We start from the raw sequence: 249689 nt of genomic DNA, 5'->3' as shown, positions 1-249689 counted from the left end.
AGGGGCCGGGGCTGGACTCGGAGGAGGAGCCGGGGGCGGGGCTGGACTCGGAGGGGGGGCCAGGGCGGGGCCGGGTTCGGAGGAAGGGCCGGGGCGGGGCCGGACTCGGAGGAGGGGCCGGGGGCGGGGCCGGACTCGGAGGAGGGGCCGGGGGCGGGGCCGGACTCGGAGGGGGGGCCAGGGCGGGGCCGGACTCGCAGGGGGGGCCGGGGCGGGGCCGGACTCCGGAGGAGGGGCCGGGGGCGGGGCCGGACTCGGAGGAGGGGCCGGGGCGGGATCCCTGAGGTCGGAAGAGGCCCCGCAGAGGAAAAGGCCGAGAGGGACAGGGCAGCGGCCTGCGGGCTGGACCCAGACCGCCAGACGCAGACCTCCGTGCGCTACGGCCGGGACCCAGCTGGGAGTCCCGCAGGCGAAGGTGCTATCCCTCGGCCCTGTCAGTTTCTGCAGTTGCAAAAATGAGATAACAATCTCGTAGTGCGGCGAGATGGTTACATTTGGTCATGCACATTTGCACCTTGCCTGGCGCGTAACAAGTACCCGTGAATGTTAGCGTCCGCTGCCATTAGTACTAATTATATGATAACAATCCGTGAAAGTCCCTAAATCCCGCCTACTCCTAACTTTTGCTTTTCAGCTTCTACTGACTTTAAATCTACCCGACGATAGCTGACGCGCTCCCGATTCCAGGTTTCCATTGGTGGAGGACTCAGGGCTCCCTGGGAGTTAAAGGCTCATTGGCTCCTGGGCAGCCAGCGGGCTCAGCCTGCCCGCGGACTTCCCTGTGACTGCCCGCACCTGTGGAGCTGGGGGCTCGCTCTGCTCAGGAGACCCCGGAGAGACCACCAGGATGGGGCAGAATCGGGGCTTCCTTCTGTTGAGGAGCCCTGACCTGGGGTAGCCATTCTCAAGTGCAAGGATCCTTCGTGGGAGTAGATAAATCCATCCACACTGCAAACATCCGTTAAGCACCTGCGTGGTAGCTCTGTGCAGGGGGCTGGGAATACTACCGTGTTTCCCCGAAAATAAGACAGGGTCTTATATTTATTTTCCCGGGGATGTGTTATTTTTTTTAAGTGTGGTACAACAATCTACATTTATTCAAATATAGTTAAGTCGTCTTCCTCTGGAACATCATCATAACTCTCCAAACCCCGAATTCCATCCTGAATTTCTTGAGACTCTATTTCCTTTAGAAGCATTGGCCCCAATCTCTCATGTCCAGAGTAACAGAGCTCTCTTGGGGCAGATGAGAAGGGCTGCTCATCTTCTTTACCGTTCTAATACAAAATGCATGGGTTGTGCAGATGCGCTGTGTAGCCCCGCCCATCTCTCGGTCTTATTTTCAGGGTAGGGCTTATATTACGCAAATGCTTAGAAATCCTGCTAGGGCTTATTTCATGGGTAGGTCTTATTTTCAGGGAAACATGGTAGTATGTACTACTGTGTTTAATAAATAAATATGTGCAGCTCAGTCTCTCTAATCCTCATAACAACCCATGATGTAAATCCTATAGCTACGCCAATTTTACAAAGGGAAAGGGAGACATGGTAAAGCAAAAAAGCCTATCCAAAGAAAGATACACAACTAGGAAATGGTGGAGTTTAGCTGAAAGACAGGAAAGTAAATGAGGTGAAATGGACAAAATCTCCGCGATTTGGGTTTAATGCAAAAGATAGGAACATGTATTAAGCAAGGTACAGGTTATTGAAAGAGGACACTGTCCTGTGGTTATAGCTATAGAGAGGGGAAATCACAAAAATCTTCCTGGAGGAGGTGATGTTTGAGCTAGGTTTGGGAAAAGGAATGGCAGCTTACACTCTATCCACATCTTATAAGTAGATAAGAATGACAGTAAACATTTTCAAGCATTAAGAAGGACTGGAGGAAAAGTCGAATAGTGGTTGGAATGAAGCTAAAACAATAAGACAAGACTACACTCAATTGCTTTCTTCCTCTAGGCGCTAAAAAAAAGCATTAATTTGACCCTTGGTTGGTAGGAAGCCAGAAAGATAATAACCATGAAAGATCTGTCAAATGTTCTTCTAGAAAGGTTAATCTGGAAACAACATAGAAGGTCGTAGAGTCAGGAAACTAGCTTAACAAATTAATTAAATATGTCAGGGTGAGGTATTGTAGGAGACAGAATAAGCGGACTTCCTGAAAGACGTCCCCTTCTTCATCCCTGGAATCTTCACATTACATGGCAAAGGAATTTTGCAGGTGTGATTAAGGTTAATGACACTGATCTGAGGGGGATTATCTTGGATTATTTGGGTGAGCCCAATCTAATCACATGAGTCCCCTAAAGTAGAAACAGACTGGATCAGAGAGATTCAGTGTGTGAGAGGGACTCAAGCTGAGCTATAAGCTAAGGACTGTGTGTGACCTCTAGAAACAAGGAATGGACCTCAACTGACAGCCAACAAAAAACTGGGAATCACACCTACAACCACAGGAAGTATAATAAATTCTGCCAGTAACCCAAATGAGCAAGGAAATGGATCTTCCTTTAGGGCCCTCAGAAAGTAACTCAGCTCTACTGACAATTTTAATAAGGACAGTCATCTAGGTGGTTCTACAGGGTCTCTGGATTAACAGGCTCAGTCATTGGTGTCACCACTCAGTGGAGGGAGGGACAAAGGCACATACTTTCTAAATACCTCTAGAGTCTGCAGTGATGCAACTAAATGAGGATTCATCCCAACTTCCCCCAACCCCAAATAATTAGAAACTATCCCTGAATGGCCATGGGCAGTGGTATTTGTCACCACCAACTCCGAGTTCTAGTATTGGATCTGCCCTCTATAAGCTGGATGACTTTGGATGAAGCACAAACCCTTAATGAGACTTGGCTGCTTCTACTGTGTGAGATGGAAGGAAGAGCTCCATCTGCACAACCGCTGTGAGAGTTACCCAGGGTGTCATGGTGCCTGAAACCTCAACCCCAGCAACATTCCCCGTTGCTAGATTTCAGTCTCCCTTGGCCCCAGCTGTGCCCTGCAAGAGCAGCCCCACAGCCACCTGTACCTTTATCATCTGCATCTCTGACATTCCACACCCCAGCTACAAGCTCCCATCCTTGCTCCCCACACTCTTCCTTTACCTGATCTAGACTCATGTTTCTCCCATGGCTTCTTTTCCTACTCAGGCTACACCCCAAAAGCCAGCACGTCAGTCACTCCCTGGCTAGTGCTCCCTTGTGCTTTTCCTGTACCCACCCAGCAAATCTTTCTAGTCATCCACATTTTTCCTATGGGCTACTCAAGACCCAAAAAGCGTGAAACTTGGTGCCTCTACAGATTCATGACCTCTAATCTCAGCTGAGTCTTCCTGCAGCCTGGATATCCGCCTGCTTCATGGATGGGAAGGGGAAGGAGTTTAATCTTTGCCTGGCCTTCAAGATGTCTTTCCCACTGTCTCCCCTTCCTGCTCTTGATATATGACCTCACTTCCTAGTTCACAGAAAACACAAATCAACAGAGAATTTTCACTGTGTCCTGCCCCAGCCACCAAAATGCCATCTGCATTCACACTCATCTTGACTTCCTTTCCTCTTAGTGGATCAGAATAAACCCATTCACTGGTTCTCTGGGTCCTCCCTGAGCCCTCTCTTCTATCCACAGAGGCCACACTCCATTAATTATCCCTTCTCTTTTATCCTCAACCTTTCAACTTCTAGGCTTTCCCTACAAAACACAAAAATACTAAAAATCTAAAAATAATTATACAAAATTTTTAAAAAACTACTAGTCTTTTTTTAACACTGGTAAGGACATAGGGCTTTTATTTCTCCACATTATTTCATAATGTGATGATGTTTAGAAATTAACACGATAATTAACTTCGCTGTCTTCCTCCAGCTAATAGATACTTGGGTCATTTCCTTTTCTAGCCAGCTCTTACATGTTTCCAATTTAAGGCCATAAAAATGTATTAGGATCTAGGAAATACCTAATAACTAGTCCATTATTCAATGGCTAGATATATTTTAAAATAATTGTAGCTACAAGTAGATTAATGAATCCTCTCCAACCAAAAAAACCCCAAACCTCATAAATCACATGAAATAGAGATAGCTGTTACTATAGCTGCATACCAAAAATACCTCTGTACATGCCTTCTATTTTTGCTTCTGCCCAGCTGAAGGTGAAAAAACTAACTCTAGACGAAGTTGTGAAGTTTTTAAAAATCTTCTTCTTTTTTTTTTTTTTTTGAGACAAAGTCTCACTCTGTTGCCTGGGCTAGAGTGCCGTGGCATCAGCCTAGCTCACAGCAACCTCAAACTTCTGGGCTCAAACGATCCTCCTGCCTCAGCCTCCAGGGTAGCAGGGTAGCTGGGACTACAGGCATGCGCCATGGTGCCCGGCTGATTTTTTCTCTTTTTAGTTGTTTGGCTAATTTCTTTCTATTTATAGTAGAGACAGAGTCTCGCTCTTGTTCAGGCTGATAAAAATCTTCTACCCCAGTTTTCTTGTGTACTCTCTTGCTTCAAGCCTCTATTCGACTTACTCAATGCCAGCCTCTTCTTTTTGATGGTAAGGAAATAACTGCATGGCACTGTGATAGTGCAATAAAAATGTATGCACAAATACTCTGGGAGGAGAGAGGAAGTGACTCACATTCCCTGAGGGAATAGGGAAGATTTCACAAAGGAGGTTCCATCCAACTGAGTCGGAAAAGATGAACTGGAATTTGCCAGGCAGAAAAAGGATACTCCAGGCAGAGGGAAGAGAGACAAGAAAGATAGTTTAACATTTTCCAGCAAGCTGCAAAGTACTGAAACAATGATATGAAATTTAAATACAGCCCACAGAAATATTTATGTGGCCTTTGTGCTTTAATTACATCTTTGTGGGAGTATACCCATGAAAATGCCTAAGTCTAAGTATGGCTATAACTTCACCATCTTCCAAAATCATTATCTGATTATCCAATGCTTCGACTCTATCTTTCCAGTCCTATTTATTTTTTGGAGCATTATCATAACATCTAATCTTGTCCTTAAAGCAACTGTATAAGTGATAAAAGAATATAGATATTTTTTCTAGTAAAAGTCAAGGTGCTGATCAGTTAGGATAAGAGAATTATTCAATGCCATGCAAACTAGAAACCCTGGAATAAAATAAGAATCAGGGTTATTAAGATCAATGATCTTTTCCTATTTAATAGACCTCAACCCCCATTCATGGCTATTACACATTGCTAATGGCTATACCTTCATCTTAGAGTATTTTTCACTCTTTATGAAGAATTACTCACCTCCCGTAATAACATAGTCACTAAAACATGTCTTTTCCTAAGAAAGTTTGCTAGAACTATTGGCTGTATCAAAGGGGGACTTTATCCACACCTGTCCCCAGTTGGGTCAGCCACCTCCCCATGATAGCAAGTTCTCTGTGTTTCCAGATGGCCACCCCTTACGCCATTCTCCTATAGAAATTGTAGTATTGCCCCTAGCTAGAAGCCTTATTTTTCTGTGAGTTCACCAACGGATTTTCTGTCTAGGTGGGTTCTTCCATACCTGAACTATTTTCTCCATCTCAAATCTCATGGGATCCTACCCCAAATACTACAAAAACCAGTTTTGTTTTGTCTTGTCTTTGAATTCACAATTCTACTTTTTCAAATCCTTTCAAGTCTTTTTCTATAAATATGGCCAAATTCCTGGCTCTATTGATAGAGTTTGTGGGTCGGGAGGGGCACCTTTGCAGTCTTAGGCAACTTGTATCACTTCCACTCGTCCACGTTGGGAGTGCTTTACTTGGTTTTAAGCAAGAAGAGTTCCCATCTTAGTCCTGTATTGCTCCAAGCACAGGACCCTCACCTAGATTCTGACTCCTATGTTTTTCTCCTTCAACAGCCTCACTTCTTTCACTCTACTCTTCAGAATAAAGAATGTACATGCTCCTTACTTCCGTGTCTGAGTTCTCTCTCTTTTCATAGCTATGGCCTCAAGGATTTTAAAAAATGTATTCAATATTGTTATGGATTAAAAATGATCTCAGAATAAAGACATAGCCAAGATTGTGGTTGTAAGTCCCTTTGTTAAGATCTCAGAAAGATTTAAGGGTATACCATGTAGATCCTCTTTGTGAGACACCAGGATTTCGAAGAATCTTAAAGTGGTATATCAGAGCAATCTCACAGGTGGCCCAAGGTAGAGAATAGCCTGTCTCAGAAAAAAAAAAAAAAAATATATATATATATATATATATGTATATAGGTATGGCTTCTGTCTAGTAGAATAGATTATAATTTGATATATAAGAAACCCACAGTTTGGAAAGCAATTTTACTATATTGAATTTCAAAGAATAGGAACAGGCTGGGCATGGCGCTCACACCTGTAATCCCAGCACTTTGGGAGGCCAAGGTAGGAGGATTGCTTGAGGCAAAGAGTTCAAGACTAACCTGGACAACATATGGAGATCCCCATCCCTACAAAAAATTAAAAAATTAGCCAGGTGCAGTGGTTTGCTCCTATAATCCCAATTACTCAGGAGGCTGAGGTGGGAGGATCACTTGAGTCTAGAATCCAGCCTGAGTAACAGAATGAAACCGTGTATCTATTCACCACATTAACTGTCATGTGAGTTGTATTTAACTCATGCTAGTTTTGAGCCTGGAGCCTCATGAAGCATATGTAACTCACACGTCTCTTTACCTTGGGACCTGCGTGGTGCGCACGCAACTCACGCTTGCCATGCTGTAGCATATGTGTCATCTGATGGGTGGCTCCCTGGGCAAAACTCTACAGTTGGTTCATGAAAATCTTACTTGTTGATGTTCTTATTGTTACAGTTAATATCGACAATTGAATTGCATATACCTCACACACAGAAAACAATACAAAATAAAATTTTCATTAAATGAGAAAATGTTTTGCTTTGAAATTTTTATTCTATTTTCGTAATAAAACACAGGTGGCCCAATGAAAAAAAATTTTTTTTTCTAGTGTGGCAGTCAATGTGTTTTAAGAAAAAGAAATGGCCCTTTTGTACCTTTCCTTTGCCTCTCACTTTGCTGCAATAGTGGGTCTGGTTGTCCTCTGTGCGTATGTACCACGCTCTGTAAACCTGTATCTTTCTTTTGCCCTATAATCTTATCTTTCCTCAATAAACTTCATTTTCATACTTGCCTTAAAAAAAGGAATAGGAAAAGTACAAAATGTAAAGAGGCCTTTGAACTTCAAACTTCTATGGCCAGGAATCTGGCTGAGAAGATGATTCAGTTGAAAACATGAGCCATTTTTACGTAAAAGGAAGAATGACTCAGAGAGAGAAAAAAAGAAAAGGCCAGAGGGAGGAGCCAAGGGCTATGGACAATTATTTCCAGGAACAAGATTATTCAAAGAACTGGTGATAGGTGCCTAGATAAATTCAGAATCTCTGTGGATCAGGGATTGCCATGTGGCTCTTATTTTCCTACGTTTTTGAATGGGAGGTAGCTATCCTATCTGTCTCACCACCGTATGTTGTGTGTGGGAGACGCATAACTTGTCTCCTTAGTTTATAGGCCTTCAGAACGAGAGGCACAATACTTCAAAAACCTGCTTTTAAGGCTGGCCGAGGTGGCTCACACCTGTAATCCTAGCACTCTGGGAAGCCAAGGCGGAAGGATTGCTTGAGCTTGGGAGTTTGAGACCAGTCTGAGTAAGATCACCCTGTCTCTAATAAAAATAGAAACATTAGCTTGGCATGGTTATTAGCCATTCATGGTAGCTTGAGTGCCTGTAGTCCTAACTACTCAGGAGGCTGAGGATCACCTGATCCTCAAGCGATCAGGAGGATCACCTGATCCTCAAGCGATCAGGAGGATCACCTGATCCTCAAGCGATCAGGAGGATCACCTGATCCTCAAGTGATCAGGAGGATCACTTGAGCCCAGGAATTTGAGGTTTCAGTGAGCTATGATGACGCCACGGCACTCTGCCCAGGGTGACAGAGCAAGACTCTGTCTCAAAAAAAATCTACACCTGCACATGATTTAAATAAAAGGATCCTGGGGCTCAAGTCTGTCCCTGATACAGTAATAAGATGAAACTACTGGAGTTGGGGGAAGGAGCGAGTATATTTTGCATGTGAAAGGAACATAATTTATAGACAGAGGGTCCACTGTGGTAGACTTTAAATGGATACAAGTTCTTTGACACTTTTCCCCATAAGAGGTGGCATGTATGGGCCCCTTTCTCTTGAATCTGGATGGGCTCTGTGAATTTTTTCACCCATGGAATATGATGGAAATTGCACTGTGTAAGTTTCTAGGTCCAACCTTATGAGACTGGCAGCTTCAATTATCTCTCAGAACATTCATTTTCAGAGCCCTAAACCATCAAGAGAGAAAAGTCTGGACCCTGTTGGAGAGACCATGTAGAAAGGTCCTGAAACGACATGGAGAGAAAATGAGCCCCACCTGAGCCTAGACTTCTAGTCCTGCCCTTTAGGCATGCCAGTAAATCTATTGTGGCCCTCCAGACTAGCTATGTTGCCAGCTGAATATTATTCAGTGACCCCAGTGAATGCCTCAGTTCTTATGCGGACATCAGTCATATTGGATCAGGGCCCCACCCTGACGATCTCATTTAACCTTAATTACCTCTTTAAAGGTCTATCTCTAAATAGAGTCACACTGGGGGTTAGGGATAGAGCATATGAATTTTCTAGGGAACACAACTCTGTCCCTAATAGCCACTTTGGTAAAAAGTATTACAAATAATATCCTTTGTATTATAATTGTCATACCGTTTACCTCCACTTATGCATAATCCCAACAAATCAGTCATTTTTTGCTTTAAAAAATTGTCTTTTTAAGAAATTAAAACACAAAAAAATGTTTAAAAAAAATTTACTCATTTATTCAGTACATTTGGGACTCTTCATTTTCCTTCAGCCTAAAGAAATTCCTTTAGTATTTCTAAAGGGGGCATGCATAGATCTGCTGGCAATAAATTATCTCAGCTTCTTTTGTCTAAAAATGGCTTTGTTTTTCCTTTTTGAAGGATATTTTTTGTTACAAATAGATTTTTTTTGTTGAACAGGTTCTTTTTTTTTTCCCCCCAGTATTATTCCATTGTCTCCAGACTTTCATACTTTCTGAGAAAAAGTCTGGTAATCTCTTGTTTTTCTTTGTATTATGTGCCGTTTTTCTCTGGCTATACTTAGGATTTTCTTGTTTATAATTGATTTTCAGAAATTTGATTATGATGTGCCTTGGTGGTGTGTGTGTGTTAATGCTGCTATGAGTTTTTGAGCTTCTTGTATCTGTAGGTTTATAGTTTTCATCAAATTTGGAAAATTTTCAGGCTATTATACTTCGAATATTTTTTCCCCTTGCGTTTTTACTCTCCTGGGGTTCTAAGTATGCATGTTATATCACTTGATATTATAGCACCATTAACTGATCAATGTTCTTTTCTTCATTGTTGTATTTGTTTCTAGTGGTTTTTTGTTTGTTTGTTTGTTTTTTTACTGTCTTTGGTTTAGCTTGGATAGCTTTGTTCACCATGTCTTCAAAGTGTCTGATCTTTTCTTCCTAAGTTTTAATTTATTATTAAGCCCATCCAATGAATTTTTATTTCAGATATTGTATTTTTCAGCTTTGTAAGTTCAAGATACTGGGTTTTTTGTTTGTTTGTTTGTTTTTGAGACAGTTTCACTTTGTGCCCAGGCTAGAGTGAGTGCCATGGCATCAGCCTAGCTCACAGCAACCTCAAACTCCTGGGCTCAAGTGATCCCATTGCCTCAGCCTCCCGAGTAGCTGGGACTACAGGCATGCACCATCATGCCCGGCTAATTTTTTGTATGTATATTTTTAGTTGGCCAATTAATTTCTTTCTATTTTTAGTAGAGGTGGGGTCTCGTTCAGGCTGGTTTCGAACTCCTGACCTCGAGCGATCCGCCTGCCTCGGCCTCCCAGAGTGCTAGGATTACAGGCGTGAGCCACCACTCCTGGCCTCAATATACTTTTAACATCTCTTTTTAATATGTTAATGTTTTCCTTTATTTATTATGCATATTTATAATAGCATGCTTTATAGCCCTTTTTTCCTAACTCCCTCAAGTCCGTCATTTCTGGTTCTTTATTTTATTATTATTATTATTTATTTATTTATTTATTTTGAGACAGAGTCTCACTTTGTTGCCCAGGCTAGAGTGAGTGCCGTGGCGTCAGCCTGGCTCACAGCAACCTCAATCTCCTGGGCTCAGCGATCCTACTGCCTCAGCCTCCCGAGTAGCTGGGACTACAGGCATGTGCCACCATGCCCGGCTAATTTTTTGTATATATATTTTTAGTTGGTCAATTAATTTATTTCTATTTTTGGTAGAGACGGGGTCTTGCTCAGGCTGGTTTCGAACTCCTGACCTTGAGCAATCCGCCCGCCTCGGCCTCCCAAAGTGCTAGGATTACAGGCGTGAGCCACAGCGCCCGGCCAGTATTTTATTATTTTTAATTGACACATATAATTGTAAATATTTATGGGATATAATGTAATATTTTGATCCATGTATACAATGTGTAATAATCAAATCAGGATAATTAGCATATCTATTGCCTCAAACATTTATTATTTGTATTGAGAACATTCAAAATATGCTCTTCTAGCTATTTGAAATATACAATAAATAGTGGTTATACTTACCCTTTCAGTGCTATAGGACATTAGAATTTATTCTTCTAATCTTGCTGTACTTTTATCTCCATTAACAAAGCTCTGGCTATCCCTTCTCCCCCTACCTTTCCCTGACCCTATTATTCTACTCTTACCTTCTATGAGATAAACTTTTCTAGCATCCACACATAAGAAAGAACAAGTGGCATTTATTTTCTGTGCTTGGCTTATTTCACTTACCATGATTTTCTCCAAGCTAATCCATGTTGCCATGAATGACAGAATTTTTGTTTTTTTTAAAAGGAGAAATAATATTCCATTAGGTATATATACCACATTTTCTTTATCCGGTCTCTTGATAGACACTTAAGTTGGTTCTATATCTTAGCGATGTAAATAGTGCTACAATAAACATGGGGATACAGATGTCTTTGACATACTGATTTCCTTTCCCTTGGATATATACCCAGTAGTGGGATTGCCAGATCATAGGGTAGTGCTGCTTTTAATTTTTTGAGCCTCTGTAACTATTTTCCATAATGGTTATACTAATTTACATTCCCACCGACAGTGGATAAGAGTTCCATTTTTTCCACATTCAACAAGCATTTGTTATTTTTCATCTTATTGATGAACAAGCCATTAAGTTCTGGGCTTGCCTTTGATGAGAGACTTTTTATTATAGATTCAATCTCAATAACTATAATTGGTCTGTTCGGATTTCCTTTTTTTTCTTGGTTCAATTTTTGTAGGTTGCATGTGTCAAGGATTTTATCCATTTCTGCTAGGTTTTCTAATTTGTTGGCATATAGTTGTTTATAATAGTCTCTAGGGCTGACTTTAGCTCAGAGGTTCTTTCACTAGTATTTCAACAACCCCTTATAATAGTCTCTAATGATCCTTTGTATTTCTGTAGTATCAGTTGTCACGAATTCCTTTTTTGCTTCTGATTTTATTTGACTCTTTTCTTGTTCTCCCTTTTTTTTTTGTTAGTGTATCTAGTGGCTTGTCAACTTTATTTTTCTTTTCAAAAAGTAACTCTTTGTTTCACTGATATTTTGTATATTTTTTAAGCCTCAATTTTGTTGATTTCTGATCTTTATTATTTAATTCCTTCTACTATTTGGGGTTTGGTTTGTTCTTGCTTTCCTAGTTCCTTGAGACACATAATTAGGTTGTTTACTTGAAATATTTCTACTTGTTAAAAAATTTAGGTGTTGCTATAAATTTCCATTAATATTGCTTTTGTTGTGTTCCATACATTTTGATATGTTTTTCTATTTTCAGTTGTTTCAATAAATACATTTTTATTTTATTTTTTTTATTTTTTATTTTTTAAACTGAGCAATGAACTCATAAATACATTTTTAAATGTCCTTAATTTCTTCATTGATTCTTTTATGGTTTGGGAACATGTCTAATTTCCATGTATTTGTGCATTTTTGAAAGTTCATCTTGTTATTGATTTTTAGTTTTATTCCATTGTGATAAAACAATACTTGATATTATTTTATTTCTTTTAAATTTGTTGAGACTTGTTTTGTAGCCTAACAAGAAATCTAATCTGCAGAATGTTGCATGTGCTGGTGAAAAAAAGTGTATTTTTTAGCTGTTGGGTGAAATGCTCTGTAAATGTGTTAGTTCCATTTGGTCTAAAGTGTAAAGTTAAAATCCAATATTTCTTTGCTCATTTTTTGTATAAATGGTCTGTCCAAATACTGAGACTAGGCTGTTGAAGTCCCCACCTATTAATTGTATTGGAGTCTATCTCTTTTTATTTTATTATTTATTTATTACTTATTTTTCCCAGATCAAATGTGATCTATATTTACTTTTTATTTCAGCATATTATGGGGGTACAAATGTTTAGGTTACATATATTGCCTTTGCCCTACCCAAGTCAGAGCTTCAAGCATGTCCACACCCAGACAGTGCATACCGCACCCATTAGTTGTGTATATACCCATCTCCTCCTTCCCCCTCCCATCTACCCGACACCTGATGAATGTTACTACTACATGTGCATGTAAGTGTTGATCAGTTAATACCAATTTGATGGTGAGTCCATGTGGTGCTTTTTTTCCCCATTCTTGTGATACTTCACTTAGTAGAATGGGCTCCAGCTCTATCTAGGATCATACAAGAGGTGCTAGGTCATCATTAATTTTTGTGGCTGAGTAGAACTCCATGGTATACATATACCATATTTTATCAATTCACTCATGTATTGATGGGCACTTGGGTTGTTTCCACATCTTTGCAATTGTGAATTGTGCTGCTATAAACATTCTAGTGCAGACATCTTTTTACAGAATGTCTTTTGTTCCTTGGGTAGATGCTCAGTAATGGGATTTCTGGATCAAATGGTAGTTCTACTTATAGCTCTTTAAGTTATCTACATATTACTTTCCACAGACGTTATACTAGTTTGCAGTGCCACCAGCAGCGTATGAGTGTTCCTCTCTCTCTGCATCCACACCAGCGTTTATTGTTTTGGGACTTTTTTGATAAAGGTCATTCTCACTGGAGAGAAGTGATATTTCATTGTGGTTTTGATTTTCATTTCCCTGATGATTAGAGATGTTGAGCATTTTTTCATGTTTCTTGGCCATTAGTCTATCTTCTTTTGAAAAAAGTTTCTGTTCATGTCCTTTGGCCACTTTTTGATAGGGTTGTTTGATTTTTTCTTGCTGATTTTCCTGAGTCCTATATAGATTCTAGTTATCAGCCCTTTCTTGGATGTGTAGCATGCGAATATTTTCTCCCATTCTGTAGGCTGTTTGCTCTTGTGATAAGTTTCCTTTGTTGTGCACAAGTGAATATGGCTACAATTACAGAAATAATGCCAAGCATGAACAGATTCCAAGGGATTTAAAAAAAAACTTACTTAACACATGTCCAAGGCCAATACATTGTACTGGTTGAGTTCCATTACATAGCTCACATCTATACATTGAATAGACTATCAATTGCTCATGAGTAAAGTGTTTTTCCACTGTGGAGGGAAAAGTGTTGTCACACTAATTCTCTTTTTATTTTTTTCTTTTTTTGAGACAGTCTCACTCTGTTGCCTGGGCTGGAGTGCCATGGCATCAGCCTAACTCACAGTAACCTCAAACTCCTGGGCTCGAGCAATTCTTCTACCTCAGCTTCCCAAGTAGCTGAGACTACAGGCATATGCCACCATGCCTGGCTAATTTTTTCTATATATTTTTAATTATCTGGCTAATTTCTTTCTATTTTTAGTAGAGACGAGGTCTCACTCTTGCTCAAGCTGGTCTCAAACTCCTTACCTTGAACGATCCTGCTGCCTTGGCCTCCCAGAGCACATTAATTGTTTCTATCACCCATCTGTATTTGCCTTGGGAGAACTTAAAGTGTTCTTGTTCCAAGGAGTCTTGTGAAACAATGTGATGCTCTAGCATTAGCTCCCTGAATTATAGACCATATACATGTAGGAGACAACCAGTGGAAGGGAAAAGAGTCTTGATAAACTCAAAAACAGATTCAGCTTTAAGAATAACCATACTAAAATCTACAGACATTTCTAAAGTACTAACAGGCACATTTAAGTAATCTGTTCAAATTTTTCTAATTAGTCCAGAGGGCAACATTTTGGTCAGTATGGTGGCTCATGCTTGTAATCCCAGCACTTTGGGAGGCTGAGGTGGGGGGACTGCTTGAAGCCAGGAGTTCCAGAACAGCCTGTGAAACAGTGAAACCCTGCCACTAAGAAAAAAAAAAAAAAAAAAAATAGCTGGCTGTGGTGGCGCATGCCTGTAGTCCCAGTTAGTCAAGAGGCTAAGCCTGGAGGATTGCTTGAGCCCAGGAGTTCAAGGTTATAGTGAGCTATGACCATGCCACTGCAATCTAGCATGGGAGTGCCTGCCAGGGACAGTCCCCAGGGCTGATTCTCAGGTCTTGGACTTGGGCTTTTGGCTGCTTGGTAATGCTCTAGTTTGGGGGCTGTGTGATAGCTAAATGGGCAACAGAGCAAAATCCTGTCTTGAAGAAAAAAAAGTGTTCCTGACACAAGACCCTTTACTTCACAGAGCAGCTCTCAAAGTCACTGTTGTATTTGGTATAAAAATAAAGCTTTTTACACACACTGAACAAAACTATCTTTGATATTACTTTGCTGAGTCAAGTTTAAAGAAGTTTGGAAAAATGTTATCCTGTTCTTCCCTTCCCCCATTTTAAAAGTTTTATGTATTTTTCCACACATTTTGTTCATACATACATACATACAACACTAAAAATATCCCAAACAATATGGGACATTACACCTTTTACTTTGTAGTTTGTTTTTCTCATCAACTTCTTTTCATGTAAAACAGATGCAAACTTAACATTCTTTTTAGTGGTGAGAGAATATTCCATAATATGGATGTACCACAATTTATTCAAGTATTTACCTGATTAACATTTAGATTTTCAGGTTTTTGTTTTTCTTTTCTTTTCTTTTTAACTCCAGATATATCAACAAACATCTGTGCATGTACATTTTCATATTTTCCATGCATGGGTACTTTTATTTTTATAGGATAATTTCTAAAAAGGCTGTTCACTGAAAAATAAGTGTATTCAATTTTAATACACACCCAAGTAACTTTGTAGCACTGTAGTTCTGCCAGCACTGTTTGTGTGCCTATTTCCTTGCATCTTCACCAAAATAGATGTTGTCACTATTTTGACCTCAAATCAATCTAATGAAAAATGGTATTACATTGCTGCTTATAAAAAACATTCCATTAATGAAGATGAACATACTTTATGCTTGTTGACTTTTTCAATGTTCCATTCTATGAATTGCTTATTCACAGCTTGATCATTTCTCTAATAACTTAAAGTTCTCTCTATATAGGGACATTGACATGTTTTTTATCATTACACAAGTACTTCTTCTAATCCACTTGTTCTTTTAGCTTTGAATGTAGCCCCAGCTATATAAAATTTAATTTTTTTTGTTACATATGTCTGTTAAAAAGATCTTGGCCAGGCGGGCACAGTGGCTCACGCCTGTAATCCTAGCACTCTGGGAGGCCGAGGAAGGAGGATCGCTCGAGGTCAGGAGTTCAAGAACAGCTTGAGCAAGAGCAAGACCCGTCTCTACTAAAAATAGAAAGAAATTAGCCAGACAACTAAAAATATATAGAAAATATTAGCTGGGCATGGTGGCATATGCCTATAGTCTCAGCTACGTGGGAAGCTGAAGCAGAAGGACTGCTTGAGCTCAGGATATTGAGGTTGCTGTGAGCTAAGCTGATGCCATGGCACTCACTCTAGCCTGCGCAACAAGGTGAGACTCTCAAAAAAAAAAAAATCTTGTTTAAAAGATCATTTCAGGCTGGGCGCGGTGGCTCATACCTATAATCCTAGCACTCTGGGAGGCTGAGGCGGGCAGATTGCTCGAGGTCAGGAGTTTGAAACCAGACTGAGCAGAATTTAGACCCCGTCTCTACTATAAATAGAAAGAAATTAATTGGCCAACTTATATATATATATTGAAAAAATTAGCCGGGCATGGTGGCGCATGCCTGTAGTCCCAGCCACTCAGGAGGCTGAGGCAGGAGGATTGCTTGAGCCCAGGAGTGTGAGGTTGCTGTGAGCTAGGCTGACGCCATGGCACTCACTCTAGCCTGGGCAACAAAGTGAGACTCTGTCTCAAAAAAAAAAAGATCACTTCTACCCTTATATAAGGCTTTTCTTTACATATATATCTTTGTATTGTGCTGTGGTTGTTGATAGCAATGTGAGAAATTTCTGCAATTTTCTCTAAAAGAACTTTTATTTTTTTAAAGGAAAAAAAGCAGCCACTTTTTTTGCAGTCACTTGGATGGAACTGGAGGCCATTCTTCTTCTTCTTTTTTTTTTTTGAGACAGAGTCTTGCTTTGTTGTCCAGGCTAGAGTGAGTGCCGTGGCGTCAGCCTAGCTCACAGCAATCTCACATTCCTGGGCTCAAGCGATCCTCCTGCCTCAGCCCCCCGAGTATCTGGGACTACAGGCATGAGCCACCACGCCCGGCTAATTTTTTTTTCTATATATATTAGTTGGCCAATTAATTTATTTCTATTTATAGTAGAGACGGGGTGGAGGCCATTATTCTTAGTGAAATAATTCAGGAACAGAAAAATAAATGCTGCATGTTCTCACTTATAAGTGGGAGCTAAACGGTGATTATGCAAGGACATGCAGAGTGGTACAACACTGGAGACTCAAGAGAGGGGAGAGTGGGAGGGAGGGATGAAAAATTACATATGGGGTATAATGTACACTATTCAGGTGATGGGTACAAAAGCTCAGACTTCACCACTGAGCAATATATGCAAGCACTGGAACTCAACTTGTGCCTCCTAATTCTATTAAAATAAATAAAAGGAAAAAAAATGAAAAAGGCAAGGCAAGGCCAAAGAGAGAGCGAGAAAGAAAGACGGATATGACTATCCCATGGTTCTAGTGAGGAAAAATTCTACATTTCAGAAAGTGAAACTTGCTGTGTTGTGAATTTTTTTTGTGTGTGTGTTGTGAATTTTTATAACACAAAGCCACATTCTCAGAAAAAAGCACAATTTAAAAAATGTATTTTGATGTATCCACTCCCATTAATGTGGATGGAATTTTACAACATATGTACATCATTTTATACTTATGTACATATATCAACTATTTTTATTCCCATCTTTCTTAAATAATGTTTATATATTAAGTTAAAAAAAGATTAAAGAAAAGAACAAGATTTTGAAAGTTATTCAATCTTCCCTACTTTAACCAAGTACAAATACAGAAATTCTCCATTTTAAAATGTCATATATTTTAAGTCAACTAAATTGGCACAAATATTACTTAAAACAATAGCATGCCAAAAAAGGTCTCTGCATGATTGTTTATTTAAAATATTATGACTCTGGATGTAAATACATACGGGCTTACATAATTTATGGTTATCCATATAAACCCTCAATTAAAATGCTTAATTGTTCATCTGTAATGCCTTTTTTTCTAATAAGCATAATGGTAAATTTTCTATCTCATTGAAATTGTGTAAAGCTTTTTGAATCTTGATTTGTGAAGAAATTACTGAAAAATAACTTAACTACATCAAACAATATTGTTTGTGATGTTGTTGTAGATTTCTCCATGGCAAAATAGTCACATATGGTTATTGCACAATTCACAGGTACAGGTTATGTGCATATAAACTCTCTACATAATGACAGTGTTTTCACTGCAACCTGATCAACACATTTAAAATTACTGAAATACAATTTACAAAATCTTTAACAATATACTTTTACAAGTATCCTGAGGATATTACAAAATTCATTTTACCAGCCCTTCATTTCTATGCTTTGACTCATTAATTTCCAAGATAGTTGTCCATATTCTATTCCATAAAAATGCTCTTAATTTATAGTTCTTATTAAACAAAATATATTTCAGCTAAAGAGTATATAATTGTCCCATAAACACTTAGTCCCATCTGCCTGCAGTCTTACTGGTTAAAATCAAATATTTATCAAGTTTTCTATAATTATGAATCAGAAAAGTTATAGCACAAAACAGACAGAGACAGGATTTAGCACATTTAAGTTAAAAGCGTTGTGCATTCTTAATATTTTGGTCATATTTTATAATAAAATAATATATTTTGGCAAAAATAATAAAATATAAGGTTTACTTTATTTTCTATTAATGGTACTTCTGGAGGTTATTTTACATTTGTAAATACTATCTATTTAATTTGACTGTTTTCACATTTGTTTCTAAAAACACTGCTATAAGGTTTTCAGAACTTTGAGACTAAAAGCACCTAAAAATTAAGAAGATAAAATAAAATTTAAGTAAAATGTTTGATGCTCAAAAATCCTTTCATGAAGTCACACACTTTTAAGTGTCTTACATATGCCAACAGAGAATCTTTATTGCCTACTAAGACTTATTTGACTCAACATAATCTTAAAAATAATAATGTTGGAAGTCTTGAAATTTATTTGAAAATTAGGATGAGAATTCAAAAATGAAAAAAAAAAACAGTTGCAAAAAAAGTTGTTATTCTGGTGGTAGTAGTTGTTATGGCACAAAAAATTATGAAAAGACTTGTAGTTTTCACTTATACATATATAAACTAGTTCAAATAAGATGCATAAGATATGTACATATATACACACACACACACACACACACACACACACACACACACACACACTTGGGCTCCAGAGGGGAAACTGATAAAAACTACATGAGCCATTTGGCTCATTTATCACTGAAATTCCAATGACAGCTTTAATGGAGATGTTCATTATTTGTTTGATTTTTACCCAAATGTCAATCTATCATTAATTAAGAGGAGAAGAGTTTGAGAGGTATCAGTCTGATAAAGGAAATAAGAGAGAATTAAGTGATGAGTATTATGTGCAACTGCTTTACAAAAAGAGTATTTTTTACTGTAAAAGAAATTCATGCAGAGATATCTGCAGAAGAGTTTATCAACAAGAAGAAAACAAAACTCCTTTAACACTATTACATACTCAGTATAACATACTATAAATATGTACTATAACAGCACTACCTATACATTCTACTTTAGGCAATGTAATCTAATTCTGAATGACCTTGTTAATTTTTAAGGCATCAGTGCATCAAGGGTAAAGCTCCATAAAATAAATAGAAAAACAAGAAAGCATTAGCTTATTTGTGGCATAGAGGGTGATCACTATACATTATATCTGTTGGCCACTTCCATGTAGGTAATAAATTATACATCTTATATGTGAAAATGTTACAGCATAAATTTCACATCATTTTTCAACACTTCATTTAAGGGGCTAAACTGATCTGGCAGTATTCTCATTTTCATTGTTCCATCAGCTCCACAAGAGAAAATGTGATTTGCTGGCCCTGTTTCAATTTGCATCACTCCTGTTCCAATATTCCTAAAAATGGACTGACGAGCATGTTCATTGATAAAAGTGTGGAGAAGACCAAAGGTAGAGAGACTCCAAATCTGAAAGATATGAAGAACAAAATGAAAATTAGGCATGATAATTACCTTAAGAATATAAATGAAAATTTTAGGTATGCCTTCCTGTATAGATAAGGAATTTTCAAAACAAAGATGGAGAAAAATCTGTGTAGGCCTAGGATTGTTAACACCTAAATTCTGTAGAGGGCATTGCAATTTAACAATTGCTTTAATATTATTAAATACTTAAAAATCCATCCAGTAAGAGAGTAAGAGAGAAAACTTAGGTACAAGGAGGTTAAGTGTATAATGCTACAGAAACTTGTGATATCACAGGGATTACAATCAAGATTTCCTCTCTCTCAGTAGAGGTTCTGCTGTGTAGTACAGTGGGATAACCCCTTCTCTATAATACTGACTGCTCACCAGGAAAACAGAATAGCTAAAAATATACCTAGAGGCCCTCAGAGGAGGCAAAACTATGTTTTAATTATAAGACACAATTATTAAAATTTCAGGATATTTAATTTACTAAGATTTTCTATTTTCAGCCCTTATCAAAATAAATGTGTCTGCTTCTAAAGCAAATTATAAGCATCTTCACTGATGTGAAGGACTCACATGTCTTCAGGATATCCATTTTAAGTTTAGAGAAACCAATTTATTTCCTGATTTTATTCACATCACTAAAAAAAAACCCAAAAAATATATCTTTCTTTCTCTAAGAAATTCATTAGTTCATACTCCCCTGAACACAGATTTGTTAAATTATGACTTCTGAATACACTGCATATTTTCAAATCTTTTTTTACTTGATTAAACAATAAACTTCAGAGTCAGAGTACAAACTAAAGAACTCATCTAAAACTATAACTTAGGCCGGGCGCGGTAGCTCACGCCTGTAATCCTAGCACTCTGGGAGGCCGAGGCGGGCGGATTGCTCAAGGTCAGGAGTTCAAAACCAGCCTGAGCGAGACCCCGTCTCTACCATAAAAATAGAAAGAAATTAATTGGCCAACTAATATATATAATATAAAAATCAGCCGGGCATGGTGGCTCGTGCCTGTAGTCCCAGCTACTCGGGAGGCTGAGGCAGCAGGATTGCTTGAGCCCAGGAGTTTGAGGTTGCTGTGAGCTAGGCTGACGCCACGGCACTCACTCTAGCCTAGGCAAGAAAGCGAGACTCTGTCTCAAAAAAAAAAAACAAAAAAAAACAAAAAAAAAACTATAACTTATTCTAAACTGAAGGCAACCCAAATGAGAAACTAGTTTCAAACTAAAAGAAAATAATTCCTTGGTATATACATTTGATTTTAAGGAAAGCCTTTTTGAAAATCCTACAATTTTAGTGCTTTTCTTTTTTTTTTGGCTGAGAATTATGAAAACAATTTGCTGGTTCTAACAAAGTCCATCTTATTATACTAAATATGCTCACTAGTGCTTAAATTAATGAATTCTAGGAAACTAACCCCCTCAAGTATAAGGTTGCTGATCATTAAAACAATTTAGGAACTGGTCTAAATTGACTTAACCATTTCCAAATAGGGCCTAAGGACTTTCCAGCAAAATCACTACATACGTGTTGTAACAATGCAGATTCTTGAGTCTCAGATTTACTGAGTATTTCTGGCATGGGACCCAACAGTTTGAATATTTAATAAGCTATTTAATTTTTTTTTTAACAATCTGTTTATTAGCATTTTAAACAACCTCTCTAAGTTTTAAACACAAGAGAGTTTGAAAAAGATTGTTATAGGAAGGCTCATCTGGTTACATTCAGAATTCGTAAATTAAGCACTGAGTGGTTGGGTACTGATGTTATATATGAAAAAAATGGGAAATAATGTGGAATAAAAGAAAATGTCAGTACATTTCTTAGCATCTGAAAATTAAATTCGGTAAATTATATAACTTTGAACATGGAGTCAAGACTAATTCTAATGTCTGAAATGTGTTTATATCCATGGAAAATTTAGTTCTTCATGAATTAATAAGCATGTTTAAAAACAATTGAATTAAGCATGTTAAAATTTTCAAGTTAAATATTATTCCATTCATCAAAAGATTAAATAGCAATTAGCACTGTTGACTAGAAAGAAGTTAATGTTACTATTAAATTTAAATAGACTAGTGTCATTAATATTAAAGACTTAAGGTGTCTGATGATTTCTTTTCATTTTGTAGATACTGTGGCATCCACTGTGTTTACCTTTATATTGCCTTCAGCAGATCCTGTAACAAAGTACTCTTCGGTTGGATCAATAGCAATGGCTTTAACAGGAGAATCATGGCTCTGGAAGAGCTGCCTCTGTTGTCGTTGGCGAAGGTCAAATATACATGTAAAACCTTTTCTGCCACCTGATATCAGCAGCTGATGTTTTGGAGCATATGCTAAAACTGTGGCTCCACTATCATGACAGGTAAAAGCTGAAAGTTAAAAAACGAAACAATCATTTATCAGTAAAAGAAAAAGACTTGTGGGTTTTGGCCAAGTTGAAATAATAGACCAGACTTGTTCTCCTGCTTGAAACAATTAAATCGTCAAATGAAATATAAGAAAAAGGGCTGAGCTCAATGGCTCAAGCCTGTAATCCTAGGCCTCTGGGAGGCCGAGGAGGGAGGACTGATCACTTGAGCTCAGGAGTTCAAGACCAGCCTGAACAAGGGCAAGACTCCGTCTCTCCTGAAAACAGAAAATATTAGCTGGGTGTGGTGGTGTGCACCTGTAGTTCCAGCTATTCAGGAGGCTGAGGCAAAAGGATCCCTTAAGCCCAGGAGTTTGAATGAGCTATTATGAGGCCCCTACATTCTAGCTGGGGTGAGAGAGCAACACCCTGTCTCCAGAAAAAAAAAAAAAAAAGGAAGAAAGAAACAATGGCCATCAGGCAAGGAAAAAGAATAATCTCTCAGAGATGGGAAACAAACCAGGTGAGTGATAAAAGTGTCCTAGCTTACTGCCTAGAAAGAGTTTTCTGGCCATGCCACAAGAAGTGGAACCCAAGTTGACCTGGGTTCCATACCAGCCATAGTGGAAAACTTCCTAATTCACAAGGCATTGGGTAGAGGATTCAGAGGGTTTGCCTAAGCAGTGGGGCAAAATCATTCTTAGACCAAATGTTGCTTTGTCCTGTTTAACAAAGCCCCACCCGCCTTCCAACTATTTTTAAGTATAATTTAGCTTTGTTCCAGAACAAACCTCAAGAATATTTACAGAATACAAAAATAATCAGCACCTAATAAAGTAAAATTCACAATGCCCCCTCTAATAATAAATTACAAGGAATGCAAAGAAACAGGAAAATACAGCCCATAAAGAAAAGAAAAATCTATCAATTAAAACTAACCCAGAAATGATACAGATGATAGAATTAGTAGATAAGAAAATCGAGTCATTCGAATTTGAACTATACTTCATACATTCAAGAAGCTAGGTGAAAGACTGAGCAATTAAGTAGAGATATGAAAGATACAAATCAAAATTTTACGGATTAAAGATGACAATGCTCAAGATGAAAAGTAAACTGGGTGGGAGTAGCAGTAGATTAAACATTGAAAAGAAAAGATTAGTGGGCTGGGCGTGGTGGCTCATGCTTGTAATCCTAGCACTCTGGGAGGCTGAGGCGGGAGTATCGTTTGAGCACAGGAGTTCGAGACCAGCCTGAGCAAGAGTGAGACCCGGTCTCTACTAAAAATAGAAAGAAATTAGCTGGACAACTAAAAATGTATAGAAAAAATTAGCTGGCCATGATGGCACATGCCTGTAGTCCCAGCTACTTGGGAAGCTGAGGCAGGAGGATCACTCCTGAGCCCAGGAGTTTGAGGTTGCTGTGAGCTAGGCTGATGCCACCGTACTCTAGCCCTGGCAACAGGGTGAGACTCTCCAAAAAAAAAAAAAAAAAAAAAGACAAGACAAGACAGCAATGAAATATCAGTAACATAAAAATACAAAATACAATTATTATTTTTCTTTAAGAAGTCCAGCCTAACAAATTTCAGGGAAAAAAACTCTGTATACAGCTCAAAGAGTGAAGATTCTAGAATTAGACTGCCTAGGTTTAAATCTTGTCTGGGTTTAAATGTGTACCTTAGGTGAATTATCTACCTAAATTTCAGTTTCATCATTTGTAAAAGAGGAGATATTAGCACCTACCTAATAGGGTGTGTTAGGATTAAGTTAGTTACTATATGCTGGCCATGTACAGTACTTGGCAAATACTAAGTATTTAGTACTGAATACTAAATATTCAATAAAATTTATCTTCACATGAACACACGACTCTAAGTAAAACTAATTAAATTATAGAGAAGTGATTTTTTGAATTTTTCCATCACTGTGAGATGTAATTTTCTCAGAGTAAAATGCATAAATTTTTAAGTGTACATCCTGATGAACTTTGACAAATGAATACATCTGTGTAATCACCACTAAGAACAAGATATAGAATATTTTTATCATCCCAGAAGGTTCCTTCATGTCCCTTTGTAGTCAATCCTCCTCACCAACAAAGAAAATCACTATTTTGACTTCCATCCAATTAGTTTTGCCTTCTTGATCACAAATGAAATCCTACAGTATATACTCTTTTGTATCTGGCTTCTTTCCTTCAATGTGATGTTTTAGAGGTTAATCCATGTTGTCCATGTATTAGTAGGTCATGCTTTTTTATTGGTGAATAATAACCTATTACATAAATACACCGGTTTTCTGTTGGACATTTGTGTTGTTTCCAGTTTTTGGCTACTATTTAAAACATTCTTGGATATCTCATTTCTCTCATGGATCATGCTTTTGGTGCTCTATCTAAAAACTCATCACCAAACTCAAGAGACCCAGATTTTCTGTTTCTTTTGAGAAGTTTTATCATTTCACATTTTACATGTAAATTTAAGATCCATTTTGAGTTAATTTTTGTGAAAGATGAGGTCTGTATCTACGTTCATTTTCTCAAATTTTTTTTTTTTTTTGAGTCTTACTGTTGCCCTGGGTAGAATACAGTGGCATCATTGTAGCTCACTGAAACCTCAAACTCCTAGGCTCAAGTGATCCTCTTGCCTCAGCCTCTGGAGTAGCTGAGACTATGGGTGCATGCCATGACACCTGGCTCATTTTTCTATTTTTAGTAGAGATAGGTCTTGCTCTTATTCAGGCTGGTCTCTAACTCCTGAGCTCAAGCAATCTCCCTGCCTTGGCCTCCTAGAGTGCTAGAGTTACAGGTGTGAACCACCACACTCGGCCTTTCAGGTTGTTTTTTTTTTTTAGAGATGGGTTCTTGCTCCATTGTCCAGGCTGGAGTAAGGTAGCACAATCATAGCTGACTACAACGTCAAACTACTGGGCTCAAGTGATCCTCCTGAGTGGTTCAGACTATAGGTACATGCCACCACACCTGGCTAATTTTTTTATTATTTGAAGAGATGGGGTCTTGCTATGTGGCCCAGGCTGGTCTTGAAATTCTAGACTGAAAAGATCCCCCCACCTCAGCCTTCCAAAGTGCTAAGATTACATGCGTGAACCACCATGACCAGCCTCATTTTTCTTTTACATGTTGACATTCAATTGTTCTAACACTATTTGCTGAAAAGACTATCCTCTCTCCACTCTGTGCCTTTATCAAAGATCAGTCAATTATGTATGTGTGAGCTTATTACTCTCTATTTGTTCCATGATCTATGTGTCCACTCTTAAGCCATACCACAACGTCTTGAATACTGTAGCTTTATAGTAAGTCCCGAAATCAGGTAGTGTGAATCCCCCAAGTTTGTTTTTCTTCAGTATTTCGTTGAATATTTTAGGTCCTTTGTCTTTCCATATAAATTTTTTTTTTTTTTTTTTTTTTGAGACAGAGTCTCACTTTGTTACCCAGGCTAGAGTGAGTGCTGTGGCATTAGCCTAACTCACAGCAACCTCAAACTCCTGGGCTCAAGCAATCCTGCTGCCTCAGCCTCCCGAGTAGCTGACACTACAGGCATGCGCCACCATGCCCGGCTAATTTTTTCTATACATATTAGCTGGCCAATTAATTTCTTTCTATTTATAGTAGAGACAGGGTCTTGCTCTTGCTCAGGCTGGTTTTGAACTCTTGACCTACAGCAATCTGCCCTCCTCGGCCTCCCAGAGTGCTAGGATTACAGGCATGAGCCACCATACCCGGCCTCTATATAAATTTTAGATCAGTTTGCTGATATCTACAGAATAGCATGCTGGGATTTTGATTGAGATTGTACTGAATCTATAAAGTTAGAAGAAACTGACATCTTAATAACATTGAGTCTTCTAATCTTTGAATGTGGAGAATCTTTCCATTTATTTAAATATTCCTCAATTTCTTTCATCATTTTTATAATTTTCTATATAGAGACCCTATACATATTTTGTTAGATTTATGCCTCAGTATTTCATTATTTGGGGTACTATTCAAAATGGTAATTTTTAAAAAAATTTCAAATTATAATTTTTCATTGTTGGTACATCAGAAAGCAACTAAATTTAGTATATAGTTGACCCTTGAATGTCTCTGGTTTGAAATACATGGGTCCACTTTTTGTGGATTTTTTTTTTTAATAAATATGTTAGGGCTGGGCGTGGTGGCTCACGCCTGTAATCCTAGCACTCTGGGAGGCTGAGGTGGGTGGATTGCTCGAGGTCAGGAGTTCGAAACCAGCCTGAGCAAGAGCGAGACCGTGTCTCTACTATAAATAGAAAGAAATTAACTGGCCAACTAATATATATAGAAAAAATTAGCCCGGCATGGTGGCGCATGCCTGTAGTCCCAGCTACTCGGGAGGCTGAGGCAGGAGGATCGCTTAAGCCCAGGAGTTTGAGGTTGCTGTGAGCTAGGCTGACGCCACAGCACTCACTCTAGCCTGGGTAACACAGCGAGACATTGTCTCAAAAAATAAAAAAATATGTTAGAAAATTTTGGGGAGATTTGCAACAATTTGAAAAACTTGCAGGTGAAACACATAGCCTAGAAATATCAAAAAAATTTTAAAAAAGATATGTCATGAATACATAAAATATAAGTAGATATTATTTAATCATTTACTACCATAAAAGATACACAAATCTATGATAAAATAAAAAGTTAAAATTTATCAAAACCTACACACACAAATACTTACAGACTGTACATGGTGCTATTTAACGTTGAGAGAAATGTAAACAAATGTCAAGATGCAGTATGAAATCATTTTATGTAGAGTTAACTGCATAAAATTAACTGCAATACATACTGTACTACAGTAATAATTTTGTAGCCACCTCCTGTTGCTACTCAGGTGAGCTCAAGTGTTGTCAGCATGTGCTTAAAATCTTTAACACTAATCATCTCCATGTGAGCAGTTTATCTCTCCAGTAAATTGTATAACATAGTAAAAAGGGATTGTTCAAGGTTTTCTAGTACTTTTCACTGTGTTTAGTGCAATATTGTGAACCTTGAATAACATCATGAGACCCATATGAAGTACCACTAGTGATGCTCAAAGTGTTCCCAAGAAGCAAAGAAAAGTCATGACATTATACAAGAAAAAGTTGAATAGCTTGATATGTACCAGAGACTGAGGTCTGAAGCTGTGGCTGCCTGAATTTCAGATAGACAATTCATCTTGTAAACAGACAACATAAACTTAAAGCATCAATAAATACAGTACAGTACTGTAAATATACTTCCTCTTCCTTATGGTTTTCTTAGTAACATTTACTTTTCTCTAGCTTACTTTATTGTAAGAATACAATAATACAGAATATGTATTGACTGTGTATGTTATTGGTAAAAATTGTAGTCAACAGACTCTGTTTGCTCTCAGATTTGGCTAAAAAGAAAAAAAAAACAGACTGTGTAGTAGTTAAGTTTTTGGAGAATCAAAAGCTATATGTGGACTTTTGACTGCATAGAAGTTAGTGTTCCTAACTCCGGCATTGTTCAAGGATAAACTGTATATTGATCTTGTATCCTGTGATTTCGATATACGTGCACATTAATTCCGTTGATATACTTGCACATTGGATTTGCAACAATTTGAAAGAGTTTCTTTTGTGCATTCTTTGGGATATTCATCATAGACAATTATGTTATCTGTGAATAAAGACAGTTTTATTTCTTCCTTTATAATATATATACCTTTTATTCCCTTTTCTTGTGTTATTGCATTAGCTAGGATTTCCAGTACAATGCTGAATAGGAGTGGTGAGTGGTGAGTGGGGACATAATACTGAGTGTTAACTAATATTCACAATGATGACCTGTGGCTATCAGATTCAAAGTAAAGACAAAAGATTTCTATATTATCTGTCCTACTGTCCCTCATCAAGATATAGTGAAGTACTAATTATGTATATTACATCCTTTTGCCTTCAAATTCTGCCAACACGGGCAAAATGAACCTCATAGGCTAATAAATATGTGCCATTAAAAACAAACGCATTTAAAAATCATCTTCAGTTTATAAATTTCTTAACTTGCAAAATGTACAAAATGCTTTCAAAACTTACCATGGACTAAACTATTGGTGGGTGCTACAAGAGTATCCCACAAACATATGTTTCTGGAAAAAAAAAAAAAAGATTACTTCTTGAGTGACAGAAAAAAGTTAACAACAGAACAAAAAACTAAGCATGTCTCATGTAATTATATAACATTTGAATTGATCCTTGCTCTCAAAGACTTCTACATTTATAAAAGCACCAGATACAAGTGATCAACAAATTTACACATGGTAAATTTTACACAAAATTTTAAAACTACTAGCTTACAAAATGAGTAATTTCAGATAAACATGCATTTACAGATAATATTATATGAAGCCTGAACACGAAAACTAGTTTTTGTATTCACTAATTCTCTAATCTAACCACTGGACTGACATACACAGATAGCAGGAGACACTGAATTTTCTTTAGCACAAAGAAAACTCATTTCTACTATATGGTAGCACCAATATGTGTAAGAAATTTCTATAGAAGATGGGCTGAAGAATCCATACATAGTCTTACAATCCTATTTCTAGTGCAAAAGTGAGGTCTTACCAATAAATATAAAAGCTCAGCAACCTTAGTGGGACTTGACATCAGAACTCAGTTGTAAGAGAGAAGCCAAAAGAGGAGTGAGGAGATGGGGGCAGGAGGAGATACCTTCTGGCAAACTTAGCTTTTCTCTGGGAGCAAGGTAGGAGGGGACTGTCACCAACTATTGTACAACTAACAAGTCTGAGTGTCTTGTTTACTTGTTGTGAAACAGCAATAATATCTATCTAATAGGGCCACAGTGAGGATTAACTGAATTAACTAAATAACCTGGTCAATAAATAATAGGGTTTTTTTTTTTGCTTCAAGCTTTCTTAACACATAGGGAATAATATGGATAAATGTTTATTCCCCTAACAACCAAATCCTTTTCTTCTATACTGTCTTAACATCAGAATATTAAACATATAGAAGAAATGGATTTTTTTTAACGGCATGAGAACTTCCCTAGCTTCATAATTAGGATACTAAAGATGCTCTAAGTAAAAAACAAGTCTTTATAATAAAAATATTTTACCTAATGGCATAATAAAAACATTGACACAAAAATACATAAAGCAATAAAAAAAGTTCAGTTGTACACACACATATTTCAGTTTCAGCTATCATCTCTTACCTATTATCAGTTGAAAGACCAGCAGTGGCTATCAAAGAGGAGGAACTAACGAAGACAAAATCATTTGCTGTTTTGTTATGACACTGCCAAGTCTGGAATGGTTATAAATAATTAATGTTATTGCTCTAAAAATTTCATAACCAGGTAGATGTATTATTCAAAAATCATATGATTCATGGCTTTTAAAAATTTTTTGCGTCTTTTTCCTCTCTGAACTTTAGAAAAGTTGTAACAAAAGTAACACAGAGAACTTTCATATAACCTTTATCCAGATTCAGCAATTTTTAACAATTTACCACATTTTTTTTTGTTCTTTCTCCTTCTCTTTCATAGATGTACACACACACACACACATACACACACACACACTTTTCCTGAACCATTTAAGTAGGCTGCATGTGTCATGAACCTTTACAAAGCCCTTTGCTTTTGTCTAACCAAAAGTTCCATGGGAAAAATGAAAGTCGATAAACTTCAAAATTTTCCCTTAGTATATTCAGTGAAAATTTGTCTTAGGAGAAGATAGAAACCAAGATTTTAGATTATCATAGACTTAGTTATCTTTGTTAAGCAATTGGCATCATGTATTTTTAGATATATTTAAGCTTTTAAATAATTATTCAAATACATGGAAAAATTACTAATAGTCACCAAAATTAGAAAATTTACAGTATTTCTCAATATCCCATCAAATAATAAACTTAAGAAACTATGAGAGGTTTAATAAATTATAAAAGCTTCTAAGTTATACTTGTTTTGATATTTTTCTTTAAATAAAAAATGAGTGTGAGTATGCCAAGATGACCACACTGAAGATTTTTCCTTTTAGCCACCTTCCCATGCCCCTGGAACACCACTGGAGCTGGGCTGGAAGATGTGTCCTTAAAACAAACAAAATCTACATTTATCTCTAAAAACCAGTTATGTACCTTATCTCTAAAAGCAGTCCTTTACGGAACATAAACTTGCACATCTAAATCTGTTGTCTTAATGTAAATGTGACAAAAAGTTAATATTCTTTCAAGGTACCCTAAGAGAGTCTCTCATGCTTGCTTGCTTACTTTCACTTAGATAAGTACTATAGTCTAGCATTTAACCTCAGGCAAATTACCAGAATCTTAACCTATATTCTAAATTTATTCCTGATAGGTATTGCTTAGTCTTATAAAGGACTTCATGGAAGAATATATTAAATATAAATCCAGTATCTATGAAGCCATAAAAGGTTTATTAAGCCTATATAGTCCTGAATAGAGATGTGTCAATATTCTGCTAAAAAACGAGATGAATGAGAAAATAACAGTACCAACCAGCTATAGGATGTCCTTTGTACTTAGCTCGTTCATAAGTGATAACTACAGAAAAATAACAAGTGCTCTGGTCTGTTAATCATTTTAATTAGGTATAATTATAGCCTTCATAAGGAGGTTAGAAAAGGCCTCTAGTAATCTACAGGTTGTATAGGGGGTCTCTGGAGGTACCATGTTGGTTTTACACGTTAGCTTTCCAAATTATCAGACATTAATACTAAGGGATTTTTAAGCTTCGCAGTGTAATTTTCACATAATATAAGAACCAGAGCTTATAGTAAAGTGATTGAGTACACAGTACTAGATTTTATTTATTGGCTTTAATACCTCTTGCCTCAAATATACATTCTAGGCTTCTTTAAAATAAAAATTCAAATTTTATATAAAGATAGGAGTTCTTGGCTTACCAGGTATGGCTTAGGCATGCTTCCAGTAACTGGACAACATTTCCAGTTTGTTTGATACAAACTTAAATATCCATCAGCATCAGCTATTCCAAACTTAGAGAAAAAAATATTTAAAAATATTTAATATAAATGTAAAAGCACATATTTATCCTTACCCTCATGGTAACACCCATATTTTGACGCTTAAACATTTGGCCCAGCCTAGAATCTTATTCCCTGCAAAACTAAGTTTTGTATATGAAGGAGAAATCAAGACATTCTCAGATAAGCAAAGACTGAGAGAATTCACCAAGACAAGACCAGCCCTTTAAGAAGTACTCAAAACAGTGTTACTCACGGATCAGCACAGTAAACACTCACGAATTTAAATCTACTCAAAGCTAAAGATCAAAGCCCAGATACCACAATGGCTATAAAAAAAAAAAAGAAAACATTTGACTGATACACTGACTTTTTACTTCACCTATGCATGGATATAGTTCAGATAAACATTTAGGCAGTACTTAAAAAAATTCTAGGATGGACATAAAGGTAACAAATATCAGATACTCAATTTATTATACTAATCAACAGCATAGTCTCTATATTTTCTATAAATACTCCAAATATAGGATACTAGATTAACACATTAAGCTATATAACAAAGCTTTGTCATATATAAGAAAACTTTGTTCATTTTGAAAAAGACAAAAAATAAGGACTTTTAAATACAGTAAGGAAAACATACAAACAGAAGTAAAAAGCAAAATAGTAAAAGAATTCCACAGTGGGAACTCTAGGCACTTTTGACTGGGAAGACACCCTAATAGTACAATAAGGTAATAAGTGATACAGATCTTGAAGGATAGGTAAAATCACTAAATTTTTTTCTTGAGAGTCTGAAAATAATGCATGCTTATATATACAGTATACAACAAATGACTGCTTTGGACTCTTGCCTTCCCTTTGCTACAGATCTAATACCTATTAACAATTTGATGTGTTTTCTTCTCTGATTTGTATCTATAAATATTCAAACATTCACACATATAACATTTTTTTAAGAAAAGTAGGATCACAATATACTGTTCTACAATTACATTTTTTATTTATTATAACCATCTTTCCATGTCAATACATGGAAAGATGTATATATCTAGCTCATTGTTGAGCTTTGTAGTATTACACTATATAGGTGTATTATAATTTAAAACTCTCCCCCTTAGACAGTTTTCAATTTCCCTATTATAAAAAGTACTGCTTCGAGCATTCTTATACTTTTGCATAACTATGTAGGATACCTAGAAATGGGATAGCTTTGTGAAAGAGCTTCCTCTAAAATTGATAAATGACACTAAAATTAAATCCTAAGTAGCAATATGAATTTAAAACCACTTTTTTCTTACACTTTAGTCAAGACTGAATGTCATTAAAATTTTAAGTATTTGTCAGTTTCATACAGGAAAAAAAAATCCCATTTTAATTTGCATTTCTTCAATTATTAATGATGGTCCTTAACCATATATAGTTTTTTGGTAAACTGCTCAGATCTTTGCTTACTTCTCCCTTGTCTTTTAAAGAATTTAATCAATAGGGTTAATATTAGGCATATTAACCTGTTTTTATATTTTTTATAGATATTTTTCTAGAATCAATTCCTTTTTTTGGATCATCTTATATTTTCTGGAGTTGATACATGGATGTTCTTCAGAAAGGGTATACACATGGAATGTGTTAAGTCTCTGCATAACTAAAAATATGTTTATTTTGTCATCAAATTTGAATGATACTTTGGATGGAAATCGACTCAGTTCCCATTCCTTGTCCATCAGAATTTTGTGGATATTATCCTATCATCTGTTTGTAATTTTGAGAGTAGGCCAATGCCATTAATTTGGGAGGGAATGAAATTGTAAGTAACTATTTTTACCCTCACTCCTCTTCAGAAGCTTATAGGATTCTCTTTATCCTTGAATTAAGAAAATAAAAAATAAATAACCAGGATGTGTGTAGGTACATGTTTTTTGTCAACACTTATGGCTACTACTTGGGAGGCTCTTCCTCTTATAAATTTCTATTCTTTGCTTTGGGGAAATATTTACTATTTCTTTGAATATTGCTTCTCTTCTATAATTTTTTTTTCTTTTGCTGAAATATTTCCTGAGTTATTTTCATAATAGGACAATTTCATAATCTGTGCTTCCCAATCACAAACTTGATTTTCAACAATTTCCATTGTGCTATTCAGCTCTTCTAATAAGCACTTCTCCGATTCACCACAACTTTGGGGAATCATAATTTTTTTTTCTTCCTCACTCTGTTGCCCGGGCTAGAGTGCCGTGGCGTCAGCCTAGCTCACAGCAACCTCAAACTCCTGGGCTTAAGCGATCCTTCTGCCTCAGCCTCCTGAGTAGCTGGGACTACAGGCACGCGCCACCATGCCTGGCTAATTTTTTCTATTTTTGGTAGAGACCGGGTCTCGCTCTTGCTCACGCTGGTCTCAAACTCCTGAGCTCAAATGATTCACCTGCCTCGGCCTCCCAGAGTGCTAGGATCACAGGCGTGAGCCACCGCGCCCGGCCAGGAATCATGCTTTTAATTTCTGAGAACTCTTTCCTGTCCTTGTTTCATGCTAGTCTGATTTTGTTTTATAAATGTAATATATTACTGAATGTCTGAGGAATTGTTCCTCACAGATCATTTATTTGGTTTAATGCCCCTTTTCAGGCTCTTAGTTTTTCTGTAATGTTCACTGACTTTTGGCAGTCCATTGCTATTTATAATTAACAAATTCATCAGAATTATTGTAATACAGAGTGGGTCATCTTTTCCATTTACCTCAGTGGGCTTCCCTGCTAGAGGAGACAGCATGCTTAGGTATTGTGCTATTAGGTTCCATCATGGCTAAAGTGAATGAATAGTCAGTTGGCTTCCTGTCAAAGATACTAGGGCAGGCAATGAATAGTTTGCCATGCCTTAAAATAGTCTATGTGGAAGGCTGTAGAGAGTGTTAAAGCTGAAAACTAAATTGGATTGTAGAAATTCTTAAATGCCATGCTAAAAAATTTGACCTTGGGAGCCTTGAAGAATTCTTATAAAAATAATATTATGTTCTTACTCATATTGTAGTCATGTAACTATGTTGTTTGTTATATAACTTTGTTGGCAAGATACATTAGAGAGATAAGGGTTGAGTTTAGAGACTGGTTAGGAGCAATATTATATTGACAACTGAAGTGGAGAAGTATGACCACATAAAGGACGTTGATAGGGAATACAATTGAGGGTACAGTAGAATTGTAAAGGATTCAGCATCAAATCCTTTGGTTTCCCATTAAGGAGAAAAGAATGTTGCTAATTGGCATTAGGAAATAAGTTCCTAAAATTTTGCTTCATAACTACATGAAACAACATTGACTTTTGTGAAATGGAAATAGAGCCATGTAACAAATATGGTAGACAAAAAGTTGTAGCACAAAATGACACAAGTAACACGTGAGGAGAGTTGAAGGCTAGAAGGAAAGAAAAGGCAAGATGTACCATCAGCTAGGGTTTGTGGGAATAATTTTTGGTGAAGCATGCCCTGAAGACAAAGAGCAGGCTGATTTACCCTGTAATTGTTGTTTAAAGGGCCAGTAAGATATTAGGGGCAGAGAGAGGCAGTGTGAGGGACACAGGGTTGGCAAATGTTTTCTTAAATGACCATGTAATAAATATGTTTAGGTTTGCCAGCTGTAAGATCTTTGTCCTCCTGAACTCTGCTATTGTGATGGGAAATAGTCAAAGAAAAAATAATGAATGGGGTAACTGTGGTTCAATAAAAATTTGTTTACAAAACAGGTGGCTAGGCCATAGTTTGCTGATGCTTTGTTTTAGCAGTGCCTCTCAAAACTTTAATGTGTGTACAAATCACAACAGTATATGGTTAAAATGGAGATGGTAACCAAGTAGATAAGGAGAGGGGTCAATAGTATATGCACTTCTAACAAGTTCCCAGATGTTACTTGCTGCTTGGTGCTGGATCATACTTTGAATAGGTTCCAAGGTATGAAGAAAGTATAATTAAGGTTAACATATAATCATTTGGTTCATAAGAGTCATTTAAATGAATTTTATTGGACATATATATAACATACTTCCAGGAAGAACCAAATGAATTTAAGTGATTTTTGAGAGGAATTAAAAAAAATTCATAAAGATTAATACTACACTACTAGCTCACTGAGTTGTTCCTTCAGAAACCCAAACTAGTGATATTTATGAGTCTCCAACACAATCAACCCTTTTTACCATTTAAATTTTTACATACTACCTTATTTCCCTGATAGTTAAATCTCATTCTTGTAACTCTTGAATTGCCACCAGATCGAAAACAGGTTATTTGTTGAGAATGGCCCCATTCAAACATTCTGACACTTCCATCTTGAGCTCCTGTCAGATCTGCATTATAAGACAGCAAAAATTACAAATGTATTTCAAGAATCTTTGGGAAAACTCATTTCTTAATTCAATATGGAAATCTTTATGGAAGAAACACCTAAGAAATGAATCATAATCAATTTATATGAATTTAGCTCTGTATGAAATTTCATTTGAAAATCCTTTATCATAAAAACAGATAGTTATATGATGTACTTTTCATTTGACTGAACATATCCTCCAATAAAACAACAGAAACATTCAAATCATATCTTTATAAATTGTATGTCCCTTTAAAATTATCTCAAAAAAAATTTTTTTTTTTGAGACGAGGTCTTGTTCTGTTGCCTGGGCTAGAGTACAGTGGCATCATCACAGCTAATAGCATCCTCAAAGTCCTGGGCTCAAGCAGTCCTCCTGTCTTAGCCTCCTGAATAGCTGGGACTACACTATACCACCATACCTGGCTAATTTTTCTATTAATATTTTTTGTAGAGACAGGGTCTCACTCTTGCTCAGGCTGGTTTCAAACTCCTGACATCAAGCAATCCAGGTGTGAGCCACTGTGCCCAGCCTCAATGATGTTTTAATTGCCTTTAATAAATAATTTTTATGATAACTACTCACTACAACAAAGTCTTGGGATTGTTAAAGAGCCAATCCTTATCAAGTCATACTATTAATATTTATCAGCACCATGCTCTAACCAACTGATCTAACCAGCCACACTAATGTTTAAATTTATACATTTTTCTCTCAAAAAAATCAGATTATGGAAGGTTCTGAATGCCGTGCTGAAGAAACAAATAATTTCTAAAATTTAAATACATGTAATCTATTTCATTGAGGAACATGAACAAGCTAAACGATTACTAATTCTTCACTTTATCATTTACTACTTGTGTTATACTAGAAAACTTACCTAATCTCTCTGAGACTATTTCCTTTCTATAAAGGGGACTAATAACATATAAGTCACTGGACAGTTGTAAGAAGTAAATGAAATCATATATAAAGCACTCAGAAATAAACCTAATATATAACACTCAACATCTCACACATTACTAATCACATATTCATCAAGTTTCCCTCATTCCTTATGAAGTATTTAAAATAAATGAACTTCAATTGCTTTGAGATGTTTCACCATTGGATGGCGGTAAGAGGCTGAGTAGAATTTGTTGAGGCTGGGGATGTTGACTCTTCCCCTTATCCACCCCCCCAATGCACTTGCTTAGTTAGCTTAATCAGAAAAATTAATTGCAACGAGTGATATGCGCACCATCTGAGGGATGGTCATGCTGGAGACTCAGACTTGTGGGGGGAGGGGGGAGGGCATTTATTGAAACCTTAAAATCTGTACCCCCATAATATGCCAAAATAAAAAAAAAAAAAGAAAAATTAATTGGGCTAAGTGCATTTAAAAACCACTCAAATTTTTCTATTATTTATGGTGTTAAAGGTCACGTAGTGAGACCCTCGTCTCCAAAAGAAATAAAAAAAAAAAAAAGAAATAAAAAAAAAAAAGAAAAATTAATTGGGAGGCCTTTGGACTGAGATGGCTCCAGGGCCTTGTAGTTGAAACCCAACTCAATGAATATAGTAAAAGGAAACTTAAGCTTAACCAATTAAAAACCACCAACTAATTTCTAATTAGAGACTTATCAATCATAAACTGCCAACCAACCTCTAACTAAGGGTTTCCATTTTAGCCAATCAAATCTTTGTTTTGCTCCCTTAAACACCTTATGAAAGGTTTTCCCTCACCCTGGTGAAGCCCTTACTGCTTGTTGTTTGGTATTGCCTGATCCATGAATTTGAGCTGAATACTCAAATAAACTTATTAAAATTTTAGTGTCCTAGGTTTATTTCCTAATAGTTCTAGTATCAGAAGAGGGACCCAAAGAAGGCTTCCTGATCATGACACCCAGGAGCAATGAGTAACAAGGCGAGTACCCTTCGCTGAGCCCCTTGTGCTCACTGCTTCTCCCTGTGCCTTTGGAGGTCACCACCAGATCCAAGCTCTGCAGCTTTGAGTATTTTTCACCCAGACTAGGTCTGGAAGTCAGATTGGTTCCAGTATAGACAGGAAATCATGGGTTCATCTTTAATGAGTCTAGAATTCCTCCTCCATCTGGAAGGAACTCCAGCTAATTTTATGTATACACATTATGGACCTAGAACCCAAGCCTTTCTAGACAAATGGGTAAACCTTACCAAAGACAATTTAGAATTACGGTAGCCACAATGAGGACGTTTTTAACTTAGACAAAATTGCCCAACTATAGGCGTACTGGAAAGGAAGGGATGATACCTAATGCCTTAGAAATAATGGGATGGATTTTTTGACTGGTATGCAGAGGCTACTAAAAGATTAAATAAATCAGAAATTGCCTCTCTAAAGACTCCTTACGAAAAGACAAATGAAATATATATATAAATTAAGTACTCTTTAAACTTTTATAATAGAAAGATAGAAACTGACCCAAATATTTTTCAAGTTCACATGATCTGGGATAACCTTTGGTAAATAAAAGCTAATTTACATTTGTTGGTTTAACTAAAGCAGATACATCTTTAGAATTGTGAGCATTATTTATATGTGATACATATCTTTTATTTCACTTGGTTTTACTAGTCAAATAAGCTCACATTATCTCTGTTACAAAATTTGTCAGCAAAAAATAAAAAAATAAAAACTATCTTGATGATGGTTAGTCTTTTTTGGTGCTATGTCTACTTAAAAGTAATCTCCCAAATCTCTTTGGCAACCACACCCTTAAAGTTTCACTAAGTTAAACAATGCATATTCATTGAACATCTAGATCATTTCCAAATAAGGTAAAATACTGAAATATTAATTGTTAAACATAAGCTTATCTAACTTTTAGCTTCTTATGAAAAAAGATCTAAAGCTATTTGGGTCTGTTAGTAAACATGTCCTATACCACATTGAAAAACTGTACTATAAAAAAGAATATGCTTCTGTAAATTATGAAAAGGTATATTTATAGAATTGCCAGTCTATAGAATGCTGGTGTGACAATGCATAATTGCTTATTTCCTAGTTTTCACTAGAAATCAAAGTTACTAAAAGTCAGTAATTCTAATTAATATTTAAAACTACTAAAAATAATAAGAGAAACAATTCTGTATGTGAGGAAAGTAAGACATGTTTTTGGTAAGCGAAGCTATGAGGTATTAAGGATATGTTTTTTGTTATGGGAAAAAGTAATGTTTGTCCTAAAGTAGAGTTGTTTCACATTAGGAAAGAGGAAGAGTATAGGACAAAATATAAATGGATATAAGAAAGTTGTAGAAGGTTTGCGAAAAAGGAATTTAGTTAGAAAAGGAATTTGCCGTATGGTCAAGCTGGTTAATATTTGAATGGGTTGATATATGTTATTAAAAGAATGATGAGTGTTAATATCAAAAGTACATTGGTACAAAGTTTTTCCTGGAGTATTGGTTTTCTCTTAATAAGAGATTGTAAAAGGTTTTTCTTTACCTTTTAAGTAATTCCACTAGGAAACCAAGATAATAATTTCCTGTGCTTTATGTTGTTTTTAATTAGCTCTTTGAATACTTAAGAAAACTGAGTCTTCTCAATATTAAAAAAGCTAAGGTTTTCCCTACAGCAATGTAACTTTTATTTGCCTTTGAAATCATTTAATTATCACTCTGGCTAAATGAATAAGTATTGTTCCAGTGACCTGTGATCCTTATTTTAATCAAGTGTTTTAAACCATTTGATATTTTTGACAAATTTCCCAAAATCAAATTCTAAATTCTTTTTCACCTCAAATTAACTTTGGAAGTTTCCAGAGGACCATTGGAATACAGCAAAATAATTTGTTTTATCTCTTTCTCTTAAAAGAGATGTAAATTAACTAGACTTGTTTGATATGTTAAATTGCATGGGAAACACAGTCAAACAAAGGTGATGTTTAACCTTCTTAGATTATATTTGTATGGGTATATGTAATTGATATATGTATTCAAGAAATTGTATGAAATTCCTAAAAATCTGATATGTTCTCCTAGAATGTTATTAGTCATACTTTAAGTTAATTATGTTAAAATGTTCTATGCCATGGAAACAATCAAATTTCGTTGTCAACTGCATCATTAAAAGTCTAATTTAGGTCCAAAGTGTTGGCTCATACCCGTAATTCTAGAACTTTGGGAGGCCACGGTGGGAGGATTGCTTGAGCTCAGGAGTTTGAGCAGAAGCAAGACCCCATCTCTACAAAGAACAGAAAATCTACCCAGGTGTGGTGGCACATGCCTATAGTCCCAGCTACTTGGGGGGCTGAAGCAAGAGGATCATTTTAGCCCAGGAGTTTGAGGTTGCAGTGAGCTGTGACCATGCAACTACACTCTACCCCAGTTGACAAAGTGAGACCTTGTCTCAAAAAAAAAAAAAAAAAGCTCATGCTTGTAGTCCCAGCACTCTGGGAGGCTGAGGCAGGAGGCTCACTTCAGGACAGGAATGTGAGACCAGCCTGGGAAGACCCCCCCCCCCATCTCTACAAATAATAAAAAAAATAACCAAGGCATGGTAGCATGCACCTGTAGTCTCAACTTCTGTGAAGGCTGAAACAGGAGGATCACTTGAGTCCAGAAATTTGAGGTTTTAGTGACCTATGATCGTGCCACTATACTCCAGCCTGGATGAAAGAGACCCTAATTCAGGGGGGGAAAAAGCCTATATATGATCAATCACTATTCTTGTTGGACTTATGTAAATAATTACAACAAGTTTAATGACATTAGATCTACTCTGAAAATGAATTAGTCTCAGTAGAATTATCTTTGGTAGAAATGGGGGTAGCTGTAGAGTGATAAATTGTGGTCTCATCACTTTTACTCATCTAGCTTATGCAGAACCTACCATACAGTATGATTTCAACAAATATTTACTGAAAAGGGAAAAAATATATAAAAGGAAAAAGAATGACCCATTGTGGTATAAAATATATGTATTTGATCTTTGTCCCCCAATCCTGGCATAGAGGTCCTAAAATCTTTGGTATTTCTTGAGTGATAGGAATAGTTTTTGTTATTCATAAAGAACACTTAAGTTTACCCTAGTGAGGTGACTTACATGAGTCCCTTAGATAGTCTAGAGCTGAGGTCCTGCGGTCCTCATCCCCCAGCACGGCCTGCTCCACCCCACCCCACCAAACTGAAAATTGTTTTCTATGAAACTTAAGAACTGGGCCTCACTGCAGAAGGTGAACAGCAGGCAGTGAGAGAAACTTCATCTGTATTTATAGCTGACCACCACTGCTCACATCACCGCCTGAGCTCTGCCTCCTCCACCCTCACATCCACTGAAAAATTGTCAGCTGGCTGCAGTGGCTCACATCTGTAATCCTAGCACTCTGGGAGGCTGAGGTGGGAGGATCACTTGAGGTCAAGAGTTTGAGACCATCCTGAACAAGAGTGAGACCCTGTCTCTACTAAAAAATATAAAAAAAAATTAGCTGGGCAACTAAAAAGAGAAAACATTATCTGGGTGTGGTGGCACACACTTGTAGTCCCAGCTACTCAGGAGGCTGAAGCAGGAGGATTTCTTGAGCCCAGGAGCTTGAGGTTGCTGTGAGCTGCGCTGACAACACAGCACTTTAGCCCAGGCAAGAGTGAGACTGTCTCAAACAAAACAGAACAAAACAAAACAAATTATCTTCCAGGAAACCAGTCCCTGGTGTCAAAAGTGTTGGGGACCACTGGCCTAAAGGATCGGAATTTCAGCTTCAACCACCAAATTACAGAAAAGGGTGGGGGAAGAAGCCAGAGATTAAACTCTATAAAAACTCTTAAATAAGGAGATTTGATGTGAATGTATCCATGCGTGGGGAGGGTAGAACATCCCAACTCCAGTGGACAGAAGCTTGTGGGCTTAGGACCCTTCCAGATCTTACCCTGTGTACCTCTTTGTATCCTTTATAACATCCTTTATAATAAACTGGTAAATCTAAGTAAAGTATTTCTCTGAGTTCTGTGAATCACTCTAGGAAATTAAACTGGAGGAGAGTGTTGTGGAAACTCCATTTATAGCTGGTCAGAAAGTATTTGGAGAGTTGAGAATGGCATGGGGTGGAAAAAACCAACATATTTGGTATCAGAACTGTTTGTGAGATTGTAGAAAAACAGAGTGTGTTTTCCCACCCAGAAAATTATAAATGCACTAGGTTAACTTCTGAAGAGTTCTTTGGAGTATAAGTCAAAAAGTAGTGGCTTAGAATGACTAAGATTTTTTTTTTTTTTAAATTACATCCTGCACTCCTTTTTAAGACGACTAAGATTTTTTAAAAGATCTATTCCAAGGGAAGAAAACAGCTATTTTGAGGTATCTGAACTTCAGAGTAAGATTTTTTAAAAATCCTGTCTCAACATTTTCACTACATAAAAAGCACTTATTGTTGAACTAAATTACTATCTGTGGGACTTGTTCATGGCATGAAAAGATATGTCGAAAAAAATTCAGTGATTAATTTAATTCACTTTTAATTAATTGTTCAGCTCTCTTAGCTGCCAGTTATGGTAGATCTCTTAACAGAGGAAGTGTTTTTTTTTTTTCTTAAGAAGCAGTGATTTTATGTCACCTAATACCTCTGAAAAAAGGTCTCTTAATTGCCTTTGAGGCTGGGGGAGTCTCTTTATTTAAATTTATGGGCTTGAGGTAGAGGATTTCACACAAGCTAGTCACCTGTCAGGATATATGCTATGGGGCTAAGAGAAAATGAGGTTCCTTCAATATCTTAGGAAATTTCCAAACCAGACTGTATAGCAAGGATAATTTTAAGCAATACCAAATATTTCTTGCTGTGGGAATAATGTTATTTGAACTTTGCATATAAAATATATTTTCACTCCTTACTCTACAGGCTTCATGACTGTCTTTTAGTTCTCACTCACATTAAACTTGTGGATAAAAAATACATTCCTCTAGTGTTGAATAAATTCAGTGTAGTAAAAACAGACTAATCGTTGACATTGTTTTATACCTATAGTATAAGTAACAGAAGTCATTCTCTTTATTTTAAATATATGGTTCTCTTGAACCTTTTTGTGGACAAAGTATACAATTTTGATAATAGATGCTTGTAGCACTTATCATAATTAAGCAGAAAGGAACAATGGTTTTGTTAATTGTATTTTATCATAATATCTCCCATGAGAAAAGGTGGTAAATTTTTTATAGGTTATTAAATTGGGTGGACATGAATACCCTTAATTAACATGTACTATTCTTGTTACTGTGTGGTAGGACAACTTGACAAAGGGCACAACTTAAAAATCATTTTTAAAAAACCTGGAATACTCACATACCAATGAGTACTGATTCCAACCCACCAGAATCAACACCTCCAAATAAAGTCTTTTTTTTTTTTGAGACAGAGTCTTGCTTTGTTGACCAAGCTAGAGTGAGTGCCGTGGCGTCAGCCTAGCTCACAGCAACCTCAAACTCCTGGGCTCAAGCAATCCTCCTGCCTCAGCCTCCCGAGTAGCTGGGACTACAGGCATGTGCCACCATGCCCAGCTAATTTTTTCTATATATATTAATTATATATATATTAGTTATAACTATATATATTCTATATAGTTTCTCTCTATATATGTATTATATATATTTATTTATATATATAAACTAATATGTATTAGTTTATATATTATATAAATAATATATATTATATATTATTATGTATAGAATTAATTTCTTTCTATTTTTAGTAGAGACGGGGTCTCGCTCTTGCTCAAGCTGGGTTTCAACTCCTGACCTCCAGCAATCCACCCGCCACCGCCCTTGGCCATAAAGTCTTATTAATTAAGTTCTTGGATAAAAGAAGAGATCTTTGGGGATTTCTAGGAAAATTAACTGAATACAAACATATTCTGCCCTAGAATATAAAAACATACTAAGAAGTATTTCCTATGCTTACTACTAATGTATCTCAAAATAGGCAAACTGCAAAAATTTAATGAAACACAAACTGATCATGATTAGGCAGTAAATGACCAAGGTAAGGACCTGGTCTATGTAATAAAAGTTGGCAGAGATCCTATTATTAAAATAATAATTATCTACTACAATTTAGCATTGTCCAAGAAATCCAGAAGTGTTTAAAAATAAAATGTGCTGAGAAATATGTAGTCAAAAATGCCAAAAAATTTACTACATTAAGTTAGCCTTCTCTATTAATTAAGGAAAATTTTTTTCTATTTAAAACCAATTTTGAAATGAAGATTTTATTTACTAGCAAATATTCTCTATAAAAAAAGCTAAGTGCTGTTTTTCTTTTTTTTATTATAATTTTTTTCAATTTAATTTTTTAAAAATTTTTTTGTTTTTTTTTTCTCTGCTCAGTATGATTGGCAGGACTGTCTTTCAACTGAAAACGTTCCCCTAAATTTCTTATAATAAAAATTACCAAAAATAGAATATAATAAGAAAGAATAATCACTAATTATTATCAACTTACAGTAAGGAAGAGTTGGATGAGAAGTCATTCTTCGAACATTATTAATGGCTTTCTTAATCATCTGGTAAAAAAAGAAAAATTATTTATAATCACAATAAAAAGTAGGATTAAAAATATGAATTGTGACAGGAAATTCAGACATTTATTTAGTTTTATGTGATTGCATAACAGTCATTATGGGTACTAAAAATATAATATACACCACAACAGAAATTTAATAGTGCAGCTTTTATATTTAAGCGTGCATACGTTTTCTGCATTATTGACTAAGATATAAGAACAAATTCTCCTCAAGAATTTAGTCTTCCCTTTCTTGTCAATTCTTTTCTGACCCCATTAAATTTTTTTTTTTTTTTTTTGAGACAGAGTCTCACTTTGTTGCCCAGGCTAGAGTGAGTGCCGTGGCGTCAGCCTGGCTCACAGCAACCTCAATCTCCGGGGCTCAGTGATCCTACTGCCTCAGCCTCCCGAGTAGCTGGGACTATAGGCATTCGCCACCATGCCTGGCTAATTTTTTGTATATATATTTTTAGTTGGTCAATTAATTTATTTCTATTTTTGGTAGAGACGGGGTCTCGCTCAGGCTGGTTTCGAACTCCTGACCTTGAGCAATCCGCCCGCCTCGGCCTCCCAAAGTGCTAGGATTACAGGCGTGAGCCACCACGCCCGGCCCTGACCCCATTAAATTTATTGTAATAATCCTGAATAGAATAAGGTTAAAAAGACACAGCATGTGAAAATAAAGGAGAAAATAAACAAAAAATTGAATATGTTTTTAATTCATAGTTTGGAACTATTTATTTGCTCATTTTTAAGTCATACTTTGACTAATTTAACTAGCCTATCCAATAAGAGTAAAACAAATACACAAAATTAAGAGGAAAAATTTATAGAACATTTTCTATTTATACAGTACCATAATTACAGTTATATGTTACCCTAAGTTTGTATATCAGTCTGAGGTAAATTTTGTTATTCTTTTGGATTTTTAATTGTTCAGTTAGCCTAAGTTGTAGAGAAGGTGAGCAGCTGGTAGGGAGGAAAGAGACTAGGCCAGAGCACTAGTGAGGGATAGAAAACTGAAAGATACATATGGATGCGGCTTCTCCCAAATGGCAGAAGCTGGTCATAGCAAGTATTCTTTTTGTCATTAGAATTTAGCATTTGAAAAAATGATAGTATTAAAAAAATATATATAAAAACCTGCTGAATATTACTTTTATTAAACTTCGTTTAAATCCCATGTTCATCTTTTAAAAATGCCTATAGCTTCCTGTCCTTGCTTCTTTTTTTGATTAATGTATAGAAGGAGAACCATGAGGAAAAAAATACAAACATAGGTTTTAAAAAGTTTCTGAAAGTGTATGTAGAACATTACAAGACAAAGAAGTCATTAACTACTTTAGAAGATCCATATAAAAAAGAATAACCTTATTCTACTGGTTATCTTTTTCTCTGGGGTAGAGTGAGGCAATCCCAATACTTATGTTCTCAAATTACAATTACCCCAACTAAAAAACTGTCTAAGATTTGGATAGGAAGAAAATTCAGTCCTAAAATGAATGCTGAAGGTAGATTTCTATATTATAATGCTTTGGAGCATAAACAAATTTTTCTGAACACCTACATATATTCAGTATCATTCTAGTTAGGGATCATCAATCACAAGGCAGGCAGAATCCAAGCTAAGAGCTTACATTCCAGAGGGGTATAAAAAACCCAACTAAATAATGAATAGATAATTTCAATAACTGGTATGTGCTATGAAGATGATAAAATGAGGGAGGAGGAGGAAGAGAAAAAGGTGATAAAATGAGATAATAAGATATAAGGTGAATAAGGTGAAATGGGTAGGGGCAAATGCGTTCATTAGGGAAGCCAGGGAAACCCCGGGCATCTGAGTTGAGATGAGAATGGTAAAACAGAGGGAAAGAGCATTTTAAGCAGAAGGCAAGGCAAAGGCTCTCATGGTGGGTGATGAGCTTGATATGTTCGAGACACAGAAAAAGAATCAAATGAAGAATGAAGAGAGATGAGGCTCCAGAGGCAGGCAGGGGTTAAATCTTGCAAGGCCTTAGAGACCATATTAGTGATCTGTTTTCTTACAGTCATATTGGAAATCTGAAATTTTTAAGGAGGGGAATAACAATCTAAATGATGTTTTAGAAAAGTGTAACTGGCTGCTGTGTAGAAGAGAGGGAGCAAGAGATCAGCAAGAAAGCTATTACAGGAAGAATTATATTGTAGTCTTTGAACCTGGACTTTTAAAAAAGGGCCTATTATTTATACTCATATCTTTTGTATATTCTCATTAAGTTCCCTTAAATAATTACAATATCAGTAATTTTCACAAGTGAATTTTCATTTCGCTTAAATAATTCCTGGATTGCTTTTCAAATTCAATTTAATCCTTAAAATACTGTTACCTGAAATCATTAAACTAAGGGGAAAGAAGAGGCTTTAAAACAAGGTCTACCACAAATTGAACAGTGACCGGAGTTGAATGACTTGACCTTGCTAGATCTCAAGCTTCATCTGAAGAATGATTAAGTAGGAGTAAACAACAGCTATACTAGATATTTCAAAAGAATTATAAGGTTTATCACCCATAAAGCAATCGCATTAAGTAAAAAAATTATAAGGTATTATTAAAGATGATTGTGCCTTTACTTGAATAATTTCTCATACTAAATAATGAAAAATAATTTAGTTTTGGCCAAAGTTAGCACTCTACAGGACTTCTGAAATTTTTACAAACTCAACCACCTAGGAAGCCACTGAAAGAATTCATGGTGCTGGGTTTCTTTGATTCTACGTATAAATTCTGACACCATAAGTATCAAAAAAGGAAACTTTTGGAAATATAAATATGGATCACATCTTAGGGATTTAGGGTTCAAAGAGCTCCTCCATCACTACAGAAAAATTGTTTCAGTTCATCCTATATTTTACTTAATCTTTAAACAATTTACATTGTTTTTGTTAAAAAAGAGTAATATATTTGTCTTGGCATTGAAAAAAATAAAAGTCACACTTAATGTGGACACAGTTGTTAATTGATATCCAATAAAATATATTATCTAGACCAGGAGTTAGCAAATCTGCTTTTATAAATGACTGGACAGTAAGTGTCTTGGGCTTTATGGGCATATGGTGTCTGCTGCAGATTCTCAATTCTGCCACTGTAGCATGAATGCAGCCACAGAAAAAATACAAACTAATGAATATGGCTGTGTTCCTATAAAACTTTATTTTTTTTCCTCTTCTTTTTTTTAATTTCAGCATATTATGGGGGTACAAACGTTAAGGTTATGTACATTGCCCTTGCCTCCCCTCTCCACTTGAGTCAGAGCTTCAAGTGTGTGCATCCCCCAGGTGGTGTGCATCGCACTCACTATGTATGTATATATCCATTCCCTCCTCCCCCCTCCCCGACACCCAATATTTTGTTTTGTTTTTTTAAACATTTTGGTTACATCTGATATCTTTGCCTCTCCCTAGCAAGGGTTAGAGGTATGCCCTTCCCCTCCACAATGCTCACCACATCCCTCAGATGTGGGACTACCCCCCCAAACCCCTGAATCCCTGTTGAACACCACCACCCTTTGAGCATCATAGTGTTAATCAGTCAGTACCAATTTGATGGCAAGTACATGTGGAGCCCATTTTTCTGATCTTGTGTCACCTCACTTTGGATAATGGGCTTAAGATCAATATAGGATAATATAAGCATTGCTAGCTCGCTGTCGTTTCTTAGAATTGAGTAATATTCCATTGTAAACATATACCAAATTTAATAATCCACCCATGAATTGACGGACACTTGGGTCGTTTCCACATCCTTGCAATAGTGCATTGTGCTGCCATAAACATTTGGGTGCAGGTGTCTTTTTAACAGAATGTCTTATGCTCTTTTGGGTAGATTATAAAACTTTATTTATAAATAGACACTGAAATTACATTTTATATAATTTTCATGTGCCAAAAAATACTATAATTTTTTTTTTTTTTTTGGAGACAGTCTCACTCTGTTGCCCAGGCTAGAGTGCTGCGGTGTCAGCCTAGCTCACTGAGGCCTCAAACTCCTGGGCTCAAGTGGTCCTCCTGCCTCAGCCTCCTGAGTAGCTGCGACTACAGGTACAGGCCATACCTGGCTAATTATTCTATTTTTAGTAGAGATGGGGTCTTACTCTTGGTCAGGCTGGTCTCGAACTCCTGAGCTTAAGCAATCCTCCCACCTCAGCCTCCCAGAATGGTAGGATTACAGATGTGAGCCACTGCATCTGGCCTTTGTTACCTTTTCAAATGAAAACATACTATTCTTCATGATCAAAATTTACAATTTCCAGCAAGTAAGACTTACTAAAAATTTAGTAATTAAAAAAATGATGTAAATCATCCTTTATCCTTAATCTTTATACCTAGAGGGAAAAATAGAACAGTTAGACACATACTTAAATATTTTTACATACCACAGATGCTCCTCTGCCAGTCTGTGTACTACCAAGCCATGGCATGTTGATCGGAGTCCCAGGATTGCTATGCGTATATGGGGTTGTACCTTGGACAGCTGTTAAATCATCATGAGCATGTATAACCAAGAAATCTTCTGATCTACAAAGAATTCAACCAGAATGAAAACAATCTATCAGTTCCTTATTTCTTTTTACACTCGAAAGCTCTAACATTTGAATTTACATTTCCCTTTAAAATTAAATTTTTCAGCTCTTACTTCTAACTCACAATGACTTCATATTTGTACAATTTTCATTCCATTTGCTTACTCTCTGCTGACTCTCAATTCCCTTCAAAGCGCCTGCCCCCCCTTGCTTACCCTTAGCACATCAGCTTCCACTCTGCTTATAATTTAAGAGTATTCCTTTAAAAAATCTTTTGGAAGTCATAGTTTAGCAGATATAATAACCATTTGTATTGCAATGTTACTGAATAAAAACAAAGTGAAAGGGTACCCTTTGGTTTCCATTTCAATATCATCATCTACCCAAGTATAGATCTGTGTAGCAAGAATTCCAGAAACATCTAATTCTTGAACATCATGGCTGGAAGCAATTGCTATGCAGTTTCTATTTGCCTGAAAAATAAATCATACAGTAATTTTAAAATAAATAACAAAAACTGGTATATAAGCTACTTTTGAAAAGAACAATTATAAAATAACCTTTAGAAATAACTGAAGTACAGAATATATAGCATTCTTACAAACAAATACTTTAAATTAATTTTATCAATTAATTTTTTAGTGAAATAATCATAAGTTTGAGCTTGGAGATATGTTTATGTTCTAAGAAAAGTATGCCCAACAGAAAGCTAACTATAAATGGCAATACATGTACCACTCTATCTCTTCTCCCAGCACGCTCTCTCTAGTCTGCTAGAATGCTATGATCTGCCTAAGGTCTGTACAATTCAGAAGTGTAGAGGAAGATGCCAAAGAAGATAGGAGCCCTGGAAGGTAGAGAAAGGTGAGGGAGATAAAGAACTCCAAACTAATGGCAATAATTGTTAATTATTCAAATAAAATAATATCACTTTCCCCTAAAGCCTTTCAATCTTAGGCAAGAAAAATAGAAGTGGGAATGATTCATAGAGAAAAGGTGCAGGGGGCAGAAAAATAGTGCGAGAAATATGCTAGAAGAAATCACAAATGAAAAGTTGGTCAGATTAAATGACATAAATGTTTAAATGTCCATGAATTAAAAATGCACATCTCTGAAAACAGAAAACAGGAAGAAATAACAGCAAAGAAAAAATATGATTAATATTACCAGTAGGTGAAATTCTAATACAAACTAATAAGAAAAAGCTGGAACCCAAGACAAAAGGAAAAAGAACATAGACTGTTGTGACACAATTATTCATGAGTTTCTCCAATTTTGCATGTCTTGTGAGTCACTGGTTGCCCTTTGTTCTGCATAATCATTTTCAGGATGTTTGTATAACTATAGTAACTCGCTCCAGAGGAAATGGCAGGTATGCTTACTGTCCATTAGAAAAGAATTAGGGGCCGGGCGCTGTGGCTCACGCCTGTAATCCTAGCTCTTGGGAGGCCGAGGCGGGCAGATTGCTCAAGGTCAGGAGTTCAAAACCAGCCTGAGCAAGAGCGAGACCCCGTCTCTACTATAAATAGAAAGAAATTAATTGGCCAACTGATATATATATAAAAAATTAGCCGGGCATGGTGGCGCATGCCTGTAGTCCCAGCTACCCGGGAGGCTGAGGCAGAAGGATCACTCGAGCCCAGGAGTTTGAGGTTGCTGTGAGCTAGGCTGACGCCATGGCACTCACTCTAGCCTGGGCAACAAAGCGAGACTCTGTCTCAAAAAAAAAAAAAAAAAAAAAAAGAAAAGAATTAGGTTCCCTAAACTCAGTGATCCTCTCCTGTAATGTACCTACTGGGTGTTCAGGTATCATCTGGCCTTATTCCTGTCACTCTGCAGGAATTGTAGTTCAGAGAAGCAGTGTAAAATGCTGAATTTCTGGCTACTGCTCTTGCTATTAGAAATAAACTGTCCTTTGTCTCTGACCCAGGAGTCTTGTGTCTTCTCACAGCATCCATTAAACTGTGAAAGCTAACTTGTTAGATTAAATTTAAGGTAAAATTTCAGACTCTTCATAGTTCTTGACAGAGACAGTTCCCAACTAAACAAATATGAAAAAGTACAATCTCTTCTTTTTCTCTCTGTTTTTTCTTTGGAGATGGTGTCTTGTTCTGTTGCCCAGGCTAGAGTGCCGTGGTGTCAGCATAGCTCACAGCAACCTCAAACTCCTAGGTTCAAGTGATCCTTCTGCCTCAGCCTCCAGAGTAGCTGGGACTACAGACATGCACCACTATCCCCAGCTAAAAAGTACAATCTCAATCGGATTTTTTGTTGTTGTTGTTTTTTGAGACAGTGTCGCGCCCGCCTCGCCAGCAAGGAAGACGCGGCAACCGGAGTTCTTCTGACAGCGCTTTAATGGGGATTGCTTAGCTGATTACGTGCGGAAGACGCCGAGGCATTCTCGGCGGCTGCTTATAAAGGCAGTAAGTACACTGGGCATTGTCTGATTGGATAAGGCACTTGGAAGGGAGGAGACAAACTCTGCACATGCGCTGAGCACTTGTTTGTCAGACTAACAGCAGGGTTTGACCAGGAAGCGGGCGCCATCTTGGAATGGCGTTGCCACCGCGCCCCACAAGACAGAGTCTCACTCTGTTGCCCAGGCCAGAGTGCCATGGTGTCAGCCCTAGCTCATAGCAACCTCAAACTCCTGGGCTCAAGCCATCCTTCTGCCTCACCCTCCTGAGTAGTTGGGATTATAGGCATGTACCACCATGCCCGGCTAATTTTTTCTATTAATTTTTAGTTGTTCAGCTAATTTCTTTCTATTTTTAGTAGAGACAGGGTCTCACTCTTGCTCAGGCTGGTTTCAAACTCCTGACTTTGAGTGATCCGCCCACCTCAGCCTCCCAAAGTACTAGGATTACAGGTGTGAGCCACCGTGCCTGGCCTTGAATGGTATTTTTAACAAATGCAATTTACAGGCTGGCCAATAGTAAGATCTCTTTGGGGCTGCTTTTAAGTCAGCTACCAGAAAATCTTAGGCCGGTCACAGTGGCTCATGCGTATAATCCTAGCATTCTGGGAGGCTAAGATGGGAGGACCGCTTGAGCTCAGGAGTTCAAGACCAGCCTGAACAATAGCGAGACTCCATCTCTACTACAAAAGTAAAATTAGCTGGGTGTCATGGCCCATGCCTGCAGTACCAGCTACTCGGAAGGCTGAGGTAGGAGGATTGCTTGAAGGAGTTTGAGGTTGCAATGAGCTATGATTATTCCACTGTCCTTTAACCCAGGTAACAGAGTAAGACTCTATCTCAACAACAACAACAACAACAACAAAAATTAAAGAAAAAGGTATATCTCAGCTACAAATTTAGGAAGGATATAAGAAATACCAAATCTAGGGAAATAAACATTGAACAGCCATACTCAGACACAATGAACTGAAGACTTTATATATGTGGATAACTGTTTGTTACTATTTATTTATATATATCCCTTCAAAAGAAAAAAAAAACTAGTGTTTTTTGGTAGCACAGAATATTTAAAATCCTATTTTCTTTGGGGGAAGCCAGGTAATATAGGGTATAGACAACAATTTTGTAGTTGACATGTATATACCATGCTATATAGATATAACAACTGGCAGGGGGTGGGGGGGGCTGATTCCAGATTTGCCTGCCTCAAACTAAACTAGTTGTTGTTCAAGGGTGTCTATGAGGGAAATGAAATAAAGGATACAGGGTGATAAGAGAACAGAAAAAAAAAGGAACTATCTAGGAAGAATCAAAGAGAAGATAGATATAGCACAAGAAGGCAGAGAACCAACTAGTAAAACAATCACTGAAGTGGTAATTTCTTTGTATGTGACATTTCCCAGTATATCACAGAATATACATCTGAAAAACATTTTAAATTATTTTAAAATTAGGAACACATGAAAATCATATATATGTATTTCCTTTTAAGTATACTTTAGGAATACATGAAGAAAGATACATATATCCTTTAAATTAACAGAAAGAAAAGGAAACACAAGACTAACTAGAAGTCACTAGAAACTATATAGTAAGGCAACTAGGGGAGATAGTAGGGGAAAATGACTAAGACAAATTTTAACCTTGGACTACTGAATCCAAGGCCACCTCTTCTATGAGGAGCGTACAGACATCTATAAGGAGAATGTTAAGTAGAAATCAAGGAAATACAAAGAAAATACACTAGGTGGGCCACTACTGGAAGTGTAAGTCAAAAAGGGAGAATTTCCGAGCGACATATAAGCTTAAACTTTATCAAATATTAGGAATCACACTCAACATATTCATAAGGAACATAAAAACCTTTTCTGTGAGTTAATTGCTATAATATATTATATAAATTCTAAAGCTAATATTAATCCTGAATAAACTAATAAAAGATATTCTTCAACTATGATAATTAATAATCTACCAAATGGAAAATGTCTATGTACTTACTTTATTAACAGCAAAGGCAGTAATGATATCAGATTCCTTATGAATAATTCTTGCTTTACCTCCGGGATATCCCAAATCTGCTTCTATCTAAATGGAAGGACATAAAATATAAGAATATACTGATTTTAGTAATAGAACAAATAATATATACCAATCATTTAGTACTTGCATAACATATTAAGAAACTTTTTAGATATTTCAATTCCAAAGGTACTATTATCTATGCTAATTATCTCTGAAACAAAATGTATTTGACAAGAACTTAAAATTTTTTCAAACTTGCTTGTCACATATAAAAAGACACCTGATAACAATATATAATTTCATTAACTGGTTATCCTACCTAGCTAAACTGGATTAACTTTAAAGGATCAAGACATTTCTAATTATTAAAACAAGACTTATTTATCAAGTTTCTTAGCATTATAATTCTTTAATAATGTCTTAAAAATATTAAAGTCAGATGGTCAGTATTTTAGGTTTTATAGATCACAAAGGATCACCATTGCATATTCTTCCTTCTTTTTCAAACCCTTTAAAAATGTAAAGACCATTCTTAGCAGATGGCCTAAACAAAAGCAGGTGGGATTTGGCCAGCTGGCTGGAGTTTACTGAGTTCTAGTCTAAAATAATTTCCAATTTATACAAGAGAAACCTGAACTCCTAAAAGGCATAGTAACTCCCTAAAGTATGTAATCATTTTGGTACTTGAATAAATCATAATTCAATGTACTTTACATGAGACAAATATTTAACCTGCTGCTTACTCCAAAGAAGGTATATACAACATCTTTGAACTTAGAATACTATATAAAGCCAATGTTTGCTAAAATAAACAGAAGTTGAAAAGAGGAGGCAATTATTAAGAGTTGGAAATGTTACTTAATGTAGGACCTTATTTCATTTTATCTTCTCTAACCTTCAAACTTTTAAAATGAATTAGTTTTACAGCTCATTGTGAAATGTAGAAATTATTAATTTAAATTAGCATAAACTTACTTCCTACAAAATCTAGATAAAAATATAACCAATGCCTACCAACTGACCACAGAATTGACCAGAGTTAGCAGTCTTTTAAAAATGGCAACTAAGATGACTATTTAATTGCAGAGTTGAGAAACTTATAACACAACCAAAATACTCCTATGCAAACAAAATTAAAAATCATAGTCATTGGATATAAAGATGTCAAATATGTTCTGATCGAAAATGTAATTTGCTTACAAACATAAACGAACTTCAGTGTTTGCTGAACATTCTGGCTGACTTGAGGGTCAACTTGTCTTCCAAGAAGAATCTTAGCTCTGGCTACTAAAGACAATCATCAAGTAAGAATGTACAAGCCACGTTCCATAATTTTATGACAAACTTCCAACTTACCCACCAATCTGCCTGGTATCTAAATTACACTAAGCATCCATTATTAGGTTTTGAATTGGTGGAAGAGATAGATGATAGTTCCTGCTAGAGGACAGGAATATATTCCCATATTGAGGAAGATTTTTTGCACTTGATGCCTCCCATACATGTAAAGTTTGAAAAAGCTTCCCAGGAGAACTGATATGTTTCTCCTATCCAACCAGGAACCAGCCAATAGCATATTAAATGGAGAAAGTTGAAAGCATTCCCCTTAAGAACTGAAAGAAGACAAGGATGCCCACTGTCACTTCTATTCAATATAGTACTGAAAGTCCTAGCAAGGGCAATCAGGCAAGAGAAAGAAATAAAAGGCATCCATTGGGAAAGAGGAGGTCAAACTATCCCTGTCTGATGACAGTATAATCTTGTATCTCGAAAACCCTAAAGAATCCTCCAAAAGACTCCTGGAATTGATAAATAAATTCAGCAAAGTGTCAGGTTACAAAAGCAATGTACACAAATTAGTAGCATTTCTAGATACTAGTAATAGTCAACCAGAAAACCAAAGCAAGGACTTAATACCATTCACAATAGCTACGAAGAAAATAAAATACCTAGGAACATATTTAACTAGGGAGGTGAAAGATCTCTACAAGAAGAACTATAAAACACCAATGAAAGAAATTGCAAATAATACAAACAAATGGAAAAACATCCCCTGCTCAAGAATTGGTAGAATCAACATTGTTAAAATGTCCATACTGTCCAAAGTGATTTTACAGATTTAACACAATCCCCATTAAAATACCAGTATCATTTCACAGATCTAGAAAAAAATGATCCTAAGCTTCATTTGGAACCAAAAAAGAGCCCAAATAGTCAAAGCAATCTTAAGTAAAAACAAACCTGGAGGCATCACATTGCCAGACTCCAAATTATATTACAAGGCTATAATAAATCAACATGATACTGGCCTTATTCAATAACTGATGGGCACATATGGGCATAGAAACAAGTAAATATCATTGGGAAGGAAGAGGGGAAAGAAGATAAGGGTAAAAACCTACCTGACAGGTACAATGAACACTATTAACATGATGGGCACACTTATAGCCCTGACTAAAGTATCATAAAAGCTATCCACATAACAAAAACATGTGTACCCCCTTAATTAACATTTTGAAATTAAAAAAACAAACACACACAAAAAATATAGGACTGAAAGTTCTAGTCAATGTAATAGAAAAAAAAAAAGAAATCAACTTTGATAAAGAAGGATAAATTTGAAAGACTTACACTACTTGACTCCAAGATTTATTATAAATTTATAGCAATCAATACAGTGAGTTATTAGCATAAAGACGGAAGGATCTATCGACCAAAATACAGATTCCAGAAACAGACCTACACATCTGTGTCAATCGATTTTTGACAAGGGGAAAAAGGCAATTTAGTGGCCTTTTCCTTAGAAAGGATAATCTTTTCAAGAAATAGTGCTGAAACAATTGATATAAAGATGCAAAAAACCAAAAAATCCATACTTCACACCATATAAAAAAATTAACTTGAAATGGATTACAGACCTAAGTGTAACACTAAAACTATAAAGAATCTAGAATAAAACAGGAAAAAATCTTTGTGCTCTTAGGCTAGGCAAAGATTCTTAAATATAACACCAAAAAGAAAATACATTAATAGAATAAACTGATACATTAGACCTCATCAAAATTAAGAACTTTGCCCTTCAAAAGACATTGTAAAGAGAATGAAAAGACAAGCCATAGTCTAACAGAAAATATTTGGAAATAACATATCTGATAAAGGTCTTTTATCCAGAATATATAAAGAACTGTTTAAACTCAATCAAGGAAACAAGAACATAATAAAAAAATAAACACAAGATTGGAAAAGATACTTCACCCTAGAAGATATACAAATGGTAAATAAACACATGATGTGAATCAATGCAAATTAAAACCACAATGAACCACCATTACACTCCTACTAAAATGGCTAAAATGAAGAAGCTGGCTATATCAAGTGCTGGTGAGAATGTCAAGCAACTGGAATTTCATACACTGCCCACTGACAATGTATAAATGGTACCATCACCTTGGAAAATATTTGAACAGTTCTTAAAAAGTTAAATGTGCACCTACCATATGACCCAGTCTTTCCACTCCTAAGCATTTACAGAAGAGAAATGAATGTATATGTCCATATAGATTTGTATGTGAATGGTCAAAGCAGCCTTATTTGAAATAGCTCCCAAATGGAATCAGCTGAAATGTTCATCAACAGGTAAATGGGTAGACAAAGTGTGGTATAACCCATACAATGTAATAGGCATCAACGATAAAAAGGAATGAACTACTGAAACATTAATACAACATATAGTGATCTCAAAATAATTATGCTAAAGTGAAAGGACACAGGCCAAAACCAAAAATAACATATGATTCCATTTATATATAACGCCAGAAAACAGAAATTAATCTATAATGTCAGGAAACAGATAGGTGGTTGCTTAAGGAAGAAAAGGTCACAGGCAGGAGCAAGGGAGGGAGTAAATTTTGGAGGGTGATGGATACATCCATTATGATGATTGTGGAGATGGCCTCAGGAGTTTATATATATGTTAAAATTGATTAAGCTGTACAATGCAAATATATGCAGTTATTTTAGGTCAGGCATAACTAATAAAGATTTTTTTTTTTTTAGTATAGCAGAGGGCTTGGAAAATGCTAGCCAAAATTGATATGATGGCAACAACAACAACAACAACAACAAAAGATTGTATTTTAATATAGCATGGAGATGTCTATAGAAACACAGCATTATAACTGTTAACATTTTATAAACAGAATGAAAAGAAAAATCTTTGGATGAGAATTCCTTATAACGTGTAGATGGTAGTAAGTAATCATTACTCAGACAAGGAAAATTGTTAACCGATTAAAAGTTTGAATTCTATTCCCTCAAAACTCCCAAAGGGCAGTAGAAAATTTCAAAATAAGGACCATATATATTTATTTTGCCAAGATTTTAGTTATAATATACACCTGCTATCAAATCAGTCTTTATAATTTATTGCACAGAGAATTATTTCTCCTATTTTAGCAAGTGATTCCTATGGGAAAGAATAAGAGGTAGAGGCCTGGCATGGTGGCTCATGCCTGTAATCCTAGCACTCTGGGAGGCCGAGGCAGGAGGATCACTCAAGGTCAGGAGTTGGAAACCAGCCTGAACAAGAGTGAGACCCCATCTCTACTAAAAAAAAGAAAGAAATTAATTGGCCAACTAAAAATACATAGAAAAAATTAGCCAGCCATGGAGGTGCGTGCCTGTAGTCCCAGCTACTCGGGAGGCTGAGGCAGTAGGATCGCTTGAGCCCAGGAGTTTGAGGTTGCTGTGAGCTAGGTTGATGCCACGGCACTCTAGCCAGGGCAATGGATTGAGACTCACAAAAAAAAAAAAAAAAAAAAAGAAAAGAAAGAAAGAAAGAAGAAGAAGAGGTAGAAATTAGTGGCCTTAAACAAAACTGCTGAGGAATTTTTCCTCTAAAAAATTACTGCTGAAATTGTCTTAAATATACAATATGAAAAATATGAGTTAAATATCCACCTAATAAAGTCATATTTGAATGTGTGATCATGGAACATCTAGAAGTTAGTTCATGATTGTACAAATTCTCATCCTTTGTGCTTTGGTTTTTAAGTACTACGTGTAAGGCATGGTTCTATACACTATTCCTACCAGTAAAATAAATGCTATATAATAGTATTTGCTATATTTTTAGGAGTTAATATAATAGAAAAGAATTTTAATTTCAAAAGTGATACTTGCAAAAATGGATCAATACTACTATGCTTCTAAATTGCCATTGTAATTACATTTATTAAGAATTTTAGTTGTATTTACTCAGAAAAATCTGTAGCCAAAACAAGATACATTCAACTCCCTTTAAAATTGCATTCTCTTAACAAAACAGAAACCATTTTTTATAATTGCAATATTTAAGTTGTTAAAATGAGAATGATTTGAGGGAGCAATACTTTAATTCCATTGGAATCAGAGTCTGGTCCAGAAACAAATGCAAATATTTTTTATTTTCATGAAAGAATGCAATTTCTAATTTCAGTTGAATGATATTTGTACCTTATTGATGTTTGGCTCCTCCATCATAGAATTTTTGATGGTTTCATTGTTGTCCTCTAATGACTTCAAGAAAGAATAACCACATGACAAAGAATAAAGATGAGATATAACATGCAAAATACTGGGGATATATTTTAAAATTATATTTTTAACCAAATTTACTAGAGAAGAACACTGGACTGAGCTAGTATTCTTAAATTTCATATACCTTAAAAGAAGAATGTGTGAGAGAGAATGGTTAGGGAATAAGGAAAACTTAATTCTTCAGACTCATTAGTCACCACTATAAATTTTATTCTACCTCCTAAGAAATTTCTATTCATTTTGAAATGTTGACGTTAAAAGCAAGATTGAGCATGAAGTACTTTATATTAAAAAATTCAGATCTACTGGTGCCAAAGTACTATCAACTGAAAATTAAAGTAGAAATGTTCTCTTACATACAACTATGTATCATATCTCAAGACATCTGACCCTTCAGGCAAACCTCCTGATTTGAAACTTTAATTTCTACATGTCTAATCTTCTTTCTACAGACTTAGTCACACAGTCAATAAATTACTTGGATGCACACATCCTTCCTAAAAGGGAATAGTGACACTTGTTAAAGAAAGTTGTTTCAACGCCTGTACTTACTCTTAGGAGATAAAACAGAAAAAGCAATCGAGGACAAAGATGGCAGCTATCAAATCCCAATTTTTCACTGGGAATGACTTAGTCTATTTGCAATCATCTGTAACTTAATTTCCAAATAACTACAGATAGAGAAGACATTCTATTTTAAAATGAATGCACCAGTACACTACACTATATAGGAATAGAAAAGATCTGAGAATACACAAGAATGTTAGGGTCAGATAAAGAAACTGTAAAATTTCATTTTCAAACACACAGAGGAATAAAGAAACAGCAGCAATCTCAAAATACTCTCTCCATCAATCCCACGCAAAATACAGGACTTGTATATATCTATCTCCTAACTGGAAAGTCACAGTGACTTAGACTCATATTTCAGTATAATCATTTTATCAAAATAAGAGATGGAATGTAATTTTGTTAATACCCAAACAGGCTAGTCAACTGTCCACTAAAGATTAATTTTATACCAACTCTATAAATTAATATTCTATTTAAATCCATACAAATTATATTTTATTATATAAAATTTTTCTTTTCATATTCACTTTATCAAAAAGTCACATTTTTAAGAGTATCACCAGTAAGAATAAAACAAAGCAACAACAACAAATTTCTAATAACTACCATTAATTGTGCCAGGATTTAAATAAGTTGAATCTATTGATCAAACATTGCAAAGTAAGGGGTATTATAGTCATTTTGCAGGTAAAGAAACTAAAACTCAGAGAAAATATTTAGCTGATAGTTACAAAGCTGTTAGTCCAACATTTACATGGATGCTTTTGATTAAGATAATTACAATAAAAATTAAAAAATTTTCTTAAGATATCATAAAACTCCAAACAAAGCTAAGAATAAAATACAAAAATCTTAAAATGCATAGTTGTACTCATTATCTGCTATCCTTATGCACTCTGACTTAATTATACTACTTTATTTCTTTAATAATTCTATTCCTGAATGAACTGTACAAACTAATGGTTCAATAGTTTTTGTTTTGTTTTCAGAACTATTTCCTAAATACACTACATATATCAGCAGTAGAAAAATTACTTTTTACTTATAATATTAGACAAATATGGCAATGATTTTTAAAAAATAATTTTTACTTGAAATTATTCCAAATTTGCATATTCATATTAGGTACGACAAAGAAATCAAAGAATAAGCAAAGTAAAAATAAAGCAACAGTGCTTTATTTACTACATCAGAGTGCTTTAACTTGTAATAAATTATTTCAGGCAAAGACATATTTAAAATAAAATAGGCAACATTATGCTACCAGTAAACATATCCTAATCAGTCTTAGAGTCTTCCTTAATACATACATTATTAATTTTATTTATCCAAACATTTTCCTGAACTGTTTTAATGGTACTCATATACTGAATATTTAAGACATATTTTACATGAGGTTAAATAAACAAATAAAATATATTAATGTTTGCCTAGATTTCGATGTTATACCAATGTACACATGTTAAAACTCTTCTAAGTCAGCAAGAATATCATACATTCTGTTTCCTGGATTGGTCAATTCGAACATATTTACAAAATCAGGTAAATAGTAAATAATAACACATGCAGTTTCCACTTATAAATTTGCTTAATTGAGAGGCAATGAAATATTTATGTAATTTTCCTTTAAGACAGAAAGGTTAGATATCATCTTGCTTTTTGCTTACTTGTCTATTTTGGAGTCATTCTAATTTCTTTATTTCTCCAACTGAAATACTTTGTTTTTTCCTCCCATTTCAAAAACTGTAGAAAGCTTGCTTTCAGACTAGTTCAGTGCTACTCAAAATGTGGTACACAGACCAGCTGCCAGTTTTGAACTCTTTCCTCGTTACTGGTCCAAGAGAGATAAAGAATCAACTACATCACTATGTCTACAGTTTAGTTCACCTGATATTTTTTAGTAGCAAAACTTTCTCATAAAGGAAGCAAGATGTTAATTTACATTCAGATGCAAGTTTCCCGTATCATCAAACTAGTACTTTTAGCAGCAATGACAAAAAAATTATGATACTAGCAAGGTATAACCAACCAGTTCCAGTGTAATTATAAATTGAGTTTGTGAAATTTCATTTAAAAAAATATGTATTTAAAATGTTTTCAGTACATGAATCTAGTTTCAATTAGACTTCTAAGATAGATCTCTTTTAAACTATCACATGAAAATCATAAGAAATTTCTACCTTGTCTCCTAAATTGGTGATCACAACAACTCAAAACACAGGAAAGAAGATACAGACTCTTAAATAATCATCTTTTTGAGAAAAAAGTCCCAAATACATCTGAATAAATTACTCTGAATTTAAATTAAATTGATTTAGGAAAATACTACCCCTCTTCTTTTGAATCACTTTTCTAAGCATTAATTGTTTATGTTTACGATATAAAAATGTATTTTCAAAATATCTGTAAAATGTAACTTATTTTTTATGATTACATGATAACATAAAAGACTTCAATAATAAAATAATAAATAGGTTTTTACTTATACAGACCTCATTTAGACACCGTTTCTTTGTGAATATATTCCTGATAAAAGTTTCCTGAATTTCTTCCTGCTTCACCAAGTACTGCCAAAGCCTCTTCACAGACAGTGCCAGATGGTGTTTGGATCTACAGAGAGACAGTAAACTTAATTATACACGTTAGAGACTTCTTATTAACTTGATCACAATTCTTTGGTACTATATGAATATTTATTATAATAAATTAACTAGAATCAGACCATATGATCTAGGGCAAAAGTAGGCAAGCTTTTTCCTAAAGGATGAGATAGTAAAGATTTTAGGCTTTGTGGACCATATGGTCTCTGTTATGACTACTCAACTCTGCCATTGCACAGGTTATGTATCCCTCATCCAAAATGCTTGAGATCAGAAGTGTTTTGAATTTCATGTTTCTTTCAGATTTTGGAACATTTGAATATACATAATCAGATCCCTTGGGGATGGGAACCAAGTCTAAACACAAAATTAATTTATAAACATACACATAATCTAAAGGTAATCTTATAAAATACTTTTAATAATTTTGTGCATGAAACAAAGTTTGTGTTAAGTACTTATGTGTGAAATTTTCTACTTGTGGCATCATATTGGCACTCAAAAAGTTTCAAATTTTGGAGGATTTTGGATTTTGTGATTAGGGATGTTTAACCTACACTTGGAAAAGCAGGCCGAGGTAATATACAAATGACATATATCATTGTGATCCAACAAGATATTATTTACAAAAGTACAAAGTGGGCTGAATTTGGCCCAAGGGGCTGACCATAGTTTCCTAATCCCTAACTCAGGGCCATAGGATCTAACAAAAACAGGTATGCTTCCTAGAAGAGATCTAGAAGTGGAGCTACTCAAAGTATTGCCTGTGGATACATAACAGTCCACAAACTCTGTTACTGATCAGCAATGAGGTAAGAGCTTCTGAAAAAGTACACATTAAGTATAACACTAGGTAACCCATCTCTCCCTCCTCCTTGCCCACTCCCCCTTACCATCCCCCCAAAAAAACAACAAAAAAACCTTATAACACTAAGCAACTAAATACACTGTTTAGTTCAGTTAATATTTTTCATGGCAAGACTTTCTTTCTAGATGAAGCAAGCACTACATTGATTTACGTTTTGATTCAAACTTTCTTTCCCCTTGGACAGCAAAACAATTGCTAACCAGCAATTTTGAATTGCACTGCTCTAGAGCAGGCACCAATAAACTATGGCTCAAAGGCCAAATCCAGCCTACCTCCCATTTTTGAAATTATGTTTATTGGACCACAGCCATGCCTACTTGCTTACACATTGCCTATGGCTGTTTTTACTATATAATGGCAGTGTTGAGTAGTGACAAGGGCATATGGTCCGAAAATATTTACGAGCTAGACTATAGCAAGGAAAGTTTGCTAACCTCTAGACTACCATAGGCATTACACAAAGACAGATTTGAGTCTAGAACAGCAAATTAAACATAGGCCTTAAATATTTTTTCTCTGAATATTACCTGACAACATTTTGATTTATTAGAACTCCTACCTTAAAAACAGTACCCATAGGAAACCTACTTGAAAGGAGTGTTTGTAGGTTCCAGTAAAGCTTTGTGGCGGAGAATTGCCGGACCTGCAGACAAACTCTCTTCAGAGGTATGACTTGCAATGTAGTTTTGAGGTGGCCCACCAAGGATTTCAAGTCGTCGGAGAAGAACTTGTTCCCAACACTGAAGAGTTTTTAGAACCGCATGACAAAGAGGTGAACTAACTGGAAGCTCTAAAAAGGAAAAATGTAATTGACCCACATTTACCTTCTGCAGTAAATGCTATATTCAATTGTAAGAAAACACACACGTTGGCAGGCGAGATGTGGATGGAGAGGTAGGCACAGAAATCCAGTAGATTAAAAAAGATATGTCATAAATCTGTATAAGCATTTCAACATTACTGCTTTTGACTTTCATTTCACATGAAAAATGTACTAAACATCATGAAAATATGTGTGGGAGGAAAATTAATTGCTTTGAACGTTTATGTCAGCTCAATTTCCACATGGCACATAATTCTAAAATTTACTTAGAAACTAAAAATAATATACAAAGTAAAAAAAAAAAGTTAAATAATACTTGCCATGAAACCACCACTTCTAGTTCTAACCCTCCATACTCTTGAGTCCTAATTCCATTTTCAACATTTGGCTATTCCTGCTATTTATCTCCCCATTTCTAAACAACATGTTTCCATGGTGAGTTCTTGATTTTTCAGTTTTAGTAATAGTCTACTGATTTGCTACTATAGCATATGAGAATAAACTTATTTCTCCATCTTCCTAATATAGTCTCAAATTATTATTATTATTATTATTTTGAGACAGAGTCTCACTCTGTTGGCCAGGCTAGAGTGCCATGGCGTCAGCCATGCTCACAACAACCTCAAACTCCTGGGGATCAACTGATCCTTCTGCCTCAGCCTCCCGAGTAGCTAGGACTACAGGCATGGGCCACCATGCCTGGCTAATATTTTTCTATATATTTTTAGTTGGCCAATTAATTTATTTCTATTTTTAGTAGAGACAGGGTCTTACTCTTGCTCAGGCTGGTCTCGAAGTTCTGACCTTGAGTGATCCTCCCACCTCAGCCTTCCAGAGTGCTAGGATTACAGGAACAAGCCACTGTGCCTGGCCTCAAAATTTTTGATCAAATTGGTATTTTAGTGTTTTCACTGCATATATGGAAATACAATATTCATAGCTGAACCACTTGGTATACTATCATGCTCCTTTCTTTCTTGTACAAACTTTTCCTCCTTTTGGAGTTAATCGCTAGTTTTTGTATTGGCTTAGTTTTTTATATGTCTATCATTATTAAATTTCTCAACACTTGGCTAGAACTATAGAGTCTCAATGTAGGCAATCACATCAGGTTCAGTGCTCCTGAATTCTCAGATGTTGCCTTCCTGACATATTTGCAGATGATTGGTTTGGTTAAAAGAAACCTATCTTCTACAATAGAAAGTTACTAAACTTTTTTCTCCACTATTTAAACAAATACATAGTAGTAAATCAAAAGTAATGGCATCCATCAGTTCATGTTAAGATATTTATTACCTGCAAGATCATGACCTGCAAAGGGATAGAAAGTCTTCAAATTGCTGAGCACCAATTGCACCATTGCCAACCGCATCAATGACCAACTAAAAATAAAGTAACAATGGATCCATTAAAGATTTATATATGGATTTAAAAGAGTACACCACTCTTTGACCCAATAATTCCACTATTAGGAATCTACCCTGAAGATATTCCTCCACAAAAGAATATATGTACGCAGTTACTCACATCAGCATGACATAGCACAAGAATAGAAATAACCAAATTGTCTACCAGGAGATTACTGTTTGAATAACTAGTTTTGAACTATGGAATATTAGGGTAACCATAAATAAGTTCCAGTATGTTTAAATAAAAAGCAAGTTGGAGAATATTACGTATGGTATGTGACCTTCTATGTAAGAAAGGAGGGGAAATAAGATTATATATATGCATTTGCATATTTTTGCAACAGAAGGATAAATCAGAAACTAATAAAAGTGGTTATACAAAGAGGAAGTAGAGAAGGAATTGGGTGGAGGAAAAAGAAATATAAGTGAGACTTCTAATTTCACATTTTTATATAGTTTGACTTTAAACAAAGGTATTTCAGCTTCTCATTTATTTCAAGTGGAACATATTTATTTCTTAAAGTATTGGCTTTTTAGTTATTTTTTAACTGTGGTAAAATACACATAACATGAAACTTATTATATTTTAACCTTTTTTTTGAGACGGGGTCTCACTCTGTTGCAGGACTAAAGTGCAATGGCATCATCACAAATCACTGGCAACCTTACCTCCTGGGCTCAAGTGATCCTTCTGCCTCAGCCTCCTGAGTAACTGGGACTACAGGCATGCACCACCACACCCAGTTAATTTTTCTATTTTTTTTTTTGTAGAGATGAGGTCTCACTCTTGCTCAAGCTGGTCTTGAACTCCTAGGCTCAAGCAATCCTCCTGCCTCAGCCTCCTAAAGTGCTAGAATTACAGGTGTGAGCCACCACACCCGGCTTATTTTAACTATTTTTAAGCACAAAGATGAATAACATTAAATACATTCACACTGTTCAGCAACCACCACTACCATCCATCTCCAGAATGCTTTTCATCTTGCAAAACTGTATCTCTACACTTATTCAACAATAACTGCCCATTGTTCCCCTTCCCCTGCCCTTGGCAAACCACTATTCTATTTTTAGTCTCTATGGATTTGAGTATTCTAAGTATTTCATATAAGTGAAATCACATACTATTTCTCTTTTTGTGACTGACTTCACTCAGCATGTCCACAGGATTTGTTCATGTTGTAGCATATGTCAGAATTTCCTTCCTATTTAAGGCTGAATAATATTCTAATGTATATACAATAAATAGGACATTTTGTTTATTCATTCATCTGTTGACAGGCATTTGGATTGTTTTTCCCATTGGATACTGCAAATAATGCTGCTATGAACATAGGTATACAAATATCTATTCAAATCCCTGCTTTCACTTCTTTTGGGTATATACCCAGAAGTGGAATTCTGGATTATTTGGTAATTCTATTTTTTTTTTTTTTGAGACAGAGTCTCACTTTGTTGCCCAGGCTAGAGTGAGTGCCGTGGCGTCAGCCTAGCTCACAGCAACCTCAATCTCCTGGGCTCAAGCGATCCTACTGCCTCAGCCTTCCGAGTAGCTGGGACTACAGGCATGTGCTACCATGCCCGGCTAATTTTTTATATATGTATCAGTTGGCCAATTAATTTCTTTCGATTTATAGTAGAGACGGGGTCTTGCTCTTGCTCAGGCTGGTTTTGAACTCCTGACCTCGAGTAATCCGCCCCGCCTCGGCCTCCCAGAGAGCTAGGATTACAGGCGTGAGCCACCACGCCCAGCCGGTAATTCTATTTTAAATTTTTTGAGGCACTACTATATTGTTTCCCATAGTAGCTGCACTATTTTACATTCCCACCAGCAGGGCACAAAGGTTCCAATTTCTTCCCATCCTTGCCATTTCTGTTTTTTTTTTTTTTTTTTTATAGTAGCCACAGCCACCATAATGGGTATAAAAAGGTATCTCATTGTGGGCTATAATGTCTAAGTCTTTTGTTCATTTTTTCTTTTTTTTTTTTCTTTTCTTTTTTTTTTTTTTTTTTTGAGACAGAGTCTCACTTGTTGCCTAGGCTAGAGTGAGTGCCGTGGCGTCAGCCTAGCTCACAGCAACCTCAAACTCCTGGGCTCAAGCAATCCTCCTGCCTCAGCCTCCCGAGTAGCTGGGACTACAGGCATGCGCCACCATGCCCGGCTAATTTTTTCTATATATATTAGTTGGCCAATTAATTTCTTTCTATTTATAGTAGAGACGAGGTCTCGCTCTTGCTCAGGCTGATTTCGAACTCCTGACCTTGAGCAATCCGCCCGTCTCGGCCTCCCAGAGAGCTAGGATTACAGGCGTGAGCCACCATGCCCGGCCTTGTTCATTTTTTAATTAAGTTATTTTTGTTGTTGTTGAGTTATACAATTTGACTTTTGAGCCATGTGAATGTTTGTTTTATGTATTCAAAAAGTAAAATTCATTAAAAGGAGTAATACTATCTGGCGGCTTTTGGGACATAAATAACAAAAAAGAAAAAACATAAATAAAAAACAAAAAATAAATACATCTAAAGGGGTAATAAAACCAATATACCAGTGCGTAAAAATCTCATAACATTTCATAAAGAATGACTTCACTGTCCCTAGTATACTTCTTTGGGAAAATTCGTATTTTTTATACAACATGTACAATGTTTTAATAAAAATATGCGCCTTCTAGATATAAACATATCAATAGAGACAAAATAATATTCCATCACTCATGAATGGAAGAGTAATGCAGGATTGGAGCTGGAGGTGAACATTCTGAACATTTGTGATAGTACTTAGTGATAACTTATAGTACTAGTGTTCCATACTATAGATTTTCTAGGCTAAAACAGTGGAACTTGTTTATCTTAAGGTCCAAAAAGCAAGGCATAATCTGGATCAGGATTTGTGAAATATGATACAAATCATAGATGGTCTACTCATGGATAATTAAAATTAAGTTAACTGAAAAATTATTAAGAAAATAAATTTAACAATTTTAATCAAGTAATCTGAGTTATGTTAATATAATATAATTCACCAAGCTATAAATTTCACAGGTATTATTTTTAAAAATATTATTTATATAAACCATGATGATTTTTTAAAAGAAGCTTAAATCTGCAATCCTTAAGGAGAGCTAAAAAAAGCAGCAGCAGCAGCTTAAAGTGAAATATTCCATACCTATATGAATTTGAATTAGAATGTTCCTGGAGATGGAAATCTGATGCTAAAACATCATCATCATCATCATCATCATCATCACTTTCCAAACTCTCCTCTGAATCATATTCTGCTCGACTTTGGGAAGGGGGTAGAAAAGGCTAAAATAAAATAATTACGTAATTTATCATCCAAATATCTGATTTAATATACTTATATAGTCTGATAGTAACAATTCATACCACTTGCAGATACTTCTTTATAAGTAACTACTGCCATTCTGTGCCTTTGATATCACTTTACACAATTCTCTTATTTATTCATCCAGCCAACAAAAAATTTAAGTATCCACTATGTGCCAAAAAAGTATACTTGATGTAAGAATTAAGATGATACAGTTACTGTCCTTATAGAGTTTACATTTTAGCAGAAAAGACAGGGAAATAACAGAAAATTAAATGCAAATTGTATTATGTGCTATAAAGAAAAAAAGAGATGAGATAGAGAATAAGGAGAAAATTGAGATCATAGAAGGTCTCTTTGAAAAGTGGTATGTAAGTGAGACCTAAAGGACAGAAGGAAGAAGCTATATAACAAGAAGGAAGAAAAGCTTCTTAGGCAGTGGAAATAGCATGCAGAAGGGATCTCAAATGGGAAAGAGTTTGGTGTGGAAAAAAATCTGACAGAAGTCTGCAAAGCAAGAGGTTAAATGTTGAAAGGTTGAAGAGAATAGCAGATGACAGGTCAGATGGGGTCTTACAGGCTATGGTAAAGAAGTGTAATGGAATGTCACTAATAAGTTTTAGGAAGAGAACAAGTACTGAGATTTATATGATAAGAATATTGCTATGATCACTCTCTTATAAGACAAAAGTCAAATAGCAAGAGCAGAAATGGTGACATCAGTAACTAAAGCAAGAATTGGCAGTCCGGATATAGGTGTTATGTGACAAAGCTGGAGAGAAATAACAGACTCAAGATATATTTTAGAGAAAGCACTGACATTTACTAAAGATGCCATTTACTAAAATAGAAGGACTGTGGGTATAAGAGAGAAGGTGTTGGAGAAAATAAATATCAAATCCCCAAATTTTGGAGATGACCAAGATTCACAGGTCAAGTAGAAGGAGGATGAAAAAGAAGACTATGAAGGAATAAAATAGTAAGCTTAAGAAAAAAAGAAAAACTACGGCTGAGCGCAGTGGCTCATGCCTGTAATCCTAGCACTCTGGGAGGCTGAGGTGGGAGGATGGTTTGAGCTCAGGAGTTTGAGACCAGCCTGAGCAAGAGTGAGACCCAGTCTCTAATAAAAATAGAAAAATTATCACCTAGCCTCAGCATCCAAAGAAATAAAAAAATAAAGTAATTAGCCAGGTGTGGTGGCGTGTGCCTGTAGTCCCAGCTACTTGGGAGGCTGAGGCAGAGGGATTGCTTGAGCCCAGGAGTTTGAGGTTGCTGTGAGGTAGGCTGACATCACAGCACTTTAGCCCAGGCAACAGAGCAAGACTCTGTCTCAACAACAACAAAAAAGAAACTACAAGATATTGGCATCAAGAGAACAGGAGAGAAAAACATTTCAAGGAAGGAGGTGGTTAAGTATATTGAATAATGCTAAAAGGTTAGACAAGATGATAAAAAAAAGTGTGAGTTATATTTGACATGGATATTACCTGAATCTCAACAAGAGCAGTTTCAGTGGGGTAATTGGCTCAGAAGTTATACAAGTAAGTATGAAAGGGAAATAAGGTAACAGAAAGAAAATATGTACACAGTTTTGAAAAGTTGAGTGTTGGGACACATTTCTGTCCTGATGAGAAGGAGCCACTACAGAAGAAGAAAAAAATTGAAGACACTTGAGAGAGTAGAGAAGAAAAGTGAGGATAAGAGTCAGAATAGAACTGGGAGGAAATGGTCTTTGTTAGGAAGCACTCTTCCTTCATTTTATCAGGATGAAAGAATAAGATGGGAGCAAATGTAGACTGGGTTATATCTTCTGATGGGATGATGAAAGAATTTTGTCTGATTTTTCTCAGTGACTTATTAAGTGAAGTCATCAGTTAAGAGTGAGGATAAGATGGAAGACATGGGAAGTTTGAAAAAAAAGTTGTAAAATCTTGGATCTAGGGAAGTCCAATAAAAAAACATAGCAGGGAAGGTGGAACTTCTCGAACAGCTGAATAAAGAGCTTGGTAAATCCTCTCTCAAAAAAGCAACAAAACTTAGACAAGCTGTCAAAAAAACCAGTGGAAACTGATCAAATGCATATAACATGTGGAGAAGCATTTGCTTAAAAAATCTACTGAATCTCAGTAAAACAGTGAGAACTTTAGTCAGAGGCTGTTCCCTTCCCACCTCAAGCTTTGTGGTATGGAAGTTCTACAAGGGCCAGCAGGACAGACTGTAAGAACTAATAGTTCTGATATACTGCCAGAAGGGACTACATTTAAAATCCCATGCCCTTGGGTATTATAAAAAACAACAGAGATCTCATTAGCAAACAACTCAGGAAGATTAAAATCTGAACTTCCTTGAGGTTGTGATACAGATTGGGGTAGGGCAGACTCCAAGAATTTAATAAGGAAATCCAGGAACAAGAAGCTAAAGAAAGCCTTGGTGACCAACAACCCTATATGCAGCAAACAATTTTTCAAAAAATGAGGGTGAAATTAAAATATTCCCAGATAAATGAAGTGCTTAATAAGTAAGTGTTAAATGAATAAATGACTCTGCAAAAGGCAATGAGGAACGGGAGATATAAATTGCCTTCAAACTCCCTTCAGGAGGATGTAGGATATGAAAGGAGGATATGAAGGATGTAGGATATGAAAAAAATAAAGCCACAGCTTAACAAGCCTGGGAGATTGGTGTCACCAGAAAATAGCTAGATGTTAATTAATACAAGGAAGTAAAGAGAACATCCAGAAGTTGAGAATGTGAGGGATTTTGCTGATGACATGAAAAGCAGAATATACATACAGGCAGTCCTTCCTTCACACTGTAATGCATGACTGTAAAAATGAGCAAACAGAAACCATACATGCAATATTAATAATCAATGGTAAAAATTACTAATATTCTGTGACCTTTAAAAATATTTGTCAAAACACTAAAACCTCTCTTACTGTCAGCTACAATATAAATGTACGGGAAATTTTTTAAAATAGTAAAACTAATATTTCATATACTATAATTAAAATATTAGAAATATTGAGAATTAAAATGTTTTATTTCTTTGTAAAAAAAAAAGAATCAAGAGTAGTTTGAATAGTGATTGCGTTCTTCTAACTCTATAACTTAGGATATGAAGCAAGCATCCTTTCTATGCCTTAACAGATAGTCATATTTCTTTTTCATTTTGTATCAGCTTCCAGTATTTTATTCTTTGCACTTTCAATGCTATGAGTCCTTTTTAATTTTGTTGTGTTTTTTTTTTTTTGCCAAGGTCACTATCTCTGGAACATCTTCATCCTTCCTTATAACTACTTTCTTCTACATTTATGTTGATAAAATTCACCTGTACTAAATTCCTCTGGCTGCATGACTCTTTTAAATGGTAGCAGTGTTACCATTCCCACAGTTAGCTATTTTTCTATGACTCTATGTTCATTTTGAATTTCACTCTTAGTACTATCACTTTTCATTTTTTTGTTGCACTTTCATCTGAGTTGGCTAATTCCTTCTTTGGATTATCCAATTTTGTAAAGTATCATATGAGTTTATCATAGGAGTCAAGGAAGCAAAACAATTGTGTATTTTGCTGTGTGTGAATTGAATGACAGGTGCTAAATGATCAATCACTGACAAACTTTGAACTGACATGATTGGTCACTGATCCTAAGGTGTATCTTACCTACATAGTGATTTCTGGAATAAAGAACTAGCAAGAAAGTTTGTTCTTTATGCAATTACTCACATTGAATATACTATAGTAACCTAAATTTGAATCATGTTTTGGAGGGAGTATTATTTACCTAAACACTAGTACTTGGAATTCATGCATTATTAGAAAAATGAAGGACTGTCTGTAGTAAAAGAAAAGAGTGTGTATGGAGATAGATGACCAGGGGACTTTGATTCCTTAACCACTATCAAGTACATTAACATGAAGGTGTTAACCAAGTTCTCTTTTTATCTAAGAACTCTGTTTTGTTTAAAATGCAAACGCCATAATTTATCAAAAAATTGCCTTAACAGTTGAGATGAAATATGGTCAAAATATTACAGGGTATAGTTTTTTAGAATGTAGCCTGATACTAATGAAAATTTTCTAAACCAGAGTGGAAAAACATTTGGAAGTACCAATAATTATATTTATTTTAAACACCTTCATTTCCATTTGACTACGTAAATATTGATCTGAATAGCACTTTTATTACCTTGGCTATGAAATAGTCCCAGATACTGAGCTCAGGTGGAATGAACTTCTCTTTAACTGCCAGTGACTCCTGGCTTACTGATGGTGAGGAAGAGGTCAATGGAGCAGATTCTCTACAAGACATTTTTGATGGCCTGAAACGTTTGTTCTGCTTTTCTCCTTCTTCAACTAGTGAAGAAACTAACAAGAAGAAAATAAAGTATTATTAAAGTAAGTACTATTTTCATTGTATTTATTTCACCTGTCTTTATATAAGATCTAAGGTTAACTACAAGTATACACACAAAAATAAGATTATTATTAAGTATATAGCAGGCAAGAAAAGGGAAGTGAAACAAAAATCATTTTGTATAGCAACCTCTATTTTTTCCTCAACTTGTCTATCACTCTGTGAATGTTGACTTATCTACTGTACATGTAGGATAAAAGGATGTTATATCTGCCTGTAAATTGGTCTGCAGTTTGGCTAAGAACATGACAAGAAATTTCCTACATCCTTCTACTTTGTTTTTTAAAGAATATAATGGGATGCCAATGTTAATTAAAAGCAACAGCTCACTTCTGAGATCAGATCCTTCAGTAATCACTGACTTTATAATTACATATAAAACTACATTTTTCATTTCATTTTAAATTCAAGCACCATAACTACTCAAACTGTTTCAAACTTTTGGAAATGGCTCAGAGATGGAATATTGTAGTAAATGGAATGACAAAAAAGAAAAAATGGAATCATTATTATTTTACTTTCTAAACACTCTACAGTTAGTCAGTATTCTCTTAGTATTTTACCTTAGCATATTACAGACATTAGCATTAAAAAAGTTACACAAATCTTTAATCAACACTAAGTAACAAGATGTAAATCACCAGTAGAGAATCAAGGATCTTGCAGACATAGGCATAATCTAATAGGCAAACAATTCCACATTAAGATGCACCATTATTCTCCTTCAGTGGTTTCAATGAGATTTTACTTACCTTTCAAAGGAATGCAAATAGTTGTGCTGTAATACAATTTTGTTTTATTGTTTGAAGCTACTCAGCTTGCAGACACAGCATGCACATGCATTATATCAAGCTACAGCAAGCTGAGTTTAATGTAGTAATTTGGTTATTTCAGAAAAAAGGAAAGATGAATAAAATATTAGTATTCTAAGAGAGTACTAAAAAGTGGTATGATTATTCTTTCATTAAATGTGTAAATTTTTTCTTTGTTCTTATTAACATTTATAATCAAAAATCAAGCTTCCAATATATCTGTTATATACATTAACACAAATTCTAAAACTTAACAGTGGTTTTATCAACTTATCAAGTGAAAAATTGAATAAAATAGTGGTTTTTTTATCCTTTCAAAAAATTAATTCAAAGTTTTAAGATAAATTTATCATTTGACTTTAACATTACTGTTGTGTGCTTTTGTTTGTTTTTTAAAGAGGTGGGATCTCGCTATATTGCCCTGGCTGGCCTCAAATTCCTGGGCTGAAGTGATTCTCCAAGTCAGCCTCCCCAGTAGCTGGCACTATAGGCACATGCCACTGTGACTGGTTGCTTTTTTTGTTTTCATGTTATTAGAAGGCACGTAAACAAAGAAGTATAGAGAATCTCTGGAAAAATAAAACTTACAAACAATGCTTAACTAATAGATTTTGCCAAGATTGCTCTTTCATTAAAAAAAAAATGGTTTTAAAATTAAAACATAGGACTGGGAGTGGTAATCCTAGCACTTTGGGAGGTCAAGGCGGGAGGATCGCTCAAGGTCAGGAGTTCAAGACCAGCCTGAACAAGAGTGAGATCCTGTCTCTACTAAAAATGGAAACAAATTAGCTGGACAACTAAAAATATACAGAAAAAATTAGCCGGGCATGGTGGTACATGCCTGTAGTCCCAGCTACTCGGGAGGCTAAGGCAGAAGGATTGCTTGAGCCCAGGAGTTTGAGGTTGCTGTGAGGTAGGCTGATGTCACAGCGCTCTAGCCCAGGCAACAGAGCAAGACTGTCTCCAAACAAACAAACCAACCAACAAAATTAAAACATAGGCGAGTTTTTAAAGAGAAAAAAACATTTGAAAGTATAGTCTGTGAATACAGACACATGACATGAAAATAAGAAACTGACCACACTGGAAAGAAATGTTTAAAATTTAGACTCAATGCCAGGGAGTATAAAACTACTTATCAAAACACTTGATGAAGAAGGACCAAAGGAAAAGCAACTGGCAACCAGGTTTACAGTACTAAGTGGGGCATTACACTTCAGATACTATAACTAAGAGGACTTCAGCGATACCTCTCAGCAAACAAATGACCTGTGATTTGTCTATAGTTGCTGCCTTATTTTCCCCCTCCCATTGCAGGAAGACAGATTTAAGGCACTGTTATGCTTAAATCCTGTTGCGTTAGATTGGTCATGAAGCTCAGGGGCACTAAAAAGACCATATAGCTGTTGAGTTGTTTCTGAAAATGCTAATAATCAAGTATCTAGATCTTCTGCCACAACCTGGGTGAAAACAGACTCTGCTGTTCTATTATTAAGGGGAAAAACAGCTACTTTACTAGTAATAGAAGAAAACATATCAGTATTAAGGAGAAATAAAAAGGAACTTCGATGTAGAGCTTATGAATTTTAAGGGTCGTGGAGAGGCTAGAAAGTGGCTAAGGAAAAACTAAGGCATGCACAGGGGAAAAAGTCAGATAAGAATCATGTCCTGACATAAATTTTAAAAATAAGTATTTTAGTTGCTTTGATCCATAGAAAGTACTTTCTAAAAGGAGGCTTCCATGTTAAGATAGTAGACTATATAAATATACCTTTCTTCCCTTAAGAATACTTTCCTAAACCCTTTCTAAACCCTCAGCATATGCTGCACTGTGACGTTATTAGAATTGTAAAAGTAACTCCCAAAAGAATTCAAAACACAAACAGAGAAATGGTTAAAAGGCTACATCTAAAAAATGGGAATGGAAGGAGAAGAATAAGGAAGACGACGTTGCTTTTTAAAAAATTCTCCTGTACTGCTGGATTTGTTACCACACACATCCAGTGATTAAAACTAAAACATATAAAAAGGACGTCTTTAACATTTATTTTTTTCAGCTTATTTTAAATCAGACATAATCAATATTCTGAACATAGACTTAAATGTAATTTCTTTAAAAACTGAATTTAAAGTAACCAGCAGAACTATGCCATTCTCTACTTCTTAATCTAAGGCACCCTTATGCATGGGGCTACTCCTGAGTGTCGCAGAGAGTGCATGAAGCTTCAGGAGGCATGTTATCCTGGACCTTCAAATTTGCCCCAAAATTTAGGGGGAGAGGAAAAGGTAGATTATTTAACTGATGGTTTAAAACATTTTATGTTGAAAGAAATAGATGTGGAGAAGATAAAAGTGATATAAGTTTAAAATCAAAGAGATTTTAAAATCTATTTCTTGCTTTCAGCAAGCCAATTCAGTGTAAGTCCTCAGTCTCCTAAGAGCTATCTATTCACTTTCCTTTATCATCAGGAGTACTTCAGGTAAAAAGTGTGAGAAGTACAAATGAATGTGTACTCAAGTATGAAACAGATCTTCAAAACTAATTTTACAAGTAAACTTCTAAGATTCCAAAAAGGAAAAGAAGTAATTAAATGAAGGCACTTCTTAATCTTCAAAGAAGTAAGATTAATGATTAAAAAAAAAAAAAAAAAAAAAAGCCTGACAGATGATACTATCCAGATTTTAGAAAGACTGTTTGACTCTCGGGGTCTTCCTAAGATTATTTCCTTGTACCTGGCTCCACAAATATCTACAAAAAAGAATTGATAAATATCTTAATAGAAAGTGATTTGTCTCAAACTAGAGAGCAAGGCAGTCACCAAGGTAGTTGGTATGCAAAAATGATTCACTGGAATATGGAAGGAAAATACCATAAATTCTATTTAGATTTAAAAAAAAAGAGGAAGGGGGAGACGGAGAAGGGAAAAGGCAGAGAGAAAGAAGGGACAAGGGGAGAAGGGAGATAAGGGGCAAGGGGAGAGGGAGGGAGAAGGAGGGAGAGGAAAGGAGGAGGGAGAGGAAAGGAGGAGGGAGAGGAAAGAAGTAGGGAGAGGGAAGAAAGGAAAGGGAAGAAGGGGAGGGAAGGAAGTACTGTGTTTCCCTGAAAATAAGATAGGGTCTTATATTTATTTTTCTTCAAGAAGACACCCTGGGGCTTATTTTCAGAGGATGTGTTATTTTCCCCTCAAAGCCTCAACTTGTAGCACGCACAGGATGGCCGGGACCTGACAGGGGAGCCGACCTTGTTGGTGGGGCTGCCCACACCTTTCCGGTCACCTCTGGGATAGTAGCTATCATGATGGGGCAGATGAGAAGGGCTGCTTGTCTTCTTTACTACTCTGCGACGAAATGCATGGGTTGTGCAGATATGCTGTTTAGCCACGCCCATCACTAGGTCTTATTTTCGGGGTAGGGCTTATATTGTGCAAATGCTTAGAAATCCTGCTAGGGCTTATTTTATAGGTAGGTCTTATTTTCGGGGAAACACAGTAGTAAGGGGGAGAAAATAAATTTTGTCAATGTTTAATATCTAGAACAATAGTGGTATCCATAAATATGCATATATTGAGGGTTTGCTCAAGTATGTTTTGTGAATAGGGTTATGTAATCAGAAGTCTGGAGATCACCGCCCTAGAGTTTTATTTACTTTTCAGTTACCCCAGATGCCACAACATGATTCTGTCTATAAGATTTCAACTCAAACCCAACAAACTTATTGAAAATTTGAATATAGTATATGCATACAACAGAATATTATTCAGCCTTAAAAAGGAAGGAAACTCTGTCACATCCTACAACATGAATGAACCTTGAGGACATTATGCTAAGTGAAATAAGCCAGTCACAAAAAGACAAAATACTGTATAATTCCCCTTATATGACGTATATAAAATAATCAAATACCTGGAAACAGAAAATAGAATGATGATAACCAAGGGTTGTCAGGAAGGGAAAGAGGATAGTTGTTTAATGGGTATAGTTTCAGATTAATAAAAAGTTCTGGAGATCTGTTTCATAACAATGTGATATACTTAATACTACTAAACTATACATTTAAAAATGGTTAACATGATAAATTTTGTTATGTGCTTATTATAATAAAAAATTAGAATGGAGAAAATATATCCAAACCATTTTGCTGCAGGAGTCAAGACTGCCAGAAATATTAGAAAATGGAATTAGAGAAATCACAATGAGGCTTAGTAGGTATGTAGAAATATTTGAGGGAGTCTAGGGTCAAATAGATGATCTAGATGTTGCATTTCTTAAACAGTTTCTTCTTTTATCATTATGCTTTAGCAGTGACATAAAAGGATAATGATCTGTACAAATTTATACATGTGCACTTCTTGGAGGGTTTCTTTTATTTTCTATGCTTCTTCTACCCTTACTATATAACATTTTACCTTCCCTAGCCATTTATAAAGTGAATGAATAGAATGCATTTTTTAAATTTTATTTTTTACCTTTTTAAACTTCAAATAAAATTCACATTATATAGCCCTCAACAAAAAGTCTAAGATTCTAACAAAAAATATATTCCTTTCCTCAGAAAAATTATTTTGAAGTTTAGCAGCCTTTAAAAAGTTCTTTATAATAAATCATCAGTTAAAAATGTTTGGCATAGTCAATTATATTTGAAATAGCTGGTTTGTTTTGTAAACTAAAATAAAATCCTATGTGTCCCCCAACAACTGAACAGAGCCGTTCTTGGCCAAGTAGACCCCAGAAAAACCTTAAAACTGAGTTCCTGGCCATGTTAGGAAGGGAGGTTAGACACATCTTGTTATACTCCCTTCCTTTTGGAGTTTAAACATAGCAACTGACCAACATTAATGTTAAAACAGAAATCATAAAACTGACAAAACAGACTCTTTTTGGCAATAATATACCAAATTATTATTATTAATATAAACAAGACCTAAGGCCATGCAAGGCAAAGGCTAAATCATGCTTTACAATTTATAAAATCTAGTCAAACAGTTCTTTTTTTTTTTTGCTGACATGGTGTCACATGACAGATAACAAACTCTCTTGACTTAAGCATTCCTTTCTACTGGGTCTAAATTTTTGGTTGAAGCTTAATACTCTCTATCAACTACCACCTAATGAATCCTTAAACCCACCTATGACTTGTAAGACCCCACTTCAAGATGTTCCACTTTTCAGGCTAAACCAATGTATACCTTCCATGTATTGAGTAACGATTTTACCTGCAATTTCTGTTTCCCTGAAATGTACAAAACCAAAATGTAACTCAACCACCTCCGGCGCACTTTCTCAGGAACTTGAGATTATGTCTCCCTGGACTGAGGTCACTCATATTTGGTCCAGAATAAACCTCTTTAAAATATTTTTACAGAATTTTCTCCATTAACAGTTTTATATTTTAAATGCTCAAGTCTTACCTTTTCTGGTCAAAAAATGTGCTATTTTGCTAAAGGAATGACAACAATGACACGTAATAATCACCAAATACTAAGTGCAGCAGCCTCATAGAAAAAAAACACATGACATGCTTATCACAAAGAAAACATTCATTTTATATTTCATGCCTCAATTTGGAGACATAAAAAATCATTAACTGTAAATTTATTAAGATAAACACAGAAAGTTAACACTTCTTATAATTGTAAATATTATTGCTAAATACAATAAAAATTCTTAAAAGAAAAAATTTGGTTTCCTTTACAATATGCAATGAAAAGCAAAAGTATGGATTTCTAACTGTTAGCAGAAAAAGTAATTTTTTTTTTCTTTTGAGACGGAGTCTCACTCTATCGCCCGGGCTATCATGCCATGCATTAGCCTAGCTCACAGTAACCTCAAACTCCTGGGCTCCAGTGAGCCTCCTGCCTGCCTCAGCTAGGACTACAGGCATGCACCACCATGCCCAGCTAATTTTTTCTATATATTTTCAGTTGGCCAATTAATTTATTTCTACTTTTAGTAGAGATGGGGTCTTGCTCTTGCTCAGGCTGGTCTCGAACTTCTGCCCTCGAGCATTCCTCCCGCTTCAGCCTCCCAGAGTGCTAGGATTACAGGCGTGAGCCACCACGCTGGGCCAGAAAAAGTAATTTTTTGTAAATTGCTATTGCTTAGCTCCTTCTCTACTTTAAAAATTATCCATAACAAAATAATTCAGAACTCCATGAACATATACCTGCTCTACAGTTTTAGTTAATTAGAAAAATCAGATTCTTTATTAATATATGATGTGGAATTCATAAAGAAAATTAAATTTGATTAAACATTAAATTACTAATTTATGTACTTTAACATTTTTAAGAATTCTGAAATGCCAAGCTAGAGTCTAATAAAAATCATCTATCATTTTCTTAAATGACAAGCCTAAGTTATATTTAAATATTATGTCACTAAAATAATTAGTACATTAAGTATATAACAGACATGTAGAGAGAAATATAATTTATTTCATAATGGTTCATGAGACCATTATGGCAAAGAAAACTAAAATTAGAATTTATACCAGAACAAGGAAAACAAGTAACAATTTTCAAATTACTCTCAGAGTACTAAGCTTATGAAAACAGTTTTTAGAAAATAGGTGTTTAGGGGTTCTAAACATGTATTTCATCTTTAATATACAATATTTAGATATTAATTGTCAGGAAAATGAAATAGTCTAGATTTGTCAGTTTTCACTGGCCAAATTTAAAAGTTAAAAGTTTTAAAATGTGTTAATTTTGACTAATTCAGATCAACTTTTCTAAAGTACATTATTCTATTCCCTTGGTCAGCAATGTATACTGAATATTATTTAGTACAATTAGACTCTCGGGACAACACGGTTATGTTTAACAGTAATCCAAGCACACAGGGCTACTAACCTACAACCTAAAATTTATCAGGCTGCTGTGCTGCTTCAGTTGGTGTGCTTTCAGAACAACATAATAATGCCTGAGATTTAGAACTTCACTTACATTGAAAGCCACCACTGCTAATACCTTGTCTTGGCTGTTTTTCTGTTTTCAGATTTTCTCTCTCTAGTTTTCAGTGGATCCACTTCATAAGACTGCTGCTTCTAATTACTACTACTGCCTTCACTATCTACTCTCTTCACTTCTTTCCCTTTTCTCTCTCTCTTTTTCTACCTGTCCCTTTTCAAACTGGATCAGCTTTGGAACCAGCAGGGCTTTAGCTTCATTATTCAGTGAATATACTCCTTTTTTCCTGGTTAGCAAACTGACAAGTCACATCATGTTTTCTGTAAGTACTCCTTCAGTTATTTCTGTGATTGTATTAAGAACAGTTTCTCGGTTCTCAAACGCAGATAAGCACCATATAACCTGGATGTGAATACATCCAGCACTACCACTAAGTGAATAACATATTTTAAGTATTGTATACTATTTGGCTAACATGTCCCAATACAAAAGGTTAAATATACAGATGCAGATAATTTTTGGTCACTTTGTTTTTTATTTGGGATTGAATAAATGGTTGGATACAGTTTATGATGGTACTTATGATAGTACTTGAAAATACTTTATATAATGGAACTTTTGCTTACAAACAACAACTAAATCTGAGCGGTTTAACAAGGATCAGCTTGGACTTTGAGTAAGGCTCTTTTAAGTAGAAATGTTTGGAACTGAGGACTGATGGCTGGTTAATAAGAATGCATTTTTCATTTTTTTTTAAACAGACATATGGACCTTCCTTAGCAAGAATTTATCCCTTTTTAACATTTCACATTAACAAGATCAGAGTCTTACAAGATTATTTTTTTCTCAGATCATATTTTAAAAGGGCCAAAATTACTTTACCTATTTATTTAATAACTAAACTAAATCTATGAATTTTCCATTAGACTTTGAAAGTTTTTCTTTAATTGAATTCAGATATCTGAAGTATATAGTCCAAGGCAAATTTCATATGAAGTTAGCCTTTTATTTTTTTAATCTATACAAAAAAATAATAAAGCATAGGAAGTAGCTCTTTAAAAACCAGAAAAGGGGTGTTATGAAAATTATAGTATTTAATATTTTAATAAACAAAGGTAAATTTGACAAATACAATAAATTTGCATTTGAAATCTGAACTTCATAAAGGCAAAAGGTAGATGGAAATAAGTTTAATTTAAGACAAAAGGCAGGGGCCAGAAAGATAAAATAGTGATTAGTGAGCAAGGTGTGATAGGCAGATGAATACCAGGCAGGATGGTATGAAGTTTTAGAAGAATCCATGTTAGCCTTGTACATTTTCAGTAGTTTACAGCAGCCAAAAATGAATTAGGCCCTGGCCTTGTTATAGCATTTAGGGCCATGGCAAGGAAGATTATAAAATTAATCTTCTAATGCCACTTGTCCTATTTCACAGGTGCTATTTTATGGTTAAGTCCAGGTGTCCTCAAACTACGGACCGCAGGCCACATGTGGGCCACCGAGCACATTTATCCGGCCCTCCAAGTGTTTTTGCCGCCCCTGCCTATCCTGCTTAGCAGCCGACTCGTCCAGGGCCCACAGTGCGCACTCTCCAATGGTCTGGGGCACAGTGAACTGCCCCCCCCCCCCGTTTAAAAAGTTTGAGGACCCTGGTTAAGTCAAATGCTTAATAAGAGACCCAATGTGAACTCCAGGCCCCAAAACATTAATTTTATTGATAGCTGTTCTTAAAACATGAAATTCCTTTATCAGAGAAGGCAAATATTCTATTCCAAATAGATCAATGACAAATTGCTTCTACTGCTAAAGCAGGGGGTGGCAAATTATGACCTATTTTTATAAATAATGTTTTATTGGAACACAGCTGTATTCATTTGTTTAGAAATTCTTTGGCTGCTTTGGTGCTATAAGGGCAGAACTGAACAGTTGTGAGACACCAAAGGGTCTGCAAAATTTAAATTATATATTTGGCCCTTTACAGAAAAACTTGGTTGAACTTTGTTCAAAATTATAAACTGAATTTGCCTTACTATTATTAGTAAACACAAAGCATTGAACCCTCGCCTGTATCTTTTTGGTAGGCGAGGAGAAGGGACCTGGATCAGGAAGCAAGAGAGTTCTAGGCAATGTAGGAAACAATTTCAATGCAGGAGAGAAAGCAGAAGCTAGGCCATCATGATATTTTGTTGTACAATCATACAGGGCCTTAGCTTAGTGGAAACTGCTTTTGGGAAGCATAATGCATGCCAATATTGCTACTAACGATTTTAAAATAGTTTAACAATAGATAACCACTTTTCCAACTTTCTTTTAATACAGCTTCATTCAAAGAATATTCATTTATCATGGGATAGACTCTGGAAATAATTTTCTCCTAAATAATGAAGCCAAATTCAAGATTTCTTTTTTTTTTTGAGACAGAGTCTCGCCTTGTTGTCCAGGCTAGAGTGAGTGCCGTGGCGTCAGCCTAGCTCACAGCAACCTCAAACTCCTGGGCTCGAGCGATCCTTCTGCCTCAGCCTCCCAAGTAGCTGGGACTACAGGCATGCGCCACCATGCCCGGCTAATTTTTTTTTATATATATATATCAGTTGGCCAATTAATTTCTTTCTATTTATAGTAGAGACGGGGTCTCGCTCTTGCTCAGGCTGGTTTTGAACTCCTGACCTTGAGCAATCCGCCCGCCTCGGCCTCCCAAGAGCTAGGATTACAGGCGTGAGCCACCGCGCCCGGCCTACAAGATTTCTTATCCTTCCACATTTCTCACCAATTACCTGACCTCCCAACACATGTATATCCAGACCCAGATACACACATATGTACATGTATATGCTGAGTACAGAGTATAGATGGTAGGAAGGAAGAGAATTAAAATTCATAAAGAGATAATTTTGCTGGGCTTCTCTCTTAAATGTATGCATAGGGTTTGTTTTTTTAAAAAATATTTAGTCTTTTAAAATTCATTATCAGTATAGAATGAAACAAGTTTTCAGGTACTATATATTAATAATTATTTTAATTTTTTTAATTCTTTTTTTTTTTGAGACAGAGTCTTGCTCTGTCGCCTGGGCTAGAGTGCTGTGGAGTCAGCCTAGCTCATAGCAACCTCAAATTCCTGGGCTCAAGCAATCCTCCTGCCTCAGCCTCCCAAGTAGCTGGGAATACAGGTGATTGCCACCACGCCTGGCTAATTTTTTCAATTTTTAGTAGAGACAAGGTCTTGCTCAGGCTGGCCTTGAACTCCTGACCTCAGGCAATCATCCCACCCCAGCCACCCAGAGTGCTAGGATTACAGGCGTGAGCTAACACACCCAGCCTATATATTAATAATTAAATCTACATCTCATAACCTCCAAAACTAGAAAACCAATATTATCACACATGGGCTAATAAATCACAAAAACAGAAAGGGAAAAAGCATCATGAAGATTCAAGTCAAGTTTGCTTTATATAGTATACACAGTTTTAATATTAGAAAGTTTTGAAAAGAAGATATAATTGTTTAAAATATTTACTTTTTGTGGTATTATGAACACTTAGAAATCCAAAAATCCTAATGGCCAGAATCATAATATGCAAATCATAAAGCAGCCTCATTTGAAAATGTTTTTCCAGTCATTTCAAGCCATAGTTGGATTTCCTATGATTAGCACTGACAGTGTTTTATTCTTACACAATTAAAAGTGTTAAAGTCTAAGGCATTGAAAATATCAAAAACAAAGAATTTAAAAGCAGCATAAAATAGCAGAGATGGTTGTCTAAAATGCTAATCATTGTTTTTAAATCAAAAATATGGCTTGGTTAAAGGAAACTTCTCAATTTTCTATAAATCCCAAACAAAATAAAACTAGCCCACTTTCCCCCAACCCCTCCAAAACAACACAAAGCAAGCTGAATAGTAAAAGCCTATTTCTAAAACTAATATCTTGCCTGCAAGACTGGGAGGGCTATGAGAACTGAAGGCTGACAGAGCTTTGGAAAAGCCCACACATTCCATGGAGAATACCACTACCTGGTGGGGGCTAGGCATAGCAAAGTGCCTTCCTGCCAAAGAAAGAAGAAAGAATCTGTATTTGGGATAGAATAAAAACCAGTATTACAGTGTATTTCAAAACAAATGAAAATTTCAATAGCAAACAATTTAATAAAATTATATAAGATAATTCTAACCACTGGTACAGGAGCATCTTAAAGATTGAAAACAGTACCAGAAACTTTACTACTACATTTTCACCATAAAACTATTTGTTCATGCTCTTAGAAAATGGTTTGTAACAAGAACTTTCTGAAACTAGATTAAAATGTAGTATTATGTATTTGAGAAAGTTATGAGTTAAATGAATAAATAAAAGCTTCAGTCTTAAACAAATAAACATTAAAAACTTACCAGGTAAAGCTTTTGAATGTGTCTGTTCTATGCTGGGAACATGTGCACCTCCACCAAATACTGCAGACCACATTTTTTCATTTAGAGGATGGGCCACAATCCGAAATAGCTCATTACTAGAATGTGTAGCAAGACCATGGATGAAGAGACTAAGATACACTGCTGTGAGAATCTCACAGAGCAAGATTGTAAGCCCTGACTGGGCTTCCTCGCCAGAAGAATTCAAAAGTCGAATTAGATAAGTTATTCCTAGAAGAAACAACAAACTTAGCTGCCACTTAAAATAAACTTTAAAAATTAACTACTTTTTCAAATTTTTGAAATTTTTCTAATTTAAAAAAGAATGCATTGCATCAGGATTAGATGCTCTATTTTCTTCCCTCCATTCATAGACTAGTAGAGACTATTATAGTTAATGCACAAACACTGAGCAATTTGTTCAATTTAGAGAAAACACTAAAAATCTGCAATCTGACTCAAATCTCGCAGATAAAATTTTATTGGTGTAAATGTTTTTCTATTATAACAAAAGCAAAATTATTTTAAAAAATGATATTACAAAACACTTCTGTTATTTTAGTCTAATGATCAAGGAAATATTAATGTTAAGTAAGTGCATGGTTTGTAATGAGTGGTGAATATTGAATTGGTATCTACTTTAGCAATATTTAACAATGATTATCATGTGGTAAAACCAAATCAAATCTGCTTTTTACTTAAGATTTTCAATAAGGCTAAGAAAAAACTCATATATATAAATCACTTATACCTGGCCATTGAGCTGGTGATGTATTGGGAGTTATTGCTTCATCTAAGCTTCCTGCTTTCAAAGAATGTCGATGGGGAAGCAGTACTGTTTGATATACCATTCCAGTAAACTGATTTGTCTGACACGAACTAAGAGAAGAAAACAATATTTAAATCTATGATAAATTTCATATATATTTCCATGTTTTAGATTTAATTTCTAGGGTACAAATATTTATTAATTATACTGCTTTTACATCTCAGTAGTGTACTCTATTAAAACAAAGTATCCTTTAAGTGTAAATATACACATTTTCTAAGTTAATTTAGAAAATGTATTAATTTCTAAATTAATACATTTGGCAGGTATTAAGTTTATTTAGCAAAAGACATAGAGTAAGTACAAATGAGAAAACTAAGTCATTATGGACCACAGTAAAACATAGTTATCTGGCTGAAAATAAAGCCAGTTTAGGTTCACTTTTATATTTAGCGACTAACCTGCCCTACATCAGGCACTACACCAGATACTAGGCATATAATTAAAAACAACATAATTTCTCTCCCCATGAAATTTATACTTTGGTAGGAGGATAAAACACAAATAATTTTATCATATTGTTCTTAAAGATGAAACCTATTCATATGGTGCTATGAAGGCAAAAGAGAATAATATTTTACACAATTTGGGAATTCTGGATGAGCTTTCCCAAGTAAATGAAGAACTTGAAGCTAGAACTAAGTAAACAGATGAAGAAAATAACTTACAGCTTGACATAAACTATAAAATAATTCTGACAGAAAATAGTATAAAGAATTATGTTAAATCCATTAGAAATTCCTATATCATATGGTAAGTAAATGAATATAATATTTAAACATTACACATTTATTGGTTTAAATCTATCTGGGAAATTTCTCGTCATAACATTTTGATGCATTTGTAAATAGTTTTTCTTGCTTTACTTTGCAAGAGTATCTCTTTGCTTTACTTTGTTTCAAGATGGCAGAGTAACAACTACAAAAAATCTCCTGCACACTATAGTACACACCTATGGAAACGTCAAGAAAGATAAAAATACATTGATGAAAATAAAGCCACACTCAATAATCAGAAAGTGAACCCTTGGCGGATCAGGGTCAAAGAAATCAAGTTGAAGCTACCTTGGGAATATACAACCAAGGTGGTAAGTGAGGCTACTCATGGAAAATCCAAATACATAAGATCAACAATCAAAAACCAACACCAAGGGAGGCCGATATCATGTAAGAAATAACAAACTCATTAAAAGATCTTCACCTGAGGAGACTGACATATCAGAACATTACGGAAAGTACTTTATACACAAGCTTTAAAAAAAAAAAATCAAGAAATAAATGTTATCAAAATAGAAGCAACCATTACATTCAACAAGAAATCTTATTTTTAAGACATTTTTGAGAGGGAGGGGCTGAATGGGGAGAGGCCATAGGGAGAGAGGATTAATGGGTTCAACAAGAGATCTTCAAAACGAAAAACAGAATTTTCTAAATACAAACTCTGACTAAATAAAAGACAGAACATTACTGAAGAATGAATCGGTGTTTGGAAAATGAGACTAGGATTTTTCCTGAAAGGAAACAAAAAGAGATAAAGAAAAAGAACATAGGAGATCAAAGTTAAAAGAAAAATAAGATGGACCCACAAGTTCTAATATCTAATAGGAAAGAAGACAGATGTGATAATAAAGTCAGAATATTTCAAAGAACTAAAGACAGACGCAGAAAGATCCCAGAGTGTAGCAAATAATATTTTTTAAAGCCTAAATAAATTATGGTGAAACTTTAGAGCATAAAGAGAAAAATCCTATACATCAATTCTTATGTAAAATTTTTCTCAATTTCAAATCAGTTACTCCCTCCTCTGTGCTCCACCGTGCCCAGCTTTTACTTGAGATTTGTTTGCCATAGAGTCATAAGCTAAAATTTCAAAGATGAACAAAAAATCACTCAACACCTCAAGCCATGTGCTTTTTGTATCATTTAAAAGTAGACTGCTATATATATATTTCTAAAGCAATAACACAGAAAATATGAAACCTCATTGGTTACTGCACATATTCTTAAATTTCACAAAAAGATATTTACCTGTAGTTATGACTACCACAAAGGCACTGATAAATACAAGCAGAAAGTGAGGCTGCTAACGTATGCATTACATATACCTGGAAAAAAAAAACAACAAAATTACTTTAAGTATAATTTTTTTTAAAGTATAGCTTTTTTCAAAACCTAATATGATTAGAAACTATTTCCTTCTTTTTTGTATAAAACTCATTTCTACCTAGAGAAGTCTCACTACAGAAAATTTAAAGAAAAAACACTGAAGTCTTTGGCAGAAATTATAACACACATATCTGCTACCTGATTTTTTTTTAAATTCACATGGTTGTCACTGTGCATATCTCATTTCTAGAGTAAAGGGGAACAGTTGTCAACTATCTAGTAGAGCATGAACCATGTACTGAAAGCAAAGCCTACAATGCTCAACCTGCTTTTTCCTCAACCAAAACATGAAGAACAGACTGATAATTGACAGTTCACCTATGATCATCAGGTCATTGAAGAACATGCTACCACTTATTCTAGTTACCAAAGAAAACAATTCCGAGAGAGTGACACTTTAGAAAAATGAGAAAGTATAAGGTATGAGAAACTGCAACTGAAAGGCAGTAGAATCAAATACTTCTACTGAGGAAGAGAAGACTCTAAATATGGCATGGCAAGAGCTATAACAGAAGCAGAACTGAGAGGATGAAGGAGAAGCTTAAGTTAGGCAATAAAGTAGACCAGACTAGAATATTAAAAGACCAGGTTCTTGATCTGATTATGAAGTATAAAGTCTTTTATGTAGATAAAAATGGGGAGTGATAGAGCATAACTTAATTGCTAATTTCTCCTTCAATTGTCAATAAAACATATGGTATGAATTAAAATCAAAGACATTATCATATAATTGAAGATGGCAAAGGCCACGTATTGGAGACTGCAAAAATGATCGCAATATTTTGCAGGTTGTGCAATACAGAGCTGGAGTCTATTTATCCACTCACTGAATCTGAGCTGCCCTTGTAACTTGCTTTGATCAAGAGGATACAACAGAAGTGATGTGTAAGTTCTGAACCTACACCTCAAAAGACCTTGTAAATTCTATTCTTTCTGCTCTTAAACCTCTGCAAACCCCCATGTGAAAGAAAACTGTGTGACTGGCCCATGGGGGGCATAGACGTTTGGTCAAACCTTATTTTCGGTGTGTCTGTGAGGTGCTTCTAGATGAGATAACCATTTGAATCAGTAAACTAATTAAAGCAGATTGTGCTCTGTAATGTGGGTGGGCACCATCCAATCAATTGCAAGACCTGCATAGAACAAAGAAGGCGAAATAAGAGGGAACTTCTCCTGCCTAACTGAATTAAGCTAGGGCATTGGCTTGAACTGAAACATCCGCTCTTCTTGGATCTCAAGATCCTGACTTTCAGACCAGAACTTACACCTTAGGCTTTCCTGGTTTCTCAGGCCCTCAGACTCAAACTGGAACTATAACCATCAGCTCTGCTGGGTCTCCAGCTTGCCAAATGCAGATCTTGGGACTTCTCAGCCTCCACAGTCACAGGAACCAATTCCTCATAATAAATCCCTCTCTCTCCACACACACACACACATCCTATGGAGTCTGTTTCTCTGGAGAACCCACACTAATATATTAGGGTTGCTTGCTGGAGGATGAGACACATACGGCCCAGATTCTCCTGTCTGCCCTGTCAACACTTTGCCAACTACCAGAAATGTAAATGATGCCATCCGAGATCATCAAGAATTCAGTCAACCCACCAGCTGATCAAACATGACTGAGAGAGTCCAGACATCAGTCCAGCTGGCTCAAACCAGAACAACTGACAAAGCGACCCACAGAATCATGAACAAAATAAATGATGGCTTTTTTGAAGCCACTAATATTTTAGGGCAGTTCTTAAGCAGCAAAAAGCTAACTGATTCATGACAGCTATGCTACAATTAAAGTTAAATAAGGAATATAGTTTGGCTGAAATGAGCACAATCTGAAGTAAATTAAATTCCAAATTGTATAATAAGCACTATGGGCATTTATACTACAAAGCAGTACAGAAAAAGTAGTAAAATTCAATTACAAGGATTAAGGTTACCCAAGAGGGTAAAACTGTGGAAGGGGAGTCAAGCAGAAAATTAAACTAGTGTGATACCGTAACCTGTAAGGTGGGCAAAAACCAAATGACGATGAGGGAAAAACTAAGGGGATATTAAAAAATAGCCAAACTTGGTCATATTTCAAAGGATTTCAATATGTCTGGAGAGTAAAGATAAAATATGAAATGTGATATTAACAACAGATAAAGTAGAGTGATGATGCATAGGATGCTATGATTGATTAGATAATTAACTATAACAGTATGATTAGTTTAGCATTAGATAAGGTTCCATCAGTTTTTTGGCTCTATGTACTACTAATTACTCTTATTTTAATAAAGCATCTAAGACTAAATACCTAGCATTTTGATAAAAAAAAATTAAAGTATCTTACTGGGTATAAGTAACACAAGTAAGTTAGGCCTGGTTTACAACAAAAGTTGTCTTTAACTAGAATCAATATAGAATTGGCAATGCAACCCTAGCTATGTCTAGTCTGATATCTAAAATTATTTTTAAGCAAAGCCTTAATACTAAACTTGTAGGTTTATCAATGTATATAGGTAAATTACAAGCTTGAAACCAAATATACTTACTTTATTGCTTTGGATGTCAGGATGGGGTGGTGAATCTAAGTTTATGATGGCATGTAGAATATCATGTGTTAGATTACTAAGGTGTAGTAATGGGTTGGCAACTACTGTTTTGGCACTGGCTGTACAAGCGAAGAGGAGAGGCACTGAGGTTTGTTCTGACAGAGGGCTAGGAAATAGTGGTTCTGATGTTTCCTTAGAAAGAGAGGAAAAAAATTTAATGAACTATATTTATAGTCACAATCCATTACTTAAGTAATTCAGGGGGCTCCTTGAAACATTTCTGAACAATTAAAAACTGAAAGAATAGAAATTTTAAGAATTAGAAGGGATCTGAGGAAGTCAACATTCTAAAAATCATACTTAAAAATAATAGAATACCCTATTTTTTCAACCACACCTGCGTTGAAAAAAAAAAAAAAAAAAGAATACCCTATTTTAGTAAGGAGAAGCTCATTACCTCACAAAGCATTTATATAAGACTGTGGAGTATGGCCGGGCGCGGTGGCTCACGCCTGTAATCCTAGCTCTCTGGGAGGCCAAGGCGGGCGGATTGCTCGAGGTCAGGAGTTCAAAACCAGCCTGAGCAAGAGCGAGACCCCGTCTCTACTATAAATAGAAAGAAATTAATTGGCCAACTAATATATATACAAAAAATTAGCCGGGCATGGTGGCGAATGCCTGCAATCCCAGCTACTTGGGAGGCTGAGGCAGGAGGATTGCTTGAGCCAGGAGTTTGAGGTTGCTGTGAGCTAGGACGCCATGTACTCACTCTAGCCTGGGCAACAAAGCGAGACTCTGTCTCAAAAAAAAAAAAAAAAGACTGTGGAGTATGAATTAAGCAGGCCATAAGACCTGATAAGGTCTTGAAGGCAAGACAATTGCCTTCAAACTGAAATATATACTCATCTCTACAAATTTTTAATATGAAAGCCCACACAAAAGGGAACATTCCCTAAAGCCACTGTAATGAAGAAAATCAACCGTTTTAATACTCAAAACTAAAAGAAAAAACCAAAAACTGTTTCAGATATGCTATTTTTTACTATCATAAGTTACATACCTGCTGAGATTCTTGTAAAAGCAAAATCAATTCCATTCTCACAGATGCAAGACCCCCACCATGGGATCCATGAAGTATGCAGTAACTAAGAAACATCCTCAAGAGTGACTGATATTTCAAGAGCCACCGTCTTTTTTCCTGAAAATTTTCTCTCAGTTGTTTCACTTTTGTTTGGTGAAGCAAATCTTCAGCATCCTCATTTAATCCAAATCCATCTCCATTTTTGCCAACTGCAGACTGTAGTTCTTCAGCATCTGAGCAGAAGTCACAAGTCTTCTGAAGAGCTATTACCTCTTTTTCAAGCCAGTGGTATAGTTGGTAACGCAATTTTCCACCATCTATTTCATAACCAGTAGATAAAGTACGAAGTTCGACTGTGAGAATCTTTAAACAGGCTCTAAATTTTAACTGAACTGCAATTATATCTTCTGATGGATTTAAGATGTCATTTTCATCTAGTGTGCTGAAAGATTCTGTGTAATTAGAACTTATTTCCTCTAATTTTTTATCTATTTTTCTCTGTATAGGTTTCAGTTCTTTCATTGCAATAGGGAGATCCTCATTTTCCTCATCATTATCACTGTCCCATTTTAACTCTAAAGAGTCATCCTGAAATACAACACTTGGTTGGCTCCAGTCAAAAGAAAGAGTGGAGTTCGATTGCTTTTCTGAGGAACCTTCTGAAGAAGATCCAAAACCATTCAACAGTGACTGTGACCAATCAACAGCAGAAGACTTGTCTTCCCCTGTATCCAACTTTAATGGTGAAGAAGGAGAACAGTCTTTACTAGTATCCAGAAAACTAGATGCTCTACAGAAAGGTTTTGTTTTCTTGATGACTTTGGGCATCTTTGACAATACTTCCAAAGCCAACATGGGGCAACCAGCTTTTAAATGAGCACTAGCAGTAGTAAAAAATAATCTTCTTTCATTTAAATTAATTGTTCCTGCCAGTCCACTTTTTCCTGCTAGACCCACGTGTGTGGAAAACGTATCAGTTGATCCAAAATGACGTCTCAGCAAAACAGGATGTGTTCTTAGGTAATTGTAGAAATTAAAAACTGCGGGATTACAGGATGACATCACAACTTGATCTGAAAGCAAATTCATTTTATGAGTTATTTTCTCAGTTAAACTCTAAACTATATGCTAAGACCTACATTTCATTTCCACTTGCATGTAGACACTTTTGCCTCATGGTATTTTTGTTTAGTGTGCCACTGATCCAAACCACGCTTTACCCAGATATCTACTTGATTAACTCACTAATTTTCACCAGTTCTTTGGTCAAAGGTCGCCTTAGCAGAAAAAATAAGGCTTCTTGACATAAAACTATGCTTCCCCGTTTAATTTACCTATTCCTCAAGCTAAAAACCCAGGAGTTATCCATGGGTCCTGATTCCTTCATACTCCATATCCAATTCAGTCCTGTCTAGTCAACCTTAAAATCATGTCCCAAATCCAACCACTTTTCTCTGCCTCTAACTCCTATCATCCTGGTCCAAGCCACTATTACCTTTTGTAATTTTCTTCTAGAAGAATATAGGTTTAATTGGCTCTAAAAGTATATAAACATGTATTAATCCCAAATCAAAACACATTTTTTGTAAGAATATGTGTAAGTATAAGAAAGTGGCTGGAAGGGGTGTTTTGTTTTTTCCTTTATTACATAGAGGCCAGTTTGAAAATCTTTAGCTTGGATGGCTAGGAGACTCAAATGACTTACGTGGCTTTCTCATAAGTTAGAAGGTAAGGTACATGATACTTCCTGATTAAATGATGCCACACAAAAAACTATGAACTAGATACAGGGCACGGTGGCTCACGCCTGTAATCCTAGCACTCTGGGAGGCTGAGGCGGGTGGATTGCTCGAGGTCAGGAGTTTGAAACCAGCCTGAGCAAGAGTGAGAGCCCGTCTCTACTATAAATAGAAAGAAATTAATTGGCCAACTAATATATATAGAAAAAATTAGCCGGGCCTGGTGGCGCATGCCTGTAGTCCCAGCTACTCGGGAGGCTGAGGCAGGAAGATCGCTTGAGCCCAAGAGTTTGAGGTTGCTGTGAGCTAGGCTGACATCACGGCACTCACTCTAGCCTAGGCAACAAAGCGAGACTCTGTCTCAGAACAAAACAAAACAAAACAAAACAAAACTATGAACTAGAACCTTTTCCAATTAGTATTACAGATGATATGACACCCATTATGCCAGTTAACAGACACAATTCAATTGTACCTACAGAAAAATAAGTAAAAAGCAAATCTAATTACATTTATATAAATTTATATAAAGAATTCCATTTTATACTAGTCTCCAGGAAAACTTTAACACAGAGAATTTCTAAAAGGAAAGGCAGAAGTAGAGCCCAAAATAGTATGTCAAAAAATCTCTACATTACTTACCTCATGAACAAAACAGCTAAGAGTTTATTTAGCTTAAGATTTTCTATCATATCACTTAAGTCGACTTTCTTTATACTAAATACATTTTTACTAGAAGAATTATAAAGCTGATTAACATGCTATATTCAACCTAAGATAAAAAAGCTGGCTTCATATAAGTATTTCTTCAAAATGTGTATATTTAAGTATTGACAATATTTATGCTTAATAAATTTATTTCATAAAAACAGAAAGTTCAAAGTTCTTGGTTTTCAAAGGATTTATCTTTCTGAAAACAAACAAAAAACCCCAGTATATATATAACCCTGTGTCCTCAAGCAAAACCGTAAAGTCCTAAGACTATGAATTCAATTGGTCTGCATTACCCTTAACATCTAACAGAATGGTCTGAACATCCATCAAGTACCAATAACACTCTTAATCATTAACATCTGATAAATGCAGCTTACCATCATCCTCTCTAATAGGTTGCTTTATTAATGTTTCCAGAGCACCACTATAATCTTCCAAAATCCAATATGCCATACTCCGAAGAAAAGGATCATAATGTATATTTATGTTCAATGAACTAAGTTCCTTGACAGGAGAATCAATTCCCAAAACTTTTTTACGTAAAATAGATTTATATGTTGCAGATGTATCAAATTCAGACTCATAGAGTCTTGCTATTACGAGAGCCAACTGAATGTCATTCAGTTTTTCCAGACATACCTTTATAAAAAGAGAAATACTGTTTATAAATAAGAAGGGGCAGCTTTCATTTTTATATAAACTCAACTAATAACTAGAAAAAAGGCTTAATTAATATCCAAAATTAGCAAACAAGGATTAGAAAGAAAACATATACTGCTTGCTTTAGCAAATCTACATGAGAACATTTGTTAATACTTATAAATCTACCTGTTATTATTAAATACATATTTATTATTTGCAAAAAGAATTAGCCTAATAAGGAAACATTAGATAATTTTAAATAGTACCAATTTAAGCTATGTATTTTATTTCAGTCTTAAAGTTTACTGGGAAATAAACAGTTAGGAATTTTCTTTTTTTTTTTTTTTTTTTGAGATGGAGTCTAACTCCTGCTCCGGCTATAGTGAGTGTCGTGGTGTCAGCCTAGCTCACAGCAACCTCAAACTCCTGGGCTCAAGCAATCCTCCTGCCTCGGCCTCCCAAGTAGCTGGGACTACAGGCATGTGCCACCATGCCCGGCTAATTTTTTCTATATATTTTTAGTTGGTCAATTAATTTCTTTCTATCTCTAGTAGAGACGGGGTCTCGCTCTTGCTCAGGCTGGTTTTGAACTTCTGACCTTGAGTGATCCATCCGCCTCAGCCTCCCAGAGTGCTAGGATTACAGGCATGAGCCACCGTGCCAGGCCAAGAATCTTCTAAGATTCATCAAATAAGACAGCTAGATATGGGTTCAAATATGTTTCAACTGATAGGACAAACCTTTTAATTTTTTTTAACCTGTTCATGAATATCCTTAAGAGCCAGATCAATTACTCATCTGTACCAACCAACAAAATCTAGTTAATCTTAATTCTATATAAATACCATTCAAGCTAAAGGAAAAAATTTTAAAATGTCACTTAAATATTGACAGTTTACTTTAGGTATGTATTTGGCCTTGTGTTATATCCACTACAGTTGAAATTAAAAAACTAAAACTTAAGTCCTAAAGAGTTTAAAAGGATGACAATGCTATTTCTTTTTAAAGTTCCATTCATTACCTCAATTGCATCTCTGAGGCAACCAGCTAAAAGAAAAAATGCTGCAGAATGTTCAAATCTTTGTTTGCCTAGCAAAGAAAAAGCGTTCTTTAAAGCTGCTTTACGCCACCGTTCATCCTCAAAATTGTGTCCAAAAAACTGTGTCATCCTGGTGTCTTTTTGAGATCTATAAAGGAAAAAACACATACAAAAATTTTGGAATACAATTTTTCTATATCAGAATCAATCTCCTAAGGTTAGGACTTAAAAATGAAGGCTCAATAGAAATATCTGACAGTTCATAAATTACTATGTTTGCTTCTTTTCCTAGTAAAAAAAAATATTAGGTAAACATTTATTTTTTCATATAAATCTCAGAGATTATGGAAAAATTTTCTTTCAAACTTCAAAGAAAAACACATTAGTAGGTAAAAAATTACTTTTAAATCCATGAAAAATATATAACTTATATTAACTTCTGTGCTACTTCACCATTTAAAACTCATCAGTAAGTAACCTTTTCTGGCTGCCTATATGAGAATGACCTTAGTGATCAAAATCTAAAAAATTCACCCTGATTTAAAACAAGCCTAAAACATTCAGTATCTTAAAAAATTGACATGGCACTAAAATTTTGCTGTTCATGTGGATCACCTGGAACTAAACCAAAAACAAATAATGAATTATTTATAATCATCATGTTCATCAGTCTTACTGAGAAGTAAAAAAGAAATTCTAAGTGAATTCAGCTCAGGAATGAAGTCAGAGCCCACCGGAGGGAGAGAGTTTTGAGGGATAGCCTGGCCTATGTGCTTTCAATAGGACAGAGGGTAGATGCCTGTTCCAGACTCTATCAATGCATCTTATTCTCAACCCCATATGCAAGTTTCTACTTTAGTTACCTTTGTTTCACAAGAGCATCATGAGAAGTTCTTAAAATAAACAAAGAATGTGTTTCTGGACTGACAATTCTGAAAACAAACTGAAGTGACCTCATCAGGTTTCTTCCACTCCGGAAAACTGGGCTTTTCCCTATGACATCTCTCTATACATACAAAAATAACTAAGAATCTACATGAATCAACATCAACAAGAACAACAAATCGTACTTTGTACATTCACTCCTTATAAACAGGTTTTAACTTTGAAATGCAGTTTTCTTACATACCTATATAATCCCCAAATCACAGCTTTCTTTTTCATTGCAAGGTAAAAAAGGGCAGCATCTAAAGGATCATTCTTTCTATAAAAGGCTGCTTTGGCTACCTATAATTAGAAAATACTGGTCAAAATTGTACAGAAACAGCTTTTAAGTAAACAAATAATTCCCCTCATATACAAGACTAGCACAAATTATCTATTTAAAAGTTCAATAAATTTAAAAATATGTATATGAATACATGTATGCATATATAAAATAATAACACAAGTAACTTATGGGCTGGTTGCAGTGGCTCATGCCTATAAACCCAGCACTTTGGGAGGCTGAGATAGGAAGATAGCTTGAGGTCAGGAGTTTCAGGTTGCAGTAAGCTACAATTATGCCACTGCACTCTAGCCTGGGCAACAGAACAAGACCCTGTCTTTTCAAAAAAAAAAAACAAAAAACAAACAAAAAAAACAGAGAGAAAGAGAAAGTAATAGCAGAGGAGATATGGAATGCAACCTAAAAAAAAAACATCCCATGGCCAGGCACAGTGGCTCACGTCTATAATCCTAGTACTCTGGGAGGCTGAGGCAGGCGGATTGCTCAAGGTCAGGAGTTTGAGACCAGCCTGTGCAAGAGTGAGACCCCGTCTCTACTAAAAATAGAAACTAATTAATTGGCCAACTAAAAATATATAGAAAAGATTAGCCGGGCATGGTGGCACATGCCTGTAGTCCCAGCTGCTCAGGAGGCTGAGGCAGAAGGATCGCTTGAGCTTAGGAGTTTAAGGTTGCTGTGACACCATGGCACTCTAGCCCGGGCAACAGTGTGAGACTCAGTCTCAAAACAAACAAACAAACAAAAACATCCAAAAGACATTAATTTTTTTTTTTTACTCCAAAAGAAAAAACACTTACTTTTTCTATGCATTTGCGTAAGATGCGGGTATTCCGGACCCACCATCCCACACCCATAGCTCTCAGTTCAGACCAAGTGGGATCATCTTTCTGCATTGTTGGTAACATGTTCAGCAATTCTTCTTCTGCTACTGAGTGAAATGCCCAAGCAAAATGACTAGTAGACAGGCCTAATGATATGTAAAAAATAATGTTTATAAGAAATACACATATACAATGATTATCAGAAATATGTGTTCCACATTTGTAATATAAATGTATAAACTTTTAAGGGATTCACAGTTACACTTTTTTAAGATTGGTGGAAGTATGAGATATTTTCTTATTCTTACTTCTCCAAACAGCTCTATCATTCGAATGAGGATTTTATATAATTAACATTTTTTTAAAAAAAGAAATGACAAAATGCTTATGGTAAATACTGCCATGCTGAAGTATTTTTGCTCTTTAGCTACTATCCATAATCCTTTTTTAAAAAATGATAAAAATTTAAAGCATTATTCTATATTGCCATGTTTCTCTCTTCAAAGCTGTTTCTCACCATTCTTCGGTCAACGTTTTGAGGAAGTAATTCCATGAAATTAAAAAAATCAAGTAAACAAAAAAAGTTGGTGAACTAATAATAGCACTGCAAAAGACTCCATAATCAGAATGCATACATTAAATTTCAGCTCTACTAATAACTACCTAAATAACCAGGAGCAAATTCCTTAGTCTCTTAATGCCTCACTTTCTTCAAATACAAAATGTAAATAATCATGGAACTACCTTATTACACAGTTTTGAGGATTCAATGAAATAATATAGTTTATAAATTTAGAATAGAATCTGGCACATAATGATTATTTTTCATATCACCATTTTGGTGATAATAAGATATTTTTATATTTATACCACATCATTTATGTCAGCAATTCTCTCAATCTAATGGCCTGCACATGTGGTATTTATTGCTTAGCTTCTATTTTCTCTCTTCAGAATACATTTTGTTTAGCACTAATGGACGAAGTAAATAATTATTTTTTATAATTACAAGATGTGGCTTTAAGATATATGACCTCAAATTTATAAGCTATGCCAAGGAATAATATCCTATGCCAAGTAATCTGAAATGCTTGCTACACCAAAGACTTTGGAAATAGAAATTTAAAAAAAAACTATGCTATAAATGGACTATTATTCTAAATTATTTTTAGATCCCTATTATCTCTCTAGCAACTTCAATAAATTTTCATAAATAATTAAATAATTCTATTCAGACATCAGCCACAAAGGCAGAACAGGAAGTCCCAGGCTTCACTCCATGCCATGGTTTGCATATTTGTGTCCCTCCAGAATTCACATTGAAATTTAATCCCCAGTGTAATAGTATTAACAGGTGGGGCCTTAAGGAGATAATTATATCATCCCTGCATGAATGGGATTAATGCTCTCATAAAACGGCTCAAGAGAACTAGCTGGTCCTTTTTGCCCTTCCCACCATGTGAGGATGCAGCAACAGGGCACCATCTATAGTGCAGAGATCAAGCCCTTATTAAACACTAATACTGCTGGCATCTTGATCTTGGACTTCCCAGCCTCCAGAAATGTGAAAAATAAATTTTTATTATTTATAAATTACCCAGTCTAAGGTATTTTGTTATAAGCCCCAAAACACTAAGATACCTCCTCCCCACTCCCATAAGTTCAACTAGCAACTATCCACAGACAATAACACCTTTGTATAATAACCCCCAAACCTGGGAATGAGCCTGAGATACCTCCGTGGACTACAGAACCGAATAAAAACTGCATCAGAAGGGTAAAAGTAGCAGTCTCACTTTGAAAGCATCATCCCTCCTCCTCCAAGTCAGCACAGTGCAACACAGAATTGGTTTCCCCTGGATCTAGAGTTTCTACAGTGGGAAAAGAAAGCTGGGGGCAGATATCCAGCTTCTCTAACATTCTCAGATACTTCCTAGGAAGCCCATGCTGGTCTCACCTTATGAGGAACACTGGAGACAACAGCACAGCTAAACTGCTTGAGTTTGGGTAGAAACAAAGAAAGGAGGTGGAGCTCACAGCAACTAGCACACGGATCCTAGTGGTAACTCTGTGTTCCCTGCCAATGGTAGTGCCCAATTAGAGGTATCAGTCAACACCATAGCACCACAGCCCACCCTCAAAGCTGAGCTGGCTACTTTCAGAAACACGGTAGGAAGTTTAGCCTGGCTTAAATCCCTAGATGGACAGCCTTAGAGTCCATTCCAAGGCCCCACGCAGACAGGAGATGTCTACCTCTGTGCATTTCTTTCTTTTTTTTTTTTTTTTTGAGACAGAGTCTCACTGCCTTGGGGTGGTGTCTGAGTCTGCGTCAAGCTGTTGTTTGGACTTCTAGGTTGGGCAGTCCTAGCCCCTCAGCTTTTCTGAAATGCACCAAGGCCCGGGCGTGGTGGCTCACACCTGTAATCCTAGTACTCTGGGAGGCCGAGGCAGGAGGATTGCTCAAGGTCAGGAGTTTGAGACCAGCCTGAGCAAGAGCAAGAGCAAGACCCCATCTCTACTAAAAATAGAAAGAAATCAATGGTCAACTAAAAATATATAGAAAAAATTAGCCGGGCATGGTGGCGCATGCCTGTAGTCCCAGCTACTTGGGAGGCTGAGGCAGGCGGATTGTTTGAGCTCAGGAGTTTGAGGTTGCTGTGAGCTAGGCTGACACCACGGCACTCTAGCCCAGGCAAGAGTGAGGCTCTGTCTCAACAACAACAAAAAAAAAAAAAAGAAAGAAAGAAAGAAATGCACAGAGGTAGACATCTACAGAAATGTACCAAGGTAGAGCTTAGGGGTTAGACCTAAGCTGAGACTCCAAACAGTACATGACCCAGACTCAGCACACTGCAAGGCCTCCCTGAGATGCCAGCCACAGCACATGTCTGTGGAGAATAGAGGTTGAACCTGCCTGACTCAGGAGTCTAAACAGTGGGCCCAGACTCAGAGCTTACTCCAAGGCCCTGCCCAGTCAGGGAGACACTCGTTATAGTATATTTCTGCAATTCACAGGGGCTAGACTTGAGTGATCCGGGGGCCCAACAGATGCTTGGCCCAGCCCCAAAGCTCATACCAAGGCTTCACCAGGGCAGAGAGGCAAGCCTCAACTATGCATTTCTATAGAACATAGACTCAGGACCTGTCCATCCAGAGTAGCAACTCTGCCTAACCTTGGGGCCACCCTGCAGTCCTGTCTACCTTCAGAATAAAAATAGCAATATTTCTCTGGCCAGTGAACAAATCTTATGACCCAGCCAGCAATTCTGACTAATTGCATAGCCAGCTCTAACTGACTACAGAGTTCAGCCAGTGGTCTCACAGAACAGAACACAGCCAGCACTACTACCTAACCTCAAAACAAAAGCAGTGGGCTGAGCCACCTAGAGAGCCTGACAGCAAGCTCCACCTACCTGGGGTCATTTCCAGCTGACCTATACATAATCAAAGGCTAGACTAAATAGCAAAAGTCTATCCCTGCCAAGGAATACCTGTAAAGACCAGAAGAGGTGGCTGTCTCCTCAAATGTGTGGACACCAAAGCAAGGACATAAGGATTGTGAAGAATCAGGGAATCATGACACCTCCAAAAGAAACTACTAATAAATAGAGAGTTGAACCCTAAAGAGAGAGAGATCTATGAAAGGACTAACAAAGAATTCAAAATAATCCACTTAAAAAGATCAGTGAACTACACATGGATGGAAATTAAATGAACTTCAGGAAAAAACACACACACACACACACACACACAAACAAGTAGACAGAAAAATAGAAACAAAAACCAAATAGAAATCCTAGCGCTGAAGAATAACTGAAAAATTGAATAGAAAGCTTTAATAACAGGCTTGTTATCAAGGAGAAGAAAGAATCAGCAAGCTCAAAGACAGAACACTTGAAAATATCTAGTTAGAGGAACAAAAGAAAAAAGAATGGAGAAAGCCTACAGGAATTATGAAACACCATGAAGAGGCCTAATTTTCATATAATAGAAGTTTCAGAAGGAAAGGAAAGACAAAAAGGGCCAGAAACCATATTTAAAGAAATAATGGGTAAAAACTTCCCAAATCTGGGGAAAGATGCTAACATGCAGGTATAGGAAACACAAAGGTCTCCAATCAATTTCAATCCACAGAGGAGTCCACTAAGACACATAATAACCAAAGTTATCAAAAATCAAAGACAAAGAAAATATTCTGAAAGCAGCAAGAGATAAGAAGCACATCACATACAAGGGAGTCCCCATATGGCTATCAGTGGGTTTTTCAGGAGAAACCCTGAAGGCCAGCAGAATGAGATGATATATTCAATGTGCTGAAAGAAAAAAACAAACAACTACTACAAAAAACTGCCAACCAAGAATACTTAACCCTGCAAAGCTCACCTTCAGAAATGAAGGAGAAACAAAAAATTATCCAGACCAACAAAAGCTAAGAGGGTTCATTACCATTAGGCCTGCCTTATAGGAATTGCTAAAAGTAGTTCCTTAAGCTGAAATGAGAAACCACTAATTAATAACATAAAATATTCAAAAGCACAAAACTCAATCATACTCAGAATACTCTAGAACTACAATTGTGGTGTGTAAAGCAAATGTATCTCTGAGGGATATAAAACAAAATTGTTAAAAATAATTATAGCTAAAATATATGTCAAGGGATACAAATTATAAAATTATATAAATTCTGACATCAAAACATAAAATGTGGGGATGGGGGGAGTTGTTGTATGTGTCAATTATTCATAAACACATATGTACCCAATATCAGAGCACCTAAAGTTTGTAAAGGAAATATTAAAGGATCTGAAAGGAGAGAGAGATTTCAGTACAATAATAGGGGACTCCAATACCCCACTTTCAACAACAGACAGATCATACACACAGAAAATTTATAAGGTTTCTTTCAGAGTAGAGGAGGAGGAAAAATAAAATTTATAAGGAAACACTGAACCTGACCAATGTCTTGTCCTTCACACCAAATGTACCTTAAAGACATATACAGAATAGTCCATCAAACAACAACAAAATACATACTCTTCTCACACACACAAGGAACATACTTCAAGATAGATCATACGTTAGGCTACAAAACAAGTCTGAAAAAATTTAAGATTTTCTTTTACATTTGCAACCTAGCTAATTGGTGCAGCAGACATAGCTTTCAGCCTATCGCAGCTTTCAACATGCCTTCCCCACTAAACTTCTAGCTTTTGATTTAAAGTGAAAGACACTATAGGATTATTTGTTTATGTATATATGTATGTATTGGAGAAAGGGTCTTGCTTTGTTATACAGGCTGGAGTGCAGTGACATGATCATAGCTCACTGTAACCTTGAACTCCTGGGCTCAAATGATCCCCCTGCCTCAGCCCCCTGAGTAGTTAGGACTACAGGTATGCACCACCAATCCCAGTGACTTTTCTTTATTTTTCTGTAGCAACGGGGTCTTGCTATGTTGCCCATGCTGGTCTTGATCCTAGCCTCATGCAATCTTACTGCCTAAGACTCTCAAAGCATTGGGATTACAGGTGTGAGCCACCACGCCCAGCCTGTAAGGTTATTAATGGTTGTGTCTCAGTGAACAGGAAGGTATGAGGACGAGAGAAACAAGGAAATAGTCTGTACTGCAGTCAGAACACTCACATTTATTAAGTTCACTGTCTTTTTTTTTTTTTTGAAGATAGAGTCTTGCTTGTTGCCCAGGCTAGAGTGAGTGCCATGGCGTCAGCCTAGCTCACAGCAACCTCAAATTCCTGGGCTCAAGCAATCCTTCTGCCTCAGCCTCCTGAGTAGCTGGGACTACAGGCATGTGCCACCATGCCCGGCTAATTTTTTATATATATATATATTAGTTGGCCAATTAATTTCTTTCTATCTCTAGTAGAGACGGGGTCTCGCTCTTGCTCAGGCTGGTTTCGAACTCCTGACCTCGAGCAATCCGCCTGCCTCGGCCTCCTAGAGTGCTAGGATTACAGGCGTGAGCCACCCCGCGCCCGGCCAAGTTCACTGTCTTATATGGGCATAGTTTGTGGTGCTCCAAAACAATTATCATAATAACATCAAAGATGACTTATCACAGACCACCTTAACAGAAATAATAATTTAAAAGTTTGAAATATTGAGAGAATTACCAAAATGTGACATAGAGATATGAAGTAAGCACGTACTTTATGACAAATGTGCCAAAGGTGGACTTCCTCCACCTAGCATTGCCACAAACCTCCAATTTATAAAAAAATGCAATTAGCTGTGAAATGCAACAAAGCAAAACACAATAAAAGGTGTGCCTGAATATATATACTGCAGTATTAATAGTACTCAGCCTTAAAATGGAAGAAATTCCTGTCATTTGCAACAAGATGGATGAACCTGGAGGACTTATGCTAAATGAAATAAGCCAAGCACAGAAAGACAAATACTATATGATCTCACTTCTATATGGAATCTAAAACAATCAAAATCACAGAAGCAGAAAGTAGAATGGTGGTTAACAGAGGCTAGGGTATGGGAGAAGGAGGAAGATGCTGGTCAAGGGTACAAAGCTTTAGTTAGGAAAAATAAGTTTTTGAGATCTATTGCACAGCATGGTGACATTCGATAACAGTGTATTGTATATTTCCAAATTGCTAAAAGAATAAATTTCAAATGTTCCCATCACAAAAAAGGATGCATATTTTAGGTGATGAATAGGTTATTTTACTTGATTAAACCATTCTACTTTGTATACATATAACATTACTTTGTACCTCATAAATATAGAAAATTATAAGTTGTCAAATTACAATAACATTTTTTTAAAAAAGTATTTGATTTACAATTGTAAGCTTTACTTTTTCAAAGTTAAATGAAAAACGAGGAGAGAAAGAAAGCAAACAGAGAGACAAAGGGACAGAGAAGAAAAGAAAGAGCAAGAGACAGAGACCAATGAGCAGAGATTAACTTGCAGTCCCAGTAACACAGTTTAATCCTGTAGATCTAATAATGCTGGAAGCCAGCTCTATTTCTTGAACTTCCTGGGAACTGAGCCAATAAATATTCTGTTTTGTTGATGTTAATTTAAGTGAGATTGCTGTCACTTTTAACTGTGAGAGTTGTGTCTAACAGTATATAGGAATATCTGAAATACACTAATGTTTTTAAACTAGTATCTGAAATACACATTAATTTTTATCAATTCTGTAGTACTCTTTATGAAACATTTGAAATCTGAATATGCATTTATATCAAAAATGTTACTCAAATTGTGGGGGGAAAGCTGAATATAGATAAATGTTAAAAACAGAGAAAAAAAATCTAAAGAAATTAAAGAGAATGAAGCAATACTAATTTGGCTTTAATACATCATGCATTTGAAAACATAACAGAATATCCAATTACCCTATGTCCATTTCTTCATTAACTCTTTCCATCTACTGTTAAAAATTCCAACATTTTAAGCAAAGATTATTAAGATGAAATAAACATTTTAACAAATAAAGGAAACTCAGAATGTGTCAAATTTGTCATCATTATTGTATCTAGGCAAAACAAGTTTATAAGAACACAAGCCTCTCTTTTTCTATTCACCTTATTTTCCTTAATATATTACTATAAAAATCACCTTGGTGAAGAAGTTGTGCTCGATAGGCTGGAAGGGAAGTTGTAAGAAAGGTATGGAGTCGAACAGCCAAAAGAAATTTTAACCCACATTCATCAAGAGTTTCTCCACCTACAACCAGGGGGAAAAAAGTATTTACATGTTTTTATTTGTAAAAAAATCATTTTGTAAATGAAACACAAATAATAATTCTGACAATCAGCATATGTCACAGTACCAAATATAGGCACAAAATATTCTTAAACTGGGCTCAGAATTTGGTGGCATGCCCCTCTGAGCCCACCAGCAAAATAAAGGCTGATTCTCTGAAAAAAAAAAAAAAATTCTTAAATTGACAAAAGAAGTTATTAGTATAAAAATTTTCTAACATTTCTTTTTTTCTACACAATTTTACATTACAGAAAAAAGCAGTATAGTTTAATAACTGGAAAATAATAAAGAAGAGAATGAAATGACTCAGAGTCTAGGGCATTCTTTATAATCTGACCTTTTCTGATCTGAATCTTATTTAAATTAAGACAACTGAATTTTAAATAGTTTAACCTTCTCTGTGGCATAGGTTACAGTGATATTTTCCACATTGATCCAAATCATAATCTGTTCTGATAATCTGCTAACGCTGGAAGAAATAGATACATGGTGGGAGGGCCTGATTCCTACTTTGAAGTAGAAATTTTAATTTAAAACATAAAACACCTATAACATATTCACATCAAAAAATATTATCTGCTAATAATACCTCTTAAAGCAAAAGTGTCAAGATTCATAACCAACTAAATTTTCTTAAATTTAAAATTACTTTATTATTATCTTAAATTTTTCCCATATTTTCCTTTCAAGCTTAGTTCAGAGGGATACCAACCTCTATGTGGTCCACAGGGCTGAACTTATTAATTTTAGACCTTATTTGAGGTTTGATGGGAATTTGTTAAAAATTCAGGCGATTTATTTTAAAAAAATATTCTCTGGATGAGGAAAAGACCTAATTATATTGTACTTACATTAGTTATTCTAGGTAGGAATAGGCACTAATAGAACAGAAATCAACTTTCAGGTTTGGGTAACTAAAATAAGTATTTGTTTATTTTATTTATTTATTTATTTATTTTTGAGACAGAATCTCCCTCTGTGGCCTGTGCTAGAGTACAGTGGCATGATCATAGTCCACAGCAACCTCAAATTCCTGGGCTCAAGCGATCCTCCTGCCTCAGTCTCCTGAATAGCTGGGCCTACATGCGTGCAACACCACGCCGGGCTAAGTTTTCTATTTTTGTAGAGACGGGCTTCGCTCTTGCTCAGGCTGGTCTCATACTCCTGAGCTCAACTGATCCTCCTGCCTCAGACTCCCAGAGTGCTAGGATTACAGGCATGAGCGACTGCATTCAGCCTAAAATGATAGTTTTTTTTTTTTTTTTTTTTTTTTTTTTTGCGACAGAGTCTAACTCTGTTGCCTGGGCTAGAGTGCTGTGGCATCAGCCTAGCTCACAGCAACCTCAAACTCCTGGCCTCATGCAATCCTTCTGCCTCAGCCTCCCAAGAAGCTGGGACTATAGGCATGCGCCACCATGCCCAGCTAATTTTCTCTATATATTTTCAGTTGTCCAATTAATTTCTTTCCATTTTTAGTAGAGGGGTCTCGCTCTTGCTCAGGGTGGTTTAGAACTCCTGACCTTGAGCAATCCTCCCGCCTTGGCCTCCCAGAGTGCTAGGATTACAGGCATGAGCCCCCACGTTTGGCCTAAAATAATTGTTTAACTTTTGCTAAACTCAAAAAGATTCAGTTGGATCTTTTATATCATTAAGCAATTAGTAAAAATGACAGGCACAATGGTCTTTGTGAACTTCCTCATAATATTATGATTTATGGGATAAATAGCATATATTAAAATTAAAACTGTTGTGAAGGCAACAAAGATGTTTCAAAGAAAAACCTTGGCATCATTTTTATAAAAAATTATTTAACATTATTTTCTGTGAAAGTAAGTAAAAATGTTATCATGAGCACAGAATTTAGTTTACCTTGGCTTCTGTCTCTACTTTCTCCAATGTCAGTGCTTGTAGTTGCAATTGTATCTGCTAAGGCCATCAAAGACATCTGTTCCATCCGGCTGAGTCCGGGTAAACTAGAATGAAGTAAGTGGCCAGAGAGAACCTGAGCATGCTCAGGACCAAAGTAAGTTGGACTGTATTGTGAAAGGTCAATAACTCTGGGCTTTGTATTTTCTTCATCTGTCTCTAACATATGAGTATCAGTCATTAGAGCTGAGACTTGAAATAGCTCATCATAACTTTCTTTTGATAATTGATTTGAGTTATTTAAGGTACTTTCATTACTGGATTTCTCCAAAGATGAGTAATAGCTATCATCATCTGCTGCAAGTAAAGCATATAAAGGAAGTGGAGGGACAGAATCTATTTCTGTGTAATCTATATTTTCAGCCTTGTTGAATGCCTGGGGGTCTCTGGTAGTGCTTCCACTAGCACTGATGGTGAGAGACCTAAGACGGCGTTCATGATTAGATTCAGGGTCATTCAAGGCCACAACTTCTCCAGCAATGCACTTGACAAGATGTGACAAGATGGCCTTTGCTCTCCGAACTTTGCCAAGATCCATAAGTTCCAAAAGCTGCAAGGGATGGTACTGAGGTAAAGTTGGGGAAAGTACATGAGCTGCTTCAAAAAGACCTGAATCTTCCATATCCACTGAAGGATCGAATGCAGTTTTCTTTCCACAGATTTTCTGTGCAAGACTGGTCATGGACCGAGTCAGGGTTTTCTTTGGAGGAGGTAACCCAGCACTTGATGAGTTACTCTGTTTTATTAAACTTATTATGGATGGAGTGCTCCCATTGTATGAATCTGTTATAACAGGTTCTTGTTTAGTAGAAGGCTGCCACTGGGAATATACATGCATTTCACAATCCATTCCTACCACAAGGATGCCATCCCGGACCCATGATAAAGAAATAGGAAAAGGTGGGGAGCCTTCTACAGAAGATACCAAGTCCACACTTCGTAACAGTACAAATTTAGAAAGGGGCACAACTTTAGTACTCTCCCAAAGAGGAAATGCCAGGCTTTCCTTACCAGTCTGTTCTTGCACCTTGCCAGCCAGGGGTCCATACATAAAAAGCTTTGATCCAATTCCTACAGTCAGGATATGAGATCCATCTTCTCTAGACATCCAATCTAAGTGAACTAAATGCTTTGTGTTTGATGTGATACTCTCTCGACTGGACAAATACATCTCTTGTTTGTTATAGGCCACTAAATTGCTATCAATACTAATGCCAGAATCCAACACTGTGTTTAACTCATCTAAATGAATTGTCTGTTCGAGGACCCAATATGAGCCTCCTGTAGACTCACATTCAAAAATACTTACATGCATCACAAAGTCCTGAGAAGATCTACTATTAGATGCAGGTTGCTTGTAAGCTACTGCTAAACGATTTGTATGTGCACAGCTAACTTCTATAGGCCTACCAGGTACAGTTATACTACTATTGCTCTGAAGTCCATCTTCAATAAGCAGTGGCCATTCTTCCCAAATGTATGCAAGATCCATTTTTCCATTGTTTGATGTGGCAGATTCTCCATTTGTGACTCTACATCTCCAGAATCTTACTTTCTCATCTGAACATGAAGTTGCCAATAAATAAGGAGCACTGCACACAGGATATATGGAAGAAGAACTCAGATGTCCTAAAACAAAAGTAATCCATTAACAAAATGTCAAATTTGGTTAAAAACTTCTGCTTTTATGAACTAAAGGTTTTGGTCTTTTAGTATGAACTACTGTTAAGAATATGACAGTCTATATTAAAGTGTTGACAAGAATAGTAAGAGGCTTTTATTTATTTATTTATTTATTGAGACAGAGTCTAACTCTGTTGCCTGGGCTAGAGTGCCGTGGCATCAGCCTAGCTCACAGCAACCTCAAACTCATGGCCTCAAGCAATCCTTCTACCTCAGCCTCCCAAGTAGCTGGGACTACAGGCATGCACCACTATGCCTGGCTAATTTTTCTATATATTTGTAGTTGGCCAATTAATTTCTTTCTATTTATAGTAGAGACGGGGTCTCGTTCTTAGGCTGCTTTCGAACTCCTGACCTTGAGCGAACCTCCTGACCTTTAGTGAACCTCCCGCCTTGGCCTCCCAGAAAGCTAGGATTATAGGCATGAGCCACCAGGCCCGGCCACAGTAAGAGGCTTTTAATGACAACAAAAGGGTATACAAAAAGAAAATATCACCAAAACCTACAGTTGAAAGGGAACTCTGAAATAATCTATATCAATTCCTATTACTTTACAGGTAAGGTCTTTTGACCAAACACATTAAGTATCTTATGTCTAAATCAAACAACCAGACAAAGGCTAAATTTAAAAACCTAAATTCGGCGGGGCGCAGTGGCTCACTCCTGTAATCCTAGCACTCTGGGAGGCCAAGGCAAGCAGATTGCTCAAGGTCAGGAGTTCGAAAGCAGCCTGAGCAAGAGCGAAACCCCATCTCTACTAAAATACAAAGAAATTAATTGGCCAACTAATATATATAGAGAGAAAAAATTAGCTGGGCATGGTGGCACATGTCTGTAGTCCCAGCTACTTGGGAGGCTGAGGCAGGAGGATTGCTTGAAGCCAGGAGTTTGAGGTTGCTGTGAGCTAGGCTGACACCACGGCACTCACTCTAGCCTGGGGAATAAAGTGAGACTCTGTCTCAAAAATAAAAAATAAAAATCTAAATTCTAGTCCTCATTCTCAATCCAGCATTCGACTCACACCTATTCACAACTGTTCCATTCTATTTTAGAGACAGGGTCTCCCTCTGTCACCCAGGTCTCCCTCTGTCATCCAGTGCAGTAGTACAGCTCACTGCAACCTCAGACTCCTGGGCTCAAGCAATCCTACTGCCTCAGCTTTCAGAATAGCTAGGACTACAGGTATATACCACCATGCCTGGCCAATTCTTTTTCTTAAAATTTTTATAGAGAAGAGGTCTTGCCATGTTGCCCAGGCTGGCCTTGAACTCCTGGTGTCAAGCACTCCTCCCACTTCAGCCTCCCAAAGTGCTTGGATTACAGGCATGAGTCACCATGCCAGGCCTAGTTTCACAACTCTACTAGTTTTACACATTATTATAAATCTCATTTTATATATAAAATATATATATTTAAAAACATTTGTCAACTTTCACTAGCTTCTTCTTCATATTTTTCAATATAAATATGAATGGCTTTGCTTACCTACATATTACATGGTCACTTTTCAGGGCCCATCATGACTGAGGTCTATTTGACACAACTGATGCTGAGAAGATTCCTAAGTATAGCTTAATATATGCTTAGGCTTAAAGTAATCATATTAACTTCCTAAAACAGGAGTTGGCAAACTTTTTGTTAAAGAGCCACATAGTAATGGCTCTTTTAGGCTTTGCTAGCCATAGTCTCTGTTTCAACTATTCAACTCTGTCATTGCAGAGCAAAAACAGCTATACGTACCAGTAAACAAATAGGTGACCCAGAGTTTGTGGACCCACATCCTAAACTGTTAAAGTGCTAATTATAATATAGAGATGTTATATAAGACATTTATCATATTTTATCATATTTTGCTATAACTGTAGTAAGGTTTTTTAAAAATGCCTCATGAATCTAGAAATATTATAAAAGGACAGAATTAACACTAACCATCAATTTTGCTGAGTTGAACAGAGAATAAAGATCTTATTCTTTCCAATAGTATTGATAAAAAAAATTCATTAAGACTAGGAAAAGAGCTTTCACCATATGCTAACTCTTTTTCCTAAACAAAACAAATCTCTTCTTTTCCAAAGAACTTTTCTTCTATCAAATAACTTTGGCCCAAGATTAATAGGAGATTTATCTTAATAAATAGCTTCAGTTTCTCTATATTTGCCATATTATTTTATTTAGAGTTCAGTAATGAAGAGCATACAATTTCGGCTAATGATAGCAGCTCTTTAAATTCTGTCAACACAAAAGCCACGTTTCTTGAAACTTTCATTTTCCTTGCATTGATTTTTTTTTTTTTTTTTTTTTTGAGACAGAGTCTCACTTTGTTGCCCAGGCTAGAGTGAGTGCCGTGGCGTCAGCCTGGCTCACAGCAACCTCAATCTCCAGGGCTCAGCGATCCTACTGCCTCAGCCTCCCGAGTAGCTGGGACTACAGGCATGCGCCACTATGCCCGGCTAATTTTTTGTATATATATTTTTAGTTGGTCAATTAATTTATTTCTATTTTTGGTAGAGACGGGGTCTCGCTCAGGCTGGTTTCGAACTCCTGACCTTGAGCAATCCGCCCGCCTCGGCCTCCCAAAGTGCTAGGATTACAGGCCTTGCATTGATTTTTTAAAATTAAAATACCCCTCCCAAAAAAAGCAGAATGTAAAAGTTAATACCCTCAACTTCTACAAACTTCACTATTCAGAAAACACTGAGTACTTGAAAACATGATAAATTGAAAAGCATTCAAAATAATCAGTTAAAAAAAAGACAAAGAAGTAGAAAAGAGCAAAGACCCACACTTTAACTGCAAAAATGAAATAATTAGGCTGAGTGCGGTGGCTCATGCCTGTAATCCTAGCACTCTGGGAGGCCAAGGCAGGCGGATCATTTGAGCTCAGGAGTTTGAGACCAGCCTGAGCAAGAGCAAGACCCCATCTCTACCAAAAATAGAAAAAATTAGCCGGGCATGGTGGTACATGCCTGTAGTCCCAGCTACTCAGGAGGCTGAAGCAGAAGGTTCACTTGAGCCCAGGAGTTTGAGGTTGCTGTGAGCTGGGCTGACGCCATAGCACTCTAGCTGGGCAACAGAGTGAGACTCTGTCTCCAAAAAAAAAAAAAAAAAGAAAGAAAGAAAGAATTAGATGATGAAAAAGATGGATTTGTCTTGGTATTCTGGATACCTCAGAACAGTGGTTCTTGATTTTTGTGTGCATGAGAATCATCTGGAAGCCTTGTTAGGTAGGTGCTGGGCCCCATCCCAGAGTTTATGATTCAAAAACTCTGGGCAACCCAAGAATTTTCATTTCTAACAAGTCCCCAGGATTCTGATTCTGTTGGCCTGGGGACATTTTGAAAACTGTTGCTTTAAAATAAGGATGCTAAATATACAGCAGGAACTACACACTCAACAATCTTTCTTAGTGCATGACTCCAGGCAGCCACTACCAACACTATCAAAGTTTGCAAATAAGGTACAATTCAGTTACAACCTCTGCTCTAGAAACTTTCACTTTTTCTTCCTGAAAGTGCAATGAAAATTTGTTTTAGAAATCACTATTTAACACTAGAATTAGGCTGGGCATGGTGGCTCACTCCTGTAATCCTAGCATTCTGGGAGGCCAAGGCAGGCGGATCACTCAAGGAGTTGGAAACCAGCCTGAGCAAGAGCAAGACCCCGTCCCTACTAAAAGTAGAAAGAAATTAGCCAAACAACTAAAAATATATAGAAAAAATTAGCTGGGCATGGTGGTGCGTGCCTGTAGTACCAGCTACTTGGGAGGCTGAGGCAGGAGGATCACTCAAGCCCAGGAGTTTGAGGTTGCTGTGAGCCAGCTTGACGCCACAACACTCTAGCCTGGGCGAGAGTGAGACTCTGTCTCAAAAAAAAAAAAAAAAGACTGGAATTGGCTGACAAATGTCAGAGTAATCTGAGAACATAATGAGAAAATTTAAGTCTTGAATTTAGGGTACTTGAATATATTATTTCCATTTCTGGTTCTGTATGGATTTAAGAAGTAGTCACAGCACCTATTTTTAAATACCTGGTAAACACTCATGGGTTATAGAGTTAAGTCTCTTTTGATAAAATTTACGAACCTGCTGATGGCTTAATACTTATTATCTCAACTCCTTCTGGCAAATGCAACTCTTGGCTATAAACCATTTCTGAAAATAGAGTCAACTTGCTGGTACTCTGGAGATTTGCTTTGCAAGCCTGATACTTCTGTGAAAAAGGAGATAGGATCTTCTCTGGAGAAGAAGAAGAATGTTCTTCCGGCTGCCAAACTGCTTCAGATATTTTTGTATCTGCCTTTTCATCTATAAAACATAAGAACCAAAAACTGGGGTATCAATTAGAACTTTTAACACTGGAGTTGAAAATGAGAAAATCATTTTGCTTTTTTAATTAACTGAATAAACTATAATTAGCAACCCTAAATAAGAGTGGCATTAAGAAATATTATACCCTAAACTGTTTAATCATGTATACTTTGAAAAAAGACTCACCCAATGAGACAGGAATTGACTTTAAATGTAAATTCCACATGTGTAACAGCGAGCGGTTGTCTTGAGTGCACTCTATTACGATTAGATAGAACTTTTCAGAAAATCCATTAGGTGAGCTGCCTGTTGGTATTAATGATATTTTTCACTATTAACACGGAAAAATGAGACAACTTACTATAGATACCAAGTTAAAGTAACAAGATTTAAAAAAAAACTAAAAAATTTACCTAAATTTCCAAATATAAAGTGGCATTATAGAATATATTCAACTTCTTTACCACATGAATTTGTATTAACTTAAAATATTTACAATAAGAAGAATGCTGTACATAAATTTTATTTTTAAACTGATAGGCTCAAAAAGTCATATATTACACTCATCACCATCAAATTGCTCACATAGATTAGGCCATATGAAGTCAGAAATTTCTAAACAGACAAGATGTATACTTTAGGTCAACATATGATGAAAATGGTGTTACATTTTTTGAAATAAGTAAGCTCCATAATAGAATGACTACTGCATGATGTTTATATAATGACCAAAATATAAGTATCATTACATAACATATAATTCAAGAAATTTCTCTTAGTTCAAATTTCAGTTTAAACAGCATAAGTTGCTCAAAGTAAACAAATAAATGCATCTTTCTAAAATATATCATAAAATCAGTGGTCTATTATTGCCTGAAAAAACTCTTTCTTTACGATAGATTTTAATCCAAGTTTTCTTCATTTTTTTTTTAATTCAAACTCTGTAAAACAGGTTTTCTTCATTATAAGCTACTCCTCATTATGTACAAAATTATATGTCTTGGCTGGGCATGGTGGCTCATGCCTGTAATCCTAGCACTCTGGGAGGCCAAGGCAAGAGGGATTGATTGAGGTCAGGAGTTTGAGACCAGCCTGAGCAAGAGTGAGACTCCATCTCTACTAAAAATAGAAAAAATTAGCCAGTTGTGACGGTATACCCCTGTAATCCCAGCTACTCAGGAGACTGTGATGGGAGGATCACTTGAGCCCAAGAGTTCAGGGCTGCAGTAAACTATTATCATGGCACTGTGCTCCAGCCTGGGCCTTAAAAATTAGCTGAGTGTGGTGGTTCACACCTGTGGTACCAGCTACTAGGCTACTTGGGAGGCTATGATCATGCCACTGCACTTCAGCCTGGTCAACATAGCAACATGGAAAAAGGAAAGGAAAGAAAAGGAGAAAGGAGAGGAAAGGAAAAAGGAAAAGGGGGAAAGGGAGGGGAGAGGAGGGAAGGGAAGAGAGGGGAAGGGAGGGGAGGGGAGGGGAAGGGAGGAGAAGAGAGGGGAGGGGAGGGGAGGGGAGGGGAAGGAGAAGGGGAGGGGAGGGGAGGGGGATGGAAAGGGGGAAGGGGGAAAAGGGGGAAGGGGGAAGGGGAAGGGAAGGGAAAGGAAGGGGAAGGGAAGGGAAGGAAAAAATATCTGGAACAAATGGAGAATGCAGTTAATATCATTTGAGGCTTGATACCTGACTTTATGCAACAGGCATATAATGTACAGTTGCTTCACAAGATTTTGGTCTTCAGGAAAGCCATTTTTCAGTTTGGTTTGGCTTTGTAATTGAAACTGATGACTATTTTCCTCCACAGAAAGTAACAGTTAATGTTGGGTTTAATAAAAATTTTTAAACTGTTTGATTATAAAAGTATTATTTAAGAAACTTAGTCTTGGCTGGGCACGGTGGCTCACGCCTGTAATCCTAGCACTCTGGGAGGCCGAAGCAGGCAGATTGCTCGAGGTCAGGAGTTCAAAACCAGCCTGAGCAAGAGCAAGACCCCGTCTCTACTAGAAATAGAAAGAAATTAATTGGCCAACTAATATATATAGAAAAAATTAGCCGGGCATGGTGGCACATGCCTGTAGTCCCAGCTACTTGGGAGGCTGAGGCAGGAGGATGGCTTGAGCCCAGGAGTTTGAGGTTGCCGTGAGCTAGGCTGACGCCACGGCACTCACTCTAGCCTGGGGAACAAAGCGAGACTCTGTCTAAAAAACAACAACAACAACAACAAAAGAAACTTAGTTTTTAAATTATCAAGGACCTTATAACTCAAAGTTTTAAGGTACTTCTTTAAATTTTAAGTTCCTAAAAGGCCAGGAGTCCATATTATACAAATTGATAGGACCCCATCCATGAAAAGAGCGTTCACACATTAATGATAAAGCATTTCTACTATGTGGTTTATAAAACATATAATGTATAACCCCCTTTAATTTTTCATGTTTACTTCCTGGTTAAGATAAAGATACCAGTATTACTGATAAATAATATCACAAACCTACAAAAAAAATTTTCACTTCAAATAAACAATGTAAAACATTGTATCAATTCATCTTTAACTGCCTAACATATTGTACATAGTATTTCTCATTACTTAAAACATTCTTCTTTACCTGCATTAGATAAAATGCTGTCTTTTCCTATACTTTTCTTTTCAGAGTTATTCAAAATGAAGTCTTCTTGAAAAACATGAAGAAGCTGGGTTTTTCTGCCATGCTGAATATAAATAAATACAAACATAAGTTGACCCATGTGTTATTTACTAATGCTGAGTAGCCAGAAAAATAAATACATCACAATGGAATATTCAAGCAGAATAAAAAGTCAAAAGTTCAGTAGTATGTAAGTCTATGGTACCAGAATAACCAGATGAAAACAGAAAAAAAATTAGGTTAAGCTGACTTGCTTGGATGGGCACAGTGGTTCATGCCTATAATCTTAGCACCCTGGGAAGCTGAAGTGGGAGGATGGTTTGAGCTCAGGAGTTCAAGACCAGCCTGAACAAGAGCGAGACCCCAACTCTACCAAAAATAGAAAAACTTAGCCATGTGTCATGGCAAATGCGTGCAGTGCCAACTCCTTGGGAGGCTGAGGCGAGAGGATAGCTTGAGCCCTGGGGTTTGAGGTTGCAGTGAACTATAATCACACCATTGCACTCTACCTGGAGCAACAGAGTGAGACTCTGTCTGGAAAAAAAAAAAAAAAAAGATTTGCCTTCCTTACAATGAATCTTTACAATTAAAAAATAATATCCAGAGGAAATAAGTAGCAGAGGACGTAAACAGGTGAAAAACCATACCATGCTCGTGGGTCAGCAGAATCAACATTGTTAAAATGTCTATACTACCCAAAGTGATCTACAGAGTCAACGCAATCCCTGTTAAAATACCATCATCATTTTTCACAGATATAGAAAAAATAATTTTATGCTTTGTATGGAACCAGAGAAGACCCCGCATAGCAAAAGCAACCCTAGGCAATAAAAACAAAATAGGAGGTATCAATTTACCAGACTTCAAACTATACTACAAGGCTATAGTAATTAAAACAGCTTTGAACTAGCACAAGAACATGGACATTGACCCGTGGAACAGAACAGAGAACCCAGACATAAAACCATCTTCGTAAAGCCATTTAATCTTTGACAAAGCAGACAAAAACATACACTGGGGGAAAGAATCCTTATTCAATAAATGGTGCTGGGAAAACTAGATAGCCACATGTAGAAGACTGAAACAGTATCCATACCTTTCACCTCTCACAAAAATCAACTCACGCTGGGTAACAGACTTAAACCTAAGGCGTGAAACTATTAGAATTCTAGAGGAAAACGTTGGAAATACTCTTCTAGACATTGGCCTAGGCAAAGAATTTATGAAGAAGACTCCAAAGGAAATCACAACAACAACAAAAATAAAAGCTTCTGCACAGCCAAAGAAACTGTTACGAGAACAGACAACCTACAGAATGGGAGAAAATTTTCTCAAGCTACACATCTGATAAAGGGCTGATAACTAGAATATATTTAGAACTCAGGAAAATCAGCAAGAAAAAAAATCAAACAACCCTATCAAAAAGTGAGCAAAGGACATGAACAGAAACTTTTCTAAAGAAGACAGAATAATGGCCAACAAACATATGAAAAAATGCTCAACATCTCTAATCATCACGGAAATGCAAATCAAAACCACAATGAGATATCACTTATCTCCAGTGAGAATGGCCATTATCAAAAAGTCCCAAAACAATAAATGTTGGCATGGATGTGGAGAGACAGGAACACTCCTACACTGTTGGTGGAAATGCAAACTACTGCAACCTCTGTGGAAAGCAATATGGAAACAGCTTAAAGTGATACAAGTAGATCTACCATTTGACCCAGCAATCCCATTACTGGGCATCTACCCAAAAGAACAAAACACACTCCATAAAAAAGACATCTGCACTCGAAAGTTTATAGCAGCACAATTCACAATTGCAAAGATGTGTAAACAACCCAAGTGCCCATCAATACATGAGTGGATTAATAAAATGTGGTATATGTATACCATGGAGTACTATTCAGCTTTAAGAAACAATGGTGATATAGCACCTTCTGTAATTTCCTTGATAGAGCTGGAACCCATTCTACGAAGTATCCCAAGAATGGAAAAAAAAGCACCACACATACTCACCAGCAAATTGGTATTAACAGATCAACTCCTAAGTGGACATATAGGAATAACATTTATTGGTCATCGGGCAGATGGGAGGGGGTGAAGGGGATGGGATGGGTATATACGTATATAATGAGTACAGTGCGCACCATCTGGGAGATGGTCACACTTGAAGCTCTGACTCCGGGGGGGCGGAGAAAGGAGGGGAAAGGCAATATATGTAACCTAAACATTTGTACTCCATAATATGCTGAAATAAACAAACAAAACAAAACAAAGCAAATGTTCCTCTTGTCCATTAGTTCACTGGACCTGTAGCACCTGAATAAAATGAATATTTAGCTACAATTCATTTGATCGGTATATTGTAAAACTATCTTTGAAATAAATCTCTGGTTACTAAATGAAAAAAAATAATAATTATATCCACCAATGTGCTTTATATCAATGCCACAAAATAGAAACTGGTTTTCTTTTTAGTGATTTTCATAGCCATGGGGATGAAGAACCTAATAGCACTTTATTAAATCCATATGTCAAATGACACTATTAATATTCGTAATGTATTTAAGAGTTAGAGTGTGAAAATTTATTTCATTGTGAATATAGTAATTGGAACTATAATCTGATTTGTTTTCTAGTTTGAAGTATAGAAAATAAAATGTGCAATGTTTGTTATCCATAGCAAAATATCCAATTATATCAATTAAATACAGATTTTATACAAAATATTTTATAACTTTTTTTGTATACCTCCAAAAAACCAATACTTACAAGTTTGGTAATGGGATCTAATGCGATAATGCATCCTGGCCTGGCTGTCGATTGTTGACTGACGATGTTAAACACTTCACCAACATATTTCTATTTTTTAAAAAATTGATATCTCCTTTACTAAACAAATTCAAAAGTGATTAAGAACAAAGAGCATAACATTTCAGGAATAACAAATAATAATAAAGTTCAAATGGGGCTAAATATAGTCCCTTTCAACTATAAACATTCTGAGCTTTTATCTTAATAGGAATTACCATAGGAATGAATAAGAGCTACAGCTCAGTTGATACAGAGAAAAATAAAAGTAAGCCGGGCACAGTGGCTCATGCCTACAATCCTAGCACTCTGGTAGGTGAAGGTGGGAAGACTGCTTAAGGTCAGGAGTTCAAGATCAGCCTGAGCAAGAGCGAAGACTCCATCTCCAAAACAAAACAAAAAACAGAAGTAGTGCTTTTTATAATTACATTATAAAAATATTACATATTATGAAAAGGGAAGGATGGAGTTAAAGAAACAAGTTGATATACTATTTATGTATGCTGACTTTTAAGCTACTATGTCCTGACTGCTCTGTCAAGGTCACATTGCTAAATTCAGTGATCAATTCTCCATCTTTATTATACTTGCTCTATCAGTAGCATTTGATACTAGTGATCACTCCCTTCTCCTTGAAATACTTTCTTCATTTGGCTTCCATTATATACCACATTCACCATACTGATTTTTTCACCCTACTTTTAACAATGGAATGCTTCAGCATTCAATCTATCACTTTTATTTTCCAACTATACTCTCTTCCCTCAATAGTCACATCCATCTTAGCAAATTTAAATATATATGCTGACAACTATTTTGTATCTTCAGGTCAAACTTCCCTCTAAACTTCAGAGACTAGCCTACTAGGTCTCTTGGATGTCAAACAGGCATCTCAAAACAACGTGTCCAAAGCCAGGCTCTTACATCTCCCTGCCCCTCAAAATCTGTTATATCTTGGTTGGGCATAGTAGCTCATACCTATAATCTCAGAACACTGGGAGGCTCAAGTGGGAGTACTGCTTGAGGCCAGGAGTTCAAGACCAGCTTGGGTAACATAGCAAGACCCTGGCTCTACAAAAAATAAAAAAAATTTGCTCAGTGCACGCCTGTAATCCTGGCTACTCAGGAAGCTGAGGCAGAAGGCTGAGTCCAGGAGTTGGAGGCTGCAGAGAGCTATGATACCACCACTGCACTACAGTTTGGGCAGCATAGGGAGGCCCTGTCACCAAAAAAAAAAAAACCACAAAAAGAAATCCTGCTGCTTCTAGAATTTTATCTCAATGCACAGCAATTCTATTTTTCCTAATGCTTAGCCAGAAACTTTGAGAGTCATCCTCTTTTTACTCACACACATCCATAGCCAGTCCAATATGGATTAATCAGTGTCTAAAAATCATTCAGAATTTGATCACTGTTATTATTTCTATAACTACCACTTTCTATCATTCTAAGCCCTTTTGTCTCTCTTGGAATAAATACTGTGGTTGCTTCCTAAATTGGTCTCTCTGACTCCACTTCTCCTTCCCACATCTAATCTATCTACCCACCAAAGTGATCCATTTAAAACTTAAATCACATCATATGACACTACCCTTCTCTTCTATAGTTTCCATGTTATTCAGAGTAAAAGCCAAAGTTACCAAAATGGCTTATGACGCCTTGTGTGATATGGCCAGGCTAACTTTCTGACTTTATCTGTGACTACGTAGTCTCCAATTCATATATTCTGCCCCAGCTACAATAGCCTCCAGCTATTCCTTTATACACCAAACATTCTCTGGCCTAAGGGTCTTTGAACTGGCTGTCCCTCTTTCTGGATCACTATTCCTTTAAATATCTACATATCTAGCTCCTGCTTCTCCTTCAGGTCTTTGTACAAATGATATTTTTTCTGTGATGTTTTTTCCCTAACACCTTACTTGGCACTCTCTGCTTCTTTTGCAACATTGTTTCTCTCCACTGTATTAGTTAATACATTTTTACCTGCTTTCTCTCTATCTTCCTTCACTCGAATATAAATTCTATGATACGGATTTTTTGTCTGTTTTGGTCACATCTAAATTCCCAGCACTTAAAACAATGCCTGATAAATAGAAGATCCTCAATAAATATGTGTTTCTATTATAACACTACAAAGTGTTTTGAAAACCTGTGTTCTGCAAAATCATGCGTTAAAAATAACTTACAGAAAAAATGGGATTGGAACAGACCACTGACATTTATGCAACTTTATAACCAAAGCATTAACAAATACATTAAGTGGTAGCTGGGGAGATGGCTTGAATCTCCTAAACAGGAAACTCAGTACAGCTGAAGGCTGCCTCTGGGGACAATGCAGATAGGTTGCTATTAGACTGGCACAGGAAGAAGTATAGCCTGTCATAAGGCAAAAGCTTTGCAACAGTATTAAAAGGACTCCTGCCTGAATGCCTGAATTGCAACCAAGCTAAGGGCTTTTTCCTTTTATGCTTAAGATTAAAAATTCTACTCCTGTTATTCTAGCTCCCTTTGCCAGGAACAAAATTGCACATGAACTAACATGACTTCCACATTATACTGTCAGTATTGCCCATTTATCATGGGCAAAGCAGTGTTATAGAAACATATATTGTAGGAGACTAGGCTCTACTTTCTGAATGAGTGAAAGAAATGATTTCTTTTTAGAGGAGCTTAGAATCACTATAAAGGTACAAAACAAATGTGAAAAAAATAAAACAACAAAGTTACAAATGTTTATTACAAATTTATATGTCACAATTCTAGAACATGCCCAATAAGTATAAATTAAGTAACTAAAAACGTCATATTATATATTTAAACTATTTAAAAAGCCATTACTTACAGAAATTTCAGGGTTGGAAAGCTCAAATAAAAGTTTCTTGGCATCAATAACCGCTTCATATAATCTCAGATATTGTCCATCACTTGCTACAAAGCATGCACTAGGAGAGTTGCAGTAGGCACCTAGAAAGTATTTACATTTAAAATTTAACCCTTTAGTGATAATGTCAGAAAATCTAAATTACTAAAATAAAAAGCAACATGCTTACCTAAACAGTAACTGGGTATAAGAGTAGGCAGCCATGCCACATTGGAAAAGGCAGAAACATGCAGAGAATTAATCCGAGCAAGCTCAGAAACTCCTCCGGAGAAAGACAATGGCCCAACTGGATCAACCCTCCAAAGAATAAGCTCACTATAAACTGCATTGGGATCCTGAAAAGCCATATCAACGGTGCTTGTAGTTTGTTGTGTCAAAGAACATTCTTCAACATTTACCGCATCAAAAGGCTGCTTTAGGTTATCAACATCTGGTGTCCTTAATGCATTATGGTGTGACGTTGTCAGCAATAATGGTAATACTGAGTGGCAAGCTAAATCATTAAGATGAAAGCGATGACCACAGTATCTGGATTTGTGGGAAATACTGAGAACTGTAGAAAAAGCAGATTCCTCAGCAAAACTGACCAGCCACTGATTGAGAGAACCATCAGCATGCTTTGAAATCATCATAACATTAGGGGTAAAAATACTTAATTTTAAACTATTAGATGATTTATTGTGACCAGAAGAGATAAGCATTGATGTGGAACGAGTGAGGCCAGAAGGTTTCTGTTTCCCTTGCTGAATAGCCAGATCAACATTCTTGGTACAGGCATACATCACTATGCTTTTACAGAGGGAGTTCGCATCACCTGTGGGGAAAGCTACAGGAATTCTGGAAACAAAGGACACCTAGAATTAAGAGAGCAAGCATTAGAACATATGAAATTATATAAGGAGGTATTACAAAATTGTACCCACATAAACAAGAAATAGCTGTCCAGAGATCATAATAATATTACCTGTACTTGACGAAACATACCAGGCTGGTATTCATCTAGCCAATCCACATGCCAAACTAGCAAAGAACCATCCACAGGATGAATACTGAATAACATGTCTGCATTTTTGCTCCATTCAGACAGAAGTACTTCAATCTGATGATCAATGGCAGCTGATGGTAATGATGCAAAACTTGAGTTCGGTACTATTTTATCACCACCCAATTCCTTCTTTTCATGATTTATTTTCAGATCATCAATACCATCATCCATTTCTATAACCAAAAGAGTTCATGAACCAAGTAAATACAATAAGGCTATTATCATAAATTAAGAAATACCTTTATAAATGCATTCAAGATGAAAAACATAGCTCACTCTCTCCTCTCTCCCTCCTCCATCATCTCCCTCAAAAAAGAAAAAAAAGATGAAAAACATAACAGTTTTTACAATAACAAGAAATGAGTTCCTCTTTAGAAGTAACTTTGCTCCAGTAATATAATGTCACTGGAATTAACTCAGTAATCAGAACCCCTATAGGACTGAGATAATGGGTTACTGGTAAAAGAACTAATATGGAACTAGAAAATAGGTAAATTGATTCCTAAACCCAGATATCCTACAATTAACCTCTCAGCTAACCTACAGTAAGACACTACTTATGTAGACCTCAGTTTTGCTCATGATAATTGGGGCTATAATCCTGGGATTGAATTTTTAAAAAATGTTATTTGAATATAATTTTTACTTTCTTTACAATACCAGTTTTATCCAAACCTGCATATGCTATACTAGTTATCCTCTAGGTACATTCACTCATAACTGATATTATATCGTAAAAAAACATTTTAAGGGAATGCACTTATGGTGCTCAATTTCCAGGTTACACTACAACACGTTGGTAATTAAAAATACATTTGTAAACCAACTTATTAACACAAGTAAATATGTATATTCTCACATCTTTCATAAACCCCAGTCCTCACATCCTTCACCCAACTCCTGGTTAGGAATATAGAACCTTTTCTAAAAGAGATCTTAAAAAAAAAGGTTATGAGTGTTTACCAAGTTAAAAAAATAAGTCAAGACATACAAATCAAGAAGAAAACAAAAAATGCCCAGCAGGAAATTAGGCAAAGGGGATAAAAAGATAAGCCACAGAAGGGCAAAAATAGAAAAGATCATCATTCTGTTTAATTTGCATTTAAGAAAATGCAAAGTAAAACAAACATTTTCCTCTTAACTGGCAAAGAAAGTAATCTAATGAAAAGATTCAGTGTTGGCAAGGATGTAGAAAAACATTTTGGATATACTTAGAAGTATAAATTAGTAAAACATTTCTGGAGGGCAATTTGTCAGAAGTTATTGTTATTTAAATTTTATATACTCTCTGGTAATTCCACATCTAGGAATTTATGTTATAGAAAAATTCACACAAAGATGAAAAGATGTGTCATTGTACCATTATTAGCATACAGTGAAAAACAATTTAAATCAATTTAAACATCCGATAATAGAAGAACTATTAAAAGTTTTCTCTTAGACATGGACTACTCAGCAGCTATTAAAAATGAGATGAAAGACTTCCATTGCTGACTGAATTACAACAAATTGTGGAACATTATTTTTGTTTAAAAATGAACACCCATAACCCATAACACCCATAATGAACACCCACTTTTTCTTTAAAATAAAAATTGTATTTATGTTTGTATGCACATAGAAAAAAATTAATCTGGCGGGATACCCATCAAACTTAACGAAGAAACTTTATACCTGTCTGTACTGGTTTCCCTCCCCCCCCAATGATCATGTATGATCTTGTAATTAAAACGAAACTTTTTAGAAACAAACACATTTATGAACCACAGACTGTAGCAGAGATGGCTACACAGTGTCATATTTCCCAGTCCTTAGTGTATCGAGGCTATCCAGTCAGGAACACATAGGGCCCTGAGACTAGTTCTTGCCAACAGAATGAGAGTGGACGTGATAAGCATCAAGTCTGAGTTAAGGCAGTTGAGAAACATCTCCTCTCTCTCTATACCAACTGAAGGCTGAATACAGAAGAGTTTAAGGCCCTAATGCTTCTCACACTTTAATGTACAAATGACCTGGAGATTTTATTAAATGGTAGAATCTGGTTTAGTAGGTCTGTGTGGAGCCTGAGACATACATTCCTAACAAGCTTCTGGGTAATGTCGATGCTGCGAGTCTACAGGTAGTCCTTTAAGTAGCAAAGTTCTAGGGGCTGAAAAAAATCACAAGAATGAGATCCCTGAGTCTTTGAATCATGTGGAAGAAAGCCACCTGGAAGAGCAACATCTATACTGAATTATTAAATGAGCATGTCCATACATGAATTATGTCGCTGTAATTTTGGAGTTTATTTCTGACAGTAGCCAGTTTTACCCTAATATAAAAAACTCCCACTATTTTAAACAAAAATTTAAATTTTTCATTCTTCTTCAAGCTTTACCTTCATCAGATTTTACATCTGCCTGATTAGAATCTTCTACACTGGCCTCAGAAGATGGCTGTTCAAAACTTTTTCTAAGTTGCTGTAAAAAGACTTCCATGGACAAAGTAAAATGCAGCTCTTTATTGTTTAGCCAGTGTACCACAAAAGGTCCACTCTTCTCTTCATTTTCACTTAGACTCAGAGATGTAATAGATGGAAGAAGTGGAATGTCTATAAGAAAAAAAAAAATCACAAAATTAAATTTCTCCTTCACTTTTTAATTTAACTTGATTTTGAGTTTGTTTTTTTTAAGACTATTTCTTAGAGGAATTTTACGTTTACAACAAAACTACAGAGAAAGGTACATAGATAGGTATATACCCTGTCCTACACATGTATTATCAACATCTGTCAACAAAGTGGTACATTTATTGCAACTGATGAACCTTCACTGACATATCACCATCACCCAGAATCCATAGTTTGCCTTAGGGTTCATTCTTGGTGTTGTACATTCTATGGGTTTAAGCAATTTATAATGACATTGCATTAATCTTTAAACCTTGAAAACATTTTATTTAACCTATAAGATTTCTAACATAGTGTTTGCCACTATTATTATTAATGGTGCATAATTAATTTAAATGGTAAATTTAGCATACCTATTATAAAGTAGATAAAATCACATATTCTAGGTCATATAGCATAATTTATTTAACCATACATGTTTACTTTAATCCTAAAAAATATTTTCATGATGAAAAAGGTCTGTAATTTGTAGACATGTTGATAGGAATATCTTAATTTATCAAAAATTTTGTTAACAAGCAATTTTTTAAATAGTTTTTTAGAAAAAAATTTTTATGAATGGGTGAGGTTTGTGAGGAGGGGTGCTTGGTTGTTTGTTTTGTTGAGACAAGAGTCTCACTCTGCCCTGCATAGAGTTCAGTGGTGCCATTGTCATCACTGCGACCTCCAACTCCTGGGCTCTAAGCAATCCTTCTGCCTCAGCCTCCCAGGTAGCTGGGACTATAGGCACACACCTCAACGCCAGGCTGGACTTTTTTTTCTTGTCTTTTTGGTAGAGATGGGGTCTCACTCTTGCTTGAGTCTAGTCTCGAAATCCTGGGCTCAAGCAATCCTCCTGCCTCAGCCTCCAGGGTAGGTGGGACTACAGCCACATGCAACCAAACTGGGCTAATTTTTTCTATTTTTAGTAGAGACAGGGTCTCCATCTTACTCGGGCTGGTTTTGAACTCCTGAGCTCAAGCAATCCTCCTGCCTTAGCCTCCCAGAGTGCTAGGATTATAGGTGTGAGCCACTGTGCCCGGCCTAAGATTTTCTGATAGCTGATTTAAAATCAACCCCAAAGAGATCAGCAATGCCTTTAGCAGACCACAAGTCTCACTGTTAAACTACACAAGAAGGAAGGTATAATGCTGGCTATTAGCAGAAGCATTCTAACTAAAAGGAAACTCGTATCTCTTCTATATCCTTACCCCACTCAAAAAATTTGGTTAAAGGCATTGTAATGAAAAGTCTTCATAGAAAGGGTAAAAGAATTAGAACTAAAAGAATATGCTCTTATGAGCTCCCCTCCTGTGGCTCTTTCCATTGATAAGCAAATAAGTGAAGCCAATATGAGCATTGTGCTTTGAATAAGAAATACATCCAGAAAAGTCATTCCAACAGATCAAATTTAGGGAAAGGAATTCTCCATAGGGTCTAATCTAGCTGTTGATAATATTACTTTGTTTTGCTCGACATTTTTCTTAGGGACCTACCTTCTAAAGAAAGGTTTTAGCATTTTCTTTATTGGAAGGCAACCAATGAGATGCCACATTGGAACTTAGGGCTCCTTTTTCATTAATCCTTCAGCCTTTTCCAATAATGTGAAAATTCAAGCTTTCTTTATTCTAATAATATTGTCCTTTACTCAACAAAAGAACTTCAAAATTATTCCACTGACCTTAGAATTGACTCTGGGTATTATAACCACTGTCCGTATATATTTTTGATAATGGTGATGGTCTTTCCCAAGCCTACATAATTTTTTAATAAAGATTATTCAATATCCTCTCATTTACATTTTCTTTCTTTCTTTCTGAGACAGAGTCTCGCTCTCATGCCTGACTAGAGTGCCGTGGCATCAGCCTAGCTCACAGCAACCTCAAACTCCTGGGCTCAAGCAAGCCTCCTGCCTCAGCCTCCTGAGTAGCTGGGACTACAGCCACACACTACTGTGCCTGGCTAAATTTTTTTTTTCTATTTTTAGTTGTTTGGCTAGTTTCTTTCTATTTTTAGTAGAGACAGGGTCTCGCTCTTGCTCAGGCTGGTCTTGGAACTCCTGAGCTCAAGCAATCCTCCCGCCTCCACCTTCCAGAGTGCTGGGATTACAGGCATGAGCCACCATGCCGGCCCTTCCAATTTACATTTTCTTGGCTCATGAATTCTTTTAGAGCTAAGACTGTTGTCTAACAAATAAAAGCTAGAAGATCAGTTTATACTTTTCATTCTTATCATAGTATCTCTACACTTTGACTTATCAAAGTACTTCTTCCTTGGATAAATAAAATTCCATTCAAGTCACTAATGGACCATAATTTTTTCTGTTTCCTTGAAGAATACAATACTGTAAATCTAGTGTGCTACATGGAAATAGGTAGGTTATGTTGAATTAGTGCTCAAGGATATTCCACAATAAATAAAAACTCATCAATAGTGGTTATAGTATAGGGAGAGGAACTAAGGTGGGGTAGATGTACACTTTCTGTACAGATGACGTTTATCATATGCAAAAAATTGTCTTTAATTTTTTTCAAGTAATATTCCAACGTTCTATTTTGCATGCCCCAATTATGACCACCGGTTATTATACTTACAAAAATTATATACTAAAAAAATAAGCACTTAAATCTTCAAATTCACAGGTAGACCCAAGTATTCTAGCTCTTTCAGTCTAACAGGACATATTTGACTACAGATATAGGTTTCTTAATTCTTCCAGTCATAAATTTTACATATTTCTGCCTTTTTAATAAAATGGCTCCAAAGATCAAGTACCAAACACAATGAGTTTTTTTTTAGAGACAAGGTCTTGCTTTGCCACCCAGACCGGAGTGCAATGGTGCACTGGAGCTCACTGTACCCTCAAACTGCTGGGTTCAAGCAATCCTACCTCACACCTCAGCCTCCAGAGAATCTGGGAATACAGGTGTGCACCACCACGCCTCGCTAACTTGTTTTTATTTTTGTAGAGATGGGGTCTCATTATGTTACTTAGGCTGGTCATGAATTCCTGGCCTCAAGCGATCCTCCTGGCCTCCCAAAGTGCTAAAATTACAGGGATGAGCCACTATGCTGGAACCAAACACAATGGTGTGAACAACTATATAACAATTATAAAATACTACTTCTGTGGCATTAACTTTTACTAAGTAATAGTTTAAATCTCAATTTTAAATAAACTAATGATGAATCTCAATGCCTTATTAAAATCTTAAATCACAAATCAAATCATGGCCTGAACAAGCAAACAAATAAACAGAAATCAGTGAGCTGGCTACAATGAAAAGTTGGCTAAGAAAGTCACCTTCAATGTTTTACTTATTCAAAAACTAAAGTTGGTCAGGCATGGTGGCTCACTCCTGTAATCCTAGCATTCTGGGAGGCCGAGGTGGGCGGATTGCTCGAGGTCAGGAGTTCGAAACCAGCCTGAGCAAGAGCAAGACCATGTCTCTACTAAAAATAGAAAGAAATTAATTGGCCAACTAATATATATAGAAAAAATTAGCAGGGCATGGTGGCTCATGCCTGTAGTCCCCGCCACTTGGGAGGCTGAGGCAGGAGGATTGCTTGAGCCCAGGAGTTTGAGGTTGCTATGAGCTAGGCTGACACCACGGCACTCACTCTAGCCTGGGCAACAGAGTGAGACTCTGTCTCAAAAACAAAAAACAAAAAAAACTAAAGTATAACTTGTTATAAAATCAATCTATTCAATTTCAAAAACATATTTTGAAGAATGCTTTATTACCTGTGGCTGGGTTGATGCTGGCTGCAATGTGAAAGTGGCAAAGCGCATTGGCATGTAGTGGAGTGTTCCTGTGGACATGATGAGGGTTTTGCTGATGAGGCAGATATCCAGTATGTGCTACAAGTGCAAGTGATCTCCTCCGACCTCTACGAAAATGTCTCAGATTCACCTGTATGAATAAAAACAAAGTAAAACTAATACCTATATTGTTACAAGTCATATGTGTAGGTTACATAATCATTGTTAGAAATTACATATATTATATTTCAGATAATTTTATATGTAAAAATACCTTTCAATATTTTCATATAGCATATTTGAATCCTGCAGAATAACGTTAGAGCTTAAACTGCCTGGCTCTCTTAAACTTCACACAATACTTAGTAATTTTTATTTGGTTTTATTTTTTTGAAATTAATTTCCTAAACTTAAAAATTTTTTTCCCAATACTGTGTCTGTGAATAATGATGTCTCTATATAAGCTATCCTCTTTCTCCACAGCTAACTCCCTGTGACCAAAGCACTGAATAATATTATCATCATAGAGCAGGATATTTCATAATTTATAAAGCATCATCTCATTTAACCCCATAAGGCAAGCAGTGCAAATATTGTTCTTCTCATCTTTTATAAGATAAAACAGTATATATAGAACCAATGGTCACCTAAGCTGTCAAGAGGTAGAGCTAAAAGTGGAAGTCTTTAGATGCATAGTCAAGAACTTCATTTAGCTATTACTATACAAAACCATTCTATTTATTCATTATTGAATAGCTATGCAATATATATTCAATTATATTCTCAACTATTAAAATACTACCCAAATTTGAAAAATAGTTGCCCCATAATCCTACAAAAAAAATCACTTCCTATTTTCAATATTAAGAAAATAATAAGGGCTGGACATGGTAGCTCACACCTGTAATCCTAGCACTCTGGGAGGCCGAGGTGGGAGGATTGCTCAAGGTCAGGAGTTCAAAAACAGCCTGAACAAGATCGAGACCCCGTCTCTACTAAAAATGGAAAGAAATTAATTGGCCAACTAAAAACACATAGAAAAAATTAGCCGGGCATGGTGGCGCATGCCTGTAGTCACAGCTACTCGGGATGAGGCAGAAGGATTTCTTAAGCCCAGGAGTTTGAAGTTGCTGTGAGCTAGGCTGATGCTACGGCACTCTAGCCCAGGCAACAGAGTGAGACTGTCTCAGCAAAAAAAAAAAAGAAAGAAAGAAAGAAAAGAAAATAATAAGAAGAATATGTATTACTAGTCTATCTTCAAATACTCCAAACATCAAAAACTGACTGTTGGCCAGTCGTGGTGGCTCACAGCTATAATTCTAGCACTCTGGGAAGCCGAGATGGGAGGACTGCTTGAGCTCAGACGTTCAAGACCAGCCTGAGCACAAGTGAGACCCTGTCTATACTAAAAAAAATTTTTAAATTGACTTTTACTTTCAACATTAATTTGTAAAATAAAGACTCCAAGTTCTTGGCAGTTCTAAAGTTAACAAATGGTAGAAGAGAATATGATAAACTACCTAACCTTTAAGGAAAAAAAAGTTATTTTATAGTGAAATCTTTGCATTTTCAGATTTTAATTTACTTTGTTACTTCAACTAAGTCAACTGTAATCATCTTTTTGTTATTATCAGTTAACGTGAGATTAACTTTATAATTATAGGTATGTTTGTGATCTTGACAAAATCCTTAAGTATATTTTTTGAACCAAATAAAACTGAAAATTTTCTGAGAGTTGTTTTTTGAAGATATGGATTTTTCATAACATTGTATTACCCAAAAGGCAATGTACCAAAGGTTTTTAAACTTGTAGAAAATAACATCTAACAAAAACACTCACTTCTAAAGCATTTTGAACTCGTTCCTTACTGGAAGCATTTCTCTTGAAGTTATTTGTTAAATTGATTGGTTCAGTCCAGTGGTTGCAGTCACCTCCATATAGCAAACAATCATTTGGTAAAAACGTCTCTACCCAAAGACGACACACATTATCTTTGCAGCAAGTCAACAGCACATTACATACAGAAGCCCTAAGAAATAAAAATATTTTAGAGGCAAAAATACAAATGTCACACAGTATCACAGGCAATTTAAAAATGTTTCCATAATTATTTAAATGCACACAACTAAGGTACCAAAGAAGAAAATGTCAATATGTACAGATTCCATCACAGCAAATGCTTGCCAACCTACTTTGTCTCTGCTTAGAATTCAGTTCTTATTTTAATAATCTAAGATTGTTTTTATATCTAAAGAACAAAAACTAAGATCAAGCCATAATCTCTCAGCTGACAAGGAAAAAAACTACATCTTCTAATAAAATATTCTAATTTATCCAGTGGATGGTTATTCTTTTAATTATTTCATAATGCTTCATTTTTAATTTCTATAATGGCATCTATTTACTGGTCACTAAGAAACTACAGTAACTACTTAGTATACTTATTCTCTCCTTGCCTAACATATATCCAAAGCAGTAAAATGTAAGAATTGAAAATTCATGATAAAATAAGCACATTATCAACCTCCCTCGACTTTCAGTTAACTTCCTTTTTGTCACCTCCTCAAAATATAAGCAAACATTAACTACGTATATATTAATAAACCTCAAAACATCAAGAACTCAAAGACTGAAACCCTATCAACAAAGACTATCTTCTACTAGGTAACTCAACAAGTTTAGAAAAAGTCACAACATCTTACAGTAGTCACTTGTTCCAATATATCTACATAATTAAAAATGAATAATCAGCAAAAGGTTTTATGAGGTAACTCAGTGAATTACAGAAAAGAAAAAGAAATAAAAATATTCTATAGCAGTCACTCTGTTAAACATATGTACCTAACTAAAAAAGAAAGAGTAGCAGAAGAGAGAATAGCATGCTTTGGTCTTGGTTGCTCTCTCCTGTTTCCCTCCTCCATTCTCTCATCTTGCCCCCTCCAACGCCCTCTCCCGCCTTCCTCTCTTTTTCCACTCCCTCTCGGGGCTTCCCTCTATTTGCCCTCTCCCACCATTCTCTGCGCTCAGCCTCCCCACCTCTACCTCCCTACGACTCCTTTCTTTCTTTCCTTCCCAAACTGCTTGTTTCACCTCCTTCCCCCATCCTCATGCACATTTGTCTCTCTTTTTGTGTGTGTGTGTGCTCTCTTTTCTCTAACCCTCTCCTGGCCACCCCTCCCTCTCTTGGTTTCTCCCCACTATATTTACATATATAAAGACTGTGGCAATGAGATTAAAAGTGAGGTCTATGGCCATACCACCCTGAACGTACCCAATCTTGTCTGATCTCAGAAGCTAAGCAGGGTTAAGCCTGGTTAGTACTTGGATGGGAAATTAAAAGTGAGGAAAAAAGGCAGGGCACAGTGGCTCAGGCCTATAATCCCAGCATTTTGGCAGGCTGATGAGAGAGGATTGCTTGAGGCCAGAAGTTTGAGACCAGCCTGGGCAACATAGCAAGATCCCATCTCTACAAAAAGTAGAAAAAAAATTAGCAAGGTGTGGTGGCATGCACTGTACTCCTAGCTACTCAGAGGCTAAGGTATAAGGATCACTTGAGCCCAGGAGTTTGAAGCTGCAGTTAGCTATGACCATGCCACTGAACTTCAGCCTGGGTAACAGAGTAAGACCCTGTCTATAAAAAACCATAATATATTAAAAGGCAATATGGAAAGTTCAAGGCTCATAATGCCAAGGAGTAACTGGTAGGATATATAGGTTTATAAAGGATCAGCAGAAGGTAGAGACTACAGGGCTAAATAGACAACAATCAGAAAAGGCATCAGAACTTAGGCAAGAGCAACAAGGCAAGCAAGAAAAGTCACAACTCAGAAGCAAGGAGAGGGCTATGAGCCTGGAGTGTAGATAGCCCTAGGTGACTCTCCTCAGTATGACTTACAGATAGTCAATGTAAACAACTAGCAGGTAAGATAAGAACAGCATGGAGGAAGTACCCTGATCTGGCTGAGGCTTTTCTCTGCCAATACCTCCTTTCCATCACTTCTTTACCAGGGTATCTTATCTTCCCTCCAATGGCATATCATGTTAAAATACACCCACTCCCACCCATCCAAATAACAACAAAATTGAGCAGGTACAGCCTTATAGAAAGCAAATATATGATGGGTAAGTATTCTCAACACCTGTTCTATCTTTGATATTAACAACATTATAAGATGGTTTTAAAACTAGTTATCTACTACCAACTTCTGGAGATTTTTGGAGGATATCACCAAACCTCGCAATCTGTGCTACATAAATCAATTTTTAATTAGTAAAGAAGAATATGGGGGGGAGGCAGTAATGGCGGACTAACTAGAAGCAGCCTGCCAGTACGCTGGTCCCAAGGAAAGAAATGAAAGGTGCAGGCAGCTGCCTACATACAAGTTACTCTTTTCTGATGCATCATTGTAAAATCACAGAGAAGCAATGTGGGATACTCAGAGTGGGGGGAAAAAAGGTGACGGGGTAATACAGATCAGAGAATATGCAGGGAACAACAGCTGAATAGAGTGCTGGGGCTCCATACTCACCCTGCTGGCACAGTGCAAACTATACTGCAGGACGGCTCCTAGCAACCCCACAGACCTAGGCTTGGTTGGACGAGGGACCCACCTGGAGTCTGTGCATAGCCATTGCATTACACAATAGGCACAGTGGAGACAGAGCAGCAGCTAAAGCCATTCTGAGCTCTCTCGGGTGCACTGCACCAGGTCTCCACCAGGCTGGGGAGAGAGTGGACTGACTGTGGCTTCTTGAAGCCGTAACCAGTGACTTGAAGCCAAACTCTTCTTCCCTAGAGCACAAGGGGAGCTGAGCATGGGACTTCACCGGCACACAGCAGGCTCCAACCTGAGAGGGGGAGCAACTGCTTCAGTAGGTCCTGCGTGGGGAGTGGAGAACTCCACCGTTCCTGGGCCACCAGAACCAACATATGTCCATCTGACTTGGCATCAGTGGGGTCCCTGAACCTATGGAACAGCCTTCCACTTGCTCAACTCCTACTCTGCCATCCAGGCCCCAGATGTCTTCTGTCTGCTTGGCCCTAACTCCGCCCTCTAGATTGGATCAGCCCTGTCCACACTTCTGGCTCCTCAGCCTTGCTATGAAGATCTGCTTCTGGCTCCTCTCCAGTCCCAGTTCTGAGGTTCTCATGCTAGAGCCTGAAACGCTGCCTCTGTGGCTCCAGAACCCCAACCCCCACCAGGGCTGAGACACCATACCCAAGTCTCCAGTGCTGCACCTAGACCCCAGGACCCCACCCCAGTGCCTCCACCACCACAGCAGGGCTGGAAGAACAGCTCTAAAGTCCAATATCCTGCCACGGACCCCAACCCCAACCTCAAGCCACAAGTATACTGCGACCTTGTCTGAGCAAACACACACAGCCCAGGAACCCAGGACAAGCACATCCAGCTGCTGCTGTTACCTCTGTGGGGAAATTGTGGGTAGAGCAATCCCTACGACACCAGCCTCAGTGAACAGGGTCTTGCCCAGCTCCCAACTCGAACATCCTACAACTATCTGGTTAAACCTAACAGAGAACCCAAACAGGATCCAGCACAGGCTTGAGCAGAGGCAAACAGAACAAATCAGAACAGCTGCATTAAAGGCTTCTAATGTGCACAATCTTCCTCTGGCCTGTCAACGTTACAGAGTAAAGGGGGAAAAAAGAGCGCCATCTAGTGACCACCCCTTACTCTAATCAAGCAGGAGAGTTTTCCAGCAAGGAACAGGAGCTCTGCAAACCTATTAATCCTATTAGTTGAGAAAAGAGATCTCAAATAAGAAACCAGCAAAAGAACCCTGACAACATGAAAAATCAAAACAGATCAACACCCTCAAGGGATAACAATGGAGCTATAGCAGAGAACTCCAACTGCAAGGAAATTGTTGAAATGGCAGAAATTGAATTCAGAATATATATGGCAAATAAGATAAATGCCATTGAATCAGACAGTTGAAAACCAACAACAACAAAAAAAAAGGCAAAAAAAAAAAAAAAAAAAAAAAACCCACAAAAAACATTTAAGCCGGGTGTGGTGGCTCATGCCTGTAATCCTAGCACTCCGAGAGGCCAAGGCAGGTGGACTGCTCAAGGTCAGGAGTTCAAAAACAGCCTGAGCAAGGGGGAGACCCCATCTCTACTAAAAATAGAAAGAAATTAATTGGCCAACCAAAAATATATAGAAAAAATTAGCCAGGCATGGTGGCACATGCCTGTAGTCCCAGCTACTCGGGAGGCTGAGGCAGAAGGATTGCCTTAGCCCAGGAGTTTGAGGTTGCTGTGAGCTAGGCTGACGTCACAGCACTCTAGCCCGGGCAACAGAGTGAGACTCTGTCTCAAAAAAAAAAAAAAAAAAAAAAAATTTAAAGAAATTAATGAAAAAGTCACTACAGAACTAGATAAAATTAGGAAAGATATAATAGAACTTAAAAAAAAAAAAGAAAGAATCATTCAGGGATTTTCAAAACACAGCAAAAATTTTCAGCAACAGATTAAACCAAAAAGAAAGAACCTCAGAGCTTGAAGACAAGGCTCTCCAGCTAACCAAATCATTTAAACAGGCAAAGAAGAGAACAAAGGCAGAACAATCACATAGAGAGATATGGGACTATGCAAAGCATACAAACATATGAATTGTAGGTAACTCTGGGAGAGAAGAAGAAAGTGCTAAAAGCATGGAAAATCTATTTGAGGGAATTATTGAAAAGTTCCATAGTATTGCTAGAGATCCAGACATCCAGACACAAGATGGTCATCAAACTCCAGGAAGATTCATAGCAAATAGGGTATCTCCAAGACACAGAGTAATCAAGCTGACCAAAGTCAAAATGAAAGAGAAAATTCTACAAGCAGTTAGACATAAGCAACAACTGACCTGCAAGGGAAAACCTATCAGGATAACATCAGACTTCTCAGAGGAAACCTCATAAACAGAAGGGACTGGACTCCCATCTTCAATCTTCTTAAACAGAACAAATGTCAGCCTAGAATTTATTATCCTGCAAAACTAAGTTTCAGATTTGATGGTGAAATTAAATTGCTCCCAGACAAGCAAACATTGAGGAAATTTGTTGTAACTAGACCTGCCCTGCAGGAAGTACTCATATATGCACTATACATGGATCAGCATAATAGACACCCACCAATGTAAAATCACCCAAAAGCTAAAGGTCAAAGCCCAGACACCACAATGGCTCAAGAGGTAAAACAAAGCAATAAAGTTCTATGCAACAGGATGAATAGAAATCAACCCCACTTATCAATTCTTTCAGTAAGTGTCAATGGCTTTAACTTCTAACTTAAGAGACATAGGCTGGCTGAATGGATAAAAAAATACAAGGCAAAAATCTGCTGTCTCCAGGAAACACAAGTAACCCACAGGATCCATTCAGACTCAAAGTGAAGGGATAGAAAACAATATTCCATGCAAATGGAAACCAAAAGAAAGCTTGTGTAGCCATTCTCATTATCAGATAACAGACTTCAAATCAACAAATGTTATGAAAGACAAAGATGGTCATTATATAACGATAAAGGTAACAATTCAACTAGAAGACATAACAATCCTAAATATTTATGCACCTAACACAGGTGCACCCAGATTCATAAAGCAAATCCTACTTGATTTAAACAAAGTAATAAACAGCAGCATCATAGGCTGGGACTTTAACTGACCCTTCAAGCAGAAAATAAGCAAAACAATGGGCTTAAATGGAACTATAGAACAAATGGGCCTAACATACATTTACAGAACATTCTACACCCAAACTACTGAATATACATTCTTCTCATCAGCTCATGGCGCACTCTCTAAAACTGATCACATCCTAGGCCACAAAACATGCCTCAGCAAATTTAAAAAAACAGAAAATATGCCATGTATCTTCTCAAATCACAGTGGAATAAAATTAGAATCAATTCCAACAGAAACACTCAACTCTACACGAAGTCATGGGAACTAAACAACCTACTACTGAACAATTATTGGGTCAAGTGTGAAATTAATATGGAAACTAAAAGATCCTTTGAACTAAATGACAAAGGTGACAGAAGTTACCAAAGTCTATGGGATTCTGCAAAAGCAGTCCTAAGAGGAAATCTCATAGTCTTAAATACCTATATCCAAAAAACAGAAAGATCACAAATTAACAATCTAATGCATCATCTTAAGAAATCAGAAAAGGAAAAGCAAACCAATCCCAAACCCAGCAGAAGAAAAGAAATAACTAAGGTCAGAGAGAACTAAATGAAATCAATTCCAAAATAATTATACATAAGTTAAATAGAACAAAAAGTTAGGACTCTTACTAAATTAACCAGGAACAGAAAAGAAAGAACCCTAAAAAGCTCAATCAGAAATGAAAAAGAAGGATGGTGGGAGGATGGAGAAGGAAAAAAAGAAAGAAATGAAACAGGAGCTATCACAATTGATACCACAGAAATACAAAATATCATCTCTGAATACTATAAAAATCTCCATGCACATAAACTTGAAAACATTGAGGAAATGGAAAAATTCTTGGAAACACACAACCTCCCTAGGCTCAATCAGGAAGAAATAGAACTCCTGAACAGACCAATAACAAGTACCAAAACTGAAGCAGCAGTAAAAAAATCTTCCAACAAAAAACCTCTTGGACCAGATGGTTTCACAGCCTGATTCTACCAGACCTACAAAGAAGAACTGGTATTTATACTTCAAAAATTATTTTATAAAATTGAGAAGTAGGAATCCTTCCCAACTTGTTCTATGGAGCCAACATCACCTTTATACCAAAGCCAGGAAAGGACATAAAAAAAGAAAACTATAGACCAATATCCCTCATGAATATAGATGCAAAAATTCTCACTAAAATTCTAATAAACTGAATTCAGCTGCTTATCGAAAAAATTATCCATGACCATATGGGCATCATCCCAGAGATGCAAAGATGGTTCAACATAGGCAAATTTATAAATGTAATTTACCACATAATTAGAAATAAAAACAAAGACCATAAGATCCTCTCAATAGATGCAAAAATAGCATCTAATAAAATTCATACCCCTTTTATGATAAGAACTCTTAACAAAACAGGAATAGATGGAACATACCTCAATATTATAAAAGCCATTTACTACAAACCCATAGCCAACATCACACTGAAAGGGGAAAACTGAGAGCATTTCCACTTAGAACTGGAACCAGACAATGTTGCCCACTGTCACCACTTCTATTCAACAAAGTGCTGCAAGTCCTAGCCAGAGTAATCAGGCAAGAGAAGGAAATCAAGGGTATCCAAATGGGGAAAGAAGAAATAAAACTATTGCTCTTTGCTTATAATATGATCTTATATCTAGAAACCCCATAGATTCTGCCAAAAGACTTCTAGAACTGATAAATTCAGCAGAGTTTCAAGTTACAAAATCAATGTACACATATTAGTAGCTTTCCTATATGCCAACAACAGTCAAGCTGAGAATCAAATTAAAGACTCAATACCCTTCACAACAGCAACAAAGAATATAAAATACCTAGGAATATATTTAACCAAGGAGGCAAAAGACCTCTACTGAAATAACTACAAAACACTTAGGAAGGAAATAACAAATGGAAAAACATGCCATGCTCATGGATCATCAGAATCAACATTGTTAAAATGTCTATAGTACCCAAAGTGATTTACAGAATCAATACAATCCCCATTAAAATACCAATGTCATTTTTCACAGACCTAGAAAAAAATCATTCTACACTTCATATAGAACCGGAAAAGACCCCATATAGCCAAAGCAACCTTAAACACAAAGAACAAATTGGGAAGCATCAATTTACCAGACTTTAGATATACCACAAGGCTATAGTAACCAAAATAGCATGGCACTGGCACAAGAACAGAGACATAGACCAATAGATCAGAATTTGAGAACCCAAATATAAAACAATATTGCCATGTGATCTTTGACAAAGCAGACAAAAACATATACTGGGGAAAAGAATTCCTATTCAATACATGGTGCTGGGAAAATTGGATAGCCACATGTAGAAGACTGAAACAGGATCTACACCTCTCACCACTCACAAAAATTAATTCACGAAGTTTAACAGACTTAAACCTATGGCATGAAACTTTAAGAATTCTAGAAGAAAATGTTGGGAAAACTCTTATAGATAATGGCATAAGCAAATAATTTATGAAAAAGACCCCAAAAGAAATCACAGTAACAACAAAAATAAATGGGACCTGATCAAATTACAAAGCTTCTGTACAGTTAAGGAAACAATCAATAGAGCAAATAGACAACCTACAGAATGAGAGAAAATATTTGCATGCTCTACATCTGATAAAGGCCTGATAACCATAATCTACAAAGAACTCAAGCAATCAGCAAGAAAACATCCAACAATCGCATTAAAAAATGGGCAAAAGACATGAACAGAAACTTTTCAAAAGAAGATAGACTAATGGCCAGTAAACATATGAAAAAATGCTCAATGTCTCTAATGATCAGGGAAATGCAAATCAAAACCCAAATGAGGTATCACCTAACTCCAATAAGAATGGCTTTTATCAAAAAGTCCCAAAACAACAGATGCTGGTGTGGAGAGAAAGGAACACTTATACACTGTCTGTGGGTCTGCAAACTAGTACAACCTCTATGGAAACTAATATGGAGATAACCTCAAAAAACTAAAAGTAGATCCACCATTTGATCCAGCAATCCCACTACTGGGTATTTACCCAAAAGAAGAAAAGATATTTTATAAAAAAAGACACTTGCATTCGAATGTTTATAGCAGCAAATTCACAATCGCAAAGATGTGGAAACAACCCAGGTGCCCAACAATACATGAGTGAATTAATAAAATGTGGCGTATATACACCATGAAGTAATACTAAGCCATAAAAAAAATGGTGAACTAATAACTTTAGTAACAACCTAGATGGAACTTGAGACTATCCTCTTAAGTGAAGTATCACAAGAATGGAAAAACAAATACCACATGTACTCACTATTAAATTAGAACTAAATGATCAACACTCATGTGTACATACGGTAATAAAATTCAACAGAAATCAAGCAAGTGGGGGAAAGGGGATGGGCAAATTCACACCTAATGGGAGAAATGCACACTATCTGGGTGATGGATATACTTTTAGCTTTGGCTCAAACTGTACAAAAGTAATGCATGTAACCAAAACGTTTGTACTCAGAAATTTAAAAAAAAGAATAATACGATCATTACAAAATCTCCATTCCATGCCTGGCATGGTGGCTCGTACCTGTAATCCTAGCACTCTGGGAGGCCAAGGCGGGCGGATCTCAAGGTCAGGAGTTTGAAACCAGCCTGAACAAGAGTGAGACCCCGCCTCTACTTAAAAAGATAGAAAGAAATTAATTGGCCAACTAAAAAACAACAACAACAAAACCCAAAGTCTTCATTCTTCTGTCTCAATCTAACAGTCCCTTTGCATACAGTATTAGCCATTGGATAGAGTATCTTAACTTTATGTGGAAAACCAAAAAGCACTGATATTACCCAGTCAAAATAACGTATCAGAAAGAGCAATGGTCTTTGAGGAGATCTCTCTCATTCTCATGAGCAAAGGTATTTCCACTACATACTGACAGGCAGCTGGTGAAACAGAATGAAAACTAAAAGAGCTCAGAAAGACTAGCTGGTTCTTAAATGACATGAATCCAAAACACAATTTTAGAGACCTCTAAACAGATGCCGTAACAGAAAATTCTAGTTCTCTACAGGACAGTTCCCTATGCTACAGAATTTAGTGAACAGACATAAAATGAAAATAGGCAGGAAAAGAAATCAATCAATATGTCTTATTGCTATTATCAGACTCTTGTAATGGCCCAGTTTAAGGCATCTGCCTCTGCATCTAACATTATCAGTTCTGCTGACGTTGAGTGAACTAGATCAGGAGCAGATGTGACTATTCTCTCAAAATATGCAATACTTCATAAGGCTCCTTTTTAGTATTTTTGTGGCAGCAGCATCTATAACTGAAAACACTTGGGGGTATCAGAAGAAATCAGCCTCTGAAATTACATAATCCTCAGGTGGGCTTAAAAGGCTCATAGTTTGTGATGAGAGTTGGGGTCATTCACAACTTTTAGAATGAGAGTTAATATATACCACAAGCTCATTCTATTCTTTTTTTTTTTTTTTCATTATATTCAAGCATAAAGTTTATGGTTTATTTTTTGCTTATTTTAAAAATAGAATGTCATTTTAAAAAACTTTTCATGGACCATAGCTATCCCTCATGGGCATCTGCACCTAAAGTTTGATATCCTGCGTATGCTCTCAATTATTTCATTGTGAGGTGAAAAGAAATTCAGAATCTCCGCCTTTATTTTGGAAGGTAAAAAATATGACAGACTTGTGTGTGTGTGTGTGTGTGTGTGTGTGTGTGTGTGTGTGATGTGTTTGTCTACTCTTCAAAGTTAGAAATGTACTTTTCCTAGCTAAATTATGCGAGTCACATAAAATGGATACCGTGCTTATTTGATCTTAGCTGATTGCAGCTTTATTATCTATCAGAAATAAGAGATCTACTAGGGCCTTTCCTTAGGAGCCCAAAATTAGTTTGTTTCCTCTTGGTAAAGAACTGGTTCAGCACTGTGATTAAGGAATAAATGCAAATTTGGCTTGAATGAAACTAGCATACCAAGATGGGTCCTAGATATGCTTAGATTAGAGACCCTTTTTATATATGTAGGCAATGGTCTCAGAGGTACTAAAATTACAGTTATCAAAGTGAAGCTAGGCTGGGCGAGGTGGCTCACGCCTGTAATCCTAGCACTTTGGGAGGACGAGGTGGGCGGACTGTTCGAGGTCAGGAGTTGGAAACCAGCCTGAGCAAGAGGGAGACCCCATCTCTACTATAAATAGAAAGAAATTAATTGGCCAACTAATATATATAGAAAAAATTAGCCAGGCATGGTGGCGCATGCCTGTAGTCTCAGCTACTCGGGAGGCTGAGGCAGGAGGATTGCTTGAGCCCAGGAGTTTGAGGTTGCTGTGAGCTAGGCTGACGCCACTGCACTCACTCTAGCCTGGGCAATAGAGCGAGACTCTGTCTCAAAAAATAAAAAAATAAAGTGAAGCTAATGTGAGGGTGATTTTGTTAACTACAGCTTTTCCAGACTATTCTCCTTTAGCCCAAAGACTCTGACACAACTTTCTACAGAACCATTACTTTTCCCAGAGCATCCCTCCTAGACCTATTACACTTTGTAAGACTTTAGGGTTGGGGTAGGAAGAATAGCAACTACTGCACTATAGCTCAAAAAGTCTACGTATACTCTGCTGGCACAGAATAGCAAGAATAAAGTCAACAAATGATTCAGGTACACTACCATAGAGCAGCTTTGGACATCTCCAGTGGCAAAATGCTTAAAACAGTGAAAGAGTAAGGGAAAATAGCATTGCATACATGGTAGGGCCAAATTGAAAATGGCCGTGTGTGTGGTGCCAAAAAAAAAAAAGAAAAGAAAATGGCCACGTGGTACAAAAAGAGTTTCTACCTATGTTTAAGTAATAGGTCTCTGTAACTTACATAAATATCGGCGGAAATTCAATATGATATGAAATCTGTCCAGGACTATAGGAAAAAAGTACTAATGGGAATGTACATGTGTGTGCTTGTATGAGTTAAACTACTACTTATTTAAGGGCAGGATAATGTAGGGTACTAACCCTCTCTCTTCCTTAGAGATGTTGAGTACAGTAAAATAAATATTTGAGAATTCATGGTATAGCCCCTCAATAAAGCTTTTTTTTTCTTTCCCTTAATGAGAAGAGGTCTTGCTATGTTGCGCATGCTGGAGTGCAGTGGCTATTCACAGGCACAATCACAGCACATCACAGAATTCCTGGCCTCAAGTGATCCTTTCACCTCAGCCTCTAGAATAGCTGGGAGTATAGGCACATGCCAGTGCACCAAGGTTCAATAAAACACTTAAAAAAAAAAAAAGAAAAGAAAGAAGAGAAAACCAGAGGAGACATACTAGAAGGTACAAAGTGAGGGAATGAAATGTAAAAACACACATGGCAAACAGAAATCTAGAGAATAAGAGAAGAACTGGACACAAAACATAGAGAAGAAAAAGAAAATATGCACAACTCTGTGACTTAAAGACATCTTATATGTTGGTAAATTATCTCAGCTTCAACTCCTTTAAAATGGCTCTTATACTAAATGTCAATCATAGTTGACCCATAGCCAGAGGTATGCAGGCCAGGGACTATCTAATATTACTCTAATCTTCATAAGCTCTGAAGTCCTAGAGCTACAAACTCTCAAAGTGAGAAAAGCAATCAAAGTCACAAAGACAATGTTCCCTTAACACACGGGGGGAAAAATGACCAATCCACTGACCTAGGCATATATTTGCTCGTTTTACGCCAGGAAAATCCATTTACAGCTCGAGGATGGGCCAGATAAACAAAAGAAAAGTCAATTTCTCCTTGGGATTGTTTTTCTGAACTTCTATCTGGAGAGGTAACAGCTGTCCGCCAGTTTTCTACATTATACCATACCTTTAAAAGACAGTCATCCTAAAGCAAAAACAGAAAAACATGCAGATCAGAACTAAAGGTTAATCAAATAGCAAAAGTAAGATTTTTTCCCCTCCCCAATGGCAGGAATTTAGGGATAAGAGGAACGATTGGGCACAGAGAAATTGAATAGAAAATTCTTATTCTGATACTTTTCTATTAGCATTACTTAACTGTGCTTTGAAAACTGAAGTGTGTGAATGTGTATATTCCATGTTCAATGAAAATGATTGCTAATTACCATATACTATGGGAAATGGAGTCATTTAGGAAAGACTGAAAGATGAAATTAAGGGTTTCTTTTCCCTTAAGCCAAGTATCAAATAAGAAACCACCACCAGCAGTCTAACAAAGACTGATAATTACTGGGAAAAAAAGGGAATACTTTTCATCTATTATCATATGACTTTTCAAACAAAACAGATGATAATAACTAGTTAATAACTAATACTATAAAATATTCTATGCACATTAAATTTATACCTCCTAATTTGGGAAATAGGGAAGAGCAAGTGAGACCAGAACGCACCAGGTGCTGCTTTTATGCTACAACTGAGTTCCCACCTGTAAAGTCAATCAGAATAAACAGCTCTACTTCTTTCGTAAAAAAAAAAAAAAAAAAAACTCACTGTGGTTTTAGAGTATCTCATACTCTTAGTTTGCAGAAGGCTTTGAGTCAATAATTTCAGATTATTAGTGGTTCATGAAGTGCTCTATGAACCAATGATTAAAAATACTATCAAAGAAATAAATGTTCAGAAATAAACAGCTAATAACAAAGTATGCACACTAAAGAAATAATTATAAATGTCCTATAGAAACCCTATAAAATCTTTTATTTTAGATATAGCCTAATATATATCAGCTAAAAGATGATATAAATATAAGTTATATAGTTTATTGATTGCACTGCACTTAAGGTACTGTGCCAGTCACTTTATACTGTATATACTGTCTAAATTAATTCCATGATTGATGACCTATGACATAGATGTTGTCATCCTCACATTATACACGAGAAAAGAAAGACTCAAGGAGATTAACGAACTTGCCCAATATGATAAGGCTGGTAAATGGCAGATTTATACCCAGATCTGTCTCTGTGTTATTTCGATTATATCACACTGCCTTTTAACGCCACAATGATCAATTTTTGCTATTTAATATTTTTATTTATTTATTTATTTTGCTATTTAATATTTTAATAGAAAATAATATTTCTAAAGTAAATAAATAAAAGAATGAAGCCAGTTAATGTTTTTAAAGTTTCAAAGTAAACTATAAACATACAATTTGGCAATAGCATTTTCACTATTTACCTTCCCAGCCGTGGCAAAAAATTCTCCATCTGGTGAAAATTTCATTAAATGAACTTGGGAAGCGGTTCTGTAAATTAAACAGGCAAGGAAATAATTGCAAGAAGAATTAAACAGGGAAAAATGCAACATTCTCAAAATTATACTTCAGCCGTTGCTTCAAACAGAAAATTCTGTGATAACAGTTTCACATTTACCTTTAAGTGCACCTCAAAGATGAACAAATTGTTAGGTAGATAGCAAGGGACCTAGGCTATCCAAAGGACAAAGGTGGGCAACCTGAGCTTGGTATCTCACCTTGGTGCTGCCTGAGCAATTGCCCACCTGGGGAAGGAGGCCTAGGGCAGCCACCTCTCTTGGCGCTGCCCCACCTTAATCTTGCCCCATGCAAATGCCACACCTGGGGAAAGGAGGATTTTGTCCTTCTAATCTGCAAAAGAATTCAGGGAATCCCCCAACTGATGGCCAGGGGCCAGGCAGCCCAGGCATAATAGAATCTGGAAAGTGACCTAGAGTAACTGAAGGCTACTTATCATTCCATTACTGTCCATCAGAGTGGTTCCATGGTGACCTCTGAACCACCAGGAGGGCCCAATCCAGACAGTATAAAACAGGACCCCAGACCATAAGCAGAGCCTCTTGTTACCACAGAGGGCCCATTGTCATTTGTATCTTGCTCTCCCTCAAACCTTGTTTGCATGCTTATCTTGCTTTTGGTGTGTCTGGTCATTCTTCCTCCAAGAGAACACCAAAAACCAAGAACTAAATTGTCAACCCAACAAAGTTAGTAAGATAAACTTAAATATAAAAATATCCACACATGAGAATCATGCAATGAATAACTTGTCAAAACCTTTAAAGTCTAAAATAAAGAAGTCATAGCTCTCATTCCCTTACAATGAAAGGGAATGGTTTCATTTTCTAATCTGGAAATATAATTTCCAGAACCATGGATTCCTATACTCCAACATACATTTTCATGGACAATAAACCAATATTTTATAATAAATTTTGCCTTAGGGGGTAGCATTTACTTAATTAAAGGTTATGTGTGGGCTAATAGAGGACCTGAAGCAATCATGGATTCAGACTTCTAGCTTCACCTATATACTTGGTATTAATATATTACTTGCCTTTCCTTCTCAAAGGAACTTTGTCTCATTTCCTTCCATTGTCTTTTCTTCTGGCTACCCATATACACTGATCAAGACACCCACCATTATCATTACCTTCCTTTTCTTTGCTCAAATTTATGTTTAGAGATCAACACTAATCTTATTTGCAAAGCAGGCCAGAGGAATTATGTCATATTTCATTTCAAATACAAATAAATTTTCTTTCTGATTTTAAGTGTAACAAATACATAATGGAAAAAATTGATACAGATAGATGAAAAGAAGAAAAGGAAATAATCTATAGTTTCGCCAATACCACAGCATTCTTTAACAAGCAAAGCCACTGTTAACATTTTAATACAGAGACTTCCAGACCCTTCTCTCTGCTTTCCTCTACTTTCTGCAGGAGAGTATGAAGGAGGAAGGGTTAGAAACTCACGTCATATTTACAGTTTGCTTTGTAATCTCATTTAAAAATATGTAATGTTAAAAATATGTCATGAACATCTTTGCATTTATAGATGCAAAAGATGTGTATATATGTATAGGTATATAAATCTATATCATTATTTTATTGGCCTATGGTCTTCCATTGCGTATATATATGCACAATGATTTCAAATTATATGATTATTCACTGCTGTTTTCTAATTTTTGCTGTGCCAAAAAAAATGTTCAATGAACATTCCATTCATATTTTTGTACCCTCTGGTTAATCTTAAGAATATCCTTAAAACAAATTATTAAAAATGCCTGGTCTCTGTGCTCACTTCAGCAGAACATGCAATGAAAATGCCAGATATCCATGATTGTCATCTTATTTCCGTCTATAACCTTTCCTAAAAACAGCAGCTACAGCAGTCCTTCTAAAAGGAAGTGATCACACCTGTAATCCTAGCACTCTGGGAAGCCGAAGCGGGCAGATCATTTGAGGTCAGGAATTCGAAACCAGCCTGAGGAAGAGCGAGACCCCATCTCTACTAAAAATAGAAAGAAATTAATTGGCCAACTAAAAATGTACAGAAAAAATTAGCCAGGCATGGTGGCGCATGCCTGTAGACCCAGCCACTCGGAAGGCTGAGGCAGAAGGATTGCCTTAGCCCAGGAGTTTGAGGTTGCTGTGAGCTAGGCTGATGCCATGGCACTCTAGCCTGGGCAACAGAGTGAGATTCTGTCTCAAAAAAATAAATAAAATAAAATAAAAAATAAAAGGAAGTGAGATCTCAGTACTCCCTCTGCTTAAAACCCCTGTGAGCTTCCCAAGTCATTCACAGTAAAAGGCAAAAGCCTCACACAATGACCTATAAACTCATCCCTGATTCTGATCATACCTCCTATCCACCTCACCTTGTTCACTTCACTCTAGTCACAAGTTAAGCAGACTCTATTCTTAAAAGTCTCTGTATTAAAATGTTAACAGTGGTTTTGTTTGTTTTGTAGAGAAAGGCCTTAAGTGATCCTCCCATCCCAGCTCTCAAAGTGCTAGGACTATAAGCATGAGCCACCATGCCTGGCCTAGAGCACACTCTTACCTCCGAGTCTTTGCACATGATATTCCCTGTCTATAACATTTTCTCTCAGAGACAAGAACTCATGGCCTAATCCTTCATTTCTTTCAGGTCAATGCTCAAATGTCACTTCTACTTTTCTTTCCTTTACCCTACTTACTTTTCTTCTATAGTTCTTATCTTCATCTAACATGCGTAACCAGTGTCTTAAATTCACCACAAATGGAATGTGATCAAAACTCAACTTTTAAATGGATATCAGTGAGTGTAATCTTTAGCTGATCCTGAATCAAAACTTGCATAGTTTCTAATCTCATGGCTTTTTTGCTTAAGTAACAAACCACTTCAAATAAATAATTAGTATGTTAATTCCAAGTTACTACCGCTTACTCTGAACTTTTTTTTCGAGAGTTTCCCTGTGTTGCCCAGGTTAGAGTGCTAGGCGTCAGCCTGGCTCACAGCAACCTCAAATTCCTGGGCTCAAGTGATCCTCCCACCTTGGCCTCCCAGAGTGCTAGGATTACAGGCGTGAGCCACAGCAACCAGCCTGTATACTCTGAACTTAATTTAACTTTCTTTTCTCCTCTCTAACAACTGCATTTCAAGAGCTCAATTCATCCAAGGAAAGTCTCTTAATAGAACTGTGATAAAGGGAATGTAACACTTTGCTGTTCCTCCCTTCTAGCCCTTATATGAAAGATTTGAAAGCAAAGTTTCAACTCTTTAAAGAAATTATTTATGCAAAATCTTATTCCTTTTCTACATGTTAACCCTTTTTTATATCTATGACCTAGCTGAGAATGGAAAATACATGGAATCAGCTCCTTTGAAGTCTCCTTTACAAATTCTCTATATAGGTCTTCCTTACTCTCACTTTGGTATCTGATATCTATGCTACTACTACTTCATGTTAAGACTTAGTTAGGAAGGATTTCACTTAACAATGTGTTATGCTAGTTTACTGGTTTATTTTCTATCTCTCCCTATCTGTTCACTGTAATATTCCAAGCATTTTTACAGCTGCCTGGAATACGATCAACACTCCACAAATATTTGTTGAATAAATGGATGAAACCTGGAATCGCTATGTAAAAGGATATGAAAAAAATTAAGCCTGTTGATTCATACTTCCAAAATGTTCTATATTAAGCTATCAATTGCACTCCCTTATTTACAGTTTATAAGAGTACCTGTTTCTCTAATTATTAATAGATATCACTCATCCTCTTCTTTCTGAAGATTTCACATTTCTTGATTTCAAAAGGTCAATCACCTTTTGAATATGCTTATTATTCATATGTTCTAGATCTTTTTAGAATTTTGTCTCCATTGCTGACTGCTGTTTACCATGGTTGTACCTGTTTTTTCTATTTTTAAGATCGCCTTTTAAAAAGGCATTAACTCAAATGGCACATATTTCTCCTCGTGTTTTTGTTTCTTTCCTTGTGGTCTTTTTGCTTAATAGAAATGTTTTATTGATATAGTCAAAACTACCAATTTTTCCTTTCCTTTCAGTTTCTAGTTTTGGTGCCATTCTTAGAAACTCTTTCCCTAAGTCTAAGGCAGCACTTCTCATCCAATAGCAATATAACAAAAATGACAAATGTTAACTAAATATGTAATTTTAAATTTCCTATCAGTTAAAATCCCATTAGAATTTCTACCTTTGACCATAGTTCTAAACTTTACTTGAAAGGACAAATATGGGAAAATCAGGGAAACTCTAAAAGACAAGAGGAATAAAGATATATAGTATAGTAAAATGAATTCTAAAGCTATCGTTGATAAAGCATTCATTTGTTTGTTTGTCTTTTGAAACAGAGTTTTACTCTGTTGCTTGGGCTAGAGTGCCATGGTGGTGGTGTCAGCCTAGCTCACAGGAACCTCAAACTCCTGGGCTTAAGCAATCCTTCTACCTTAGCCTCCCAAGTAGCTGGGACTACAGGCATGCGCCACCATACCCGGCTAATTTTTTCTATATATTTTTAGTTGTCCAAATAATTTCTTTCTATTTTTTTTAGTAGAGACAGGGTCTTGCTCTTGTTCAGGCTGGTCTCGAACTCCTGACCTCAAGCAATCCTTCCGAAGTCTCAGCTTCCCAGAGTGCTAAGATTACAGGCTTGAAAGCTACCATGCCTGGCCACATTTTGTTATTCATGTAGAAGCAGACAGATTAGGGTCCAGGATTAGACTCAGTTATGCATGCAGATTCAGTATATAACATTTTACAGTGGGGCAAACTAGCTAGCTCTGTGGAGGGAAAATGAAGTTATAGTCTGTTTTATAATTCATACCAAAACAAATGTCAGATGGAAGAAAAAACTGAATTTCTATATAATAAAACAAAAATATTAGAAGAAAATATAGGTGAAGTTTTATATTTTAGAGGTACACTGTCCAGTATGATACCCACTAACCACATGTCACTAATGAACTTGAAATGTAGCTTGTCCAAATTGAGATGTACAGTAAAATATACACTGGATTTTTAAAACTTGGCATGAAAAAAAGAATATAAACTGTCTGTAACAGTGAAAAAACTGATATGTTGAAATGATATATTCTATATATTAGGTTAAATAATATAATTTTACATGTCTATTTTTCTTTTCTTTTTTTTTTTTTTGAGACAGAGTCTGACTTTGTTGCCCTGGCTAGAGTGCCATGGCATCAGCCTAGCTCACAGCAACCTCAAACTCCTGGGCTCAATCAATCCTCTGCCTCAGCCTCCCGAGTAGCTGGGACTACAGGCGTGCACCACCATGCCCAGCTAATATTTTTATTAGCCCAGCTTTATATTTTTAGTTGTCCAGCTAATTTCTTTCTATTTTTTTTTAGTAGAGACAGGGGGTCTCACTCTTGCTCAGGCTGGTCTTGAACTCCTGACCTCAAATGATCCGCCTGCCTCAGCCTCCTAGAGTGCTAGGATTACAGGCGTGAGCCACCATGGCCGGGCTATTTTTACTTTCTTAAATGTGACTAGTGGCCAGGAGCAGTGGCTCATGCCTGTATTCCTAGCACTCTAGGAGGGAGGTCGAGGTGGGAGGAAGGAGTTCAAGACCAGTCTAAGCAAAAGCGAGACCCTGTCGATACTATAGAAAAAATTAGCCGGGCATTGTGGCACGCACCTGTAGTTCCAGCCACTCAGGAGGCTGAGGCAGGAGAACTGCTTAAGCCCAGGAATTTGAGGTTGCTGTGAACTAGGCTGATGCCACAGCACCCTAGCCTGGGCAACAGAACGACAAACTATCTCAAAAAAAAAAAAAAAACAAACAAAGAAAGAAAAGAATTATGTTCAATATATAGATAAATGTGGGAAAAATACATGTCTTCACAATAGGAAGCTTTCCATTCAAAAGGATGAAAGGTGTCTCTTTATCCTTTCGTTTAATTTAGCAAGTTTGTTATTTAATGATTTCCATATAAGCCTTACATTTTCTTATGCTTCCTCCTATTTTATTTGACTTCTTAAAAAATGGTTCTGTAGAACAAGGGAAGTAGTGAATTCTACTTTCTTGTGAAAAGGCACATCACAGCCTAAAAATCAATACTTTTTATGTTACTATGGTTTTACACAACCTGAAATACATTTATAATATAATGAAACCATGTAGAACAGGTTTATCAGTTTAATCCCCTAACTAATTGCTTACTTGCAATGCCAAATGCATCTCCATTCCCCAAAGTTAAGATCTGTTTTATCTGGATTTTCATCTTCAGTTGGCTTCTCCAAGTTAGTATTGGACCAAAGTTGCAAATAGTTGGAACCAGTTAAAAGACGACTGCCTAAAAAAATATCGTTCAACATTTATTATTTAGGTATTTAATAGTCAGTTCAGTTACACACTCAAGAGCTTCATATAATACTATAAAGATAATATAACATCTTTAAAAAGTCTAATAACAAAAAGATACTTGGAAAAGGCGGATAAGGCTGTTTTTTAATTTTGTTGAAATAGCTTAGGAAAGAAGTGAACAGATCTTATAACCTCTCATTAAACAAACATTTAATGAGTATCTTCTTTGTGCCATGCCCTGTGCCAGGCACTGGTGATACAATGGCAAATAAAGCACTGTCTTTCTTCACGATGAGTTCACATTTCAGGAGAGAGAGAAAAATATTATGACACTGACAATGTAAAAGTATCATACATGATAAAAATGTGTGCAAAGTTGTAAGGAAGCCCACAAAAAGGAGAAATTAATGTGTAGCTGTAGCAAAAGTGTCAGGGTAAGTGATGAAATGCCACATGACCCTTAGTGGATGAACAAGCAGTAAAAGAGGCAGGTATTTCAGGAAGGAGACCATTAATGAACAAAGACAGGAAGGTATATGAGTTCACATATTTTCCTAAGAATGCCTCATGACCTGGTATGATTAAGTAATAAAGTACACAGTAAGGCTGGAAAAAGAAATAAGAAAAAAATACCAGGGTGAGATTGTGAAGCATTTCTCAAATTCATAAGGTATTGGGACTTCACTATACATAGTTGAGAGTACAAAAATTTTGGCTGGGCACGGTGGCTCACGCCTGTAATCCTAGCACTCTGGGAGGCCGAGGCGGGCGGATTGCTCTGCTCGAGGTCAGGAGTTCGAAACCAGCCTGAGCTAGAGCGAGACCCCGTCTCTACTATAAATAGAAAGAAATTAATTGGCCAACTAATACATATAGAAAAAATTAGCCGGGCATGGTGGCACATGCCTGTAGTCCCAGCTACCTGGGAGGCTGAGGCAGCAGGATCGCTTGAGCCCAGGAGTTTGAGGTTGCTGTGAGCTAGGCTGACACCATGGCACTCACTCTAGCCTGGGCAACAAAGCACTCTGTCTCAAAAAAAAAAAAATTTTAAGTGGGGAGGGGGCTACCTAATTGAATTTGTATCTTACAACAAGGGGTCTTAACTGGGGTGGGGGGAGGGAGGCAGAAAACAGATGGACTTGAAAAGGCCTGTGAACCTCCTCCTGTGAATTATAAAAGGCCTGTGAATCCCCTAACTAATTGCTTACTTGCAATGCCAAATGCATCTCCATTCCCCAAAGTTAAGATCTGTTTTATCTGGATTTTCATCTTCAGTTGGCTTCTCTGAGATTATAAAAGTTGTATATAAGATGGGTATTTTTCTATAGATAATCCATGCTTTCATCATACTTTCAGAGACTCTAATACACACAGGTTATAAGTCCTTTTTAGAAAATAACTCAAAAGACACAAGATTAGGAAAACATAAGAACCAGGGAAACCTGGTTAATTAACTATAATAATTTAGATGGCAAATAAATCATGAGGCGCTCAATGAAATACTAAAGCGAAGATTTTTACGCCATGTCAAAAAGCAGAATTGTCCTGACTTGACACCAACTAAAAACAGGGAAAAAATAAGAAGTTTCAAAAACAGATTCCAACTTCAGGACTTGAGAATTGTACTCTTATCCATACCAAAAAGACAAAGGAGGACAGGCAATTTTGGCAAAAAAGCTGAAAATAAATACATTTATTTTACTTTGGCAATTAAGGACTATGGATTTGTGTCCTTCTGGAATGATCACTTTCTTATATCACAAGGCAAGTAGGTCTGTGGCAAAAGAAACCCCTGTGTCTAAATCCCAAGTAAACACTTAATTAGCCATGTGAATTTGATCTAGTTGGATACCTCTAAGCCTCAATTTTCTGATCTATAAAATTTGAGGTATGGAGGGGGAGGAAGGAGGGAGTGGGGAAAAAAACCAAAAATTAAAAAATAATAAACATTTGTTTATTTGAGGTTGTATACAGTAGTTGTAAGGATTAGTTATCATATGTACAGATTCTCTAGCACAGGTCAGGCAGTTATCAGAAGTTCAATAAATAGTAGAGCAACAGGTAGAAAGTTACACAGAAATATAAATAAAAGCACAAAAAGTACAAACATGTTCCATTTAAATATGCTTATTATTCCACTTTTGAATTTACCAACAAGCACAAGTTTTCTTTTGTTGAACATAAACTGAAGATAAAATTAAAGTATCCCACAAAGGATTAAGACTAATATACAATACAAAATAATTAATCCCAGGTATGGTATGGAACAAATGTACGTAAGGCATGGTATGTATACTAATTTAAAACACAAAGGACAGAGGCATGAATATTAAAGTAGGAGAAAAAGCATAAGAAGTCGAAAACAGAACATCTCATGATGTAGGCAACATACAATAGTGAATGTGGACACAACATAAAAGCACTACGGTTTACTAACACCATCTAAAAATTCTTCTAATATCATAATACCTGGCATATTACAGTAAGTAAATATTAAGCAAAATCAAAATACTAATATTTCACTTAAATATTTAAATCTGTTTACAAATATTAATAATTACAAAGTTTACTTGTAAAAGTAATAATATACTCATAGTTCCCAAATATTTATTATAGTAAATAGTATATTTCTCATAAACCACTAAATAGAAAAATAATATAAATAATTGTGAATTTTAAGCCAATCAAGATGAAAAAGATAATCAATAACCATAAGCTGTTGTCAAGCCACTACTAGATATGCTAAGAAAATAGGCCGGGCACAGTGGCTCACGCCTGTAATCCTAGCACTCTGGGAGGCCAAGGCGGGAGGATCGTTTGAACTCAGGAGTTCAAAACCAGCCTGATCAAGAGTGAGACCCCCATCTTGACTAAAAATAGAAAGAAATTAATTGGCCAACTAAAAATATATAGAAAAAATTAGCCAGGCATGGTAGCACATGCCTATAGTCCCAGGTACTTGGAAGGCTGAGGCAGGAGGATCGCTTGAGCCCAGGAGTTTGAGGTTGCTGTGAGCTAGGCTGACACCACAGCACTCTACCCGGGAAACAAGGTGAGACTCTGTCTCAAAAAAGAAAAATAATAAATAATAAAGAAAATAAGTAATTATTTTGTAATGCAACTCTGTAAAGATAATTTTAGAGAAATTTAATATTAATACTAGCCTCTGAAACAACAGTACTGACACACCACACATACAAAAATTACAAGCTTGAAGAAATTTCTCTTTTTGTTGGTCATAGTTAAAAATAACAATAATATTAGGAGACAAGAAGAAAGGGGTGGTACAAAATAAAATAAAATAAAATAAATTAAAATAATAACAATAATAATAGTAAAATAGGCTGAGCATGGTAGCTCATGCTTGTAATCCCAGCATTTTGGGAGGCCAGGGAAGGAGGATCACTTGATGCCAGGAGTTCGAGACCAGCCTGGGCAACACAGCAAGACTTTATCTACCAAAAACTCAAAAATTAACCAAGTATGATGATGCATGCCTGCAGTCCTAGCTAGTCAGGAAACTGAGGCAGGAGGATTGCTTGAGCCCAGGAATTCAAGGTTACAATGAGCTGTGATCACACTACTGCACTCCAGCCTGGGTGACAGAGCAAGATCCTGCCTCTTAAAGTAAATAAACAAAATAAAATCAGAAATATCACCGAACTCAAATCTTAAATGTTTTCACTGAAGTTATTAATATAATACTTAGTAGATAGCCAGTTGCTCATTAACAATATTTTTATAGGACTCTATCATTTAACAAGTACTTTCATAAATACTGCCATTTCTGAGCATTAAAAAACAATCTTGCGAAATAGATAACAATCTTAATTTACAATCAGTTGACCATTCTTGATCTGTTAAGTAACCTGGTTCATTATCACAGAATTAGTAGTCAAATAATGTGAATATTTATTAACAGCATAAATATTTGCTGGGAACCTAAAGATAAATAAAATAGAATCTCTGCCCATGTCTAAAAAATCAAATAGCATGTAAACAAATAAATACAACAGATTATAGTGCTATAATAGAGTAATCATAAAATTTATCATTCAAGCTAGGCTCAGTGGCTTATATCTCTAATTCTGGTACTTTGGGAGGATTCCTTGAGGCCAGGAGTTTGAGGCCAGCCTGAGCAACATGGTGAGACCCTGTCTCTAAAAAAACAATAGAAAAGGACAGGCACTGTGGCTTGCCTGTAATCTCAGCACTTTGGAAGGCTGAGGTGGGAGGATAGTTTGAGGCCAGGAGTTTGAAACCAGCCTAGAAAACTTGGCAAGACTCTGTCTCTAAAACAAACAAACAAACAAACAAAGGAAAAATTACGTGGGCATGGTTACATGGGCGTGTAGTCCTAGCTACTCAGGGGGCTGAGCTAGGAGGATCACTTGAGCCCAGGAGTTTGGGGTTGCAGCAAGATATGATGACACCATTACACTCTCAACTGGGCAACAGAGTGAGACCCTGTTTCAAAAAAAAAAAAAATCATTCAAATAGGGAACACTTGTGAGAGTAAAAGGTTACACTATTAATAATTTCATGAGGACAATAGGCATAAACTAGGATATAAGTCACTCTACCTATAGTACAGTTATGAACAAAGTGCTATATACTAAATGCCAAATTTGAACCCTGGTCTGACTTTTCACTGTATGCATACAAGATATAGTTAGGTTACCAGCTAGTAAGCATCAATCTTACAATCTCATGAGAAGAAACATTTTAAAACACTGTATGATCAAAAAAATTCTACAAGTATACTTGTGTATTTTATCTTCTAAGACAATTTCCAAAGGTTCTAAATTTTATGTCCTAAATCAATACTTTCCTCAGCCATTTCATCTACTATATTATGGAAAGTAAATCTGCCCTTATCTAAACTGATGATTTTGCCTGGGCATCGTGGCATACACCTGTAATCCTAGCACTCTGTAAGGCCGAGGCACGAGGATCGTTTGAATTCAGGAGTTTGATGCGAGAGTGAGACCCTCTCTCTACTAAAAATAGAAAAATTAGCCGGGCGTCATGGCTCGCACCTGTAGTCCCAGCTACTCAGGAGGCTGAGGCAGGAAGATTGCTTGAGCCCAGAAGTTTGAGGTTGCTGTGAGCTAGGCTGACGCCATAGCACTCTACTCAGGGCAACAGAGTGAGACTCTGTCTCAAAACAAAAAAACTGATGATTGGTGAAATCATATGTTCTAAATACAAATTTCTATCTATTGCTTGATGATATGCAAGCTTCTCAAATTCTACATGTCCAAACAATATATGTTCTAACTCATACATTCATACATGTCACTCTTCTTGTGATCATAGATTTTCTCAAAGTAATTTCAATTCCAGTAGTTTAAGCAATGTCAATTCTATTGCCTAAATACATTTCATATCATGTACTTCTTCCATTATTAATTCATTTAATATTAATTGAATACCTACTTTGGAAAAGGAACTGAAACAAGTTCTTATTTCTTGACTATTGTCAATGTATTTTCCCCAAAGGTGACTCTGCCTCCTGTTCCTCCTGCCACTGACCCTTCTAACTCACTGCTAGCAGACAAATCCTGCAAAACCATAAATCTTAGCACCTCACTAGCCTCATTCAAAACCCTATAATATTCTCACTAACGTTGATTCAAAAAAAAAACAAACAAAACCCTATAATAATTTTTGTACAATTAAAAATAATTCCAATTTCTCAGCATGACTTTAAAAGCCTTCCATAATATACTGTAGTCTTATCTTCTTACCACCATTTACTGGGACTCACTCTAGACCCAATGAAGAAATAATCTTTTTCTTTTTTTTTATTATTTTATATTAAAAAAAATTATTTTTTCGGGGGGAGGGGGGCGGGTATATACATACATAATGAGTGAGATGTGCACCATCTGGGGGATGGTCATGATGGAGACTCAGACTTGTGGGGGGAGGGGGGAAATGGGCATTTATTGAAACCTTAAAATCTGTACCCCCATAATATGCCGAAATAAAAAAAAATTATTTTTTCTTTATAATTTGATTTCAATTCTTTTTATTTTTTAAACCTTAACCAAAGCTTATAAAAGAAATAATCTTTATTAAGAATATATCTTGTGCTTTCTTTCTCTGTGCTTTTGCTCACTGTGGTAGGACGGTAAAAATGACTCCCAAGAAATCATGTCTCCCTGTGTCACTGCTCCTCTGCAATATGAATTTGTCATATCTTTCATCAAGAGGTAGAGTCTAATGCTCCCATCCTTGAATATGAGCCGGACTTGTGACTTGCTTTGACCATATAATGTGGCAGGAATAACATTCTGGAAGATCCAAGTCCAGGCTTTTTTTTTTTTTTTTTTTTTTTGAGACAGAGTCTCACTCTGTTGCTCAGGCTAGAGTGCTATGGCCTCAGCCTCGCTCACGGCAACCTCCAACCCCTGGGCTCAAGAGATCCTCCCGTCTCAGCCTCCTGAGTAGCTGAGACTACAGGCATGCGCCACCATGCCCGGCTATTTTTTTCTATACGTATTTTTCGTTGGCCAATTAATTTCTATTTTTAGTAGAGACGGGTCTCGTTCTTGCTCAGGCTGGTCTCGAACTCCTGACCTTGAGCAATCCTCTGCCTCAGCCTCCCAGAGTACTAGGATTACAGGCATGAGCCACTGCGCCCGCCCCAAGTCCAGGTTTTAAAAAGTCCTTGCAGCTTCTACTTTTATTCTCAAAATCCAGCCACCATGTAAAATCCAGGATACTTTGCTAGAGAGTCCACACACAAAAAAAGGTTATGTGGAGGAGAACAAAGGCAGTCCAGCAGATAGAAAGCACCAAGGCCCAGATACGTGAACAAAGCCTTGCTTGGACTCTTGCTTGGATCATCTAACTGCAGACAAGTTGCTTTAGCCAACACCACATGGAATAACAGGTGAGCCATTCCTACAAGGCCCTGTAATATATATATATATATATATATATATATATATATATATATATATATATATATATATATATATATATTTTTTTTTTAAGACAGAGTGTTGCTCTGCTGCCCAAGCTAGAGTGCTATGGCCTCTGCCTAGCTCACAGCAACCTCAAATGCCTGGGCTCAAGCAATCCTCCTCTCTCAGCCTCCAAAGGAGCTGGGATTACAGGCACATGCCACCATGCAGGGCTAATTTCCTTCTATTTTTAGTAGAGACTGGGTCTCGCTCTTGCTCAGGCTGGTCTTGAATTCCTGAGCTCAAGTAATCCTCCTGGCTCGGCCTTCTAGAGTGTCAGGATTACAGGCGTGAGCCATCACGCCCAGCCCTGTAATAATTCTTGACCCATGGAATAAAAAGCAATAAAATGACTGGTGTCTTCAGCCACTACGTTTTGGGATGGTTTGTTTTTTCCTTTTTTTTTTTTTTTTTTTTTTTGAGACAGAGTTTCACTTTGTTGCCCAAGCTAGAGTGAGTGCTGTGGCATCAGCCTAACTCACAGCAACCTCAATCTCCTGGGCTCAAACAATCAGCCTCAGCCTCCTGAGTAGTTGGGACTTATGGGCATGTGCCACCATGCCCAGCTAATTTTTTTTTTCTATAAATATTAGTTGGCCAATTAGTTTCTTCCTATTTATAAAAGAGACGAGGTCTCACTCTTGCTCAGGCTGGTTTCAAACTCCTGACCTGAGCAATCCACCCGCCTTGGCCTCCCAGAGTGCTAGGATTATAGGCATTGAGCCACTGCGCCCGGCCTGTTTTTTCTCTTTTTAGTATTACATTTGTGCCACCAAAATGAGCACATGGGATGGTTTATTTATTTTTTTAATGCAGAAATAAGTAACTGATTAATAATCTCTTCTTATAATTCACTTTTTTCCTCCATCAACCCCACCTTCATTTTTAAAAACTATCTACTCTCAAGTCAAAATAATCCTCTTCAATGAAACCTTGATTCTCCAGAGAGAATTAATGTCTCTTTCCAAAAACAATTTATATATTTTAAAATTTTACATTATGGCATTTAGCACATTTTATCATCTATTACAGTGTATATTTGTTTTCATTTCAGTATAAACTCTAAAAGGGCATAATCTGTGCTACTTACTTTTATATTCTCCATAACCTCACAAGGAACAGAACTGAAATACATGAGAATAATAAAAGCAATAGCCTAGGCAATTGTTATTTCATTTCAGTTAATACTGCTTTTATTTTCTTACCTGTGGGATCCCAAGTTATATTGTGTGCTATTGATTCCAGAAAAAACTGACCACTTTTCTGCCACTGATTATACAATTCCTAAAATCAAAAAAGAAGTCATTTAGCCAATTATGATTGACATCTTTTCTTTGTCAAATGTATATGTTCATGTTTATTATTCTTATAATAATACATGCAGTCTTTTTTAAGGAAAACAAAATGTTCAATTCAGTCAAGAAAAATAAGGGAGATGGAGCATATTAGTGAAAGAGTCCATTACTGGAGGTTCAAAAGTCTATCTTTATTATAAATAACTATATGCCATCATGGATAACAGTCTTTTAAACTCTGATTTATTACTTGATTACAATTACAGTGAAAAGTTTAATTTATTTATTTTTTGAGACAGAGTCTCACTTTGTTGCCCAGGCTAGAGTGAGTGCCGTGGTGTCAGCCTAGCTCACAGCAACCTCAAACTCCTGGGCTCAAGCAATCCTGCTGCCTCAGCCTCCCGAGTAGCTGGGACTACAGGCATGCACCACCATGCCTGGCTAATTTTTTCTATATATATATTAGTTAGCCAATTAATTTCTTTCTATTTATAGCAGAGACAGGGTCTCGCTCTTGTGCAGGCTGGTTTTGAACTCCTGACCTCGAGCAATCCGCCCGCCTTGGCCTCCCAGAATGTTAGGATTACAGGCGTGAGCCACTGCGCCCAGCCGAAAAGTTTAAAATTAACCTTGCTCAGGCTGGTCTCGAACACAGCTCAAACGATCCTACTGCCTTGGCCTCCCAGAGTGCTAGGATAAGAGGCGTGAGCCACCGCACCCGGCCAGCTTTCCATTTCTTAAAGCAGTATATGTCAAATGTTTTGGTCTGCAAATCATTAGGAAATGCATGTTGCATGTGACCCAGAACACACATACATATATAATAAATGCAAGATTTATCAGATTTACCCAGATTTACCTTTATTACATGTGATATACTCTGACATTTTTTATTCTATTTCATTTTCAGGTTTTGACCTACTAAGTTGATTTCACTGCCAACTAACAGACTGAGATTCATAAACATTCTGTTATTTTTTTTTCAAGACCAAAATTGAAGACATTATATAAACACTCTCTTAATGCAGTGGTTCTCAAACTTAAGTATGACAAAGAATAGCCTGAGATGTTTATTAAAAATTCAAATTTACAAGACTCATTCTCAAAACTTCCAGGATGAGGCACCGGAACCTGTACTTTAAACCAACATTTCAGGTAATTTTGATATAAGTGGCCTGCAGAATATGCTTTATGAGACACTGTCTTGCAGGAATGGCTCTCAATAACAGTGCACATCAGAACCCTTTCTAGAACAAGACATAGAAGTGCATAGGCACAATCTCATACCTACAGATTTAGAAATTCCAAAGGTAGGTTCTGACACATGTATGTACCAACAGTTCTCAAGTATACATCTCATGAAGAACCACAATCTTAAAAGAATATCCATGAATGTACAGAGAAAAGGGAATAATATCTTTTTTATGAGGATTCTTTGAGACTATATTCCAGAATTACACATTTTGTACATCTTCAAAGTCTATGATTTCTACATTTGATCCACTCTTCAAGTTTTTTTTAATCCTCTCAGTAAAGTCAGTACTGCCTACCAATAAACCAGCCTCCTATTGTTGAGTTTTTTACACTACTATATTCATCAATTATAATCAGTAAAAGAGTAAATTAGCAAAAACTGACATTCTTTATTGTACTCTTACTAATACAGGTATTTTAACATAACATACTGATTTTTTAAGTCACTTATTTCATTCAACAAATACTTATTGAGTACTGAAATATACTGCTCTGGGTGAGAGGGCCATCTTTAAAATTTACTTTAGGACTGCCAATTACTCATTCATAAGGCTTTAAAAGCCTCTAATATTGCATTCATGAGGTAATCTATAAGCACAAATAGAAATTGGAGAATTGTGGACACTCCTTTCATGAAATTTAAAAATGGATATCAATTAACAATGAGAAAATATTTTTCATTAACGCAAAGTAGGGAAAAAGTGCTCACACCTAGGAATCAACACACCTAGTTTTACTCTTAGTTCTGTGGCTTAATGGCTGTTTTATCGGTCAAGTCACTTATTTTCTTTGAGCCTAGTCTACTGTTTCATTTGTACAAAAAAAGAAATAACAGCTGCCCAAACTAGGTCAGAAGTAATCTATAAGATGAAAACTATCAAAAGATATATAAAGGTATATCTACTATTAAACACTGTCTAATTCTTTATAATTAATACATTTCTACACAGTCTTTTATTCATGTCATCCTTATAATATACCCAAATCAAGAATGAATAGATATGAGCCTGGGCATGCTGGCTCAGGCCTGTAATCCCAGCATTATGGGAGGCCAAGGCAGGAGGATCACTTGAAGCCAGGAATTGAGGTTTCAGTGAGCTATATGGGTGTGCCACTGCACTCCAGTCAGATCAAGAGAGTGAGAGCTTATCTTAAAAAAAAGTATGAATAGTTATTGATCAGTATCAGAATCAAGCAAAGAACCTCACAAGGCTGACTTACTTAGGATCAAATAGCAGAAGGCAGCAGAAATAGAAATAAGGCCTATGAACCCCCAATACATTGCTCTTTCAACTATATTATGCCAATCTTTTTTCATATGGTTTTAATCACTAGTTTAGTCTTCAGCAGAAATGGGGACAATGTGATCCATTTGTTATATTTAAAGCACCTATGAAATCTACCACATAGTCCCAATACTTATGATCTATTAGTTAACTAGCTTTCAGAACTATTTCTGAATATAGCTTCCTTATAAAGAAAAACATTCGTTAACCTATTAATAGTTATATTACATGATCTAATAAATGCAAGAAAGGAAGTCCTGAAAGTATGTTAACATTCTGCAAGTAAAATCTGTATTAAATAACTTTAAGAACAATATACATATGAAAAGAAAAGGCAGAAAAACTATAAGTAGGCAGACTGTAAGAACAAATAATAAAGTGTCACATATGGCTGGACAATGGTGTTTGATACTAGCAATAAAGTAACTGCCAAACTTTAGGTTATTGACTGTTGAAATATTTACTATTATGTTTCAGAAGAAAAAAAGTAAAGCACTGAGGCAATTCATAGGCACAATTTAGTTCAATTCAATTCCAATGAAAGATTTAAATATGTTTTTAATATGGAAGTGAGATTTAATATGCATCTTCGATTATAATATGTCATTTATACTGATTTATTTGATGATCACTCTAATTTTATACTCTTTTAATACTTAAGATGTCTCAATTCCTAAAAGAAAAATGATAAATTACTAACCAAATTTTTCTTTTGTTTCGGTAGGTTAACTGGTTCAAAAACAGAGATAACATTTCCATAGGATGCTGCAATCTTTTAAAAAGAAAAAAGAAAGAAAATTTATTATGGATATGTTAACTTACTTATGGATCAAAAATGCAAGACATGAACAGTATAACTTTAAATATGCCCACACATACAATTTCATATTTTGATCTTTGAGAATGCCAATTTTGAAGACCATAATATCTGGGTTAGAATCCTAGCACTGGAACTTACCATGTAACTAGCAACTTAATCTCTCTAAACCTAGGTTCTCTGTATGTGTTTACAATATGTATAATACCATCTTTCTAACAGAATTATATTGAACATTGAAATAACATTTGAAAAACACCTAACATATAATAAATGATATACAACATGAATAGTAAATGTTAATTCTTATACATCCTCAAAACTCACAATTATGTCAGGGTACATTTAACTTTTTAGAAATAAAACTTAGGTCTACTGTGTTGTAAACTGCCTGAGTACATTTTTTAGAATATCTATTGTGTTTATCTTTTAAAAATCAATAGAACAGGCTGGGTGCAGTGGCTCACGCCTGTAATCCTCGCACTCTGGGAGGCTGAGGCAGGTGGATTGCTCAAGGTCAGAAGTTCAAAACCAGCCTGAGCAAGAGCGAGACCTGTCTCTACTAAAAATTATAAATAAATTAATTGGCCGACTAAAAACATACAGAAAAAAAATTAGCCAGGCATGGTGGTGCATGCCTGTAGTCCCAGCTACTTGGGAGGCTGAGGCAGAAGGATTGCTTGAGCCCAGGAGTTTGAGGTTGCTGTGAGCTAAGCTGACACCACAGCACTCTAGCCAGGGCAACAGAGTGAGACTCTGTCTCAAAAAAAAAACACAAACAAAAAAAAAAAAACCAACAATAACAAAAATCAATAGAACATAATCTTTCCTGGCTGTTTTATAAGGTACCTACTACTATATCTTTAGTGAGTCCCATATAAAGAACATCAAAATTATTAGAAATCAAACAGATAAATAGATAAGATTAAATGAATCAACTGAGGATAGAAAAGAAGAACATATGATTTAGAGGAAGAGAGTAAGAAATGAGGACCTAAAAATACATAAGGAAAAAAATAACTTTGAATGGAAATTTTAAGTGTTCTGAGTTCTTAGGATATAGAAATCACCTGTGTACTAAGTTGATATGGTAGAGAATATTTCCTCTTGGCCTTTAAGTATGGGTGGGATTTCAAAGGGCAGTGAGTGTTCAATTACACAAACAGGGCACAGTATGAAGACAGGTATAAAGATTTAAATAGGCAATGTATGTTTAGAGGTGAATGACCACCAGCTCAGCTACAATAGAGTGTTCTTTATGACAGAATAATGGACATTAAACTAAAAAGACAGGGGTGAGCCAGGTTGTATAAGGCCACATGCCATGGTGAGCAATTTCAACTTTTCCAGGGTAATGAGAAGCTAAGCATGTTTTGAAGCTGATGAATAACAAGATGGCTGGGCACAGTAATTCAGATCTATAATCTCTCTAATCCCAGCACTTTTGGAGGCCCAGGTGGGAGGATCACTTGAGGCCAGGAGTTCAAGACCAGCCTGGGCAACACAGTGAGACTCTGTCCCTACCTTAAAAAAAATTTAAAAAGCCTGGGAACAGGCCGGGTGCAGTGGCTCACTCCTGTAATCCTAGCACTCTGGGAGGCCGAGGCGGGCAGATTTTTCTAGGTCAGAAGTTCAAAACCAGCCGGAGCAAGAGTGAGACCCATCTCTACTATAAATAGAAAGAAATTAATTGGCCAACTAATATATATAGAAAAAATTAGCCGGGCCTGGTGGCGCATGCCTGTAGTCCCAGCTACTCGGGAGGCTGAGGCAGGAGGATCGCTTGAGCCCAGGAGTTTGAGGTTGCTGTGAGCTAGGCTGACGCCATGGCACTCACTCTAGCCTGGGCAACAAAGCGAGACTCTGTCTCAAAAAAAAAAAAAGAAAAGAAAAAAGAAATTAATTGGCCAACTAATATATATATATGTACAAAAAATTAGCCGGGCATGGTGGTGCATGCCTGTAGTCCCAGCTACTTGGGAGGCTGAGGCAGAAGGATTGCTTGAGCCCAGGAGTTTGAAGTTGCTGTGAGCTAGGCTGACACCACGGCACTCACTCTAGCCTGGGCAACAAAGTGAGACTCCGTCTCAAATAAATAAATAAATAACCTGGAAACAGTGGCCCACACCTGTAATTTTAGCACTTTGGGAGGTCCAAATGGGAGGATTGCTTGAGGCCAGGAGTTTGAGATAGCCTGAGCAAGAGTGAGACCCTGTCTCTATAAAAAACAGAAAAATTATCCAGGCAGTATGTGCCTGTAGTCCCAGAGTTGCAGCTACTCAGAAGGGTGGGGCAGAATGATGACTTAAGCCTAGGAGTTTGATGATGCCATTGCACTAAGCAACAGAGCAAGAAACTTTCTCTGGAAAATTAATTAGTGATAAGTATGAAGAAAAAAATGGTAATGATAAAATACTGGTGCCTATGGTGTCAAGTAGCCTTTCCTTCTTAAAGGCAGTGAGAATTACCCAGGTACTGGACCTATAAAGTTTCTTTCTGATACTTTAAGGAACACTTTGATAACACTGGTATTTGTAAACAAAGAAAATTTGCCTTTTATAGAACGATTAGAGAATCAAATAACTTCTTAACTGCAACCTGGACAGTCATATAGTCTAGTCTATCACAAAAAAAATATCTCTCATTGAAAATCATGAAATTACATTTCCAACTTAACAAGCTCTGTGTGAATCTAGATGGTATAAGCAAGTTTTTACACAATAAAGATTATAGGGCTGGGTGCGGTGGCTCACGATTGTAATCCTAGCTCTCTGGGAGGCTGAGGCAGGTGGATCACTCAAGGTCAGGAGTTCGAAACCAGCCTGAGCAAGAGCGAGACCCCATCTCTACTAAAAAGTAGGAAGAAATTAATTGACCAACTAAAAATATATAGAAAAAAAAAATTCGCTGGGGATGGTGGTGCATGCCTGTAGTCCCAGCTACTTGGGAGGCTGAGGCAGAAGGATTGCTTAAGCCCAGGAGTTTGAGGTTCCTGTGAGTGAGGCTGATGCCATGGCACACTAGCCTGGGCAACAGAGTGAGACTCTGTCTCAAAAAAAAAAAAAAAAATAGATTATAGAACTACAGGATAGGAGAGCAAACAAACATGAAGAGAGTGAGGAAAAAAATCCAGTCTTGATTTTTAGCATTACATAATAAAGATCATTTTTATAGTATACTGAAAAGTAATAAAAGGCCTAAACAAGAGAGAAAGAGAAAAGAGAGAAACACTTGTAACTATAATATATTAAAGGGAAGGGACTTGGGTAATAAAAAGAACCGTAGTCCAACAAATAGGTAGAGATTAAAACAACAGAAAGTCCTTTTACAAGGAGTAACTTTAAACTAGGTCCCAAGCAGTAACTTTTCATGCTGGCAGGTTTATCAAAAACAAGGATTAGATTTAAAAAAAAAATTAGTCCATGGACTCTCATGACCATTTTTTCCTCATATAAAATGTTTTAGTGGAATTATATAGTCAAATATATTTAAACACCTAAAAAAAAGAGTAAATTTTCATAGTTCAGCCCAGTCTAGCTACAATTATATACAGGCCTGATCATCTAAGCCTATATGGAGCGATTTCAAGCTATATATTATGCTTTCTATTAATACTAGTATGACTCCCATTCTAGTACTACATAGTACTGTATTTAACCCGATCTAGAAGAATTGCATGCCTTGTTTCTGGTTTTTGTTGTTGCTATTGTACTTTCAAGGTTACCTTTTCACCTTTCATTTGCAAATAGGAGTCTAGATAAAGTTTTCATTTTTCTTATAGACTTGGAAGAAATTAATAAAATATTACAGACTTCAAAAGAGTTTATCTTCATTTCAGTTACAAGTTTATCCAGAAGCTACAAGGAGATAACTACCTGTTTACAGACAAGGAATGATTCTACCAAATGATTTTCTTCAGAAGTTTATTTATGAAAAGACTGAAGATTTATTGGCATTCCTTTCCCTCAATCCAATCACCTTTCAAATAAGTGTTTAAATAAGTAGGCTCTAGACTCCTTCTACAGGCAGTATCACATTTCTTTCTCAACCCATAGAGAAGATTATGCTATAATTATGAGAACAGAATTCCTGACACTTTCCAAAATGTATCTTAGAGCCCCCCCAAAATTATAACTACATTGTCCTTGAAACAAAGCAAGTCTCTATTTCAAAAGGAAATAATACTTCAGAAATTATCTTGACAAAAACCATATTTAAAACAAATTCACACATTACCACAAGATTACAAACCTTGCCTTGTTGCATTGAACAGTCTACACATCCCACTTGAATATTTCCATGTTTAGCTCCTGGGATTATCTGTAATCTTTCAAAATCACTTCCAAGTATTACAATGTCACATCCAGATGCATAAGCCTAAATACAATAAAAATGATAAAAGTGTCAATAAAGCATTTATCATGTTGAATGCTAGCATTAAATGTTTTGAATAGACCAGTTTTAAATGTTCTTTTCTTTAAACAAATATAAATTTGGAACTATTTCTCTTACCTCTCATAGTTCTCTTACCTCAGCAAATTGTCAGTCCTATCTGCAGAATATATATCAACTCTGTCCACTTCTTTCATCTCCACTGAATGCTACTACCCTTGTCTATGTCACCATCATCTCTCCCCTGCACTACTGTTAATAGTTTGCTTCCATTCTTGCCTCCAAGTCATTTCCACAGACAAAAGTGACCTTCTTTTAAAAATGTTTATTGCACCAAGTATTTTTCCCTGCTTAAATCTCTTCAATGGCTTCCAACTGCACTTGGGATAAAATCTCAACTCCTTACCACAGTCAATAACCTAAATGATTGTCCTTTTACAAATGTATCTCAGACTACTCTTTCCTTCACTCATTTGGCTCCTGGCCCTACACCGCTCTTTATTCTGTTCCCTTTTCCATACCAAGGTGTTTTATCTGCCTTTTCTTTGCTTGGTCTTTGTCTAGCTAGCTTCTTTTCAACATTCAAGTGTCACTTCCTAACCATTTTCTCTCCCATTACTTTCCATCACATTGCTGTTTATTCTCCTCATAGCATATCATAATTTGTAAATGTTTTATTTATTGTCCATTTCTATTACTGTAAGTTAAATCCCAAGAAAGTAGGGTTCAAGTTTATCTTGTTCTCTACTCTAGTCCTCAATTCCAACAGAAGGGCCTAGAACACAGCTAGTAATTTATAAATACCTATAGAATAAATGAAGTATTTAATGTCACAAAAACAGCCACCAACCAAACAAATATAAGAGTACATGGTCCAAAGCTTGTTGGCAAGCATTTTATACCTCTTTTTGAAGAATTTCAACTAGAATTCTCTTTTTGTGTCATTTTCCCTACTCCTTTCTTCATTTGATCACATAGGTCGCTTCCATTACAGAGTACACAGCTGGCCTCCTAAGTAAGATTCACATATTATAGGCCAGCACACAGTATAACATGTTAACAATAAACCATCCACCACAAATTGTTTTCCATCACAGGTTCAAAATGTTTTAGTAATTCTTTCTCATCACTTTTGCACATGTGCGTATATACATTTTAAAAATTATACTTCATATACTTTATTACCTTATTTCCTACCAAAGCCAAATGGTTATCAAAAATATTAGAGAAGACTGCTGGCCATGGTGGTGTGTGCATGTAATCTAATCTACTCCAGAGACTGAGGGGAGTATTGCTTGAGCAATATAATGAAACCCCACCTCAAAAAAAAAAAAAAAAATTCATAGTGGGTTTCAAAACCCTGGTCTCTTGATTCTTCTAGTGCTATTTCCCTGGCATCACAAAGGCCTTCCCTAATTAAACATGCTTGCCTGGAATTATTCCTAAAAGAAATTAGGAATAGGCCAAGCACAGTGGCTCACACCTGTAATCCTAGCACTCTGGGAGGTGAGGCTGGCAGATCGGTTGAGCTCAGGAGTTTGAGACCAGCCTGAGCAAGAGTGAGATTCCCGTCTCTAATAAAAAAAAAAAAAAATAGAAAGAAATTAGCTGAACAATTTAAAATATATAGAAAAAATTAGCCGGGCATGGTGGCACATGCCTGTAGTCCCAGCTACTTGGGAGGCTGAGGCAGGAGGATCATCTGAGCCCAGGAGTTTGAGGTTGCTGTGAGCTAGGCTGATGCCATGGCACTCTAGCCCAGGCAACAGAGTGAGACTCTGTCTCAAAAAAAAAACCACAAAAAACAGGCCAGGCAGGGTGGCTCACACCCCTAATCCTAGCACCAGGGAGGCCAAGGTGGGAGAATCGCTCAAGGTCAGGAGTTCCAAACCAGCCTGAGCAAGAGCGAGACCCTGTCTCTACTAAAAATAGAAAGAAATTAATTAGACAAATAAAAATATATAGAAAAAATTAGCTGGGCATGGTGGTGCATGCCTGTAGTCCCAGCTACTTAGGAGGCTGAGGCAGAGGATTGCGTGAGCCCAGGAGTTTGAGGTTGCTGTGAGCTAAGCTGATGCCACAGCACTCTAGCCCAGGCAACACAGTGGGACTCTGTCTCAAAAATAAATAATAAATTAGAAAAAAAAAAGAAATTAGGAGTCATCAAGTATGGTTCCAGTAGTATCACATAGTGGAAAAAATTGACTCAAACAAAAAAATTGCATGATGGTCTGCTCTCCTATATAAATAGACATGATGGGATCATAAGGCTTGTCACAAGTCTATTAGCAAGAATAAATTCCAAAGACAAATTTAAGAGAAGTTTTCTTTCATAATATGCAAATATATTACAAACTGATTTTTCTTGATATAATTTTTGATAAAATACTGTCACTGTTTCCCAAAATATGACGTTAAATTTCACGTTTCTTTACAATTTAGATAAACTCCCTTTTAAACAAAATTTCCAGTTTCCATTAACTGGAATAAAAAACTCATGTCTTCACAGCTTCACCTTTCATTATACCTGAAATTATTTACCTAATTTCAGATATTTTGTTGCAAATATTTTTCTCAAACACGACTCTAAATTTTCCCACATCAAGTCTTTATTAATCCTGAAGTACTTCACAAATTATTGTTCAATACAAGAATTACATTTTGCAGAGTTGAGAAATACGAAGGTATCCCAGAATTGAACACTCAGTACCAGAGAAAAAGGTAATAATACATAACACAGGCCAGGTGCCATGGCTCACCTCTGTAATCCTAGCACTCTGAGGGGAAGAAGCAAGGAGATCACCTGAGCTCAAGAGTTCAAGACCAACCTGAGTAAGAGTGAGACCTCTGTCTCTACTAAAAAGTAGAAAAAATTAGCTATGCGTGGTGGTGTGCGCCTGTAGTAGTCCCAGCTTCTCGGGGAGGCTGAGGCAGGAGGATCACTTGAGCCCCAGCAGTTTGAGGTTGCAGTGAGCTATGATCAAGCCACTGCCTCACATCAACAAAGTGAGATTTTGTCTCATAAAACTTGTAACACAATTAACACTTCATCATTCAAATACTTATCCAATTCGGAATTACCCTTATTCTTTTTCCTGTTGGCATCATACTACTGTAATTTGACTTTTTCTCAGTAACAATACTAGAAGTTGCAAAGCTGTCTCTCTAGTTTTGGAAAATTTTAAATCAAATCAAATTACTAACCTTCGTGTGGAATATAAAAAACTGAGGATGAATATATATTTTTCTATTATTTCTTTCTCTCTTTTTTTTTGAGACAGAGTCTCGCTTTGTTGCCCAGGCTAGAGTGAGTGCAGTGTTGTCAGCCTAGCTCAAAGCAACCTCAAACTCCTGGACTCAAGTGATTCTCCTGCCTCAGCCTCCCAGAGTGCTAGGATTACAGGCGTGAGTGATAATTTCTTAAGATAACAGTGAAGTTTCTTACATCGATGGACTCTTCCTCTCATGAAAGATTTCTCTGCAGCATCATTTTACCTATAGTAGAAATTCTTCCAAAATTTAAATCAGTCTTCGCAAATCCTACCACTGCTTTATCAAGTATAAGGAATATTCTAAATCGTTAGTCATTTCAACAATGCTCTACTCGGGCACAACAATCACTTTAGCCTAGGAGTTTGAGGTTGCAGTGAGCTATGACGATGACCCTGTACTCTAGCCTAGGTGATAGAGCGAGACCCTTTCTCCAAAATAAATAAAAAAATAAATAAAATGCTCACAACATCTTCACCAGGAGTAAATTCCATCTCAAGAAATCACTTTCTTTGCTCATCCAATTTTTGTCATGAGATTGAAGCAAGTCAGTTCCATCTTCAGGCACCACTTCTAATTCTACTTCTCTTGTTATTTCTACCACATATTTAGTTACTTCCTCCACTGAAGTCTTGAACCCTTCCCTCAAAGTCACCATGAGAGCTGGAATCAACTTCTTCCAAACTCTTGCTAATGTTGATATTTTGACCTCTTCCCCATGAATCACAGATGCTCTTAATGGCATCTAGAATGGTGAATCCTTTCCAAAAAGTTTTCATTGACTTTGCCTAGATCCATCAGCAGAATCACTACTGATGGCAGCTAAATCCTTACACAATGTATTTCTTAAATAATAAGGGTTGAAAGTCAAAATTATCCCTTGATTCATGGGCTGGCAGAATGGATGTTGTGTTTGCAGGCATATAAACAACATTAATTTCTTTGTACATCTCCATCAGAGTTCTTGGGTAGCTAAGTGTTTAAATTGGAGATAAGCATAATTAAATATAGAGACACAGATTAAAGAGCTATTTCAACAGGGTAACCGCAGTAGAGATAAAGACAAGTGAAAATAATCTGAAAATTATTTTTCTTCTTTTTTTAATTTTATAAAATTTTTAAGATACATTTTTCTTCAGTTATTCCCTCAAATATCTAAAAATTATTTAGGAGGTAGAAGCCACAGGGATGACTGATTATACAAAAGTAATCAGGGAGGAAGAGGAGTTAAGGTACCTCCAAACCTCTGGCTTACAAAAATAGCTGGATGATGGATCACTCACAGAGACAATGCATACAGGAGAACAAACAAAACAAACTGGATGGGGGTTGGAGGCTACACCAAGGTAGGGGAACTGACTGAGTAGAACACGTTAAATTTGAGTATTTGTGGCACCTTCAAGTAGAACAATCCAAGAGATATTTAAATGTATCAGATTGAAGCTCAAAACAGGGACAATATACCCAGAAAGTACATGTAGAATGAAACAAGAAGAGGACCAAGGCCTGATAGACCTGACTGTTGCCAACATTTAAGTGATAGACATGAAAGATATCTTTCAAAGAACATTGGGAATGAGTAATGGGGGGGAGGGTGTCAACCTACTGATTCAAGTCAACATCAATGTGGTTGTTTGGTAACTAAGGTGACAAAAGCAGTCAAAGTATAGTGAGTCAAGAAATGAGCAGAGGCTAGGCATGGTGGCTCACGCCTGTAATCCTAGCACTCTGGGAGGCTGAGGCGGGCGGATCGCTCAAGGTCAGGAGTTCGAAACCAGCCGGAGCAAGAGCGAGACCCCGTCTCTACTATAAATAGAAAGAAATTAATTGGCCAACTTATATATATATACAAAAAATTAGCCGGGCATGGTGGCGCATGCCTGTAGTCCCAGCTACTCAGGAGGCTGAGACAGGAGGATTGCTTGAGCCCAGGAATTTGAGGTTGCTGTGAGCTAGGCTGACACTATGGCACTCACTCTAGCCTGGGCAACAAAGCGAGACTCTTGTCTCAAAAAAAAAATTTAAAAAAAGAAATGAGCAGAACATAAAAGTACCAACAAATACAGGCAACTCAAGGACTATAGCTGTGAAGTATGAGATAAAGAGGGATGCTGTGTCAAAGAAGGGTTTTCTGGTAGGTTAAGATCAGAGTTTTAAGCACGTCTTAGAACTTCTGGGGGGAAAAAAGTGAAAATAACTGAAGGGCTGAGGTTCCCGAGACGGCCTGAAGAGATAAGATCCAGAGTAAAGAAAGAAGGATTAATCCTGTAGAAATAGGGGGACACCTACTTTTATTGTACCAGGATGAGAGAAGGAGAAAATGGATGCAGATATAAGTGGATTTTTCAGCTTGTAGTTGAAAATCAGGGAGTTATCATCTGATGGATTCCAGGTGGCAAGTTTATGAGTTGGAGAATTTTGAGGTGGGAGGTTTCAGAAGATGAAAGAAAGGAATAATGAGCAGATGGGTGGAAGGATTCCTGGGGAGCTTTGAGATCTGATCTGAAGTTGGCAAATGTGACTTTATTTTCCACATGATTTTACTTATAATACATTGTCTAGTAGTGATCAAGAATCAGTAATGCAAGAACAAAAAAGAACACAGAACTGACCAAGTGTGTGGGATTTGGTCAGACTAGTGTAAAGACAAAGGGTCAAGAGAGTTAAAGAATATTGGCAACAAAGTATTACTAAATGAACTGATGTCAAATTATCTACATTATAAAATTAAAATGTCTAATAAACTACACTAAATAATTGCTAATGAGGTCAAGATGCAAGGCCTAATTTCTATATAGCTATCTTCAATCTGCAACACAGACATGATATGAACTCCTAGATACAAATATCTCACACAAATTTATGCTAAGAAGAACAGAGGAGTCAACTGCTGGAAAAGTAATTCAAATTCTAGGTCCACAATAAGTGGTATCTTTCTTTTAAAAAAAGGCATATTACTAGCACTCTGGGAGGCCCAGGAGGGAGGATTGCTCAAGGTCAGAAGATCGAAAACAGCATGAGCAGGAGCAAGATGCCGTTCTCTACTAAAAATAGGAAGAAATTAATTGGCCAACTAAAAATATATAGAAAAAATTAGCTGGGCATGGTGGCACATGCCTGTAATCCCAGCTACTCAGGAGGCTGAGGCAGAATGATCACTTGAGCCCAGGAGTTTCAGGTTGCTGTGAGCTAGGCTAATGCCACAGCACTCTAGCCGGGGCAAGAGAGTGAGACTCTGTCTCAAAAAAAAAAAAAAAAAAGACATATTAAATCTCCAACTTCCATGTTTTCCTTAATTCTATAAAATTTGTGAAAATAAAACTGAAAATAGTATCATGTTTTTCTTTGTTTTTTCTTTTCTTTTTGTATTTTGGAGTCTATAAATTTATATTAGGTCTTTTCTAATAAAGGGATAGATGTATATGGTTAATACTAACTGGGTATCATCTAAAAGTCACTTGACCCCTTATAGATATTTCTAATAGATTATTAAAATTAATTCAACCTCTAGAGCAGGGGTCTTCAAACTTTTTAAACAGGGGGCCAGTTCACTGTGCCTCAGATTGTTGGAGGGCTGGACTATAGTTTTAAAAAAAATATGAACAAATTCCTATGCACACTGCACATATCTTATTTTGAAGTAAAAAAACAAATGGGCAAAAACACGTGACCATTGGGCCGTAGTTTGAGGACGCCTCCTCTAGAGTTTATACCACCCGATAGGGTGATAAGCATAGAAGTACACCAATAAAACAGGGAAAACAGCCTTTAACTTAAAATAGGCTGTGTAGTTAGGCATGATGGTGCATGACTGTAATCTCAGCTACTAAGGAGAGTGCGGCAGGAGGATTGCTTGAACTCTTGAGTTTGAAGCCAGCCTGGGTAACACAGCAAAACTTTGTCTTTAAAAAAAAACTCTCAATAAATAAAATGAAATAAAGTGGGCTGTGGATAATTTTGAAATAATCTATCTAATACTAAATTCCTAAATAAAAATAATCCATCTATATATTTTAAATAAAAACCTAAGATGTAGGCTGGTGAGGTGGCTCTCGCCTATAATCCTAGCACCCTATGAGCCCGAGGCAGCAAGAGTGCTCGAGGTCAGGAGTTTGAGACCAGCCTGAGGAAGAGGGAGACCCTGTCTCTACTAAAAAAAGAAAGAAATTAGTTTGCCAACTAAAAATATATATAGAAAAATTTAGCCGGGCATGGTGGTGCATGCCTATAGTCCCAGCTACTTGTGAGGCTGAAGCAGAAGGATTGCTTGAGCCCAGGAGTTTAAGGTTGCTGTGAGCTAGGCTGATGCCATGGCACTCTAGCCCGAGAAACAGAGTGAGACTCTGTCTCAAAAAATAAAAAAATAAAATAAATACAAATAAAAATTAAAAACACCTAAGATGTAATATAATACATAATACTACTAAGTCAAAATCTAAAACTAATTTTACATATTTTTCTAAAATAAATTACTCACAAAATTTATCTCAAAGTGCCCTTGATTGGCCAGGCACAGTAGCTCACACCTGTAATCCCAGAACTTTTGGGAGGCCCAGGCAGAGGGATCACTTGAGGCCAGGAGTTCAAGATCAGTCTAGGCAACAGAGCAAGACCCCATCTCTACAAAAAAATTTTTTTAAAAATTAGCCTGGTGTAGTGGGGCACATATGTAATCCCAGCTACTTGAGAGGCTGAAGCAAGAGGATTTCTTGAACCTAGGAGTTCGAGGCTGCGGTGAGCTCTGATCATACACACTGCACTCCAGCCTGCATGACAGAGTCAGAACATGTCTCCAAAAAAAAAAAAAAATTCTGATTATAAAGTAGGTTATCAAAATACGAACAGCACTGGCTTATCAAATAAACTGTCAAGTGATGCACACATAATACAATTGGTACACCAGCTGTTTCTGTCAAAAGATCTGTAATCAGAACAATCTACTACTAATTGATGAAAATTAAACTGAAAGATGAAAAACTTTCTATTAGGCACACACCTGCAATGTTAAGTAACTTTGAGACTACACAGGATGCACAGGAAGAATGGAGACACAGGTGTGTTACAAAGCATATAAACAAAACATGATTTTTTTTTTTTTTTTTTTGAGACAGAGTCTCGCTTTGTTGCCCAGGCTAGAGTGAGTGCCGTGGCGTCAGCCTAGCTCACAGCAACCTCAATCTCCTGGGCTCAAGCGATCCTCCTGCCTCAGCCTCCCGAGTAGCTGGGACTACAGGCATGCGCCACCATGCCCGGCTAATTTTTTTTGTATATATAAATTAGTTGGCCAATTAATTTCTTTCTATTTTTATAGTAGAGACGGGGTCTCGCTCAGGCTGGTTTTGAACTCCTGACCTTGAGCAATCCGCCCGCCTCAGCCTCCCAGAGTGCTAGCAAAACATGATTTTTAACTTTAAATTTTGTCAGAGTTTCTTTTCAAATATTCTAAGGTTCAAAAAATATCCAAGGCTGTAGCAGTTGATATTCAAATTTAAAAACCCTGTGATCTGTGATTTCTTTCTTTTCCTTTTTTTGGGGAAATGATCAAAGATGTCTTTATAAAGTTTTTTCATGACTTCCTTCTAAATACACAGAATAAAAAATGATGTCCACCCATTTGTGATACCAACTAGATTTTCCTTATACTATCTCAAAATTTAAAGATCAGTTTCCCCAGAGAGTAGGCAATGCATCATAAAATGGTCTTTTTTAAGGTTAGGAGAGGAAGGGTTGGGTAGGATAGCAAATTAAATTGTACCATGATAGACATGCAAGACTGTTAGGCAATCTAGATAATTTATATACATTTTGATGACTTAGAAAAACAAAGCAATCATTCGTGACATGCCTAAGAAGACTGACATATTTAACATATTTAGGAACTTTTTGTGTGTGGTAGGAATTCTCTAATTTTACCATGTGGGCCTTTTGAGAAGTAACAAATAAAAGGCCAGATTCAGCCAGGCTTGGTGGCTCACGCCTGTAATCCTAGCACTCTGGAGGCTGAGGCGGGTGGATGGCTCAAGGTCAGGAGTTCGAAACCAGCCTGAGCAAGAATGAGACCCTGTCTCTACTATAAAAACACAAAGAAATTAATTTTTCAACTAAAAATATATAGAAAAAATTAACTGGGCATGGTGGCGCATGCCTGTAGTCCCAGCTACTCAGGAGACTGAGGCAGGAGGATTGCTTGAGTCCAGGAGTTTGAGGTTGCTGTGAGCTAGGCTGACACTATGGCACTCTAGCTGGAGCAACAGAGTGAGACTCAGTCTCAAAAAAAAAAAAAAAAAAAAAGGCCAGTTTCTGTTACGTTTGCTGCTGAACATGACATTCTACCCTAATAAAATACAACGGGCATTCAATTGACAGTGAATACCTTACCGTATCACACAAATTATGTCAGTGCAAAATATGGACTAAACTGCTTTCCAGAAAAAGGTTTTTAAAATGGATACAGGTTGGGCTGGGTGTGGTGGCTCAAGTCTGTAATCCTAGCACTCTAGGAGGCCGAAAAGGGAGGATCGCTCAAGGTCAGGTGTTCGAAACCAGCCTGAGCAAGAGCAAGACCCCCGTCACTACTAAAAATAGAAAGAAATTAATTGGCCAACTAAAAATATATATAGAAAAAAATTAGCCAGGCATGGTGGTGCGTGCCTGTAGTCCTAGCTACTCGGGAGGCTGAGGCAGGAGGATTGCTTGAACCCAGGAGTTTGAGGTTGCTGTGAGCTAGGCTGATGCCATAGCACTCCAGCCCAGGAAAAAGAGTGAGACTCTGTCTCAAAAAAAAAAAAATTGGTACAGATTGGAAAAGAGAATTTTCCTGGTTTGGAGTCATCCTAACCTAAGGCAGAACCCATCCATTCTAATTTCTGTAGTTAAAAACTTTCTCTTGGCAGGTGCAGTGGCTCACACCTATAATCCTAGCACTCTGGGAGGCCAAGGTGAGAGGACTGCTTGAGCAATCAAGTTCGACACCAGCCTGAGCAAGAGTGAGACTCCCAGTCGCTATTAAAATAGAAAAAATTAGCCAGACGTGGTGGCACTCGCCTGTAATCCCAGCTACTCGGGAGATTTAGTCAGAAGGACCGCTTGAATCCAGGAATTTGAGGTTACAGTTAGCTAGGCTGATGCCACGGCACTCTAGCCTGCGTGACAGAGCAAGACTCTATCTCAAAACAAAACAAAACAAAACAAAAACCTCTCTGCATATTCAGTTTTCTCCTCTGAGTTCAACTGCTGCTGGATTCCTTTGGCATAACTTTGTGCCATGGAGTTAATGATAGACAGGATGAAGTAACACACCATCACAACGACCAACCTGTCAAACATCCAGGACAACCAGTTTTTTCTCTGGGGTGTGCCCATTTCGCCTTTTTTTTTTTTTTTTTTTTTTTATTTGAGACAATATGGCTTTGTTGCCCAGGCTAGAGTGAGTGCTGTGGCGTCAGCCTAGCTCACAAGCAACCTCAAACTCCTGGGCTCAAGCAATCCGGCTGCCTCAGCCCCAAAAGTAGCTGGGACTACAGGCATGCACCATCATGCCCAGCTAATTTTTTCTATATATATTAGTTGGCCAATTAATTTCTTTCTATTTATAGTAGAGATGGGATCTTGCTCTTGCTCAGGCTGGTTTTGAACTCCTGACCTCGAGCAATATGCCTGCCTCGGCCTCCCAGAATGCTAGGATTATAGGTGTGAGCCACCGCGTCCAGCCCCCATTTCACTTTTGTGGTGAAGCTTTTGCCACTGAGCCTCCAGGTATTCCTGGAATGGCTTCTGCAGAGATGGACTTATGCTGGGGATAGCACCAACAAAAGCTACCATCTGCTCCATTATGTGCTTGCTGAAGGTTACTATAACAAAAATTTTCTGGATATGCATTTTAATTATTCCTTTTCCAATCAGGGTGACACCAAAGAAGGTCCAAAAAGGTCCCAGAAAGTGTCCACGTGTTATTCCAGCCAGATCAAATAGAGGATTTGGAATTTGTGCAGTCTCTGCATGTTCCAGCATCTCTTCAAATTCCTGAAACTCTTCATCATCTGGTTGAGCACTAGAGAGGTGAGCAGCTCTGGCCATAAAATATGGTGGCAGCTCTCTGATTGCTGTCCCAATACCCCATATGCAGGCTTCAATCCTAACTTTTGAGATGATACTCCACAAACAAATGGCTCCTTCAATGCCCTCTTCATCTGGACAAATAATCTTATCAGGATAGGGTGGTTTGGGGAAACTTACTGAACTGTATTTATAAGCAGCTAGTGTAACTGAGCTTATAGGTAGACCCATTCACACCAAGAAAAGCCATGCCTTAGTAGAACTCAACCCTGTGATTTCTGTAAGACAATTAGATTTCTAGGCCAGCCATGGTGGCTCACTCTTGTAATCCTAGCACTTTGGGAGGCTAAGGTGAGAGGATCACATGAGACCAGCACGAGCAACATAGAGAGTCTCTGTCTCCACAAAAAATAAAATTAGCAGGGCATGGTGGCATACACCTATGGTACCAGCTACTTGGGAGGCTGAGGTAGGGACATCACTTGAGCCCAGGAGTTTAGGTTGCAGTGAGCTATGATAATGCCACTGTACTCTAGCCCAGGCAACAGAGCCTCAAAAAAAAAAAAAAAAAAAAAAAAAAGACATTTAGATTTTCTTTCACTGACTTTCTTGTTTTTAACCAACCATACCAGGTAAATAACCCAAATATTTTTTTGGTATATGTCCTAGTTAAATGACTTAGGTTTGGTATGTTGTAAATAATGCTTATTCTCTTTTATAAAAACATAATATAGGCCAGGCGAGGTGCCTCACACCTATAATCCTAGCACTCTGGGAGGCCGAGGCGGGAGGATTGCTCAAAGTCAGGAGTTTGAGACCAGCCTAAGCAAGAACGAGACCCTACGAGACCCTATCTCTACTAAAAATAGAAAGAAATTAATTGGCAAATATATATATATATATATAGAAAAAATTAGCCGGGCATGGTGGTGCATGCCTGTAGTCCCAGCTACTCGGGAGGCTGAGGCAGCCGAATTGCTTGAGCCCAGGAGTTTGAGATCGCTGTGAGCTACGCTGATGCCACGGCACTCTAGCCTGAGTAACACAGTGAGATTCTGTCTCAAAAAAAAAAAAAAAGAGAACTAGTATTACTTCAATGATCTTAACGGTACTTAAATATTACAAAACATTGTATTTTAAAACAAGTTAATATTTTTTAAAAGAAGTCCAATTTAATACTTGTAATAGCATTATAAGCACCACAAACATCTTTCTCTTTCTCCAGATGTGAATAGTAGCCAACTTCCTCTTCTGTACTCTCTGTACCCACAAAGACTCACATGATCCCTTTCAAAAAAAAAAAAATTTCTTCCCATCCTCCCGATATAGCAATCAATCACACACTGTCACCAATAAAAGTATCCTTGGCTGAGGGGGCAAGCTCACATCTATAATCCTAGCACTTTGGGAGGCTGACACAGTAGGTTCACTTGAGGTCAGGAGTTCAAGACCAACCTGGGCAACACAGTGAAACCTTGTCTCTACAAAAAAGAATAAAAATTAGCCAGGTATGGTGGCATGCGCCTATAGTCCCAGCTACTTGGAAGGCTGAGGCAGGAGGATTGATTCAGCCCAGGAGTTCAAGGCTACAGTGAACTACAATCACACTCTTGCACTCCAGTCTGGGCAACACAATGAGCGCCTGTTTCTTCAAAAAACAAAACAACAACAACAACAACAAGGTATTCTTAAAGTGAACAAAAACAGAGCTGAACTAAATGATGCATAGTATCACAGGCAGTTGAGGAAGAAGAATGCTCATGCTGCCTGATTTTCTACCAACATCCACATAGCTGCAGTCTTTTGATTTCTAATTTGGGTCTCCTTACCTGGAAACAATGAACTGCTTAATGGTAAAGGGAGCCTAGAACTATAACATATTTGCTTTTTTTCCCATAGCTAAGGCGTTTAAACTCCAAATCAGAGACAGGAAGCCCTAAATATTAGCACAATCTTACTATCTCTTGGAAATTATCTCCCTTTCCATTTCATTCAAAACTGTTTCCTGCATGTACTACTAGTCCTCTAGAAATAAGTATGTTTAAAGTAAAGCAACTTAAAACTCTACACAGGGCTTGTTTTCCAAAGAAGTATTGTTTAGAGGAGCAAAATTATAAGCCCTACCCACATATGTTGTAAAACCGTTCTGAAAAGTGAGGCTTGTGAATAGAAATGTAGTGCCCGAGTCACAATCCACTTCAAACTTGTAACAAATACAGATAAGTTAAAAAGTTGAAAAAAAAAAAAAAAAAAACAGTTTCAACACAAAGTAGGAATAAATCACAAAATGAAAAGGAAAAAAAAACACCTATCATACAGTATGTCGTTAGTATGCACACAGACACTAGAAATCTAGATTTTAATTTTTTCTTTTTTTGAGACAGGGTCTCACTCTGTTGCCAGGGCTAGAGTGCCTTTGCGATAGCATAGCTCACAGCAACCTCAAACTCCTGGGCTCAAATGATACTTCTGCCTCAGCCTCCCAAGTACCTGGGACTACAGGCATGTGCCACCATGCCTGGCTAATTTTTTTCTATATATTTTTAATTGGCCAATTAATTTTTTCTATTTTTAGAAGAGATAGGGTCTGGCTCTTGCACAGGCTGGTTTCAAACTCCTTACCTTGAGCAATCCTCCCACCTAGGCCTTCCAGAGTGCTAGGATTACAGGCGTGAGACACTGCACCCGACCTCTAAATTCTAATTAACGGTGCCTCTTTTTAACTTATTTGTCTTTTACAAACATAATATTTTTTATTCTAAAAGCAAAAGTTGTCAACAGATTAAGACCAGATCTCTCACAAACTTTAACTAACTTTAAAATCAGTAGGAAATTAACAAGGAATAAAGGAGAAACATTCTAGTAAATAAGGAAAAAATAAAGAATTTTTGGTAATACCTGAAGTTTCACTTGTTCACTTTATGTTATGATAAAATGCATAACAACTGATTTTGAAAAAGAAACTTTAATAGAAGTATTTTCTTTGAATGCAAATCTAAATTTTTAAAGTTACTTTAAAACACAGCTATTATATATTATATTATATAATATATATTATTAATTATATTATAATAAAGCTTCTTTATCCATTATTCATCAATTTAACCAGTATTTATCAAGCACTTTCTAGTGCCAGGCATTAGTATGAATATAACCTTAATTTTATAATAGTGGACATTTTTATTTTTACCTGTACTAAGTCATGAACTTAGAGCTTAGCACTTTTTCTTTTAACAACCCTATGAGTAGATACTATTTTAGTCTCATTTTACGGATGAGAAAAAAAGAAGTTAAGAGTATAAAAGAAATTGCCCATGGATAAATAACTGTAACAGACCATGCTGGAAATCCAATCCAGGTCATGATCATACTATTAGATGTCACCATTCTCTCAATCACTGTTCTGCATGCTCACAATGAAGCTGTGGAAGACATATATACAAGGCAGAACTGGTTAATGATAAAACTAAAATGCAAATAAAGTGCATTTGAGTATGGGACACATGGCTGCTACCTACTAAAAGCTTTCTTACTAAGAACAAAGTCAAAATAGTTTGATGCCAGTTTAAGTAGTAAAAAAGTATCTAACACATAGATATATTAATCTGTATTAGTAATTGCGTATTTTACAATTTAGAAAACATGAGAACTGGCATTTAATTTCAGTTCAATTTAAAACCTGTCAGACCTTACTCAGAAAACAGGATCTCCTATCTTATAATCTTTCAAAGCAAGAACAAGTAAGTTATCTGCAAACATGCAAAGGGAGGAATTATAAACACAGGACTGTCCTAAGAGAAGGCATAAAGTACCAGAAAGGATAAAAGAATTTATCAAGGGGGACTGGGAGAGGAAGTTCTCACGTCCCTATCTCAAGAAAAACAAATTAGAGAGGGACTTTTTAGTCCTTACATACCATCTACCATTAATCTTTAGTATCTTCCTACCAAAGAAAAGTCAAAATCAAAATAGGTTAAAAAAAAAAACAAAAACCCCAAGAAGTAAACAATAGATTCTTCTTTTTAACAGAGAAGAAAAAAAGGCAATTTTTTTTTTTTTAAGATAGAGTCTCACTCTCTTGCCCAGGCTAGAGTGCTGTAGCTTAGCCTAGCTCACAGCAACCTCAAACTCCTGGGCTCAAGCAAGCCTCCTGCCTCAGCCTCACAGGTAGTTCAACAGAACCTGAGAACAGGCTACACGATGGTGTAGGATGACCATATAATCCGTGGCACATTAACTGACCTCTCCTTAAAAGTTAACATGGAAGAATATGTCAAGGTTTCATAGAGGCATCCAGGTGTATAAATAGACCATCATATTGTACATGATTTGAAGTTCATACCACTGCTTACATAGTTTCTGAATACTTCCTAGAAAAAAATCTTAGAATTAAAATTGGAGAAGGCACGCATATAAGTTTAGGAGATGGCAGAGAATGCAACTTCACTGTTCTGTAATCTCCCACTAGGAAAACCTAAGGCCGCTGCTTATTTCCCTCATTTACTATAGCTGCTCACTGAGATCCTCAGAGATCACTCTTCTCCTCAATATTCAGGTTCGCCAAACATGTAGAATTTAAAGAAGTACTAGTGTCAAGTGCAAACTAAGGTGTACACTGAGTCACTCTACAGGGGAGGTACAGCCTCTATTTGAAAGCAAAGTGCTTACTGGCACAACTCTAAAAGTATTGTTCAGGCATTAAATGTCTACACCATGTTAACTGTTGAGTATTATTTATTGACTGACAAAGGCTACAAAAAAGTTAAAAGCACAGAATAAAATTAGAAATTTAAGACTCCTAAACCTGAGGCATCTGTTAAGCTGTTCGTTTCACATACAAAGTTAAGTTTTACTGTTAATCACAACTAAAGAGATATCTACATAAGTTGTGGTAAAAATTATCAGCATTACAAATGTGTTCAGAAAAAGGATATCATGTGCAATACTGACTTACAGTTTGAAATTATTATAGAAACTATAGCTACGGCAGAAAACGCTGCTATACTGGTAAGTAGCCAGAAGTTTGAGGCCCTTTTCCTTCCAATACCAGGGGAAGACCAATGAAAATAAAGTCACTTTCAATAAACCTTAACCTGGAATTACAAGGTTACTGAAAAATACTCAATAAATATTTTTTAATGAAAACAATTTTCTTTCCAAAGTTATACCTCAAAGAATTCGGAAAAAAAATAAATAAAAAGCACTGTTTTCATTATATCTGTACTCAGTTTTAGTTGAGAGCAAACAATTAGTAACTATTTTAAGAACCCACTCTTTTTAAGTACGTAGAGATACTTGACCTTAACTTAGAAAAAGTGAAACCAATCCCAACTATTTCTAAATTTGACAATTCGGACCTATGGAGAGGAAATAAAAAGCCCCTAACTCGTTACTCAACAAAGATTATTAGAGAAACAACTTTGGCAAACCAACCGAGCCCAAGGAAATCACACTAAAAACTTTAAAAATCCCACAAAACATTCTAACTTCTAAGTCCAGGCTCTATACAGTACCTCAACGACCGAAATGTCTCTGCCCCCTTCGTTCTCCAAGGCCGGGCTGTCGGCCCTGAGCGGCGGGGACTCCCGCGGGGGCGCCGAGGCGCTCCCGGCCTCAGCCCGTCACTCTGGGCCGAGCCTCGCCGGCTCCGGGGCGCGGACGGGCCACGGGCGACGCGGGAGCCTCCCCCACTCACCGTGAAGCGCTGGTCGCCGATGCTGCCCACGGAGAAGCAGTGGTCGCCAGGGTTCACAGCCCCAGTCAGCACCTGGTGCAGGTTCATGTCGGCTCCTTAATCCTGCAACGGACACCGCGTCCAGCTCATGCCTAGGGTCGGCGGCCGCTTCCCTCCCTCCTGCCCTTAGGGGCGGCGGCCGCTCCTCGGCGGCGGAGACAGGCGCCAGGAGCCGGAGCCGCTCAGCTGGGGCCCACGCCTCATCCAGAGCCCGGCGGGCCAGGCCTGGAGGGGGCGGGCCGGCGAGCGGGCGGAGCGCGGCGCGGCGCTCCTCCGCGCACCTGTCACTGCCCGCGCCGGCCCAGGTGAAGCTCGGGGTCCACTCACCGGCCGCGACCCGGGGCCGACTCACCGGCTAGCAGGGCCGCGCCCTCCACACACTTCCCCTAGGCCTCGGGAAGCCGGCCCTGTCTGAGCCCAAGTGGCGCAGGCAGCACGCGCTCTCCCCGCTGCCGCCTGACCTGTCCCTTCCCGGCTCCGGTGCCCGCCACCCTCGCTGTCCTCCGCCACTCTCTACGCGTCTTTGGGTCCCTTCGGCCGAAATACCGCGAGACTTCCCTCGGCGAAGGGGCGTACCGTGGTAAAGGACTCACTTTTTTACCACAGTGTACATATCCGCAAGTGGATACAAAAACGCCTGCTCGCGTCAAACACTAGCCAATCCCAACCTCCGGACCTAGGGCTCCGCCCTCTAACGAGGACAGACTGGTATCTTTGAGGCTTGTGAAGGAAAACGCTGTCCGTTTGAGTGTTGCGCACCATGGGCCTAGTAGAAGCATAATGAACCCAGAATGAGGTGCGATTTATGAAGTTATACTTCAGGCTGGGGCTTAATCTAAGTGTTGGGCCAGGACGTTTAGAGGGGAGAAGTGCATTCTAGATGGCATCGCAGGTCCCTCGGTGCTGGTAGGACTACAAGTCCCAGGGTGCACCGCTTCTCTAGGCGGCCCCAGAGTATCGCTAAGTTAAAGTAACCCTTGAAACGCCTGTGCTGGCAGGATATTGGTTTCCCGGGGTCACGCGCGTTTCCGACGGGAGGAACCAATGTGTAGGATAATTTTGGAACGGCTTAAACATTTGACAAGTACTAAAGTGGTGTGTCTTAAAACTAAATGTAACTCAAAGCAAAGATCTTGCCTTAGTTAAAGAAATAAAATTAAATAATAAAATTAATTTTATCAATTTTAAAAATTAAAAGGAAAAAAATAAAAAATAAATGTATCTTTCTTTTTTGAAACAGAGTCTCACTGTGTTGCCCGGGCTAGAGTTCACTGGCATCAGCCTAGCTCACAGCAACCTCAATCTCCTGGGCTCAAGTGATCCTCCTGCCTCAGCCTCCCGAGTAGCTGGAACTACAGGCTTGTGCCACCATGCCCGGCTAATTTTTTCTATATATTTTTAGTTGGCCAATTTCTTTCTGTTTTTAGTAGAGGCGGGATCTCGCTCTTGCTCAGGCTGGTTTTGAACTGCTGACCTTTACCGATCCTCCCGCCTCGGCCTCCCAGAGTGCTAGGATTACAGGCGTGAGCCACCGCACCTGGCCCAACTAAATTTATCTTTTTATTTTATTTTTAAAAATTTTTAAATTTTTAAAGATTTTTAAATATTTTAAGTTTTAATTTTTTATTTTTTATAGCATTGTGAAGCAGAAAGAACTAAATTTATCTTAACATATGTTTTGAAATAGTACTACTAACACTGCACCAACCCTACCTTGAGCATTTGTTTTGACAAAAAAAACCCTAAGAATTCCAGAATGATCAGTGTCACAGCTATCAACTATGAGATTCAGCTCTCATTGTATTTTGACACAAGTTTTGTATTATAATTGACAAACATCTGTTTATATGTCTCCCTCTAATACACTGTAAGCTTCTGAGGGACAGACTGTGTCCTCTGCCCAGTTGTTGGTTTTGAAGGGCATTTCATGTAGCAGAATAAAAGAAACTAAGAAATCTAGTAGTTCAGAAATCTGAGATCTATTCCTGATTGTCGAATTAACTAGCTGTGTATGACCTTGAAAAAGTCTGTTAACTTTTAAGACTCATTTTCCTCATCTTTAAAATTAGGAAGGTTAACTTGAACCTTCCTAGGAAGGTTCTTGAACTTGTCAAGAACGTTTTGTTTGGCATTGTCATTTCTACAACTCTGTGCGTCTGTTAATTTTTATTTAAATTCCTTCAACCTATAAGTATGAGCTCTTGAGATAGACTGCCTGAGTTTGAATCCTGGCCTAACCACTCACTTCAGCAGGTTACTTAATTTCTTTGTGTTTTACTTTCCTTCTCTATAAAGCGGGGATAATAGAAGACTTTCCTCATATGGTTATGAGAATTAAATGAGAACAATATTTGCCACATAATAAGCATTCAATAAATGTTAGCTGTTACTATTATTATTCTTAAATAAACCTACCTTTGACATAGCCTTTCTAAGGTTTTCCAAATAGTGTCAAACCTCAGTCCAAATCAAACTTCTCAGCAATGTTTGAGACTGCCACAAACGTTCAGAGGCTACCCCAGTCTGGATCCAAAACTATAGACCTAGAATAGGTAATAAAAAGCAAGGACGTTCTTATGCTTCTTTTTCATCAGAGATACTTATCCTACATTATTAAACTGCTCATTAAAAGACTTATCTTTGGCCAGGCGCGGTGGCTCATGCCTGTAATCCTAGCACTCTGGGAGGCCGAGGCGGGCGGGTTGCTCGAGGTCAGGAGTTCGAAACCAGCCTGAGCAAGAACGAGACCCCCCCATCTCTACTATAAATAGAAACAAATTAATTGGCCAACTAATATATATAGAAAAAAATTAGCCAGGAATGGTGGCGCATGCCTGTAGTCCCAGCTGCTCGGGAGGCTGAGGCAGAAGGATTGCTTGAGCCTAGGAGTTTGAGGTTGCTGTGAGCTAGGCTGACGCCATGGCACTCACTCTAGCCTGGGTAACAAAATGAGACTCTGTGTCAAAAAAAAAAAAAAAAAAAAAGACTTATCTTTGATCTGCAGCAGATGAACTATTTCAGTGAAATAGCTAAATGCTTGTAATTTAGCAGGAATGAAAAATCCTCCAACTATGACCTCTCAAGTCTTTTGCAAAAAGATGCAAACAAAAAATTTTGATATGTTAACAGCAAACAATGAAGACTGGTCTTATATTATCAACATGATACAGTGTTCTAAGGAAACTACACAGTAAAATCCTAAACTGAGAGACAATATAGTAAAGTGGAAGGAGCAATAGTTGAGGAGTCAGGACAATTCAAATGCTAATTCTGTCACTGCCACTAACTGGAAGTGACCTTGGAAATGACATTTTAACTCTTTAGGCACTCAGTTTTCCCATCTTTATAGAGAGGAGTTTGACCAATAGCAAGGGTTGACAAATTGTGGCCCAGTGGGCCAAATTTGGCCTGCTGTCTAGTTTTATGTAGCTCTTGAGCTAAGAATTTTTTTTTTTTTTTTTTGAGACAGAGTCTCACTTGTTGCCCAGGTTATAGTGAGTGCCGTGGCGTCAGCCTAGCTCACAGCAACCTCAAACTCCTGGGCTCAAGTAATCCTGCTGCCTCAGCCTCCCGAGTAGCTGGGACTACAGGCATGCGCCACCATGCCCGGCTAATTTATATATATATATATATATATATATATATATATATTAGTTGGCCAATTAATTTCTTTCTATTTATAGTAGAGACAGGGTCTCGCTCTTGCTCAGGCTGGTTTTGAACTCCTGACCTCGAGCAATCCACCCGCCTCAGCCTCCCAGAGTGCTAGGATTACAGGCGTGAGCCACCGCGCCTGGCTAAGAATTTTTTTTATTATTATTATTTTTAGTGACAGGTGTCATTATGTTTCTAACTTCTGGGCTCGAGCAATCCTCCTGCATCAGCCTCCTGAGTAGCTGGAATTATAGTCATATGCCACTGCACCTGACTAAGAATGGTTTTTATGTTTTCAAATAGTTGAAAAAGATTGGCCAGGTGCAGTGGCTCACACCTGTAATCCTAGCACTCTGGGAGACCAAGGCAGGAGGATCCCTTGAGCTCAGGATTTTGAGACCAGCCTCAGCAAGAGTGAGACCCTGTCTCTACTAAGAATAGAAAAAATTAGCCCAGGCAACAGAGTGAGACTCTGTCTCAATAAAATAAAATAAATAAAATAAAATAAAATAAAATATTAAAAGAAGAAGAATAATTTCATGGCACATGAAAATTTGTGAAATGCACATGTTCACAAATAAAATTTTATTGGAACACAGCCATGTATGGTTGTTTGCTTATTGTCTATGGCTGCTTTCACACTACAGCTGCAGAATTAGGTATTAATAGTTTTGACAGAGACTATATGGCCTGCAAAGCCAAAAATATTTACTATCTGGGCCATTAGCGAAAAGGTTTGCTGACCCTTGACCTATAGGAAGGATCTTCTACTACTTTATGATCTATGAAATAGTTTTTGTCATGTGGAAGTATTATTGTACTATATAACAACTCAGCTTAATGAGCAAAGCATTTAATGTTAATGATTACGTGAGCATCTTTGAGTACATCTGTTTTATCCTTGATTCCCCAGCATTTATTATGGCAGGGTAGATACTCACTAATAGTTGAATGCAAGGATGGATATTGATAGGACCTTACCTTCATACATATAAAAGTTTCCCTGAAAGAACTGTCTCAGGGAGATGGCCAAAAAAATCCCTTTGCATCCAAGCTGCTGTTCCTCATAGATGATCTCCTAATGTTACACAGCTCCTCTTAATAAGATTCTATCTGGGCCAGGCGCTGTGGCTCACGCCTGTAATCCTAGCTCTCTGGGAGGCCGAGGCGGGTGGATTGCTCAAAGTCAGGAGTTCAAAACCAGCCTGAGCAAGAGCGAGACCCCCGTCTCTACTATAAATAGAAAGAAATTAATTGGCCAACTAATATATACAGAAAAAATTAGCCGGGCATGGTGGCGCATGCCTGTAGTCCCAGCTACTTGGGAGGCTGAGGCAGGAGGATCGCTTGAGCCCAGGAGTTTGAGGTTGCTGTGAGCTCGGTTGACCCCACAGTACTCACTCTAGCCTGGGCAACAAAGTGAGACTCTGTCTCAAAAATAAATAAATAATATTCTATCTGATCTTAAATCCATTTCTGACTTCTTATACAACCTTAGCATAACTCTGACCTCATCAGAGATGAGGAAAATGAGAAAGATAAGAAGATGGAGGAGGTGAAGGTAAATTGAACATGTTTTCTCTTCATCTTCCCCTTCCCTGTCCTCTTCTTGCAGGTCGAGAAGGCAGTGCTGCCTGCTTCTATCCCACTTCTTCACAGTCTTTATCTCCCTTCTGCCCAAAGCTTACAAATCCATCTGCTAATACAAGAAGTCCAGAAGAATTGTTTTTGTTTGTTTTTGAGGCTTCTTTTTTTGTTTTTATTATGTGTGTGAGTGTTGTTTGGTTTTGGGGGTTTTTTGAGACAGAGTCTCATTCTGCCTCCCCAGCTCGAGTACAATGACATCATCATAGCTCACAGCAACCTCAAACCCCTGGGCTCAAGCGATCCTCCTGCCTCAGCCTCCCAAGTAGCTGGGACTACAGGCACATGCCACCACACCTGGTTAATTTTTCAATTTTTAGTAGAGATGTAGTCTTGCTTTTGCTTGGGCTGGTCTGGGACTCCTGGCCTCAAGTAGTCCTCCCGTCTCAGCCTCAGAAAGTGCAAGGATTACTGCCCGGCCAGAATTGTTGAATCTAATTATTCCCTCAACTGTAATTGAATTATATCATTCTGTCCTTTGAAAGCTAACTGGCTAAGTGTTTTTGTGATTTTTTTTCCTTTAGTTTGTAAGAAATAAAAGAGAAAGCATGGCTCTAAAAAAAGAAGTCTTTTTTTAAAAAAATACAATTCTGTATATTTTGCATAACTACTGGCAGCAAGATCTCATCAAAGTGCTAAGTGATTTCTGCAACTGGCAGGCCAAAGATAAATTATACTGTCTATAATACTAGTCTTCAAGAAGAGGGGGACTTTTATAGAAGTCAACTGGTGGCGACAGTACAAAGAAAAGCAAATAGGCCAAACTGAAATCCTTGAAAAGGAAAAGGAAGCTAGCTCAGATTGAGAAGTAATCACATCTCTTCCTCACTCTCTGATTTCCTGGAATCCTTGTCATTATCCTCCTCCCCCACCACAGAGTTACCAGCCTCTAAGTCCCTATCCTCCCAGGGTCTCTGCCACAGGAGTTACCAATAGGGGCTTCAGTCCCCACTGCCAACACTCAGCAGTTCAGGGAAGTTAAAGAGTACAGGAAGTTCTTAATCACATGACCAAGGCTGAATCAAGGTGAGTGTTTTGCTGGAATTTCACACAATCATTTTGAATTCATTATCTCATAAAAATAACATGAGGGTCTCTGTGCAACTAAAGCATTCCCAAAACCTGCCTTTACTGTCAAATAGCAACCTTGCCCATAACAAAATTCATCAGGAATAGTATAGATTAAATAGATATGTGAGCAATTAATAGGAACTGTAGCCATCATTTATATAATAATATTGTTGCTATAGAGAGATTAATTCCAACACTTCTAAAATTTGGAGATTACCACTAAATGCATGTGGCTTACATGCATATGCTCAGTTGGAGGGTTCTTCATCCATAAGCATTTATAGGACAATTATTTATAAAAGATACTGTTTATTAAATACTCATTGTACACTGTAACAGGTATTTTGTTTATCTGATTTAAGCCTCAGCAATCCTATAAGGGTAATATTTTAGTTTTACAAATTAAGAAACCTAAACTCAAAAAGATTGAATAACTTACCCAAGGTCATATTAGATCTGGGTCATATTACCACCTAAGGATTTGAACTCAGATCTCGTAGACTGCAATGGCCTATTAAGCGTTCTTCAAAGACCCCACAATCCTAAGGAAATATCATACAATCAGAGCTTACTACTCCTCCCACCACCTGCCATGAATTAAGTTGGCTACTCTGATTCGGGTCTTCAGTAATTCTCTGATAGGAAAAAAAACACCTTCTCAAAGCAGTTTTCTCCTTCCCTTCTTTCAGATGGAAGGAAAACTCACCTTTCCTTGCCCCACCCTAACTATAATATTATTAATATATGCATTCCTTCTTTCATCAGAAACTCAAAAAAAATTATTAATATAAAAGCCAGCTTTTGTTGAAAAGTGAACTACCCAAGTACTTACATAGCCTCTTTTCAGAGAGAGGGAGATAAGGAATATAAGTAATTCTATTGAGAAGCAATAAATGATTACTAGGGAGAATGAATGGATTGGGGAACAGAGATTAATTTGTAAATGGTTTTTTTTTTTTGGAAACTGAATGAGCCTGAGAGACAGACATTATCTTGTAATGGTTATATTGCTTCAGTCTTTTTTTCTGCAAAAGATAGTAAAAAAACAGTTGTTCTCTGTGGAGGGTCTGTGTGGTCTTTATGTAGAGAGGGGAAAAATCTCTTCCAGCATCTGTTGATCTTTAAGGGCCTTTAATTCAAAATACTAAACTACAGAGCCATATTTTGGGGTGAAATATTTTGGCTTCCTTCACTACCCAGTCTCTTAGGAATAGCTATCTCTTTGTGTCTGGCCTCTCAGTCTTGAGGCCTCCCTTCCCCCCCCCCATATCTTTTTTTTTTTTTTTTTTTTTTTTTGCCTCCTCAATATCTCTAAGGATATTGCAAGTACCAATTAGATTGTAAGGTTTTTTGAGAGTAAATAGTGCTGGTTATTTCATTGTTCCTAGCACAGTCTTTACCTAAAAGAGTTTTTACCCCAAGAAGAAGCTTAGAAGTACCATTGTCTTTGTTCATGGAAAGCAGAACTATTTCAGTGTGGTCATGTAGATTTAGATTATTTGGGGGGCCTAAATATATGTAGTAGTACTTCCCAGCCAAAGGAAAAAAAATATTTCCCTTCTCTTCCTGAGGCATTCAGGCTGTCTCAGTTTTCTTATCTGGAAAATTGTTGGATTATCTTGAAAGTTCTCTCCATCTGTGAAATCTCCTGAATGTCTAGTGTTCTATTTTGGTTTTTGACAAAGACGTAGAGTTCTCAGCAGGTAGTTAGATTGCAGACAGGAGGGAATGCCTTTGTATCTTATGTACAGAATTAATTCATTGAGCTGAACTCTAAGGTGGGCATTTCATGCAGGCAGAGTTTTTGTTTGCCCTGTATTCCAGCACAGAGCAAGACACAGAGAGACATCTGTCCTGCGTTTGTTTTCCATTACTTGCTACTAATAATGACTGTCATTAGAAAGTACAGAGTTGCCAGGGACCCTTCAGATGTTTTGTTTAATGAGCCTACTCTTGTGGAGTGGCTCTGCTGGCTTCAGTGGAAACAGAAAATGTGGGAAGAAGTCGCAAGTAGAAGGCCTCAGTAGCAGAAAGGAAGGTTGGAGACCAAAGATGTGATGAGTAAGTTGGAGGGAAGCCCATTGCTGCAGAAAGAGGCTGACTTGATGTTAAAGGAAAAATAAAGTAAAAATCCAGTATATTGGACTAAAAATAAAAAGAAAAGTGAAATAAGTATCTCCAAAAAACTCCCTGATACTCAGCCAATTAGGTAGATATTCACTTATTAAAAGCAAATACTGTTCTTCTAGGAAAGTTTTGGAATTACCAGTAAGGTACATACATCAGACATTACTTTAATCAGATTGTGGTTCTTATACCCAATGGAGTTTTCATGAGGGGGAATCGGAAGTCATCAGCTGTACTTTTGAAAGGGAAAGGAGGAGCTGTGGAGAGGAAAGCAACAGAGAGTTTTGTTCAGCTAGGAGTAATTTGAGGGCAACAGACAGGAATGTAGAACATGAAGTATGATTCGGGAAATCATCAGAGACTACCACTTTCCTCTACCTAAAAAGGTGAGAAGAGATAGAGGATGTAAGTTAATGAACAGAAACTTAAGGGATGTTTTTCAAGCATGGGAAGGAATAACTACAAAAGGCTAATATACTGTGACAGTAAAGAAAGCAGAAGATGTATGCAGGGAAAAATAATTTTATAACCAATTAGATTACACAGAAAGCTTATCAGAAACTATGGCTGTACTCACTCATATATGTATTATGGAGTGCCTGATGAAGCAGAACATAAAACTTTACAGCAAAAGAAACCCAGAAAATGTCAGCCTCTTCTCTGTGTAGGACAAGACAATATTGCAAGTGCCCCTAAGGCAATCTATGTATAAGTAAGAGTCAGTTGAATGACTACTTTACTTATGCAAATATAAACTCAGGCTGCTTATGTGTAAAGATGGAAGAGTAGCTAGGTATGGTAGCTCATGCCTATGATCCCAGCACTTTTGGAGCCCAGTTTGGGAGGCCAAGGTGGGAGGATTGCTTGAGGCCAGGAGTTTGAGATGAGCCTGAGCAACACAGCAAGACCCTATCTCTACAATCACATTTTTTAAAAATATGCTATTAAAATCCAATGTGAGGCCGGGCATGGTGACAGACACCTGTAATCCTAGCACTTTGGCAGGCTGAGGCTGGAGGATTGCTTGAGGTTCAGGAGTTTGAGAATAGCCTAAAGAAGAGTGAGACTTACCTCTACCAAAAATATAAAAAATTAGCCAGATGTGGTGTTGTTGTCTTGCACCCCCAGATCCTTGGGAGGCTGAGACAGGAGGATTGCTTGAGCCCAGGAGTTTGAGGTTGCAGTGAGCTATGAAGATGCCACTGCACTCTAGCCAGGGCAACAGCACATGACTCTGTCTTAAAATCCAATGCGGCTTAATATTTGGAAAAAGAAATAGGTGAGATTTATGGAATTTATTTTGCTTACCAGGGATTCTTCTGTGAATTTTTTTTTTTTAAACAGAGGCTCACTCTGTTGCCCAGGCTAGAGTGCCATGGCATCAGCCTAGTTCACAGCAACCTCAAACTCCTGGGCTCAAGCAATCCTTCTGCCTTAGCCTCCCGAGTAGCTGGGACTACAGGCATGTGCCACCATGCCCGGCTAATTTTTTCTATATATTTTTAGTTGGCCAATTCATTTCTTTCTAATTTTGGTAGAGACGGGGTCTCACTCTTGCTCAGGCTGCTGACCTTGAGCGATCCTCCTGCCTCAGCCTCCCAGAGTGCTAGGATTACAGGCGTGAGCCACCACGCCCAGCCTGTTTCTGTCACTTTGGATCACAATATTATAGCATGGTAACTTAAACCAACAAGAGAGTTTCAATTTTCCTGCATCTTTATAAAATATTAGCATGTGAATTAGCAGAGAGAAGAGCATTAAAGATTGGAGAAAAAGCAAGAATACCATTCCTGAAAAGTGCCTCATACATAATTTGACCTAAGTAAATTTAATTGCTGGGAGAAAAATAAAAGCATAGACACAAGGGAAAAATTAATGCTATAGAAAAACATCTAACAATGCTTGAACAAATAGAAGAAAGCAGAGTTGGGGAATGCATAAAATGCTTAATCTTTCAACCTGCTGTGTTTCCATTCTGTGTATAGCAAAGCAAAGAAAAAGAGACACTTTTTAAGAAGGAAATTCAGCAAACAGCTTTCTAAAAAACGGTATTTCTGTAGCTGAAATTGCTAGAAATTCAAATGGCCACAATACTTTCCCCTGTGTTCTAGAAGAACATTGCCATATTCTCAGTGCAGAGGCTTTTGATTATAGTTCCTGAATCAAAAGCATCCATAGAGAGAGAGCTCCCCGTTACACATACTGCTTTAATTAAAGCACATCTGAAACAAAAATGGATTTTCAGTAAGTAGCCCCTTTTCTTTCTAAATCTTAAAAACTAGAGGTAGATAAAAAGAAATACCATTTTGCTATAAATGAAAAAGTCGTTTTTGCCATTGGAAAAAAAATCTAATCCTTGAGTTTGCATTTTTCATATATGAATTTTTTTTAAAACTAGAAGATGGTAATTTTACATGTTTCTATTCTTCTGTTATAGATAATGCAGTCTGGTATCTGATATGGTACATTTGTTTAATATTTTTCCAAGGAAAGTTTTTATCTTGGAAAAGAAGAGGGAGAAGATTTTGGATGTTTCACTTAGAAGCGTTGGAATAGAAACAAGTCACTGATTAGCAGGGTTGGATGACTAAGGAAATGGTGTTTTACTAATGCAGTAAAAATAGAAAGTAGCAAGATTAGTCATTTGGGGTAGGTAAGGCTAAGACTAATTTTAATGTTAAGTAATCATAGGACATCTCTTGTAGAAGATAGTTGGACAGATGGGATTGGAGCTCTGGAATGCTATCAGAGCTGATAATGCAAAACTGAGAGATATCTATTAACTGTCAAGAGTTTAACCTCAGGAAGGGAGGTCATTTCCGAGGTATAGGGTGAAGAAAGCTCAAAGTAGAGAACCAAGAACTAAAGCTTAGTGACTACCCAATAGTAGTCAGGGGGATGGGAGGAGCATCGAGGAACCATTGGAGGGTTTTTTTGCTTTGTTTTGTTTTTTTTGAGACAGAGTCTCACTCTGTTGCCTGGGCTAGAGTGCCGTGGCGTCAGCCTAGCTCACAGCAACCTCAAACTCCTGGGCTCAAGCAATCCTGCCTCAGCCTCCCGAGCAGTTGGGACTACAGGCATGCGCCACCATGCCTGGCTAATTTTTTCTATATATTTTTAGTAGAGACAGGATCTGGCTCTTGCTCAGGCTGATTTCAAACTCCTGACCCTGAGCGATCCAGCCACCTCAACCTCTCAGAGTGCTAGGATTACAAGCATGAGACACTACGCCCGGCCATTGGAGGAGTTTTAAGAAATATGTGGCTTGGTTGCTTGGGCAAAGAAAAAGGATTCTGCTCTAAAAGAGTAAAATGAATTAAAGTCCAAGAAGAGAGCACTGGATTTAGGATTTTAGGAAGTCATTAGGGACCTTCAGAAATGCCCTTTTGGTGAAGTAGGAGGGTATCGATATTAGATTAGATGATGAAGATGTAAGGAGACAGTGGTTGTCAGCAATAACTATAAATTGTGTTTGTCCTTGTACTTACTTTTATTGTCCTGTCCTGAAAGAGGAAAATGATGAAGAAAATTACAAGGCTTTGAAGAATTAGCCCACAATGAGGGACTCAGTCCTTCAACCAAGCCTTGAATCTGACCTGGACACCTAGAATTGTTTGTTTGTTTTTTTGAGATAGTCTCACTCTGTCACCCAAGCTAAAGTGCAGTGGTGTTATCATAGCTCACTGCAACCTTGAACTCTTGGGCTCAAGTGATCCTCCTGCCTCAGCCTCCTGAGTAGCTGGGACTACAGGCTTGGATACATGAAAACAATATCTTTCTTTTTCTTTCTTTACATCCTTCTGTCTTTCTTTTTAAAATCTTTTTGCTTGGTTGGTTTGTTTTTATGGATTAAGAAGTTTTTTAATTGCCCCAATATCTAGGAGACTCTGACTGGGAGAGGTGCTGACTGGAGAATACCTAGAGTACAATAGATAAAAAAGCAATAGTTTCCCAGGCTTCCATCAGAAAACAAGTCCTTTCTAGCAGTGGCTCTGGACCACTGTTTTTTTGTTTGTTTGTTTTTGTTTTTTATTTCGGCATATTATGGGGGTACAAATTTTAAGGTTTCAATAAATGCCCTTTTCCCCCCTCCTCCCACAAGTCTGAGTTTCCAGCATGACCATCCCCCAGATGGTGCACACCTCACTGGACCACTGTTTTAAAGAGTCTAATTAGTTTGGTTCGCTGACCTTGATTGCTACCTTTAAAGGAGGCTTGAAAGCCTGCTGGGTCTCCTCAATTTGCCAAGCCCTGCTACGTGGATCTAGTCAGCAATCTTGTTGTCTGACCACACTGCTTAGCTAACCCCATTTATGTCACACCCTACTGCCTGTGTCTTCTTTTGAAAGGCTAGTCTAAGAACTAGCTGCTCACACAAGTGGGAAGACATTAAGGATTCTTGGTGGAATAAACACTCAGGAGATAAAGAATGGGATGGTGGGGTGAATTTGGAAATGGCAAATGTAGAGATACAGAATTTTGGCTAGAGAGAGTGGAGGTAGAATAAGAAAGGTTAAACTTGATATTCTTCATTCTTTCTACAAAGTAGGATACAAATCCTTTTCAAAGAGGGAATGTGAATTGTACAGTATGTGAATTATGTCTCAACCAAGCTGTTTTTAAAAAGCAGTGAATATAATAGATGCAATAGAATTAGAAAAGTATTGAGTTTAAAAGCCACATTCTTATTAGCATGGCAGTTCCTATTTATGGATCTCTTTAATGATGTTTCTATAGGAGTGATCACATTAGTCTGTATGTTCCTCTCTTCCTTCTCATTGAAATATTAGATTGTTCTAAAGATTGCCACAGAACCTGTTCAACTTTCTAGCAGTCATTCCAGGGAAGAAAGAAATGGAGCATAACCATGTTTACTATTCAACAACTGCAAACATGATAAAATACTAAATACTGTAGTGTACAAATAATATTTATATAGTATATGTTGGGCTGTACATAACAGACTAAGCAACCGATATGAAATAGTAAAGACATCCTTCCAGGTGCAATGATTTGGGCCTATAATACCAGTTAGGCAGGGCTGAGGTGGGAGGATTGAGCCCAGGACAGGAGTTTGAGGCCAGCCTGGGAAACATAGTGAGACCCATATGATTATTTCCAGAATAGTTGGCTGGCACAGTGTAGCTTTCCCCTGATGGGCACATATTGGCTATGGAGGCACCAAATGTTTTGTCCTCACCAGATCGCATGCAGGAAAACAGGAAGGGTGGGTAATAAAAAAGACATTCTCTTCACTTTCTACCTTTCTTTTATCAGGGAGGAAAATCTTTCTAGGAATCTACCAAGCAAACTTCCTATTATATCCCAGCAGCCAGAAGTGAGCCACATTGCAAGCCCCTAGTTTCAAGGGAGGCTGGAGAAATGAATAACTGGCTTGTTTAGCTTTTGAAAAAGAAATGCACGAAAGGAGGGATTGGAAATGGCTACCAAACTGTCTGCTACATTCTTTACTGGGAAAAAGGATAATAAAACAAATATTTGCTTGAGGAACCTCAGATAGGAACAGATATAATTTACATTCAGGTGAAGCTTAAAAACTGAGGACTAAGATTTGAGATGTGAATATCACACCTGAATAGCAAACAAAACTTCAAAAGCCAAAACATGAGCATAGGTTATGAAAATAAGTCTGATTAAGATAGCTTTGGGTTTTGGATTCCACTGAGTTTGGGAGGACTGCAGATTTCTTGTAGCAGTGGCTAACTCTTTTGGAATTCTCCCAGATGCCTGCGGGGCCAAGAGCCAGGGTATTTGCATCTCAAACAAGTCAGCTGGTGTTTCTAACAGCCACTCCTAATAATGATATTTATGTTTCTTTTCATCTTACTTTTGGATTGGGTTAAATATAGCATCTCTAAACTTCTCAAAGAGATTTTAAGTCAAGCCCTTCATATTATACGTTATGATATTAGAGGATAAATCCAGGTACTAACTAACATTGGAAGAGTATAATCTTCCAATCTCACACCTTAGATCCTTGCAAAAGTCAAAAAACTCAGGAAAACAAATAACTGTTTTTCATTCAGACTGTGGTCAAATCATATGTTGTGAAGGCGTATTCCTGATTAGTAATTTGAAAACTCAAAGAACATTTTCTTTTTTTTTTTTTTCTTTTAGGCATCCCTGAGGGCAAAGAAAAGAACATTTTCTGTACATATTTTATTATTCAAAATGAGAAAAGAAACTACAATGGTTTTTTGTTGTTGTTGTTTTTTGGTTTTTTTGAGACAGAGTTTCACTTTGTTGCCCAGGCTAGAATGAGTGCTGTGGCATCAGCTTAGCTCTCAGCAACCTCAAACTCCTGGGCCCAAGCGATCCTTCTGCCTCAGCCTCCCAAGTGGCTTGGGAGTACAGGCATGCGCCACCATGTCCGGCTAATTTTTTCTATATATTTTTAGTAGGCCAATTCATTTGTTTCTATTATTTAGTAGAGACAAGGTCTCACTCTTGCTCAGGCTGGTTTCAAACTCCTGACCTTGAGCGATCCTCCTGCCTCTGCCTCCCAGAGTGCTAGGATTACAGGTGTGAGCCACCGCACCCAGCCCCACAATGGTTTGTTTTTCAACTTTACTAATAAATGGAGATATCAATCACATATTCTGACTTTTTAACAACTTTCACTTCAATGACTGTTTAATTTTTTCCCCCTTTTTTTAAGCAATAGGGTTTCACTCTGTCACCCAGGCTGGAGTCCAGTGTCATGATCATAGCTCACTGCAGCCTTGAACTCATGGGCTCAAGTGATCCTCCTGCCTCAGCCTCCTGAGTAGGTGGGACTACAGGCACGTGCCACCATGCCCTGCTAATTTAATTTTTTTGTAGATAGGAGGTCTTGCTATGTTGCCCATGCTGTTCTTCAACTCCTGGGCTCAAGGGATCTTCCCACCTCAGCCTCCCAAAATGCTAGTGTGATCCACTGTACCCAGCTAGAAACAAAAAATTAGCCAGGCATTACGGATTTTTATTTTTAAAAAAGGAAATATAGAACTGATTTAAAAGAGCACCATATTCACTATTATGAGGTTCTGCAGTATAAAAAAATGAGTTAATAGGCACATTCAAATTTTAGGCTCCAATTTCTGTGTTCTTTCTACTTTATCATGGCTGACTCCCCCAAAAGATAAATAGGAAAAATTATTGCCAAATTCTGCTTATATTAAGAATATTCTTGGCTGGGCACAGTGGCTCACGCCTATAATCCTAGCACTCTGGGAGGCCGAGGCGGGAGGATTGTTTGAGGTCAGGAGTTTGAGACCAGTCTGAGCGAGAGTGAGACCCTGTCTCTACTAAAAAAAAAAAAAAAATAGAAAAAATTATCTGGGCAACTGAAAATAGAAACAAAAAATTAGCCAGGCATTATGGTGAGCGCCCTTAGTCCCAGCTGTTTGGGGGACTGAGGCAGAGAATCGCTTGAGCCCAATAGTCTGAGGTTGTTGATCTAGGCTGACACCATGGGCACTGTGACTGACAGAGACTCTGTCTCAGATAAAAAAGAATACTCTTTGTGAGATGCAATGGGCTCATGGCTGTAATTGCAGCACTTTAGGAGGCTGAGGCAGAAAGGTTGCTTGAGGCCAGGAGTTTGAGGCTACAGTGAGCTATGATCACGCCTCTGTACTCCAGCCTGGGTGACAGAGCAAGACCCTGTCTTGGGGGCAAGGGGATGAGAATCTTTCCAAATGTTGTACACAAAATACATTAAATCAGAAAGCAGGTTCACAATTAAGAGTTTGTGGGAGACCCACTCAGAATACCAGAGCTGGTATGAAGATTATTTTAAGGTGAAGACATTTGTGATTCAACAGATGCAGAAAGAAACCTTGAAGCTTCCTTTACTGAAAGCAGGAACTTTTGGGGAAGGCGGCTGTCGTAAATTCCCTCTTAGCAGCGGCTTTTACTCCCAAGGAGGAGGCCAAGAGTAAACCTACCATAAATTCCGTCTCTGGGGAGTTTTATGGCCTAAGGGCCACCTCAGCCTCCCAAAATGCTAGTGTGATCCACTATATTTCTAAAAGGAAATATAGAACTGATTTAAAAGAGCACCATTTTATAGATCAGTTTTAGGTATACTGCAGAATTGAGAGGAAAGTACAGAGATTTCCCATATATCTCCTTTTTCATGGGCATAGCCTCTACCATTAGCAATGCCCAACCAGTGTGGTACATTTGTTACAACTGTTGCACATAATTTGATACATCATCATCACCCAAAGATCATAGTTTACATTAGGGTTCACTGTTAGTGTTATATATTCCATGGACTTGGAAAAATACACAATGATATGTATCTTCTACTATAGTATCATACAGAGTAGTTTCACTGCCCTAAAAATCCTCTTTGTTCCAGCTTCCTATATTTTTATAGGCTAAATCTGGCAACTGTAACCCAAAGCCTTCCTACCAGCCCTCAGGAGAACTTCCTCTCAGAAAGGTCTTGCCAACTTGCTGAACGTTCTAGAGTTCAAAATATGGCAATCATTCATTTGTTTGGCAAATATTGATTTGCAACGTTGTATTTTTAAAATTTTTTATTTATTATTTTTATTTTTTTAGAGACAGGTCTACTCTGTCATCCTGGCTAGAATGCAATGGCATGATCATAGCTTACTGCAGCCTCAAATTCCTGGGCTCAAGGGATCCTCCTGCCTCAGCCTCCCAGTTAGCTAGGACTACAGACTCACACCACCATGCCTGGCTAATGGTTGCCCAGGCAAGGATTTGCAACATTTTAAAGTGTTTTGTAGGTATCTTATGCTTTACTTGATGTTATAAAACACAAAAATAAATAAGACAATCCCTGATCTCCAGGGACTGTAAAATGCTGGCTCCCCCAAATCACCTAAACAGCCTGTTGGTAAGACAAAGCTGTTTATTATATACTGCAATAGGAACACTACCTCAGTAGTCTTAATAGTGTCTAAGAGAGGGAAGGTCAAAGTTGGGATATTTATTGAGTTTTTTGTTTTTATGGCAGCAAAGACACCAGTGTTTACTGAGACTTTTTTTTTTATTAAAAATTTATTTAATAATTTTGATAAAACTTCTTGTCTTTGCATGCTTATTTATTTATTTTTTTAGGTTCATAGGTGATAGAGATTTTAGGGTTTTATTTAGGACAGATCTTTTCCAGTGTGGGGAGTGTAGATTAGGGTTGGTTATATATCCTTAGATATCCTTCTTGTCTCTTGTGACCATAAGAGACAAGAATGTCAAGCAGATGATGGCAGAGAAGAAAGATGCATTTGAACTCCTGAATTACCATCCCTGGACCACCCTATCTCCAGTCATCTTGTTTAATCTCCACTTCTGTCCCATGTGGCTAAGAACATCCTAACTAATTAAAAATAAATTATTAAATACTGGTACAACACTCTTAAAGAAAAGTTTAATTGAAGACAAAGTAAAGAGATTCTCTAAAACCAATTTCATGTTAAATATGGAAAATCAGTGAATACTAATAAATAAAATGCAGGCCAAAAAAAAAAAAAAAAAGGTAAGCCAGGCATGGGGACATGTGCCTGTAGTCCCAGCTTGAGCCTAGGAGTTCAAGACTAGCCTGAGTAACATAGTGAGTGAGACCCCTTCTCTAGAAAAACAAAAACAGCCCAGGCAAGGTGGCTAATGCCTGTAATCCTAGACTCTGGAAGCTGAGGTGGGAGGATCACTTGAGCTCAGGAGTTTGAGTCCAGCTTGAACAACAGTGAGACCCCCATCTCTACTAAAAAAAAAAAAAAAAAAAAATTAGCTGGATGTGAGCACCTGTAGCCCCAGCTGCCCAGAAGTTTGAGGTTGCAGTGAGCTACAATGATGCCGCTGCATTCTACCCAGGACAACAGAGTGAGACTCTGTCTACAAAACAAAAACAAAACCCAAAATGGAGGTGACCTTTTGTTGTCTTCTAATGATGAGGTAAATCTTAAAAGTAATTTCAACTCTCTACTTACTGTTTTAGATCAGAAAGGTCATACTGTTTCCAAAGCTAAGTTATAATTTGATCAAAGTTCATTAGATAGACATGATTTATCCTGCCTTAACAAAATATCATAGTTTGGTTGCTATAACAAAATATCATAAAGTAGATAGCTAATATACAACAAAAATTTACTTCTCATAGTTCTGGAGGCTGGAAGGTCTAGGATTAAGGCAGATTTGGTGTCTGGTGAGGGCCCTCATTTTGATTCATAAACGATGCCTTCTCAATGTGTCCTTACATGGTGGAAGGGGCAAGGGGTCTCTCTTGAGTCTCTTTGATAAAGGCACGAATCCCATTCATGAGGGCTCAGTCCTCATCACCTAATTACCTCAAAGGCTCCACTCTCTAACACCATCACCTTGTGGCTTCAGACTTCAACATATGAATTGTTTGCGGGGACACAAACACTCAGACTATAGTGTATCCCAAGGAGATATTATAAATCCTTCTGACAGTCTATTTAGGCTGTCCAAAACTTTGCTAAGCCAGTTACTGAGACACAGTTAAGAGTACTGCTTGGTGGCACTAGCTTTTTCAGGCAATGGGTTCTGAAATAATGTGTTTGAGTAATGTGTAGGAACCAAGGGAAAGTTTCCCATCTGACCTCAAAGTGTTCACTGAAAATAAACTTAAAATAAGCAGATTAATAGCACAGTCATAGCATTGTTAAAAAAAAATAAGCAGATTAATAGGAGAAACAGGCATATAAAATTTATTAATATGCATATGGACATGGGAGTATATATGAAAGTATGAGACTAAAAGAGGGGCCAGATGGTTGAGGCTTATATAATACTCTTTTCATGGGGAAGAAGATGGGCCGGACGTGGTGACTCGCGCCTGTAATCCTAACACTCTGGGAGGCTGAGGCGGGAGGATCGCTCAAGGTCAGGAGTTTGAAACCAGCCTGAGTAAGATCCCGTCTCTACTAAAAATAGAAAGAAATTAATTGGCCAACTAAAAATATATAGAAAAAATTAGCTGGGCATGGTGGCGCATGCCTGTAGTCCCAGCTACTCGGGAGGCTGAGGCAGGAGGATTGCTTGAGCCCAGGAGTTTGAGGTTGCTGTGAGCTAGGCTGAGGCCATGGCACTCTAGCCTGGGCAAGAGACTCTGTCTAAAAAAAAAAAAAAAAGAAAGAAAGAAATTCCTGAGGGAGTGGGGTCTTATGACAACAGCATTTCTTTTGGAAAGTGCTTCTCTCAGTCAGATAAGAAGATTCCAGAGGAGAGGCTTTCTTGGAGCATTGGGAGAAAAGATCAGAGAGACAGGGAGGTGGGGGAAGGTCAAAAAGAGATCTTGAGGCTGCTTTTTTAGGTTAGCATGTGAAAGCCCCATATTTTGAACTCCAATAAGTGTCTTCTCAAAGCAGCTGTATGACTTAACTAAGATTGTGGTAACAAACCTCTTCTTTGGGAACCGAAACATGGATAGACCTTCATGAGTTAAAAATGAGTCCTTCAGCAGTTCCTGCTCTGGTTTGTCTAACAATAATGGTCATAGCAGCTAAACAAGTAGGGACCTCAGCAACTTATTTCAGGGGTCTCCTTTAAATTTGATGGTCCTTCATGCTGGACAATCTTTGGTTCTCACTGAATATATACCACATTTCTTAGTAAGTAAGCTTACCTCTTATGAAATCCTATTGTCTTCTCTGTTACATATTTCTAATCATTGCTATAGTACTTTAAATCCTACTACTTTCCTTCCATTACCTGAAGAGGAAACTCATGACTATCTAAGGTATATGTCTATGAAATACCTTCGCTCCAGATAGATTTATTAGAAATCCTTTTAGCAAATCCAGACTTAACCTTTTTTGTTGATAGGTCAAATGTTAAAACTAAAACAGAAAAATATCAGGTAGAATACACTGTTAAAAAAAAAAAAAACATGAAAAACAAAAAAAAAACGCTAGTCACTTCACTCTTAGAATATAACCCTTTGCCAGAGGAAAAATTTGCCCAAATGGCAGACCTCACTGTTTTCACTAGAGCTAGATTAGAGTTAGCTAGATTAGAGTGTTAACATTTACAGAAAAAGTAGATATGTTTTTGGGGTAGTTTGTGAAGTTAAAGTGCCTCTGGAGACAAAGAAGATTCTTGACCTTAGATGGAGCCCAATTAAGGATTGTCAGGTTTTTTTTGTTTGTTTGTTTTGTTTTAAAAGGTACTCAAATGTCAATTTTATTGCTTAGGCACACATTTATTTGCTACTAGGAAGTAAAAATACAGCACATCAAAATTTCCTTTCATTACAGTTTTTGAAAACCAGAAAATCTAATCAATTAATCTCTAGCCCAAACTACCCAATGTTTCCTTCAGATTCTTCTCCCACAAGTCACCGCTGCAAATTCTTGATGTTGAGTTTTATCGCAGTGACTTTAGGTTACACTAAAACACATGGGAATACTTCAGACCTATTGGGGATTTTTTGGGTAAAATCAAAAAGTAAAGCTAAAGTATACTGAAGTTATTCAAATACATTCAAACTACACACATCCCTTATAAATTACTAGTATCAAGTTAATAGGGAAAAGATACAAGAAACAGATATCAGAAATCATAGATTATTAATAGATTATATAATTCAAGATTATTGCTACAATCTATCCTAACAAAGCTTTCAACTTGCTTCATAAAATTACCAGCAAAAAAAAAGAAAAGCATAAGAATAAGGTTCATGGTAAAATGGGCAGGATGCCATCATCACATCCCTATTTTAGCATTTTCTGAAGGATCCCATTTGTAAAGCACGCAGAAATTACACCTGCATCTGAATGGTTTACTTCTTGATTTACCCTGAGTTTCCTCAAATCCAGTGTTGCTGTTGTCGTCGTCGTCGTCTTCTTCTTCCTCTCTTTCACGCTGAAGTTTCTTGATTATAATATATCGCAGTCTTGCCAGCCTGTTTTTCTGCTCAGATAATAGAGTCCTCACTCCTCCTCTCCTGTAAGGCATAAAAACGCCACCTTTCATAGCCTGGGTGACTGTTTCTTCTCTAGCCGGCGGTTGGGGTTGGGGTAAATCCTCTGGTGGAAGGGAACACAGAGTGGTGCCAGCGCTGATAGACAATTTACTAAGGTTCCTTGTTAAAGTTTCAGAGAAGTTAAAAGACTCTGAATTGTCTCGAGAATTTTCTTCAGTGAGCATGTAAGACTCTGGGGTCAGGTCTGAGTCGGGCATTTCTGAGAAGTCCATGGCAGTCTTGTCACAGCGGTAAGCTTCTCCTGGATCTTTGGGTCTCAGCAGAACGACAGGAAACCTGGAGGGGACCCTGTCGCTCAGAAAGAGCCCGAGAGGCCGAGCTCCAGTAGACGGTGCGGGGAAGAACTGAACTGACCAGGATTGTCAGTTTTTAAAGAATTTTGAGTATTCTAGTATTTTCTAAGGAGGTAGCCATTATAAAAGTAGGAGTGCATACACAAATGCTCTGGCACTCAACTAAGATCCTAGCCCTCATGATACCTCAAAAAACTACATATTTGAAGAGGTTCAAAGAGCCTATAGAATGCCAGCATTCAACAGAGGTCATGTAGGGGCCAAGGGAAAACTTCCCTTTCGCTCTCTGAAGGTTCACTGAAAAACCAACTCACAAAAGGCATTTTAATTGGAGAAAAGGCATACAAAATTTATTAACATGTACACTGGGAGACCCACGGAGTGATTACCGACCCCCAATAGAGTTCAGAAGCTTAAATACCATCTTGAAGTTACAGATAGAATGGGGGCTTGTATCCTGGCAAAACAGGTTATGGTGGCAAAACAGGTTAGGGCAGGGGGAGGAAGAGGAATTCTGTTGAGGGACAGTAAAGGATTACTAGAAAGAATGAATGGATCTGGGAACAGAGATTAAATAGGTCTCTTTGGAATTTGAATAAGACAGATGTTATTTTGTGAAAAGGTCTGTTCAGACTTGGTTATATTCTTGGACTTCTTTTCTGAACAGAGAAGGAGAAGAAAAAACAATTGTTCTCCTTGGTGGATCTGGATCTCAGGTAGATAAAGGAACTTCAAGTTCATCCTGTGCTTTGCAGGTGGGAGGTGTCAGAAAGCCCCTGAGTCTTCCAGAGTCCAGCATGTCAAAGCATCATATTTTGGGGGTATCAGTTTCTGAGCTCCAACATTCACAATCCAGCTAAGTAGGAGAAGCATGTAAGCAAGTAAATACAGTAAGAGATAAGTACTCTTACAGATGTAACCTATAGGGCAAATGGGACACACTGTATGGAGGAAATGGTCAGTTCTTAAGAAGGGAAAGGGAGTAGTAATGAATCTGGAAGTTTTTTCTGGAAAGGGAGGACTTTCCACGCCAAGCCGTCAGCATAAGCAGCTCAAGCAAAGGCTATGAAGCAGCTTGGTCAGTCCAGGGACCTGCAAATATTTTGTGTGGCTGAAGCAGTTGGGTGACAAATAAAAGATAAAACATTTATTTTAGAACCTTCATACCTGCCTCAAATAAAGAAATTTGAAGGAAAGGAAAGAATTTGGCAAAAGCATAATTCTTTATTAGTACATAGAATGTTTTACCTGAAAAGCTTTTGATTTTACTATTAATATTATAACCTGATCCTGATAGTCTTATCTCTTAACTGTCCTAAAATTTAGCTTTAAAAAAAGGATTATGCCAAATATATCAATTCTATTTATACACTTCCTCCCACCATTATCTAGTTGCTGCAAATTTTTAAACTCTCATTCTGGATAAGCATAAATTCATGCAAACATGTTTACTTTTAACTGGCATTCAATTAGAAAGTAGTCATGTTCTGATATTCAGAATATTTACAGACATGACCTGTCTGTAACCTGTCCTTATACCTGACTAACAAATATGCATTTGTATGTGTCTGTGTATGTGTGTACATCTTAGATGTGTACACACATATATCATTTCTATTTTTGTATCATTTTATGATCTAAAACCAACATTCCATGCTATCATCTGATGGTTTTCTAATTATTGTTATGTAGCATTGTTGTTAGTAAACACTGTACATGGAGAGAAGTATTTCAATAAACCAGTTGAACCACTATTCAATGCTCTTACTCAGTATTTTTACTGAGTAATTATTATGTTAATATAAATACATATTAATATACTAGTATAGATATATTATTTTCAAAACATAAGCAATGAAAAACCTAAGGACAGAAACAAAGACATCCTTGTTTTCTCTTATTTTTGGACCTCAGATTTACAGGGTTAAGCTAATAGCCATACTTGTTGGTCATGGCACATAGCCATTATTTGTTTTGTGTTTTAGGTAAGAGAAGTATTTTACATGTGTACACCCATGCATTTCCAGTTAGATGGAAATGAAACCCTAGTAATGCTTTGAAGTCAGAGAGACCAGGGTTTGGATTCTGATTCTGTGCCACTTAGTAAACATATGATCTTGGGCAAATGATTTAACCTCTCTGAGAGTCCATTTTCTCCTGTGTGAAATGGCATTGATAACTACTTCATAGGGTTCTCGTGAGAACTGCAGCATGCACGTAGGTGATTAGCACAGTGTCTGGCACATGGTAAGCGCTCAGAACACTCTTGCTAATGTTAGTAGCTTGTCAAATGGTATCAGAACTTTGAGTTTGGACAAAGAGCAGTCCAGGGTTGGAATCCCTACTACTATTATGCTATGTAACTTTAAGCAATCACTTTGCCAAACCATGACTCGGTTTCTGCAGCTGAAGAACGAAAATGACATTGCAATTGTTTGCAAATAAGATTGTGAAAACTTAAAGCACTAAATCAATGTTAATTTTTGTCACCTCGTTAAAATCTCTAGTTTATGCTCCTGAAGATAAGTATAATTAATATTTTGTACTTACAGTGTTCCTTCCACTCAGGCATTAATAAGACATTCCAAAGGTGAACAAACGTAAAGCATTGACTCTGCCCAGGGTTATGGAATCAGTAAGACAGTGACAGGAGGAGCAAGTATTCTGTCCATCAGTTGATGGACAATTAGAGAAGAAATTCATCTTCTGTGAAGACTTTCATGTTTATACCTGTGAACTAAAATAAAATTTTAAGGCTCAACCCTACCAGTTGACTAAATGGACCCCCTCGTGGCCAAAGGAATATCCTAAAACTAAATTGTCTGCCCAAAGGAGGGAGGTCAGATATGCCTCATCATGCCCCCCTCCCTTCTTGGAGACAACCTTTATAACCTATTAACAGGCCTAAGGGTATGCAAGACAAACATGAAGGTCCTCATTTGACACAACAAATCTATGTCCGGGTGGCTTATCTCTGATACCATCTCCTTATGTTAAAACCTTCCAAGCCTTTAGACAAAGCTTCATGTCTTTAACCAATTACAAGCCAAAGAATCTTTAAACCCACCTATAACCTGTAAGCCCTCCCACTTGGAGATGTCCCCACCTTTTTGGGCCAAGCCAATGTATGCCTCCCACGTGTTGATTTATGACTTTACCTGTAACCCCTATCTCCCTGAAATGTATAAAACTAAACTGTGACCCAGGCACAGCAAGTCCACCTGCTCAAGGTTTCTTGGGAGTGGCTCTGGGTCATGGTCCTTAAATTTGGCTCAGAATAAACTTCTTTCAAATATTTCAGAGTTTGGATTTTTCCGTCCACATACCTGAGTAGTAAATAATAGCAAGTCCTCAGTGAACTTTACCACCTGCTCCATTAGGAAGTGAGTGGCACTAATGACCCGATCTTCAGTGTGAGTTGATATTGCAGGTCTCTAAGTTACTTGAATAACTATGGCCATTCCTTTTCCTTTCAGTGCCTAATACTGCCATAAAATTTAGCTCCCCCACAGGGTTAGCAGCAAAGGAAGAAAGGTTATTTTGTAAAAGTGATGGAACTCCTGACTCTTCTTAGGCACTTTGCTTTGACTCTTTCTTCTTCTCCTCCTCCTCCTCCTCCTCCTCCTCCTCCTTCTTCTCCTTCTTCTTCTCCTCCTCCTCCTCCCCCTCCCCCTCTTCCTCCTTCTCTTTTCTTCTTCTTCTCCTTTCTTCTTCTTCTTCTTCTCTCTTTTTTAAGACTAGTCAAGTGCAGTAGTGAGACAGGGGTAAAGAGTAGAATAAGGAGTTCAATCTGTAACTCACTGAATAATTAAGTGAGATAACTCACTACCTTTGGACCAGCCAACTCACTTCTTAAGGCACTACTTGTGTTTGAATCTTGGCTCTGTAACTTTAACCCATCAGGGCTTTAGTATAGTTAACAAAAATAACACCTACCTCATGAATTAGACCAGCATCTGCACTATACAAAAGGATCAATAATATTAGCTATTAGATTTTTTTTGAAGTTTTTTTTTTAAATTTTTTATATACAGAGTTAGCATGGTTTCTTTCAGTGAGTGGGCCACCTTGGATAATCCATTCAAAGAAGACCACTTAGTCCAACTTAATGAAACTGATGTCCTTTGTGATATTTCTGGATCAGACCGTGCTTGTTTGAGCAGATTCGACAAGAGCGAAAAGCCTGGCGGAATTTTCACTGGTGGCTCCAGTAGAGTTGCTGATGACCTGTCTTGCTTTCAGGAGTGGAATGAGGCAAAAGGCTAATATTAGCTATGAGTTCTACAGCCAAAACTGTATAACTAACTGGAATGTGGTTCACCTGAAAGGTAGAAATTGGCGATAAAGTTGGCTTAAATTAAAATAATTTATGAAGAGTTACCATTAAGGTATCAACAAATATCACTTCATAGTCACATAATAACACCAATTATTTCCTCCTCAACACTAAAATTCAAAAGTTTTTATAGCACTGACAAGCACATGGGCTTTTAAGTCAGCCATGACATTTACCATGTGTCTTTGCCTTGCTTCCTTCATCTGTAAAATAGTTAAAAAGAGTACTTTCTTCATGGAATTGCTTAGATGACAGAGATTTAAATAAGATAATGCAAGTAAAGTGATTGGCTGTTTCTGATAAACAGTAAATACTTACTTAATATTATGTTAATAATTAATGTTAATGGTTGTCACTTATTTTAAATAAAATAACAAGGCATATAAGTTGCTTCTGAGATTCCTAGTTTTAACTGTCATTATCACAAATTTAAATGTGGTCAGAATTAGGGCTTCTCATTGTAGGTTTAGACATAAATAAACAATCATAGAACAATCCTATGCCTGGTCTATAGTAAATACTCATCTAAATATTGTTAAATGAATGGCTCTGTGAGTATACTGAATGTTTAACTTTCCTCTGTGAACCTCACAGCTGAATATCGAAGATTTTTTGTTTGTTTTATCTTATGGTTTCAGGTCAGTTTAGCTGAAGGAGGTTGTTTATGCCAGCACTAAGTCCTGCTCTATCTAATCTAGTCTTGATCTAAATCTGTTAAAAGCAGCTAAAAGAAGCCATAGCCAGTTGGCCTCAGAGTGGACATTGAGAAAGTATGCTCACGCCTATAATCCTAGCACTCTGGGAGGCCGAGGCGGGCGGATTGCTCGAGGTCAGGAGTTGGAAACCAGCCTGAGCAAGAGCGAGACCCTGTCTCTACTATAAATAAAAAGAAATTAATTGTCCAACTAATATATATAGGAAAAAAAAATTAGCCAGGCATGGTGGCGCATGCCTGTAGTCCCAGCTACTTGGGAGGCTGAGGCAGCAGGATTGCTTGAGCCTAGGAGTTTGAGGTTGCTGTGAGCTAGGCTGACGCCATGGCACTCACTCTAGCCTGGGCAACAAAGCGAGACTCTGTCTCAAAAAAACAAAACAAAACAACAACAACAACAACAACAACAAAAATAAAGTATGGAAAGTTTGAGAAACCATTTTTATTAGAGTAATAGGAAAAGAATAGGCTATTATTTTCTTAACTTTAAATGTCTTGTATATATGGTGGAATTTGAATTACCTTCTCTATGGGCTAACTCTGGTGAAATTATAGTTAGCATTTTCCCTCACCCAATTTACTCTGCTTAAACCTCATTATTGTCTTAATAGATTTAAATTAATTTTAATATTAACTCAAGCAAAATGTAATAAGGAAGGTAAACCTTTATCTCTACTCTTCCTCAAATGCATTCCAAAGCAAAACAGAAGTTTTACATTATGCACTGTTCTCAAATATTCAAAGCACTGCCATTCATCATCTAAAGAGAAAAACACTTTTTAAAATGGTAATAATAAATTAACAAAAGATTTTAGCAAAAAAAAAAAAATTGCCATTAATTTCCAAGGGGAAGCAGAGTTGTGTTTATCTATTCAAAAATGATACTTACAATGGGTTGTTTATTAAATTTGCTTTCCTCAATCATAGCCCTTAATCTGAACTTTGTCTTCATTTGCAGTGAATCGAGGATGTTGCTGTGGCAACACTGGGACTCATGGCACTAGAAAGTGACCAGGTGAAAATATAACCATCTACAGCTCTCTGTGTGTGTCCATCGCTCTTTGTTTATGGCATTTATCATTTATTAACTGTGTGCTATTTGTTTGGTTATTTGTGTACCAGTCCAAAAGATAGCTCCTAGAACTCTTGCTGCCTGGGATGAAGTATAGGAAGGAAAGGAGGGAGGGAGAAAGGAAAGGAGGAAAGATGTATTAGTACGGAGCTAGAGTTAGTGTCAGAGAAGTGGGCCTAGAGAAACATTATTGCCGTTATATTCTCCCACCTCTTACATGTCCACACTTGCCTGCAGTTTTGTGTCTCTATCTAATTTCTTGATGATACTAGCCTTAAAGAGAATTCGAAGACTTTTTTTGTCATAGTGAATTTAGTTATTTTAATCCCCATTAGTAGTAACAATACAGTCAGCTGGAAATATTTTTTAATGCAGCATTTAAATAGACTACACCAGATAATTCATAGGTCTATTGTATGTGGTCTTGTCCATCTTCCTTTTACGAAGTTTGATTTTTGTGTCTCTCTCAGCCTTGGGATTAATAAAAGCTTCTGAGACTTAAGAAAAAGAAACTTAACATTATTTTCCCTCTATATGTTAACTTATCCCTTTTCCATAGGAGCTAAAAGTTTTAATTTTGGAACTACAGCTGGTTTTTCCCCCCCCCCCTAAGGAGTATATTAAATAATGTATGATGACACACAATGAAAAACAATTGTTATATGGCTTTTTGCAGTACTATTCTTTGAGTCCAAAAGACACCTGCTTGAGTGTATTATTTCTGATTACAAGATAGTACAGTTCATTAACCTGAGGGGCAGGATGGCATTTGCTAGGTATTTTAATCTTATAAGAATAGGGTTTTTCCAATAGATTACGTTGTTGTTGCTCTTCGTAACACCCCACTGATGGCACAAGACAGATCCTCCAAACAGAAAATTAATAAATAAATAATGGACTTAAACAAAACTCTAGAACAATTGGGTCTGACTGACATTTACAGGACATTCTACCCAAAATCCACTGAATATACGTTCTTCTCATCAGCTCATGGGACATTCTCTAAGATTGACCATATCCTAGGACACAAAGTAAATCTCAAGAAATTTAAAAAAATAGAAATCATACCATGTACCTTCTCCGATCACAGTGGAATAAAAGGAGAAATCAACCCTAAGAGAAACTCACATTTCTACACAAAAACGTGGAAATTAAACAACCTCCTACTAAATGATTACTTCATAAATGAAGAAATCAAGATGGAAATTAAAAAATTCTATGAAGAAAACAACAATGGAGAGACAAGTTATCAAATCCTCCGGGACACAGCTAAAGCATTTCTGAGAGGAAAGTTTATCTCCATAAATGCCTATAACCAAAAGACAAAAAGATCACAAATAGACAATCTAACAAAACGACTCAAAGAGCTGGAAAAAGAAGAACAGACCAACCCCAAACCCAGCAGAAGAAGTGAAATCAACAAGATCAAATCAGAACTAAACGAAATTGAAAACAGGGAAGCTATTCAGGAGATTAATAAAACAAAGAGTTGGTTCTTTGAAAAAATAAGCAAAATTGACACACCAATGGCTAAGCTAACGAAAAGCAGAAAAGAGAAATCTCTAATAAGCTCCATCAGGAACAAAAAAGGAGATATCACAACTGAACCCAAAGAGATACAAGATATAATTTATGAATACTACAAAAATCTTTATGCACACAAACTGGAAAATGTGGAGGAAATGGACAAATTTCTAGAAACACACAGCCTCCCTAGGCTCAACCAGGAAGAAATAGATTCCCTGAACAGACCAATCTCAACAGCTGAAATAGAAACAGCAATTAAAAATCTCCCTAAAAAGAAAAGTCCCGGTCCAGATGGTTTCACACCTGAATTTTACCACATTTACAAAGAAGAACTAGTACCTATCTTGCAGAAACTATTCCACAACATCGAGAAGAACGGAAACCTCCCCGACACCTTTTATGAAGCGAATATTACTCTGATACCAAAACCAGGAAAGGATGCAACAAAAAAGGAAAACTACAGACCAATATTCCTAATGAATATAGATGCAAAAATTTTCAACAAAATCTTAGCTAACCGAATCCAGACGCTTATCAAAAAAATAATCCACCACGACCAAGTGGGCTTCATCCCAGGGATGCAGGGATGGTTCAACATACGTAAATCTATAAATGCAATTCACCACACAAACAGAAGCAAAAACAAAGACAACATGATTCTCTCAATAGATGCAGAAAAAGCTTTTGACAAAATTCAACACCCTTTCATGATATGAACACTTAAGAAAATAGGCATATAGCAAGACTTTTTGACTCAAAGAAAAAAAAAAAAAAAAAAAAAAAAAAAAAAAAAAAAAGAAAATAGGCATAGAAGGGACATACCTAAAAATGATACAAGCCATATATGACAGACCCATAGCCAACATCATACTGAATGGGGAAAAATTGAAATCATTCCCCCTTAGAACTGGAACCAGACAAGGGTGTCCACTATCTCCACTTCTGTTCAACATAGTGCTGGAAGTCTTGGCTACAGCAATCAGACAGGAAAATGGAATTAAAGGTATCCAAATAGGGGCAGAAGAGATCAAACTCTCACTGTTTGCTGATGATATGATATTATATCTAGAAAACCCCAAAGATTCAACCAAGAAACTCCTGGAACTGATCAATGAATTTAGTAAAGTCTCAGGATACAAAATCAATACACAGAAATCAGAAGCATTCATATATGCCAACAACAATCTAATTGAGAACCAAATCAAAGACTCAATTCCCTTCACAATAGCAACAAAGAAATTAAAGTACCTAGGAATATACTTAACCAAGGAGGTTAAAGACCTCTACAGGGAGAACTATGAAACACTGAGGAAGGAAATAGCAGAGGATGTAAACAGATGGAAATGCATACCATGCTCGTGGATCAGCAGTCTCAACATCATCAAAATGTCTATACTACCCAAACTGATCTACAGAGTCAATGCAATACCTATTAAAATCCCATCGGCATTCTTCACAGATATAGAAAAAATAATTTTACGCTTCGTATGGAACCAAAGAAGACCCTGAATATCAAAAGCAATTCTAGGCAACAAAAACAAAATGGGAGGTATTAATATGCCAGATATCAAACTATACTACAAAGCTGTAGTAATTAAACCAATATGGTTGGCACAAAAATAGGAATACTGACCAGTGGAACAGATGTGAGAATCCTGATATAAAACCATCCTCATATAGTCATCTAATCTTTGACAAAGCAGACAAAAAATATACGCTGGGGAAAAGAATCCCTTTTCAATAAATGGTGCTGGGAAAACTGGATAGCCACCTGTAGAAGGCTAAAACAGGACCCACATCTTTCACCTCTCACAAAAATCAACTCACGCTGGATAACAGACTTAAACCTAAGGTATGAAACTATTAGAATTCTAGAGGAAAAAGTTGGAAACACTCTCCTAGACATCGGCCTAGGCAAAGAGTTTATGAAGAAGTCCCCAAAGGCAATCACAGCAGCAACAAAAATAAATAAATGGGACATGATCAAACTACAAAGCTTCTGCACAGCCAAAGAAATAGTCATGAAAGTAAACAGACAACCTACAGAATGGGAGAAAATTTTTGCATCCTATGCATCCGATAAGGGACTGATAACTAGAATATACTTAGAACTCACGAAAATCAGGAAGAAAAAAATCAAATAACCCTATTAAAAAGTGGGCAAAGGACTTGAACAGAAACTTTTCTAAAGAATACAGAAGAATGGCCAACAAACATATGAAAAAATGCTCATCATCTCTAATCATCAGGGAAATGCAAATCAAAACCACAATGAGATATCACTTAACTCCAGTGAGAATGGCCTTTATCAAAAAGTTTCCAAACAATAAATGCTGGCGTGGATGCGGAGAGATAGGAACACTCCTACACTGCTGGTGGGACTGCAAACTAGTTCAACCTCTGTGGAAAGCAATATGGAGATACCTTAAAGCAATACAAGTGAATCTACCATTTGATCCAGCAATCCCATTGCTGGGCATCTACCCAAAAGATCCAATGACACTCTACAAAAAAGACACCTGCACTCGAATGTTTATAGCAGCACAATTCGTAATTGCAAGGCTGTGGAAACAGCCCAAGTGCCCATCAATCCAAGAATGGATTAATAAAATGTGGTATATGTATACCATGGAGTATTATTCAGCTCTAAGAAACAATGGTGATATAGCACATCTTATATTTTCCTGGTTAGAGCTGGAACCCATACTATTAAGTGAAGTTTCCCAAGAATGGAAAAACAAGCACCACATATATTCACCAGCAAATTGGTATTAACTGAACAGCACCTAAGTGGTCACATAGGTACTACAGTAATAGGGTATTGGGCAGGTGGGAAGGGGGAGGGGGGCGGGTATATACATATATAATGAGTGAGATGTGCACCATCTGGGGGATGGTCATGCTGGAGACTCAGACTTGTGGGGGGAGGGGGGGATATGGGCATTTATTGAAACCTTAAAATCTGTACCCCCATAATATGCTGAAATAAAAATAAAATAAAATAAAATAAAAATAAAAAAATAAAGCAAATATCTCTTTTTTGGCTTTGTCAGTATAAAGGATGACTTATATTCAGGAATTAGTTGGCTTTTGCGGGGGGGGGATTATTCCTTGTTCTTGTTTTAATTTTGTCATGTGGGACAAGATTCATTTCAAATTAGGCTTCAAATTCAACTGCACAGTACACTTACTTTTATCTCTACATCGTCCTGCACTTTTTTAGAAATAAACTTTTCCTTCGCCTAGTTCCTCTATCCTACCAACATTTGAGTTTTACATTTTTTTAGAGTTGTGCAGTGGGTCTATCCATGTTTGCCTCACTTCTCTGTTCTTCTCTTTCTTCAGCCCATCAAGGTCCTAGCATGTATACACAGTTACAGCATAAATAATTAATTCTAGAATAGTCATGTTGGATATACTAGTGTTTGGGAACAAAACTTGGATATAGTGCTTTTCATTCAGTACAATTTATTGAACTCGATCGCCTGCCTTACTATTGTTAAGTTTAGCCTAAAGCTGCCTCCTTACATATTTTAAGTTCGGCCTAAAGGTTTCTCTGCATATAGTGAACTATAACCTAACTGGATGTGTAAACAGACTATAAACTATTCTTGGGCCAATGACCGAGTTTTGGCCAATCCCAGATGGGGTTGAAACGGTGTTCAAATAAGGCAAATGAGGCTGGATGTGGTGGCTTACACCTGTAATCCTAGCACTCTGGGAGGCCTAGGCAGGAGGATTGCTTGAGCTCAGCGTTCAAGACCAGACTCAGCAAGAGTGAGACCTTGTTTCTACTAAAAATAGGAAGAAATTACTCAGACGACTAAAAATAGAAAAAATTAGCTGGGCATGGTAGAGCATGCCTGTAGTCACAGCTATTTGAGAGGCTGAGGCAGGAGGATTGATTGACCCCACTGAGCCCAGGAGTTTGAGGTTGCTGTGAGCTAGGGTGACGCCATGGCACTCTAGCCTGGCCAACATAGCAAGACTCTGTTATAAAAAACAAAAAAAACCCAAATAAGGTAAATGTTGAGCTGTAACCAATTTAGTCTTTCCTGTACATCACTTTCATTTTCTGTATGTCGCTTTCCTTTTTCTGTCCATAATCCTCTTCAGTTACACAGCAGTGCTGGAATCTCTCTGAACCTATGCTAGTTTGGGTGTCTGCCTGATTTGCAAATTGTTCTTTGCTCAAACTCTGCTAAATTTAACTTGTCTAAGGTTTCTCTGTTAACACTATTAATAGGTCATTTGTTTGAATGTGGAAATTGGTTCATTAAATAGAAAATTAAGAGACATTTAGTGAAATTGGACTTTCCTTGATGATGCAGGTCTGTCGTTGACTTCAAGAAACTATTTATGAGGTAATCATGAAGGAATGTACATGGTCTCCCCCTAATGAGTTCCCTCCTGGTCTACTGGGGCCCTGTGAAGGGTGCTATACTGAAGCTATTAGTAAGGTATTCTCCTCAGGGTACCTACTATGTGTCTGCAATAAGACGCCTTTCTCTTTTTTTTTCCCCCCTTGTCTACTCTGAAGGAACACAATAAGACACCTTTCTAATGAGGGCTTTTGTGTATTTCTTAGTGTTAATTCTACTTTGCTGGATTCAACAGGTCTTACCTGATGCTAAACTATGTACACTCTTGGGGCAAGGTCCCAGGGTTTTATTAGTTCTGTCACTATAAATTTATGCAAACAGAGTATACACTAATAAAAACAGTGTTTTCATTTTTCATTAACAAGTACTGTAACCAGGCAACCAGAACTTTGATAGAATCTGCTGTTTGCTTGACACACTATTTGTATTGCTCTCAAGGCCTCCACCAAACAAGTTAGAGATTCCTGTGACAATGTCATACATTTCGAGAATTATTGGATAGCATGTATTAATGATTTTTTCCACCAGTGTGCTTTAGATGAAGTATTTTTCTACTTATTACTCATTTTTAAAAATCACAGTGCTTTAAATGAGTTGCCTAAAATAGCCTCTTACTAGCACTATCTTGTATTTTGTAAGTTGAAAACAAGGTTATCTGGGCCCAACCTATTTTTGAATATACATGAGGATTTTTATAAAACTTTAGAATTGTATTCAAAATATTGATGCTTTATTTTTGGTATGCGTTCTCATAAGAAACTACTAAAGGAAAGAGCAGCAAAAATTCTTTGGTCAGGTGTTCTTGGTTTATGACATTTAATAATTTCATAATTAGGTTTACTGCCACAATGTTATTAATATGTGTTTGCCTATAAGGTTATTATCTCATAAGCAAGAATAGCAAAAAGTAAAGACAGAATTCATAGAAAACTGTCTAATATACTTCCCATATAGGCACAAAAACAGAAAGAAAGGATCTTGGTATAGGACTTAAGCTTTAAGCGGCTTATTTATCTCTAAGGTTATCATAAATGCAACAGACATCAGTGTATTTTTTAAAGGTAAGAACTATATTTTTTCATTGGATTTTACCAGTGTCTTTTGGTATTTGAAGCCCTCCAAATTTGGTCTCGAACAACCTGCTATTGAAAATTAATAGGAAAATGGCTATTTGTAAAAATTTTCTTTCTATAATTTCAGAAGTTTAAGTTTAAATAATTTTCCTGACAATTGCTTTAGGACTGATGGGTAATGACTCAATGGAACAGTTGTACCTCTGACTCATGAAGTATCTGGTATAAGTCATTTGACTCATTTGCTTCTCCCATTTAGGAAGTGTCACTATAAATGTACCATAAGGTGCTTGTGACATGCTTGAATGCACAGATAAAAGGTGCTAGAAGATTACAAGCTTACAGAGTCTATTTTAACATATAGTTTTATAAAACTTCAAAAGATGTTTTAATTTTATTGTAGATCAATTCTGGAATAACCTTTTTATGTGGGGAATGAAAACTCTACCTCCCTTTCATGTGAAATGTCTCATTGAAAAGTTTTACAGCTTCTGTATGCCTCAGGTTATTAGGTCAAATAAATTGAAAGAAACATTCAGTATTGTATTTAATTTTAAATTTTTTCCTAATTAAATTAAAAAATCCACACACTATTCAGAGCCTACATAAATTAAATTAATTAAATCAGTTCCTTATTCTACTTTGGTTAAGTAGAATTAAACCTATCTGCCGCATAAGTTTTTTAAGATTAACAAATGTTAGCATCCTAAAACTATTTCAACTAAACAAAAAGTAGAATTCAATGTGTAAATGATATGCTTTTATTATAACTGAAAAAAATTTAAAAACAATAGATTTTTTTAAGAACAGTTTTAGATTTACAGAAAAATTGATAAGATAGTACATAGTTCCCATATACCCCATACCCAGTTTCTTCTATTATTGACTTCTTACATTAACATGGTACATTTGTTAAATTAATGAACCAATAACAATATATTACTATTTACTAAAGTCCCTGGTTTATCCTTATTTCTTATGTTTTTTAGTTTTTCTCAGTCCTTCTTATGTCCCAGGATTTCATTAAACATATCACATTACCTTCAATTATTATGTGTCTTTAGGTTTCTCTTTCCAGAACACTTTCCCAGATATTTCCTTGTTTTTGATGACTTTGGCAGTTTTGAGGAGTCCTGGTCAAGTATAATAGTTTGTAGCATATCCCTCTGTTGGGATTTGTCTGATTTTTTTTCCTGATGATTGTACTGAAGCTATAGGATTTTGGAAGCAGACCACAGAGGTAAAGTGCCATATTCTTCATACCATATTCAGGCCACATTTATCAACTGATTTATCACTGGTCCTGATTTATCACTGGTCCTGTTGATTTTTTTTTTTGAGACAGAGTCTTGCTTTGTTGCCCAGGCTAGAGTGAGTGCCATAGCATCAGCCTAGCTCACAGCAACCTCAAACTCCTGGGCTCAAGCAATCCTTCTGCCTCAGCCTCCTGAGTAGCTGGGACTACAGGCATGAGCCACCATGCCCGGCTAAGTTTTTCTATATATATTAGTTGGCCAATTCATTTCTTTCTATTTATAGTAGAGACAGGGTCTCGTTCTTGCTCAGGCTGGTTTCGAACTCCTGACCTCGAGCAATCCGCCCGCCTCAGCCTCCCAGAGTGCTAGGATTACAGGGGTGAGCCACCGCGCCCGGCCAGTCATGTTGATCTTGCTTATCTGGCTGACACACTCTTTGTGAGGTTTCTTCCCTGAAAAATTATTCTTTTTCCCTCCTTCTTATTCCACACTCTTTGGAAAGAAGTCACTATGCACAGATCACACTTACAAAGTTGGAAGTTAAGTTCCCCCTCCTTGTAGGTGGAGTATCTACATAAGTTATTTGAAATTCAAATAATTGGAATTTCACTGGAGAAAGGTGAATAATTTTATTTATAAGAATGTGAATAGGCTGGGTGCGGTGTGGGAGGCCGAGGCGGGCGGATTGCTCGAGGTCAGGAGTTCGAAACCATCCTGAGCAAGAGCGAGACCCCGTCTCTACTATAAATAGAAAGAAATTAATTGGCCAACTAATATATATAGAAAAAATTAGCCTGACATGGTGGCGCATGCCTGTAGTCCCAGCTACTCAGGAGGCTGAGGCAGGAGGATCACTTGAGCCCAGGAGTTTGAGGTTGCTGTGAGCTAGGCTGATACCATGGCACTCACTCTAGCCTGAGCAATAAAGTGAGACTCTGTCTCAAAAGAAAAAAAAAAAAAGAATGCGAATAAATCTCAAAGTTTCTTAGAGTATAAGGCACAATCATAACTTAGAACCAGATCACATTAGGGTTCTCACATATAGCAAGAATGATATTAAATGTATCAATATAAGCAAAAGTATGTAGCGTAGTACCTGACACATTTGTTTGAACCATGGCCACACATTTGTTTGAACCAGGGAAGGGAAGGGCAGGAATGGGCAGGGCAGGACAGGGAAGGGCGGGGCATGGTAGGGCAGGGCTGAGGAGGGAATGGGAGGGGAGGGGAGGGAAGGGGAGGGAAGGGGAGGGAATAGCCAGGTATGGTGGTACATGCCTGTAGTCTCCAGCTACTCAGGAGTTTGAGGCAGGAGGATCCCTTGAGCCCAGGAGTTTGATGTTACAGTGAGCTATGATTGTACACTGTAGCCTGGGCAATAGAGCGAGAACCTATCTCTAAAAAAATGAAAAAGGAAAAAGAGTATAAAGCATATACTATATTTTTTACTCAGAATTTTCTGTCTATTGGCACTTAACTTCTATACTCACCTGCAATGCCTGGTTTTTCATATTCTTTTATGTTTTCCTATAAGTCATGATTTATCACTTTCAATGGCTAAGAAGAGAAAAATAAAAGTTGCTTCATCTCTTTTTCTTTCTTTCTTTTAGTGCCACAGCTGTAACTGGTCGGCTGAGTTGCTGAGACCTCTACTCTACTCTTTGTTTTTGTTTTTTTTTACAAATTTTATTTATCTTCTCTTTTAATTTTATTCTTTTGTTTCTTTCCTTTGTTTTGCCTCTAAGGGGAGTTAATACAGTTGTGTCCTACTCTACTCTTAGTCAGCCAATACAATCAATAACATTCCTGAACGCATGGGTAGATCAAGGTTTTATAGGGTATAAAGATCATACAGTTTTGGAGGCCCTCTTAAAAATAATGGACAAAGTTAGGTTCATTTCTTAGAAGGCACTCAAGCAAAGGAGAAGCACTGAAGCTTAAGGTTTGTTATCTTCATAGTTAAGTCTGTCACTGCTAAGGAAATTTATATATGTAAAATAATTTATATATATATATAAACAAAAAATACAGTATCTGTGTGTGGGGTGTGTGTGTGTGTGTGTGTGTATGTGTATGTGTGGTCTCATATATATGAGACCAAAATTAGCACAGGCCAGGTGCAGCGGCTCACGCCTGTAATCCTAGCACTCTGGGAGGCCAAGGTGGGCGGATTGCTGGAGGTCAGAAGTTCAAAACCAGCCAGAGCAAAAGTGAGACCCCATCTCTACTAAAAATGGAAAGAAATTAATTGGCTAACTAACATATATAGAAAAAATTAGCCGGGCATGGTGGCTCATGCCTGTAGTCCCAGCTACTTGGGAGGCTGAGGCAGGAGGATCACTTGAGCCCAGGAGTTTGAGGTTGCTGTGAGCTAGGCTGACGCCAGGACACTCACTCTAGCCTGGGCAACAGAGTAGAGACTCTGTCTCAAAAGAAAAAAAAAAGGGAAATGGGGGCTGCCTTCTTCATCTCTAGGCTATAAAGTTAGTCCCTCCACCCAATGACACCTTCTGAAAATTTAGGAAACTACTGATATCTATTTACTAAAGTTTTTGAATTATTTGCTGTAATTGATCAAGATGTTCAATTCATCTGCTGTTTTTGTAGCATTGATTTCAAAAAACAAAAACTCACCCTAAAAGAAAGGGGATAAAGAAACTTAAGGACTTAGAACTGGAACTACAGGTCCTGTATCTTTCTAATCGGCCCTGGTTTCTACTTCCCACTGTGTTTCTGTTCATTATTTGCTGGTAGCTAACTTCCGCTTACAGTTTCTGCTCCCTTTTAACTGCTGCTTGCACATGACTTGGATTTGTTGCAGTGCTCTGGTAGGTTCTGGAAACATAGCTGTGAGTAAGAGAGCCCTGACTCCTCATTCCCTTGTGGGACTCACAGTCTGGCAAGGAATAAACAAGTACACACACACACACACACACACACACACACACACGGAGTCATGGTATGCTATGAAACAAATGTATAAGATACAATGAAAGCTTACATTAAGGCAGTAATTTTTTTTTTTTTTTGAGACGGAGTCTCACTCTGTTGGAGTGCAGTAGTGTCATCATAGCTCACTGCAACCTCAAACTCCTGGGCTCAAGTGATCTTCCCACCTCGGCATTCCAAGTATATCAGTAGATGAGACTGCAGGTATGTACCACTATGCCTGGCTAATTTTTCTATTTTTAGTAGAGACTTTGTTTCCCTTTTGCTCAGGTTGCTTTCGAACTCTTGGCCTCAAATAGTCCTCCTGTCTCGACCTCCCAGAGTGCTAGGATTACAAGCAAGAGCTACCGCACCCAGCCAAGGCAGTGTAATTTAAACTGTGGATCATGATCCATAAGTGGGTCATGAAATCAATCAGTATTTTTGACAAAAGAAATAATAGAAAATATTAAAGCAAGTCACACTAAGGGTAAGTATTCTTTTGTGAAACTTTTTTTCAGTTTATATTATCAGTGAATAAACATAAAAATCCAGGTCTTTAAGGAGTATGTTTCCTAGAGGAAAGACAGATAAGAGACATGATAAATTAGTAACATACAGAGTATATTAGGTGACAACAAACTGAAAAACAAAAGGTAAGGAGGAGGAGTATATAAAATGTCAGGGTTAGGGGTTAATATTTTACAAAGGGTAGCCAGGGAAGACCTCGGTGGGAAGGTGCCGTTTGGTTAAATACCCCAAAGAAGTGAGAGAATGAGACATTTGGATATTTGGAGGAGGAACATTCCAGGCAGAAGCAATAGCCATTGCAAAGGCCCTGAGTGTACCTGGCCTGTTTGAAGAAAAACAAGGCCAATGTGACCAAATGGAAGTGAAGGGCAGGAATACCAGGTGATGAGGCAAGAGCCAGTTGCGGGGCCAGATCACCTAAGGACTGTTTATTTGTAAGGGATATTTGTTTGTCCCTAAACATAGGGGTAGTTATTTGTTCAAGAATGCATATTTGCATGTATGTGTATCAGATCATGATACGGATATATTTCTTACTGTGGGTCAAGGTCAAAAGGATTGAAAATCCCTATCTTAAAACTGACCTAGTCTTGGACTCAAGAAAGGGTTTCTCTGGGCTTGACATTTAGGCTGAAATCTGAAGAACACATAGGAGGACATGGGGGAGGCAGACTAAAGACTTTTCAGAAGATGTAAATTTGGGAATCATCAGCACATGCTCAGTATTTGAAGCTCTCAGTATTTGCAGGTGTTTTTGTCTGTGGGAAGTAAGGGGCAAAATTAAAGCCATTGCTAACCATTCCTGCTTTCTGTTTCTTATTTTGTATACACATTTCCTGTAACATTCATCCTATTGAAAAATAGCATAAAAAAAAGAAAACTAGCATATAGTAGTCATTTATTTTTTATAAAAGTTAAATCTTTAAGGAAGCTTCCTGTTTCACATACCATAATAATAGCAAGTCAGTTAATTAAAAATTCATATTGAGTCTCTTTTATTTAAATGAATAAGAAATTCATAAATACCTTAAAGGATTTTCCACATTTTCTGAGGCTATATCTTTTTCTGTTTGAGTCCATGATTCAGTTTTTTTTTTTTTTTGAGACAGAGTCTTGCCGTGTTGCTCAGGCTAGAGTGCCATGGCATCAGCCTAGTTCACAGCAACCTCAACCTCCTGGACTCAAGTGATTCTTCTGCCTCAGCCTCCCGAGTAGCTGGGACTACAGGCATGCACCACCATGTCCAGCTAACTTTTTCTATATATTTTTAGTTGGCCAATTAATTTCTTTCTATTTTTAGTAGAGACAGAGGTCTCCCTCTTGCTCAGGCTGGTTTCAAACTCCTGACCTTGAGCAATCCTCCTGCCTTGGCCTCCCAGAGTGCTAGGCTTATAGGCTTGAGCCACCACACCCGGCTGAAGCATGTATTTAAAATAATATACTAATTTAAGCTAAAATAGAACCAATTTTATTAGTTTTCACATATAGCATTGAATTAGAATCTAATTTTAACTTTTCTAATTAAAAATGTGTAATGATTGATTTTTGAAGAAAAGCAAACTGGAAAATATATATATATTTTTGAGACAGAGTCTCACTCTGTTGCCTGGACTAGAGTGCCATGCATCAGCCTAGCTCACAGCAACCTCAAACTCCTGGGCTCAAGTGATCCTCCTGCCTCAGCCTCCTGAGTAGCTAGGAGTACAGGCATGCGCCACCATGCCCGGTTAATTTTTTCTATTTTTAGTTGTTTGACTAATTTCTTTCTATTTATAGTAGAGACGGGGTCTTGCTCTTGCTCAGGCTGGTCTTGAACTCCTGAGCTCAAGCAATCTTCCCGCCTCGGCCTCCCAAAGTGCTAGGATTACAGGCATGAGCCACCACGCCTGCCCAAAATGGAAAATATTTAATCTGTTTTAAAGAACTTTAACCATTGTTTCAAATAGCTTTTTTTATTATTATAAAGTTAAAACATTGCTATTGTAGAAAATATAGAAAATACATAAATGTATAAGGAATAAAATAAAAATCACCTATAGTCATATAACTCAGATATAATATCACTATTTATTTATTTTTTAATTTTCTGTTTTCCTCTGCATTTATAGACAGTGGGATAATATCACTATTTATGTTTTACAATATTTCCTTCCAGTTTCTTTTTTTTTTTTTTTTTTGAGACAGAGTCTCACTTTGTTGCCCAGGCTAGAGTGAGTGCCGTGGCGTTAGCCTAGCTCACAGCAACCTCAATCTCCTGGGCTTGAGTGATCCTTCTGCCTCAGCCTCCCGAGTAGCTGGGACTACAGGCATGCGCCACCATGCCCGGCTAATTTTTTTATATATATATCAGTTGGCCAATTAATTTCTTTCTATTTATAGTAGAGACGGGGTCTCGCTCTTGCTCAGGCTGGTTTTGAACTCCTGACCTTGAGCAATCCGCCCGTCTCGGCCTCCCAAGAGCTAGGATTACAGGCGTGAGCCACAGCGCCCGGCCATCCTTCCAGTTTCTATGCATATATTTGGTGTCTATTTTAATTTTGTTAGTATACTATAACATACTAATAATGGGTAGCATTTGTTGATCACATATTATGAGCTGGCACCAGGCCAACTACTTGTCATACATCACCTCATTTAATCATCATCAGTACCCTATGAAAGTAAGTACTATTATTATCTTTATTTTATAGATAAGGAAACTGAGGTTCACAAAGATATAGATGAAGTTCAGGCTCAAAATATCAGCTTAATGACTAGTTGGAGAGAGGAAAAGGAACTTCATCTAAGATAAATGACATAAAAGATGGAATAAAGACAGAAATGAAAAAATGGTCCTGGGTGACTAATAATATTTTTCAACTGAAAACAAAAAGAAAAAATGGTATGTTTATGGGAAAATGAAGAAAGAATCCTGCTCAACAGGAACAGATAGGGCATATTGGAGGGGCTGGTTTTCATTAGGCTGTTTGAGTTGTGAAGAACAGAAACTCATTCAGGCCATCTCTATTAAGAAGGAAATTATCAGTAAGGAAAAGGATGATACTGTAGGAATCCAAGTCTAGGCTCCCTGTTAATACGCCTCTACTACTTTTTGAAAGTCTATTTTAGAGTGTCTATTTGCTTTCCCTCCAATTACCAATTGGCTCCCATATTCTTTATTCTTTTATGTCCCTGTCAACTAAGGAAAAAAATCAGGCTTTTAAAGAATTAAAGTTAGTTTTATTCAGGAATCTTATCAGCCGGGCAAGGTGGCTCACGCTTGTAATCCTAGCACTCTTGGAGGCCGAGGCAGGCGGATCGCTCAGGGTCAGGAGTTCGAAACCAACCTGAGCAAGAGCAGGACCCCATCTCTACTAAAAGTACAAAGAAATTAATTGGCCAACTAAAAATATATAGAAAAAAATTAGCCGGACATGGTGGCACATGCCTGTAGTCCCAGCAACCCCGGGAGGCTGAGGCAGGAAGATTGCTTGAGCCCAGGAGTTTGAGGTTGCTGTGAGCTAGGCATGACGCCATGGCACTCTAGCCAGGGCAACAGAGTGAGACCGTGTTTCAAAAAAAAAGGAAAAAAGGAGTCTTATTGAGGATTGTAACCCAGGAGTCATTTAGAGAGTTTTTGTTAGACTGCTCCAAAGTAGTGTTTTAGCCACGGTTTAAATACAGGTAGTAGCGGTTCTGTACCTGCTCAGAAGTTACATTAGAGTAAAATCTCATCAAAGTTTTTGCATGAGGGTACATCTTGTCATAGACCGCAGAGGTATAATCACTACTCCTGTCAGACGTTATGTACAGGAAAAGGCAAGGGCTAGAATGAGTGAACTTACCTTTTCTAATTGTTATGATTCAGGCAGAAGACGTGGGAACCTGCATTCTATCCTGTTAATCGTCTTCAGGGCATTGTTCTGGAGGGCTGCACTCAGTCAGGGGCTTTGTGAAATTCTGCTGGCAAAGGATTTTGTGAGATTCTAATGGGAAGCAGAATGAGCAGACATGGCTTCTTATGTTGGCTACTTTGCCTCACACCTCTGTATTTTTACTCCAAGGATTAAGTCAACATTTCAGCTTGTTCATAGCTTATTATTGTCCACCTGTTCTCTTTCTACCTTATGATCATTCCAGTTTTGCTTCCAGAGCTAAATTGCCTAATGTAGGCTTGAAAGGCCCAAATATTAACATAACCAGGATAATGGTTCTGGAAATAATGTTGGAAGGAGAGGGCAGGTGTGAGTAGTGACATTAGCTCTTCACTCCAGCCACAATAGGTGATGTATGATTCCCTGTCCCTTTGAACATGCTGTTTCCTCTGTTTCAAATGTACAGGTTTGTTTGTTTGTTTATTTGTTTTTGCATATTAGGTGGCTTATTTTATTGGGTATCATTGCCAGTATTACAGAACACATTCTTACATTAAGGAAACTTCCCTGAGACACATGCCTAGAAGGCCTGCCAGGGACAGAACTGTACCCTCAAATATACACTTTTAAAAAGTTACTCTTGGCCGGGCCTGGTAGCTCATGCCTGTAATCCTAGCCCCTTCAGAGGCCGAGGTGGGAGGATTGCCGCTTGAGTTTAGGAGTTCCAGATCAGCCTGAGTAAGAACGAAACCTCATCTCTGCTAAAAGTAGAAAAATTAGCTGGCATGGTGGGGCATGCCTGTTGTCCCAGCTACTTGGGAGGCTGAGGCAGGAGGATCGCTTGAGCCCAGGAGTTTGAGGTTGCAGGGAGCTGTGATGATGCCACTGCACTCAGAGAGCCAGGGCAACAGAGTGAGACTCTTGTCTTAAAAAAAAACCAAACCAGGCAAGGTGCGGTGGCTCATGCCTATAATCCTAGCACTCTGGGAGGCCGAGGCAGGTGGATCTCTCAAGGTCAGGAATTTGAAAACAGCCTGAGCAAGAGGGAGACCTCTGTCTCTACTAAAAATACAAAGAAATTAATTGGCCAACTAAAAATATATAGAAAAAACTAGCCGGGCATAGTGGCACATGCCTGTAGTCCCAGCTACTTGGGAGGCTGAAGCAGAAGGATTGCTTGAGCCCAGGAGTTTGAGGTTGCTGTGAGCTAGGCTGATGCCATGGCACTCTAGCCCAGGCAACAGAGTGAGACTCTGTCTCAAAAAGAAAATAAATAAATAAAATAAGAAGTCATTGTTCTGTTTTCCCATAGCACCCTGGGTATGTCTCTAGTATAACATCCATAATTCCTTATTATAGTTATTGATCTCCTTTGTCATGATTGTATAATAAGCTTTTCATAGGCAAGAAGAATGAATTAATGAATATGTTAGTCAAAATTTATTTAAATTTATGTTATATAGCATCAGTTTATTCATTCATATGATACTTTAGTGAGTATCCAGTATATTCCAACTTACAAAGGAGGCACAACCTAAGTAGATTTTAAGAATCAACAGATCCTTCTACTTTACCTATGGGTAGATCCCAAACCATTGCAGCTGGGACAAAAACTCTCACAAACAAGGTCCTAATTAATATATAGGCAAAAGAACCCTTAAAGCCTCCAAGGGAAGGGGAAAATAATATGAGGTATTCATAAAAGCAAAAATAATACTACCAGAAGTGCTAAACAATTACCCTATACCTAAAATGCATAAAGCAGGTTGGCTACCAAGCTTGATGTGGTGGTGCCACATAGGTACACCTGAAGGGAAGATTCAGAGACATGATGAACATTTTTGCCACCTGTGGGACATACCTCTTTAAGAGAAAAGAATGGTAAGAATGGTCTTTCAGTGTTATGCAAGACTGGCATAACAGCAAACACCTGGCATTTTATCTCATTCCTTCATGCGTTTCCCATAGTGAAGCAGTCAGCCCTAACATTTTTTTTTTAAAGAGTTGAATAGTCTTGAGATAGGACTATTTCCTAAATAACTATACAGGGCAAAAACAAAGAAAAGTACACAGGGTTCTCTAAATCATTTTGCGACCTGCTTAACTTTGATTTTATTTTTCAAACGTTTTTCACCTGTTAGAAAGATGGCATGTAAAGTGTTACATGACATTCAACGCCTTACGTGGAGTATAGGAGATCAAAACAGACAAAGATACCAACTGTGTGACTCAGGCTGTACCTTCTAGGAATGTACAATGTATTCATTTCGATGATATCATTAAGGGCTCAGGCTTTCTCTATTTTTCAGTCTGTCATTTCCAGCATGTTGGTTCTTGCTCTGAGGCTTGTTCCCTTATGACTGCAAGATGATATAAGATGGTGTGTCATCAAATTGAAGAAGTCTTTTTTTTCTGTGGATCTATTTTTATCTGTTAGGAGAAACTTCTGCTGGATGCCCTGAGCAGACCTCTATGTCATAACTCATTGGTCAGAATTGCTTCACATGCTCATGCCTAAACCAATTATTGGCAAAGGGAATGGAGTGACTATAATTTGCACCAGTCAAGATTGCTGGTCCGGGAGAGGTGCAGCCTCCCTTGTATCACAAGGCTGCCGGAGACTCGAGCAAACAGGGGTTCTCTCAGCAAGCAACAAAGTTGGTGGATGGGCTGTAGGGAAGAATGGCTGTTGGCTAGGCAACCAATAATGTCTGCCACACAAGTCTACAGTGGAGCACTACCAGACACACACACTCAAAAAGCACAGTGGCCTGGGCCATTTAATATAGGGGCACATACTCCCACATTTGTTAGAGATTTATTATGTGGTTACCTGGTGTAGCAAATAAGACATGGGCTTTGGAATCAGACAGTCCTGTTCACTTAGCAGTGACTTAATCTTAGAGAAATTAGCTTCTCTGCAATTCAAGTTCCTCCTTTATAAAATGGGAATAACAGGCTGGGTGCGGTGGCTCACGCCTGTAATCCTAGCACTCTGGGAAGCCGAGGTGGGAGGATCAGGAGCCAAGGTCAGGAGTTCGAAACCAGCCTGAGCAAGAGCTTTACTAAAAATAAAACTAAATTAATTGGCCAACTAAAAATATATAGACAAAATTAGCTGGGCATGGTGGCACATGCCTTTAGTCCTAGCTACTTGGGAGGCTGAGGCAGAAGGATTGCTTGAGCCCAGGAGTTTGAGGTTGCTGTAAGCTAGGCTGGGCAAGAGAGTGAGACTCTGTCTTAAAAAAAGAAAATAAATAAATAAAAGGGAATAACAGTGCCTACCTCTAAGAGCTACTATGAGGCTTGAATCCTGTGATGGATATAAATTGCCTAGAATACTGTGTATGCATTTAATGAGTGTATGTTTCTTTTCCCCTTTATTGAAGTTACAATAATTCATAATGATAATTCTGAGTCATCAATAAAATGTTAAATGTTACTCCCTATTTTCTGTTTGGAAGCAGTTATTTAATATATATCAGAAATATTTTTGTCAAGTCTGATTAAAATAAGAGATTCATAAAAATCACAAAAATTCATAAAAATAAGATGTTCATAAAAATGTAAAAATTCAGTTATGCCCAGAGCCCAGAATGGCTCACTAATAATAATAATAACTGCCAATATTTGATAACTTATTAATTCTATGTACATTATATACATTTTCTCATTTGACTTTTTTTTTGAACTGGAGGTGGGAGTTTGGGCTAGTGCTATCAGTGGATAAGGTGAGGGATGCTGCTGAACATCCGACAATGCACAGGAGAGCTCCACACAACAAATCATCTCATTCACATTTTACAGGAATGCTGTAGGTTGCACATTACTACTTTTATTTTGTAAATGAAAAAGCTGACTTTCAGAGAGGTTGAAAAGCCCAAGATTACATAGCTAGTAAGTAGACTCCCTGGGTTTATCTTTATCTAACTTTAAAGATCATGCTCTTTCACCTATAATGCATTGCCTGAATAAAGTGAGAGAATGTTAGTAAAAGTATTATTAAAGATTTAAAAGATCCATTTACAATATCAACAAAAGATATAAGGTACCTGGGAATAAGTTGTTAGGAACTGTTGTGTAAATTATTTAAGGAGACAAAAACTGTTGAAAGATATTAAAAGAGATTTTAATAAAATAAATGAAGAAATATACAGTGTTCCTAATAGTGTAATGTGCATATTTTGTATTGTTTGAGAATATTCAACTCTGCTATAAAAGAAAGGAAAACAAATGGATTAGCCAGATGTGGTGCTGTGTGCCTGTAGTCTCAGCTCTTCAGGAGGTTGAGGTGGGAGATTGCTTGAGCTCAGAATTTTGAGGCCAGCTTGGGCCTACAAAGCACAACCCGTCTCAAAAAAATGAGATTGTTGAAACTCTTTTTAGATGTGCTAAATATATATAAGTAGTTAAAATGTAGTATGTGTGTGTTAAACAAATAGAAAGGGTTGGAAGAACCAAGAGATACATAATATTCATGAAGCACTAAAAAACTTAAATAGTCATGATACGCTAAATATACAAGAGGCTCTTGATATTCAAGATGCACTAAGTAACTTAGTATGTGAAAGTACTCAATATTCATGAGATCTTATTCAGCTATCCATTGGTGACACTCATTCTGGTCCCATGTGTCCTCTACCAATAAGCCACAAATAAAACTCGAGATGTGATGCACACCGTCTGGTGGATGGACACATTTGAAGCTCTGCCTCAAGGGGGGAGGGGAGACAAGAGCAATGTATGTAACCTTAACGGTTGTACCCCCATAATATTCTGAAATTTAAAAAAAAAAATCAAGATGATCAATAGGGTAATTGAAAAGCTACAGCTGTGGCCAGGTAGATTTGCCACTGAGTCTCTCCAGTAGATCAAGTATGTATCACTGGTTCAGGGCATCTCCTGCCTGTGGACTTCCATACTGTAAGCTTGGCTTTGTTCCTTGTAACCACCCTAGTAGTGGGGGCTGTGGTTGGAATGTTCCTTCCAAAACTCATGTTGCAATTTAAGTACCACTGTGATGGTATTAAGAGGTAGGACAGTTTAGGGGTGATTAGCTCATGAGGGCTTAGCCCATATCTGGCTTATTTCCCTCAGCATAATGTCCTCCATGTTGCTGCAAATGGTAGGATCTTCTTGTGTTATAAGCCTGAATAATGTTATGTTTTATATATATATAAAATATATATATACACACACACATATATACACACACATCATAATTTCTTTACATACAATTGATATTGCTCATTAAATCAGATAAGAGGAGAAAGGAGAATAAATATAATATTATAATTATTATTATAATTATACTGTCTTTTATAATTACATAATTCCATTTACCCATGCTTTTTTGTTTGTTTGTTTTTGGTGTGGATTTGACTTAGTATCTAGGGCAGGCATCCTCAAACTACGGCCTGCGGGCCACATGCAGGTGTTTTTGCCTGTTTGTTTTTTTACTTCTAAATAAGATATGTGCAGTATGCATAGGAATTTGTCCATAGTTTTTGTTAAACTATCATCCAGCCCTCCAACGGTCTGAGGGACAGTGAACTGGCCCCCTGTTTAAAAAGTTTGAGGACCCCTAGGGTCACTTGTTTTTCAGCCTGAAGAGCTTCCATTAGTATTTTTTGTAAGTTGGATCTGCTAGAAAAAGTTCTCTCAATTTTGAAAGATATATTGGCTGGATATAGGGTTCTTCTTTTTTTTTTTTTTTTAGCTTTACGGTAATATAATTGATAAAAATTACATATATTCAATGTGTACAGTGTGATGATTTGATATATACACACATATGAAATGACTACCATATCAAATTAATCAACACATTTATCAACACACGTAGATACCCTTGTGTGTGTGTACGTGTGTGGTGAGGACACTTGAGATCTACTCTCTTAGCAAATTTCAAGTAAGAAATGCAATATTGGCGCAGTGGCTCATGCCTGTAATCCTAGCACTCTGAGAGGCTGAGGTGGGAGGATCGCTCAAGGTCAGAAGTTCAAGACCAGCCTGAGCAAGAGCGAGACCCTGTCTCTACTAAAAATAGAAAGAAATTAGCTGGACAACTAAACATATATACAAAAAACTAGCCGGGCATGGTGGCACATGCCTATAGTCCCAGCTACTGGGGAGGCTGAGGCAGGAGGATCCCTTGAACCCAGGAGTTGGAGGTTGCTGTGAGCTAGGCTGATGCCATGACACTCTAGCCTGGGCAACAGAAGTGAGACTCTGTCTCAAAAAAAAAAAAAAAAAGAAATACAATACTATTAACTGGAATCACCACTGTGTTCATTAGATCCTCAGAACTTATTTATTTTAAAACTGAAACTTTGTATTCTTTGACCTGTACCCATTAACCCATCAATATAGAATTCGTGTTTAACAGTATTTTTCTTTGAGCGCTTTTTGTTATCCCACTGCTTTATAAACCTCCATTAGAAGTTAGCTGTTAATCTTATAAGTGGGGCTTTCTTGAGAGTGGTAAGTTATTTCTCTTGCTTTTTTCAAGATTTTCTCCTTGTCTTTAGCTCACAGTAATTTTACTATTTGTGGATCCAAATCTTTGGATTTATCTTTGTGTTTATCCCAGTTGGAGTTAATTGACTTTCCTGAATGTGTTAATACTTTTCAATAAATTTGGAAAGTTTTCATTCTTTGAATATTTTTCCTTTAATCTCCTCTCCTCTAGTATTCACATTATGCATATTGGTGTGCCTAATGGTGACCTCGTTTCTTTGAGACTCTTGTTATTTTTCTTCATTCTTTTTTTCTCACTAGTCTTTGGTTTGAATTATCTCTATCTACTGATCTTCAAGTTTGTTAACTCTTCTGCCAGTTGAAATCTATTATTGAGCCTCCCCCCCCAGTGATTTTTTTTCAGTTATTGTACTTTTTCACTCCAGAATTTCCATTTGGTTCTTTTTTATACTTCCTATTTCTTTACTGATATTCTCTGATGTGACATTGTCATTATACATCCCTTTGCTGCTTTAAACATGGCTTCTATTGTTCTTTGATTATATTTATTTATTTATTTTGTAATTAAAATATAATTTATTATTTATAAACACATACATATATATAATTATACAAATTTTGCTTAGAAACAGATGAAATTCATGATAAAGATTATCTTTGGTGAAGGAAGGAGGAAAACATTTAACAACTTGTTTTATTTACTTTAAAATGTCTATAAGCAACTATGATGCAATTTTCATTTTGTGCCAGGTATATATATATTTTTAAATATAATATGATCCCACAATAGAAGAGCTAAATGTTTAATCATTAAAACAACTTTACTTCATTTATATATTTTCATCAACAATAAAATTTACTGATATATTCTTCTTGCATTCGCCCTCAGTCCAATGACAGCTTTAAAAAATACCAAACTATTATAAACCTCGAAAATTTTATTAGTAGGTATATTAAATATTATTAGTATTTCTAAGTATCTCCATATTGCTTTCCACAGAGGTTGTACTAGTTTGCAGTTCTACCAGCAGTGTATGAGTGTTCCTATCACTTTTGGGGACTTTTTGATAAAGGTCATTCTCACTGGAGATAAGTGATATCTCACTGTGGTTTTGATTTGCATTTCCCTGATGATTAGGGATGTTAAGCATTTTTCCATATGTTTGTTAGCCATTAGTCTATTTTCTTTTGAAAAGTTTCTGTTCATGTCCTTTGCCCACTTTTTGATAGGGTTGTTTGATTTTTTCTTGTTGATTTTCCTGAGTTCTATATAGATTCTAGTTATCAGCCCTTTATCGGATATGTAACATGCAAATATTTTCTCCCATTCTGTAGGTTGTCTGTTTGCTCTACTGATAGTTTCCTTGGCTGTGCAGAAGCTTTTTAATTTGACCAGGTCCCATTTATTTATTTTTGTTGTTGCTGTGATTGCCTTTGAGGGGATGGACACACTTGAAGCTCTCACTCAGGTGGGACAAGGGCACTATACCTAACCTAAACATTTGTATCCCCATAATATGCTGAAGTATAAAAGAAAAAAAATACTTCTAAGTATAAAGGGGAAAAGGGGAAGTATAAGGGGAAAAGACACAGTTAACTTGAATACCAATTGATGGTAGTATGTGTAGATAAACAGCAGGCCAATTTTCACTGAAAATGAAACCTTTACAATAATGTTAATTTCTCATGTTCAAACCATTTTTGCATATCTAACAGTTTGTGAAATGCATATCCATTCATTTATTTATTTCCCTTTTTTTGTGTGTAAATTTCCTTTAGGGCTACAGGTTCTTGGTCCTGCTTTAACTCAGCAGAGGGCCACGCTCAATCATGAAGTCTATGTCTGCTTGAATCTTTGCATTCGCTTCTTCTAACTGTGTCTTTTCTTCCTCAAAATGTTTTAGTTGATTAACTTTATCTTCAAGATGCCATCGTAATTCTATAAAATCTCTTAAATCAGCCTCGTGTTCTTTCTGCACAGGTAATGGGAGTTCTTCAAGTTTCCAGATTGACCAAGAGTCGATTTTTGTGTTAAGCAGTGTCTTTCTTGATCTTTGTTTCTTTAAAGCTTCTTCAGTTTCTGCCTGGTCAGTTTCTAGACTTTTAATGAGATGGATGGCATCTGATAGTAATGTTTCCATTTCCTGCTTTAATTCTGGACACATTTCATCTCTCCCTTCTTCTGGTTTGACCTCTTCCACTGGTGTATTAGTACCCCTATCTTCTTTCAGATCTTTCGTGGAAGAAGTTCTGCTCCATTCTTCAAAAGAAGTTTCAAACCTTTTTAAGTGCTCCTGTATTTTGGACTCCACATCTTGGATGTGTGAAATCATTTTGTTGACACATGGTGCTGGGATGTTTACTATAGCACAGCTGCGACATCAACATGGGTAGCCAAAGTAAATACCTTTATTCACCCCTTCAGTATTTGTCATTTCACTTTCATGAAAAATTTCAACGGCTTCCTTAGGGGCACCAAATAGAACCAACCCTTGTGATGTGGCATGGTCTATCTTGCTTTGATCATCTCCAGCAGGAGAAGGAGAAATTTTCTTGTTTTCAGGCATAGTGATTAACAGTATTTTGAAACCTTGAAAGAATTTTCTTGAAAGACCTTTGGAGGGGACGAAAACGATGTAAGTCCCTTTGATTATATTTATAATGACTACTCTGAAGTCTTCATTAAATGTGATATTTAGTTGCTCTCACAGTTTTTATTGCCTGTAATTTCCCGCAGTTTATATCATAATTCCCTTTTTATTTGCATGTCTCCTATCCTTTTTTGGATTGGAACCTGGACATTGTAGATAATATATTGTAGTAATTTTTGTTATGAGTGTTCTCCCCTAATTCTATCCCCTTGGGCTTGTTTATAGTTATTTGCTTGTTTAGTTCTCGGATATCACTCTTAGGGGTACAGCTTTGGGTTTACCCACAGTCACCTAATGATTGTACAGGTTTTGGCAGGGCTCTCTGTTTTGTTCCCTCACCACTTCAGCTGTTGAACTCTACTAACTGCCAGTTAATAGCTCTATTTCTCTAACAATGCCTTGGGAGCATAAATTGCTCCACAAACTATTTTAATCAAATTTAATGCTCTGTTGAAAGTATAGTGTCTGATACCAGTATTTAAGGTTTTTTATGATCCCACAAAGACTCTTTCAAGCTACCTCTTTCTCCAGTTCTCTCTGGCAAATTTGCCAGCCTGCAGTTTACCTTATATCTTCAATGAATCTATCAATCTACTTTTAGTCTAATTCTGGTTCACATATTAACCTGCAGTACAGACCTTCAAGTTTATCAAACCCCCTTCTTTCTGCCACTTTGGCCTTTACCTTTTGAATACTTAGCACTGCAGAGTTATCAAAACGGATGTCCAGACTCTCACCTACCTCTTCAGGAACTGATAAACATAACTGGAGCAGGAGTGGTTCCAAATTTCAGAATCATTTTCTACAGTCCCACTTTAGCATGCATCTTCACGACTACTTCTTCATTCACTTGTTAGCTCGTTGATGCTCATAATCAGTTTTTTTTTAATTAATAGAGACAGGGTTTTTCTCTGTTGCTTCGGCTTGAGTACAGTGACATGATCAATCTTAGCTCACTGCAGCCTCAAACTCCTGGGCTCAAGCAGCCTCAGCCTCAGCCTCCTGCCTCAGCCTCCCAAGTAGCTAGGACTACAAGTAGCTAGGTGCATGCCACCACATCTGGCTAATTTTTAAATTTTTTGTACAGACAGGGTCTTACTATGTTGCCCAGGCTGGTATCGAACTCCTGGCCTCCAGTGATGCTCCCATCTCAGCTTCCCAAAACACTGGGATTTCAGGCATGAGCCACTGTACCTAGCCAGAATCACATGTTTCATATTTCTTGGAGAGTTGTAGTTGCCCTCAGTGAGAAATTCATGCAAATTACCTTGTGTCTTAGTCTGTTTGTCCTGCTACAATAGAATACCTGATACTGGGTAATTTACAAAGAACAGAAATATATTGGCTCACAGTTCTGTAGGTTGGAAAGTCCAAGAGCATAGCATTGGCATTTGGTGAGAGCCTTCTTATTGTGTCACCCTTGATGGAATGCAGAAAGGAAAGAGAGGTTGAGAGAGAAAGCAAGAGAGATTGAACTTGTAACCTCAAACCCTTTTATAATTGGCATTAATCAATTCATGAGGGGGGAGCCCTTGTGAAAGTTGCAGATACCAGGATGAAATCACTTTTGTCAGACTCAAAGTAAGGCTCACACTTACTTGTCTGAAATAAGAACTTTCTCCAAGGACTTTCTAAAAACCCTTTCATATGCTTTACACATCTCCTGTTTTGATAAAGTTTATCACTAGACATTCTTTAGTACTACCGTAATTCAGGTAAGATGTTCTTGAAAGAACATTTGCCCAGTAATAGCATCTCCACCAGAGAACTGACAACTTTGGCTTTGAACCTCTGGAATCAATGAACTACATTTCTAAGCAACTTATGTAAATCTCTCTCTCTCTTTTTTTTTTTTTTTTTTATTAATAAAAGCTCCCCATACCCTTCCTTCACCAAAAACACTGGTGGTTTGCTATTTATTACATATTATAATCCTTATTTCTATTTCTGAGTAAACCCAACTCTAGTGTCTTTTTTTTAGGTTGACACCTCATGACCTAAATACTTCTCTTTAGGCCTCACCTCCCAACACTGTTGCATTGGGAATTAAGTTTCCAACACATGAACTCTGAGGCACATTCAAACTATTGCACCTTGTCTGCCACTATTAGAATCAGATATCTTCACTCTGTTTTTTAAACTAAGGATAAAATCTCTTACATAATGCTACACCTTCTCCTACAACCCTCTCTTTTATCAAATATGCGTGCAAACATGCAGAGTTATTCTCTTATGTTTATTATATAAAGGTGAAGAAAAGCTTATTTTATGGCAAATGTTATTCTGCTATTTTGAAATGATTAAGAAAAAAGTGATTTCTCAGGGGACCTCTTGTTAAATTCAAATCCACAATATTTCCAGTTTACTGTAGAGAAGAGCTCTAGAAGGATATTGTCCAAAAAGGAAAAGAAAACCTTTTACTTCTAGGTTTCTCCTTTGGGGATTTCTCACATAGCTACAGGCTACTACCGCCTATCTCAGCTCCTTCAGAGATAGCTCCTTCATTTAAAAATTTACACCTAAATGTAGGAAAAAACAAACCCTCAATCTCCTGTAAGATATGCTTATTGGTATGTGCGTATGTGTGTGCATATAAGTACACACACACACACACACACACACTTAAAAATGTTTGAGCTCACACAAGTACCAATAATTGCAACCAGATGCCAAAGGGTCTTTATTGTCCTCCCTCATTCCATATTTGTATTTCTCTTCAGGGTGAGCCTTGCCTCTCAGTGGGATTACTTAACTATAAATTTTACCTATCTGCTAGAGTTATTTAGCAGGATTGAGCCTCAGTTGCCCATAGCTATTACCTGCTTGATAACAGTAACTTCATTGGTTTTCTTTTTTCCATTCCCTATATTACTTCTCCACCTCTCTACTGGTGCTTCTGGAACTCACTTCCCAAGTAAACTTCCTGTACTCAAATCCTTATCTCAGGATATGCTTCTGAGGAAACTTAGTGTAAGTCACACTCCCACTCACCTACCACTGATCCCACGAATCAAGAAATGGTTTTATAAAAACTACCAATATACAGGTTTAAGGCATACTATTACAATAATAATATAGTAAACTATATGTATATACCATATGTACTTTCTATTTGTAGAAAATTAAATATAGTACAAATTCAGTAAGAAAAATTTTACTTTCTCATACTTACATTTTAACACTCCATTCTTTTTTTTTTTTTTTTTTTTTTGAGACAGAGTCTCGCTTTGATGCCCAGGCTAGAGTGAGTGCCGTGGCATCAGCCTAGCTCACAGCAACCTCAAACTCCTGGGCTCAAGCAATCCTGCTGCCTCAGCCTCCCAAGTAGCTGGGACTACAGGCATGCACCACCATGCCCTGCTAACTTTTTCTATATATATTAGTTGGCCAATTAATTTATTTCTATTTATAGTAGAGACAGGGTCTCGCTCTTGCTCAGGCTGGTTTCGAACTCCTGACCTCAAGCAATCCGCCTGCCTCGGCCTCCCAGAGTGCTAGGATTACAGGCGTGAGCCACCGCACCCAGCCTTCAATTCTTTTATTTTTAACATAAAATAGAACTTTACTATTAATAATAGTTTTATTTAAATTTGTGACTTATTTATGTTTTTTTGAGACAGAGTCTCGCTTTGTTGCCCAGGCTAGAGTGAGTACCATGGCATCAGCCTAGCTCACAGCAACCTCAAACTCCTGGGCTCAAGCAATCCTCCTGCCTCAGCCTCCTGAGTAGCTGGGACTACAGGCATGCGCCACCATGCCCGGCTAATTTTTTATATATATATTAGTTGGCCAATTAATTTCTTTCTATTTATAGTAGAGACGGGGTCTCGCTTTTGCTCAGGCTGGTCTCGAAGTCCTGACCTTGAGCAATCCTCCCGCCTTGGCCTCCCAGAGTGCTAGGATTACAGGCATGAGCCATCACGTCTGGCCAATATTTATGACTTAAATTATAGGGTATACAGCTAAAGGAAGAAAGTAAAAAGGGAAGAAATCGAGGAAGGAAGAGGGAAGGAAATAGACAGGAAGAGAGAAAAAATCTATCTATAGGGTGAATGTTCTATCTTTAAATGGCCTTTCTGAATCACAAACATTAGCGTTGTGTCATGTGGTCCACAGATTCATGTCTCTAAGGATCAAATGTAGGAATAAATGAACACTGAAGCTCTGATTTTGATCTCAGCCAAAAAGGAGGTACTATGACTTCATCAAATGAGCTATTTGTGAAAAAAATTTGATTTAAAAAAAACTTCTTATTTTTTGCCTGTCATCTTTTGTTCAATTTGAGGATAGAAAGAAATAAAAGCAGTATTCTCTGTTGAGTACCAGTTTAACAAGAACAGTTCTTCACATAATAAAACAAAACATCTCAACCTTTTAAAGAATAAAGAAAAATGGAAGTCTTCTCTTGAAATATACTGCTGAGATGAAATGCAAGTGTAATAGTGAAATCCGTAAACCTAGTATACAAAATATGTATTTAAAAATCAATTAGGGTTTAAAAATTAATTGGAAAATTAAAAAAAATTGGGGGGCAGGTATTCACAATAGGACTCCTTAGTCAACTTCATTTTACAAACAAAAATGACATCGTAAATTATTGAGAGAGAGCCAAGCCTCTTAGAGTAGTAATGCTCTTTGATCTCTTATATTTGTTTATACAGAAATTTTCTTCATAAAAAGCCATTTTGGAGAAGAACTGTGAGCACAGTTATTTATGAAGTTGTCCTTTAATTCAAACAATGAAGTTTTTTAAAAAAAATTCTTCTAAAGTTGCTTTTGCTATGTGATCAGACGATGAGTTTAATTGAAAAGGTTGAAAATTGAGTGATTCCTTTTTTTGTCTCTGACGTACTTTCCTTCCCACTTAGAGACATCTTCCTCCTCAAGTCCCTAGTTGTGTCTGGGTTGTTATGAATGGATCCTTCACCTGGAATCATTTATCCATTTGACTATCAGCTGCCATTTGAACTGAACTCCCAAATACGTGATGTGAAACAACCCTAAATTTGCTGTAGCTCCAACTCCTACCTGGGTTCTGAGATAAAGAGACTTGGATTCAAGTCTTGGTTCTGTCACTGTTTTTGGTGAATGATTAAAGACCAGATGGATTATCCAATAAATGACCCTAGAAGTTCTCTCTAGGTTGTCTGGATGAACTAGCTGGGGCTGGGAACTCCACTCCCCTTGCCAGTGAAAGGGGCTCTGTCTGAAACAGCTTCTCATGGAAACAGCCGTCCCCTTTCTCCTCAGTGGAAAGACCTGTGCCCAAAACCAATTTCCCACAAGAGCTAACAAGCAGTGTTGCCAGATAACTGCCACCTAAACTCAGACCATTTAGTGCCCCAGACCAAACTTTATGTATCTTGTTTATAAGTCCTTTCTCACCTCGCCCTATAAAGGACAGAGGGACAAGGGTGGATCCCTCTCTTGAAACACAGCCCTATTACGCATGCAGTGGCACTCTGGCCTTACCTAGCTCACCTCTTTGCAAGATGCCCAGAGAATGGGGAAGCCTTCTGCTGTGACATACACAAAGTGATACTGCGGATGTTGGCAAGAGCCATTGGCTTGCGGTATGATATTTCAATTTTTTGATCCTTAGTTTCTGCATCTGTGAAAAAGGAAAACACAATACAGTTATCCCTCATATGGGGGAAGAATGGGTTCCAGAGCTCCTATGGATACCAAAATCCATGGACATTCAAGTCCCTCATATAAAATGGAGTAGTATTTGCATGTATTCTAGGTACAGTCTCATGTATACCTTAAATCATCTCTAGATTACTTATAATACCTAATATAATGTTAATGCTACCCAAATAGTTGTTATTCTGTATTTTTTAAACATTTGCATTATTTTTTTATTGGGTTTGTTCCTAAATATTTTTGATCATGGTTGGTTGAATCTGCCGATGTGGAACCCACGAATAAGGAGGGCCAAGTATACTTACTTACCTCACAGGACAGGTTTTTTTTTTTTTTTTGTATTTTTTTAAATTTATTTTTTCAGCATATTATGGGTGTACAAATGTTAAGGTTACGTATATTGCCCTTGCTCCACCCCCTTTTTTTTTTTTGAGACAGAGTCTCACTCTGTTGCCCAGGCTAGAGTGCCATGGCATCAGCCTAGCTCACAGCAACCTCAAACTCCTGGGCTCCAGTGATCCTTCTGCCTCAGCCTCCCAAGCAGCTGGGACTACAGGCATGTGGCACCATGCCCGGCTAATTTTTTCTCTATATATTTTTAGTTGGCCAATTAATTTTTTTTTTTTACTTTTTTATTTTATTTTAGCATATTATAGGGGTACAAGTGTTAAGGTTACTTATATTGCCCATGCCCCCCTCCCGCCTCGAGTAAGAGCTTCAAGCATGTCCATCCCCCAAACGTTGCACTTCTTACTTGTTGTGGTTGTATATACCCGTCCCTTCCTCCCCCCTCCCACCCTCCTGACACCTGATAAATGTTATTCCTATATGTCCACTTAGGTGTTGATCTGTTAATACCAGTTTGCTGGGGAGTACATGTGGTGCTGGTTTTTCCATTCTTGAGATACTTCACTTAATAAAATGAGTTCCAGCCAATTAATTTCTTTTATAGTAGAGACGGGGTCTCGCTCTTGCTCAGGCTGGTTTTGAACTCCTGACCTTGAGTGATCCACCCGCCTCAGCCTCCTAGAATGCTTGGATTACAGGTGTTGAGCGACTGCGCCCAGCCCACAGGATGGTTTTGAAAGTTAAATTTATCCATTCATTCCACTCATGTGTGAAGCACTATTAAGTTAGCTCTTATGTAAACGTCTGCTGCACAGATTAAAATAAAATGCCTTTGAGAGAGTTGTGGTATCATGAAAAGGGTATGGATGTTTGGATCACAGATTTGACTTTACATTCCAACTTTGTTGTTTTGAGCACCTGGGACCTTTAGTAAGATGTGAGTATTAAATGAGATGATGTCTATAAAAGGATTGGGTACATACTTGTACATGCTCAATAAATCGTTAATGTGCCTTCCTGCTCCCCTGTCTCCCCTATTCCTTTCTTCCTTCCACCTTCCTTCCACTCATGCTTGCTTGCTTGTTTCTCATCCCATTCTGACTTCTCTTTCCATGTTCCATCTATCTGGACTCTTTTCCCCTCCAAATCTTCCCCAAACTAATATGACATGCTTTTCCGGTTTTTTTCAAACTCCACAAATTCCAATAAGCAGCAGGGAATAAAGGATTGAATTCTCAGTGGTTGTGGGCATGGGGCGAGGTGCACTTTCTGGAGGTCCTTTGACCTACTGTATGTGGAGAGGTTGGGCAGCGAACATCCATCCTTGTGATAGTTGTTCCAAGCTCGTCAAAAAGTGCCGTTAATGCTCACAGAAGTGGCCATTAGAGTTGTATCTTTTTTTTTCTTTTTTTTTTTGAGACAGAGTCTCACTCTGTTGCCCTGAATAGACCTGAGTAGAGTGCCATGGCATCAGCCTAGCTCACACCAACCTCAAACTCCTGGGCTTAAGTGATCCTTCTGCCTCAGCCTCCTGAGTAACTGGGACTACAGGCATGCGCCACCATGCCCGGCTAATTTTTTTCTATATATTTTTAGTTGGCCAATTAATTTGTTTCTGTTTATAGTAGAGACAGGGTCTTGCTCTTGCTCAGGCTGGTTTTGAACTCCTGACCTTGAGCAATCCACCCACCTGGGCCTCCAGAGTTGTATCTTCATGTAAATCTGGGCTGTTCTTTGCTTCACTCTTCTGGTGAGTTTCTTCTTTTTAGATTTCTTGAGGGAGCAGCTGTAATTGGGAGGGATATAGTAAATAAATCAGTAATTCCAGAGTAGCACCCAAATATCTACCCTCCTCCCCAAATCTCTTTCTTAGCATATGAGATGGTGTTGCCATTTCACACAATGGACTTGCTGCCATCAATGGAGCCAGAATGACTAGGTGAAATTGAGACTCAGAATTAGACATTCTGCTGAGGTACTAGGTAAGTAGAACCCAGCTGAGGTGATCAGCTCTGTTGGGATAGTGAAGGAGCTCTCTTTCTAAGGGTCTAACTCAAATGAGTTCAAGTTCCAGGTAGATAAGCACATTTTTTTTTTCTTTTTTCGTTTCATAGATAAGCAAATTAATAAATAGGCAGATATGATATGGTAGGGAGTGCTAGAGATCCTGGCAAACTGGGAAACATATGTCTGGCCTAAAGATAATTCAAATTTATATATTCTCAAACATTGAGAATGTCAAACTAAATATGTTAGCAGCTAAATTTGCCCTATAGGCCATCAGTGTTTTAACTTTCCAGAGACAGAATTTGGTCTCTAGGGAATAATACAACAACAGGTAATAGTGGTAAGCCAGAAAAGTGGTCAGTATCAGGAAGGTTCAGCCAGGCGTAGCAGGAGGACCTGGGAGTGGATGTTGTTACGGCATGCAGTATATGAAGCAAGCAAACTAGCAGTTAACAGGGTCCCAGTTTCATGGATGAGAGTAGCAGGGGGCAGGGCTCAGTGAAGGGCTCCAAGTCCTCTGTGGTAGCTGAGGGAACAAGACAGAATTTTCAACCAGGAAGGCCTAGGTTATGAGTCTGGTAATCATCATGGGAAATCATAACAAGGATGCAACAAATGACAAGACTAGATATCACTTTTTACTGCGTCACTTGCATGTTGAACTAGTGATCCTCAAATCCCTTAAAGATATTTTTTATTACTTCTTAAAAACTGATTTTTTAGTTGCTTATTATAGGAAATATGGAAAATGCAGAAAAGCATAATAAAAAAGAAACTTTTGGACTGTCCTACCTGAGGGAAGGCAAGACTGTTTGCAAAGCTTGGGGCCAAGTAGGGAATCAAGAGCTTCTATCGAGGGAAGAGGACTCTGGGGTCTGGGGGCAGGACACTGGGATAGGAGCTAGAAATGGGCTGGGCAGGCTATATGAATAATCTACAGCAGAACAGATTTCAGACTATTTCAGATTTTTTATTACTATCATGATTTTTGGTTTGAAAATACTATAGTTAGGAAGCAGAATATAAAACCTAACTCCTAGTTATATCTTCAGTATTCATAATATAGCTTAGTTTTTTTAGGAGTTATAAAACTATCCGGATGTCAAATATTCATATCTTACTATATTGCATGTCCTGAATTCCTCTTTGGGGGGTTATAAACTATTTTGGATTATGTATACTATTGATCTTCTACATCATGGATTATATTGTCTTAGAGTAATTCCTATTTGGTTGCATTTATGTGTAGAAGAATACGAATCTTTTCAATTTTCAACTATAGGCCTGTTTTATGTTACAGTTGCAGTCTACCTTATATGTTTTTAGTATAGGAGTGACTTTCTAGGAGCAAGTAATAAGTCAATTGAGACTATGACTATGTGCCTTGGGCAAAAACTAATTGCTGTCAGCTGATATGTTACCATATTGAATTCTAATTCTGAAGCTTGCCTTCAAAAATTATTTGAATGCAAGAATGAACAATTATTTATTTACTTATTATGTTTTTCTTCCCCACCCCCTGAACAATTTTTTTTTTTTTTTAACAAAGAGAAGATTTTAGAAGAGAAACATGACACTAGAGAAGAAACATTTCAACTTGCTATTCTCTGGGCTATTCTTAAGTTGCATTCATACCTCTTGTAAAAGAAATAAAACAAATAATCCATCATATGCTCATAGAGTAGCATTTTCAATGAATAGGGGCTTTGTGTATAGCATGTCTCCAAAATGCAACATCTAAGATTTCCCATGTGTGACTGCCACAGTAAGTCTACTCATACGTTCCAACATCTGATATTCTAACATTATTTGTATATTTAGTTTATCTTTAAACTTCCTCTTTTTTTTTTTTTTTTGGTAATTGCCACATCTGCTTCAGCAATTTTGTGATTTTTTTTTAAAAAAAACTTCCTTCTGCAAAAGGCTTTAAAAACATGTATGCTGCTTATATAATATAACCATTATCTCTTTGGAAACTTGAAAAAAAGATCATAATAAGTAGTGAGAAATTGAATTATTATAAGCATTCTTAAGAGAATGTATGCCAGGCATATTTCCCCCATAGGTTTTAGCTTGGTATTTATATAGTTACTGCTAGAAGAAACAATGGTAAATATCTCCAGCTGAATCATCAGTGAACGTTTAATGGATTTGTTAAGAAACAGCGACTCAGGAAATTTCTAATCTTAGCTCTTTCTGATGTAATTTCCTGATGTCAAGCTACTCTGCTACCTTGATTTTATACTTTATAAAATTGGGGAAACTTTTAATAAATAACCACTTAGTGTGGGAAGAAAGAGTCTTTAAGGCAGGCATCCTCAAACTACGGCCCGTGGGCCACATGCGGGTATTTTTGCCCGTTTGTTTTTTCACTTCAAAATAAGATATGTGCAGTGTGCATAGGAATTTGCTCATAGTTTTTTTTAAACTATAGTCCGGCCCTCCAACAGTCTGAGGGACAGTGAACTGGCCCCCTGTTTAAAAAGTTTGAGAACCCTTGCTTTAAGGTATCACAGAAAGAAAAACAGGTCAGGAGTCAGAAGATCTAGCTTCTAAGCATAGCCTTTTTTTTTTTTTTTTTTTTTTTAGACAGAGTCTCACTCTGTTGCCCCAGATTGAGTGCAGTGACACCATCACAGCTCACAGCAACCTCAAACTCCTGGGCTCAAGTGATCCTCCTGCCTCAGCCTCCTGAGTAGCTGGGACTTCAGGCACGCATCACCAAGCCCGGCTAATTTTTTCTATTTTTGGTAGACACAAGGTCTTGCTCTTGCTCAGACTGGTCTCAAACTCCTGACCTCAAGTGATCCTCGCACCTCGGCCTCTCAGACTAAGCATAGGCTTATGACTTAAAATAGCCAAGTTAATTTACACAAGCCACTTCATTTTTCAGAGGCTGTCACTTATCCTCATCTGTCAAATGCAAATGATAATATATACCTTATTTACCTTGTAAGGCTGTAGAGAAGAAAAAAATTAAATATGGTTATTAAAAGGACTTTATAAATTGCAAAGTGCTATATAAATGTAAGTTATAATTTCAGCAATAACATTAGGACTTTGCTATGGTACCATCTGCTATAGCATGGAATTCAATATAATGCTGCTCTATTTCAGACTGTTCAAAGATATGTCAGTGGCAAGGCTATATCATGTTCATCTTTGCAGGAATTTCTAGGTTGGTATTATGATGAAATTCAAAGGATGTTTATTTTAGAATTCTGATTCTATTTCTATTACATCATAAATATGCTATTTCAATGATTTAAGTTTATTTTGAGAATTATCAGATTTTTTCTTATCCTTTATTCTTTTCACCACCAATTCCCACCTCCAGAAACAGTGAACTAAAAACAGATGTTTATAGAAGAACCAGTTACAGATCTCTTAGAAGTCTACAATACAATCAGAGGGATTTTAAAAGGTCTCATGGAGCTATTCTAGCTATAGCTATTCTAGCTATAGTAAAAGCTATGTATAGAACAGTGATGGCTCATTTTATTTGCTGCCTCTTCTGAAATCAGGCAAACACCAAGTATTTCTAGGGTATAGTTGAATTCCTATTTATTTTTAAATCAAAAGCATGTTTAATAATATCAAGCATTGATTTAACGTCTTTTTTTTCTTTTTCTTTTGCAAGGCAAACCTGAAACAAAGTTTATTGAGGAAAGACAAGATAGGTTCACAGAGCAAAAGGAAAATATAGGTTTATAGAGCACGGGCAAGATATGTTCTCCACAGATGACGGACGGACCTGGACCCCCTGTTATAACAAGAGGGCCTAAAATATGTTTTTTTATCCTTTACCTTTTCCTAATATTCCAGACTCTTATATCAACTGCACACTTGATATTTTCACTTAATTTCAACATTTGTACTTCAAATATGGCATGGACAAACAGAAATCTTGGTCATTTATTTTGCCACCTCTCTCCCCAATTTTGACTACCCCAGTATTCTCTTTCTCATTTGTTGATACAATTATCACTTGGGTACCCTACCAAAAATCTGTGAGTTTCCCATGATTCTTTTTTTCATTTAGCCTACATATTTAAACCACCAGCCAATCTTTTGATTTTATTCCTAAAACATATATTTAATCTGTGCATTTCTTCCTATCTCATTGTTATCACCTTAGTACAGGCAATATCTGTCTTATTCTCTCTCTTCATACACACACCACACACACACACACACACACACACACACACACACACACACTTTTTATACTCACCACTATACTAATGAGGACATACACTTTTTAATTGCCATTTAAGTTACAGACACAATATTCCATTGTCCCCAAACACTTCATTGTTTAATTCCCAAATACAAGGACATTCTTTTATACAGCCATAGTTTTTAAAATAAGGAAATTAATATTGATATAATACCAATATTTAATTTACAGATTTTGTTCAGATTTCTCCAATTGTCTAAATATTCACTTTTAGCTATGCTAAATCTACACAACAAGCTTAAGTACCTAGCATGGAATGATTGGTTCATAGGTAGCACTACTAATCTCACTTCTCCTAACTATTTATATGGTACCTTTATGAAAATACATAAAAGGAAGTAGGGACTCGGCTCTATCTAGCACTGCATTGCTGTTAAATCTTTCATTAGTAACTTAAAATGTCTGGTCCTTAGCTTTCTTAGCTATAAGGGTATTGAAGATTATTTATAATGAGCCCAGTGATTCTAGAATTTTATAATTATATGAGAATGCTTTGTTCTCCCATATTTCAGTGTTAGGCTGAATTTCTAGCACCATTCTAAGACTCTTTGTTAATAGCTGGGTTTAGTACATAAAGGGTAGGGTGATGAAAGGCAGTTCTTGACCTCAAGGTCCTTGCAGGCTACTATAGGAGCTCATATACAA

At 37.1% G+C, this 249689-nt stretch overlaps 3 protein-coding genes and 1 long non-coding RNA gene across 9 annotated transcripts; 1 reads left to right on the top strand and 3 right to left on the bottom strand.

Moving 5' to 3' along the window:
• Positions 1-17479: 17479 nt before the first annotated feature.
• Positions 17480-185018, bottom strand: DMXL1 (Dmx like 1). Of its 6 annotated transcripts, none has more exons than XM_076008303.1 (46): positions 184824-185018; positions 184192-184293; positions 167031-167156; positions 162663-162734; positions 159333-159411; positions 151010-151142; positions 144737-144803; positions 143239-143417; positions 130690-130879; positions 128832-129000; positions 124817-125029; positions 122359-122612; positions 121564-122248; positions 121356-121477; positions 118475-118564; positions 115658-115760; positions 113238-113357; positions 112827-113048; positions 107005-108690; positions 104989-105096; positions 97365-97534; positions 96469-96566; positions 95322-95487; positions 94036-94297; positions 91185-92278; positions 90125-90316; positions 87453-87529; positions 85348-85475; positions 84579-84827; positions 84122-84235; positions 72244-72422; positions 67889-68028; positions 64613-64698; positions 63082-63283; positions 61518-61635; positions 58369-58431; positions 52852-52938; positions 48786-48907; positions 48288-48429; positions 43816-43876; positions 35220-35347; positions 30929-31021; positions 29212-29303; positions 28065-28117; positions 21783-22000; positions 17480-19615 (listed from the first exon to the last, which is right to left on the bottom strand). In XM_076008303.1, the coding sequence occupies exons 2-46, from the start codon at positions 184276-184278 to the stop codon at positions 19391-19393; spliced, it is 9264 nt and encodes a 3087-aa protein (XP_075864418.1). In that variant the 5' UTR covers positions 184279-184293; positions 184824-185018; the 3' UTR covers positions 17480-19390. The 6 variants fall into 6 exon arrangements, with proteins under 6 accessions (XP_075864418.1, XP_075864417.1, XP_075864416.1 ...); XM_076008302.1 differs by lacking the exon at positions 184824-185018 and adding an exon at positions 184558-184801; XM_076008301.1 differs by lacking the exon at positions 184824-185018 and adding an exon at positions 184583-184801.
• Positions 176721-179297, bottom strand: LOC105872242 (vacuole membrane protein 1-like). Its single transcript, XM_076008306.1, has 2 exons — positions 178163-179297; positions 176721-177808 (listed from the first exon to the last, which is right to left on the bottom strand). The coding sequence occupies exons 1-2, from the start codon at positions 178725-178727 to the stop codon at positions 177609-177611; spliced, it is 765 nt and encodes a 254-aa protein (XP_075864421.1). The 5' UTR covers positions 178728-179297; the 3' UTR covers positions 176721-177608.
• On the top strand, positions 184939-212090 carry LOC142873756 (uncharacterized). Its single transcript, XR_012921725.1, has 2 exons — positions 184939-185026; positions 212008-212090. It is a non-coding gene; the product is annotated as an uncharacterized LOC142873756 (long non-coding RNA).
• Positions 212091-235954: 23864 nt separating this feature from the next.
• Positions 235955-236719, bottom strand: LOC105872249 (coiled-coil domain-containing protein 178-like). The gene is given in 1 exon segment (XM_012766109.1): positions 235955-236719. A coding segment is annotated over 1 exon segment (765 nt).
• Positions 236720-249689: the final 12970 nt, after the last annotated feature.

Source organism: Microcebus murinus, chromosome 11 (genome assembly GCF_040939455.1).
Source record: "Microcebus murinus isolate Inina chromosome 11, M.murinus_Inina_mat1.0, whole genome shotgun sequence".
Classification (NCBI taxonomy): Eukaryota; Metazoa; Chordata; class Mammalia; order Primates; family Cheirogaleidae; genus Microcebus; species Microcebus murinus.
The sequence above is the reverse complement of the archived record's forward strand: the minus strand, read 5'-3'. Positions and strand labels throughout refer to the sequence as shown.

Coding starts and splice junctions, on each gene's coding strand:
- LOC105872242 (XM_076008306.1), bottom strand. CDS start 178,727: ATGGGTCTACCTATAAGCTCAGTTACACTAGCTGCTTATAAATACAGT. Junction 177,809..178,162: donor GCAAAAGCTTCACCACAAAA/GTGAAATGGGGG, acceptor AAAAAAAAAAAG/GCGAAATGGGCACACCCCAG.
- DMXL1 (XM_076008303.1), bottom strand. CDS start 184,278: ATGAACCTGCACCAGGTGCTGACTGGGGCTGTGAACCCTGGCGACCAC. Junction 87,530..90,124: donor CTGACATCCAAAGCAATAAA/GTAAGTATATTT, acceptor TTTTTTTTCCAG/GTATATGTAATGCATACGTT. Junction 48,430..48,785: donor ATTGAAATGGAAACCAAAGG/GTACCCTTTCAC, acceptor AATTCTTTGTAG/ATCAGAAGATTTCTTGGTTA.